Below are 243,793 nucleotides of genomic sequence, written 5' to 3'. Positions count from 1 at the left end.
CAGATCTAGACAATTGATGGATCTGAACAAAGAATTAGGATTAGTAGATGTATGGAGATGTCTTCATCCACAGGGCAGAGATTTTTCTTTCTACTCCAATCCACATAAATTTCATACTAGAATTGATATGTTTTTTGCCCCCTCGATTTTTTAAAATTCTATATCATCCTGTAAAATAGGTAGTATAGCAATTTCCGACCACGCTGCTGTATATATGGAAACTAAAGCGAAGAACAATGGGACATCCCCTCGGCATTGGCATATGGACCCCTTCCTAATGAAAGATAGTAAATTTGTAAAGTACTTCTCTCAAGAATTTAAAACTTTTTTAGAAATTAATTCAGGTACAGCTAGCAACCCATCAATGATGTGGGAGACCATCAAAGCTTACACGCAAGGTTTAATCATCGCCTACTCAGCGACCCAGAAGAAATTTAAGGGAGAACAACAGCGTCTCCTTGAAGCTCGCTTAAAAGCAGCTGAAACAGCACACACTGATAGACCTTCTATTATTAAATTGCAAAGGATTATGGCTCTTAGGACAGCTCTAAACACTACGCTTACTCAAACGGCTAAGAGGGAAATATTATTTGCAAAACAAAGGTTATATGAATATGGCGACAAACCGGGTAGATACTTAGCATTTCTTGCAAAGAAAAAAAAGGCCCCTCAGTTTATTACATCAATCAAGGAAAGTACGGGTATTCTGACTCATGATCATAAAAAGATTAATGTGATCTTTAGAGAATTTTATTCTCAGTTATATAAATCGCAGGATTGTGAAGATAGGACGAGGAGGATGCAGTCATTTTTTAAAAATTTGACCTTTTCAGGCCTAACTCCGGATTAGGTATCGGTCCTAAATGCTCCTCTAACAGTCCAAGAAATACTTGATGCAATTAGGTAACTTCAGAGTGGTAAGGCACCGGGCCCAGATGGTTTTCAAGCTGAATTCGATAAAGAATTTACAGAAATATTGGCTGGTCCACTTATGGACATGTATAACTATGCATATAGTCAGGGCTGTCTCCCACCTTCGCTGAAAGAGGCAAATATCTCTCTTATCCTTAAAAAAGGAAAGGATCCAGAAGATTGTACATCATATAGACCAATATCCTTGCTAAATATAGATTTTAAAATCCTTTCTAAAACATTAGCACATATTATAAAGGGTTTATTAAGGGCCGTAGATCATCCAATAATATTAGAAGGGTTTTGAATATGATTCAAGCCTGCCATCAGGGAAAGATACCAGGAGTAGTAGTTTCATTAGATGCGGAAAAGGCATTTGATAGGGTTGAATGGTCATATTTGTTTTACACATTGGAAAGGTTTGGCGTTGGACAGGTGTTTACCAAATGGGTCTCAACATTGTATAGTGATCCCAAAGCAGTTGTGGTTACCAATGGATTAGGTCCGGATAGCTTCAGTGTGGGTAGGGGCTGCCGTCAGGGATGTCCCCTCTCGCCATTGTTATTGACGCTAATAATTGAACCACTAGCAGAAGCTATACGAGCTGATCCTAATATAGTGGCCCCAAGGATTGGTACAGGTAAACATAAAATTACCCTTTATGCAGATGATGTTCTTCTCTTCCTCAGTAATCCTCTGATGTCTGTACCTTGCCTAATCCAAGTTATTAATACATTTAGCGCATTCTCAGGCTATAAAATTAATTTTTCAAAATCGGAGGCTATGCCAATGGGTGGCCTTGCTATGACGCCCCACTTAGTGGACGGATCCCTTTTTCCCTTTCGTTGGTCCCTGGAGGGCTACTTATATTTAGGCATTTTTATTACTCCAGTATTTGGTCATTTGTATAAGGCTAATTTTGTGCATTTACTGGAAAGGATAAGGCAGGACCTCCAGCGATGGGGAGACCTTCCAATTTCCTGTTTGGGTAGAATAGCACTAATCAAAATGAATGTCCTGCCCCGTCTCCTATATCTTATGAGAATGCTTCCGGTGATGCTGCCGAGGACGGCTCTACGTAAATTATATGGCTGGCTGTGTTCCTTTATCTGGAATCATAGATGGCCCCTCATTAAGCTGAAGAAGCTCCAGCTTCCACAGACAAGGGGAGGATTGGACTTCCCAGACTTTAGGAAATATCAGTTAAGTTCCCGATTAAGTTACATAACTGATTGGGTCTTGTCTGATCCACAATCAATCTGGTTGGACATCGAGGCCTCTCAAGTAAAATACCCACTTATTAACCTTTTATTTTCAGACAAGAGGAAAATCATTACAGATCACTGTAAAAACCCTATAATACTAAACACAATTAAGGCTTGGAATATAATGCGGCCAAAATGAGGACAATTCACATAAAACATCCCCCTATGCACCGATAGTGGGAGCATGGGGATTCCAACCGGGATTTACAGATGCCACTTTTAAACTCTGGAGATCCAAGGGTATCTCATGTCTAGGGGACCTATTTAAGGATGGGGTCCTGATGTCTTTTGAACAGCTGCGTCAGAAATTCGGATTATCTAATGGAGACCTCTTTCGATACTTCCAAATTCGAGATTATATACAGAAGAAGATTACGTTATTAGATAGTCTTTATTGTGGTTCTGTTCGCCGAGCTGGAAGTTTTTGTTGCAAACGTTTCATCCCCTGGCTAGGCGACATCATCAGTGCTTGAGAGCCTCCTGCGAAGCGCTTCTTTGATGTTTCCTCCGGTGTTTGTAATGGTCTGTCCCTGCCGCTTCCGGTTGTCAGTTTCAGCTATCCGCTGTAGTGGTTGGTATATTGGGTCCAGGTCGATGTGTTTGTTGATGGAGTTTGTGGATGAATGCCATGCCTCTAGGAATTCCCTGGCTGTTCTCTGTCTGGCTTGCTCTATGATAGTAGTGTTGTCCCAGTCGAATTCATGTTGCTTGTTGTCTGCGTGTGTGCACACACGCAGACAACAAGCAACATGAATTCAACTGGGACAACACTACTATCATAGGGCAAGCCAGACAAAGAACAGCCAGGGAATTCCTAGAGGCATGGCATTCATCCACAAACTCCATCAACAAACACATCGACCTGGACCCAATATACCAACCACTACAGCGGATAGCTGAAACTGACAACCGGAAGCGGCAGGGACAGACCACTACAAATACCGGAGGAAACATCAAAGAAGCGCTTCGCAAGAGGCTCCCAAGCACTGATGATGTCGCCTAGCCAGGGGACGAAACGTTTGCAACAAAAACTTCCAGCTCGGCGAACAGAACCACAACAACGAGCACCCGAACTACAAATCTTCGCACAAACTTTAGATAGTCTTTATAAATCAGATAGAGAATGTAGTGTCCTACGACCAGTGGGGGTATTTATCATTTACTACATGATGAAGTATCGGGAGATATGGATAATCTGCTTAAAACATGGGATCAGGATTTGGGACTAGAAATCTCTATAGAAACGTGGAATGATATTTGGGAAAACACTAGAAGAATTACTATCTGTAACAGAACCCAGGCTATCCAGCTGAAGATACTTCATTGGGCCCATATAGCACCGGTTCAACTGGCAAAATTTAAGGCAGGAGCATCTCCAATGTGTCCCAAATGCAAAATAGAGGTGGGCACTCTTGTACATTGCCTGTCATAAGATCCGTAGATATTGGACTAAAGTAGCAAGTACCCTGACAGAAATTTTAGGAACGGAAATTAAAGTGGACCCTGTAGCTCTCCTTTTGGGCTTTTCGAACTTTCCCTCCCTGGACATGTACGGGAAGAGACTATTTTCTATTCTTTCTTTCTGTGCAAGGAAAAATATTTTGGTGAACTGGGTGGCTGAGGGCCCTTCTGGACTTCCAAATTGGCACAGATTAATTATGGAATGTATTCCCCTTGACTTCCTTACAAATATGGTGCACCAAAAGACTGAATTATTTTATAAAATATGGCAGCCCTTTTTGAATTACATAAATACAGATATCTCGGCTATCCTAACAAGGGCTTTTATTTAATTGAGATTAAAAACCTGGCTGGTCCGGGGCCCCTTAGGAGAGGAATCCCGCACGAATACGGATTTTATTACATCTGATGTTAACACATTCCGAGCATGTAAGAGACTTAAATATACACTCTGGTTAGTTATAGGTTAGATTAGTAGATAGTTGAGTTTTGTTTTTTTTTCTTTATCGGTATTTTTTTTTCTTTCTTCTTTTGTTAAATTTTGGCTATTGTATATTTGATTTAATTGTATATCAATGTTTATATTTGAGAGTTTTGTTTATTTTTGTAAACTTGTAAAAATGTTAAATTTCTAATAAAAATATCTATAAAAAAAACTGAAGGAGGAAGAAAACCAGGAATTACAGACCAGTTAGACTAATAGCAGTAGTATAGTAGAGAAAATGTTGGCATCTATTATAAAAGTTGCAATAACAGAACACCATGTATTGTTATGTTTTTAAAGTTAATGAGGATTTATGAAAAGGGAATCATGCTTTTTTTAAAGGATGCAATGAGTAGAATAGATGGAGAACCAAAGGATGGTGGTACTTGAATTTTCTGAAAGCTTTGAATAAGTTCCCATACAAGAGGTTACTGGAGTGGGGCACTACAGGAATCAGTGCTTGAACTCCAGCTACTCGTAACATATATCAAAAATTTGGATAAAGGAATCAGTCATATTTCCAAGTGTTCAGATGACAAAACTTGGTGGGAGTGAATTTGGTGACATTGGAGACTTCATGGTAATTTAGGCAAATTGAGTCAAGGCAAATGCATGGCAGATTAATACAATGTGGATCAATGAGAGGCTGTCCACTTTGATAGGAAAAAAAGAAATGGCAGAGTATTTCTTAAATTGTGATAATTGGGAAATGTCACTGTACAAAAGGATCTGGATGCATTTGTACACTGGTCACTGAATGCAAGCATACAAGTGCAACGTGCAGTTAGGAATGCAAATGGTATCGTGGCCTTCATTGCAAGGGGATTTGAATCGAGAAGGGAGTAAGTCTTACTGAGGCCACACCCAGAGTATTTTGGTCTCCCGACACAGAGAAGTATATGTTTGCATAGGGGGCAATGCAGCTAAGATTTAATAGGCTGATTCTTGGAATGGAAGTTTGTAGTATGAGGGATTGAATTCACAGGGTCTGTATTCATTGGAGCTTGGAAGAATGAGAGGGGATTTCATTGAAACATACAATTCTGACAGGCTGGACAGACTGGTGCAAGGATGATGTTTCCACGGTCAGGGGGTATAGAACAAGGGATCATGGTTCCAAAATACAGACTGAGATTAAGAGAAATTTCTTCATTTGGTGGTGAACCTATGGAATACTCTACCTCAGGTGGCTATGGAGGCAAAGTTACTGAAGATACTTAAGAAAGAAAGATTTCTAGTGCTACAGATGTCAAGGATTCAGGGTTCAATGGAAGTATTGCATTAATATACAGGAACAGTGAAGATAATGCAAAAGTAGGCTGACTGCGCTGAATGATCTGCTGCAATTTTCTGTGGTTCCAAACATATTTGTTGGCTTTTTGAAGGGACCATATAACTGGTGCCACTTCCTTCTCTTTCCTTTAAATGTCTTCAAGCATTTATCCAATTCCCTTCTGGAAACCTTCCACAAAAGGAGCAGTAGGAGGTGGGGCAATTGAATATTTGAAGTCGGAGTAGATAGATTCTTGATGGCTGAGGGAATTGAGAATTACTGAAGGGACAGGAATACGAAATTCCCACAAATGGATCAACCATGATCTGTCTGAACAGTACAACATGGTCCTTGGGCAGAATGGCTGACCTTCATATTGCTGAATATGGCAGCCTTTCATGCAACAAGTGTTGATGTCATTCTTTTCATGTTGCCTCTAGTGCTTTTGCAATTATCTTCTGTCTCACTGGTTATTGATCCCTCTGCCACTGCAAACAGCTTTTCTTTTTTGACACTATCAAAGCCTTTCCTGATTTTGAACATCTCCAATAAATCTCTATCAACTTTCTCTGCTCCAAGGAGAACAAGCTGACCTTTTTCAGTCTTTCTAGTTAAGTCCTGGAAATGTGTTGCTGGAAAAGCGCAGCAGGTCAGGCAGCATCCAGGGAACAGGAGAATCGACGTTTCGGGCATAAGCCCTTCTTCAGGAATTCATGAAGAAGGGCTTATGCCCGAAACGTCGATTCTCCTGTTCCCTGGATGCTGCCTGACCTGCTGCGCTTTTCCAGCAACACATTTCCAGCTCTGATCTCCAGCATCTGCAGACCTCACTTTCTCCTCTCTAGTTAAGTCCCTCAAGTCTGGTACCATTCCAATAAATCCCTTCTGTGCCTTCTCCTTGACCTCCAAGGTCTTGGACAACCTTCCTGAAGTGTGGTGCCTGGGAATGGACATAATTCCCATCAGATGCTGTGAGCAATTATGAAAGTTATAGCCATTTCCTAGTCCTTTTCCCCTAAACTTTGCTCCAGTTTGAAGGATCATTGTTCACCCCTTTTTTCTCACTGCCTCTTCATTCCCTGGTGACCAACTGAGAGAAGGAAATGTGCAAAGTTCCAAACAGGGACACACACTGGTGTAATGAAATGCAATTTACAAACTTGAAAACAAAGTAAGAAAACGTAAAAATAGAGTGAGATTTATTTGCAGTATATAGTGTTTTACATGATCCAGATTTAGAGAAAATGTACAATGGCTGGGGTAATTCACCACAGTAATTTCACAAAGTCAGATCGTATGCTTATCGACTGATCCCGAATTGACTCCAATGAGCAACGCAATTTTGTAAAGTTTAATAAGAGCTCAGGCACAAGGAGTCTCTGTTAGTATGTGACTATGATGTGGAGGAGCTGGTGTTGGACTGGGGTGAACAAAGTTAAAAATCACACAACACCAGGTTATAGTCCAACAGGTTTATTTGGAAGTACTAGCTTTCACAGCGCTGCTCTGCTACCTGATAAAGGAGCTGCAGTCCAAAAGCTAGTGCTTCCAAGAAAACCTGTTGGACTATAACCTGGTGTTGTGAGATTTTTAATTTAAGTATGTGACTATTACACCCTCGTCCATGCTGAGGAATAACAAGCTCCTGTCACCTGCACTTGGTAAACCCACAGGATCAAGAATGCATCCTCATCACAGCATAGCTCTAACTGCACTGGAGTCTAATTGAAGACCAGTTTACCAAACAGTAAATCATTCCAGCCTGGCCCTCCATTCAAACAAAGCAGCTCTGAGCCTGCAACGGAACAGTACAGATGGCTAATGGAGTGAGGGCCACTTAGGCAATTCCACCATCAGCTGTAATCAGAATAAAATCAAACCATTTCCCAGAAACAAGTAAAAGTGCTCATATTGAAACATTCACATCAAATGGATACTTCTAGAAAAAATATCTTTTACAAACATATAAAACTCTTTCCCCATAATCGAATATACAAAAACTCTGATCAAATGGATTTAAAAACTCATGAATTTCAGAATTGAGTAATTTCTACAACATTCTCCAAACCAAAAGCAATTCATTTCCAACATTCTGTTGTACAAACTTTAAACTTCATATACAAAAAAAAAAGTTCATTCCTCTTAATGTTGTTCGGTGAATTCTCACATCTTGCCTGCTGCTTGTGATCTCTCTCAAATCCCAGTATCACCCTCCATCCCCCAGTCGGGATCAGCTCCTCACTGCCTGTCCTTTGATTCACCCAACCAGGGTTCAGGGCAATACTTATCTGTTAAATGTGATGCTGCCTATTCCCATCAGAAACAGACACCCGGTATCTCAGAAGCTCAGACCCTTCCTCACATCTAAACCACAGGGGTGGCAAGGGAATGGCCAACACTCAGGGAAGAGGTTGAGAGGGTCTAGTCACTGCACCTGCGGAGAGGGTGGGTTGGGGAGGGGCAATACGTAGAAAAGGGTAGCTGCACTGAGACTCAAGCAGATCTTAGATGTGGGATCCAGTCTGGATGGCCTGAAGGATTCACAGCGAATCACCAGCAATCCCTGGATCAGACTGGGAATTTTTTATTGCTAATCGTGAATAGTTTTATGATTTTTTTAGAGTTACAATAAAAACAGGACTCTGAGGGAACATTTCACACTTTGCCTGCTCGTTTCCAAAAGCTCTTGCTCAGTGGCCTAGGTCAGCAAGGTGTTTACTGCCAGTTCACCTACACTACATCTCGGAAGAGTTTCACCAGTTAACCTGGGCTCTTTTGTGAAATATTCCAGAACAGAAATTGTGGCACCAACAAATGTCTCACTCACCAAAGCCTGTTTACAGTAAGATTTAGTTAAGGTGCTGAGTAAAATAAGCTGCCTTTTCAACGGATGCTGTTAGACATGAGAGATGTGTCCTTCTGTTTTGAATACGCTTAGGTTGCTGATTGCTGTTCAGTCTTCTGGCAGTGAGACAGCTGATTATACCAGAAGCTGCCGGATTCCTCTACACACTGCTCGCCTCCGCCAGGCCAAGATATTCAGCGTTCTCCGCTGTTGCAACCCGGATGTATCCGTTGGGTTGTGTTAGTGACGGGGTAGCAGGGCTCAGGCAAGGATTATTCCCAGAGTGTAACCTGCTCTGGAGATCAGGCGGCCAATAATCAGGATGATCAAATGGTAGGTCCTTGTTCCCAGACAGACTCTGTTGAGTCAAATATTCAGGATTTTCCACGGTGTTTCTGAACTGACTTTTTGGGATCAGGGGCCCATTCCTGGCATTACCTCGAGCTTGGCTGGGAGATAAGGTTTCATCTGCCTGGTTTATATAGTCTGACAAGAAACAAAAGATGAAGATTAGAAGCAAAATCAGGTCATGTTGGTGCCAAAGATCAGACCCAGACTTCACCAGATGCACCCTCTGCCCTACCTCCCACATGAAGAATTAGCAATGGACTTTTCAAAGCAAGTCGGCAGGAGAAGGAACAAACATCATCGACATTAACCTGTTTCAGTTTGATCAGAGCCCAGTGAGATGTAACTATCCACCTCATCTTCTCCCTCGTCGGTCAGATGCACTGTGGGATCGGAGCTGTATCGCTGAGTGACATTGTCCTCTCTGGTAGGACAGCAGGGCACTCCTCTACATCCTGAATTCTCAGCCTCAGTGCAAGTGTCGACACAGGCAGCAGCTGTTTGTGAAGCACCAGACACCAGGCCAGAGCTTTGTGCAGCCTCTGACCCCTGACCTTCTACTTCTGCCACACTTGTTGCACTCTAAAAAAGGAAAGAAAACAAGAGGCTGTCAGATCGGGACTAGATACATTTAACCCCAAATATAATGACTTCCTCCATCTACCTGAATCTGGTCATTAGACTGACTCCTACGTCCAAGGGCCAGTGTTCAATAACGGATCCAGTAACTATCAGTAAGACGTTTGACTGTGAAGGATCACTACCTAGCCTCAGCCAACACAAAGACACTAATTTCCAGTTGGACTTCCTTTTTAATAGCCACCCCACACCCAATTGTTCTCCATGATCAGGCAGGAGTCTGAAAGGGACAGCAGACACTGCCAATTACAAATTGTTACAGCAACAATATGTGCAATACTGCTCCACAATTTGGCTTTTGTGACCTCCGAACACACAAACACCTGCTCCTGATCCAGACCTCCATTATTAAAGCCACAGAATGGATGGAACTGAACTCTGCCAATGGAGGCAAATTTAGGTGTCTTGACCTGGTCTAAAAGGAGCTGGGTTAAACACTGTTACAAATATTTACTCTGGAAGATGACATTCTGCTCCTGTAATGGGTGCGGGGCTGAGTGGTGAAAAACCCCTGATGTGGTACCAGATACTCTTCAGCGTCGATCAGATCCTGCATGTCCTCATCTTCCAGGAGAGTGCGGTAGAACTTACTGTCGGTGGGGCTCTGAAGGACCATCTGCTCATCACCCTGAAACAAGACAATAGGAAAACCGAGATCAGCTCAACATCTCTCAGAAGAAATCAGACTCTGTCTTGCATCCACTGAAAATGAGATGGGGTAGTGGAAGTAACATGAAAGTAAGGTAATGAAGAACAGGAGGCATGACAGAGAGACTAGGAGGAGGGAGGAGAATGCGAATGGGGGCGAGCAGGTATAAGAGAGCGAGAACACGAGAAGGAGGGAGAGAGAACAAGGTAGGGAGGTGTGGAGAGGAAGAGAGAGAACAGGATGAGGAGGGAGAGACAGAATGGTGAGGAGGAGGAAGAGAAAGAAATGTGGGGGTGAAGGGAGAGAATTGAAGGAGTGAGAGAGAACTTGAGGGAACGTAATGTACAAGAGAGCGCGCGAGCGAGCGCAAAATCAGGTGGACAGAAAAATACATAAGACAGAGAAAAAAGGAAAAAGGAAAAAGAGAAAAATGAGAAAAATAAGAGAGAGAGAGACAGACAGACAGAGAGACATGGTGTGTGCAGGAGTCTGAGCAATTAATTGCGCCTAACATCAGGAAGGCCCATGTAGCAGCTCCTCTGGTACTTACCTGGATTACCACATATCGGGGAGGGTCTCGGGCCATTTTAGTAAACTCTGTCACCAATTCCCGGAACTTGGGTCTACATTCCGAGTCGATCATCCAGCCTAGTAGAATAATCAGGAAAGCTATCAAAAACCGAGCTCCACAGGCATACATCCTGTCATCTGGATGAATTTCAGATTTAGTGAGTGAGGATTGTAAAGAAAATAAAAATTTTCATTAATGGAGTGTCATTATTCTCTCAGAACACCCTGAAGTGTTCCAATGCCAGTGAAGAAGTTTCTCAAGTACAGCCGCTGCTTGGGAGAAGGTAGAGTTTGGTTATTGGCTACTGTTAACCTATTTTCCTTGATTATGAGAAGATTCACATTTTCAGGATTGCAAAATTAGATGTAAAATAATTGTTTGCAGATACTTGTAGGTCACAAAGAAATTGCAAATTTGAATTTGCTGCTTCACTCCAATCTCTTTACTCTCTTGATTCCAATGAAGAGCAAAAATAAGTTCCCAGAAACAGCAGTTCTTCTTTCGTTCAGCACTCTACAGCGCTCAGATTCAACATCAATTCAATAATTTCACATCATTACCACTGCCTGTATTATTTGGGATGGTATGTATTTGCAATTTTGCTGTTGCTATCTACACCTTTCCCAAGCCCATCTTTTGCTTCTTGCCTTGTGTCATTTGCACCAGTTATTTGATCTTGTGACAATGCTGTGGCTTTAAAGAGGTTATTTTGTCCTGGCTTTTCTTTTGAAGAGAGATTGTAAGACAGAGATGCGGAACTGCCCAGTAAAGACCACTTGCATAAACACCTTATGAGACCTTGGGGTTTTTAATGAAGTAAGAACAATGGAAGTATCCTGGGTGTGGCCAGCTCTAACAGACCAGGCTTTCTAGTTTTTGTTAGTTTTAGGTTTAACTTTAGCTTTAGAGAGAAGCTATTGGGGTCTCCAAAGGGTTGGAAGCTACAGTGAATGTCTCCTGGCAGCTATATTCTCTGAATTTTCTCTTGATGTGTTTTCCCTCCTGGTTTGGAGAACTGCATGTCAGAATCCGTCTCTGAATTTTACTTTCTTCCGAAGTGTTTATGGGATGTTACTATATTGGAACTGTCAATTAGGAACTGTATCTACTATTCTGTTAAGTTTCCAATAGAGTTAAGTTATTCTAAATTCCTATTTCTTTGGTTGCATTTTAACTACAGTGTTTAAATAAATTGCGTTTTGCATAACGTTGAGTAGCTTGACCAGTCACATTGCAGCGGGAACAGGCACTTCACATTTGTCTTTAAAATAAGAAAAGGTTAGGGTCGAGGTTACTGCCTTAAAATATTTTGAGGGAGTCTGGTCTGACCCATAACAGTCTTTAAGTCTCTCCAGCCTTCCACCCAGTCATTGACTTTCCCTTTCCTCCTCACCCTGCCTCGGGACTTGATTAAGATTTGTTACGTCTCCATTTTCCAGGTCTGAGGGAAGATCACTGAACTGAAAAACGAGTGAGTAAAAATTAAAAATGTTGGAAATACTCAGTAGCTCTAAAAGCAATTTCTTCCCCCCTAGGTGGAGCCAGACCTGATGAGCATTTCCATTATTTTCACTTTTTAAGCCAAGAGTTCTTTTTGCATTAAACTATCAAATTTAAGGCATAGATGAGCACAATGCTCCTGTTTCCCAGGGTTCAGTCCAGTACCCGGGGATTTTCGACTCTGTGGAGAGCAGTCTCACTTGATATTTTTGTGCTGCATTCTCTAAGCTGCTGTTCCATGTTGTGTCTAACAGATTTCTAACTCACATTTAACCATGATCATGTAGACATCAATGGTGCAGATCGGGGGCTGTGGGAGTCGCTCTCCCTTTTCCAGCAGGTCAGGGATCTCACGAGCCGGGAGACCATCATATGGTTTAGCTCCAAACGTCATCAACTCCCAGACCGTTACTCCTGCAGGTAACCAAACATTTTTTACTTTATTGCACAAAGAATGTGGCACATACAGGTAACAAGGACATTGCTGACCAGTAGCCACCTCGTACCCACAGGAGATACTTTTCAAGACCTACCACGGAAGCCCGCAACAGTGGATAGGTGCAAATCCATTCATTTAAATGGGAAACAGACCTTCCCAGCAGCCTCCTGGTCCCTGGTTCTGGAACATTCCCTATAATATGTTTGGGCCGCGGTAAACTGCGGGTAACTGAAACCGCGGTAACCAGATGCATGGATTCAGGGGTTGCCCTGTATATGACTGTACTGGCCATTAAACATGTATATCCTGGAGCTTCCTCGATCAGTGCATTCACATACCCAGATGCTCTCAGTGCAGCTCCATACCCGGTGTGAGCACTTCAGGCAGCCAGCTCCCTCACTAAGAGTGAACTTTACCAGATCATCAGCTTGCCACAACTATCACAATATTAACCCTGATGGATTCAGTTAGAATTTCCCAGCAATCAAACTGTAGATGAAGCTCTAAGGCACTCACCTTATCTCCTATATATGCTGATAATCAGAATGTGTACTGAGAGGTCACAGTTACAGGGCTGGTTTACATACCATAACTCCAGACGTCACTTTGGTGGGTGAACTTTCGGTGCAAAATGGACTCCAATGCCATCCATTTAATTGGAACCTAAGAAAACAGCAGACAAGATGAATCATTTTACATTCTGTGAACCCAAAAGCATTGATTCTCACTGGCAAGCAGCATGAAACAGTCTACAGTCCTGATCACTGCAAACCCAAACATATCAGCTGCAAAAAGAAATTAATTTACAATGAAGAACATTCAGGTACACACTGAGCTTGGACAACTCAAGTCGACAAACGGAATAAAGGCTGAGGTGGAAACTCTCGGGGTCTGCATGGTTTTCCCTCATTAGCTCTAGAATTTCGGTAATTCAGATTAATCACTCCATGCAGGCAAGGCTTCCTCAAACAGTACAGTCTGAATTGAGGTTGTTCTACTGTGACACTGCCAATAGGCAGCATTTACCTTCCCGCCATCTGCATGATATTCTGTCTCATCAATGTCCAGCAGCCTAGCAAGCCCAAAGTCTGTGATCTTCACGTGGTTTGAACTTTTCACAAGGACATTCCTTGCAGCAAGATCACGATGGACCAATCGAACGTAATCTTCCAGATAGTTCATTCCCTGAGTGAAAGAGAACATCAGTGAGTGCAATTCCAGCCCCTTAGCTCACCTTTAACTTTATATCACAACTAAGATTTTTCAGATTAAAAGCAGACAATGGCATATCCTACCCAGTCTATCCTACAAAGTCTTCTCAAAAATATCTGGACTTGCACTTAACTTTGGACAGTCATCTCGTACATCAGCCAACCTATGGCCTACTCACTGAATCATAACTTAAAGCCAATAACACCATTTGTGGGTACGTTTAGCCCCATTGGCAGGAGACACAGCAGAGATGACAGCATAAAGATATACAGTCAAGAGAATGTGACCCTGGGAATCCTCTGGATTCTGGATCCCTGGATCCCATGAATTTTTCTGTGGTATCATATCAAACAGGGGCAAGGACACCTCGTGTTGTTTACCAGTCATTACCACTCTTAGCTGATCTGTCAGTCTCCAGGCTGAACACAACTCGGAAGAAGCAAGGAAGGTGGTGAGGGCACAGAATGTACTCTGTGTGGGCAACTTCAATGTCCATCACTGACTATCTCAGTACTACTACATCCAAATGTGCTAGCTGAGTCCTAAAAGATGTAGCTGCTAGAACTGGGTGCTATTCTACATCACTTTTACCAGAAGCAATACCAAGCATACCTAAACTGAGCTGTCAACCTTAGTGAAAATACAACACAGCAGTACGTACGTGTTAAACAGCTGGAATAGCATGCTACAGACAGAGCTAAATGATCCCAGAACTGATGGATCAGATCAAAGTTCTGCAGTCCAGTCACATCCAGTTATGAACAATTAAACAACTAACTGGAGAAGGGTAAAAAAAAATCCTCATCTTTAATGGTGACAGGGGCCAACACATTAGTGCAAATGACAAGGCTGAAGCTATTGTAACAACCTTCAGCCAGAAATGCCAAGTAAATGATTCTTCTTGACCTCCCTCTGAGATCTCCAACATCAGAGATGCCAGTCTTCAGGCAACTTGATTCACTACACTATCAATAACATGTTGAAGGCACTAAATACAGCAAAGGTTTAGATTAGATTCCGTACAGTATGGAAACAGGCCCTTCAGCCCAACAAATCCACACCGACCATCCGAACAGTAACCCACCCATACCCATTTCCCATATTTCCCCCTGACTAATGCACTGAACACTATGGGCAATTTAGCATGGCCAATTCACCCGACCCGCACATTTTTGGATTGAGGGAGGAAACCGGAGCACCTGGAGGAAACCTACGCAGACGAGGGCAGAATGTGCAAACTCCACACAGACAGTCGCCCAAGCTGGGAATCAAACCCAGGTCCCTGGCACTAAGAGGCAGCAGTGTTAACCACTGAGCCCACCATGCCACCCTGACAACATTATGGCGATAGTGCTGAAGATTCCTGCTCCACACGAGCAGTGTCATGAGTCCAGCTCAGACCTCTCTGCTGACATACCTTTGCGATCTGCACACACCAGTTGAGGAGATGCTGAGATCCAATTCGGTCCCTGTTTTCTCGGACATAATCCAGTAGGGATCCAAATGGCATCAGCTGTGTTACCAGCTGAACAGTAGATGTCAGGCAGATTCCAAGCAGACGACAGACGTAAGGGCTACTCACTCCCGCCATTATGTATGCCTCCTACAATACACAAAAATACCTCAGTAGTCTGTGCCAATCAGCACTGTCTGAAACTCCGCTATAACGAGTACTTCTGATTCTGAGTTGTGGGAATTGGCAAAATTTCATCCTCACCTTCAGAATGAAACATTAGGAATCAAAGCACCTTTCTATCTTTGAATTCAGTGTTGATTGAACTCAAGGCAAATACAGAATAGTTATAATATTTCAGCCGCTTCACCAAGGAGATTGTAGATTGCGAGCACTAAAGAGTCTGGGATTTAAAGGGCACTGAGTATAGAATGAAATCATCTGCAGGAAAGTGGATGATGACTGAGGAAGGTGGTTTATCTGGAGAGGGAACAGAGTTGGAGCACACAGCCCTCAGAACTCATATTGATGGGAGGGCACTCACAAACTACTGACCCAATGGACCAATGAGTCAGGAGATGTGGGAGTCTTCAACAGAGCTTTGCTGGGAGGCCACATGATGAGAACGTGCTTGGAAGTGTAAGGTTCCAGAACCTGTCAAAGTCTTAGGAGAAATTCAGAGCAAAAAGAAGTTTTACCAAAATGCTAAAGCACTGATTTGCAGAGATTTGTAAAGAGGTTCTAATTTCACTGGAATCAACCATGCTGGAAACTAATCCACTAAATGTTGATTGGGCAGAACTGTTAAGGTGAAAATAACTGGAGAAATCAAAATCCAACGCAGTAATTTCAGAAATTGTCAATGGAGGACAGAGAGGGCTGGAGTTAGCAGTATGTGGGAATCATCTTCTGTTGATGAATGTGGGAAAATGGAATGGGAGTTTAGTTATTTCTGGTGGCCTGCCCTGATTTCATTTCAAACTGTGAGGGGAACCTATTGCACCAGAAGCGAGGTAATCTGCATCACTATAATGCTCTCGATTAGTCATAAGGGTAACGAATGGCTATATTCCTGTGGCATTTATTAAACCAATTGTTTGAATCGCTGGCTGATATGTAACTTGTTATACTTACATCCAGGATATCTTTGTTAGCTTTTGGAGACGTTCCCTCTCTTAAAACCTTAATAGCAACAGGAATCTTCACATCTTCATCCTCCGGCATCCAGACTCCCTGTATTCAGGAAAATAGACATTTGAGGCCATCGGTTGAAGTCTCTTAACAAACTTACCCAGAACAGACTTACAAAGTAATAGGCGTAAATCATTCATAAATGATGCTTCTGCCACATCCTGTCAAGTCACAGATCACACCAGCTAATCACTGGGTGGGTAAATATACCTAAAATTATTTGAGATAAATTCTGGAGCTGAGGAGTGGCTCCACAGAGAGTGTGACGTAGGGAAGCTTTCTAAATTCTCCAGCAGCACCCAAATGTGGAACCAGCTCGAAACTCAACTGAAACGTAAACTGATGAATCAGTTTGTGAAATGTGGCAAGTTGTATTTCCAGCTTCCACATTTCAGCAATTGTGGCCACTCAGAATTTAACAATCCAGATGGATCTGAGGACTGCTACCTGACTGACACCTGGCTTCAAACCAGTCACACAGTTAAACAATGGATGGAAAGAAGGAGTAAGTTGAAGAAGTGATCAGAATTTCTCCAGGTCCCAATGCACAAGGGTCTCTTTACTCACCTTGTAAACTGTCCCAAAGGCACCAGATCCCAGAATTTTAACTTTCTTCATTTCAGTTTCCTTCAGGATTCGGATATGGGCCTGGTTTGGAACAACTCCACTTGGGGTCAGTGGTTCAACCAGCTGAAAAACAAATTATCAGACAACAATTTAGACTGGGGATTCACAGGGCACCTTGGAACTTCTTACATTTCTGACCTGGAAAACCACTTCAAATTCAATACAGAACTGAATTAAATGAGTGAGAACTAAAATGTGAATCTATTCTGGAAAGAACTTATTTTCTTTAATCTGATCAACAATGAAATGACGTTCAAGGTAGGATGCAAAGTCAGTGGTTGGTAGTTACTTATCAGGTGAGTTACAGTGCCACTGCACCACTGGTTAAATCACACAGTCCTATCCACATAGTGAGACCGTGTACCATGACAGAATATGATGTGGAGTTGAGTCTGCACATTCATAGCTAAAAAATGTGTTGCTGGAAAAGCTCAGGTCAGGCAGCATCCAAGGAGCAGGAAAATCGATGATTCGGGCATAAGCCCTTCTTCAGGAATGAGGAAGGTGTGCCAAGCAGGCACAGATAAAAGGTAGGGAGGGGGGACTTGGGGGAGGGACGTTGGGAATGTGATAGGTGGAAGGAGGTTAAGGTGAGGGTGATAGGCCGGAGAGGGAGTGGGGGTGGAGAGGTCAGAAAGAAGATTGCAGGTCAAGAAGGCGGTGCTTGGCACACCTTCCTCATTCCTGAAGAAGGACTTATGCCCGATACATCGATATTCCTGCTCCTTGGATGCTGCCTGACCTACTGCGCTTTTCCAGCAACACATTTTTCAGCTCTGATCTCCAGCATCTGCAGTCCTCATTTTCTCCTCTGCACATTCATACACCCCTTTTCTGGGTGCTTCACTTTGTGTTCTCACTATGGTTGCATAAATTGATAGCTGCAGTTTTTATGGAGGCTCAGGACTTCAATTCCAGTCTTTTCTGTGAAAGGAGGCAGCAATGGCTCAGTGGTAGCACTTTCATCAGTCAGGAACTAATGTCCCAACTCTTCAGCTCTCAACTGAGATTCTCAGCGTGGTATTTGGCATGCTGCGCTGAAGTTTTTATTGAGCAAGTGAGATGGGAAGGGATGGGATGGAATGTGAAGAGGGTGTTTTTTGAATATCTCATGGGTAAGGAAAATTGACCACTCGTGCTTCATCTGGGAGATGCCTGTGAACAGTCAAGGTGGGTCACTGAGTCAACCACTGTAACTGACATTACCATGGCCCTTCTCCAGCTGATGGTGCTTCATGGTGAATTGCAACAATTTCCCACAAGGAGGATAAGAGCTAGTTTGCTATGTTAACACTCACCTCTCTTTCCAGGAGTCTCAGCATTGTGTGTTTCCGCTTCAGTCGCTTCTTGCGTTTGAACCAGATAACAAGAAGAATCATAAGGACTGCAAAGAGTAGTGCTCCCACTATTCCTGCCACCACTGAGGTCACCTGGCTACACAGAAGAGAACCAGAGAGATTAGTTAAACAGAAACATCACATTTCAAGGACTAAGGACCAATCTTCACTAAAGTAGGTCCCATGATGTTAAGGAGCTCAGCAATTAAAATCTCTCATCAGAACTCCTGATATTGGTCAGAGATCTTAGTAACAAAGGGAGTTCTTGTATGGCTCTGAGACACAGCAAAAATGTTCTTATCCAGACTGCAACCTCTCAAATCTGGAATGTTTTTATCACTGCAACCTCTCAAATCCAAAATGCTCAGGACCAAAGCATTCCTGAATTTCAGAGTAACATTAGAATGCCTAAACAGATATCAAATATGCATCTGAGACATTCAAAATATTATAAATCAATAGTAAATTATTTCATTATCCAAAACAGTCATGAAACATTATAAAACACCCAATATGTTACAAAGAAGTTGAAGGGGGCACATGACGATAACTCTTTGACAGATTCCACAGACTGAATCAGTCAGTACAAGATTTTCAGAGACTTACGACTGTTTTATTATTAAACTATATTGTGCAGTACAAGTACCAGGTTCACTCTTCCCTTCTAGACCCTTCACCTTTTCAGAAGTTAACTCCTGCCCTGGGGAACATTCTAGTCCATTTTATTTTAAATCAATCTGTTCAGACATGTTATGAGACATCGCTGGAACAGATGGGACCTGAACCCAGGCCTCTGGACCCAAAAGATCCAAGTATACCAGCTCAAGTACAAAGTCAACTAAGCAAGATCTTGGTCTCTACTGACTCAAACTATCACAGTTTATCCTCAAACATTGCTGTGGTTGTGGGTAGGTTTGCCAAACTGTGAAGTTGATTTGCAGATGTTTTGTCTCTTGTCTATGTGACATCTTCAGTGTTTTGGAGTGTCCTATGAATTGCTGTGGTACTGTCTCTTCTGAAATTTATTAGGTCCTGTTTCTGCTATTTTCAGTTGCCGGTTCCAGTTGTTCGTTGTGTTGGCCGGTATATTGGGTCTTGGTCAGTGTGTTCGTTGATCAAGTCTGTGGATGAGTGCCATGCCTCTAGAAATTCTCTGGCTGTCCTCTGTTTAGCTTGCCCTACAATTGTTGTGCTGTCCCAGTCAAATACGCAGTCATTGTCATCTGTGCGTATAGCTACCAGGGACAGCTGATGTTCATGGATGCAGAATGCTAGTTGTCTGCCTATTTGTACGATAAAGTGTTTTGTGCAGTACGTGCGTGGAATTGTGTAAATTATGTTTGTCTTGCACATGATGGGTAATAGAGTATTTTGTCCTGGTGAGTTGTTGTCTGAGCATGCTTGTTGGTTTATGGGCTGTCATGAATCCCAGTGAGTGGTGAAGTCTGGCTGTCAGTTCCGAGACATTTTTTATATAGAGTGGTTAGTGTGTCTGGTCATGGCATGTCCTCGTCGCGTTGTTTGTCTGTTAGGCATCTGCGGACAAAGTTGCGGAGATATCCGTTCTCGGTGAAGAGGTGTTGTTCTTCTCTTCACAGGTCAGGAGTGTTGCAGTGCATCGTAGCCTTTTTGAACAAGGTCCTAATGCGGCTTCTCTTGTATGCGTTTGGGTAGTTGCTTTTGCAGTTTAGGATCTAGTCCATGCGTGTGCCTTTGCTGTACTCTCGTGGTGCATTCACTGTTCTTTTTACCATCACATCCAGGAATGGGAGTTGATTGTTGGTTCCCTCATAGGAGAGGCCCTTCAGCCCTCGATGTTGCGCCGCCCTGTGAAACCAATCTGAAGCCCATCTAACCTACACTATTCCATTCTCGTCCATATGCCTATCCAATGACCATTTAAATGCCCTTAAAGTTGGTGAGTCTACTACTGTTGCAGGCAGTGTGTTCCACACCCCTACTACTCTCTGAGTAAAGGAACTACCTCTGACATCTGTCCTATATCTATCATTCCTCAACTTGAAGCTATGTCCAATCGTGCTAGCCTTCACCATCCTAGGAAAAAGGTTATTACTGTCCTCTGATTACCTTGTATGTCTCAATTAAGTCACTTCTCAACCTTCTTCTCTCTAACAAAAACAGCCTCAAGTCCTTCCTTCCTTCATAAGACCTTCCCTCCATACCAGGCAACATCATTGTAAATCTCCTCTGCACCCTTTCCAAAGCTTCCACATCCTTCCTATAATGTGGTGACCGGAACTGCATGCAATCCTCATCTCTGGCAAATCTGACACCTGTGAGAATGGTGTTGATAATCCAATGTGTTCTCTCAATTGCTGTTCATTTAATAATTACAAAAGTGTCATCCACGTATTTGATTCAGAATGTGGATCAGATTTGTGGTAGGGCTGTTTGTTCCAGTCATTGCATCACTGCTTCTGCTATAAGCCCGGAGATAGATAAGCCCATAGGTCTCTCATTGATTTGTTCATATATTTGGTTGTTGAATGTGAAGTGTGTTGTCAAGCACACGTTTAGTTTGAGTACGCAGTCCTTGTTGATAGGTTCCCCGTCATGTCATCTGTTCTGTTTGTCCAGGAGGTTGACTATTGTCTCTCTGGCTAGAGTTTTGTCAGATGGATACAGAGTCATTTGGATACAGAGCTGGCTCAAAGGTAGAAGACAGAGGGTGGTGGTGGAGGGTTCCTGACTGGAGGTCAGGACTAGTGGTATGTCACAAGGATCAGTCCTGGGTCCACTGCTTTTGATCATTTATATAAATAATTTGGATGTGAACATAGGAAATATAGTTATTAAGTTTGCAGATGACACCAAAATTGGAGGTGCAGTGGACAGCAAATGTTACTTTAGAGTACAATGGGATCTTGATCAGATGGGCCAATGGACTGAGGAGTGGCAGATGGAGTTTAATTTAGATAAGTGAGGTGCTGCATTTTGGGAAAGCAAATCAGAACATGGCTTATACACTTAATGGTAAGGTCCTGGGGAGTGTTGCTGAACAAAGAGACCTTGGAGTGCAGGTTCATAGCTCCTTGAAAGTGGAGTCGCAGGTAGATAGGATAGTTTGGTATGCTTTCCTTATTGGTCAGAGCATTGAGTACAGGAGTTGGGAGGTCATGTTGCAGCTGTACAGGACATTGGTTAGGCCACTTTTGGAATATTGCGTGCAATTCTGGTCTCCCTTCTATCGGAAGGATGTTATGAAATTTGAAAGAGTTCAGAAACGATTTACAAGGATGTTGCCAGGGTTGGAGGATTTGGGCTATTGGGAGAGCCTGAACAGGCTGGGACTGTTTTCTGTGGAGCATCGGAGGTTGAGGGGTGACCTTATAGAGATTTATAAAATCAGGAGGGGCATGGATAGGATAAATAGACAAGGTCTTTTTCCTGGGGCGTGGGAGTGCAGAACTAGAGGGCATAGGTTTAGGATGAGAGGAACAACAAGGTTCGGGGTCATGCTCCCTCTGTAGGTAGGTATCAGTATCTGCAAGTAGTTTCTCTGCTTTCTGAATACATTTAGTCTTGTCCATTATAATCATCATTCTGCCCTTGTCCACTGGTACTATGATTACATCCTGGTCATTTTTGAGGGCTTTTCTCTCTTTGATGTTGAAGTTGTTCATTAGTCTTTTCTTTGTTAGTAAGGGTACAATGGTTTGTCTGACTACCATTGTCACATGTTTCATGCTACAAAATACAGTGAAGTGTTTATACAGTGTCACCACCCTCTAGTGCTATCTTAAAACACAGAAAAATAAAGCAAAACAGGTGAAAGCAGATAAATGAACTAATTGTCCAACTTTACAGTCCTTCTTGTAAGTGCTCCATCATATGCCTGGTGACCAGGCATAAGTCTTTTTTGGTGCATCGCTGCGGCTGGAATCAAAGTCGCGGCTGTTTGGTGTCATTGTGCCTCCACCGATGCCTTCACCACTGAGTGCTTGCTGGACCTCGTCAAATCAGATATCACCAATGCTGTTGTGTATTGCTCCAGCCCACACTCAGCTCTGCTACCTTCGTGAGTCTGCTTTGAGCCCATCTTGCTGATGCAGCTACTTACTAATGCTTCCTGATCTTGTACTGGGCCCAAGCACACCTCTGCCACCGCTTCCATGAATCTGCACTGGAAGCAGATGGCAGCAGGATCCCAAACTCACCTCTGCATCAGCAGCCACAAGTCAGCGCTCAGAACGCCTCAACAAAACAGAAGCCACTGTGAACCCAAACTCACGTCCGCCACAAGTGCATGCTGATACTGTCACCATAACCAAGTCTTGAAGAGGTAAGGACAATAGGAGAAAGGAAGAGAAACTAAAAGAAAAGTCTTGTAGGTGTTAGCTTTTAAATACGGGGGATGGCATCTGATCCAACTCATTGTTCTAATATTGATGAAACCTGTTCTTTAATCAATTCAAACTTCCTTGGAATATAGTTTTTGAGACACTTTCGCAAACATTTTCTGAAGTTAAAGATAAATGACTTCAACATCCATTACAGATGGCTAATTTTTTGTCATTATTTTCTGATCAGCCTGTTCAGATATGTTATGATGCATCTCTGGAGCACAGAGGACTTGAACCCAGGCCTTCTGGCCCAGACTTTACTATTGCACCACTATTGCTGCGTGGGAAGAGAAATAGGCCATTTAGCACTTAAGCCTGTTCAATTGTTCATTTAGAGTCATGGGATTTTGTACACTACGTTGGTTTTGCTCATGCTGGATATCGGGTCCTTCGTTCTGGTGAGTTGTTGTCTGAGCGTGGCTGTTGGTTTGTGTGCTGTTATGAGTCCTAGTGGTCGTAGTAGTCTGGTCGTAGTGGTCGTAGAACATTTCTGAGCTGACAGCCAGACTACTACGACCACTAGGACTCATAACAGCACACAAACCAACAGCCACTCTCAGACAACAATTCACCAGGACAAAGGACCCGATACCCAGCATGAGCAAAACCAATGTAGTGTACAAAATCCCATGCAAGGACTGCACAAAACACTACATAGGACAAACAGGAAGACAGCTAACAATCCGCATCCATGAACACCAACTAGCCACGAAATAACACGACCAGCTATCCTTAGTAGCCACACACGCAGATGACAAGCAACATGAGTTTGACTGGGACAACACTACTATTATAGGACAAGCCAAACAGAGAACAGTTAGGGAATTCCTAGAGGCATGGCACTCATCCACTGATTCAATCAACAAGCACATCGACCTGGACCCAATATACTGGCCACTGCAGCGGACAGCTGGAACTGACAACCGGAAGCGGCAGGTACAAATCACTAAAAATGCCGGAGGAAAGATCACAGAAGTGCTTCACAGGACGCTCCCAAGCACTGAGGATGTCACCTAGACAGGGGACGAAACGTCTGCAACACAAATTCCCAGCTCGGCGAACAGAACCACAACAACGAGCACCCGAGCTACAAATCTTCGCACAAACTTCGAAAATCCTATTGTAACTCGAGGTAACCCTCTTCGCTGTCCACTACACCTCCAATTTTGACGTCATCTGTAAACTTACTAATTGTACCTCTTATGCTCGCATCCAAATCATTTATGTAAATGACAAAAAGTAGAGGACCCAGCACCGATCCTTGTGGCACTCCACTGGTCACAGGCCTCCAGTCTGAGAAACAACCCTCCACCACCACCCTCTGTCTTCTACCTTTGAGCCAGTTCTGTATCCAAAGTGGCTAGTTTTCCCTGTATTCCATGAGATCTAACCTTGCTAATCAGTCTCCCATGAGGAACGTTGTCGAACGCCTTACTGTTTCTTCTTCAAAAACCTCAATCAAGTTTGTGAAACATGATTTCCCACTCACAAAGCCATGTTGACTATCCCTAATCAGTCCTTGCCTTTCCAAATAAATGTACATCCTGTCCCTCAGGATTCCCTCCAACAACTTGCCCACCACTGACGTCAGGCTCACTGGTCTTGTCCTTACCACCCTTCTTAAACAGTGGCACCACATTAGCCAACCTTCAGTCTTCCGGCACCTCACCTGTGACTATCGATGATACAAATATCTCAGCAAGAGGCCCAACAATCACTTCTATAGCTTCCCACAAGAGTTCTAGGGTACACCTGATCAGGTCCTGGGGATTTATCCATCTTTATGCATTTAAAGACATCCAGCACTTCCTCCTCTGTAATATGGACATTTTGCAAGGTGTCACTATCTATTTCCCTACTTTCTATATCTTCCATATCCTTTTCCACAGTAAATGCTAATGTAAAATACTTGCGGAGTGGGAGGGGAAGTTAAAAGTGTTCAGCCACGGGGCGGTTGGGTTGGTTGGTGCGGGTGTCCCAAAGGTGTTCTCTGAAACGTTCCGCAAGTAGGTGGCCTGTCTCCCCAATGTAGAGGAGGCCACATCGGGTGCAGCGGATGCAGTAAATGATGTGTGTGGAGGTGCAGGTGAATTTGTGACGGATATGGAAGGATCCCTTGGGGCCTTGGAAAGTGAAATATACAAACAGACCCCACCACCAAGGATATATTTCTCTCTCCTCCCCTATCAGCGTTCCGGAAAGACCACTCCCTCCACGACTCCCTCATCAGGTCCACATCCCCCAACAACCCAACTTCCACTCCCAGCACCTTCCCCTGCAACCGCAAGAAATGCAAAACTTGCGCCCACATCTCCCCCCTCACTTCCCTCCAAGGCCCCAAAGGATCCTTCCATATCCGTCACAGATTCACCTGCACCTCCACACACATCATTTACTGCATCCGCTGCACCCGATGTGGCCTCCTCTACATTGGGGAGACAGGCCACCTACTTGCGGAACGTTTCAGAGAACACCTTTGGGACACCCGCACCAACCAACCCAACCGCCCCGTGGCTGAACACTTTTAACTTCCCCTCCCACTCCGCCAAGGACATGCAGGTCCTTGGCCTCCTCCATCACCAGACCATGGCAACATGACGCCTGGAGGAAGAGCGCCTCATCTTCTGCCTAGGAACCCTCCAACCACAAGGGACGAATGCAGATTTATCCAGCTTCCTCATTTCCCCTCCCCCCACTTTATCTCAGTCCCAACCCTCGGACTCAGCATCGCCTTCCTGACCTGCAATCTTCTTCCCGACCTCTCCGCCCCCACCCCCTCTCCGGCCTACCACTCTCACCTTAACCTCCTTCCACCTATCGCATTCCCAACACCCCTCCCCCAAGTCCCTCCTCCCTACTTTTTATTTTAGCCTGCTTGGCACACCTTCCTCATTCCTGAAGAAGGGCTTATGCCCAAAACGTCGATTCTCCTGCTCCTTGGATGCTGCCTGACCTCCTGCGCTTTTCCAGCAACACATTTTTCAGCTCTGATCTCCAGCATCTGCAGTCCTCACTTTCTCCTAGTTGGAAATATCAGTGTTGACTCACTACTAATAGCGTGTATGTTGATGGAGAGGCTGAATTGGCATATTAGGGGGGAGGTGATGAAAGCAGTGCTGTTACCTGTGAATAGGCTCCTCAGGACATCCATCTTCACCAGTTGTACACCTGAAGGCAAAACACAATCTTTTAGAGAAAACACAAACTTGGAGAAGAATTACTGAAAGTGTCAATTCAGCATTTGCTATTTACTCACGAATGACTACAGTTTGTTGGACACAGTTGACAGACGTTGTTTTCATCGGCATATTTCCAAACATGCCCATGTAACCCACTTGGACATTTCTCCACACACTGCGTACCATCCCTGTAATGAGCGCATTCCACACAGTCATCAGCCCCCTAATCATGAAAAGAAAAATATCAGCACTAATCAATCCTGCACTTAAATCTTCTCATCCTTCCAATCCGACCTCAACCAGCCAATACGATTCATTAAAACAAAGAACTGTGGATGCTGGAGATGTGAAACAAAAAGAAATTGTTGGAGAAACTCAGTAGGTCTCTGGCAGTATGTTTGGGAAGAAAGCAGAGTTAATGTTTTGAGTCTGGTGACTCTTCGACAGAACCGTTCCCACAGATGCTCCAAGACTACTGAGTTTCTCCACTAATTTCTGTTTTTGTTAATAACAGAAAGACAATGTCTCATTTAGATAGGAAGATGCTGAGCCAAACAGGTCAACACCTGCATTCATACAGCATCTCAAGGATGGTAAAACTCTCCAAGGTACTTCGCAACAGCATAGTCCGACAAATATTGACACTAAACTACATTGAGATATAGGGTGCACTGACAAAATTCTTACCATGAGTTACATTTGAAGCAGTGCCCTACAGGAAGAGAGACAGCCAGAGATTGATAGAAAAAATTCTCAAGATTAGGATCTCTGCAGCCAAAGGAATGTCCACCAAAGCTATAGTAATATAAATTGGAGACTGACTTAAACTAGAAGTGAAGCACTGTAGCGATCTGAGGGGTTAGAAGCAATCACAGCAGAGAAAGGGGAAGCATGGCCATGCTAGACTCGAGCATGAGGACAAAATGTGAAAACTGAAACCTTTCTGGGAAAGTTCATGTGATTTGCCATCTGTACTGCGCACTTAGTCTCACCTGAGATAGCAGCTGAGATTTTACAATTGCTTTTAGGAACTCATGCTAGATAAGAGAAAAATATGAGGGCCAAGTTGTGATGTCTCAACAGTGAACTACCATTTCTGGAGTTAAACCCAGTTTGGTTTCTGCAACATCTGCAGCAGAAATGCCAAGTAACCAACACAAAGCCATTTCGTACTGCAATGGGGTCACAAGACAAAGGTCAATTGCATTAAGTATTTACAATGAACTCAGCACAGCTCTGACTTTGTCCAATTGATCCTTAACAGAAAGGTGCAGAAAATCAATCAAACAACAGAAACTGAAAGTGTTGCATATGGGGACAAGGATAAAGTTGAGCAAACCATGTGTTTGGAGTAGACTGTCTGATAGTGAAATGTTAGAGAAGACTATGGCAGTCATATGGATTCTACAAGTACCGAAAGAAATAGCACCACACTCTCTCATTTCACAACCAGAAAAGCAGTTGCGAACAAGATGTCATTCATACATTCATACATACATACAGCATGGAAAAAGACTATTTGGTCCAACTAGTCCATGCCAACCACGTTCCCAAACTAAACTAGTCCAACTTGTTTGTGTTTGGCCCACATCCCTCCAAATCTTTCCTATTCATGTACTTATCTAACATCTTTTAAACGTTCTAACTGTACCTTCATCCACCACTTCCTCTGGCAGTTCTTTCCACACATGAACTGCTCTGTTTAAAAACAAAATTGCCCCTCGTGTCCTTTGAAAACTTTCTCCTCTCAGCCCACTAGTTTTGAATTCCCCCACCCTCAGGAAAAGACCCTTGTTATTCATCTTGTCTATATACCTCATGATTTTATAAACCTCTATAAAGTCACCTCTCAAGCCCCACTGAAAAAGGTCCCAGCCTATCTAGTTTTTTTTTATATAACTGTAACTGTCCATTCTGGAAACATTCTAGTAAGTTTTTGTTTCTGAACCCTCTTCAATTTAATCTCCTTCCTAAAGCAGGACAACCGGAACCGCACATAGTATTCCAGAAGAAGTCTCACAAATATCTTGTATAACGTTAACATGATGTCCCAACTCCTATATTCAAAGGTCTAAGCAATAAAGATAAGCATGCCAAATGCCTTCTGAACTACCCTACCTACTGGTGATTCAACTTTCAAAGAATTTTGTACTTTAATTCTAAGGTCTCCCGGTTCTACACCACCACCCAGGGCCCTACCATTAATTGCATAAATTCTGCCCTTCTTTGTTTTATCCAAATTAAACTCCATCCGCCACTCCTCAGACCATTGACCCAATTGATCAAGATCTCCTTGTAAGCTTAGATAACCTTCTTCACTGCGCACTATACACCAATTTTGGTGTCATTTGCAAACTTAGGAATCATGCCCCCTATATTTTCATCCGAATCATTTATATAAATGACAAACAAAAGTGGATCCGGCATCGGTCCTCGTGGAACATCACTGGTCACAGGACTCCAGTCTGTAAAACAATCCTCCACCACCACCACCACCAACCCCCCCACCCCAAGAGGGGTGGCCACTTATACAAGGAATGACTCTATTCTTTAATCCATTTATGAGATGCCTATGTTACCGACCAGGCCAGCATTTGCGCTGCCCATCTCTAACTGTCCTAAGTAGTGATTGTGTGCTGCCTCCTTAGTACATAGAACAATACAGCACAGAACAGGCCCTTCAGCCCTCGAAGATGCGCCGACCCATGAACTAATCTAAGCCCATTCCCCATATTATCCAGTCATCATTCATCTGCTTATCCAAGAATTGTTTAAATCTCCCTAATGTGGCTAAGTTAACTACATTGGCAAGTAGGGCATTCCACGTCCTTACCCCTCTCTGAGTGAAGAACCTGCCTCTGACATCTGTATTACATCTATCACCCCTCAATTTGCAGCTATGCCCCCTCATACAAGCCGACATAATCATCCTAGGAAAAAGATTCTCACTGTCCACCCTACCTAATCCTCTGATCATCTTGTATGTCTCTATTAAATCCCCTCTTAGCCTTCTCTCCAATGATAACAGACCCAAGTCTCTCAAGCCTTTCCTCATAAGGCCTTGAACTGCTGTGATCTGTGGAGGAGTAACTGAGAACAATCATTAACTACGGCAGAAGAATGTCAATAGTTATTTCGGGCTAGGTTAATCTAACCATCAGTCTTCCTGACCCCCAAGTGGAGGTGGTGAGCATGTTCTCAACAAACTAGCGCATAAAAAGGGATTATTTCTCACATGAAAGTGGTACACAGCTTAAGATAGATGGATAGATAGGGATTTCTCCCAATATTACTGCCTACTCTCTCCTCTCGTCAATGTATCACAGTCCCCACTCTTTCGTTTTCCATCTACACTATGCAACAGGCACATCTGTCTTATACTATTCTACTCTCAATTCCCCGTTCCATTTCCCCTCTCCAATGACTCCTAGTCAGTCTTGACTCAGCGGAGATTCTTTACCATTCCAGTACAGGTCAGGTTTCTGATCTGTTGGAGACATTCCTTGTGACACTGAATGCAGGATGACTCACTTAGATACTCCCTCACCACCCTGGAATAAAGAAACACAAAATGTGAGTTAAGAAACTAGCCAGAAACACGTATCCCTACAGCCCCACCAACACCAACTCAACCCTTCCATTTTATTTAAGTAATGCATTCCTACCCCTCATGTAAGTTGCATGATTCCACACACTCCCGGCCTCGAAAGAATGTTTTACAGGAGATGCAGTTTGTTGGTCCTGGGCCCCAACATGTGCTGTTTGTACACAAGCTGTGACAAGTGCGCTTTTCAGCTTCTGCAAGGAAAGGGGAAGCAGCAGTAAAAAAAAAATCAGACACTGGACACTTCTACCTTCTATGTACTGTACATGAACAGTAACTGATACTGAAACACAGCTGTACCAGACAAAAGTGATTGAGATGGTAATTTTGAGCTTTTATATCCAGTAAGTAGATCAATTGGACAAAGCTATATGCTTAACATTTCCACTGCTCCTTATTAAATAAACAAAGTGAATGCTGAGCATTAACAGTAATTAATCTACCCTGGCCAGTGATTCCATTCTTACAAACCATTGAGTACTTCAATTGACGTTCACATTAGACCATAAGACATAGCAGTGGAGGTAAGGCCATTCGGCCCATCTAGTCCACTCCGCCATTCAATCATGGCTGATGGGTATTTCAACACCATTTACCCACACTCTCCCTGTAGCCCTTAATTCCTTGCGAGATTAAGAATTTATCAATCTCTACCTTGAAGACATTCAATGTCTTGGCCTCCACTGCATTCCATGGCAATGAATTCCACAGGGCCACCTGGCTGAAGAAATGTCTCATTTCTATTTTAAATTGACCCCCTCTAATTCGAAGGCAGTGTCCACGGGTCCTAGTATCCCTGCCTGACGGAAACAAATTCCCAGCGTCCATCCTTTCTTAGCCATGCATTATCTTGTAAGTTTCTCCCCTCAACGTCTAAACTCTTAATGAATACAATCCCAGGATCCTCAGCCATTCATTATATGTTAGGCCTACCATTCCAGGGATCATCCATGTGAATATCCGCTGAACACGCTCCAGTGCCAGTATGACCTTCCTGAAGTGTGGGACCCAAAACTGGACACAATACTCCAAATGGGGCCTAACCAGAGCTTTATAAAGTCTCAGTAGCACATTGTTGCTTTTACATTCCAACCTCTTGAGATAAATGAAGCTCACCTCGAACATCATGGGCCCTCACCTTACTCAGCAGCTTCCCAAGATGCACCTTATCTAAGGCTTTTTGGAAGTCTAGGTAGATAGCATCCACTGGGTTTCCCTGATCTAACCTACTTGTTACCTCTTCAAAGAATTCTAACAGGTTTGTCAGGCACGACCTCCCCTTACTAAATCCATGCTGACTTGTTCTAATCCGACCCTGCACTGCCAAGAATTTTGAAATCTCATCCTTAATGACAGACTCTAGAAATTTATCTACAACTGAAGTTAGGCTGATCAGCCTATAATTTTCCATTTGTCTTGATCCTTTCTCGAACAAGAGGGTTACAACAGCGATTTTCCAATCATTTGGGATTTTCCCTGACTCCAATGATTTTTGAAAGATTACAACCAACGCCTTCGCTATTTCTTCAGCCACATCCTTCAGAATTCTAGGATGTAGCCCATCAGGGCCAGGAAATTTATCAATTTTTAGCTTTTCTAGCACTTTCTCTTTTGTAATGGCTACCATACTCAACTTTGCTCCTTGACTCTCCTTAATTGTTGGGATATTACTCATGTTTTCCACTGTGAAGACTGACACAAAGTATTTATTAAGTTCTTCAGTTATTTCCTTATGTCCCATCACTAGCCTTCTTGCATCAATTTGGAGCGGCCCAATTTCTACTTTTGCCTTGCGTTTGTTTCTTATGTAGTGAAAGAAACTTTTACTGTCATTTCTAACATTACTGGCTAGCTGACCTTCATACTTGATCCTCTCCTTCCTTTATTTCTCTCTTTGTTATCCTCTCTTTGTTTTTATAGTCTTTCCAATCTTCTGATTTTCCAATGCTCTTGGGCCACCTTATAGGCTCTCTCTTTTCTATGATACATTTCCTGACTTCCTTTGTCAGCCATGGCTGTCTAATTTTCCCCACCCCCTGCCCCAGATAGTCTTTCTTTTCTTTGGGATGAAACTCTGAACTGTGTCCTCAATTACACCCAAAAACTCCTGCTATTGTTGCTCTACAGTCTTCCCCACTAGGCTCTGCTTCAGTTGATTTTCGTCAGTTCCTCTCTCATGCTCCTATAATTAGCTTTATTTAATTGTAACACTATTACATCCAACTTTGCCTTCTCTCTTTCAAACTGCAGACTGAACTCTACCATATTATGATCGCTGCCCCCTAAGATCTTAAAATCCCTTAAGATCTTTTATAAAGTCTGGCTCATTAGATAGCACCCAAGTCCAGAATAACCTGCTCCCTTATGGGCTGCATCACAAGCTGTTCCAAAAAGCATTCCTGTAAGCATTTCATGAATTCCCTTTCTTTGGATCCACCGGTAACGTTATTCACCCAGTCCACCTGCATGCTGAAGTCCCCCATGATCACCATGACCGTACCTTTCTGACATGCCCTATTTCCTGGTACATCTTGCGCCGCTGGTCCTGGCCACTGTTGGGAGGTTTGTACAAAACTCCCATTATGGTTTTTTTGCCTTTGTAATTCCACACAGACTCCACATCATCTGACCCTATGTTATTCAGTGCCACAGATTTAATTTCATTCCTAACTAACAAGGTAACCCCTCCCCCCTGCCCACCTCCATGTCTTTTCGCTAAGTTGTAAATCCTTGGATGTTTAACTGCCAGTCCTGAACCCCCTGCAACCATGTCTCTGTGATGCCTACCACATCAAAATCATTCACGATGATTTCTGCTGTTAATTCATCTACTTTGTTTCGAATACTATGAGCATTCAGGTAAAGCACCTTAATGCTAATTTTCTTACCCTCATTATTTCCATCACCTTTAGTAATATGTCCTAAGTTATCCTTCCTTTTTGCTTCATTCCTTGTCTGCCTCAAACTTAAACCCTGCACACATGCTAACCTACTGTTTATCCTTCAACTTGACTCCATACTCCCTGTTGCTTTCCCTATCCCTCCCACCCCACCCCCCGCTCACAAGTTTAAAGTCCTAGTGACCACCCTATTTATCCTTTTCGTCTGAACACTGGTTCCAGATCAGAACCAGATCCACATTATTAGGGGCTTATTTAACCAGTACCAGAATAAACCAGGTGTAGGCCATTCAACTCCATCAAGCTTGCCCTAGCGTTAAGTATAGCAACGATTAAACAACATTTTTGCCCATACTATTCTCACAACTCTTTGCTATTGGTAATCAGAAATTGGTCCCTGCCCTAAACATATTTAAATACTGAGCATCCACAGTCCTCTGGGATACAGAATTCCAAAGATTTACAACCCTCTGAGTAAAAAGGTTTCGCCTTACCTTAGCTCTAAGTGGCATCCCCCACATTTTTAAAGTGTGCCCCTGGTTCTAGACTCTCAAACCAGATGAAACATCTCACCCACATCTACCACGCCATCCCTTTAAATATTCGTAAGTTCCAAAGAGATCACCTCTCATTCTTTGAAATTCTAGTGAATATAGGCCCGGTTTGCCCAATCCTGCTACGTAGGACAGGCCCATCAACCCAGGGACAAGTCTGGTGAAACGCTGTCACATGCCCTTTATAACAATAATGTCTTTCCTGAGATAGAAGATTAAAATTGCACACTGTTCTCCAGTTGTGGTCTAACTGAGTTCCTACTAAATTTATGCAAGACTTCACAACTCCTGCATTCAAGGACACGCTTCTCCATTCAAGGACAAAGGAGGAAATTTATGCATGGAGCCAGAGGAAGTGGATGAGGTTCTTATTGAGCACTTTGCATTGGTATCACCAAGGACAAGGTCATGGATGATGGTAAGATTAGGGAGGTGTATGTTGACATTTCAGGGCATGTTGATATTAAGGGAGGTGGTGATGTTGAGCATCTTGAAAAGCATTAAGGTAAATAAGTCCCCAAGGCCTGATGGGATGTATCCCATAATACTGAGGGAGGCAAGAGAGGAGATTGCTGGGGTCCTTCACAAACAACTTTGTATCCTCTTTAGTCACAAGTGTGGTCCCTGAAGACTGGAGAAGAGCCAATGCTGTTTCATTGTTTAAGATGGGCAACAGAGATAATCCAGGAAATTATAGGGCTGTGAGCTTTATATCAGTGGTAGGGAAACTGCTGGTATTTACTTACATTTAGAAAATAATGGACTTATCGGGAGATTCAACACGGCTTTGTGCAGGAGAGGTCTTGTGTCACTAAACAAAAGAGAAAATGCTGGAAAATCTCAGCAGGTCTGGCAGCATCTGTAAGGAGAGAAAAGAGCTGACGTTTTGAGTCTCACTGACCCTTTGCCAAAGTTTTGACAAAGATTCAGTTAGACTTGAAACGTCAGCTCTTTTCTCTCCTTACAGATGCTGCCAGACCTGCTGAGATTTTCCAGCATTTTCTCTTTTGGTTTCAGATTCCAGCATCCGCAGTAATTTGCTTTTATCTTGTGTCACTAAATCTGATTGAGGTTTTCAAGAAGGAAACAAAGATGATTGATGAAAGTGGGGCAGTGCATGTTGTCTACATAGATTTTACAAAAGCATTTGATAAGATCCTTCATCGTAGGCAGGTCCAGAAGATTAAGACATATGGGATCCACTGTATGTTGGTAAATTGGATACAAAATCAGCTTGGTCACAGAAGATGATCTACTAGATGACATGGGATTAAGGTTTACAAGGAGGTTAGCAATTCTGGAAAGTGTAAAAATAGATAAGTCCCCTGGGCCGGATAGAAGTTATCCTAGGATTCCCTGGGAAGACAGGGAGGAGGTTGCCAAGCTTTTGGCTTTGATCTTTATGTCGTCATTGTCTACAGGAACAGTGCCAGAAGACTGGAGATAGTAAACGTTCAAGAAGGGGAGTTGGGACAGCCCTGGTAATTATAGACCGGTGAGCCTTACTTTGATTGAGAGTAAGGTATTAGAAACGGTTACAAGAAATAGGATTTATAATCAGTTAGAAAGGAATAAGTTGATTAAGGATAGGCAGCACTGTTTTGTGAAGGGTAGATCGTGCCTCACAAACCTTATTGAGTTCTTTGAGAAGGTGACCAAACAGGTGGATGAGGGTAAAGCGGTTGATGTGGTGTATATGGATTTCAGTAAGCTGTTTGATAAGATTTTCCACGGTAGGCTATTACACAAAATACGGAGGCATGGGATTGAGGGTGATTTAGCGGTTTGGATCAGAAAATGGCTAGCTGAAAGAAGACAGAGGGTGGTGGTTGATGGGAAATATTCATCCTGGAGTTCAGTTACTAGTGGTGTACCACAAGGATCTGTTTTGGATCCACTGCTGTTTGTCATATTTATAAATTACCTGGATGAGGGCATAGAAGGATGGGTTAGTAAATTTGTGCATGACGCTAAGGTCGGTAGAGTTGTGGATAGTGACGAAGGATGTTGTAGGTTACAGAGAGATGTAGATAAGCTGCAGAGCTGGACTGAGAGGTAGCAAATGGAGTTTAATGTGGAAAAGTGTGAGGTGATTCACTTTGGAAGGAGAAATATGAATGCAGAGTACTGGACGAATGGTAAGATTCTTGGTAGCGTAGATGAGCAGAGAATCTTGGTGTCCAGGTACATTGCTCCTTGAAAGGTGCCACCCAGGTTGATAGGATTGTTAAGAAGGCATACAATGTAGTAGCTTTTATTGGAAGAGGGATGGAGTTCCGGAACCATGAGGTCATGCTGCAGCTATACAAAACTCTGGTGCAGCCGCACTTGGAGCATTGCATACAGTTCTGATCACCGCATTAGAGGAAGGATGTGGAACCTTTGGAAAGGGTTAAGAAGTGATTTACAAGGATGTTGCCTGGTATGGAAAGAAGGTCTTACAAGGAAAGGCTGAGGGACTTGAGGCTGTTTTCATTAGAGAAAAGAAGGTTGAGAGGTGACTTAATTGACACATAAGATAATCAGAGGGTTAGACAGGTTGGACAGTGAGAGCCTTTTTCCTTAGATAGTATTGGCTAGCACGAGGGGACATAGCTTTAAATTGAGAGGTGATAGATATTGGACAGATATCAGAGGTAGTTTCTTTCCTCAGAGAGTAGTAGGGACATGAAACGCACTGCCTGCAACAGTAGTAGACTCAACAACTTAAAGGCATTTAAATGGTCATTGGATAGCCATACGGATGAGAATGGAATAGTGTAGGTTAGATGAGCTTCAGGTTGGCGGAACATCGAGGGCCGAAGGGCATGTACTATGCTGTAATGTTCTATGTTCCATGTTGTAAGATGGAAGGTAGTTGTTGAAGGGTGCTTTTCTGACTGAAGGTCTGTAACCAGTAGCATTCCTCAAGGATCAGTGTTGGGACCTCAGTGATTTGGATGATAATGAAGGTGCTGTGATTAGTAAGTTTGCAGACAACGCAAAAATGGGCAGAGTTCTGGATTGTGAGGAAGATTGTCAAAGAATATAGCAGAATATAGATAAGTTGAAAATTTAGGGACAGAAATGACAGATGGAGTTTAATCCAGACAAACGTGAGATGATGCATTTTGGAAAGCCAAATGCAAGAGAAATGTACACAGTAAATGGTAAGATCCTGTGGAGCAATGATACGTACAGGGATCTTGACTTGCAAATCCATAGCTCCCTCACAGTTGTAATACAAGTGGACGAGGTGGAAAAGAAGGAATATGGCATGCTTGCCTTTATTGGTCAGGGCATTGAGCATACGAGTGGACAAGTCATGTCGCAGCAATGTGAAACTTTAATTAGGCCACACTTGGATTATGGTGTGCAATTCTAGATGTCACACTATAGGAAGGATGTAGAGGCTTGGGAGAGGGTGCAAAAGGGGCTTACCATGATGTTGTCTAAATTGGAGTGTATTAGTTAAAAGGAGTGTTATGAAATTGAAGGCGTGTATTGTACCTTTGAGAGAGAGAGTGAATGCTGTTCTAAACTGAGAGATTACAAGCACCCGTGTATATGACTAGATGGCAGTCCCAGATTGTACTGGAAAATTGAAAATATGTAACATTTGGCTGTGAAATGGATACCTGAGTTTTAGTTACTGTTTTGACAACAATTTGAATTTAACCAGTTTAAATTATGCCCCAAGATACTAAAACCGAATCAAGTTTGAATTTATTGTTTCGCCAACATCAAACCAATGAGACAATCTGATGGTGGGGGTGTGTAAAATGTGGACATTTTGAAAATTGATCAGACAGCAACTGCTGTCGAGACAGAATCACATGGAGAGCTAACATCTTACTCTCCAAGAAATTAGGAAACACATTCTATCAAAGTTACCTTTTCATATGAGACATATTCACAGTAAAAAGAAAGACGATGCCACTGGGAGATCTTCAGCCAGAAGAAGAAAGACACAGAAGATGATAGCAGTTGTGTGGTTTTGAAATTAAGTTCACCTAATTTTAATAAGTGTCTCATTGGAACAGTGTATTGTTAGAGTTGGAGGCAAATAATAAGTAGGTAAAAGAAAGGGAGGCTTAGAATTGTTAATAGTTGTTTAATGTTCCCTTTTCGAGTTAAAAAATAAATTGATGTTATTTTCTTTAAATCGTGCAATTTATGAGTCCTCTGTCACTCATATTTTAACAGACGACGAGGTGAGGTGAGCTTTTCTGGGTGTTTGGTTTAATTAACAGAGAGATTCACTGCTGTGTCGTAACAAGAGGTGGACAAAGCTGGAGACTGAGGGGTGACCTGGTAGACTAACATAAAACTATGAAACACATGATAGGGTGGATAGTCAGAGTCTTTTTCCCAATGTGGAAATGTCAAATACTAGGGGACAAAGGTTTAAGCTGAGAGGGGGAATACTTAATGTAGATGTGTAAATTTGTCTTTAGTTTTAAACACAGGAGGTGATAGGTACCTGGAGCACGCTGCCAGTGGAGGTGGTAGAAGCAGATATGGAGAAAGGTTTAGGTGCATTTACACAGACAGAAATGTCTTAAAGGAGGAGAGTGAGGTTGAAAGACAAAGATATATAGGGAGAGAACTGCACAGCCAAGGTGACTAAAGGTATGGACACCAATGGTGAAACAATTAAAATCAAGGATACTTAGGAAGCTAGAATTATGGACGAAGTTCATAGGTCTCAGAGGTTTGTGGGCTGAAGGAAAATCCAGAGATTAGGAGCAATAATGTCTTGCAAGGATTAATGCTACATATATAAATCTTCAAATTCTCAGCAATATTACTGTCACCCATTAAAAGTTTATTTATGCTGAACTGAAAAACATGAGTGAATGCCTCACTGTTCCAACTTCCTTTACTGATTTTATAGAATCAATTCAATACTGACTCTAATAAGATTGGATAACTTGTCCCAGTGAGTGTTTCTACTTACTACAGGTATCCTGCGGTTTGTTGGCCGTTATCAATGCCTCCTGATGTTCCTCCTTAAATAGTTGGTTCCAGGGAATAGAGTTGACATAGCAGAGGTTCAGGTTTTGGTGAATGAATACCATCCCATTACTAATTTCTTTCAGAGAGCGCAAACCCATGGACTGTATCTGGAGATTCTGCACCAACAATGCATAAGCACCTCTGTAACCAGACAGGAAGCCAAATCAAAATTTAAAACCATTACAAACTGCGTCCTAATTACATCAACATTTTAAAACATATACTCATCGGTATAAGTGCAGCATAGAACATAGAACATAGAACAATACAGCACAGAACAGGCCCTTCGGCCCACGATGTTGTGCCGAACTTCTAACCTAGATTAAGTACCCATCCATGTACCTATCCAAATGCCGCTTAAAGGTCGCCAATGATTCCGACTCTACCACTCCACGGGCAGCGCATTCCATGCCCCCACCACTCTCTGGGTAAAGAACCCACCCCTGACATCTCCCCTATACCTTCCACCCTTCACCTTAAATTTATGTCCCCTTGTAACACTCTGTTGTACCCGGGGAAAAAGTTTCTGACTGTCTACTCTATCTATTCCTCTGATCATCTTATAAACCTCCATCAAGTCACCCCTCATCCTTCGCCGTTCTAACGAGAAAAGGCCGAGAACTCTCAACCTATCCTCGTACGACTTCCTCTCCATTCCAGGCAACATCCTGGTAAATCTTCTCTGCACCCTCTCCAAAGCTTCCACATCTTTCCTAAAGTGAGGCGACCAGAACTGCACACAGTACTCCAACTGTGGCCTAACCAAAGTCCTGTACAGCTGCAACATCACTTCACGACTCTTGAATTCAATCCCTCTGCTAATGAACGATAATACTCCATAGGCCTTCTTATAAACTCTATCCACCTGAGTGGCAACCTTCAAAGATCTATGTACATAGACCCCAAGATCCCTCTGTTCCTCCACCTGACTAAGAACCCTACCATTAACCCTGTATTCCGCATTCTTATTTGTTCTTCCAAAATGGACAACCTCACACTTGGCAGGGTTGAATTCCATCTGCCACTCCTCAGCCCAGCTCTGCATCATATCTAAGTCCCTCTGCAGCCGACAACAGCCCTCCTCACTGTCCACAACTAGACCTATCTTCGTATCATCTGCAAATTTACTGACCCACCCTTCGACTCCCTCATCTAAGTCATTAATAAAAATTACAAACAGCAGAGGACCCAGAACTGATCCCTGCGGAACTCCACTTGTAACTGGGCTCCAGGCTGAATATTTACCATCTACCACCACTCTCTGCCTTCGACCGGTTAGCCAGTTTTCTATCCAATTGGCCAAATTTCCCTCTATCCCATGCCTCCTGACTTTCCGCATAAGCCTACCATGGGGAACCTTATCAAATGCCTTACTAAAATCCATGTACACTACATCCACTGCTCTACCCTCATCCACATGCTTGGTCACCTCTTCGAAGAATTCAATAAGACTTGTAAGGCAAGACCTACCCTTCACAAATCCGTGCTGGCTGTCCTTAATCAAGCAGTGTCTTTCCAGATACTCATAAATCCTATCCCTCAGTACCCTTTCCATTACTTTGCCTACCACAGAAGTAAGACTAACAGGCCTGTAATTCCCGGGGTTATCCCTATTCCCTTTTTTGAACAGGGGCACAACATTCGCTACTCTCCAGTCCCCTGGTACCACCCCCGTTGCCAGTGAAGACGAGAAGATCATTGCCAACGGTACTGCAATTTCCTCTCTTGCTTCCCACATAATCCTAGGATATATCCCGTCAGGCCCGGGGGACTTGTCTATCCTCAAGTTGTTCAAAATGTCCAACACATCTTCCTTCCTAACAGGTATCTCTTCTAGCTTACCAGTCCATTTCACACTCTCCTCTTCTACAATACGGTCCCTCTCGTTCGTAAATACTGAAGAGAAGTACTTGTTCAAGACCTCTCCTATCTCTTCCGACTCAATACACAGTCTCCCACTACTGTCCTTGATTGGACCTACCCTCGTTCTCGTCATTCTCAGGTTTCTCACATATGCATAAAATGCCTTGGGGTTATCTTTGATCCTATCCGCCAACGATTTTTCATGCCCTCTCTTAGCTCTCCTAATCCCTTTCTTCAGGTCCCTTCTGGCTATCCTGTATCCCTCCACTGCTCTGTCTGAATCCTGTTTCCTCAACCTTATGTAAGCCTCCTTCTTCCTCTTTACCAGACATTCAACCTCTCTCGTCAACCAAGGCTCCCTCACACGACCATTTCTTTCCTGCCTGATAGGTACATACATATCATGGACACGTCGTATCTGCTCTTTGAAAAAGTTCCACATTTCCACCACATCCTTCCCTGACAGCCTATGCTCCTAACGTATGCTCCTCAAATCCTGCCTTACAGCATCGTAATTTCCCTTCCCCCAATTATAAAATCTACCTTGTTGTGCGCACCTATCTCTCTCCATAACCAAGGTGAAAGTCACAGAATTGTGGTCACTATCACCAAAATGTTCACCCACTAACAAGCCCACCACTTGTCCCGGTTCATTACCGAGTACCAAATCCAATATGGCCTCCCCTCTGGTTGGACAATCTACATACTGCGTTAGAAAAGCTTCCTGGACACACTGCACAAACACCGCCCCATCCAATCTACTTGATCTAAAGAGCTTCCAATCAATATTTGGGAAGTTGAAGTCGCCCATGACTACGACCCTGTGGCTTCTGCACCTTTCCAAAATCTGTTTCCCAATCTGTTTCTCCACATCTCTGCTGCTATTGGGGGGCCTATAGTAAACACCCAAAGGTGACTGCACCTTTCCTATTTCTGACTTCAGCCCATACTACCTCCAGAGGCAGATCCCCCTCAAACTTCCTTTCTGCAGCTGTTATACCATTTCTAATTAGCAATGCCACCCCCCCCTCCTTTTTTCCCACCCTCCCTAATCTTACTGAAACACCTGTAACCAGGAACCTCCAACAGCCATTCCTGTCCCTCCTCTATCCACGTTTCTGTGATGGCCACAACATCGTAGTCCCAGGTACCGATCCACGCCTTAAGTTCACCCACCTTATTTCTGATACTCCTTGCGTTGAAGTATACGCACTTGAGCCCATCTCTGTGTCCGCAAGTAGTCCCTGTCAGTGCTACCTTCTCCACAGCCTCCCTACAGTCTTGGGCATCCTGACACACAGCTAGCTTACTTGCTGGACTACAAGTCCGGATCCCATCCCCCTGCCAAATTAGTTTAAACCCCCCCGAAGAGTGCTAGCAAACCTACCCCCCAGGATATTGGTGCCCTTCTGGTTCAGGTGCAACCCGTCCTGTTTGTACAGGTCCCACCTTCCCCAGAATGCAGTCCAATTGTCCAAATATCTGAAGCCCTCCCTCCTACACCAGCCTTGCAGCCACGTGTTCAACTGCACTCTCTCCCTATTATTGCAAATGTCAAATAAGGTACATAAGAATAGCTATTAACAATCGGGGCTTCTGCACACAATAGTCTGTGTGAGCACCGCAAAGGGCATGGCTCCATGTCATGCATATGTTTGGCCTTCAAGTGGATGGAGCATGAACGACAGCAGTGAAGAGAGAAAAAGAAAAAAAGGAGATGGGCCACATGCAATGATTGGTCAAAGTGAATCTCACCTGTATAACAATCGCCCTCGGATGACAGCAAGATTCTCGAATACATTGAGGTCAGTAAAATTCTGTGGCCATTCCTCAATATATAAATACCCTGCAGAGTCAGAGCAATTGCATTAAAACACATCAAAGGCACAGCACATTGCATGGTCCAGGTTCAGGGAGCAGGTAGACCAATTTGTAAAAGCATGGTTCAGGACAGCATTTTTAACAAGTCATTCATGGAATATGGGCATCCCTGACTAGGTCAGCATTTGCCACAGGGCAGTTAAGGATCAACTCTACATTGTTGTGGGTCTAAAGTCACACGTAGACCAAACCAGGGAAGGACAGTACTATCGTTACCTAATGGACATGAAATAGTTCTGGGGTTAGTATTGAGATTTGAAAGTTTTGGCTTTATTCAATGTGGCTGAGACATTGAAGAGTGATCACATCAGAAGTTTTGAATGAAATGGAGTTCCTTTCACAGGCTGGTGAAAGGCAACAAGGATACCACCTTGAGTTTAGAACAAATGGTCACACCTGCACACTGCGTTCAATTCTGAATGTCACACTTTCGAAAAGCTGTCAAGGCCTTGAGAGATTGCAGAAAAGGTTTAAAGGAATGGCGACAAGGTAGCAATTATATGCAGAGACTGGAGAAGTTCAGATTGTTCTTCTTCAAAGAAAAAGAGGGAATTTATTGCAACCATTTGAAATCACTAATAGTCTCAATAAAATAAATGAGGAGAAACAGATTCCCAGTGGCTGACAGTGAGTAACCAGAGGATACAGATTACATCCTTCCTAAAGTGTGACATTCAGAATTGAACACTGTACTATAGAGGACACAAAAGTCAATGTTGATTTCAGTAATTAAACAAGAATCAGAGGAGAAGTGGAAAAATATTATTTTAACATAGCAAGTTATATGACCTAGATTATGCTAAATAGATAAAGGAAAGATACAAATTCAACAATAAATTTCAAAAGGGAATAAGGCACATTCTTGAAGTGTAAATAAAATTTGCAGTGGTATGGAGAAAGAACAAGATTGATTGGATAGCTCTTTCAAAAACCAACATGAGCACATTGGGCCAAATGGCTTCCTTCCATAAATCTGCAAAAATGAGTAAAGAAGACTACATTCTTGCAGAACATGGCGGTATTTTCACACAGGGTTGCTGCTTTGAGTTAATCACAGCCTTTCAGGGAACAATTTGAGAAATAAATAGCCCATACCAGTGATTTCTGTCAAAGGAGCAAAGACCTGAAGCTTTCTTGGATCCAGGGGTGGAGTCTTTGTAGTTGGGTCACTGAAAAAGCAAAAAAGACTGAGTCTATTAGTACAGTGATCTGCCCCACTGCACAACAATGAAATATTTTGCCTCCTCTGTGGACCTTCCTTCCCATGAAGCATCTGCAAGGGGTCTACTTCATATTTAAATCCAATAGTGGGTGCCAGCAGAAAATTAGACAGAGCCAAATCCTATCCTGCCTTCACTAATCTGTTATATAGAACATAGAACAATACAGCACAGAACAGGCCCTTCGGCCCACGATGCTGTGCCAAACATTTGTCCTAGCTTAAGCACCCATCCATGTACCTATCCAATTGCCGCTTAAAGGTCACCAAAGATTCTGACTCTACCACTCCCACAGGCAGTGCATTCCATGCCCCCACCACTCTCTGGGTAAAGAACCCACCCCTGACATCTCCCCTATACCTTCCACCCTTCACCTTAAATTTATGTCCCCTTGTAACACTCTGTTGTACCCGGGGAAAACGTTTCTGACTGTCTACTCTATCTATTCCTCTGATCATCTTATAAACCTCTATCAAGTCACCCCTCATCCTTTGCCATTCCAACGAGAAAAAGCCTGGCACTCTCAACCTATTCTCCATTCCAGGCAACATCCTGGTAAATCTTCTCTGCACCCTCTCCAAAGCTTCCACATCTTTCCTAAAGTGAGGCGACCAGAACTGCACACAGTACTCCAAATGTGGCCTAACCAAAGTCCTGTACAGTTGCACCATCACTTCACGACTCTTGAATTCAATCCCTCTGCTAATGAACGCTAATACACCATAGGCCTTCTTACAAGCTCTATCCACCTGAGTGGCAACTTTCAAAGATCTATGAACATAGACCCCAAGATCCCTCTGTTCCTCCACCTCACTAAGAACCCTACCGTTAACCTTGTATTCCGCATTCTTATTTGTCTTTCCAAAATGGACAACCTCACACTTGGCAGGGTTGAACTCCTGAAGAAGGGCTTATGCCCGAAACGTCGATTCTCCTGTTCCCTGGATGCTGCCTGACCTGCTGCGCTTTTCCAGCAACACATTTTCAGCTCTGATCTCCAGCATCTGCAGACCTCACTTTCTCCTCAGGGTTGAACTCCATCTGCCACTCCTCAGCCCAGCTCTGCATCATATCTAAGTCCCTCTGCAGCCGACAACAGCCCTCCTCACTATCCATAACTCCACCAATCTTCGTATCATCTGCAAATTTACTGACCCACCCTTCGACTCCCTCATCCAAGTCATTAATAAAAATTACAAACAGCAGAGGACCCAGAACTCTTCCCTGCGGAACTCCACTTGTAACTGGGCTCCAGGCTGAATATTTGCCATCTACCACCACTCTCTGACTTCGACCGGTTAGCCAGTTTTCATTCCAATTGGCCAAATTTCCCTCTATCCCATGCCTCCTGACTTTCCGCATAAGCCTACCATGGGGAACCTTATCAAATGCCTTACTAAAATCCATGTATACTACATCCACTGCTCTACCCTCGTCCACATGCTTGGTCACTTCCTCAAAGAATTCAATAAGACTTGTAAGGCAAGACCTACCCTTCACAAATCCGTGCTGGCTGTCCCTAATCAAGCAGTGTTTTTCCAGATACTCATAAATCCTATCCCTCAGTACCCTTTCCATTACCGAAGTAAGACTATATAAGGCACATTTATTGTTATCATTGCAGAGATTAGAGTGGACATTTGGTGCACTGACAGTGACATCCGAAGCACCTCTTCCAGCCAGACTTGAAGCTGGGAGTCAGTCCTGATGGGTGGTTCCTGGTCTCTTTCAGAGAGAGTGTGCAAATTGTATGAAGCCAAGTGTGGGAGGAGATTAGAAGTTACATTTTCAGATGGCCTTGGTACACACTGGTAAATCACAGTGGAAAATATTTTCTGCTGCACGTTTAGTTTAACTCAAATTATGCAGGCTCTGGAAGATTCACGAGAATGGTCCCAGGAATGAAAAGCTTATCATGCAAGGAACATTTGAGAACTCTGGGCATATACTTGATAGAGTTTAGAAGGATGAGAGGGGATTTAATTGAAACATACAGAATACTGAATGGCCTGGACAGAATAGGTGTTGGGAAGATGTTTCCATTGGTCAGAGAGATTAGGACCTGAGGGCACAGCCTTAGAGTAAAGGGAAAACCTTTTAGAATAGAGATAAGGAGAAACTTCTTCAGCTAGACAGTGGTGAATCTATGGAATTCATTGCCAAAGAAGGCTGTGGAGGCCAGGTCATTAAGTATATTTAAGATAGAGATAGATAGGTTCTTGAGTATTAAGGGGATCCACGCGGGACAAAGGAGTTGAGAAAATTATCAGCCATGATTGAATGACGGAGCAGACTCAAAAGGCTGAATGGCCTAATTTCTGCTCCTCTGTCTTATGGTCTAAGATCTACCCTAGAAATGGACAGTGTGTCCAAGCAGCTTGTTATCAAGGGAGCAGGGTGGAATCAGAGGAAGGATCAGGGGTGACAATGGGAAACACTCACCCATAGAAAGTCTTATTAAGAAAAATCAAGCTTCCAAAGATCTTGGTGCAGCCAGTGAAGGAATCGATGTTGTTCGAGTTCACAGCCCGCACTCCCTTCCAGCTGTTTACACCCAAACCATTACACACTACAAGGCAAGACAACTTAGTGAAAAATATGAAAAGAGTAACCAGTACCAAACAACTTCAAACACAGAACATATTTGTTTTATCTAGAAAAATCCAAGTCATTAACTCAAAAGAGAGCTTATTCATACAACTGTTAAACTGATTCTAGTACACAGCCAGCCAATTGGAGATTGCAACAGAAATCAGGTTTCTTCTCTGACTTTCTAGTTTCTCAATAAAGCGGAGTGATCATTCCCAATCTGACTCTGCATATTGACTGTAGGGTAGAATGCAAACCCCATATCTCAGATTCATCTTCAGCAGACTGTCATTAAACTTGGGTCCACTTCACACATGTCACTAACAAGATCAGAGTCACTGTCCTTAGATTCAACCACACCTAGCAGAAATGGGTAAACCATGAGGACTATCTCACCAATCCCATCCAAACAGAAACTGTTAACTGCTCGCCTCAGCAAATGTGATACTGACCTTTGGGACAGGGGGGACTACACCCCTCACATTTCTGTTCACCTCCTCTGTTCACTTCCCTGGTGTTGTTTGGACAGTTCAGAGTGCACGAGCCCACATTGGTCGCTAAGTAATTATCTGTGAGTGAACATGAACAGCAAAATGTTGCCAGGAAGATAGGGAAAAGAGAGGGAAGAGGAGATATATTACAACAGGATCAAAGATAAATTTGAGAGGAATAAAGAAGGAATTAAAAACTTAAAATTAAAGTATTAATAAAGTAGGAAAGTTGCAACAGGAACTTACGTGGGCACTTTTTGACACAGCTGGCTCCAAAGATGTATTTCCCATCAGGATTGCGCTCCAGATGGTATTTATGAGATGTGTAGATGTAGAGAGGTGGACAGTCCCCCCGACATGTTCCACCATTGCTGAAATAGTGACAGGCCTGGAAGAGAAGAACAGAATCAGATTAGCTGCACACCTGAAACACTCTAACCCAAGACCTGGAGCTAGTGCTGTGCAAAGCACCCAGGACAGGGTCACAGGGTTAAAGAGACAGGAATTATCCAGAAAGTTATGTTATTAACTTACTGCACACAACTCCCCCTTCTGAGGCAAAGCCTATGGTATAGCAGAGACCAAGACTGAGCCATCTGGAAGACAAGAGCTCCACCTCTGATGTTCACAAGAATATCCCTTGGGGCCTCTCTGCAGGCGACCCCCACCCACCCATCCATCCAACACTACCCACCTCCTCTTCACCATAATTATTTGTGAGCATACAAAACACTGTTAAACGGATGAAATACCCTTTTTTTCTGGGATAAAAATGGTTGTGGACAGGAAATGGAAGCTCATATTGTGAGCTATCAAACTGTTAATCAGTCTGTGGATGCTTACACAGCTCCTCCAGGGAAGAAAGTGATGCTATGAAAACACCATACCTCTCATTGAGACATATGAGATGCTTAAGAGACTCTATTGCTGGAACAGCACAGCAGGTCAGGCAGCATCAAGGGAACAGGAGATTCGACGTTTCGGGCACAGGCCCTTCTCCATTCCTGAAGAAGGGCCTGTGCCCGAAACGTCGAATCTCCTGTTCCCTGGATGCTGCCTGACCTGCTGTGCTGTTCCAGCAATAAAGTTTCAACTTTGATCTCCAGCATCTGCAGACCTCACTTTCTCCTCCATGCTTAAGAGACTCGACAGGGTAAATGCTGAGAGGATGTTTCCCCCTCATGGTAGAGTCTAGGACCAGAAGGCATAGTGTCATGATAAAGGGATGCAAATTTAAGACAGAAATGAAGAAGAATTTCTTCTCTTAGAGGGTTGTGTCTCTTTGGAACTCCTGGTCACAGAAAGCTATGGGGGCAGAGTATGTATATTTCAGAGTGAAATAGATAGACTCTTGATCAGTACAGGAATCAGAGTTAGGGGAAAGGGCAAGAAAGGGGATGTGAGGAATGGCAAATCAGCCAAGATCCTATTGAATGATACAGCAGGCTGAAAGGGCCAAAAGACCTACTCCTGCTTCTTACAGTGCCCTGGAAGAATCCAAACTTCTGCTTAATTTTATCTACTGTTAATAAATATGATCTCTGGGTGTGCACTTACCAGGCAGTCAGTGTCTTTCGGTCCAGTGCAGCCTGCGGCACACTGGCTGTGGCAGCAATCAGTTGGGTCTCGTCCTTTACATCGAGACAGACACTCAGGAGCACAAATCTTCCGAGTCACTGAAACACAGAAATGTTAAGTCTGCAAGGCACCAACCATGTTAAAGAAGCAAATTCAAAATGAACTCTACAAACAGACTTAGGCACAAATGCATAACAGGGCCAAATGCATAACCATAAATGGGTATCTCACCAGTTCCCCCTTCCACATCAACCCCAGCAACATTAGCAAACCCAATCCTGGGAGAAATGTCTTTCTCCACCCTGGAATTTCGCATCAATAATCTCTATAAGAAGGTCAACAATAGCCATTCACACAGTCAATTTGAAGTTGGAACATATCGAAAATTACTGGACCACAAAGTGCTAAAGAAACCAGAATTGTAATGTGATAGGTATAGAAACAATCCACTGGACAGTCACTCACATATCTGGCAATATTCAGGACCTGAGCCCCAGCATGATCCTGACTCACAGTAGCTACAGTTAACACCTGAGGGAGAAAGATAGACAGAGATAGCATTAAATAACAATGAGACAGTGATCATAGTACCCATAGCCCTAAGTAATAGCTCCAACATCAAATACATTCGTTAGGGAGATGTGAATTCTCTCCATTTCACCAGATATACTCACATTCTACTGTCCGGTTAAAGTCCACTGATCCTACAAAAGGATACATGTTGTTCTTGTCCTGAATATCATCCCATTGGATGGTCTCTTGGTAACAGAGCCAGGGATTATCACTGATCCGAATATTCCCCACCAGGATTTCTGTCAAACACACACTTATATTATCAATTGTTCCATAGGATTACCCTAACTCCCCCTACCTTTTGGTGAAGTGCAAAACATAAGTCACTAAGTTCAGCAAAATTGCTAGTTGCGCAGACTGTCTTTCCTGCATACTTCAGGTGAGAATATTTTCAGCATTTTATACCCATTCCAATGTGTCTTTGAGGAGATGATAACAAGCAATATATGACAGAGGGTTTGTCCACCCATTTCAGAAAATGGGAATATGTTCAGACTTAAGCACTATAAGGCTAATTCAGTTTACAAATCCATGGCCAGCACTCTTCCAAATTTCAGTTCCCAGTCCCACACATCCCTGCACCCTCCTCTCAATTCTGAGATCAAAGGTGCCATGAACCAGCCTCATGGTCCCAGTCAGAGTCAGGCTCAAAGGGAACCTCCGTTTGAATTGTGAACCAATCAATGAGTTGGTTCTGCAACCTCATCAGGGTTGGCTTCATGACACACTCAAGACAGTGGAATTTATAAAAGATTCACTGCACTCTGTCTTATTTGAATCACTTACTCAGTATCTCAATACTATGGTAACCTCGGCAATCTTGGTCTCCTAAACTTTGTCAGGATCTAATCACAGTTTCTTTGCCTCCTTTCCTCCTCCTTTCAGTTTGTTGATCTACTGCTGCCAGCAGACCCTGTTGGATTTTTTCACCGTTTTTTATTCTAGCTTTGTTATTCACAAGTGAAACATCTAACTCATGTGAAAAGAACCCTTGCCAGGTTGACAGAATGGAAATCCCCAACTGAGAATAAAATTATAACTCAAAGTTCCACCCAGCATTTCTTCCAAGATACAGAAGAGTTTTTTTTTCCAAAATTCACTTATGGGACATGGGGATTGCTGGTCAGGCCAGCATTTATTACCAGTCCCTAGTTGCCTTTGAAAAGGTGTTGGTGAGCTGCCTTCATGAATTGCTACAGTCTGTGCGCTGTAGGTAGGTCCAAAACGTCTTAAGGATTTCCAGGATTCTCACCCAGGGACACTGAAGGAATGTTGAATTGCTGCAAATGCACCAGTCTTATCAGGGTGCTGGGTTCTCCCATCCTTGGGAATGGGGTTATTAATGGAGCCTCCTCCTCCCGTGAAGTGCTGAACTGTTTACCACCATTCACAATTGGATATGGCAGAACTTCCAACCTTTGATCTAATCCATTAGTTGTGGGATTGTTTAGCTCTAATCTATCACTTGCTGCTTGGCATGCAAGTCACACTGTTTGGTAGCTTCATCAGTTGACACCAAGTTACTTCTAGGTACTGGTCCTGGCATGCCCTCCAGTCAAAGGGCAGTCTCATCCCCATTGTTCAATCAAGGTCAAGGTCGGTAGGGTTGACTGAACTGGGCCCAAATCCCCCTGATTGAGGCTTAGCCTGGGAATGGTATGAAGCTGCTGTTGGTTCATGGCTCGTCAGTATGATGTCTTCAGAGTCAAGTCGCTTGCGAATGCAGCCCAAAGTTGGTGGTAAACTCCTTTTAAGGCTAAATGTTAGCACGAGACTGATAGTCAGCAAGTACCATAAGGGAAAGTTTAAAAGAACTTTGAAAAGAAGACTGTTATGCATTCCGTAAATTCCTGGGATAGCTCAGCCCATTTTCTGATCATTACTGGCACAGACAAGAAAGCTTCTGAAATCTGTTCTTGAGTTATTTGGGGATTGCTGACTTGCTATAAATCAACTCTTCTATTATGGATCCCAAATCTGGGTCGTTGTCAGAACTGGGGCAGTAGGGATTAGTTTACAGAACCAAGAGAGTGAAGAACTGAAGCCAACAGATTGTACAAAGACTCTGACCTGTCAGACTTTTCATACGAAGTTCTCGGAGACCGGCACCAGTCGAGTTAAAATTAGACAGGACGGCCAGTGCAAACTGACCCTCATACAACTGGCTTCCTCGTATGATGCGTAGATTTTCTAGAGGAATGTAGTCGACTGCATTGTGTGCTATTAAAACATAACCTTGGACTTCTTGAATATTCTGCACAAAACAAAAAAGCAAAAAATTAAATAGCTGGAACTTGTAACAAGTAGAGAGTTCATCAATAGACAGACCCCATCACGATTAGAGAGTTTAGGAGTTGCATATCAAGACAGCAGAAAAGCCAGGATTCTACACCTGTTCTACACGGATCGCTGCCTTGACTCCGGAGTACAATTCAGTGCTTCCTGCTTATCTTTGCCCTTGATCAGAAACCCAGCAATTCCACCAAAAGCATGATTGATTCACTGTCTTGGTCACTTTAGTAGACCATGAATAAAAAAAGGAAATCCCACACTTGGAAGGAGTGAGCCTGAGTCCCAAAGTGTAAAGCCCTGTCCTGAATGAGAGGAAATTCTGGGGAGGAGGTGTGCTACATCCCAAATAGGAGCAAGCTTCAAGGAGCAGGAACGGAGCCACATTGAAATGAGCCATGGCCCACCCTAATTCTTTGCTGAGTTGTCCTCAGTTAGTCAACACAATATGTCGTCAAGTGCCTTTGATCTACAGGAAAGGGAAATAAACCAGCTCATGCTAAATCTAGTGACTGCAGTGAAGAATTGCTAATAAAGACAGAAGTGTCAGGGTAAAGGTATGGAATTAACACATTGGAAAATCCAAGACAGTGGGAATACAGACTTGGACTGGACCCAGTAACTATGAACTGATTTACTTTTTTCCCCAAACAAAGAAACCTGCATACACTCTTATTTCTAAGTTACCTGTAGAAAGGATAGGTTGAGGTTCCCTGTAAGGTACGTGATCTCTAGGTTGCCCTGGACCTCACGGCAGTTCTCATATTGTTTGCGCAGTGTGTAGTAATGGTTCTCTAAGCTGAACGACAACTCCAATTTCATGTCTGTCCCAGGACAAACTGAAGACAATAGGGAGAGAATAGAGGCATGAATTAGATTAGTGTCAAATCTACTGCACAGCTTTCACTGTGACACTTGTATACCTCTCATCGTAACACGGGTCTACCCACTGATATGCCCTTCCCTATACACTGATGTTTTGACCCTCAGATTGCTGAATTTGCAGCTATCATTATACACAGTCATAGGTTGCTTTTCTCAAAAAAGGCTAGATTTTAACTTGAATTTGGCAGCAGTGCTTCTCACTTACCCTGGGAGATGGAGAGCTGACCTAAGGTGAGGTCTCTGCACAGTAGCACCAGAGGGACAACACCAGCCCAGAAAGTAACTGTTTGAGCAAACATCACAGAAGCTGCAGAGATACTGAAAGTATAGTCTGAGGCAGCAAAACTGGCTTCCTGCTCTCTAGATCCCACTGCTATATCTGCAGTAAACATCATCTCAGGTCAGCCCAGGACAGGAGGTAACCTTCCATACCCAAGCCATTAGTGGACCAACTGGGTTATTCCTTCCTGGATATGGATACAGACAGAAGGAAAGCTCAATGAGACTCCTTCCGCCAGCCTGTCACTGACACCTGATAGACACATTCTATACTTAAAGCATCTGTTGAAAGGACCAATTAATTCCGGTGCATCAGGTGTCCCGAGCCAAAAAGGAGCTCCACACTTCAACCCCAAAGTCAGTGACACTCTCCATCACACAAGGGAGAGTGAGAGCTGACAGCAGACACAACAAATAAGGCAACAGTAAGGATGTGTCAAAAATGAAGGAGCAGCAATGACAGGGTGAAAGAATAGGAGGAAAGGGAACTCCAGGAACTGAAATGTGTTGAATGGCCTACTTCTGGTCCTGCGAGATATGGCCTAATTGTGGGGTATTTATACTCAAATAACAATCTTTTGATCCTGTGAAAAGGATTATAAAAACCTGTACTGCACTTGCAAGCCAGTGTAAGGGAATTGCCAACTCCCCTGACCCAGGGTAATAATACACTGCCCAAAATGTTAATGAATGCTGTGCTGACATTAACAGCCAATTGGAATCCCCATTCCATTGCTGTTCCCACAAAGCCTGTCTGATTATATTACACACTAAATCAGCAGTGCTTTAAAGAGAACCCAACTGCCTCTCCGATCACTTCCTGCTTGTCTAATTCAGCTTCTGCTGACCGACATATAGCGCCCCAAATAAATCACATTTTTTGACAGATCAGAGTTAGGATATTCACTGTGCAACTGTACAGAGTCAGTATTTACTCAGGTGAAGTGTTACTCACTGTGCAACTGTACAGAGTCAGTATTTACTCAGGTGAAGTGTTACTCACTGTGCAACTGGGCAGAGTCAGTGTTTGTTCAACTTGCAGAAGATTCTGGATAGAGAATCACTCATTTGATATTTATCTGATACTTGCAATCTGGGAGTTTAATACAAGTAATGTTAAGATGTTGAGACGAGATCTCCAATTCCCAAATCAGTACTCTGACAACACTAGCTTGGGGTTAATAAAGTCCTGTTAGCCCTAAATGTACAGGTTTGGGGAGGGTGAAGGTTAATTCATCACCAAGGGAATCCATCTCTTCCTCTGGAAACAGCTTCCTTTCTCTGAGTTGGGAGAGTTTGTAACATCTGAACTTAATTGTGACTATCAGTTCAAATCCAACAAGTGCCAGACACATTCCCCACCCTGGTCCAAACACTTGAAATCCAGGATTCAAAAATGTTAGAACAACTGTCCTGTTCACACAATGATACATCAGACAGCATTGATTCATGCCTAACAGACTTTGTTCACATTTGTTCAAGTGCGTTACACATCTGATTCAGACCAGAAGTACCTCAGCTGGTATAGGACTGACCCCAAGGCAACCAGATGAGAAAGGATTTAAATTGAGTACAAGAGGTGGGCGGGGGAGGGGGGGGCAACAAATATGAAGAAAGGTTGCTGCGCAGTTGGAATTCAGTCTGCTCACAATCTACTTCAGCAGCCTGAGTGGTGTGGAGTCAGGCTGGGTCCTCATCACAATCCATTCATCTGAGCTGCCTGCATCTGTGCCCTGACTCTCAGCTCAGGTCACACAAGGCATGACAAATACGTTAGGAATGTGCTAAAAAAGAGAGTTTCCTGCCAAGGTCTGTCGGGTGAGGTGGCTCACTCTCACTATTAGCTCTGCAGCTTTTAAAATTGGCTTGAAAACAGGTAAATCATTGTTTGATAACACCCCCACCAAACTGTGGGCCTGGATTACCATGGTGATGGCATCCGCCTCCATGGTGAATTTACAGGGATGGAGCATGGCAGCTATGATTTCACCCAATAACACATCTCACTGACTCCCCAAAAATATCCTCTCACTTATTCAAGAACACCCAAACATCCTTGCTCCCAGAAAACAACTCTGAAGCCTGCTTCCTCAAATTAACCTTGCCTGTCCAAAAATGTTTCCCAAGCTACCAATGCCACAAAAATATCAGACGCAATATCTGCTCGCAATTCTAATACTGCCCAGAAATAGTTCACCAATCAACCACTGCATTAAATTGAAAATACTTTCTGCCCGTCAAACAGCCAATCACATATTCTCTGGGTTTTGTTTTAAACTGTAACAAAGTCAAAGGAGTCATACAGCACAGAAACAAACCCTTTGACCCAACTTGTCCATACCAACCAGATACCCTAAATTAACCTAGTCCCATTTGCCAGCATTTGGCCCATATTCCTCTAAACCATTCTTATTGATATACCCATCCAGAATCCTTTTAAATGCTGTAATTATACCATCCTCCATGACTTCCTCTAGCAGTGCATTCCATATACACACCACCCTCCATGTGAAAACATTGCCCCTTAGGTCCCTTTTAAATCTTCCTCCTCACACCTCAAACCAAAGCCCTCTAAGTCTTGGACTCTGCTAACTTGGGAAAAAGACCATAGCTATTCACCTTATCCATACCCCTCATGATTTTATAAACTTCTATAAGGTCTCCCCTCAGCCTCTGACACAGCACGGAAAATAGCGCCAGTCTATTCAGCCTCTCTCTATAGCTCAAACCCACCAATCCAGTAATATCCTTGTAAATCCTTTCTGAACCCTTTCAAATTTAACAACAACTTTCCTATAGCAGGGAGACCAGAATTGAAAGCAGTATTCCAAAAGTGGGCTAACGAATATCCTGAACAGCCATAACATGACATCTCAACTCCTACATTCAATGCAATGACCAATAAAGGCAAGTATACCAAACCCCTTCTTCGCTACCCTCCTGTCTACCTGTGATTTGACCTTCAAGAAACTATGAACATGTGCCCCAAGGTCTCTTTTTTCGCCACACACCTCAGGATCCAATCAAATTGCAGCACCTCACTTTTATCTAATTTAGACTCAATCTGCTATTCCACGGTCATCAGCCCATCTGATCAAAGTCCTGTCATATTCTGAGATAACCTTCTTCACAGTCTACATCATCAATTTTAGTGTCATCTACAGATTTAATAACCATTCTCTGTATTCACATCCAAATCATTTATATAAATGACTAAAATTAAGGGAACCAGCACCGATCCTTGTGGCACACCACTGGTCACAAGTCTTCAGTCCTCCATATTTTTCAATTTGACATTTTAGATATTGGAAGCAGATTTAAGAGTATGGGACGAATTGGATATATCTTTCAAACACTGAACACAAGTATAATGGGTTGAATGGTTTCCTGCAGTGCAAAATTCTGACTCCAAGAATCTATCAATCCTTCTAATTAGCCTCACAGTAGTACAATGGGATCTTGATCAGAGAGGCATATGGGCCAAGGACAGGCAGATGGAGTTAACTTAGCTCAATGTGAGGTGCTCCATTTTGGTAATGCAAATCAGTGCAGGACTTATACACTTAATGGTAAGGTCCTGGCGAGCATTGTTGAATAAAGAGACCTAGATTAACTTTGGATATCTGGTCGGCATGGACTAGTTAGACGAAAGTGTCTGTTGGTGCGCTGTATACGTCTATGACATATGAGACTGTTGATGGCCCACAGCACCTCATGGGTGTCCAGCCTTGAATTGTTAGATCTGTTCAAAATCTGCCCCGTTAGTACAGGGATAGTGTCACAAAATACCATGGAGGCACTTATTTTCAATGTGGAGGTGGGACTTTGTCTCCACAAGGACTGTGTGGTGGTTATTCTTACCAATACGGTCACGGACAGCCACATATATGATAGACAAATCGGTAAGGATGAGCTCAAGTATGTTTTTCCATCTTGTTGGTTCGCTCACCACCTGCTGCAGACCCAATCCAGCAGGTGTGCGCTTTAGGACCTGACCAATTCGATCAGTAGTGCTGTTGCCAAGCCACTCTTGGTGGCGAACATTGAAATCCCCCATCCAGAGAACATTTTGCACCCTTGCCACCCTCAGTACTTCCTCTAAGCTTTGTCCAACATGGAGGAGGGCTGTTTCACCAGTTGAGGGAGGACAGTACTTGGTAATCAGGTTTCCTCATCCACGTTTAACCTAAAACCATGAGACTTTATGGGGTTTTGAGTCAATGTTGAGGACTACCAGGGGTAACTCTCTCCCAATTGTACATCATTTCTGCTGCATCTGTCCTGCTGGTGGGACAGACCACATTCAGGGATTGTGATGGTTACATCTGGAATATTGCAAGGCAGATTCCGTGAGTTTTTCTGTCAGGCTTTTGCTTGACTAGTCTGAGACAGCTCTTCCAATTTTGGGAAATTGCAGTCTCAACTCCTCACTACACCCCATAACTCCTCACTACACCCCATAACTCTCCACTCCCATATGCAATCAAAACTTTATACAACTTGTGCTTGAATAAATTTGAAGCCTCTGCTTCTGATGAAGAGACATCCATATAATCCACTGACAGAAAAAAATATCATTGTCTTAAAAGACAACCTCTTTCTTTTAAACCACATCCCTCAAGGTTTAGTCTTCCCCACAAAGTGGAGAAATCACCTCATTCTTCTTCTAAATTCCAATCGATAATTCCAACTTGTTCAACCTTTCTTCACAAGTGCTTTATCCCAGAATAAGTGAAGTCAACTGTCTCTGCACAGCTTCAGAGATGATAAATCCATAGCTCAAGAGCAGAAGCAGGTCATTAAGCCCATCAAATTTGCTCCACTATTCAATGAGATCATGGTTGATCAGATGATCCTCAACTTCATCTTTCTGCCTTTTCCCCATAACCCTTTATTCCATTACTGATCAAAATTGGTCTATCTCAATCTTGAACTTTCTGAATGACCCATCCTCAACAGCCCTCTGGGGTAACAAATTCCACAGATTCACCAACCTTATACGAAACTCCTCCTCATATTTGTCTTAAATGGTCAAGTCTATGCCCTCTGGTCCCAGCCCACAAGAAAAAGACCTCTCTGCATCTACACTGTCAAGTCTCCAAACAATCTTATATATTTGAATAAGGTTGCCTCTCATTCTTCTAAAGTCATTTTCTTTTCAAATAAAGGGGAGACCAAAACTGTACATAACACTTCAAGTGGTGTCTCACCAATGTCCTAAATGGTTACAGTAAATTTCCCCATTTTGAAATTCCAGCCCCCTTTCCATTAAGGGCAACATTCATTCCACAGTCTCCCACAATTCTGTTGCGTTTGGGAGTCTCTCAATTCCATAAATTATTCATTCACAATCAGTTGCCAAACTGAATAACTGAGACAGGGACAGACCATCTATGGGTGGCTCTGTAAAACCCCAGACTTCAATAAATCCAGAATCTCAGCATAAGTCAGCAGGTACACTGCTATTGTTTAGATTTGCTTCCTGCTGTTTATCTTCCCAAGAATATAAGCAGCAACTTTGCTGATGAAGTCAGCTAATTACCACAATCTCCTTGGCCCTCCCATTTTACTACTTCAGTGGATCAACGTAACACGGCATCGAGGCCAGTACACTCTAATGATTCCCTGAGCTCTGTAACCAAGACCTCTCTGCTTGTGATATATTCAATAATTGCAGTAAGAGTTGGGTGGAGATGCAAGACAACACAGGCAACAAAATCTTCATTGGCAGAGCAAGTCCAAGAAGATGGTGCATCTCACCAGGTGTAAAATCTGATATTAGCTATATTGGCAAGGTGGTCCTATGTACTGTGGTTCAACACGTCACTGTTGTCTGACCTCCAGACTGTCAAGATCATATGGAGAATAATGGTGCCCCAAGAAATCCAATGAGGTTACATGTAAGCTTCGACTAGGAATCACAACCAGAGAAAATTTACAACCAGTTGTAACTTGGGATTCAACAAGAGGACCAAACGAATGCTCGTGTCCTTCTTGAATTTGAGTCCACAAATATTCAGGTAAAACAGCAACAAATCAATTTTGACAGGCTGGACTCTGGGTCCAGATGTTTTAAAACTGTCTATCTGCCAGATTGGATTTCTCCACTTTCAAATGGTGAACATGCTAGGGAGGACAAAGAAATCATGTTAAGAAACTCTTTGAAGCTTTCCTTGAGCATGGTAACATTGATATTAACAAATGGGAGGAGATTGTCATCGGTCATTTAAAATGTCACCAACATGACCATCAAGCTACATCACTTTTTGACTCATAAGGCAAAGCAAAGGCATAAAAGCAAACAAATCCTGCACTCCAGATTCCATTGCTTTGTGGGATATCCAGATCCATATGCCCAAAGGTCTGCAGGTGAACAATCAGTCTCTTCAGTCACTTGAAGATCTAACAGCACCCTGAGTAGTCCTTAAGTTAAAGAACAACTGACATTTTCATTGTGTCCATCAGTGAGGTTCATCATCTCAAACCATAGGTAGGTCAGGTCTAAGCTTTTCAGAATTTCCAATAACTTGTCATAATACAGCATTTGTATTGAGAGTATGGTGTGCAGCCTGAAGGGTTCAATCCACAGGCACCTTCAACTTGGTCTACTATAAGTTGGGAGGAAGAGAAATCAGAACATTCCATTAAAACCTAAACATATGCAAATACAGAAACCAGACTCTTCCTGTTACATCAGCTCCCATATTCTCAAATTGCAACCTCCACAAAATTCAGGCACCCAAATAAAGTGAAAGACCAAATAGAGTTTACACTTCTCACGCCAACAGCTATGTTTGCTGTTATTTTGTATTAAGTCAATAGACCATATCACAAATTTCTAGGAATTAGCTAAGTTCAGACAGGGAGACTGAGTATGTCAGTTCACATTCTGCACACCAATATTGTTTGATCCAAAGCTGTGCAAAGACACCAATAGGCGCACAAACAGTCAGTGCACTGTATGCAAAAAGTAATCAGTATGGAAGGTAAATGCCTGTTTTGGAAGGTGGAGTAACACAGGTTGAGGTCAGACTGTTCTGGGAGTGGCTGCTGTAACTGCATGCACTTTTGGCTCATGTTGGACTGAAATGTAAGACATCACTTACATTGATGGATAGGAAGAATTATGTTTCTCTTCCCGAAACTCACCAAATAAATCTCATCAAGAAGCAATGAACATAGACCGCTATGCAATAAATGTGGGGGAAAGGCACTTGCGACAGACATTTGATGTTTTTTTAAAATTTTCTAAACCTCAGAATTCTGAGACACTTTAGCAGAATTAATATAAGCCTAAACAAGCACCAACGCAGAGTCCTTGTCTTTGCCCAAATAACCCAGTGAACACAGACACCTCTCCATCTCAGTACTTCCTGACCCTGGGTGGCATTAGGTTTTGGTTGAAAAGGTCATTGCAGAAAGAGGTTTAATCCAAGGGATATGGGATCATTAATCTGGGAGCACATAGGCAAGGGGCTATTAATAAATATAGCGAGTTTTGAGAAGATTTGTAGCTCAGGTTGAGGTTCTGGATGTAGGTTTGCTCACTGAGCTGCCAGGTTCATTTCCAGACGTATTGTCACCCTACTAGGTAACATCTTCAGTGGGCCTCAGGCGAAGCGGTGTACATGGTTTCTGCTTTCTAATTATATGATTGGGTTTCTTTGGTTTGGTGATGTTATTTCCTGTGGTGAAGTCATTTCCTTTTCTTTCTCTCAGGGATGGTACATGGGGTCTAACTCGATGTGTTTGTTGATAGGAGTTCCGATTGGAATGCCATGCTTCTAGGAATTCTCATGTGTGTCTCTGTTTGGCTTGAAGTGTGTGGTAAGGCAATGGTCCACTTGCTTGACGATACTGTCCTTGCTGATGAAGTTAGTGGTGAAGTGTGGGGTAAGGCTTAGGTCCAGTAGCTTCTATCTTAGTGTCTTTGATGGTCTTCAGGAATCCCAAGAATTCCTTTGATGTAAGAAATGTTACATCAATGTTTACATCAGCCCTGTTTACATCAATCAACATTAACCTGGCCAAGGAAACACTGACTACACTATTAGAAGACCCAAAGACACATACACCAAACACCACTAACTTCTTCAGCAAGAACAGTATCATCACACTTCACCTTCAACAACAATACCTACAGACAAATCAACGGGACACCCATGGGATCTCCGATATCAGGGTTCTTAGCAGAGGCAGTAATGTAGAGACTCGAACAAACAGCTCTGCTAACCATCCAACCCAAGCTTTGGGTCCGCTACTTGGATGACACCTTTGTCATCACTAAACAAAATAAATTAGAGGAAACACTCAAGGCCATCAATAATACCCTTATTGGCATAAAATTCACTAAAGAGGAGGAAAACAACAACAAACTGCCAATCCTAGATGTCACAGTGGAGCGAACAGCCAACAGGCAACTTCAAACCAGCGTTTACAGGCAAACAACACATACAGACCAAATATTGAACGACAGAAGCAATCAACCCAACATCCACAAACGAAGCTGCATCAGAACATTAATTCAACGAGCCAACACACACTGCAGCACACAGGAACTACGCAGAGCAGAGGAAAATCACCTATACAGTGTATTCAAAAAGAATGGGTACCGAATGAACACAGTCCGCCGATTTCTCAGCAACAAACCCAAACAAACAAAATGCGTCCAGAAACCCTAGCCACGCTCCCTTACATAAAGACATCTTGGAAATGACTGCCAGACTACTCAGACCTCTTGGCATCATGGTAGCCCACAAACCCACCAACACACTAAAACAGCAGCTAATGAACTTGAAAGGGCCTATACAGACAACAAGCAAAACTAATGTCATTTTATAAAATACTGTGCAAGAACTATAACAACACTACATTGGACAAACAAGCAGAAAACTAGCCACCAGGATACATGAACACCAACTAGCCACAAAACAACATGACCCTCTCTCACTAGTATCCTTACATACAGATAAAGAAGGACAACACATCCATCTTGGGACAAGCCAAACAGAGAGACACACGAGAATTCCTAGAAGCATGGCATTCCATCAACTCTATCAACAAACACATCGTGTTAGACCCCATCTACCACCCCCTGAGAAAAAGAACAGGAAATTACTTCGCCACAGGAAATAACATCACCGACCCAAAGAAACCCAATCATATAAATAGAAAGCAGGAATCATGTACACTGCTTCACCCGAGGCCCACAGAAGATGTTACCTAGTAGGGTGACAAAATGTCTGGAAATGAACCTCCTAGCTCAGTGAGTAAACCTACATCCATTAATAACTATATGAGAGGCGAAGCGGACCATTTAGCCCCATGAGCCTGCTCCATCATTCAGTTAAATCATGGCTGAAATGTTTGTGTTTTGAATGTCACATTCTAATTGACAGCCAATAATCTTTGCTTTCCTGGCCTAATAAGAATTGAGCTCTGTCTTAATAATATTTACAGACCCAGCTTTCACCACCTTCTGAAGCAAAGTGTTCCAAAGTCAATTAACCATCAAAAGAAAGTCCTGAAAGGACCCCTAGTTTTAAAACAATGTCTCCTAATTCTAGACAACAATGCCCAATTATCCTGGGCTGACCCATGAAGACAAACATCTGTTTCACCACCACCTTGTCAGGATCTTATACACTTCGATCAAGTCACTCTTCACGACTAAAGAGGTTAACAGGTGGTTTAAAGGTTGGTGTGCGAGAAACGGATTCAAATTCATGGGAAATTGTCACTGGAGAAGCCAGGAGCTATTCCAAAAGCATGGGGTCCACCTGAATCATGCTGGGACCAGAGTCCTGGCAAATCACATGACCAGGACGGGAGTGATGACTTTAAAATAAAATTGCAAGGTCGGGCAGGGCGGGGGATGTTCAGTTGCATGGAAAATTCTTCCATAGTTTAAGAGGCAGGTAGGCTCAGCAGAAGTTATTAAAGTTTCCAGAACAAGAAAGAAGACAGAGAATACGGAAAGGGTCAGGAATAGAACATTAGGCACAGCAAATAAGAGGACAACTAAGAGAATCGGGGTGGTTAGCACAGGACTGAGAGGGTTAACTTAAACACGTGTTATACCAAATAAGGTAAATGAGCTTGCAGCGCAGATTGAAACTGGCAGGTACAATGTTGTGGGTATCACAGAGACATGGTTGCAAGGGGACCAGCGCGAGGAACTAAATATCCAAGGATATATGTCCTATCAATAGGACAAGAAGATGGGCATAGTTGCTTTCTTAGTAAGAAATTGAATTAATTCAATAGCAAGAAATGATATAAAGTCAGAAGGCACAGAAGCTCTTGGGTAGAGATGAAGAATCGTTTCTTTGCGATAGTCATGATGTGGGGCAGAAAATAAATCAGGAGGTAAGAAAGGCACTATTATAATAATCATGGGAGACTTTAATATGCAGGTGCACGGGGAAAATCAGTTTGTTGTCGGCTCAAGAAAAGGAATTTGTGAAATGTGTCCGAGATGACATTTTTTGGAGCAGCTTCCAGTACAGCCCATTAGAGAAAGACAATTCTGAATATGGTGATGTGAGCTTAAGGTGACGGAACCCTAAGGGGCAGTGACAATAACACGACAGAATTCACCCAGCAATTTGAGAGGGAGAAACTGGAATCAGATCGAATGGTATTATAATTGAGCAAAGGTAACCACAAAACATGAGGAAGAAGCTGGATAGAGTTGATTGGAAGGGGCGCATAGCAGGGAAGATGTGGGTCAATGGCAGGAATTTCTGGGGGTAATTTGGGAGTCACAACAAAAAGTCATTCTGAGGAAGACACAACATGATGGGGCAACCATGGCTGACAAGGGAAGTCAGAGACAGCATAAAAGCAAAAGAAAAAGCATACATTGTGGTAAAGATTAATGCAAAGCCAGAAAATTGGGAAGCCCTTAAAAAGAAATAAAGTGGAGTAGTTAAAATAAGAGAGTAAACTAGCTCACAATATAAAAGATAAAGAGCTTTCTTTTGATATCTAAAAGATAAAGAGAAGCATGAGTCAACATTGGATCACGGAAAATGAGACTGGAGTAGCAGTAAGGGGGAGCAAAGTAGCAGCAGAGGAACAGAATAGGTGCTTTGCATCACTTTTCATAGTGCAAGAAACTAGCAGCATACCAGAACTTCAAGAGTCAAAGAGTCAAGGTGAGTGCAGTAGCCATCATTAAGGAGAGGATTCTGGCAAAGCAAAAAGCAAGACTACTTGGTGGCTCTGACCTCCATAATTATGAAGTGCTTCGAAAGGTTAGTCATGGCTCACATCAATGCTAGCCTCCCAATCTACCTTGAACCCTTGGAATTTGTCTACCAGTACAACAGGTACATGCAGATACCACTTCCCTAGCCCTACACCCATACCTAGAATATACCTAGATAATAAGGACATCTATGTCAGGCTTCTACTTATTGACTACAGCTCTGCCTTCAACACCATAGTGACCTAAGCCACTGATTCGCCCTCTGTAACTGGATCCTCAACTTGCTGACCCATAGACCACAATCAGTGAGGGTAGACAACTGCACCTCCTCTACGGTAATCCTCAGCACTGGTGCGCTGCAAGGTTGCATACTCAGTCCCCTACTGTACGCCTGTACATTCATGACTGTGTGGCCAAATTTCATCCAACTCCATCCATACGTTCACTGAAGACAGCATTTGTTAGAGAAAAAAAACTGCATCTGCTGGAATCCAAGATAAACAAGCAGGAGTCTGGGAGAACACAACAAGCCAGGCAACATCATGTGGTGGTGAAGTCGATGTTTCAGGAGTAACCCTTCCTCAGGACTGGAGGTGGGTGTAAGTGGGTGAGGGAGCAGGGTGATGAGGTGGGGATACGTGGAGTCGAAAAGTGTGGGGCTGGAAAAGCACAACCAATCAGGCAGCATCCAAGAAGCAAGACAATCGACATTTCGAGCATGAGGTCTTCATCAGGAAAGAGGGAGTGGCCCAAGGAGGCTGAGAGTTAAATGGGAGAGCAGATTGGGCCGGGGGGGAGGATCTGAGAATGTGATAGGTAGATGGAGGTAGGGGTGAAAGTGATAAGTCGGAGATGAGGGTGGAATGGATAAGTGGGAAGGAAAATGGAAAGGTATGACAGTTCAAGAGGGTGTGCCGAGTTGGAAGGTTGGATCTGGGATAAGGATCCACACGGGACCAATGTGGATTTCACCAGTCTCTTATTTTCCCTCCCCCCCCCCCCCCTACCTTATCCCAGATCCACCCTTCCAACTTGGCACTGCACTCTTGAACTGTCCTACCTGTCCATCTTCCTTCCCACCTATCCGCTCCAACCTCCTCTCTGGCCTATCACCTTCACCCCCGACCTTTATCTGCCTATTGCATTCCCAGATACCTTCCACCCAAGCACCATCTCCCCTCCCATTTATCTCTCAGCCTCCTTGGGCCTCCCCCTCATTCCTGAAGAGCTCATACTCAAAACATAGACTCTCCTGCTCCTTGGATGCTGCCTTTCAACTCTAATCTCTTGCATCTGCAGTCCTCACTTTCTACTAGGACTGGGTGGAGACAAGTAGTGGGTACGATAAGGAGGGATAAATCCAATAGGTGGTTGAGAGGAATGGAAGGGAGGGGGAAGGGCTCGGATATCTAAATGGTGAAAAGCTTCAGAATTCTGAAGCATAAAGTGACTTGGAAGTTCTAGTTCAGAATTCTCATAAGGTTAACATAGAGGTTCAGTTCGCAGTTAGGAAGGTAATGCAATGTTAGCATTCATTTCAAGAGAGCTAGATACAAGAGCAGGGATGTTCTACTGAGGCTGCATAAGGCCCTAGTCAGACCACATTTTGAAATACTGAGAGTACTTTTGGGCCCTGTATCTAAGGAGGTATGTGCTGGCATTGGAGGGGGTCCACAGGAATTTTACGAGAATGATCTCAGGAATGAAGTACTTTGAGCCATGAGGAGCAGGTGAGGACTCTGGATCTGTCCACATTGGAGTTTAGAAGGATATGGGGAACCTGATTGAAACTTACAGAATACTGAGAGGCCTGAATAGAGTGAACAAGCAGATGTTTCCACTAGTTGGAGAGACTAGACCCAAGAGCATAGCCTCACGACTGAAGAGATTACCCTTTAGAACTTTTTGAATTAGGATACCCTTTTTTGTGATGTGTACTGAAGTACAGTGAAAAGTTTTATAATGCCACTTCTCATAGCACCATCTTTGGTACAAAGTACCTAGGTACAAATCTTAGGTTCAAAATGAGGAATAAAAAAAAGGTAGTTGCATTATTTTACATTGATTCATAGTATATGCTAGAAACATGACAGTTGAAAGGATAGACATTACAATCAGATAAACAAATTACAAACAAACATTACAGTAGATCAACACAGGGGCTTCCATATGTGGTCTAACTGCCCACACCAGACCCCAGTCCAACAATTAGGTAAAAACAATGATTGCAGATGCTGGAAACCAGAGTCTAGATTAGAGTGGTGCTGGAAAAGCACAGCAGTTCAGGCAGCATCCAAGGAGCAGTAAATTTTTTCTTTCAGGGCAGAGGAAATGACCTTGGAGTTGCAATTGGAGAGGGACTCCCTGAGATTCTTGTAGAGAGAGGAGGAAAACTTCTTCAAGGCAGGCATCCTTGCAAGAGGATTCGCAGTAGGGTTAAAATCAACTAGGTAAAAACAATGACTGCAGATGCTGGAAACCAGAGTCTAAGATTAGAGTGGTGCTGGAAAAGCACAGCAGTTCAGGCAGCATCCTGATGAAGGGCTTTTGCCCAAAATGTCGACTTTACTGCTCCTCGGATGGTGCCTGAACTGCTGTGCTTTTCCAGCACCACTCTAATCTAGACCCCAGTCCAACAATTGTTCCTGCTTCACTCCAAGGCTCCACACTGGCTCTCTGCTGCTCCAATCTAAGTTTTCTCTGGGACCAGTTTCCCCATGCCAGCCTCCACTCCAGGACACACTTCCCAGCGCCGGCTTCCACTCTAGGACTCACTTCCTCGCACTGGCCTCCGCCCTGAGACTCGCTTTCCTGTGCCAGCCCCGGATTCATCTCCAAGGCTCACCAGCTCCTCCATTCCTCTCCAGTTAAGTTCAAGTCACAAACTGAAAACAAAAATGCAGAAAAGGAGGAAAAAGAGAAAAGAGAAAGAAAAAGAATAGGTGGAGCAGAGGAACAGAGATAAGGAGGAATTTCTTCAGCCAGAGAGGGCTATACAGGTCAACTTACTGAGTGTATTTAAGACAGATAGACAGGTTCTTGATTGGTAAAGGGATCAAGGGTTACAGGGAGAAGGCAGGAGAATGAGGTTGAGAAATATATCAGCCATAATCAAATGGTGGATTAGATTTGATGGGCCAAATGGCCTAATTCTTCTCCTATGTGGTATGGTCCAAACGTCCAGTAAAAACAAGCCCAGTATGTCTAACCTGTCTCTACAAGATAACCCACTCCTTCTAGGACTGCATCCATTACATTTGCATCCTTCCTTAAATAAGGAGATCAAAACGGAGTATGCAAGATGTGGTCTCACCAATGCCCTGTATAATTGACTCAGAATATCTTTAGCTGGATGCGTAATTCCTCTCGCAATAAACAATAGCATTCATTTAGCCTTACTGATAATGTGCTATACCTACATACTATTTTTTAGTCCATATAACATATCTAAATCTCTCTGCACCTCAGAATTCAGCAGGCTGTTTGTCTGGGAGGGACCAACATGGATGAGTAGATTGTTCAGCAAAGTGCGCAAGGACCGTGACAAAACAGTGGGGTGTGCCACAGGGATCAGCGCTGGTTCCACTGCTTTTAGTAATTTATTCAAATAATTTGACTATGAATATAGGAGGTATGGACAATTGGGGGTGCAGTAGACAATGAAGATTATCTCATTGTACAAGGGACCTTGATCAGATGGGCCAATGGGCTGAGGACTGGGAGATGGAGTTTAATTTAGAGAAATGTTAGGTGTTGTATTTTGGTAAGGCAAATCAGGGTAGGACTTATACACTTAATAGTAGGGTCCTGGTTTGGTATACTTACCTCCATTGATCAGAACATTGAGTCAAGGAGTTGGGATGTCATGTTGCGCTTATAGGACATTGGTACGGCCAATTTTATAATACTGCATACAATTCTGGTCATCCTTCTACAAGAAGGATGTTGTTAACTTGAGATGGTTCTGTCAGGACTGGAGGACTTCAGCTATAGGGAGAGGCTGAATAAGCAGGGGCTTTTCACCCAACTGTCAAAGATTGAGGGGTGACCTTATAGGAGTTTATAGAATTTGAGGGGCATGGATAGGATGAATAGCCAAACTCATTTCCTTAGGTGGGGAAGTGCAAACCTAGAGTGCATAGGTTTAAGATGAGAGGGGAAAGAATTAAAAAGGACCTGAGGGGTAACTTTTTCAATACAGAGGGTGGTACATGTATGGAACAAGGTGCCAGAGGAAATGAAGGCGGCTAGTACAATTACAACATTTAAAAGGGAGTTGGATGGGTATATGAATAGGAAGGGTTGAGGGATATGGGTCAAATGCTGGCAAATGGGACTAGATCAGATTGGGATGCCTGATTGGTGCAGATGAGTGCACGAAAGGGTCTGATTCTGTGTTGTATGACAAGTGCTTTATTAGTTGGGCTATCATTACAGTCTGTGAATTGAGGATAAGTCCCTCTTGGGCTGTCCAGCTCAGTGCTGGAAGGAGGAAAATACCATAAAGACCCTCAGAGTCACAAGCTGAACAGTGCTATGAAAGAAAAGAACCACAGAGGCCAGAGTCCCCAGAGGAGGCAGAGACACACCCAACTAAGCAATAAGCTCATTCACAATGTTATCAAGAGGATATTGAGCAGCTCAAATTATATTGTCAGAAGAGAATAACAGGAGACTGGGTGCCTAGTTGGTTCAAAGTGCAAAGTTCTTATGAAACAACCCAACCTGTAAAGGAATAATCTCTAGAACTGCCCTTTAGTAAAACAGTGAGTAATAAACAGAGATGTGGCTACAGGCACACAACATTGTGTAAACCAACACAGATATCATGCCTTCTTTGTAGTCACGCTGTGAAAGTAGACTGCTCAAAGTGCTCCAAGAAAACACAAACAGGATAAACTAGTCTGACCAACTTCAGGCCAAAGACAGCCCCAAAAATAACACAAACAGGCTGCTTGCAAAGCTTCACGGCACAAACAACTTAACAAAGACTGGCTAAACCAGAACAGTTTATGCATGTGGGTGGTGTTCAATACACTTTGTGAGCGGGCACACTTCAGAAACAGAACTTGATGCCTTGTTTGGGATGGGCTCGGCATCTCAGGCTGAAAACAATGACAAAGACTGTCTGAGTCTGTGTATCCTAATGATCATGGTATGGAAGAGAAACTTTTGAACATTACACCTCCCACTTTCCCAATCTTGGGGATTTCATGTTTCAGGTCAATCATACTTATCTTATGGTCATACAGCCAGAACAGCTCTCAGAATCTGGTCTGTGCAGGCACAGAGTTTAAACAGTTCTCCCATATTTTTTCATACAAAATAAAACTTGCAAATACTGGCTCACAATCTTTAAATATTATTTGTAGGCTGCATCTGGACATTATTGGCAGGTTTGTCACCCAGGTGGAGGACCAATGCTGAACTCAAACCACTCCAATCTCATGGTTACTCAGCAAGTAATCCTGGCAGAAACCTGGCTGATTTCCCTACCAGGTGAAAGTGGGGACTGCAGATGCTGGAGATCAGAGCTGAAAACGTGTTGCTGGAAGAGCGCAGCAGGTCAGGCAGCATCCAAGGAGCAGGAGAATCGATGTTTCGGGCATGAGCCCTTCTTCAGGAATGAGGAAAGTGTGCCAAGCAGGCTAAGATAAAAGGTAGGGAGAAGGGACTTGGAGGAGGGGTGTTGGAAATGCGATAGGTGGAAGGAGGTTAAGGTGAGGGTGACAGGCCGGAGTGGGGGTGGGGGCAGAGAGGTCAGGAAGAAGATTGCAGGTTAGGAAGGTGGTGTTGAGTTCGTGGGTTGGGACTGAGACAAGGTGGGGGGAGGAGAAATGAGGAAACTGGAGAAATCTGAGTTCATCCCTTGTGGTTGGAGGTTTTCTAGGCGGAAGATGAGGCGCTCTTCCTCCAGCCATTGTGTTGCTATGGTCTGGCGATGGAGGAGTCCAAGGACCTGCATGTCCTTGGTGGAGTGGGAGGGGGAGTTGAAGTGTTGAGTCACGGGGTGGAAGGCCAGGGTGGAAGGTGTTAGTAAAGTGGATGAACTGTTCAACCTCCTCGTGGGAGCATGAGGCAGCGCCGATACAGTCATCGAAGTAGCAGAGGAAAAGATGGGGGGTAGTGCCAGTGTAGCTGCAGAAGATGGACTGTTCCACATATCCTACGAAGAGGCAGGCATAGCTGGGGCCCAGGCGGGGGTGCCCATGGCTACTCCTTTGGTTTGGAGGAAGTGGGAGGATTGGAAAGCGAAGTTCAGACTGAGGACCAGTTCAGTCAGTCGAAGGAGGGTGTCAGTGGAAGGGTACTGGTTGGTACGGCGGGAAAGGAAGAAGCGGAGGGCTTTAAGTCCTTCGTGATGGGGGATGGAGGTGTACAGGGACTGGATTCCATGGTGAAGATAAGGCATCTCTGCATACCTCTACGTGGTCCTGTCCCCCTTAGTCCAAGAACTCCCCACCTACGTTCAGGACACCACCCATGCCCTCCACCTCCTCCATGATTTTCGCTTCCCCGGTCCCCATCTTCAGAGAGGGGGGAGGGCGAGGCCGAGAGGGCGGGGTGGGGTGGGGCAGAGGGGGGAGCGGGGAAGCGAAAATCATGGAGGAGGTGGAGGACCATGTAGAGGTATGCAGAGATGCCTTATCTTCACCATGGACATCCAGTCCAAGAGAGAGCGTGCGAGAGAGCACGAGTGAGAGAGAAAGAGAGAGAGATTGTGTCTGAAAGACAGTATGTCAGACAGTGTTTGTCTGAGATAGAGTGTTTTTCTGAGAGAGAGCGCGCGCGAATGTGTGTGTGTCTGGGAGCAGGAACGGGAGAGGGAGAGAGGATGTGTCTGTCTGGGAGAGAGAGAAAGTGTGTGCGTGTCTGGGAGAGAGTGTGTGTGTCTGGGAGTGAGAGAGTGTGCATGTGTCTGGGGGGAGAGAGAGAGTGTGTGTGTCAGGGAGAGAGAAAGAGTGTGTGTGTGTGTCTGGGAGAGAGAGAGAGAGAGAGAGAGAGAGAGAGAGAGAGAGAGAGAGAGAGAGAGAGAGTAAGTATGTGTGTCTGGGAGAGAGAGAGTGTGTGTCTGGGAGAGAGAGAGTGTGTGTATGTCTGGGAGAGGGAGAGGGAGAAGGAGAGGGAGAGAGAGAGGATGTGTCTGTCTGGGAGAGAGAGTGTGTGTGTGTGGGCGGGGGCGAGCGAGGGCGGGGGCGGGGGCGAGGGCGGGCGGGGGCGACCGGGGGCGGGGGCGACCGGGGGCGGGGGCGACCGGGGGCGGGGGCGACCGGGGGCGGGGGCGACCGGGCGCGGGGGCGACCGGGGGCGACCGGGCGCGGGGGCGGGGGCGACCGGGCGCGGGGGCGGGGGCGACCGGGGGCGAGCGGGCGCGAGGGAGGGGGCCCGCGGGCGAGGGCGCGAGAGAGGGGGCCCGCGGGCGAGGGCGCGAGAGAGGGGGCCCGCGGGCGAGGGCGCGAGAGAGGGGGCCCGCGGGCGAGGGCGCGAGAGAGGGGGCCCGCGGGCGAGGGCGCGAGAGAGGGGGCCCGCGGGCGAGGGCGCGAGAGAGGGGGCCCGCGGGCGAGGGCGCGAGAGAGGGGGCCCGCGGGCGAGGGCGCGAGAGAGGGGGCCCGCGGGCGAGGGCGCGAGAGAGGGGGCCCGGCGGGCGAGGGCGCGAGAGAGGGGGCCCGCGGGCGAGGGCGCGAGAGAGGGGGCCCGCGGGCGAGGGCGCGAGAGAGGGGGCCCGCGGGCGAGGGCGCGAGAGAGGGGGCCCGCGGGCGAGGGCGCGAGAGAGGGGGCCCGCGGGCGAGGGCGCGAGAGAGGGGGCCCGCGGGCGAGGGCGCGAGAGAGGGGGCCCGCGGGCGAGGGCGCGAGAGAGGGGGCCCGCGGGCGAGGGCGCGAGAGAGGGGGCCCGCGGGCGAGGATGCGCGCGTGTGTGTTTGAGGGAATGAGTGAGTGCGTGCGCACCTGCTTGACAGAGTGCACACAAGAGTGTGACTGAGTATATGCCCATCAGAGAATATTAGTTTGTGCGCATGAAAGAGAGAGTGCGTATATGAGATAGGGCCTGTGTGAGCTCCATCGTGTGTGTATGTGTGCTTGTGTGAGAGTGTATAGTGTAGTGGGGTCACCTTTAATGTGATTATGAACCCAAGATTCTGGTTGAGGTCATCCTCGTGAGTTGCAAACTTAGCTATCAATCTGCTTGGGGACTCTGTCAAGGCAGACTTCGGGAGACACAACAACGCAGAGTCACTGAGCTAGCCAAGTTTTTTCTTAAAACTCTCCACCCCAGTCCAACACTGGTACCTCCGCATCATAAAACAGTTAAAGTTAGCTTCAAATTTAAAGAAAAAGCACTAAAATAAAAGCAAAATACTATGGATACTGGATATCCAAAATAAAAACACAAAGTGCTAGAGAAACTTGCAGATCTAGCAACAGCTATGGAGACAGAAACAATATTTGGAGTTCAATGTTGTAAGCAATCATTAGACTGGACATTAACCCTGTGGCTCTCTCCAAGACATTCACCACTGCTGAGTTTCTCCGATATTTTCAATTCTTTTTAAAAGAAAAAGTTAATTGCCTAAAGTTGGGCGTAGATCAGAATATTGCTTTTTTTAATGCTCTGGCCAATGAATGGCTAAATGATTAATAAAGAGCAAAACCAAAATACAAAAGCAATAAAACAGTAAACAAAGTACGTCAGTCTGACAGAAAACGAGTCTGGGGAATTAATAACAGAAATGTTAGATGAACACTTTTTTTGCATTTGTCTTCACCATAGTGGACCACAAATAATATCTCAGATATAACTGAAAATCAGAAAATGGACAGAAGAAATGTAAGAAAATTACAATTACCAGGAAAATGGTGATTATTGAAGCTGCAGGCTGTAAAGGAATATAAATAGTCTAAGTCACAAGGAGTATAATGTGGGAAAATGTGAATAAAAAAATGCAGATTGTCACAATGATGCAAGATTATACAGCTCTGAGATGCACAGGGATTGAGGTGCTCTTGAGCATGAATTCAAAGGTTAGTTTGCAGGTACAGCAAATATTTAGGAAAACTAATAGAATGTTACTTATTGCAAGGGGAACTGAATGCAACAGTAAGAGGTTATGCTTCAACTATGCAGGGCATTGATAAGACCATATCTAGAGTATCAAGTGCAGGGTCAGTCTCCTTATTTAAAGGAGGCAAATGTGTTGGAAATAGTTCAAAGGAAGTCTACTAGACCAATAGCTGGGACATGTGGTGGTCTTCCGAAGAAAGGGTAGACAGACTAGGCCTGCACCTGCTGAAATTTAGAAGGAATAGAACACTTTTGATTGAAGCATAAAGATCCAAAGAGGTTTTGTCAGGGTACATACTGTGAGAATGTTTCCTCATGAGAATATTCAGAATTAGGGGTCACAGTTTAAAAATGAGGAGTTGTCCTATATGAAAGTAATAAGGAAAAATCTTTTCTCAAGGAGAGGCAAGCGCCTTGAAAACTCTTTTCCTCATAAGCCAGAACTGTCTTTGAATATTTTTAAAGAATCGGTAAATAGATTCTTGATAAACAAGAGGCTTAAAGGTTATTTTTTGGGGAGGAGGGGCTCATACACATGGACTTAACTCATCCTATTGAATGGCTGAGCAAGTTCAAGGGGCCTGCCCCTAATCTGTGTTTGTATGAGTTGCCACATGCTTCCACTGCACAAAGCCCCTCAGTAGATGCTTAATGAGAAATATTACCAGCACAGTTGGATGGGCAACGCCTTTATACTACCATCAGAAATGTGGCATAGTTGTTCAAATAGTAGCTCAGTAAAACACAAAAAACTCAAGTATATAATAGTTCCTCTCATGATGACAGTGGGAAAGTTTATATCCAGAAACGATTCATTCAAATATGTGATTTTAGACATTCAGCTAGTCACTTCCTTCACTGACCATACAATATTCCCAAATGACAATTTCCTGTTTGAGCTGAAAATAATGCGGAATCCAAGTAATCTTTAAACAAAACCAATGGAATATAATCTTACTGTTGACTCTTCAAATAACATCCAGAACCAACAAATTATTTTTATTTCCTGTTGGCATTAGATGCCTGGTCTTCCAACAGCAACCTGTGTGTGCATGAGCCCTGTCAAATAGGGTCGAGGAGTCAAGAAAATCCCTCCAGGCAAAGCCTGAAATCTGATTACTCATTGTCTGAAACTGTCAGTGAATGAGGTGTCTTAAAAACACTTTCCAAAGTGACATCATGCTTTACTGACAATTAAACAATTCCTCATCAAACAATTCTAGTCTTGATCACAAGCATCACGATCGTATTGAACCATTCAGCTGCGTTGCAGTATTTAAAAATTAACTTTCCAAGGACATTAACACAGTCTGTCCTTATCTTATAACGACTTTTCCTCGTCATTTTGGCTCCTATCTCATGGTGACTGCAGGCAAAATCTTCGGCTTTTGTCAAATTGCTGGTGACCCAGTAGTATGCTTTGTGACCACAGTAAACCACAAAATTTCTACTTTTAAAGAACAAGCAAGGTGCAAGTATCCCACATTCTTCAGCGCACTTCCATTGCCACAAAATCACAAGAGTCTGCAATGTTTAAAATCAAAGCAGCAGTTAATAAATTACATGTGCCTGTAAGTTATGCTTTTATGTCATTGAACCACACATTCTGAACAAAGTCAGGCAATCAATAACTTAAACATTCCAATCAAAGCCATTGAAGAAATGTGTTCCAGAACAGTTCCTTATAGCTACTCTTCAATTAATTGTCAACAGAAAGGCACACATTAACAAAATACTCTTTATCATCACCACGCTTATCAAAGCACTTTATAGCCAAGCAAGTACTTTTTCAAATACGATCACTGTTAGGAGATGCAGTAATTTGCACACAGCAAGGTCCCACGCACAGCACTATTAGTTTTCGATCAATCTGTTTGAGAAATGCTGACAAAGGAATAAACACTGGCCAGGACATTGACGAATCTCTGTTCTTTTCCAGAATAGTGGCCAAATTGATTTTTAAAATTTCCCTGAAATGTTCAGATGCAACCTCAGTTTAATTCCTCAACCAAAAGACAGCAATTCCAATAGTAGAGCATCCCTCAATATTACATAGATACTGGCCAATCAAACTTGCAATGTCATTTAATATGACCCCCATCTTGGGTTTCAACTCAACTTTGCCATCCACACTCAGTATTTCTCTATTCCCAGAGACCAAAAATCTGTTAAGCCTTAAATATATTCAAGCGTGGAGATTCCACAGCCTTCTGGAACAGAACTTGATGACTGTATTCAAACCATAGAATTGTAGTCAAATCCTAGAATTTTGACAACTGACATTCTACAAATAACGTGCCAATTGATTCATAGTTGGACTTCTGACCCATCTCCTTTCCATTACCAAGACCAGTTATCTTCACTGAAAACAACAAATGCTGGAGATTGCAGTGGGTCAGACAGCTTCCATGGAGAGAGAGCAAGCTAATGTTTTTAGTCTAGATGACTGTTCATCAGAGCTGAATGTGGAGGGGTCAGCATTTATGACATAGTTGGAGGGTACGCAGTAGTAAGCGGAGGGTGCCGATGGAGAAGAGATGTTGATAGCTCAGATTAAGTGATCGGAATGTGAGAATGGCAGAACAATGGTTTGTCTCCTGCCAGACTTGAAAGGACAAACAAACAGTCTCCATTGGGATGGAGGGAGGTGAGAAAGAACATGCTTACAGGCTAAAAGCAAAGAAAGAAATGGGAGCTGATTTGTAATATTTGCCACATTCACATCCAAAATCTTCAAATATATACTTTTTAGCTCTATATTCAAAGAAATTACATACTCGCAACTGTAATCTCACCTTCTGCCCTCCAATCACTTGACATTATCCAAACCTCTGTTGCCACAACCTAACTCTCAGTCATATCCACCAATAAACTCCACTCTCACTAACAGACTGCACTGTGTCAGACCTGCTGCACACATTTTAAAATTCCCAAAATCCGGTCCAAAACAATGCATACCTGGCTCATACAAACCTGTATCATTTCCCTCACGTTTCAAGATCACCAGGTACATTCCCTTTACAAAAATGACAAGTGACCATCTAGAGAAGACCCTTACACTGCCCCCAAATTGGCAATGCCTTCAGCCACCTTCATGATGCACTCTGGAAAAACCACCTGTTAGATTTCTCTCCTTCAAATTCAACTGTTTCACAAAAAAAGGTCTAACAAACATACATTGATGGATGATCGATGCTAAGGGAGCGCCGCACTGTCGGCGCCGAGGGAGCGCCGCACTGTCGGAGGGTCGGCGCCGAGGGAGCGCTGCAGTGTCGGAGGGTCAATGCTGAAGGTATGCCGCACTGTCGGAGGGTCAGTGCTGAGGGAGCGCCACACTGTCGGAGGGTCAGTGCTGAGGGAGCGCCACACTGTCGGAGGGTCAGTGCTGAGGGAGCGCCACACTGTCGGAGGGTCAGTGCTGAGGGAGCGCCACACTGTCGGAGGGTCAGTGCTGAGGGAGCGTCACACTGTCGGAGGGTCAGTGCTGAGGGAGCGCCACACTGTCGGAGGGTCAGTGCTGAGGGAGCGCCACACTGTCGGAGGGTCAGTGCTGAGGGAGCGCCACACTGTCAGAGGGTCAGTGCTGAGGGAGCGCCACACTGTCAGAGGGTCAGTGCTGAGGGAGCGCCACACTGTCGGAGGGTCAGTGCTGAGGGAGCGCCACACTGTCGGAGGGTCAGTGCTGAGGGAGCGCCACACTGTCGGAGGGTCAGTGCTGAGGGAGCGCCACACTGTCGGAGGGTCAGTGCTGAGGGAGCGCCACACTGTCGGAGGGTCAGTGCTGAGGGAGCGCCACACTGTCGGAGGGTCAGTGCTGAGGGAGCGCCACACTGTCGGAGGGTCAGTGCTGAGGGAGCGCCACACTGTCGGAGGGTCAGTGCTGAGGGAGCGCCACACTGTCAGAGGGTCAGTGCTGAGGCAGTGCCGCACTGTCGGAGGGTCAGTGCTGAGGGAGTGCCGCACTGTCGGAGGGTCAGTGCTGAAGGAGCGCCACACTGTCAGAGGGTCAGTGCTGAGGGAGTGCCACACTGTCGGAGGGTCAGTGCTGAGGGAGCGCCACACTGTCGGAGGGTCAGTGCTGAGGGAGTGCCACACTGTCGGAGGGTCAGTGCTGAGGGAGTGCCACACTGTCGGAGGGTCAGTGCTGAAGGAGCGCCACACTGTCAGAGGGTCAGTGCTGAGGGAGTGCCACACTGTCAGAGGGTCAGTGCTGAGGGAGAGGGCACTGTCGGAGGGTCAGTGCTGAGGGAGTGCCACACTGTCGGAGGGTCAGTGCTGAAGGAGCGCCACACTGTTGGAGGGTCAGTGCTGAGGGAGAGGGCACTGTCGGAGGGTCAGTGCTGAGGGAGCGCCACACTGTCGGAGGGTCAGTGCTGAGGGAGCGCCGCACTGTCAGAGGGTCAGTGCTGAGGGAGCGCCACACTGTCGGAGGGTCAGTGCTGAGGGAGCGCCACACTGTCGGAGGGTCAGTGCTGAGGGAGCGCCGCACTGTCGGAGGGTCAGTGCTGAGGGAGCGCCGCACTGTCAGAGGGTCAGTGCTGAGGGAGTGGGCACTGTCGGAGGGTCAGTACTGAGGGAGTGGGCACTGTCGGAGGGTCAGTACTGAGGGAGTGCCGCACTGTCGGAAGTGCCGCCTTTTGATTCACAATTTGCTTTCTGCAGATCGGGGTCGTTAAGGCTCCTGAACGTTGTGTGGATATTGAGCAGTGACTACTCCTCCCACCGCAGCAACACTTTCCCTCAGGCTCAGGCTGGCCCACCGTTCCCAGCACCAGCCCCAACTCCCCAAACCTCTGGAACATTCCCCGTTTCCCCCACCCCCCGAACCTGGGCCTTACCTGGCCGCTGGGCCGAGCCGAGCGCCGCGAGAAGCACAAACCCCGCGAGCCGCATCGTCCCACCGGCCGCGCGAGCTCCACTTCCGGCCGGAGCGTGCAGCGGGTGGAGGGGACGGAAGGGGAGGGGAGGGGAGGGCGGTGCTTGCTTAGTGTGGGCGGGTCTCTGAGTGGTGCGTGACGGGCGGAGCGGGGCTGTGTGGTGGGCGGGGCGTGACTGTGGGGTGAACAGGGCGGGGCTTTGCGGTGGGCGGTGGGGGTTGGGCGGGGCTGTATGGTGAATGGGGCGGGGCTGTATGGTGAACGGGGCGGGGCTGTGTGATGGGCGGGGCTGTGTGGTGGGCGGGGAGGGGCGGGGCTGTGAGGTGGGCGGGGAGGGGCGGGGCTGTGAGGTGGGCGGGGAGGGGCGGGGCTGTGAGGTGGTCGGGGAGGGCGGGGCTGTGAGGTGGGCGGAGGCTGGGCGGGGCTGTGAGGTGGGCGGGGGCTGAATGGTGAATAGGGCGTGGCCTTGCGTGGTGGGTGGATGGAGGTGTGAATGGGGACGGCTCGGGTCGGAACCTTTGTTTTGCTGCTGTCTGTGCGCTGGAGACTGATGAAGCTGTAACCCCGGAAGTTTCGCGCATTGGCCTGTGGTAGGACTCGGTTCCTGGTGTCCCGGCGGCTTTGAGGATGTGGCTCCGCCGTCTGGCCTATTACTGCCTGGGGCTGGCCGCTGTCGGTCTGCCTGCGGCCTCCTGCTCCCAGGGGGACCGGGAGCCCTATTATCGCGACTGTGTCCGACTGTGCGAGCGACACAACTGTACTGGGGCCCGGCTCCGGACATTCCGCAAACTACAGCCCCTCTACATGCTGGCAGCAGGTAAGGACCACCTCTCCCTAAACACTGAGTTACAGTCTCACACACTGACTCACTGGGGTACAGTCTCACACACTGACTCTCACTGGGGTACAGTCTCACACACTGACTCACTGGGGTACAGTCTCACACACTGACTCTCACCGGGGTACAGTCTCACACACTGACTCTCACTGGGGTACAGTCTCACACACTGACACTCTCACTGGGGTACAGTCTCACACACTGACTCTCACTGGGGTACAGTCTCACACACTGACACTCTCACTGGGGTACAGTCTCACACACTGACTCTCACCGGGGTACAGTCTCACACACTGACTCTCACCGGGGTACAGTCTCACACACACTGACTCTCACCGGGGCGCCGTCTCACACACTGACTCTCACCGGGGCGCCGTCTCACACACTGACTCTCACCGGGGCGCCGTCTCACACACTGACTCTCACCGGGGCGCCGTCTCACACACTGACTCTCACCGGGGCGCCGTCTCACACACTGACTCTCACCGGGGCGCCGTCTCACACACTGACTCTCACCGGGGCGCCGTCTCACACACTGACTCTCACCGGGGCGCCGTCTCACACACTGACTCTCACCGGGGCGCCGTCTCACACACTGACTCTCACCGGGGCGCCGTCTCACACACTGACTCTCACCGGGGCGCCGTCTCACACACTGACTCTCACCGGGGCGCCGTCTCACACACTGACTCTCACCGGGGCGCCGTCTCACACACTGACTCTCACCGGGGCGCCGTCTCACACACTGACTCTCACCGGGGCGCCGTCTCACACACTGACTCTCACCGGGGCGCCGTCTCACACACTGACTCTCACCGGGGCGCCGTCTCACACACTGACTCTCACCGGGGCGCCGTCTCACACACTGACTCTCACCGGGGCGCCGTCTCACACACTGACTCTCACCGGGGCGCCGTCTCACACACTGACTCTCACCGGGGCGCCGTCTCACACACTGACTCTCACCGGGGCGCCGTCTCACACACTGACTCTCACCGGGGCGCCGTCTCGCCCTGCGGGTCCCTATGTTGTCACCGAGGCATGGGTTCTGCCTATCTCCAATTTCTTCGTTCTTGTTGCACATGAGTGTGGGCTTTCAGTCAAGAATAATTTCGGCATCGAACATTTCCCTTTGTTTTATGACTTGGGCATTGCCTATTGTCTCAACACATGTCATGTCATCACTGCAATAACCCTGAAATTAGTGTATTTGTGTTGGAATTGTTGGTCAGAAGTAACTTGACTGTTGACCTTCTCTGTTTCTGCTGGCAGGTTGGAGCTGTGCTGATGACTGTAAATACAGCTGTATGTGGCTGACAGTGGGACTGTACATTCAGGAAGGACACAAAGTGCCTCAATTTTACGGCAAGGTGATGTTGGCACTGCAGTAATTCAAATTATTGATTGATACTGACTCTGGTTGGAGCATTCAGATTCTGAGGTTCCTGGGAACCAGTCAGACACTATCCCTTGCTGTGAATCCTACAGGGTCCACTTTGCTGTGTCTCTGAGCCTCTTCGTGAAAACACTGCCAATAACTTAATGCTTTTCAAGACCATTTATCGAGCCCCTCTACCACTGTGGGAAGTTGGCTCAGGATGCTTGTCCGATTCTCAACTTTAACTGGTGCCTTTCTTCTTTTTGTTTTTGCAGTGGCCCTTCTACCGATTCCTGTTCTTCCAAGAACCTGCCTCAGCCTTTGCCTCCATGCTGAACGGACTGGCCAACTATGTGATGCTGGGCAGGTACCAGGCTGCAGTGCCTCTAGAATCTCCTATGTACCATACATGCATCTCCTTTGCTATGGTAACGACAGTACTAAGCTCTACTATTGTAAAAGAGTAGGTGCCTCTAGTCAGTGCAGTGAAGTGATACTGCAGAACAGGAAGCAGACTGATACCCCAAAATGTTTGTTTCCCTGACCATTTATACATCGTGGGATCCAGGCTTCTGTCTGTGCAATGGATCTTGAGGAATGCGTTTTTCTTTGGGCTGTTCACATATTCACACAGCCTGTTAGAGATATAGGGAAGGGAATCACATGAGCCTATCCCTGGGCTTACCCTGTGACCACATGCATAGTTTCCCAGAGAAGACAGGAGCTGGGACTTGGGCTGCTTTAATCCCCTCACCCGCAGTCCACAGTTAAAATTTTTGTCCACAAGTGAGGTGTTGACTCTCCAGCTTGTCCAAAGCTTCTTTTCATCAGAGGGACTGTATGAAGGATCTAATTAGTACCTTTAGATTTTTCCCAGTTGCAATGTTGAATTGAAATGTAAGGAGATTATACTAAATCTTTATCGGCGACAGGTTTTGCCCCAGCTGGAATTTTGTCCCATTCTGAGCACCACACTTTGGGAATGTTGCCAAGAACTTTTGCAGAGGGGATTGTTTTCCCAGTGGTGAAGAATTTTGTTAATAAGGAGATGCTGGTATTATTCTCCTTAGAGCAGATTTGATAGAAGTTTTGAATTTCATGGAGCAGCCATAATGTGTGAATATGTGAACTTGTCCAGGAAGAACAAAGAAGCAGCAGATTATCTAACTGGAGAGATTGCAGAACTGGATTGTTCAGAACTATCTTGAATCTCCTGGTTGTTGAATGAAAAAATATATGCAAGTATGGGAAATGATTCGAAAGGCAGATGGAATGTTGGTGCTAATTGCAAAGTGAATAGGGCGTAAAAGTAGGATTGTTTTGTTCCAATTATGCAAGGCATTGGTGAGACCAAGTCTAGAATACTGTGTATAGTTTTAGTCTTGTCAAAGAACAGGTTCTACTAGACTTGGAACTGCAATGTGGCAGCATTAATTAATACCTCAGTAAATCCTGAGGTAGCAATGTCCACAATATAATTGAGGGGGGGGTGCAGCTTTGCTCACTGAGCTGTAGGTTTGATATCCAGACATTTCATTACCTGGCTAGGTGACATCTTCAGTGGCGACCTCCACTTAGAGGTCGCCACTGATGATGTTACCCAGCCAGGTGATGAAATGTTTGGATATCAAACCTACAGGTCAGCGAGCAAAGCTACACCCTAAACCTCAACCTGAGCTACAAACCTTGCAAAAACAATATAATTGAATTTTGTGTCCAGTTTGAAAGGTAAAAGTCAGTTTAAAATATAGTCTTATACTTAACTAAGGGTTACAAAACAGGTGTAAAAGGTGAGCTGAGCTATAGATGAGGGATAGATCTATAGAAAGCAGTGGGGCAGATTTTTAAAATAAACATTTCATGGAATGAGGGTTGTCCATCCTTAGTTGTGAAAAAGTGGTGGTGAGCTGCGTCCTTGAACCACTATAATCTGCTACTGAAACTTTTCTCGCAATGCCATTAGGAAAGGTGTTCCAGCACTTTTACCCAGTAACCGTGAATGATCAGTAACATACATCTTAGTCAGGATGGTGCGTGGCTTATAGGAGTACTTGCCGATGGTGGTATTTCAATTAATCTTCTTCATTTGCCCTCCTGGACATTAATAGTTGTGGGTTTGGAAGGTGCTGTCTAAAGATATTTGATAAATTTCTGCAGTGCATCTTGTAGATTAGATTCCTACAATATGAAAACAGGCTCTTTGGCCCAACAAGTCCACACCGACCCTCCTAAGAGTAACCCACCCAGACCAACTCCCCTACCTTCCATTTACCCCTGTCTAATGTACCTAACACTATGGACAATTTAGCATGGCCAATTCACCTGACCTGCACATCTTTGGACTATGGAGGAAACCGGAGCACCCAGAAGGAAACCCATGCAGACACGGGGAGAATGTGCAAACTCCACACAGCTCGAGGCTGGAATCGAACGCGGGTCCCTGGCACTGGGAGGCAGCAGTGCTAACCACTAAGTCACCGTGTAGATGGTAGGCACTAGTGCTACTGAGTGTCGGTGGTGGAGGAAATGGATGTTTGTGGATGTGGTGCCAATCAAGTGGCTGTTTTGTCCTGGACAGTGTCAAGCTTCTTGAATGTTTTTGGCTCTGCACCCATCCAGGCAAGTAGGGAGTATTCCATCACACTCATCATTTATGCCTTGCAGATGATGGACAGGCTTTGGGAAGTCAGGAGTTGAGTGAGTTACTGCAAGTTTCTAGCCTCTGATATGTTGTAAGAACCATACATTACAAAAGAGGCCTTTGATCCATCAAGACTGCATTGACAAAAACTGCTCTAAATCTACACTAGTCCCACTTTCCAGCACTTGGCACATAGTCTTGAATATTATGATATTTCATGTGCTCACCTAACTACTTTTTAAAGGTTGTGAGGTTCCCTCCTCAACTACCCTCCCAAACAGTGCATTTCAAATTCCCACTGTCTTCAGGGTGAAAAAGAATTTCCTCTAATCCCTATAAACCTCAAAATCTTTCACCTTAAAATTATGTCCCTTTTTATTGACCCTTCAACTAAGGAGAATAACTGCTTACTTTCTTTCCTGTATTTGCTCCCCATGATCTTATAGACCACCATCAAGATTCCCTCTCTCAGACTTCTTTGCTGCAAAGAAAACAATCCAAGCTTATCCAGTCTCTCTTCAGCACTGAAATGCTCCATCCCAGGCAACATCCTGGTGAATCTCCCTTGCACCCACTCTAGTGCAATCGCATCCTTCCTGTAGTGTGGTGACCAGAACTACACACAGTAATCCAGCTGTGAACTAATCAATGTTCTGTACAGCTGCAACATTGCTTCCCTTTGCTTATAAGCTATGTCACAACCAATAAAAGCAAATGTCCTGTATGTGGCCTTACTGCCCTAATAACCAATCCTGCTGCTTCAGGGATCTCTGGCCATAGCATCCAAGATCCCTCTGAGCTTCCTGGTGTCCTGCCATTCATTTTGAGTACTCCCTTATCCTGTTACTTTTTCCAAATTGTATTACCTCACATTTTCATGGTTAAATTCCATTTGCTACCAATCTGATCAATCTGTCTACCCTTCTTGTACCCTAAAAATACCAGTGAATATGAAGGGGCAATGATTTGATTATGTCTTGTTGGAGATGGTCATTGGTGCTCTGATGCATCCTATTTCCCACTTATCAGCCCAAGCCTGGATACGTTCATTGTCTTTGTGTTTAATATGGACTACTTCAGATTGGGAGGAGTTGAGAATCGTGCTGAATGTTGTGTATTCATCAGCAAATGTCCCTACGTCTGACCTAATGATGGCGGGAAGGTCATTGGCAAAACAGCTGAAGATGGTTGGGACTAGTACACTACCCTGAGGAGCTCTTGTGCCACAGTGTCTCTATATCAGAGCTTAAGCCGTGGGTTCAAGTCCCACCTTTTCCAGAGGTGTGCAATAGCATTTCTGACCAGGTTGATTGGAAAATATCTATGCAGTTCAACTCCTTCAGAAATATCCTAGAGCTAAGATGATTCCCCTCCAACAAACACTAACATCATCTTTTATGCCACAGATGACTTCAAACACTGGAAAGTCTGCCCCCAATGCTCGATGATTCTGGTTTTGTTAGAGCTTCTTGATGCCATACTTAGTCAAATGCAGCCTTGATGTCAAGGGCTGTCATTCTCCCATCCCCTCTGGAATTAAGCTCTTTTGTCCATGTTTGAACTAAGGCTGTAATGAGGGCAGGAGTTGAGTGGTCTGGCGGAATCCAGATTGGGTGTCACTGAGTAGGTTAATGCTGAGCAGGTGCTGCTTGATAGCACTGTTACAAAATATGCTTTCCATCACTTTACTGATGACCGGGTGTAGACCAATGGGACTATAATTGGCCACGTTGGATTTGTCCTACATTTTGTGGATATGACAAACCTGGGCAATTTTCCACGTTGTAGCTATACTGGAAGAGCTTGGATTAAGGTGTGGGTAGTGCTAGGTTTGTAATAATATCTCTGGGTTTATTTAGAAAATATCTAACAATGATAGCAGAGACATGTTGGGTAAATTTGTAGATGATGCAAAGATAAGTGTGAAAGTACGCTGTGAGAACGTAAGAACAAGAAACAAATTCATTAACTTTTGAAAGAAAAACTGGATTTGAATTAGAAAATTTCAAGAACAGAGGGAAAGAGCAAACGAGTGGGCTTAATTGGATGGATCTTTCAAAGTACTGAACAGACATGGTCACATGCTTATGATTCTCAGAAGGTTTGTGCTGACTCCTTCCCTACCCACTGAGAGTCAGTGTTAATATTACTCCTTCCTCTTCCCCCCCAAAACCTCCATATCATGCGTTCTCTGTTGTGATTGCCTTTGTCTTGTCCTCTCTCTGCTTGTCACCATCTCATATCATACTTGTGCAGTGTTAAAGGTTCCTAAAATACTCCCTCCACCAACAACAACAAGGTTTGAAAGCTAAGGCCTTCAGTGGAACTTGTAACAAACTGACAGTAAATGCAGGAAGGATCTTGCCCCCAGAGAGGGAGGGGTTTGAGAACCAAGAGGCACAGTCTCTGGACAATGGGCAGACTTTATTTCTGCGACAAGGAGAAATCTCTTCAATAAGAGGGTGATGAATCATTGGAATCCTCTACCCAGAGGGTTGTGGAGGCTGAGTCACCGAGTATGTTCAACACTGAGGTTGATTGATTTCTAGATATTAATAACACTGAGGAAATCCAAGATAATGCAGGTGATATTGTTGAAATTGACCTTGATCTCGCTGAATGGCCACCACCTGCTCCTATTTCTTATGTACTTGTGATAATCCAAACAATCAACAATTTCTTTCTCTTCTGGTAGATCACCCTCAATGCCTGGGTTTGGTCCACTGTATTCCACACACGTGACACTCCACTGACTGAGGTAAGTAACCAGATTCCTGGGGCTGCAACCTCAGTTATAACCAAACAATCATAGTTTTTCGCAGAATTGTTTTCATTGTAATTTTAATTTTGCAGAAAATGGATTACTTCAGTGCGTCATCAGTGGTGCTGTATTCCATCTACCTGTGCTGTGTCCGGTGAGTATTTCTTGTAGCACTTCCCCACGTCACAGCATTGTCAGTGTCCCATCAGCTGTTTTCAATCTAACTGTTCAATCCTTTGGCAAGGCTTTGAACAATGATCCTGCATGCCATTAAACAACAACTCGTGTACTCTATCTGAGAGACATGGTCTCCTTCAGCCTCAGGCTTCACCCAGTGTCTGCTCATGTCAGCTGTGGCTCAGTGAGAGCACTCTACCTTTGAACTAGATATTTATGGGTTCAAGTCCCTATCGATGATTTGATCTAAAGATTCCTAGGTTGACATTCCCAGTGCTACATTGATGCCATGCTACACTGTCAGAGGTGGTGTGTTTTGGATGAAGCATTAAGCTGAGGTCTCACCTGACCCCTCAGATGGATGTAAATGTTTCCACATCACAGTTCCAATGAAAGGCAGGGAGGTTCTCCACTCTGTCCTGCTCAATATTTATCCCTCAATTAGTTCAGGCCAAAAGGCCTGTTCCTGTGTTGTACTAACATGATTTAGACAGGTTGTCTGGACATTTCACTGTTTTGAGATTTTGTGTGTGCAAATTGGTGATTGTGTCTCCTACAGGGAAACCGTGACTATATATAAGTACTTCATTGGCTCCAAAATGCTTTTGGAGTTCCTAGTGGTTGTGAACACTGCTGTAGGAATGCAAGATCTTCCTTGACATTTGGGAGGAGGGAGAATTGTTAGTTCACACCTTAGAGCAGCATGTCAGAGGGACAGTGGTGTGTTTATAACTGAGCTGAGTGTGAGTGTCCTGTTCTCGCTGGCTACTGTTTAAGTACAGAGACTGAGATTCCAGCCAGCAGCAGATGAGAACAGGTCAGGGTCTCCCTATCTGTGTGACCCATTAACCTGGATCACAGCCATGTCTTGGATGGTGTTCTTTGAAAGTCAGCCCCTCTGCTTCAAAATTCCCAAATCTGCCCATAAATTCACTCAACCCTCTCCGTTAAGCAAACCCTGCCATGATGCCACCTGAAGCTGTACCTCCTGGGTCAGTGACTACTGAATGACTCATGGATAAAAGACCTAAATGCCTGAAATCTTGTCTTTGTTCGCTCTGTAGTACACGGAGAGTTAGAGTAACTGAAGATGATTTGAAAGACCACATTTGGAATGTTTGCAGAGCTCACGAGGTGTAGGGTTGAGAAGTTGTGTTTTCTCTGCCGTTGGTACCTCACAGGAGGTTCTTTATCATTTTTAATCATTCTATAAACAGTTCTGGATCAGTGGTGTTGGAAGAGCACAGCAATTGTCCTGAAACAAACCCGCTACTACAGCCACATTTGCTTCCTCAGTGACTGTCTCCGTAACCAACTCATCCCACATGGACTCCGGACCACCTTTAAACCAGCAGTGTTCGGACCCGAACAGGACAAACAGTACAGACTACAGATTCAAAAACACCAGCAACAGTTCTCCTTCAAGATCCTCCGCTCCACACTTGCAGCAATGCGCAGGCACCTAACCTCTCTACAGTCTGCCCTGCCTCAGCTGAGGGCCACACTCTCTCAGAATTGCAAAGGACCCACTCTGTACTACATCCTCAGGAGAATTCATACTCTCAACAAACAGTATTTCAATTCCATCTCAAACATCAAAAACTGTAAGTACAACAAACTTTTATCTACCCTCCTCCATAACTAGCGCTCCTCGAACATTCCAGAAGAATCCCCTGGCCTCGGAAACACCATTAGCCATGCGGCTGATGCAGCTACCACCCCCACGCTGATTGATGAGGTCACTTCTGCCCCCATCATGGCCACTCCCACAGCCACTTCCAACCCTCACATCATCGCCGATGCCACACACTCAGTGACTTCCGCCACCCCTACTGCCGTGTCTGCCACCACTTCCGCCCCCACCAGCGCCACTCACCTGCATTCTGCTGACACGCCCCCCACAGACCCCACTGTCACTATCCCCACCCCCCAGAACCCCGAGGGGAACACTACCCCTGCTCATGACTCTACCCCCATTCCCCCCACCATCACACCCACTCCAGGTACTGGCTCCGACCCCACTCCCAGCTCCACACCCACACCAGCTCCCAGCCCTGCCAAGTTTTCACCATCCCTCCAGACCTCCCCCTCACTGAGGACAAACGATCAGTCCTCAGCAAAGGACTCACCTTCATCCCCCTCTGTCCACGCATCGATGAATTTAATACACGCCGTGACATCGAACAATTCTTCCATCGCCTCCGCCTCCGAGCTTACTTTCACAATCAGGATTCCCGCCCATCTTCCGAGGACCCCTTCGCCCACCTCCAACACACTGCATCCACCTGGACACCCCGTGCTGGCCTATTACCTGCCCTCGACCTCTTCATTTCCAACTGCCGCTGGGACATTAACCGCCTCAACCTGTCGACCCCCCTCCCCCACTCCAACCTCTCACCCTCACAACGCGCAGCCCTCCAATCCCTCTGCTCCAATCCTGACCTCACCATCAAGCCAGCGGACAAAGGGGGCGCAGTGGTAGTCTGGCGCACTGACCTCTACATCGCTGAAGCCAAACGCCAACTCGAGGACACCTCTTCCTACGCCCCCTTGACCATGACCCCACCCCCCATCACCAAACCATCATCTCCCAGACCATACAGAACCTCATCACCTCAGGAGATCTCCCAGCCACAGCTTCCAACCTCATAGTCCGGGAACCCCGCACTGCCCGGTTCTACCTCCTTCCCAAGATCCACAAGCCTGACCACCCTGGCCGACTCATTGTCTCAGCATGCTCCTGCCCCACTGAACTCATCTCTACCTACCTCGACACTGTCCTATCCCCCCTAGTCCAGGAACTCCCCACATACGTTCGAGACACCACCCACGCCCTCCACCTCCTCCAAGACTTCCGTTTCCCCGGCCCCCAACGCCTCATCTTCACCATGGACATCCAATCCCTCTACACCTCCATCCGCCATGACCAGGGCCTCCAAGCCCTCCGTTTTTTCCTCTCCAGACGTTCCCAACAGTACCCCTCCACTGACACACTCATTCGTTTGGCCGAACTGGTCCTCACCCTTAACAATTTCTCCTTTGAATCCTCCCACTTCCTCCAGACCAAAGGGGTAGCCATGGGCACACGTATGGGCCCCAGCTATGCCTGTCTCTTTGTTGGCTATGTAGAGCAGTTGATCTTCCGTAATTACACCGGCACCACTCCCCACCTCTTCCTCCGCTACATTGATGACTGCATTGGCGCCACCTCGTGCTCCCGCAAGGAGGTTAAGCAATTCATCAACTTCACCAACACATTCCACCCTGACCTTAAATTTACCTGGACCATCTCTGACACCTCCCTCCCCTTCCTGGACCTCTCCATCTCCATCAGTGACGACCGACTTGACGCTGACATTTTCTACAAACCCACCGACTCCCACAGCTACCTGGATTACACCTCTTCCCACCCTACCTCTTGCAAAAATGCCATCCCGTATTCCCAATTCCTCCGCCTCCGCCGTATCTGCTCCCAGGAGGACCAGTTCCACCATAGAACACACCAGATGGCCTCCTTCTTTAGAGACTGCAATTTCCCTTCCCACGTGGTTAAAGATGCCCTCCAACGCATCTCGTCCACATCCCGCACCTCCGCCCTCAGACCCAACCCCTCCAACCGCAACAAGGACAGAATGCCCCTGGTGCTCACCTTCCACCCTACCAACCTTCGCATTAACCAAATCATCCGCTGACATTTCCGCCACCTCCAAACAGACCCCACCGCCAGGGATATATTTCCCTCCCCACTCCTCTCCGCCTTCCGCAAAGACCGTTCCCTCCGTGACTACCTGGTCAGGTCCACGCCCCCCTACGACCCACCCTCCCATCCTGGCACTTTCCCCTGCCACCGCAGGAACTGTAAAACCTGTGCCCACACCTCCTCCCTCTCCTCCATCCAAGGCCCTAAAGGAGCCTTCCACATCCATCAAAGTTTTACTTGCACATCCACCAATATCATTTATTGTATCCGTTGCTCCCGATGCGGTCTCCTGCACATTGGGGAGACTGGGCGCCTCCTAGCAGAGCGCTTTAGGGAACATCTCCGAGACACCCGCACCAATCAACCAAACCACCCCGTGGCTCAACATTTCAACTCCCCCTCCCATTCTGCCGAGGATATGGAGGTGCTGGGCCTCCTCCACCACCGCTCCCTCACCACCAGATGCATGGAAGAAGAACGCCTCATCTTCCGCCTCGGAACACTTCAACCCCAGGGCATCAATGTGGATTTCAACAGCTTCCTCATTTCCCCTTCCCCCACCTCATCCTAGTTTCTAACCTCCAGCAACACGATTCCCTTGACTTGTACGGACTTGTCCGACCTGCCCAGCTCCTTTTCCACCTATCCATTCCACCCTCTCCTCCCTGACCTATCACCTTCATCTCCTCCCCCACTGACCTATTGTACTCTATGCTACTCTATCCCCACCCCCACCCTCCTCTAGCTTATCTCCACGCTTCAGGCTCTCTGCCTTTATTCCTGATGAAGGGCTTTTGCCCGAAACGTCGATTTTGCCTGTCCTCGGATGCTGCCTGCATTGCTGTGCTCTTCCAGCACCACTGATCCAGAATCCGGTTTCCAGCATCTGCAGTCATTGTTTTTACCTCATTCTATCAATAGTGTCCAGTCCAACTATACAAAGTATTTTGAGGCACTTTATAATGAATTTGCAATGAATGGCATTGCAAGAGTAGGATCCCCTGCTGTTTGGTTCTGTTTTACATTGCTTCACCCACTGTACCTGCTGAATGTTGCTTTGTCATATCTGGCTTGTTCATTCTTCAGGACCGTGGGCTTGGCTTACCCTTGGGCAGCCAGTCTTTTTGGGGCCCTACTCATTGGATTGTTCACATGTCACATCTGGTACCTCACCTTTGTGCATTTTGATTATGGGTACAACATGGCTGCCAATGTCTTGATAGGTAAGTGAGGCTCTGACGGGAGTTCATCTTATTCCTTATTTCAGTAAGAATATATTTAAAGTTGCAATCATTCTCTATCTCTGGGTTTAAATCCAGCCCACACTGTTTAAGTACCAAGATCTTTACTCTGTAGTGAGGCCCGTGCAGCTTGTCCTGGGGAGTGTTTGATGGAGACAGTGTAGAGGAAGCTTTGCTAGCAATTCAAATGAGTAGAAAAAGTTTAACGAACAGTTTGAAAAAGTAGAGGGAGCTTTACTCTGTACCTAACCCTATCCTGTCCCTGTCTGGCACTTAGTCATGAAATATGGAAACTATGATGCAACCAATTCATGCTGACCATGTTGCTAAACTTGACTACTCTCACCGCCTCCATTTGGCCCATATCCTTCCAAACCTTTCCCGTTCGTGAACTTATCCAAATGTCATTTAAATGAAATGTCTTTGTAACTATCTGCATCCACCACTTTCTTTGGCAATTCATTCCACACATGAACTATGCTGTGCTTTTCAAAAAAAAAAGTTGCCCCTCAAGTCATTTTTTAAATCTTTCTCCTCTCTCACATTAATGTGCCCCCTAGTTTTGAACTCGCCTTATCTATGCCCCTCACGATTTTATAAATCTCAGTAAGATCACCCCTCAGTCTCCTATGCTCCAGTGAAAAGTAGTTCCAGCCTATCCAGTCTATTTTTATATCTCAAGCCCCCCCATTCCTAGTAGCATCCTGGTAAATCTTTTCCGAACCCTCCCCAGTTTAATAATAGCCTTTCTGTAGCCAGGTAACCAGAACTACACACACTACTCCAGAAGAAACCTCACCAACATCCTGTGTAAGCTCAACATGACAATCCAACTGTTATATTCAAAGGTCTGAGCAATGAAGGCAAGCATGGTAAACGCCACATTAACTACCCTGTCTACCTGTGATTCAAATTTCAAACAATTTTGTACCTCAACCCCTAGGTGTCTCTGTTCTGCAAGACTACTCAAGGTCCCTTAATTTTAAATTATGTCCTTATTTGTATTACACAAATGCAATATCTCTTTTTTTCTAAATTGAAGCCTGTCTTTTGTTGGTGGAGCTTACTTGCAGATTAAAAAAAAGTAGAGAGAGTATGCTTGATGTTTGATTCCTGGCATGGGAGAAATTTCCAGGGTGAGTGAGTAAAGATGCGTTTAGGGCAGACATAAAACCTAAAAAGAAATAGCAGGAGTAAGTGCTTCAGCGCTCTGGCCTGCTCCACCGTTCATTATGAACATGGCTGGTCATCCAACTCAATAACCTGTTCCTGCTGTCCCCAACGTCATTTGATCCCTTTAGCTACAAGTGGGCAGCACGGTGGCACAGTGGTTAGCACTGCTGCCTCACAGCGCCAGAGACCCGGGTTCAATTCCCACCTCAGGCGACTGACTGTGTGGAGTTTGCACGTTCTCCCCGTGTCTGCGTGGGTTTCCTCCGGGTGCTCCGGTTTCCTCCCACAGTCACAAAGATGTGCAGGTCAGGTGAATTGGCCATGCTAAATTGCCCGTAGTGTTAGGTAAGGGGTAAATGTAGGGGTATGGGTGGGTTGTGCTTCGGCGGGGCGGTGTGGACTTGTTGGGCCGAAGGGCCTGTTTCCACACTGTAAGTAATCTAATCTAATCTAATCTAATCTAATGTACTATATCCTACTCTTCTTGAAATCACATGATGTGTTGGCCTTGACTGCTTTCCATGGTAGAGAATTCCACAGGCCCACCACTCTCTGGGTCAAGCTATTTCTAACAGCTGACCCTGTATCCTGTGACCCTTGGTTCTGGGAGCATGCTTCCTGCATCTGTTGCACTCCCTCCATAGTAAGAACATACTTCCTCGGATAAGGAGAACAAAACTGCAAGCAGTACTCCACGTGGGGTCTCACTAAGGCCTGATATAACTGCAATCAAAGAGTGTGGTGCTGGAAAAGCACAGCTGGTCAGGCAACATCAGAGGAGCAGGAGAATCTGATGCTGCCTGACCGGCTGTGCTTTTCCAGCACCACACTCTTTAACTGATCTCCAGCATCTATAGTCCTCACTTTCTCCAACATAATTGTGGCAAAGCATCGCTGCACCTATACTTGAATTATCTCGCTATGAAGGCCTTCATACCATTTGTCTTCACTTTCTACATGCTTACCTGCAGCAACTGGTGTTTGAGGTCACTGTGATATCATGTGCATTCCCCTTTTTGTTTATAGACATTCAGGAAATAATCTGCCTTCCTGTTTTTGCGACCAAAGTGGATAACTCCACATTTATCCACATTATACTGCACCAGCTATGCATTTGCCCATTCATTCAACTTATCTGAATCTCTCAAACATTTCAGCATCGTTTTCACTGTTCACTTCCCACCAGCTTTGAGTCATCTGAGAAGAAATATTTTGGAGAACAAGCACTGAATCTTTGGTATTGTTTACTCCAGAAGTCTGTGGAGGTTTGCCTCTTGGGTATGTTCAAGATTTAAGATGGCTAATCTTTTGTACTCTCTAATCAAGAGATTTGGGAATTGGTTGAGAAAATAGGATTGAAGTAAAAGTCCAGCCAGGGTTTTCCAGAAGGAAGGAGCAGACTTGAGTTGTATGTTATTTTTCATGTTAAGATGTTCATGTGCCTGCATTTTACTGTCTGGTTTCAGGGTTGATTAACCTCCTGTGGTGGCTCAGCTGGTGCCTCTGGAACCGATGTCACCTCCCCTATGTGTGGAAGTGTATGGTGGTTGTCATGATGCTGCATGGACTGGCTTTGCTTGAACTCCTGGACTTCCCTCCATTGCTGTGGGTGTTTGATGCTCATGCAGTCTGGCATTTCAGCACCATCCCTGTGCCATTCCTTTTTTACAGGTCAGTGATGAGATTTACTATTCTGTAGCTGTCTTCGCTAAGGAGGGCGTCATGCAGTTCACTGTGGCTTCACTTTCTCCTTCAAGTTATCCTGTTATTCACTGCACTTGGCTTTTCCCAACATCCCTGAAAAATCTCATCAGATATTTAGCAATTCAGTCATACAGCACGGAAACAGACCCTTGAGTTCAACTAGTCCACACCAACCATTTACCAAACTAAACAAGTCCTACTTGCCTATGTGTGGCCCATATCCCTCCAAACATTTCAGATTCATGAACTTATCCAAATGTCTTTTAAACTTTGTAATTGCCTGCATCTACCACTTCTTTTGGTAGTTCATTCCATACACAAACCACTGTGGTTGCCAGCATGTCCTTTTTAAAACATTTTCTTCTCGCCCTAAAAATATGCCCTCTAATTTTGAACTCCCCTACCCTAGGGAAAAGACCCTTGCTATTTATCTTATCTATGCCCCTTATGACCTTAAACTTCTATATGGTCACCTCTTCAACCTCCTAAGCTTCAGTGGAAAAAAAAGTCCCAGCTATTTTGATATCTCAACCCCTCTATTCCCGGCAATATCCTGATAAATCTTTTCTTGACCCTCTCTAGTTTAATAATATCCTTCCTATAGCACAGCGACCAGAAATGTACACAGTACTTCAGAGGCCTTAAAATCCTGTACAACTTCAACATGATATTCCAACTCCTGTCCTCAAAGGGCTGAGCAATGAAGGCATGGTGGCTCAGTGGCTAGCACTGCTGCCTCACGGTTGCAGGGACCCCAGATTTTGATTCTAGCCTCAGGCGACTAACTGTGTGGAGTTTGCACATTCTCCCCATGTCTGTGGGTTTCCTCCCACAGTCTAAAAATGTGCAGGTTAGGTAGATTGACCATGCTAAATTGACTATAGCATCCAGGGATGTGCAGGCTAAATGGGTTGCCTTGGGGAATGCAGGGCTACAGGGACAGGGTGTGTGATTGGTCTGGATGGGATGCTGTTCAGAAGGTCGATGTGGCTGATGGGCCAAATGGTCTGCTTCCCCACTGGAAGGATTCTATTTCTATGAAAAGTGATAAATGCTTTCTTAACCACCTTGTCTACCTGTGGTGCAGATTTCAAAGAATTGTGTACCTGAATCCCTAGGTATCTCTGTTCTACAACACTACCCCAGCCCCTATCATTAATTATATAAGTCCTGCCCTTGTTTGTTTTACCAAAGTGCAATACCTCGCATTTATCCAAATTAACCTCCATCTCCGCTCCTCAGCTCATTGACCCAATTGATCAAGATTTCTTTGTAATCTTAGACAATTTTCTTCATTGCAACCAACACCAAAATTGGTGGTCGTGGTCAAACTCGCTAACCATGCATCCTATATTCTCATCCAAATTATTTCATATAAGTGATGAACAAAAGTGGACCCAGTACCAATCCTTGTGGAACGTGAATGGTCACAGGACTCCAGTCTGAAAAACAGCCCTCCATCGCCTTACTCTGTCTCCAGTTAAGGCAATTTTGTATCCAAATGGCAAGCTCACCCTGAATCCTATGTAATCTAACTTTACTAATTAGTCTACCATGTGGAACATTGTCAAAGGATTTGGTAAAGTACATGTAAGCAATGTCCACTGTTCTGTCATCATCAATCTTTTTGGTTACTTTCTCAAAAAACTTGATCAGGTTAGTGCAACGCTATTTCTCTTGCACAAAACCATGCTGTGGCTATCTTTAATCAGTCCTGGCCCCTCCAAATAGATGTAAATCCTATCTTTCAGAATCACCTCCAACAACCTACCCAACACCAATATCAGGCACTCAGATCTGTAGTTCACACACTTCTCCTTTAAAGCACAACACTCATCACCCTCCAGTCCTCGAGCACCTCACCTGTGGTTATAGAAGATACAAATATTTCTGTTAGGGGCCCCACAATTTCCTCCCTAACTTCCACACGTCCTGAGATACAGTTAATCAGGTCCCAGAGATTAATCTATCTTTATGTATTCTAAGACTTCCAGCACTTCCTCTTCTGTCCCTCCTGTCCTTTCTTCAGCCTAGTTTCTGTAATAACTGCGACATCCCGGTCCCATGTTCCTACACATACCCTGAGTTCATCAGCCTGACTGTAAGATCCCCTGCATTGAAATAAATGTAGTTTAATTCTTCAGTTACCTTGTTTTCTGACTTGCTCTTGTCTGTCTTTTCTAATTCAATTGCTCTTTTCTGATTCAGAACCATGCACTTCTTTATACTTTATACTTAGGAATCTTCATTCCCACTCTGTTTTAGTATAAAGGTGCTTTATATTCTGACAAGCCATCTGGCCTACCAATCATCTTTATTAGAAGCATTAGAAGCTTTTTTCCCTTAGATTTGATTTTTTCCCCATCTTCTTTAGTTAACTGTGGATGGTGGTTCCTCCCATCCAGAATTTTTCTTTACTTCTGAAATAGAACTAGCAAATCTCTCTGCCAGAATGTTGATCCCTTTCCATTTCAGGTGATGCCTTTTGAACAGGTCTTTTCTACCCCAGAAGAGATTCCAATGAACCAAAAATCTGAATACTTGCCCATTGCACAATCTCTTCAACCATTGATTTGACTGTCCTATCTTTTTATTCCTACTCTCACTAGCATGTGGCACCAAGAGTCAACCAGAGATGATTATCTTTTGAGGTTCAGCTTTTTAGCGTTCTACCTAACCTCTTGTATTCATTCTGCAAAGCCTTAACCCTTTCCCTAACTATTGCATTCCTACCAATGGATACAACAGCTTCCAGCTTCTCAATCTCTCCCCTTTGACAATATGCTTCAAGAATTTTGGGTAGTCCTGAATCCTGGCACCACTAAGGCAAAATACTATCTTAGATTCACACTCACTGCTGCAGAACCTCCTGCCTGTTCCCCTGACAGGAAAGTTCCCTATATCAATTATTCTTTTAAATATTGGCAAACCCCACTTAACACAAGGTTCATTCCTTCTGCCCAAGCTCTGACTCCCATTTCTATTTTTCTGAAAGAGACTAGCCCTTTCAACAGTACCTGAAATGGAATATCTGTTTGAGAGAGGAATAGCCACAGGAGACTTCTGAACTAGCTTAGCTTTCTGATGGTTGATGAGCAGTTGTAAAGAAGTTGCTAGTGGGAGAGACCTACCGGACACTCCACCCCACCAACAGTAAAATGGGGCAAAATATGCAAGAAGTAATAATTTGGGTGTTTGTGATAAAGGGACAGCAATAACCATGGATGATTTTAATCTTCATATAAACTGGAAAAACAAGCTTGGCTGTGGTAGCCTGGATGAGGAGTTTATAGAATGTTTTTAAGGTAGGTCCTTAGAGTATCAAGTCCTTGAACCAATCAGAGCAGATTATATTAAAATTGGTCTTGTTTAATGAAATAGGATTAATTAATGGCCTCTGTGTAAAGGCATTTCTGGACAGCAGCGACCACAATACTAATTGAATTTTAGATCTAACCTGATAAAGAAGCAAATGTGAGATCAGTGTTTTAAACTTAAATCAAGGCCACTATGTGGACTTGGAAGCTGAGCTAGCTGAAGTGAACTTGAATACAGGGCTGAGAAATGGATCAATAGAGAAGTATGGCAAGCGTTTAGAGGATATTTCAGAGCTCTCGGGATAGATAACATTCCTACTGTAAAGAAAGCTCTGGAGGAAGGAACAACCATCCATGATTAACTAAAGTTGAGGGAAGCATCAAATTTAAGTTGGCACAAAGCTTATTTCCATAAAGATGAGTGGTGGATCAGATGATTCATCAGAATAAAAAGAACGGAAGGAAATGAACAAAAGGTTAAATCACAAGGAAGAAAGAGCATGAGAGGGCGCTAATTAGAAACGTGAAGACAGACAACAAGAGTTTCTGCAGGGATTTAAAGACAAATGTTCAGTGAGTGATCTGCTAGAGAATGAGAATGGGGAGTCAATAGGAGAAAATATGGAAATGGTGAATGAAATATATTTTGCTGTTCCTCTTCACTGTAGAGGATACAAAATAACCCAGTAACAGTTGTAAATGAGTTTGAGGGGAGGAACTTGATGAAATTATAATCATTAGGAAAGCAATACTGAGCCAACTGATGTTATTGTACACTGGCAAATCCTTCTGTCTTGGTACACTTTATCCTAATGTCTTGAAAGAGGTGGCTGAGGAGTAGATGCGCTGACGTTAATTTTTCAAAAGTCATATATTCTGGAAGGTTCTGTAAGCTAGAAAATAGGAAATAAAATCTGTATTCAATGAGGGAAGAAGGCAGAAAACCAGAAACCGAGGCCAGTTAGCTTGACATCCGTTTTGGGTAAGATGTTAGAACTAATCATTTAAGGAAGCTGGAACTGACCACTTTTTGGCGGGGGGGGAGAGAGCTCAAGGTGGTCAGGAAGAGTCAGTATTTTCTGTGAGGAAGAAATTAATTGAAGTTCCTTGAAGTAGTAACTGTGGATAAAGGGGAGTCCATTGACACATTGGTCTTGAACTTGCAGAAGACATTTGAGAAAATGCCACAGGACGCAACAAGTGCAATCTCATCGGGATGTGTCTGGAGGGCTTTGCAATTTATATCGATGACTTAATGAGGAGAGTGAGGCATGGTGGATAAAGTTTGAAGATGACATGAAGATAGCTATGAAAATATGCTGTGAAGGTGACATGAGACTGGAGATGAGTATTGATAGATTGGGCAAAAATCTAACAGATGTATTGTAATGGGGGAAAATGTGAAATTAGCAAGAAGAGGATTCTGAGTAATCCAAGATGGAGGATGGGAAGAAATTCTGACTGTAACAGGCTGCACCTTTTTTTGAGGTATTTTAGGTGTTGGAGGTGATTTTCTCGAATTCCAGGAGCCACAATTACTGTTTTATATGCTGTTGCATTGTTTTGGAACTTTGGAGAGAAATAAAAATTCAAACATGGCACTTTTAAAAGGGAGAGGAACGGACAAAGACAGCACATGGTCAAGCCAGTGCAGGAGAGAGAGAGAGAAAGAAATCCACACTGCAAACTGACAGCGGTGAACCTGCACAGTTACTGCCTTTGCTGTTGAATTGATGTATCGCTGGACATTGGCATGCGTCTAGGAAAATTAACAAACAGTGAAATTCACAACTGATCTTTGAGGAACCTGTTTGGGAGAGGTCGCAACACAGAAACAGATAAGTGAATAGTTTTAAGTGTGGCCTTGCTGAAAATCTATAATAGTGAGTAGAGTGGATTATTTCTTGATTATGTTTTACTGAGATTTGTCTCTTGATTAAGCTTAAATATAAGCCATAAGTATTAAGATAGCCTGGAGCAGTGTTTGTAGAGGAATGAGACGGTGCTATTTTCTGGGTCTGTAGATAGGAAGAAGCAAAAATGGCCTTTAGTAGAGTGATATGCTTTTCTTATCGGATGCAGGAGTTTAGGGAGAGTTTACGTGTTACTGAGGATTACATCTGCAATAAATGCCGTTGGTTGTGAATTCTATTAGACCGAATGGATCAGTTGGAGCGACAATTAGAGACAATACAAGAACAAGTGATGGATGGCAGTTATACGAAGGAAGAAAAGCCGCAGATACGGTCATATAGATGGGCTAACTCCAGGAAAGGTAAGCAGGTAGTGCAGGAGTATTCTGTGGCTATCCCCATTTCAAACAAGTATGGTGTTTTGGAAAATGCAGGAGGTGATGGATTCTCAGGGGAACGTAGCATGAACAGCCAAGTTTCTGGTATCGAGACTGGCACTAATGCAATGAGGGGTACGTCTGGTTCCAAGAGATTGTGTTAGGGGACTCTCTAGTCTGAGGCACAGACAGATGTTTCTGTGACCAGCAGTAAAAAAATCAGAATGGTGTGTTGCCTCCTGGTTCCAGGATCAAGGATGTCTCAGAGGGTGCAGAATGTTCTCAAGGGAGAGAGGGTCCAGCAGGAGTTTGTTGTACACATTGGAACTAATGATATAGGACGGGAAAAGGATGAGATTCTGAAGGGAGAATATAGAGTTAGGCAGGAATTTAAAAAGGAGATCCTTGAGAGTAGTAATATCTGGATTACTCCTGGTGCTGTGAGCTAGTGAGGGTAGGCATAGGAGGATAGAGGAGATGAGTGTATGGCTGATGAGCTGGTGCAGGGGAGGAGGATTTATGTTTTGGGATCATTGGAATCTCTTCTGGGGTAGAAGTGACCTGTGCAAGAAGGACTAATTGCATCTGAATTGGAAGGGGACTATTATACTGTTAGGGAGATTTGCTAAAGCTGCTCAGGAGGATTTAAACTTGTAAGGTTGGGGTGTGGGACCCAGGGAAATAGTGAGGAAAGAGATCAATCTGAAACTGGTACAATTGAGAAAAAAAGAGTCAAACAGTCAGTGGCAGGAAGGAACAGCAGAGAAAAAAGATAGGACTGATAAACTGCATTTATTTCAATGCAAGAGGCCTAACGGGGAAGGCAGGTGAACTCGGGGCATGATAAGGAACATGGGACTGGAATATCATAGTAATTACAGAAACATGGCTCAGGGATGGACAGAACTGGCAGCTTAATGTTCCAGGATACAAATGCTGCAGGAAGGATAGAAAGGGAGGCAAGAGAAGAGGGGGAGTGGCATTTTTGACCAGGGATAGCCCTACAGCCGCACTGTGGGAGGATATTCCCGGAAATACATCCAGGGAAGTTATTTGGGTGGAACTGAGAAATAAGAAAGGGATAATCACCTTATTGGGAGTGTATTATAGACCCCCAATAATCAGTGGGAAATTGAGAAACAAATTTGTGAGGAGATCTCAGTTATCTGTAAGCACAATAAGGTGGTTATGGTAGGGGATTTTAACTTTGCAAACATAGACTGGGACTGCCATCGTGTTAAAGGTTTAGATGGAACAGAATTGTGGGTGGCATGGTGGCTCAGTGGTTAGCACTGCTGCCTCACAGCGCCAGGGACCCGGGTTCGATTCCAGCCTCGTGCGACTGACTGTGTGGAGTTTGCACATTCTCCCCGTGTCTGCGTGGGTTTCCTCTCGGTGCTCCGGTTTCCTCCCACAGTCCAAAGATGTGCAGGTCAGGTGAATTAACCATGCTAAATTGCCCATAGTGTTAGGTGCATTAGTCAGAGGGAAATGGGTCTGGATGGGTTACTCTACGGAGGGTTGGTGTGGACTTGGTGGGCCAAAGAGCCTATTTCCACACTGTAGAGAATCTAATCTAATCTAATCTAATTTAAGTGTGTACAAGAAAGTTTTCTGATTCAGTATGTGGATGTACCTACTAGAGAAGGTGCAAAACTTGACCTACTCTTGGGGAAATAAGGCAGGCAGGTGACTGAGGTGTCAGTGGGGGAGCACTTTGGGGCCAGGGACCATAATTCTATTAGTTTTAAAATAGTGATGGAAAAGGATAGACCGGATCTAAAAGTTGAAGTTCTAAATTGGAGAAAGATTAATTTTGACAGTATTAGACAGAGCTTTCAAAAACTGATTGGGGACAGATGTTCATAAGTAAAGAGACGGTTAGAAAATGGAAAGCCTTCAGAAATGAGATAACAAGAGTCCAGAGACAGTATATTCCTTTCGGGGGAAAGGAAAGGCTGGTAGGTGTAGGGAATGCTGGATGACTAAAAAAATTGAGAATTTGGTTAAGGAAAAGAAGGAAGCATATGTCAGGTGTACACAGGATAGATTGAGTGAAGCCTTTAGGTATAAAGGCAGTAGGAGTATAGAGTTATAGTCATAGAGATGTACAGCACAGAAACAGACCCTTTGGTCCAACCCAATCAGATATCCCAACCCAATCTAGTATACTTAAGAGGAAAATGAGGAGGGCAAAAAGGACACGAGATAGCTTTGGCAAACAGGGTTAAGGAGAATCCAAAGGGTTCTTACAAATGCATGAGACAAAAGGATAACTGGAGCCAGAATAGGGCCCCTTACAGATCAGCAAGGTTTTTGTGTGGAGCCTCAGGAGATGGGGGAGATACTAAATGAGTATTTTGCATCAGTGTTTACTGTGGAGAAGAGCATATAAGATAGAGAATGTAGGGAAGTAGATGGTGATATCTTGAAAAATGTCCATATTACAAAGGAGGAAGTGCTGGATGTCTTGAAATGTGTAAAAATGGATAAATCCCCAGGACCTGATCAGGTGTACCCTAAACTCTGTGGGAAGCTAGAGAAGTGATTGCTGGGCCCTTTGCTGAGATATTTGTGTCATCAGTAGTCACAGAGTGGTTAACATAATGTCACTATTTAAGAAAGGTGGTACGGACAAGCCAGGGAACTATAGACTGGTAAGCTTGTGTTCTGTGATGGGCAAATTGTTGGAGGGAGTCCTGAGGGACAGGATTTATATGTATTTGGAAAGGCAAGGACTGATTAGGGATAGTCAACATGGCTTTGTGCGTGGAAATCATATCTCTCGAACTTGATTGAGTTTATTGAAGAAGTAGCAAAGGGGATTGAGGGCAGAGTGGTAGACGTGATCTATATGGACTTCTGTAAAGCATTCGACAAGGTTCCCCAAGGGAGACTGGTTAGCAATGTTAGATCTCACGGAATACAGGGAGAACTAACCACTTGGAAATGGAACTGGCTCAAAGAAAGAAGACAGAGGAGGGTGGTGGTGGAGGGTTGTTTTTCAGACTGGAGGCCTGTGACCAGTGGAGTTCCACAAGGATGGTGCTGGGTCCACTACTTTTCAACATTTATATAAATGACCTGATATGAGCATAAGAGGTATAGTTATTAAGTTTGCAGATGACATCAAAATTGGTGGTGTAGTGGGGAGCGAAGAAGGTTACCTCCAATTGCAATGGGATCTTGACCAGATGGGCCAATGGGCTGAGGAGATGGAGTTTAATTTAGATAAATGTGAGGTGCTGCATTTTGGGAAAACAAACCTTAGCAGGACTTATACAAGTTTTGAGAAGGTTTGTAGCTCAGTTTGAGGTTCTGGCTGTAGGTTTGCTTGCTGAGCTGGAAGGTTCATTTCCAGATGTTTTGTCACCCTACAAGGTAAATTCTTCAGAGGGCCTCTGGGCAAAGCACTGTTGATAATTCCTGCTTTGTATTTAAATGTCTATAAACATATAAATACAAAGCAGGACTTATCAACAGTGCTCCACCCGGAGGCCCACTGAAGATGTTACCTAGTAGGGTGACGAAATGTCTGGAAATGAACCTTCCAGCTCAGCGATCAAACCTACATCCAGGTCTTCTACACTTAATGGTAAGGTCCTCGGTAGTGTTGCTGAACAAAGAGACCTTGGAGTGCAAGTTCATAGCTCCTTGAAAGTAGAGTCGCAGGTAGATAGGATAGTGAAGAAGGCATTTGATATGCTTTCCTTTATTGGTCAGAGCATTGAGTACAGGAGTTGGGAGGTTATGTTGTGGCTGTACAGGACATTGGTTAGGCCATTTTTGGAATATTGCATGCAATTCTGGTCTCCCTGCTATAGGAAGGATGTTGTGAAACTTGCAAGGGTCAGAAAAGTTATACAAGGATGTTGTTAGGATTGGAGGATTTGAGTTGTAGGGAGAGGTTGAATAGGCTGGAGCTGTTTTCGCTGGAGCTTTGGAGGCTGAGGGGTGACCTTCTAGAGGTTTATAAAATCATGAGGGGCATGGATCGGACAAATAGACAGTCTTTTCCCTGGCGTGGGGGAGTCCAGAACTAGAGAGCAAAGGTTTAGGGTGAGAGGGGAAAGATATAAAAGAGACTTATCAACGTATTCATGCAGAGGGTGGTGCGTGTATGGAATGAGCTGCCAGAGGAAATTGTGGAGGCTGGTACAATTGCAACATTTAAAAGGCATCTGGATGGGTATATGAATAGGAAGGGTTTAGAGGGATATGGGACTAGATTTCTTAGTGTGGAAACAGGTCCTTCGGCCCAACAAGTCCACACTGACCCACCGAAGCGCACCCACCCAGACCCATTCCTCTACATTCACTCCCTCACCTAACACTATGGGCAATTCAGCATGGCCAATTAACCTAACCTGCACATCCTTGGACCGTGAGAGAAAACTGGAGCACCCGGAGGAAACCCATGCAGACACGAGAATGTGCAAACTCCATACAGTCAGTTGCCCAAGGCGGGAATTGAACCCGGGTCTCTGGCGCTGTGAGGCAGCAGTGCTAACCACTGTGCCACCGTGCCACCCCAAATGCTGACAAATGGGACTAGATTAGGTTGGGATATTTGGTCGGCATGGACGAGTTGGACCGAAGGGTCTGTTTCCGTGCTATACATCGTTATGACTCTAAGAGTAAAAAAAATACAAAATGTTATTTGAATGAAGAGTGACTGCAGAATTTCAATAAGCAGAGATCTAGGTGTTCTGGTGCTGTAGTCACTGTTAGCTTACAAGTGCAGCATTTAATCAAGAGCGGTAAAAAAATTCTGTCCTTTATTACAAGAAGACTTGAATATAAAAGTAAACATAGTGTTTCAGTTATAGAGAATATTGGTTGGACCGTGTCCTTTATACTGTTCTCAGATTGGGTCTCCCTCCTGAAGGAAGGATCTAAATGCTTTGGAGGTGGTTCAATGGGCATTTACTAGTGATCCCTAGAATGAGTGGGTTTCCTCATGAGTCAAGGTTGGACACGCTATACTTGTTTCCAATGCGATTTAGAAGTGAGGGATAACTTGGTTGAACCATGTAAGATCCTGAATGAGTTGGATGTGGAAAAGATATTTCTTCTTGTGGGTCAGTCCAGAACTAGAGAGCTTTGCTTTAGAATGAGGGATCACCTTTGCAGGACAAAGTATATCTCAGAGGGTTGTGCAACTTTGGAATTCTCTGCATCAGAAAGCATTGGAGACAGGACATTAAATAATTTTTAGGCGGAGGTGGATAAACTCTTGTTAGGGGAATCAAAGATTATTAGGGTTAGCTAGAGCTGTGAAATTTGAAACAAACAGAGCAGCACTGAACTTATTGAAAAGTACAGGCTTGAGGGGCCGAATTGCCTAATTCTGTTTCCAATTGAGATATTCCTATACAAGACAAAAGTTTATTAACTGAAGTCCTTCTTCCCTCAATATGATCGAAATCAAAGACCAGAAGAAAGAACATTTTGAATTTGCTCAAGTCCTGTGTTCATAGACTTGTTAAAATATGCTAAACAACTCCAACCGCAGTCCAAGAAATCAAATCTGTAATTCTAAGAGGGCAGCCTGCAGCCTCCACATTATAGGCTCATGAGGTAAGTGTTGGAGATCAGTATGAAGGCAGAATGCCAGACCCCCTCTAAGACCCTGATACTGAACACCAGTCTCCCTTGGTCTTTGCGAGTCTGTTATTGGATTCAACATTCTCTACATGAGGACATCACTTGTAGTAAATGTCTGTGTTGTCGGTCTTCCATTCTGCTGACAGATGGATATATTCTGGAGTTGGAAGGCTGGTCTAAACTGCTTATTGTAGAAAACTTTACCTTGTAGATATAAGGATGATGTTGCATTTCAGCAAGACATACAATTGTGATTACATTAACACTCTCCTTGTCTGTCTCTGTCTCTTTTTGCTCCCAGCTTTCTAATTGATGACAGTCGGCACCTCCTTTATGTGAAAATGGAATAAGCAATTGCCTGTGAGCTGTTGCATCTGAATGTGAACATATGAGACAGTTCTCACTCACCTGCGTGGACATTACACTGCTCACTACTAAAGCTGACCAGTTGATGCAAGACAGGATTCTGTCAAGACTCAGAACCCTGAAGCAGAGGACACATCTCACTGGGATGATGTGCTGAAAGTCAAACTCTGTTATTCCCAGAGTCATCACAAAAGTTAAGATTTTATCAGAATAGTTTCCCAGTTTATCTGCCTTTTTAGACTCTCCTTAACAGAAAATACATGCCAGATTTCTGTATAAAACAAGAACTATTATTTATTACAAATAGATTCGAGCTACAGATGAACAAATATGAACTGTCGACATATACTTCAACTAATTAAAACTCCAGCCCCTTAAAACTCACCTGGCACAGACACAGCCAAACAAAGAATTGGTGTTATATATGGAAGGAAAAACTGAAGGCATTTCAATGGTGTCTGTCTGCATTGATACTTTTACTTGTCAGGATTTGCTGTTTCTCCATCTTTCTTCAGGAATGTATTACTTCCGCATAGAGGGCACAGAGCAACTATTTGACAAATTGCCAGGTCTCTTAGCTATGGGTTAGAAGCCAGTTTACAGCAACTGTGAGGGAAAACAAATTGGCTTTCTTTATGCTTTAACTTTTGTAACTATAGAGAAAGACTCCACCGCCCTTCCAGAGGTCTGAATGCCTTTGGCCGTATCGTTAACACCCACAAGCTGTTCAACTTCTTGGGACACAAACTCATCATTGTTGGCAGGCAAAGGGCCTTTGGTCTGTGAACTGTTAATTAACCTTCCTGCACTACTTGAACAAGCAACCGTGTTTACACCACTTCGAATGAGTTTTTAAAACAATTCATTTCACATTTATCTGCAATTAAAATCAGAAATTAATAAAGAAACTGTCTTGACAAGAGGAATTTGGGAAAAGAGGAGGAGAGTAGAACTGGCTATGATTCTCTTCTAGAGATTTGGCACAGAGACTAGGGGCCAAATAACCACTCCCTGCCCAAAATGCTGCTCCATGTCCATTTTTAATCAGAACCATTGGTTGGGGAGATAATTTTATCTGAGATATTGAAATCCTAACTGCACTCCATGTTCTTTTTTGAGAACTGATTTCTGAGCTGACTGGCTACATGGCCAGTGTATACTGTTATATTTTAGTTCTCATTAGGGAACTGTTGTCTTTTTTTTATTTCTCTGGCTGGTTGCAGCTGTGTTACTTTTGTCCTTTCTAAGTGAGGACAATGATGATTTTGTGGGAGGGCTTGACCCTTGCATTATGGCTTTTAGTATTTGCACTTTCTTTTTGCATGTTCTTCACTATCCTATCTACTTGCGACTCCACTTTCAAGGAACTATGAACCTGCACTCCAAGGTCTCTGTTCAGCAACACTCGCCAGGTCCTTGCCACCAAGTGTATAAGTCCTAATTGGCCTATATCCCTCAAACCCTTCGTATACATATACCCATCCAGATGCCTTTTAAATGCTGTATTGTACCAGCCTCCACCACTTCCTCATTACATAGAAACACCACCCTCCGTGTGAAGAAGTTGTCCCTTAGGTCCCTTTTATATCTTTCCCCTCTCACCCTAAACCTATGCCCTGTAGTTCAGAACTCCCCCATCCCAAGGAAAAGACCTTGCCTATTTATCCTATTCATGCCCCTTGTGATTTTATAAGGTCACCTCTCAGCCTCTGACACTCCAGGGTCTCCATGACTGTGTTTCCACCTTTTGGTGTTTGGACTGAGCCCCCGCTAGTCAACTGCATCTTTACAAAAAAATCTAAGATTGTGTTTCCTTTTCAGCTCTGCCACCAAGTGGTAGAAAATACCTGGAGCAGCCTGACTGTGTTTCTGGGTATGAGATAGAGCCTGTGGAGGGGTAAACGATGGAAGGAAGGAAGGAGTGGAGGCTTCATTCACTCTTTGCTCAGATTCAATCAGCCCAGAAAATGTCCTTCACACCACATTCGTGCACTGAATTTGCTACTTTGACTTCATTGTGATTCTGTGCACACCTGTAGCAGCAAGACTCCACTACCCTGCTCCTATCTCTGTCTCCTGCTCCAGATGCTGTTTTTGTATTGGAAGTCATAGGTGAAGTTGGTCACAAGACTGCTGCACAGATTAGAGTTAGAATTATTCAGTAATTTATGAGTAAGCTTTCTCCTGTTTAATGCATTCGCCGGGCACCCTGAAATGTCTGAATTGAGTGGTTAAACCCATTCACTGAATGTCTGAAATAATTTTGAATAAACGAATAAAGTTTTTAATAAATCTGTCTGAATCTGGGAATTCTTAACATCATAACTCATAGGAGCACTATTACATGAAAACTGTGGTTAGGGGATCATTACCTTGCCAATGGGAACTTAAGATGAGCAGTAACTGCTGGTCTTACTTTACATTCCCTGGTGTTTAACATTCTTGCTGTTACCCAGTGCCTCATACTGTACAGTTCTGTATTCCCTGGTGTTTATCATAGTCTTTCTCAGTGTTTCTTGGTATTTAATACAGTCCTGTGTTTTGCAGAGTCATTTCTTGTCCATTGTGAAGTTTCTTTTGAAGAGATAGTCTTCAAAATTTATGATCTGACCTTTGACTCTTAAGCACAAAATCTCTGAATGCAATAATAGTTTAATTTTATGTTTGGTGATTTATTTGAGATGCTTTGTCACAATATCTTTAAACAAAAATTGAAAAACCCGCAACACTGCAATTAGGTAAGTCAACTTTATAAACAGGCCGGGTATCACATGTACACTTAGAGCAATATTGAATCATTACAGAAACAAGACTCAGGAAGAGTTGAGGGGGTGTTTGGAAATATTTGAAAAAGAGATTATCCAGGAGCTAGATTGGAGAAGCTATAATTTTCAGAACAGAGGAGACTCAAAGGAGATGTGATCAAGGTGGTTAAAATAAGCAGGAGTTTTGCTCGAGTCAATAAAGAAAATCTACCTGCGGTACCCGACTGATAAGTGGAGGGCTCAGATTGAAGGTGATGACAAAGAAGCCAAAAGCACCTTGATGTTTTTACAAAATAGTTAGGATCTGGAATGCACTGATAGCAGGTGGGTGCAGATTCAGTAACAAACTTGAAAAAGGGAATTAGCTAAATGCTTGAATGTATGGAAGAATACAGGAGCATGGGAAAAGAGTAGGAGTGTGGCATTAACAAGTAACTAAATTGTTCTTCAAAAGAACCAGGAACTGTGCGCTGCACGATTCTGTTTCCTATGCTTGTATATGTATGCCTAGAACATGAATACCATCATTCACATGCCAAAAACACATTGTATCTGGTAAACACGCATTCATCTAATCATTAAGCATGCCTCAAATACAGCTTCTTGTCACACATGGTTACAGCATGCATCTAATATTTAGGGACACAGCATGTGTGCCTATGCTGATTATTGTGCAGTGTTAGCTGATCTGTTGTGTTGCAAATGTTTGGTTCATGCTATAGTAGCTTCAGCTTCATTTGAACAATTCATATCAAACACTACCAGAGTTGGACAAATTATTTATCCATTTCCATTAGTCTTTTCCTGCTATTGATGAAAAACGGTTAACAAATTGAGCCTAAAAGCATCTTTTGAGTCAGTCCAGAGATGTGTTCAGACAGTCTCAGTTATACGCGTGTGCACACACACATATCACACTAACTTAGGGAGTGTGACTAGTCCCTTTGACTGTCTACCCTAGTGTCGTGTAGCTATTTTCTCTCTCTGACTCAGGAGCTGCTTTTATGTCAGTTGCATTTGAATGTTTGTGAAACCTCTGGCAGTGAAGTTACAAATACACAGGTCAGATTTTTTGTGCTTGAAGGTAGAAAACAGCGCACACATCATCAACCCCAATGTTCAGATCAGGTGGCATGTTGTATGTTTTGAAGGTACAGATTCTGTAGCCAGACCTGCTAACTGTCTCCTTCACATAATCTTCATCAAGAGGAATGACACTGAGCTTCACTTCCCCAGCCAGGTAGTAGGATTCATTGAGTGCCCCAATCATCAGGAGGAAGCCACCTTGTTTCAGGAGTGAGCTGATATTAGCTAAAGCCTCCTCCAGTGATTTCTTATCTGGGCACACAGACTCGAGGCAGAAGGTGGTACTGATAGCATCAACAGGATTCAGCACCTTTGGGTGCAGAGGATTTGCCTGCATGATGTCACAATGACAGACCTCTTGAATTGTTTCCCGTAGTCTCCTCTCTGTATCTTCCCAGTGATCCCTGCACAGAAAATCATTATTGTCAGAGTACTTCATCACCTTCTGATTCCTCCTAACCCAACACTGACCCATCTATTCCTAATCACCTGCTGTACCTGCATACTAATTTAAGATTCATGTACCAGGGCACATTGCTCTATACCACTACATTCTGCATTAAATTTCTGTTTAACTATGATGTTGCTTTTGTATTAGTGTCATAGAGATGTACAGCTTGGAAACAGACCCTTCGGTCCAACCCATCCATGCCAACCAGATATCCCAACCCAATCTAATTCCCACCTGCCAGCACCTGGCCCATATCTCTCCAAACCCTTCCTATTCATATACCTATCCAAATGCCTTTTAAATGTTGCAATTGTACCAGCCTCCACCACATCCTCTGGCAGCTCATTCCATACATGTACCACCCTCTGTGTGAAAAATTTGCCCCTTGGGTCTCTTTTATATCTTTCCCCTCTCACCCTAAACCTATGCGCTCTAGTTCTGGACTCCCCCATCCCAGGAAAAAGTGAGGGGGAGGGTCTATCCATAACCGTCATAATTTTGTAAATAAGGTCACCCCTCAGCCTCCGATGCTCCAGGGAGAACAGCCCCAGTCTGTGCAGCCTTTCATTTTTATCATTGTTCTACTCTAACTGCTGATGTTTATTTCTCACTTGTCTAAGTTGCTTTGCAGATTCTCCACTTCCTTCAGACAAATTATTTTCCTATCTATTTTTGTGTCATCAGTAAACTTAACCACCATACACTGAGTCCTTTCATTTAAATCTTTGATATAGATTGTAAGTAGTTGAGGACCCAGCACTGATTCCTCTGATACTCCACTCAATCCACAAAAGACCATTTATCTCAATTCTCTGCATCCTGTGAGCTAACCATTTTTTACAAATCTGTGCTAATATATTGTTTCTTATTCCTCTATTTCATCATTGTACTAACCTTTGATGTGGTATTTTAACAAATGCCTTTTATAAATCCAAGTACACAGCAGAGTGGCTCAGTGGTTAGCACTGCTGCCTCACAATGCCCAGGACCCAGATTTGATTCCAGCCTCAGACGACTGCCTATGTGGAATTTGCACGTTCTCCCCGTGTCTGCATGGGTTTCCACTGGGTGCTCTAGTTTCCTTCCACAGTCCAAAGATGTGCAATTGGATATGCTAAGTTACCCATGATAGGCTCAGCATATTAGCTATGGGAAATGTAGGTTAAAGGGAAAGGAATAGGGCTCGGGGATGGGCCTGGGTGGGATGCTCTTCATAGGGTTGCTGTGAACTTGTTGGGCGAGATGGCCTGTTTCCACACTGCAGAGACTCTGTATAAACTCTGTATCTATTATTTCTCTATCAATTGCCATGAATGTCGCTTTGAGCAGCTGTAAGTTTAGTGAAACAATTCTCTCTTATGAAGCCATGTTGGTGCTGCCTGACCAAGTTGTGATTTTATTCCGTTGCTATAACATCCTCAATAATGGATTCTACAACTTTTCCCATGTCAGAAGTTAGGCTAACTGCCTCACAGTTTCTTGTTCTTTGCCTCCCTTCTTTCTTTGTTATTTTCCAAACTACTATTCCAGAATTTAAGGAATTTTGCTAGATTATAACCAATCCATGTATTATCTGTGTCACTATTTCCTTCATGACCCTGGGATGAAGTCCATCATTAGGGTTAGGGATAGGGTGACTCGGTGGCCCAGTGGTTAGCACTGCTGCCTCATAGCGCCAGGGTCCTGGATCTGATTCCAGCCTTGGGCAACTGTCTGTGTGGAGTTTGCACATTCTCCCCGTGTCTGCGTGCAGGTCAGGTGAATTGGCCATGCTAAATTGCCCATGGTGTTAGGTGCATTAGTCAGAGGGAAATGTGTTTGGGTGGATTACTCTTTGGAGGGTTGGTGAGGACTTGTTGGGCCAAAAGGCCTGTTTCCACATTGTAGGGAATCTAATCTGGTTAGCACTGTTGCCTCGCAGCGCCAGAGACCCGGGTTCAATTCCCGCCTCAGGCGACTGACTGTGTGGAGTTTGCACGTTCTCCCCGTGTCTGCGTGGGTTTCCTCCGGGTGCTCCGGTTTCCTCCCACAGTCCAAAGATGTGCAGGGCCAGGTGAATTGGCCATGCTAAATTGCCCGTAGTGTTAGGTAAGGGGTAAATGTAGGGGTAGGGGTAGGGGTATGGGTGGGTTCGCTTCGGCGGGTCGGTGTGGACTTGTTGGGCCGAAGGGCCTGTTTCCACACTGTAATGTAATCTAATCTAATCTAAAATCTAATCTAATCTAATCATCAAGTCCATCTGATCCTGGGAACTTGTCAGCCTTTAGGTTTATTAGCTTCCCCAGTAGCTCTTTCATGATGACTGCAATTGATTTAGGTTCACCTTCCATAAAGTTAATGAAATCTATAGTACTGAAAAAGTGCAGGTCAGAAACAACTACCTAATTATTCTAATCCTATTTTTCAGCCCTTGGCTGTAGCCTTATATTCATGTTAACACTGGGCTTTCAATTATTTTTTTGGAAATATTTTACTCTGAAGACAGACGAAAAATACATGTTCAAAGCCTCATCTGTTTATTGGTTTTTCATTATCAGTTCTCCAGATTCACTCTCGAAGGCCAAGCTAGCTTCAGTTACTCTCTTCCTATTCAAATGCTTGTAGAAACCTTTTTATATTACTAGCTAGCTTTCTATCACATTTTTGTTTGCCTTGATAGAATTGTTTTAGCCATTATTTGCTAGTTCTTAAAATCTGTTCAATCCTCCATTAAAATATACAGATTCTTTCACTGACTGATCCTATACGCATTGACTTCTCTGGGCAATGCCACAATGCCTCTCGGGTGTAACACACAGGTTTACCTCTTTCCGTCAAGGCCACACACATATTTAATGTAGGGACTCCAGTCAAAGGCTCCAGTGTCTCTTCTCAGCCATTTCCTGAGTTCCTCCCGGTTCACCTCCAAGTAATCAGACATTACAATCTTGTTGAAGAACTTACAGGCGCTGATGACTTGGTACAGAGTTGGGCCAGAGCCAATGTCCAGGAGCGTGTGGCCATGAATTTCTCCTGCAATGCAACAAACACTGCTCCAGTGTAAATAATCAGTGCACACGTTATACAGACAAGAGACAGAAAAGACCAAGTAACTGTTGTAAAAATAGAAACAGAAATAAAAACTCAGCAGGTCTGGCAATATCTGTGGAGAGAGAAACAGGCTTACAGTTTTAAATCTAGTGACCTGTCTTAAGAATTGATAACAGCTTGGAAAAAGTAGTAATTATGCTGATGGTGGGGATGGGGTGAGATGGAACCCATAGCAAGAGAGAGAAGCAAAGGGAGAAGAGAAGCGAGTGAGCTGAGTGGGTGAAATTTGGTTGATAATGCTGAAAGCAGCCCATCTCATGACAGGACCTAGGGAGTTGGGTTGGAACATAGTCAGGGAAGTAGGTGTTCAGGTTTAAAATTATTGAATCAATATTGAATCCTAAAGGCTGCTGTGTTCCCAAATGGAACCTGAGATGCTTTTCCTCCAGTTTGTGCTGAGCCTCGCTGGAGCACTGCAGCTGACCCAAGACAAATACCTGGCCAATACTGACACCAGCCCCAGTCAGTCTACAAAACTGACCCCAAACAGTTCCTCGACAACACAGATTCCACCACACCCCCTCCCCAGCCTCCAAAGCCACTGTACAATACTGACATCCCCCACCCCACAGTCCTTCTGCAACACTGACCCCCACCCAATCCCTGAATAATGTTGACCCTCACTAGTTCCTCTACAAGACTGACCCCCAACAGTCCCTGTGAAGCACTGGACCTCACCCAGTCACTATACAATACTCACAAACCCCACCCCCATTCCATCATTCAGTCACTCTGTAATACAATGCCCCATTCCCCCATTCATTCTACAATACTGAACCTTCTACCACTCTGCTGTACTAACCCAGTCATCCCCACTCACTGACCTGTTGAGAATGAGGATGCAAAGCAGCGGAGTTTCCAGGGAACAACACAGTCCTCATTCTCAAAGTTGGCTCGAGGAGGCATATAGTTGTTCTGAAGATATGCCTGAGGATTGAAGAGCTGGTATGTATCAGCAACCTCAGCAGATCTCAACATATTCAACCCTGATGTACAACAGGTCACTGCTGGTTTGTGCTATCACAGCTCAGAGTCACAGGAGAGTGACTGACACAGCTCTGAGTCAAAGCAGAGTGGCCAGTTGACAGAGATGAGGTTCAGCGTATTTATACTGTCAGCTCAGACTGCAGCATTGAGAAAGGTTTCTGGTGATTTCATTAAGTGGCTAAGGACTTTGGTAAACAGAGTTATCAGTGATGAAAATCTTTACAAACCTTCAGGCTGGGCACAGATAGATGTAATTTGGTTTTCAAAGCAGCACAGTTAAAGCAGTGACAGATCAGTGACTACCTGACAGCTCAGGGAGCTACAGCAGGTAAGATTACTATTATAAAGAATCAAACAGTGAATCAGAAACCACTGCTGGACCACTGGAAAAAAAATCAGAGAGACCCCAAACTGTTCAAGGTCAACAATTGACCAATTGGTGTCAGGCTCTATGCCACTGATCCCACACCAACACAGCCTATACTGACAGTTTGGAAAACTTTTTTTTCAGTTTTGCTTAGTCCAGATACAATTCCCACTCTTACACTGGCTACAGTGTAATTCCTAACATTCAAAATGTCCATATTTAAAACAGGATGCTGTTTATCTCAGTTTGAAGTGGTCAGTGTTATCTGTTTGCATTTATACAGATTTCAGAATTGCAGTTTCAAGTCTTGGTTTTACTTCTTGAGTCGTCTTCAATATGTAAAATATTTTGGGATATTCAGACCTTTGACATGTGGATAGGTAAATGTAATGAACTCTTAACTTTATGTTTATAGGTAAAATTGAACTGTGTTTTAAAGGAAGTTGCAGCAACCACAGAAATGTTTTCTGAGAGGGCTTAAGATCCTCTTAGCATTTTTACCAGGTCAGAAAAGCTTCAAAACTGACAGTAAGAAATCCTAACCATTGCCAGAACATGTTGCCCTCATAATTAATTTCAATATGAATAAACTGTGCAGAGCAGTACATTGAAATATAATTTATTCTTTCATATCTTGAGGATAGTATTGGCTAAGCCCTTAACTGTTAAAACATTTATGAAGGTGGTGAAGAGCCATGTGCTGTAGGGAGAGCTACTGAGAGGGAGTGAATGAACGGCAATGTATTTCCAAGGTCAGAAGTCAAACAACACCAGGTTATAGTCCAACAGGTTTATTTGAAATCACAAGCTTTGGGAGCACTGCTCATTCATCACGTGACGAAGAAGCAGCATTTGAAAAGCTTGTGTTTTTAAATAAACCTGTTGGACTATAACCTGGTGTCATGTGATGTCTGACTTTGTCCACCCAGTCAAACTTGACATACTCTTGGGAAATAAGGTAGGGCACGTGACTGAGGTGTGAATGGGGGAGAACTTTGGGGCCAGCGACCATAATTCTATAATTTTTAAAATAGTGATGGTAAAGGATTGACCAGATCTAAAAGTTGAAGTTCTAAATTGGAGGAAGGCTACTTTTGATGATATTAGGCAAGAACTTTCAAAAGCTCATTGGGGGCAGATGTTTGCAGGTAATGGAACAGCTGGAAAATGGGAAGCCTTCAAAAATGAGATAACAAGAGTCCATAGAACATAGAAAAATATAACACAAAACAGGCCCTTTGGCCCATGATGTTGTGCCAAGGATTAATCCTTATGTAAAATAAAATAACCTAACCTAAGCACCCCTCAATTTACTGCTATCCATGTGCATGTCCAGCAGTCATTTATATGTCCCTAATGACTCTGCTTCCACCACCACCAGTGGCAACACATTCCATGCATTCACAACTCTCTGCATAAAGAACCTTCCTCTGAAATCCCCTCTATACCTTTCTCCTAATATCTTAAAACTATGACCCCTCGTACCAGTCAATCTTGCCCTGGAGAAAACTAGGAGAAAGTGAGGATTGCAGATGCTGGAGACCAGAATTTTTAAGATGGACAGTTCCACATATCCAACGAAGAGGCAGGCATAGCTGGGGCCCATGCGGGTGCCCATGGCTACTCCTTTGGTTTGAAGGAAGTGGGAGGATTGGAAGGAGAAGTTGTTAAGAGTGAAGACCAGTTCAGTCAGTCGAAGGAGGGTGTCAGTGGGAGGGTACTGGTGGGTCGGCGGGAGAGGAAGAAGCGGAGGGCTTGGAGGCCTTCGTGATGGCGGATGGACGTGTATAGGGACTGGATGTCCATCGTGAAGATAAGGCGTTGGGGGCCGGGGAAGCGAAAATCATGGAGGAGGTGGAGGGGGTGGGTGGTGTCCCGAATGTAGGTGAGGAGATCTTGGACTAAGGGGGACAGGACAGTTCGAGGTAATTTTTTAAGATGGACTGTTCCACATATCCGAGTTATCCTGGGGAAAACTCTCTGGCTATTGACTTTATCCATGCCTCTCATTACCTTCTATACCTTGATCAGGTCACCTCTCTTCCTCCTTCTCTCCAGAGAGAAAAGACTGAGCTTAGTCAATTTCTCTTCATAAGACAAGCCCTCCAGTTCAGGCAGCATCCTGGTAAACCTTTGTTACACCCTCTCCAAAGCCTCTGTATCTTTCCTATAGTAGGGCGACCAGAACTGGATACAATATTCCAAGTGTGGTCTCACCAGGGACTTGTAGAACTGTAGCAAAATCTCACAGCTCTTAAACTCGATTCCCCTGTTAATTAAAGCCAAAACACCATATACTTTCTTAACAACCCTATCCACTTGGGTGAGGGATCTATGTACTTGCACACCCAGATCCCTCTGTTCCTCCACACTGCCAAGAATCCTGTCTTTAATCCTATATTCAGCATTCGGGTTCGACTTTCCAAAATGCATCACTTCGCATTTATCCAGGTTGAACTCCATCTATCATTACTCAGCCCAGCTCTGCATCCTGTCTATGTCGCGCTGCAGCCTGCAGTAGCCCTTGACACTATCAATGGCACCTCCAACCTTTGTGTCATCTGCAAATTTACTAACCCACCCCTCAACCTCCTCATCCAAGTCATTTATAAAAACTACAAAAAACAGAGGCCCAAGAAGAGAGCCCTGCGGGACTCCACTCAACACTGACCTCCAGGCAGAATACTTTCCATCAAAACCACTCTCTGACTTCTGTCAGTCAAACACTTCTGAATACAGATAGCCAAATCTCCCTGTATCCCATGCCTCCTGACTTTATGAATGACCCTACTATGGGGAACCTTAACAAATGCCTTGCTGAAGTCCATATACACCACATCCACTGCTTGACCTTCATCGACCTGTCTTTTCACCTCCTCAAAGAACTCAATAAGATTTTTGAGGCATGACCTGCCCCTCACAAAGCCAGGCTGACTGCTTTGAATCATGCTATGCTTTTCCAAATAGTCATAAATCCTATCTCTCAGAATTCTTTCCAAAACCTTGCTGACCACATACGTAAGACTGACTGGTCTGTAATTGCCAGGGATTTCCCTAATACTCTTCTTGAAAAGAGGAACAAAATTCACCTCCTTCCAATCCTCTGGTACGACTCCCGTGGAGAGTGAGGAAGCAAAGATCTTCACCAGTGACTTAGCAACCTCCTTTCTCGCTTCCTAGAGCAGCCTGGGATAAATCTGGTCTGGCCCTGGGGACTTATCAATCTTAATGTTTACCAAACCTTCCAGCACATCAACTTCATCAATCTTGATCTGCTCAAGCCTATTTCCCAGCTCCTCAATGTTCTCATTCACAACAAGGTCTCTTTCCTTAGTGAAAACTTTGAAGCAAAAACTCATTCAAGGCTTCCCCTATCTGCTCAGACTTCATGCATAAGTTCCCTATGCTATCTCTGATCGGCCACACATGCTCCCTGATTATTCCCTTATTCCTCACGTATGAGTACAGTGCCTTTGGGTTCTCCCTAATCCTTCCTGCCAAGCCTTTATTGTGCCCCCCCCTGGCTCTCCTCAGTCCATTTCTGAGCTCCTTTCTAGTAAGCCTGTAATCCTCTAAGCTGTGCTAGATCCTTGCTGTCTTCTTCCTTTTGACAAGAAACTCCTCTGTTCTCATCATCCAAGGCTCCTTAATCTTACCACTTCTTACCTGTCTCAGAGGAACAAATTTGTGCATAACTCGCAACAACTGCTCCTTAAACAGTCTCCATATGTCTGTCGTGCCCTTTCTGTGGTACAATTGCTCCCAGTCTGTACTTCCCCACTCCTATCTGGTAGCGTGTTTGTGGAGCCGCAGGAGATATGGGGGAGATACTAAACACCAGAACAAAGGACCCGATACCCAGCATGAGCAAAACTAATGTAGTGTACAAAATCCCATGCAAGGACTGCACAAATCACTATATAGGACAAACAGGAAGACAGCTAACTATCTGCATCCACGAACATCAACTAGCCACGAAACGACGCGACCAGTTATCCCTTGTAGCCACACACGCAGATGACAAGCAACATGAATTCGACTGGGACAACACTACCATTATAGGGCAAGCCAAACAAAGAACAGCCAGGGAATTCCTAGAAGCATGGCACTCCATCAACAAACACATCGACCTGGACCCAATATACCGGCCACTACAGCGGACAGCTGAAACTGACAACTGGAAGCAGCAGGGACAGGCCACTATAAATGCCAGAGGAAACACCACAGAAGCGCTTCACAGAAGGCTCCCAAGCACTGAGGATGTCACCTAGACAGGGGACGAAACGTTTGCAACAAAAACTTCCAGCTCGGCGAACAGAACCACAGTCATGAGGGGTATGGATAGGATAAATAGACAAAGTCTTTTCCCTGGGGTGGGGGAGTGCAAAACTAGAGGGCAAAGGTTCAGGGTGAGAGGGGAAAGATACAAAAGGGACATAAGGGGTAACTTTTTCATGCAGAAGGAGTTGCGTGTATGGAATGAGCTGCCAGAATAAGTGGTGGAAGCTGATACAATCACAGCATTTAAAAGGCATCTGGATTGGTATATGAATAGGAAAAGTTTGGAGGGATATGGACCAAGTGCTGGCAAATGGGACTAGATTATGTTAGGATATCTGGTCGGCGTGGATGAGTGGGACAAAAGGGTGCTGTAAATTTCTATGACCTCCACATAATGTATTTCCAGGTTAGGATAATAAGAGCTTTGGATGGGAGCTTGCAGAGGGTGGTGTTCCCAGGTTTCTGTTGCCCTCGTCCTTCTGGACAGAGGTTCCAGGTTGGATAGATACTTATGAAGGAGCCTTCATGAGTTACTACAGTGCATCTTGTGAGTAGTAAACACTGCTGCTACTGTGCAGGGAGTGAATAGTGAAAATTGTGATTGGGCTGCTTTGTCCTGGATGGTACTTCTTGAATATTGTTGGAGCTGCATCCATTCAGGTAAACGGGGAGTATTCCATGACACTCCTGACTTGTGCCTTGTAAATGGTGGACAGGGAGTGAATTACTCATCACAGAATTCTAAGTCTAACTTATTATAATTATTTTTAAAGTGTGCAGTGATCAAAGCTGAAAGTATGAAAATGAACCTGTTGTATGGACAGAACAAAGTCCCTGCAAAACCTCACTTTAAACTATCACATATTTTCAGGATTAATGGTTATTCATACATTTTTAATCCTTTCATGGGTTGAAGACAAAGGGCATTATGGGTAAGGCCAGCATCTATTGCTCATCCCTAATTGCCCCTTGAGAAGATGGGGATGGCTGCTGCATTGTACCACTGCAATCTGTAATGATAAGACTGTGACAGGAAGAACAAGCCCCATGTTAGTGTAAATGTGTTGATTCAATCACCAAAATAACCCATTGATTCCTTTTTCTGCTGAATAAAGAAACTTTCACCAGGTTTATTCAATAAAATCTAAATAATCTATTTAGCACAAAACATACGTCATTTTTAAAACCAAGTAATAAAACTGGTCAACAACTAAACTAGATTCTGGAAGTAGAACTGTAATTGAACCCCTTTTAATCCCAACACAAATAATCCCACAACACAGTGGTTGAGAAACACTTTGCCATGACGATATTTTGAAAAGGCCAAAAGTAAAAGATTCTGATTGGCCAATGGTCTGAAAGTCAAAAGATCAAATCTGATGTATTTTCACAGAGTCATAGAGTCATAGGGATGTACAGCCCTTTGGTCCAACCCGTCCATGCCAACCAGATCTCCCAACCCAATCTAGTCCCACCTGCCAGCACCCAGCCCGTATCCCTCCAAACCCTCCCTATTCATATACCCATCCAAATGCCTTTTAAATGTTGCAATTGTACCAGCCTCCGCCACTTCCTCTGGCAGCCCACTCCATACACGTACTACCCTCTGCGTGAAAAAGTTGCCTCTTAGGTCTCTTTTATATCTTTCCCCTCTCACCCTAAACTTATGCTGTCTAGTTCTGGACTCCCCCACCCCAGGGAAAAGTCTTTGTCTATTTATACTATCCATGCCCATCATGATTTTCTAAAGCTCTAAAAGGTCACCCCTCAGCCTCCGGCACTCCAGGGAAAACAGCCCCAGCCTGTTCAGCCTCTCCCTATAGCTCAAATCCTTCAACCCTGGCAACATCCTTGTAAATCCTTTCTGAATCCTTTCAAGTTTCACCACATCTTCCTGATAGGAAGGAGACCAGAATACATGCAATTTTCCAACAGTGGCCTAACCAATGTCCTGTGCAGCCGGTTTCTTGTTGATGAAATAAGATTGTGAACAGCCGCATACTCTTGGAAGATTTTCCCAAACAAGCTTTGATTTGTATGGAAATCAAATTTGTTCCAAGTCTTTGGAAAGTGGTCAGTTTACAAATTAGTCAAAGTACTGCAAAGTGTAAACTTTAATCCGTTAAAAATTATTTTGACCAAGAGAGGGAGAGAGAGACTTGCTGCTTTTACAGTATATTTGGAGAACTTCTTTTTGACTCACAAGGTTTTTGAAACAGAAACCAAAGCCAGAAATGTTTCCAAGGCAACCATTAGCACAGTTTTCCATCATGTCTTACAGTATCAAAATTTCTAGCAATTCAAGGCATAAACCTCATCTCTCATCTCCATACAGGCTTGGCATGGCTGTTTTTGCAAAATCACTTTAGCCGATGGATCACAGTCTACATTCCTTGGTAAAAACCTGGTTAATCCAGAAAGTGACCAAACAGTTCAACACTTCCCAGTTTTCAACCTAGTCCATAAATATAGATATTTATGGATATTTGATCCCAATAGTACACCCAAAAACTGGTTGAATACAGCATTTCTAAATGTTCTGATTATTCTTTGTTTTTTCCCATGAACCATTGCCCCCATAAAACTTCAGATAGCTTATGAGATGGGAAGGAGGGGAGGAAGAATGGAGATTAAACATGTTCTTAATCATATTAATGCCACATTCCTCCAAGATCTCAAGAGTTCCTCCATTTCTAGCCTTTTGAGCATTCCTGATTCCAATTTGCTCAACAATTGTTGAGTGTGTCTTCAGCTGCCTAGGTCCTAAACTCTGGAATTCCCTCGCTAATTATTTCAGCCTTTCCACCTCTTTCCACTTTGAGCATGCTCCTAACAACCTCCATACCTGTTCATGCCTTTAGTTGTGATTTCCTCTACATTGGGGAAATGAAGCATGGACTGGGTGACCACTTCACACAACACCTATGTTTTTTCTGCAGAAAAGACCCAGACCTTCAAGTTACCTGCCACTTTAATATCCCACCCTATTCTCTGGCCAATGTCTCTGTCTCAGGTTTGCTGCAGTGCTCCAGCAAAACTCAGAGCAAACTAGAAGAAGACCACCTCATTTTCCACTTGAGAACCCTTCTGGACTTAATATTGAGTTCAACAACTTTAGGGCTTGAGCTCTCCCATGTCCTTACACCAACCCTCACACACCAAACCTTGTTATCACATGGACTATTATTGCACACAACCCATTGTGAGCCACTAACCATCTCCATTAAAAGCTATTCACCGTCCTTGCCAGATTGTTATCCACTCCATTGTTGGTCCAATTGTTCTTCTCTCTCTTTGGGCTCTATCCCAACCTATTGTTAATTATTGCCCCCTCCCCTACCCTGCATATAGAGTCATAGAGTCATACAGATGTACAACACGGAAACAGATCCTTCAGTCCAACTCGTCCATGCCAACCAGATTCCCAACCTAACCTAGTCCCATTTGCCAGCACTTGGCCTATATCCCTCCAAACCCTTCCCATTCATATTCCCATGTAGATGCCTTTCAAATGGTGTAATTGTACCAGCCTCCACCACTTCCTCTGGCAGCTCATTCCATATATGCACCACCCTCTGAGTGAAAAAGTTGTCACTTAGGTCCCTTTTATATCTTGTAAATCTTTTCTGAACCCTTTCACGTTTCACAATTGTCTATTGTCTGTTGTCTATCCTATCTACCTGCTACTCTACTTATGAACCTGCACTCCAAGGTCTCTGTTCAGCAACACTCCCTAGAACCTTACCATTAAGTGTATGAGTCCTGCTAAGATTTGCTTTCCCAAAATACGGCACCTCACATTCATCTAGATTAAACTCCATCTGCAAGTCTTCAGCCCATTGGCTCATCTGATCAATATCCCAATGTAATCTGAGGTAACCCTCTTTGCTGTCCATTACACCTCCAGTTTTGGTGTCATCTGCAAACTTACTAACTATCCCTCCTATACCTCCTATGTTCATATCCAAATCATTTATATAAATGAAGAAAACTGGTGGACCCAGCACCAATCCTTGTGGCACTCCACTGGTCATAGGCCTCCACTCTGAAAAACAACCCTCCACCACCCTCTGTCTTCTATCTTCAAGCCAGTTCTGTATCCAAATGGCTAGTTCTCCCTGTATTCCATATGATCTAATCTTATTAACTATTCTCCATGGGGAACCTTGCTGAATGCCTTACTGAAGTCCATATAGATCATGTCCACCACTCTACCATCATCAGTCCTTTTTGTTACTTCTTCAAAAACCTCAATCAAGTTTGTGAGACATGATTTCCCATGCACAAAGTCATGTTGACTATCCCTAATCAGTTCTTGCCTTTCCAATTATGTGTAAATCCTGTCCCTCAGGATTCCCTCCAATAACTTGCCCACCACCGATATCAGGCGAATGCACCTATAGTTCCCTCACTTGTCCTTACCACCTTTATTAAATAATGGTACCACATTAGCCAATCTCCAGTTTTCTGGCACCTCACCTGTGACTATCAATGATACAAATATCTCAGTAAGGGACCCAGCAATCACTTCCCTAGCTTCCCACAATGTTCTGATCAGGTCCTGGAAATTTATCCACCTTTATGTGTTTCAAGACATCCAGCACTTCGTCCTCTGTAATGTGGACATTTTTCAATTTGTCACCATCTATTTCCCCACATTCTACATCTTCTATGTCCTTCTCCACAGTCAACACTGGTGCAAAATACTCATTTAGTAACTCCCCCATCTCCTGTAGCTCCACACAAAGGCTGCCTTGCTGATTTTTGATGGGCCTTATTCACTCCCTAGTTACCCTTTTGTCCTTAATTTATTTATAAAAACCCTTTGGATTCTCCTTAATCCTATATGCCAAAACTATCTCATGTCCCCTTTTTCCCAGATACCATCAGTTCTGTGAAAGGGACATCAGACCTGAAATATTAACTCTGAGCTGTCTCCACAGATGCTGCCAGACCTGCTGAGCCTTTCCAACAATTTCTGTTTTTGTTTCTTAATTGCAGCATTCTCAATTCTTTCATTTTTGTCCTTTTAGTCACCTGTGGTATGTACAATTTTTATTCACTTTGGGATGTGGCATGTGGGATGTGGGTATTGCTATCTTGGTCAGCATTTATTGTCCGTCCCTAGTTGCCCTTGAGAAGGTAAGGATAAGCTGCCTTATTGAATTGTTGCAGTCCACCTGCTGTGGGTTGACCCATAATGCCCTTAGGGAGGGAATTCAGAGATTTTGACCCAGCGACAGTGAAAGAATAGTGACACATTTCCAAGTCAAGACACAAGTGGCTTGGAGGGGAACTTGCAGGGGTTGGTGTTCCCATGTATCTGCTGGCCTTGTCCTTCTAGATGGAAGAAGTTGTAGGTTTGGAAGGTGTTGACTAAGGAGCAGTGGTCTATATCTGAATATCTCCTCATGAAATATTATCTCCTTGATGACAAAATTTGGTTTATGTTGTCTGGGTGAAGCACTTGGACGTATTTTATCACTTTAAAGGTGCAATATAAATATACATTGTTGTTTCATTTGTTGTCTTCCAGATCAGAATAGATCTCAGGTTTGAAGTTCAGGTTATAGTTCTCAGTTAGATCTGTAGCTTGGGATGGGATGCTGTTAAATTGTCAGTATGATTAAACCCACATATTAGGAATTGTTCTTTCACCTCCTGCACCTGCTGCCTCTGGGAAGATCTTATCCGTTTCAGTTATCAGCTTAATGCAACAATAACTGACATGGATTTCAACAACTCTCTGTGATTACATTATAAAGATTTGATAAAGTGAAGAGGCACTGAGCTATTCTGAAAGTGTTAACATCATTACACAGGATGGTCAACACATTGCCTGCACTCATACATCTCAATCTAACTGAACTGACAAACAACAGATACAAAACAGAGTTGGGAAATAATACAGTTATAGATTTTAATAGATAAGAAAATTGTCACAAGCTGAATTGTGTTGCTTGAAATAGAAAGCAGTGCATGTCTCATTGCTGAAAAACATTTTCCAGTTAGGGTTAATTGGACATTCACTGTCCTAATGTGATTGAAGAGACTTCTGACGTGACACAGGCTCAACACATTTTATCTTTTATTAGCTTTCCAGCAGAAAGTACCTTCTTGATAAAATTTGTGTTTTGCATACGTGCTAAAAGCATCTCCTCCCTCCCGAAACAAGATGCTGAGGGACATGTCCCATGCAGTGTCATTGCTGGTTCTCTGTACTGCACCATCTATGTGCCATGCTCCCTCTGTCCCATGTTTTAAAATAGTAATGGAAAAGGATAGACCAGATCCAAAAGTTAAAGTTCCAAATTGGAGGAAGGCCAGTTTTCATGGTAATAGGCAAAAGCTTTCAAAAATTGATTGGGGCGGATGTTTGCGGGTAAAAGAATAGCTGGAAAATGGAAAGCCTTCAAAAATGAGATAATGAGAGTCCAGATACAGTATGTTCCTGTTAGGGTAAAGGGCAAGGCTGGTAGATGTAGAGAATGCTGGATGACTACAGAAATTGAGGTTTCAGTCAAGAAAAAGAAGGAAGCATATGTCCAGTATAGACAGCAGAGACTGAGTGAATCCTGAGAAGAGTATAAAGGCAGTAGGATATTGTATACTGAAGAGGGAAATCAGGAGGACAAAAAGGAGACATAAGATAGTTTTAACAAATAGGGTTAAGGAGAATCCAAAGGGATTCTACAAATACGTTAAGGACAAGAGAGTAACTAGGGAGAGAATAGCACCCCTCAAAGATCAGCAAAGCCACACACATGTGGAACCACAAGAGATGGGGTAGTTACTAACAAAGTATTTTGCATCAGTGTTTACTGTGGAGAAGGATATGAAAGATATAGAACATGGCGAAATAAATAGCAACATATTGAAAAATGTCCATATTATAAAAGAGGAGATGTTGGATGTCATTAAACACATAAAGGTGGATAATTCCCAGGACCTGATCAGATGTATCCAAGAACTCTGCGGAAAGCTAAGGAAGTGATTTTTGGGCCCCTTGAGATACTTATATCATCGTTAGCCGCAGGTGAGGGGCCAGAAGACTAAAGGTTGCCTAACAAGGTGCCACTGCTTAAGAAAGGTGGTAAGGAAAAGCCAGGGAACTATAGACTGTGAGATTGAACATCGATGGTGGACAAGTTGTTGGACAGAATCCTGAGGGATAGAATTTACATGAATTTGAAAAGGCAAGGACTGATTAGGGATAGTCAACATGGCTTTGTGCATGGGAAATCATATCTCACTAACTTGATTATGTTGAAAATCACACAACACCAGGTTATAGTCCAACAGGTTAATTTGGAAATACAAGCTCTCCGAGCACTGCTGCTTTGTCAGGTAATTAGTGGAGTAGGATCATAGCTTTCTGATGAAGGAGCAGCATTCCAAAAGCTTGCACTTCCAAATTATCCTGTTGGACTATACCTGGTGTTGTGTGATTTTTAACCTTGTCCACTCCAGTCCAACACCAGCACCTCCACATCATAACTTGATTAAATGTTTTGAAGAAGTAACAAAGTGGATTATTGAGGGCAGAGCGGTGGATGTGATCTATATGGACTTCAGTAATGCATTTGACAAGGTTCCTCATGGTCTAGTGGTTAATAAGATTAGATCACATGGAATACAGGGAGAACTAGCCATTTGGATACAGAACTGGCTTGAAGATAGAAGACAGAAGGTGGTGGTGGAGGGTTGCTTTTCAGACTGGAGGCCTGTGACCAGTGGTTTGCCACAGGGATCAGTGCTGGGTCCACTGCTTTTCTTCATTTATGCAAATGATTTCGATGTGAACATAAGAGGTATGGTTAGTAAGTTTGCAGATGACACCAAAAGTGGGTCTGTTGTGGACAGTGAGAAAGATTACCTCAGCATACAAAGGGATTTTGATCATATGGGCCACTGGGCCAAAGAGTGGCAGATGGAGTTTAATTTAGATAAATGTGAGGTGCTGCATTTTAGAAAGATAAATCAGGGCAGGACTTATACATTTAATTGTAAAGTCCTCGGGAGTATTGCTGAACAAAGAGACCTCGGTGTGCAGGTTCATAGTTCCTTGAAAGTGCAGTTCCAGGTCGATAGGATAGTGAAGAAGACATTTGGTATATTTTCCTTTATTGGTCAGTGCATTGAGCATAGGAGTTGGGAGGTCATATTGTGGCTGTATAGGACATTGGTTAGGCTACTTTTGGAATATTGCATGCAATTCTGGTCTCCCTGCTATAGGAAGGATGTTGTGAAACTTGAAAGGCTACAGAAAAGATTTACAAGGATGTTGCCAGGGTTGGAGGGTTTGAGCTATAGGGAGAGGCTGAATAAGCTGGGGCTCTTTTCCCTGGAGTGTCAAAGCCTGAGGGGTGACCTTATGGAGGTTTATAAAATCATGAGGGGTGTGGATAGGGTAAATAGACAAGGTCTTTTCCCTGGGGTGTGGGAGTCCAAGTCTAGAGGGCATAGGTTTAGGATGAGAGGAGAAAGATTTAAAAGGGACATAAGAGGTAGCTTTTTCATGCAGAGGGTTTTCATGCATGCGTGTATAGAATGAGCTACCAGAGGAAGTGGTGGAGGCTGGTACAATTGCAACACTTAAAAGGCATCTGGATGGACGTATGAAAAGGATAGGTCTAGAGGGATATGGGCCAAATGCTGACAAATGGGATGAGATTAATTTAGGATATCTGGTCGACATGGATGAGTTGGACCAAAGGGTCTGTTTCCATACTATATATTTCTATGACTCTATGACTCTGAGTTGAAATCCCCTACTATCACTACTCTATTATTTTTTAGACTTCCTGAAATCTGCCTCCATACCTGTTCTTCTATTTCTCTTAGACTGTTAGGGGACCAAAAGGACAATCCCAGCAATGTGATTGATCCTTGTTGGTTATTAAGTTCAATCTTATTGAATGTATTCTGGAAATTGAAGCATAGTACATCTATACACTTCCCTTTACCCACAGCACATATTATTCCTTCAAAGAACTCCAAAAAAATGAGTAAAGAGTGAGGTTGTAAGAGCAGGAGGGGTGTTTTCAATTTTACATTTTAATTTTTAACCTTTGACCCCAGTGCATAAGTCTTGGGGCAGGTTTTCTGCCCAGCCCATCTCAGCAGCTGACAGTCCCTTTGGCAGATCCTGCATCAGCCAGCATGCCCCAATACAGCCTTTCAGCCCTCCAAGCACCCCTGACCCACCCTGACCAAACATTTGAAGTTCAGTGGGTGAGGAGAGGAGAAGAGGTGGGGGCACTTTTAAAGCACAGTTTTATGAAGCTGAGATTTCTCCCAATTCTGTGCATCTGACCAGAAATGAAAAGTGGGACCCTAATATTTGTCTTCATAGTTCTGGCTAATGTTCTGTCATGCCTTAATTTCTCCCTCATTACTTTGTGTTTTTTAAAATATTTTGCAGTTTCAGGCCTGCCACCAAATCATGTGAAAACAGACATTATATATATTTTCTTAAATGTGACTGTCTGTAATTTTCTTAATAAGCCTCGACAGTGCAGCGCTTTCCTACATTGTTTCTTTCCTGTTGAAAGTTAATTTTCTGAGTGTTATGAAAGATACGGTAAATGTCAGCCACTGCATGTATATTTGACTTATCCTTTAAGTTAATTTTCCACTTTACTTTAGCCCACTCTGTTTATTATATCCCATAAGAGTCTTTCTTTTAAGTTTAAAACGCTAGTCTTAGACTCATGCTTCTCTCCCTCCAACTAAACATGGAACTCACTCATGTTATGATCACTATTATCAAGAGGCTCTTTTACTATGAAGTCGTCAGCTAATACTGTCTTATTATGAATGATCAGATCTATTATAACCTGTTCCCCAGCTCCAGAACATGCTGCTCCAAGAAAGCTCTCCCAAAAACACTCAAGATTTCTCTGTCACACTCCCCTTGCTATTCTGACTGGGGTTTACTCACTCTCTGGGGCTCCTGTTTCTGCTTGGGAGAAAGCGTCAGAGAGGAGAGAGAACCAGATGAGAACGTGAATCTGCTTTTCCCATTTTTGTCTTGATGTGAAAGCTCGGGGCGGAGGGAGGCAGGCGGATTCAATCCGAGCTTTTCGAAGGGAACTGGAGAAAATATTTTCGAATAGCTCCCGGAGCTGAGAGTCTCATTGAGCAGAAGGGCTGACCCATGTTAGATGGAGTGAATGGCCTCCTTCTGTACTGATTGTGATACAATCCAGAATGCGGGGACAGTCTGGAGCCAGCCCTGCCCAGTCCCTGAGGCTCTGACAACATTCCTGGACTCAGCTGTCACTGATCCCGGCTCCGGATTAAATGCGGATTCCGGGTGATAACACGACCCGAAAATAGCCCCCATCCGGGGCCGATATAAACCCGGCCCAGCCCCACACACACAGACGCACAGACAGAGACAGGGAGCGGCTCTCAATCCATCAGCACAATCCCTGGGAACAGGCTCCGGCTGCAATGGAGCTGACACCGTTTGCTGCTCTGAACTCCTCCCTGTGTGAGGGCAACAGCCAGAGCAGGGAGTTTTACTCTGCTGAATGGGAGGATCAGATCATGAGAACTCGACCTGAGCACCGGTGAGTTTACACCGAAACTGCGCCGATCCGTCCCGCTCTCATCGCTGAGAGAGCGCGTTTGCTGCAACTTCAGAGGCTGGGACAGAGAGAGAGAGAAAAAACAGAGAGAGAGAGAAAACGGGGAGAGAAAAAGAGACAGAGTGAGAAAATAGAGAGAGATAAAGAGACAGGGAGAAAACAGTGAGCTGAAAAAAAAAGCGATAGAGAACACAAAGAGAGAAAACAAGGACAGAGAGAACATACACAGAGAAACAGATAGTGCAGGAATGCCAGGGTGAGTCGGCATCAGGGAGGGAGCGAGAGGGAGACAGACAGAAGAGAGAGATAAACCAGCAGAGAGGGAGGCACAGGAAGAGAGATACATGAAGGGAGAGAGGAATGTCACAAAGAAAGTGCAAGGAAGAGAAAAAGGAAAAGGGGCATAGAGAAACAGACAGAGACCGAGCGAGGGACAGCGAGAGAGAGAGAGAGGGCAAGAGAGAGGAAGACAGAGAGAGAGAGAGAGAGACAGAGAGTTAGTGCAGGACTGAAAGAGACCAGGTCAAAGAGAAACAGGGACAAATGCAGACAAAGATAGTTAAAGAGAGATGGAGCAAAGCAAAGACAAAGAGAGAGAGAGACATAGGCAGAAAATAGAACATAGAACACAGAACAATACAGCACAGAACAGGCCCTTCAGCCCACGATGTTGTGCCGAACATTTGTCCTAGCTTAAGCACCCATCTATGTACCTATCCAATTGATGCTTAAAGGTCACCAAAGATTTTGACTCTACCACTCCCACAGGCAGCGCATTCCATGCCCCCACCACTCTCTGGGTAAAGAACCCACCCCTGACATCTCCCCTATAACTTCCACCCTTCACCTTAAATTTATGTCCCCTTGTAACACTCTGTTGCACCCGGGGAAAAAGTTTCTGACTGTCTACTCTATCTATTCCTCTGATCATCTTATAAACCTCTATCAAGTCACCCCTCATCCTTTGCCGTTCCAACGAGAAAAGGCCTAGCACTCTCAACCGATCCTCGTACGACCTATTCTCCATTCCAGGCAACATCCTGGTAAATCTTCTCTGCACCCTCTCCAAAGCTTCCACATCTTTCCTAAAGTGAGGCGACCAGAACTGCACACAGTACTCCAAATGTGGCCTTACCAAAGTCCTGTACAGTTGCAACATCACTTCATGACTCTTGAATTCAATCCCTCTGCTAATGAACGCTAATACACCATAGGCCTTCTTACAAGCTCTATCCACCTGAGTGGCAACTTTCAAAGATCTATGAACATAGACCCCAAGGTCCCTCTGTTCCTCCACCTCACTAAGAACCCTACCGTTAACCCTGTATTCTGCATTCTTATTTGTCTTTCCAAAATGGACAACCTCACACTTGGCAGGGTTGAACTCCATCTGCCACTCCTCAGCCCAGCTCTGCAGAATGGACAGAGAGAGTGAGACAGAGAGACCGAGTCTCTGAGAGAAGAGCCAGAGAGAGAGGGACAAAGAAAGAAAGGGTGCCAGGAGGGATGGAAAAAGTGGGCGAGTTAAAAGCAGAAAGGAGAAATGTCACAGAGAGAGAGAGAGAGAGAAAGGGACACAGAGAGAGGGTCACAATCACTGACACTCAGACACAGAGAGAGACACTGAGAAAGAGTGAGAGACAGAAAGTGGAAGAGAGGGAGAGGACACAGTGAGAGAATTAGACCGAGAGGTAGAGAGGCAGAAACAGAGTGGGAGTCATAGAGAAAGGCTCCTTGTTAATGATGAGAATATTGATGAGCTGTTTGTGTGGCTCCAGTGAAAGCTGGGTTTGTTGAATCTGCCTGTTCCTTCTCTGGCAGGTGCACTGTGAGTGAGCTGAATGGTGCCCGGAAGGAGAGTTATGACAGGAGATCCCAGGTGACCTACTTGGTGCAGCGAAGCCCGGCCAACCTGATGAGGATGGGCTGCCTGGGGGAGGAGCTCACTGAGTATCGCCTGCCTGCCCGCAGCGTGCTGCCATTGGCAATCTTCACACCGACTCAGATCAGCACGAAAATGGAACGGGCAGTGACTCCCCCAGAGCTGAGGGGGGTCATGGAGTTCGAGTCGGCTCTGAATGGGAGCTGTCAGGACAAGAGAGAGGTCTCGGACATTACCAAAGAACTTCCTCCAGTCATGCAGCCTGTCAAACTGGATGGCAAGAAACCGGGCATGGTTCAAAGATCCCTGTCGAGATCAATGTCCCAGGAGGCCCAGAGGGGCTGAGAGCGATGGGGAATGGGGTTGTAGATGGATTGAGGTGTAGGTAGTGGTTTGATGCAGTTTGCAGATTAGTCAGGGTGTGACTTTAGAAGAATAACAGATGATCAAATTGAAAATAATCTTTCAAGGGCTTGGCAGGATCAGGATTCCCTGGACGGTGGAGTCGAGACTATGGGCAACCATTTATACTGGGATGAGGAGAAACCTCTTCAGTGTCATATAAATCTTAGGAATTTTCTATTCCGGGGGTTGTGAGTCCCGCAAAATGAATGAAGGGAGATGGGGACAGTGCAGTAAAGTAAAGATAAATCAGTGAAGGTGGATCAGGTTGGAGCTACTCTTGTTCCTGGTCAGTGCACCCTCTGACTTAGTGGGCAATGGCTGGCAGTTAGGAAAGGTTCAGGAAGTTCTGAATGTAATTGGAAGATTGGAAAAGAGAGGTTTAAGGTGTAGAAAACATGGGTGTGTGAGTTATGAACGTACTGAAATTATTGTTGACTTATTGCTCTAATAGACGTCTATAGAATCAATAGGTCTTTTGTCCCAGAAGTTTTACTTTAAAATATCATAGTTTTGTATTGACTTTTAGCATTGAAATAAAATCTGATAGAACTTTGACTGATTACCTGATGTTCGCCCAGCTCTTCACCACTCGGAGTACACTCAATTGGAGGCTGCCATCTTCACAGTTACCAAAGACACATCAGTACACAGCAGAGAATTCAGTGATCTAGAGCGATTACACTGTATGTGTAATACTACACTGCATCTTCCTCTAATGCCTCTCCATCACTGTCCAGCTGAGTAAGACTGTCATCATCTGGTCCGGTTTTTATCCAACTGTGGCCAGAGAATCATTTGCAATAGTTCCTACCTGCTCTTACGCTGTTGCCTCTGGTGTCACCTATTTATGCCGACTCCACTAACACCTCCCCTCAATGACAACATCCTAAATACAAAATCAGGTTCCACATGTACACAAGTGGCATACAGCTCCTCATCAACAGGACACCCCCCCCTCATCCATCCATACTCTCTCACCCTGCTCCCACACGCACATACATACACACTCCCCCATCCCACTCCCAAATACACACACACTCCCCATCCCACTCCCAAATACACTCACACACACACACACCCATCCCACTCCCCCCCCACACACATACACACATCCACACTCTCCCACCTCACTCCCCCCCACACACACAGAACATACACACACACTTCCCCACCCCACACAGAAATGTACACACATACACATTCCCCCATCCTGCTCCCCCACGCACACACAGACACTCTCTACCCTTCTTCCCCACTCTCAGACACACACGCAGTTCCCAGAACCCTTTTCTGATATCCAACACTGAATGAGCAGGAATTTCCTCCAATCTTGTGAAGACCTAAAAAACACTGCCTACAGTTCCCAACACAAACTCTACCCCACAGCCATCGACTTAATCTCTCTCCCTGGAAACTATTTGAGATTAAAACAAACTCTTTCCAGTCTTAATGTTATATTTGATCCTCACTGTGAGTGTCTGTCTCTATGATTGGCAATTTTCATTTCTGTAACATCATCTGCTGTGGCCTGTCTCTGCTGATCTGCTGCTAAAGCCTTCACTTACATCTTTGTTACCTTTTGGTGACTATTCCAATGCATTCCCTTCTGCCCTCCCGTGTTCTAGTGTCTGTATACTTAAGTGTATCAAAGCTCTGCTTTATGTGTCCTATCTTGCGTCAAGTTCTGGTCACTTATCATCCACTTGCTGACCTACATAGGCTTCCAGTCAAACAATGCCTCAACACTAAAGCTCTCATCCTTGTTTCCAAATCTTTTCCCAGCCTCAACCCCTCCCTACTTCTGTAACCTACTTCAGCCCAACCACCATCCGAGATTACTGCACTTTCCAACAGTTGTCTCTTGTGAATTCCCCATTTTAATTGTTCTATCATTGGCAGATGTCCCTTCAACTTCTGGACTTCTATCCCTAAACCTCTCCACCTAATTCCATCTCTCTGTCATCCCTCAACTCATTCTTTAAAGTCTTCCGCTTTGACTGAGCCTAATGTCATTTATGCTCCTAATGGGTCTTGTTGCCAAATACTGTCTGATTATGCTCCTATGGACTGTCCTACTCTGTTTAATACATTTTAGGTGGTATATAAAAGCATGGTACTGTTGTACTTGTCTGATACACAGTGCAGGTTGTGCTATGGTTGTCATTTATCAATGTTCACATGATATTTCCAGGTATAGCACAGTCCAGAGAGTGAGAATTCAATTTAATGGATTTAGGGATTACACTAGAAAAGGTCAAGAGTTTGGCAATTTGCCTGATTCTTGGTCAGAAAGGCGCTGAGCCACAAAGCAATGAAACAAAAGCCACCAGTGTACAGAAATCACCGTGAGAAGGCACACTGCATGTACAGCAATCTCCCTGAGATCGACAGGATCTCTGCTGAAGGGGAAGGTGAATTCCCCACAGATTTAGATTTCAAAGTATCATTATTTATTAAATTTCGATATAAAATTTACCTAATTATGGATTTCATAGATATGCCAGTCCCTGACATTAGGTAAGGACCAATCTTTCTTCTTGTTAATGCAAGTCTTCCAGTCTAGTTTATTTTGTTCTGATGTGGTCTAACTCTGTCTATACTGTGCTGTTTATACTCAGTGATGTGCAGCTCCATTATATCATCACAAAGTTGCTCCAAGGCCCTGAAGTTCCTATACAAGTTCTCCCCTGTCAAAAACATTGATTGACAGTTATAGACATTCTCAAATAAGTTCTCTGGATTACTTCTTTTTACAGCACATACTGTCCAGATTTTCCTTATCCATCCCACCCATTTCCAAGTCTTTGTCTTGGTTCATCTTGTTTCAGTAGATGGATTATCTGAGCAAATATAGAAACAAGAGGTAAATTTGGTGATCTCACATTTTCCCTGCTGCTTCTGATATACCAGAGATTCAATCAACCTGGCTGAACTGGAGATGTGTAAAGAAATTATCAGGTAGTTACATGTCTTCAGCTACATTTGTAACATCGGATGCTGTGATAAACCACCAAGGAAGAAATGAAGTCATCATTGCATTGTTCTTCATGTGAAGAAACTTTACTCCCATGCAGTATTAATGTTTTCTTCAAGGCTCTGTTCTAAGGTTCTGAACGTACGTGTCAGGTTGGGAATGATTTGATTTGTTGTTTGGTGTGTTCTTCAGACTGTAGCACATCTTCTGGCAGTGACTTATTTGTGACAATGAGTTCATTGTTGGTGGAGGGTTGGACAGTTTTTGCTGATGTAGTATTTTGAAACTACATAGAGTCACAGAGATACGTAGCATGGAAACAGGCCCTTTGGTCCAACTCATCCATGCCAACCAGATAAATTAATCTCGTCCCATTTTCCAGCATTTGGCCCATATCCCTCTAAACCTTTCCTATTCATATTCCTAAAGATACCTTTTAATTGTGCTAGCTTCCACCACTTCCTCTGGCAGCTGATTCCATACACACACCAACCTCTGTGTGAAACGGTGCCCCTTAGATCCCTTTTAAATCTTTCCCTGCTCACCCTAAACCTATGTCCTCTAGCTTCCCTACCTTGGTGAAAAGACCATGGTTATTTATCCTATCCATGCCCCTCATGATTTTATAAACATTCTATAAGTTCACTCCTCAGCCTCCGACATTCCAGGGAAAACAGCCCTAGCCTACGCAATCTCTCTATAGCTCAAATCCTCCAACCCTGACAACATCTTGTAAATCTTTTCTGAACCCTTTCAAGTTTCACAACATCCTTCCTGTAGCAGGGAGACCAGAATTGCACCCAATATTCCAAAAGTGGCCAAACCAATGTCCTGTGCAGCAGCAACATGACCTCCCAACTCCTGTACTGAATGCACTGACCAATAAAGTCGTGTACCAGACATTTTCTTCACTATCCTATCTACCTGGGACTCCACTTTCAAGGAACTATGAGCCTGCACTCCAAGGTCTCTTTGTTCAGCAACATTTCCCAGACCTAGCCATTAAGTGTATAAGTCCTGCTCTGATTTGCCTTTCCAAAATCCAGCACCTCACTCGCAGCACTCTAAAAGCTCGCACTTACAAATAAATCTGTTGGACTCTAACCTGGTGTTGTGTGATTTTTTAACTTTGCCCTACCTATGAGCCAGTCCTGTATCTAAATAGCTAGTTCTCACTGTATTCCATGTGATCTAACCTTGTTAACCAGTCTACAACATGTAACCTTGTCGAATGCCTTACTGACATCCATATAGATCATGTCCACTGTTCTGCCTTCATCAATTCTCTTTATTACTTATTCAAAACCTCAATAGTTAGTTAAAAGATCCTGTCTAATAGATTTCTTTGGACTTCATTTAGTGTTGTCACAAGCAGTACATTGTTTGGATGACAGTTCTGTCTCCTCTGCTCAGATAATCTATTGTGCTTAAAATAAGTAACACAGTGTCTAGAATGTTCTGCATTAGATGCAATATTTGCCACATATTACTTACAGAACAGTTTTCTTGATTGTGTATCCACTAGTTTTTGGACAGTTCATTCTAAAATTGAATGTTGTTTTGATAGAACAAGTTCAGTAACTGTTTTATCTAAGAGATCAATAACTTCTCTTGTGATTGAGCTCTTGTGGTGTGTTTCACAGTTGCATAGTTCAGCTAGTTTGTATACTATTGAGACTATCCACGGACAGTATATATCAGAGTATGATTTCATCAGTGTCCTATCTGATCTTTCAATGAACTAGTGATCAAAAGCTGTGAAATGGGATTAGAATAGTTAGATCATTGTTTTTGACTGACCCGGGTGCAATGAGCCTGGAATAACTGTGCAAAGGCTGTTATCCTATTGCCAAGTCACCCTTTATTTACATGTGCCCAGTACATGGGCTTTGACCAGCCAGCTCAGAATCAGTCCCTATACTGAGGAGATCTTCTGAATTTCCTGTTTACATCTGTCAGCCAGAGTTCCCTGACTGGCCCAGATTAGCAACCCCAATTAAGGATCTCATCGTCAGTGAGATCCACTTGGCCCTGGTTCCAATCACTACAGGGTCAAATGGCCTTTTTCTGTGTTATAGATCTCTATGACTCTGGGTTATAGATCTCTATGACTGTGTTATAGATGTCTATGACTCTGTGTTATAGATCTCTATGACTCTGGGTTTCACATCTCTATGACTCTGGGTTATAGATCTCTATAACTCTGGGTTATAATTCTCTATAACTCTGGGTTATAGATCTCTATGACTCTGGTTATAGATCTCTGACTCTGGGTTATAGATCTCTATGACTGTGTTATAGATCTCTATGACTCTGGGTTATAGATCTCTATAACTATGTGTTATAGATCTCTAAGACTCTGGGATATAGATGTGTATGACACTGGGTTATGGATCTCTATGACTCTGTGTTATAGATGTCTATGACTCTGGGTTATACATTTCTAAGACTCTGGGATATAGATCTCTATGACTCTAAGTTATAGATCTCTTTGACTCTGAGTTATAGATCTCTATGATTCTGTTATAGATCTCAATGACTCTGGGTTATAGATGTCTATGACTCTGTGTTATAGATCTGTATGACACTGGGTTATAGATCTCTATGACTCTGTTATAGATCTCTACAATTTTGGATTATCGATCTCTATGACTCTAGGTTATAGATCTCTATTACTCTGTGTTATAGATTTCTATGACTCTGGGTTATAGATCTCTATGACTCTGGGTTATAGATCTCTATGACTGTGTTATTGATCTCTATGACACTGTGTTATTGATCTCTATGACTGTGTTATTGATCTCTATGACTCTGTGCTATAGGTCTCTATGACTCTGGGTTTTCCAGATCTGCCAAATCCATCAACTGTGCCTCTGAGCTTAAACTTTTGTGGTGAAAAAGTTGATACCAGTGAATTTTGTTGCATTACTTGTGCTTGGAGTTGTGAATTATTTTCTTGGTTGAAAGAATATCATCAAGAGTTTGTTCTCTTTAAGCTGCACTCATTTACTTGTCTTGTGTTATTCTTCATTTGTTAAAATTGTTAAAGTTTTGTTGTTTAGATTAGATTAGATTAGATTACTTACAGTGTGGAAACAGGCCCTTCGGCCCAACAAGTCCACACTGCCCCGCCGAAGCGCAACCCACCCATACCCCTGCATTTACCCCTTACCTAACACCACGGGCAATTTAGCATGGCCAATTTACCTGACCTGCACATCTTTGGACTGTGGGAAGAAACCGGAGCACCCGGAGGAAACCCACGCAGACACGAGGAGAACGTGCAAACTCCACACAGTCAGTTGCCTGCAATGATTGTTATTGTATTACTAAAACTCAAAGCTGTTACAGTTTCTGCTGCTTTGAAATGCTATTCTTAATGTGAAGTTTGGTTTTCCTTTACCAATATGATGTCTTCATACAGACAAATGAAGTTACTTTTTTTCCACAAAATCTGGAGAATTCCATAGAGATTTGCAGTTTCATGTAATAAAGAATGCAGCAGTTGCCTCCTTCACACTGATTTTCTCTATATCTGAGGTATTCACATGTCAAATTCAACACCTCATGATTAGATTTGTGCATTTTCTTTATCCAATTATTTTATATTTTAATAAATAAACTTGATTAGACTTTTTAGTCGCCAAATAAAAATTTGAATCTGTTGTTCAAACTGTCAAAACAATAATAACTTCATGAACAAAATCAGAAATTGTTGGATAAACTCAGCAGGCTTGGCAACTGTTGTGGAGGGAAACAGTGAACGGTGTGGGTCCAGTGACCCTTCTGCAGAACTGCATCCCATCACTGGACTCAAAATGTTAACTTTGTTTCTCTCTCTACAAATGCTGTCAGATCTGCTGAGTTTGTCCATCAATTTCTGTTTTTGTTGGTTACACATCTCAGCAACTCCAGTCCTTTATTTATTTTAAAAATTTCAATAAGTTCACTATTAAGGTTCTGATACTATGAATGGTAATAACAATTCATACTCCCAAACTTCTTTACCATCAATTCCAGTTGCAGTCTTTTAAGCCTGTGTCTGAAGAAACCTATTAACTTGACATAACTTTGTCATCGAGGCAAAAGTGAGGACTGCAGATGCTGGAAACCAGAGATTAGATTAGAGTGGTGCTGGAAAAGCACAGCAGGTCAGGCAGCATCCGAGGAGCAGGAAAATCGAATATTTCTGATGAAGGGCTTTTGCCCGAAACATCAATTTTCCTGCTCCTCGGATGCTGCCTGACCTGCTGTGCTTTTCCAGCACTATTCTAATCTAAACATAACTTTGTCATTGGTCAAATGGCTCACAAATTTGTGAACTCACTGTTGGAATTGTTCACCGTGCTCCTCAAACTATTCTTTGAGGTGGAGGCAAACATTAGTGTCCTCTCCCTTGAGGATTTAAAATCTGCTTTAGGTGTCCAGTAATTGGCCTCTTTTTGCAGGTACTCAGTTTAGATTTCTCCCTGACCACAGAGGTCACAGTGAGAGTGAGCTTTCTGGTACTGGGGAAGGTGGGACCATTACAAATTGGACGCATACACCTGGGCTGGACTGGACTGGAACCAATGTCCTCGGGGGTGCTTTTGCTAACACCGTTGGGGAGGGTTTAAACTAATGTTGCAGGGTGATGGGAACCAAATGAGGAGGTTAGTGGACAATAAGGAGGTAGTAACTAAAGCTTGTAAGGAACTAGATAATGAAGTCAGCGTGACCTAGGGTAAGAGTAGGCAGGGAGCAGATGATGAACGTAAAGGGACTGGTGGTCTGAGCTGCATTTGTTTTAATGCAAGAAGAGTAGTATGTAAGGCAAATGAACTTAGGGCTTGGATTGGTACTTGGGAGTTTGATGTCATTGATATTGCTGAGACTTGGTTGAAGGAAGGGCATGACTGGCAACTAAATACCCCAGGGTATCGATGCTTTAGGCTGGATTGGGAGGGAGGTAAAAGGGGTGGAAGAGTTGCATTACTGGTCAGAGAGGATATCACAGCTGTGCTGAAGGAGGGCCCTATGGTAGACTTGAGCAATGAAGCAATATGAGCAGAGCTCAGAAATAGGAAGGTGTGGTAATGATGTTGGGGCTGTACTACAGGCCTCCCAACAGCGAGTGAGTGATAGAGGTACAAAATCATATACAGATTATGGAAAGATGTATGAGAAATAGGGTGGTGGTGATAGGAGATTTTAATTTTCCCAACATTGACTGGGATTCACTTCGTGTTAGAGGATTGGATGGAGCAGAATTTGTAAGGAGCATCCCAGGAGGGTTTTATTGAGCAGTATGTAAATAGTCAACTCAGGAAGGGGCCATACTGGACCTGGTGTTGGGGAATGAGCCCAGCCAGGTTGAAGTTTCAGTAGGGGATTACTTTGGGAAGAGTGATCATAATTCCGTAAGTTTTAGAATATTCATAGACAAAGACAACAGTAGCCCTAAAGGAAGGGTGCTTAATTGGGGGGAGGCCAACCATACCAAAATTTGGCAGGAGCTGGGGAGTGAAGATTGGGAGCAGCTGTTTGAAGGGAAATCCACATTTGACATGTGAGAGGCGTTTAAAGAGAGATTAATTAGAATACAGGAAAGACATGTTCCTGCGAAAATGAGGGATAGAAATGTCAAGATTAGGGAACCATGGATGACAGGTGAAATTATGAGACTAGCTAAGAGGAAAAAGGAAGCTTACACAAGGTCTAGGCGACTGAAGACAGACAAAGCTTTGGAAGAATATCGGAGATGCAGGACCAATCTGAAACGAGCAATTAAGAGGGCTAAAAGGAGTCATGAAATATCTTTAGCAAACAATGTTAAGGAAAATCCCAAAGCCTTTTATTCATATATAAGGAGCAAGAGGGTAACTAGAGAAAGGGTTGGCCCACTCAAGGACAAAGGTGGGAAGTTATGTGTGGAGTCAAAGAAAACGGGTGAGATTCTTAACGAGTATAGTTGCATCAATATTTACCGAGGAGAGGGACATGACAGATGTTGAGGTTAGGGATAGATGTTCGATTACTCTAGGTCAAGTTGACATTAGGAAGGAGGATGTATTGGGTATTCTAAAAGGCATTAAGGTAGACAAATCCCTGGGTCCGGATGGGATCTATCCCAGGTTACTGAGGGAAGCAAGAGAGGAAATAGCTGGGGCCTTAACAAATATCTTTGCAGCATCCTTAAATATGGGTGAGGTACCAGAGGACTGAAGAATTGCTAATATTGTCCCCTTGTTTAAGAAGGGTAGCAGGGATAATGTAGGTAATTACAGACTGGTGAGCCTGGCATCAGTGGTAGGGAAGTTGCTGGAGAAGAAGGATAGGATCTATTCCCATTTGGAAGAAAATGGACATATCAGTGATAGGCAACATGGGTTTGTGCAAGGAAGGTCAGATCTTACCAACTTAACAGAATTCTTTGAAAAAATGACAAAGTTGATTGATGAGGAAGGGCTGCAGATATCATATGCAGGGACTTCAGTAAGGTGTTTGATAAGGTTCCCCATGGTAGGCTGATTGACAAAATGAAGTCGCAGAGTGTACTAGCTAGATGGATAAAGAACTGGTTGGGCATAAGGAGACAGAGAGTAGTAGTGGAAGGGAGTTTCTCAAAATAGAGAACTGTGACCAGTGGTGTTCCACAGGGATCCGTGCTGGAACTACTGTTGTTTGTGATATACATAAATGATCTGGAGGAAGGTGTAAGTAGTCTGATTAGTAAGTTTGCAGATGACACTAAGATTGGTGGAGTAGCAAATAATGAAGGGTTCTGTCAGAGAATACAATAGAATATAGATAGATTGGAGAGTTGGGCAGAGAAAAAGCAGGTGGAATTCAGTCCGGGCAAATGTGAGGTGATGCATTTTGGAAGATCAAATTCAAGAGCAAGCCATACAGTTTATGGAAAAGTTCTGGGGAAAATTAATGTACAGAGAGATCTGAGTGTTCAAGTTCATCGTACCCTGAAGGTGGCAACACAGGCCAATAGAATGGTCAAGAAGGCATACAGCATGCTTTCCTTCATCGGATGGGGTATTGAGTACAAGAATTGGCAGGTCATGTTACAGTTGTACATGACTTTGGTTCAGCCACATTTGGAATACTGCGGACAGTTCTGGTCGCCACATTCTCAAAAGGATGTGGGTGCTTTGGAGAGGCTGCAGAGGAGGTTCACCAGAATGTTGTCTGGTATGGAGAGTGCTAGCTATGAAGAGAGGTTGAGTAGATGAGGATTATTTTCATTAGAAAGACGGAGGTTGAGGGGGGGGGACTTGATTGAGGTCTACAAAATCATGAGAGGTGTAGACAAGGTGGATAGCAAGAAACTTTTTCTCAGAGTGGAGGACTTAATTACTAACGGTCACGAGTTCAAAGTGAGAGGGGAAACGTTTAGGGGAGGTATGCGTGGAAAGTTCTTTACGGCGAGGGCGATGGATGCCTGGAACACGTAGCCAGCGGAGGTGGTAGAGGCGGGCATGATAGCGTCATTTAAGATGTATCTCCAGACAGAATGAGCAGGGAGCAGAGGGATACAGACCCTTAGAAAATAGGTGAAAGGTTTAGATAGAGGATCTGGATCGGTACAGGCTTGGAGGGCCAAAGGGCCTGTTCCTGTGCTTTAATTTCCTTTGTTCTTTTTTTAAAAAAGGCTTGTTTCTACTATTGCTGACAGTTAAAGAATTTTCTGAGATTTATAGTTGTAAGGGAAAAATTAAGTTGTTTACCTGTTAATTACAAAGCCAGGTGTGAGTTGTTTTTGTTCTGATAGCAGTCAGTCAGGAAAATTGGTCATCTTGGTAGTTTAATTGGTTAGTTAAGCATTTGTTTGTGAAATAATGAGAATTGATTATTGGAGTACCCCTCCCAATCAAATCATAATGAACTGTTCTGGTGGTTCCTCTGGAGAAGATTTCTGATCAGAGTTTGTGCCTTCGCAGTCATTATCCAGCTCTACAGCTTTTCTGGCTCCAGCTGCTCTTAAAACTGTATTAACAATTTCTTGAAAAAAATTATTTCCTGAATTCCTCTCTCCTTCAGACAATCTCAGGTCACTTTTTTGATCTTCATTGCTGTCTGAATTTTCTAGACAGTGAATTCTGTAGCTGCCACTATCTTTTCTTGTGTGGGTTGATGCCACACTACGAGTCTGGGCTCAAGACTGACCAGCTGAAGAGAAGGCAAACTATGTTCAAGCTTAGACTTCAAATAACACTTGTTATAGATTAATGCTGAATATTGCTATTAGTGGTAATCATAAATATACCAGGTCTGGTTTATATTATATTAGGTAAGGAGTACTCTCTCTGTGTATTCATGTCCTTTGTTCATGTGAATTTTCTACAGGCTATTGTAGTCTAGTCTAGTTTAGTTCATTGTTGTTTTATTCTACCCAAACTCTGCTATTTAGGCTCTGTGATGTGCAGCTCCATGACATCATTGCAAGATTGCACAAGGTCCTAAAGCCCCTATACAACAGGAACTGACAGATACCAGTCAGTGTAAAATATTCCCTTGATAAAGGACTGGGAGACCATAATAAACTATACACTTTATCTAATCCTGTGCTGTACCTGTTCTGGGAGTATTTGATAGGGGCAGTGTAGAGGAAGCTTTTCTCTGTAGTTAACCTCATTCCGTACCTGTACTGGGATTGGGACAGTGTGAAGTGTGTTTTCTAACCTGATTGACCAGTCCTTTTTCAAGGATGAGTCTTTGCCCACTTGTTGCTGTATAAATTCAGAAGGATCAAGAACAGAATGAAAGAGGGAGGTGGGGGTGATGTTTGATAATAATCCCACCCAGACTAAACATAGATTCAGCAGCTGCTGTTTACATCCTGAATAATGCGCTGAGCTAACTGGTCAGACAGCTCTCTAGAGAGGAACAGTGCAGCAGCTCTCCCTCAGAACACAGACTGGATTCAATATGAACTGTCATGAAGTGTGAATGAGATGCTCATACACGTATTAACTGTTAACTGTCTGACAATCTGTGAAATGTGAGCCATACTGATATTGCACCTTAAACATTGCTGTTGATTGATGGTGAATTGTTTTGTAACTGAGGACCCAGCTCCTCAGCTACCCTGCACCTCTTCATTATGTTTCAGGATGATTACCTTCCCATCACAGCCCTGTCCAGACCAAACCAGTGGACATGACATTTACCACGAGGTAATTGTAACAGTAAGCTGACTGGACAATTTCCTTGGAATTGTCTGATCCAGATACTGAGGTATCTGCTTCTGCCTTCCTCTGGAATTTCACTTTATTCCAGTTTTTTTTTATTTCTGTCTTCACTTTATTAAGTTATTTCCTTATTGGTCTTTCAAATATGACATTGAACTGAGCCCCTTTTGCACTTTCAGGTTGGTCTATGAGATCTCGGAAGACAACTTTGAAGGAAATAGAAATAGAGTTGTTCAATGGGCCAATATTTATCTTTCAGCCATCATCACAAAAATGCCATAATTATCAGGTCATTACCACATCGATATTTGTGGGATCTTGTGTGTAAGTTGACTGCTGTTTCCTACATTTCACACACAGCTTTCTGTATCAGTGAAAAGTGTAAGAGAAATTCAATCCTTCTTATTTTCATTCTCTTGTTTCACAGAAACAGAAAACTACCGCACTGGTGCAGCGGCTAACTAGGAAAGTGACTGGAGTGTTGACCCTTATTTCAAAGGGATTGGACTTTAAGACTGTGCAAGGTGTTGGCATTGTGAGCAGTTTTGGTCCCGATATTTAAGGAAGGATATTGCTTCATTGGAGATAATTCAGAGAAGGTTCACTGGGATGATCCTTGGGGTGCAGGGATTGTCTTATGATCAAAGGTTAAACAGGTTGAAACTCTACTCACTGGAGTTTAGAAGAATGAGAGGTGATCTCACTGAAATATGTCAGATGCTGAAGGAGCTTGACAGGATCAATGTTGAGATGATGCTTCCCCTCATGGGAGAGTCGGACCAGAGGGTACAGCCTCAAAATAAAGGGGCACCAATTTAAGGCTGAGCTGATGAGGAATTTCTTCACTCAAAGGATTGTGAGTCTTTGGAACTCCTTGCCACAGAGAGCTGTGGGGTGGGGTCCTTGTGTATATTTAAGGCTGAGATAGATTCTTGATCATTAGAGGAATCAAGGATCACAGAGAAAGTGCAGGTAAGTGAGGAGTGCTGGATCAGCCATGATCCTATTGAATGGTGGAGCAGGATGGAGGGGCCTATTTGCTCTAATTCCACACTGTCCTCGCCCCTGGAATCATTTCGCTGATTTTACAGCGCGGAATGAAAGTGACGTAGAGGTTGCAGGAATTCTGCAAACTGCCCTCCCCTCAGGGAGCTGTTAGACTTTTTAGAGAAGCACGTTCCTCCGAAGTTTCCAGAAGCTGATTGCGGTTCTGGCTGGGAGGCAGCTGGAAACTTGGATCCTGTGAGGAATGTCCTCATTAGCTCCGCTCAGGCAGTTCCTGGCAGGAGGCTGTGTCTCAGGGAGACGGGGTTCGGTTCCAGAGTGAGGGATTTCTCTGAGCTGTTCCTGTGGCTGGAATGAACAGAGCAACTCAGCCACTGCAGGAATAAACAACCTCTGCTTTAAAGACACATTCGACTTTCCTTCTTTAACCAGGACTTCCACCCTGTGGCAGTCGGCAATTCTGATCTTTCTCCCAGCTCCCTCCACAATCCCTCACATCTCCTCAAAGACCCGAATCTTCCTCCTCCCTCCTCCACCCCTCATCCTTTCTCAGTCAGAGAATCCGGCTGCACGAAGATCGACTCTTCGGCCCAAACTGGTCCATGCTGATCCAAATGTCCATCTACGCAAACCCCATTTCCCTGCAATTCGAAATGTTTTCTAAAAAGTTTCAGCTGGAAATATTATCTTGCTCTCTCTCTCCATGAATGCTGCCTGACCTGCTGTCATCTCCATCACTCACTGTTTTCAGACCCCAGCACCTGCATTTACTCCTTTATCTAATTGTCGGTGCTCGGGTGTAGTTACAGTGTCCGCTAGCGCAATGTGGAAATGTTTTTTTGGAGATTTTCACGGGAGCAGTTTTCCAAATGTTGTGAGGACTGGTTTGAAGATGAAACCACAGAAACATCCTCTGGTGACAGAAACTGCTTTCAATAAGGAACGCAGTGGAATGGATGTTGATAATTAGGGGACTGTCCCCCTAACCCACCTTCCCCTGAGACAGGGAACTCGCTGTGAACTGCAGAGACTACCGGAACCAGGGAGATGGTTTAAAGAAAAATAAAGACGGGGTTTCCCGAACGTGGTGCATTTTACGTTGAGAAAAAACTTTAAATGTGTTCACGTTAATTTATTAGAATTCATTGTGGGGAATTTTACCGGGACTTGGCATTGAAATAGATATATAGACCCTGTGTGTTGGGGTGAGGTGGGCATCTATAATGATCCAGGGGAATCGTTTTGGAGAAAGTGGAGGAGGCTGCGAGAGAGAGAGTCGGCAGCGGTGTGTCAACGCCATGAAAGTGCTGTTTTGGCCCTTGGTTGACCTTCACTAGGATCAGACACATTAAGAAATGTGTCTCATGGAGAAGATGCCAGAACACAATGACTCATCTTCAAAATGTTTGGGCAGGTGCCCTGGGCACAGAATGTGCTGCAGTGAATTGCATACAGCTCTAATTACCGATTACTCTTTCCATCCTCTATCTGTTTACAATCAGCTGCCTCGTTCCCCTTGGTAATTGCTCTCAATGACAGTGAAGGGCACAGAGAGGCGTCCCCCCGGCATCAGTGTGTGCTGGGTGAGGAAGGCCACTGGGGAGAAGTGGAGCTGGGAGCAGGGACTGAACCCCGTTGAGGTAAAGTTCTAAAAGGAACTGTCTCTCAGGTACAGGTACACACACTCTCAGGTACACACACTCTCAGGTACAGGTACAGATATATAGATTAGATTACATTACAGTGTGGAAACAGGCCCTTCAGCCCAACAAGTCCACATCGACCGGCCGAAGCGCAACACACCCAGACCCATACCCGACATTTACCCCTAACCTAACACTACGGACAATTTAGCATAGCCAATTCACCTAACCTGCACACCTTTGTGACTGTGGGAGGAAACCATTGCACCCGGAGAACGGGCAAACTCCACACAGAGAGTCACCTGAGGCGGGAATTGAACCCGGGTCTCTGGCGCTGTGAGGCAGCAGTGCTAACCACTGTGACACCGTGCCGCCCACAAACAGGTACACATACATTCTCAGGTACAGGTACACACACACTCTCTCAGGTACACACACACTTTCAGGTACAGGTACACACTCTCAGATACAGGTACACACACTGTCTCTCAGGTACAAACGCACTCAGGTACAGGTATACACACTGTCTTTCAGGTACACACACTCTCTCAGGTACAGGTATACACACTATCTCACAGGTACACACACTCTATCAGGTACAGGTACACACCGTCTCTCGGGTACAGGTACACACCGTCTCTCAGGTACAGGTACACACCATCTCTCGGGTACAGGTACACACCGTCTCTCAGGTACAGGTACACACACCCTCTTGGGTACAGGTATACACACACTCTCTCGGGTACAGGTACACACTGTCTCTCGGGTACAGGTACACACCGTCTCTCGGATACAGGTATACACACACACTCTCGGGTACAGGTACACACACTCTCTCGGGTACAGGTACACACTCTCTCTCGGGTACAGGTACATGCCGTCTCTCGGGTACAGGTACACACCATCTCTCAGGTACAGGTACACACACTCTCTCGGGTACAGGTATACACACACTCTCTCGGGTACAGGTACACACCGTCTCTCAAGTACAGGTACACACCGTCTCTCGGGTACAGGTACACACCGTCTCTCAGGTACGGTATACACACTCTCTCTCGGGTACAGATACACACTGTCTCTCGGGTACAGGTATACATACACTCTCTCGGGTACAGGTATACACTGTCTCTCGGGTACAGATATACACATACTCTCTCAGGTACAGGTACGCACTCTCTCGGGTACAGGTACACACTGTCTCTCGGATACAGGTATACACACACACTCTCAGGTACAGGTACACACACTCTCGGGTACAGGTACACACTGTCTCTCGGGTACAGGTACATGCCGTCTCTTGGGTACAGGTACACACCGTCTCTCAGGTACAGGTACACACACTCTCTCGGGTACAGGTATACACACACTCACTCGGGTACAGGTACACACCATCTCTCAGGTACAGGTACACACCGTCTCTCGGGTACAGGTACACACCGTCTCTTAGGTACAGGTATACACACACTCTCTCGGGTACAGATACACACTGTCTCTCAGGTACAGGTATACACACACTCTCTCGGGTACAGGTATACACCGTCTCTCGGGTACAGGTATACACATACTCTCTCAGGTACAGGTACGCACTCTCTCGGGTACTGGTACACACCGTCTCTCGGGTACAGGTATACACACACTCACTCGGGTACAGGTACACACCCTCTCTCGGGTACAGGTATACACACACTCTCTCGGGTACATGTACACACACTCTCTCAGGTACAGGTACACACAGTCTCTCGGGTACAGGTACACACTGTCTCTCAGGTACAGGTATACACACACTCTCGGGTACAGGTACACACCATCTCTCGGGTACAGGTACACACCATCTCTCAGGTACAGGTACACACCGTCTCTCAGGTACAGGTACACACACTCTCTTGGGTACAGGTATACACACACTCTCTCGGGTACAGGTACACACCGTCTCTCGGGTACAGGTATACACACACTCTCTCGGGTACAGGTATACACACACACTCTCGGGTACAGGTACACACACTCTCTCGGGTACAGGTACACACCGTCTCTCAAGTACAGGTACACACCGTCTCTCGGGTACAGGTACACACCGTCTCTCAGGTACAGGTATACACACTCTCTCGGGTACAGGTATACACACACTCTCTCGGGTACAGGTATACACCGTCTCTCGGGTACAGGTACACACCGTCTCTCAGGTACAGGTATACACACACTCTCCGGGTACAGATACACACTGTCTCTCGGATACAGGTATACACACGCACTCTCGGGTACAGGTATACACACTCTCTCGGGTACAGGTACACACTGTCTCTCGGGTACTAGTACACACCGTCTCTCAGGTACAGGTACACACCGTCTCTCAGGTACAGGTATACACACACTCTCTCGGGTACAGTAACACACTGTCTCTCGGGTACAGGTATACACACACACTCTCGGGTACAGGTACACGCACTCTCTTGGGTACAGGTACACACACTCTCTCGGGTACAGGTATACACACACTCTCTCGGGTACAGGTATACACCGTCTCTCAGGTACAGGTACACACCGTCTCTCGGGTACAGGTACACACCGTCTCTCAGGTACAGGTATACACACACTCTCTCGGGTACAGTAACACACTGTCTCTCGGGTACAGGTATACACACACACTCTCGGGTACAGGTACACGCACTCTCTTGGGTACAGGTACACACTGTCTCTCGGGTACAGGTACATGCCGTTTCTCGGGTATAGGTACACACTGTCTCTCAGGTACAGGTACACACACTCTCTCGGGTACAGGTATACACACACTCTCTCGGGTACAGGTATACACCGTCTCTCGGGTACAGGTACACACCGTCTCTCAGGTACAGGTATACACACACTCTCCGGGTACAGATACACACTGTCTCTCGGATACAGGTATACACACGCACTCTCGGGTACAGGTATACACACTCTCTCGGGTACAGGTACACACTGTCTCTCGGGTACAGGTACACACCGTCTCTCGGGTACAGGTACACACCGTCTCTCAGGTACAGGTATACACACACTCTCTCGGGTACAGTAACACACTGTCTCTCGGGTACAGGTATACACACACACTCTCGGGTACAGGTACACGCACTCTCTTGGGTACAGGTACACGCACTCTCTCGGGTACAGGTACATGCCGTTTCTCGGGTATAGGTACACACTGTCTCTCAGGTACAGGTACACACACTCTCTCGGGTACAGGTATACACACACTCTCTCGGGTACAGGTACACACCATCTCTCAGGTACAGGTACACACCATCTCTCGGGTACAAGTACACACCGTCTCTCAGGTACAGGTATACACACACTCTCTCGGGTACAGATACACACTGTCTCTCAGGTACAGGTATACACACACTCTCTCGGGTACAGGTATACACCGTCTCTCGGGTACAGGTATACACATACTCTCTCAGGTACAGGTACGCACTCTCTCGGGTACAGGTACACACCGTCTCTCGGGTACAGGTATACTCACTCGGGTACAGGTACACACCCTCTCTCGGGTACATGTACACACACTCTCTCAGGTACAGGTACACACTCTCTCGGGTACAGGTACACACACTCTCTCGGGTACAGGTACACACCGTCTCTCGGATACAGGTACACACTCTCTCGGGTACAGGTACACACACTCTCTCGGGTACAGGTACACACCGTCTCTCGGGTACAGGCATACACGCACTCTCTCGGGTACAGGTACACACCGTCTCTCGGGTACAGGTACACATCGTCTCTTGGGTACAGGTACACACACTCTCTTGGGTACAGGTACACACCGTCTCTCGGGTACAGGTACACACCATCTCTCGGGTACAGGTACACACACTCTCACAGGTACAGGTACACACCGTCTCGCGGGTACAGGTACACACCGTCTCTCTGGTACAGGTATACACACACTCTCTCGGGTACAAATACACACCGTCTCTCGGGTACAGGTACACACCGTCTCTCGAGTACAGGTATGCACCATCTCTCAGGTACAGTTATACACACACTCTCTCGGGTGCAGGTACACACCGTCTCTCAGGTACAGGTACACATCATCTCTCGGGTACAGGTATACACACACTCTCTAGGGTACAGGTACACACTGTCTCTCGGGTACATGTACACGCCATCTCTCGGGTACAGGTACACACACTCTCTCGGGTACAGGTACGCACACTCTCGGGTACAGGTACACACACTCTCTCGGGTACAGGTACACACACTCTCAGGTACATGTACACACCGTCTCTCAGGTACAGGTATACACACACTCTCTCGGGTACAGGTCCACACCGTCTCTCAGGTACAGGTATATACACACTCTCTCGGGTACAGGTACACGCCATCTCTCGGGTACGGGTATACACACACTCTCTTGGGTACTGGTACACACCATCTCTCGGGTACAGGTACACGCCGTCTCTCGGGTACAGGTACACACTCTCTTGCGTACAGGTACACACCGTCTCTCAGGTACAGGTATACATACTGTCTCTCGGGTACAGGTACACACCGTCTCTTGGGTACAGGTACACACTCTCTCGGGTACAGGTACACACCGTCTCTCGGGTACAGGTACACACTCTCTCAGGTACAGGTACACACCGTCTCTCGGGTATAGGTATACACACTCTCTTGGGTGCAGGTACACACTGTCTCTCGGGTACAGGTATACACCATCTCTCAGGTACAGGTACACACCATCCCTCGGGTACAGGTACACACTGTCTCGGGTACAGGTACACGCCGTCTCTCAAGTACAGGTATACACACACATACTCTCTCAGTCAAAAAAGTGTGGCGCTGGAAATGATGAAAGGCTTATGCCCGAAACGTCGACTCTTCTGCTTCTCGGATGCTGCCTGACCTGCATGTGCAGTTCTCACTTTCTCCACACTACAGATACAATTTCAGGTACACGCTGTCTCATGTACAAGCACTACCCCTCGGGTACAATTTTGCTGACACCAACTAACACTCAAACTATAACTCAGTTCTTAGATTCTTATATTCCCTACAGCGTTACAGGAATGCCACTATACTGGCATTAAGCACTTGGGTAAAGTTATATCGACGCCAAATAGCATTCAGGTACAATAAAAACCGAAATTGTTGGCGAAACTAAACAGGCCTGGTAGTATCTGTGGAGAAAAAAACAGTTAAGGTTACGGATACAAATGAGAACTCAAGCGCAGTTAGACTGTCACTGACCATTTGGCTGCAAGTCCGCCCCTATCATTCAGATAGTTACACTGATGTTAACTGTCTCTTAGTCCAAGTTAGACAGGCCCTCGCTGTCACTAACATCAGCGGAAATTTCTCTTCAGTCGTTACATTTGTCTGTAACACAATCTCGCATCATTCCAGCACCGTTCACTGTGCTGTTACAGAGATGCTTCGCATTTAACGCTGGGGCGGGATTTCTGGGAGTTGCACTCTTTGTATTTCGGAAAGTAGGAAGCTGCTCATTTCTGAGGATGGACTCTGCGCGGGGCCTTGCTTCCATTGTCAAAGCTCTTCCAGTCAGCTGCTGTCTCTGACAGTGAAAGGTCCGGTCAGACACTGTCGAGCCGATATGCTCCATTAGGTAAGTGTGATGTTAGAGTGCTGGCAGGGTAGGGTACCGGGTGGGTAATGGGGTTAAGGTGCCAATTGGTCAGGACCAAGAGAACGATTCTGGTGAGGAGGGAGGTACAGGGTAAATAAAGGCAGCAGCTGGAGAAGGGTTAACAAGCCAGGGTAGGGTGCCAGATGAGGAGGGAGTAGGGTGTGAGATAAGTAGCATTCCAGCTTGGTGCAATGTCAAGTTGGAAGGGGTTTGGGTGCCAACTGGCAAGATAGGAGCTTTTAGGGTAGGCATGGGGAGATGGGAGAAATTATCCAGTTTTGGGGGGTGGGGGGAGTGTTATGTCATTCTAGCTCTGAGGGGGTGAGTGGCACTTTGTCAGCTCCGAGCCAGTGAGGGTATTGGATCTGACCTGATCGTTGGGGACATGGCTCCAGTGATGTGGGGGGAAGATCATATCAGGTCCAGAGGGGGTGGCGATATAATGGGTCAAATTCAGTGCATGGGGAGGGATTGTGTCAAACCTAATATTGGGGGGAACAGGGGGTTGGATCCAGGGTAGGGTGTTGGGTCAGTATCTGGGAGTGTAAGGGGTCTAGGAGAGATATAGTTGAAGTGTGTTTATTTACTGAGCTGCATGCAATTAGCAGAGGTTACATAAAATTGGAGAGATGAATACCTGACTCAAAGACTGGTGTGGGGGATGTGGGGAACTGGCAGGAGTCCTGGGAAAATTGGGAGCCGACCCATTTGGAGACTCGAGTGCTGAAACTGTGTAACAAGTGCATTAGAGAATGTTTCTAAGCAAACAGTGAAGGCAAGGGATCACAGCTGGAAAGATATGGAAATACCAAAGAGAAGAGACAAGATAAGAGAGGGAAATAATAATAAGACCATTACATTTGCTGCAACAGTCAATGAGATCATGGGTGATCTGATAATCTTCACCTCCACTTTCCTGCCTTTTCCTCATGACCCTTGATCCCATTACTGAGTAAAATCCATCTATCTCAGCACTGAACATATTTAGTGACCAAGCCCTAACAGCCCTCTATGGTAAAGAATTCCACAGATTGATTACTCTTTGAGAAATGTGGAAAATAACAATCAAAAACTGGCAGGAAGGGAAAAAAAAATTGAGAAATGCACCAACCATCAAGACTGGACGTTACAAAGAATCAAAAAGACAAAACAAAAGGCTCTGTATCTGAACACACACAGCATTCATAATAAAGTACATGAAATGAGTGTCACTGTTCAGGCCAGCATTTATTGCCTGTCCCTAATGAGTGTATCTAAGAATCAAACACATTGCTCTGGTTTTGAAGTCTCATGCAGGCCAAACCAGATAAGGACAACAAGATTTCCTTCCTCAAGGACATTAGTGAAACCAGACGGGATTTACTCAACAACTGGCAATGGTTTTATGGTCATCATTAGAATGTTAATACCAATTTTTTTAAAAATTCAAATTCCGCCATCTCCCATGGTGGATTCAAGCCTGGGTCATCAGAACATTACTGAGTTCTCTGAATTAACAGTTTAGAGATACTGCAACTAGGTTATCACCCCTCCTAAATAAATGAGATTATGCAGCCACTATGGAGGCATGGCTTCAGGGTGACAAGGACAGGTTCCTGAATATTGAGGGTACTTAACATTCAAGAAGAATAGGAAGCCAAGTAAAGGTGGAGGAACAGCATTGACAGGAGTGGAATAGTCTACAGGTCCCTCAGTAGCAAGGACAATATAGGACAAGTGTGCAAGAAGAAATATTGGGTACTTGTGATAAAGGTGCAACAATAATTGTAGGTAACTTTAATCTATATCCAAACTGAAAAAATCAGATTGGCAGCAGTAGCCTGGATGAGGCATTCATAAAATAGTTTTGAAATAGTTTCTCAGAGCAGCACATTTTGGAACTGATCTGAGAGCAGGTTATATTAATATTGATAATGTATCATGTGACAGGATTAGTCAAGGACCTGAAGGTAAGGCACCCCTAGGTAGAAGCAAACACAATATGATGGAATTTAAAATCTATGTTAAAAGGGAGAAGACTAGATTTAAGACTAGTATTTTAAAACTAGTATTTTAAGGACAACTGCATAGATATGAAAGTTGAGCTAGCTAAAGTGAATTGGCATAGTAGGCTAGGAGATAGACTCATAGAGTCATACAGCACAGAAACAGGCCCTTCAGTCCAACCAGTCCATGCCAACATGTTCCCAAACTAAACTAGTGCCACTTACCTGCATTTGGCCCATATCCCTCCAAATCTTTCCTATTCATGATCTTATCCAAATATCTTTTAAATGTTGTAACTATAACCACATCCACCACTTTCTCTGGCACGAACCAATCTCTGTGTAAAAACGTTGCCCCTCATTTTAATAAAGAAACAGTAGTAGAAGTTTACATGGATATTTCAGAATATTCAGAATATGTATATTTCTACCATCAAGAAAAATTCCAAGGGAGGACCCATCAACCTCAAGAAGTTATGAAAAGTATCAGACTTCAGGAAAAAGCATACGACTGTATAAAGCTGAGTGTCAGGTCAGATGTATATTCAGTATATAAAGGATGGCAGAAAATGATGAAAGTATTAAATCATGAGGAAGAAATTTGAGTATGAGGCAAAACTAGCTGGGAATGTAAAAATGGATAGCAGAGTTTCTGTTTCTTTATTCTCTCATGGGGATCATGGGTGTTATTGGCTGGACAGCATTCATTGCCCATCCATACTTGCCCTTGAGAAAGTAGTGGTGAGTGGCCTTCTTGAAATTGCTGCAGTCCAGGTGGGAAAGGGACACCCGCAATGCTATTCAGGAGGGAATACTTGGAGTTTTATCCTGAGGAACGAACGATGATATATTTCAAAGTCAGAATGTTGATTGACTTGGAAGGGAACTTGCAGGTGGTGGTGTTCCCAAAATGCTGCCTTGTCCTTCCATTGGTAACATTTGTGGGTTTGGAATGTGCTGCCCAAAGATCCTTTGTGAATTTCTGTAGTGCATGTTTTAGAGAGGACACACTGCTGCTACTGAGTGTCAGTGGTGGAGGGACCAGACATTTCTGGATGTGGTGCCAATCAAGTGGGGGATGCTTTGTCTTGGATGGTGTCAAGCCTCTTGAATGTCTTCCTCACTATCCTGACTTGTACCTTGTAGATGGTGGACAAGCTTTGGGGAGACAGGAGATAATTCACTCAATGAAAGATTCCAAGCATCTAACCTGCTCTTGTAGCCACCATACTTATATGGCTAGTCCAGATTTTGGTCAATGGTAGCCACAGGCTGTTGATAGTGGAGATTCAGCAATAGCAATGCCATAGAGTGTCAAGGGATAATGGTTACATTTTCTTTCTCTCTTATTGGAGATGATTTTTGCTTGACACTTGTCCAAACTGGATATTGGCCAAGTCTTGCCACATTTGTACATGAACAGTGTCTGAGGAGTTGGAATAAGACCATGAGAGGAACAGAAATTAGGCCATTCAGCCCATAGAGTCTGCTCCACCATACAAGCATGGCTGGTAAGTTTCTCAACCCCATTCTCCCGCTTTCTCCCAATAACCCTTGACCCCCTTGATACCCAAGAAACTGTCTATCTCAGTTATAATGGTGCTGAACATCGTGCAATCATCAGTGAACACCCCCCCCCCTCCCCCCCATACCCATTGATTCCAGTTTTGCCAGGGCTTTTTGATGCCACACTCAGTCAAATGCAGCCTTGATGTCAAGGGCTGTCACTCTCCCCTCCCCTTTGGAATTCAGTTCTTTTGTCCATGTTTGACCCAAGGCTGTAATGAGGTCAGGAGCTGGGTGGCCCTGGCGGAACCCAAACTGAGCATTACTGAGGAGGTTAGTGCTGAGCAGGTGCTGCTTGATAGCACTGCTGATGACACTTTCATCATTTTACTGATGATCAAGACTGATAGGGTGATAATTGGCCAGATTAGATTTGACCTGATTTCTTTTTGTACAGGACGTACCTGAGCAATTTTTCATATTGTCAGGTGGATGGTAGTGTTGTAGCTGTGCAGGGTCTGGAGCACAAGCCTTCAGTACTGTATATGGAATGTTGTCAGGGTTCAGAGACCTTGCAATATCCAGTGCCTTCTGTTGCTGAGACACACTTCAAAACAGCATCCTCTGTCTGTCACTCAGTGAAATGTTTGGTACTTGAAGAGGGAAATTATCCCAGGAGAGAGATAGGAATAATGGAAGTTGGGATAATTGGCTAGGGTGGGGTGGGCTAGGGGAAGATGCTTATTGCTGAAAATGTGTTGCTGGAAAAGCGCAGCAGGTCAGGCAGCGTCCAAGGAGCAGGAGAATCGATGTTTCGGGCATAAGCCCTTCTTCAAGAAGATGCTTATTGTCTGGTCGGGCGGGGTTGTTTGGGTGCAAAGATATTTTTGGGTGGGGGGGGGCAGTGGATGGGAAAAGCCTGTTTTTTTTTCACCCTAATCCCATGCTTCCTGCTGCCCCAACTCCTCCTACCTCCAACCTCCACACCTCCTCCTTCCCAGAATTTTGCTCCCCTCCATCATTGATCTGTCGTTTTCTATTGTTCACACTCTAGAAGGTTCACCTGAGTGCTTCAGATTTCCATTAAATCCACCTGTAAATCTGACCAACTTTACAGTAAAATCTCACTGGAAGCTGGAACACAGTCACACACAGGAGCCTAGGTCCGTTAACAAACATTATGTTTATTAAAAATAAAATGAGACTTTCTGGTGAATAATTACAACAATAAGTCATAAGCATAAGTCATAAGATTCCAATAAAATCACGTCACTTCAGTGCATCTTATATCAACCCTGTCCCTTTAACAATCCATCTCCAGCCCCTGACATTGCCTCTGCATCCCTTCCACGTCCATTCCCCATCGCTCTCAGCCCCTCTGGGCCTCCTGGGACATTGATCTCGACAGGGATCTTTGAACCATGCCCGCTTTCTTGCCATCCAGTTTGACAGGCTGCATGACTGGAGGAAGTTCTTTGGTAATGTCCGAGACCTCTCTCTTGTCCTGACAGCTCCCATTCAGAGCCGACTCGAACTCCATGACCCCCCTCAGCTCTGGGGGAGTCACTGCCCATTCCATTTTCGTGCTGATCTGAGTCGGTGTGAAGATTGCCAATGGCAGCACGCTGCGGGCAGGCAGGCGATACTCAGTGAGCTCCTCCCCCAGGCAGCCCATCCTCATCAGGTTGGCCGGGCTTCGCTGCACCAAGTAGGTCACCTGGGATCTCCTGTCATAACTCTCCTTCCGGGCACCATTCAGCTCACTCACAGTGCACCTGCCAGAGAAGGAACAGGCAGATTCAACAAACCCAGCTTTTTAGATTAGATTAGATACAGTGTGGAAACAGGCCCTTCGGCCCAACAAGTCCACACCGACCCTCCGAAGCGCAACCCACCCAGACCCATTCCCCTACACTTATCCCTTCACCTAACACTCCGGGCAATTTAGCTCGGCCAATTTTTGGGCTGTGGGAGGAAACCCACGCAGACACGGTGAGAATGTGCAAACTCCACACAGAGAGCTGCCTGAGGCGGGAATTGAACCCGGGTCTCTGGCGCTGTGAGGCAGCAGTGCTAACCACTGTGCCAGCTTTCTCTGGAGCCACACAAACAGCTCATCCATATTTTCATCATTAACAAGGAGCCTTTCCCTGTGACTCCCACTCTGTTTCTCCCTCTCTCCCTCTCTGTCTAATTCTCTCACTGTATCCTCTCCCTCTCTTCCAATTTCTCTCTCACTCTTTCTCGGTGTCTCTCTCTGTGTCTGAATGTCGGTGATTGTGACCCTCTCTCTGTGACATTCCTATCTGTCCCTATCTCTCCGTTTCCCCACCCCATCTCCGTTTTTTCTCTCTCTCTCTCCCCACCGCGTCATCTCCCGGTCTCTCGCTATTACTGACCCTTGCTTTTCTCTCTCTCTGTTTCCCTCTGTCTCTGTTTTCTCTATCTGTATTTTCTCTGTGTGTTTTCTATTTCTGATTCTTTTCTCTACCTCTGTTGCCTCTCTCTCTATCTCTGTTTTCTCTGTCTCTTTTTCTCTCCCCGTTTTCTCTCTCTCTCTGTTTTTTCTCTCTCTCTCTGTCCCAGCCTCTGAAGTTGCAGCAAACGCGCTCTCTCAGCGATGAGAGCGGGACGGATCGGCGCAGTTTCGGTGTAAACTCACCGGTGCTCAGGTCGAGTTCTCATGATCTGATCCTCCCATTCAGCAGAGTAAAACTCCCTGCTCTGGCTGTTGCCCTCACACAGGGAGGAGTTCAGAGCAGCAAACGGTGTCAGCTCCATTGCAGCCGGAGCCTGTTCCCAGGGATTGTGCTGATGGATTGAGAGCCGCTCCCTGTCTCTGTCTGTGCGTCTGTGTGTGTGGGGCTGGGCCGGGTTTATATCGGCCCCGGATGGGGGCTATTTTCGGGCCGTAGGCTCAGGACGGGAATGGGTGACGTGTCCCTCCTGACTCCTGGGGATTTGCGCCATCAGCTCCCACAGCTCTCCGCCGCATTTCCCAAACCGATCACGGAGCTCATCCTCGGGCTAGTACAATAGGTGCCGGCAGAACGACCTCCAGCCGCAGCCGCTCACCTTGGGGTTCCCGCTCCTCAGACCCTGCCAAATCCCACAGACTTCAACCACTAACCCCACCCACACCTCCAACCCCACACTAAACCCACACCCAAACACCCATCCACACCCGCTCCTTTCCCAGTCCAGGGTTCAGGGAGTGCCGCACTGTCGGAGGATCGGCGCCGAGGGAGTGCCGCACTGTCGGAGGGTCAGTGCTGAGGGAGTGCCGCACTGTCGGAGGGTCAGTGCTGAGGGAGTGCCGCACTGTCGGAGGGTCAGTGTTGAGGGAGTGCCGCACTGTCGGAGGGTTAGCGCTGACGGAATGCCGCACTGTCAGAGGGTCAGTGCTGAGGGAGTGCCGCACTGTCGGAGGGTCAGTGCTGAGGGAGTGCCGCACTGTCGGAGGGTCAGTGCTGAGGGAATGCCGCACTGTCGGAGGGTCAGTGCTGAGGGAGTGCCGCACTGTCGGAGGGTCAGTGCTGAGGGAGTGCCGCACTGTCGGAGGGTCAGTGCTGAGGGAGTGCCGCACTGTCGGAGGGTCAGTGCTGAGGGAGTGCCGCACTGTCGGAGGGTCAGTGCTGAGGGAGTGCCACACTGTCGGAGGGTCAGCGCTGACGGAATGCCGCACTGTCGGAGGGTCAGCGCTGAGGGAGTGCCGCACTGTCGGAGGGTCAGTGCTGAGGGAGTGCCACACTGTCGGAGGGTCAGCGCTGACGGAATGCCGCACTGTCGGAGGGTCAGTGCTGAGGGAATGCCGCACTGTCGGAGGGACAGTGCTGAGGGAGTGCCACACTGTCGGAGGGTCAGCGCTGACGGAATGCCGCACTGTCGGAGGGTCAGTGCTGAGGGAGTGCCGCACTGTCGGAGGGTCAGTGCTGAGGGAGTGCCACACTGTCGGAGGGTCAGCGCTGACGGAATGCCGCACTGTCGGAGGGTCAGTGCTGAGGGAATGCCGCACTGTCGGAGGGTCAGTGCTGAGGGAGTGCCACACTGTCGGAGGGTCAGCGCTGACGGAATGCCGCACTGTCGGAGGGTCAGTGCTGAGGGAGTGCCGCACTTTCGGAGGGTCAGCGCTGACGGAATGCCGCACTGTCGGAGGGTCAGTGCTGAGGGAATGCCGCACTGTCGGAGGGTCAGTGCTGAGGGAGTGCCACACTGTCGGAGGGTCAGTGCTGAGGGAGTGCCACACTGTCGGAGGGTCAGCGCTGACGGAATGCCGCACTGTCGGAGGGTCAGTGCTGAGGGAGTGCCGCACTGTCGGAGGGTCCGCGCTGACGGAATGCCGCACTGTCGGAGGGTCAGCGCTGAGGGAATGCCGCACTGTCGGAGGGTCAGTGCCGAGGAAGTGCCGCACTGTCGGAGGGTCAGTGCTGAGGAAGTGCTGCACTGTCAGAGGCCAACAGTCTACAAAAGGATAGAATTTAGCCAAAACATTTCACAGGTAGATGGGGTGGTGAAGTCCTGGGGAGTGTTGCCATACAAAGAGACCTTCGAGTGCAGTTTCATAATTCCTTGAAAGTGGAGTTACAGGAAGGCAGGATAGTTTGGGAGCTGTTTGGTATACTTGCCTTTATTGGTCAGTGCATTGAGTATAGGAGTTGGGAGGTCTTGTTGCAGCTGTACAGGACATTGGTGAGGCCACGTTTGAAATACTGCATTCATTTCTGGCCTCCCTCCTATAGGGAAGATGTTAACTTTGAAAGGGTTCAGAAAGGATTCAGACAGATGTTGCCAGGGTTGGAGGATTTGAGCGAGAGGGAGAGGCTGAACAGGCTGGGGCTGTTTCCCATCAGAGGCTGAGGGGTGACCCTCTGGAGATTTATAAAATTGTGAGGGGGGATGGATAGGGTGAATAGGCCAAGCCTTTTTCCAGGGTATGGGAATACAAAACCAAAGGACATAGGTTTGGGGTGAGAGGGTAAGATTTAAAAGGGACCTAAGGAACAACTTTCTGAAGCAGTGGGTGGTAGTGTATGGAATGAGCTGCCAGTGAAGTGATGGAGGCTGGTACAATTACAACATTTAAAAGGCATCTGGATGGGTGTATGAATAGGAAGAGTTTAAGTGGATATGGGCCAAATGCAGGCAAAAGGGACTAGCTTAATTTATGATATAAACTAATTTCTTACAGAAACTCAGCACCCACGGATCAGTTGACCCAGGAACATTCCTCGTCACAATGGACATTTCAGCACTCTACGCCAGCATCCCCCACGATGACAGCATCGGGGCAACAGCCTCAGTACTCAATACCACCAACAGCCAATCTCTGAGCACCATCATATAACTCATCCATTTCATCATCAAACACAACATCTTCACCTTCGACAACCAGTTCTTCATCCTGACACACCGAACAGTCATAGGGACCAAATTTGCACTCCAATATGCCAACATTTTCATGCACAAATTTCAAAAGACGGTTTGCTGCTCAGTACCTCTGACCAACACTTTATACCAGATACATTGATAATATATTTCTTCCTATGGACTCATGGCGAAGAATCACTGAAATTACTATATAGTGATATCCCACCATCACAATACTTTTCAGGATCTGTCTCATTCTGGACACATGCATATCTATCAAGGGCAGATACTTCAGGACCTCACTCTAATGCAAACCCATGGATAACCTTACGATGTTGCATTTCTCTGGCTTCCACCCCAAATATATTAAAGAAGCCATCCCCTACAGACAAGCCCTGTACATACACAGGATCAGCTCAAATGAGGGGAATGTGACAGACACCTAAAGATTTTGAAGGATGCCCTCATAACAATGGGATACGATGCCCAACTCATCAATCGCCAGTTCCAACAGGCCACAATGAAAAACCTCAACTTCCTCAGAAGACAGACACAGGACATGACCAATAGGGTACCCTTCGTCGTCCAGTACTTCCCTGGAGAGACTAAACCATGTTCTTCGCAGCCTTCAACATGTCATCGATGACGATGAACATTTTACCAAAATCATCCCTACGCCCCCCACTTCTCGCCATCAAACAACCACCAAACCTTAAACAGACTATTGTTGGCAGCAAACTGCCTAGCCTTCAGGACAACATTGACCACAACACCACACAGCTCTGCCACAGCAAGCTCTGTAAGATATGTCAGATCATCGACATGGATACTCCCATCACATGTGGGAACACCACCCACCACGTACATGGCAGATACACGGGTGACTTGGCCAACATTGTCTATCATGTATGCTGCAGGCAAGGATGCCCCGAGACGTGGTGTATTGGTGAGATCAAGCAGATACTAAGGCAATGGATGAATGGACACCATGCAACAATTGCCAGATAGGAATGTTCCCTCCCCATTGGGGAACACTTCAGCAGTCAAACTCATTCAGACTCCGACCTTTGAGTAAGTGTCCTCCAAGGCAGCCTTCAAGATACATAACAACATGGAATCGCCGAGCAGACACTGACAGCCAAGTTCCATATCCATGAAAACAGCCTCAATGTGCTACATGTAACCCCCATCACAGTGTTCTATATCTGTAAAATCTTCCTTACTGTCCTGTTTTTAACACCATCACCTTGATAATTTGTTATGATGTCTCTACCTTAATTAGTTTGTACAGTTTGAGTTACTTGATATTTTGGTTAAACCTATCATGTTATTCCGGCTATTTGGTTTGTCTCTAGCACCACCTTATTTTTAATTATTTGTAATTATCTCTCTACCTTGTTTAATCAGATTACAGGTCATCCCTTCTCTTGTTATTCAGCTGTTGACAATTTACTCACACCGTCTGACACTTTTGATCACCCACAGAAACTTATTATTCAACACAACATGAGTATACATTAAACTGTTGACTTCATTTCCAAGAAATCACATTGAAAATCATTCTTAATCTAGAAAATATCCAAACAGTTCCACATCTCCCATTTTTTCACATAGTCCTAAAATAGCAATAGGCATTCTCCACAAAAGAAAATAAATGCATCAGAAGTAGCTGAGAGATGGTTTCCCAGATTAGATCCTGGACTGGATAGGTTGCCTTGAGTAAAAGTTGGACAGGCTAGGCTGGTATTCACTGGTATTTTGCAAAATAAGAGGCAACTTGATTGAAGTATGTGATGATGCTGAGAGATCTTGCAGGGTGGATGTAATGGAGTGTATGTTACCTCTTCTGGGAGAATCTAGAACTAGGGGTCACTTTTTAAACATAATGCATCATCCATTCAAAACAGAGGTAATATTTTTTTCTCAGCAGTCTTTGGAATTCTCTTCCTGAAAAGGAAACAGTCTTTGAGCAGTTTTAAGGTGAAAGTGAATAGATTCTGAGTAAGCAAGGGTTGAAATATTATCAGAGTTAAGTGGGAATATAGATTTGAAGTTAGAATCAGATCAGCAATGGTCTTATTGAGTGGTAGATAGGCTTGAGGGGCTGAATGGCCTACTCCTGCTCCAAGTTTGTATTTATCTTAGAAAACATGGAAATTAGTAACACAGAAAGAGGCCATTTGAACCATCTTGCCCACATGAGCTGACTATGACCCAGCCCAATCCCATTTTACAGATTTCGGCCAATACTCTTGTAGGTTTCAGTGTTTCAAGTTCATATTGAGTTCAAGTTCACTTTCTGGGTGGAAAAACTTCCCTCCTTTTTTTCTAAATATCCTTCATCTTCCCTATAATCCAAATTGTCCTGGTAAGTACAAGACAAAAAGCTTCAACAAAAATACATTTCCCTCTTGCTCTATACTTCCTCTCTCAGTTTTAATCTGATAACACACGATGCTTTCACTGGGATCTGAAACTTGCTTGTTCTAACCTAGCAACTTCCAAACTGTGTCCCACCGAGACTGAGAAAGAATCAAAGTCGTCATTAATCATGCAGGAATTTCTCACCTCACAGAACATCAAATACTAGGGGAATGATTCTCTCTCTCACAAATATGACACCCCTCCATCTCCCAGTGACACACAAGATTCACAGCATTTTTTTCCTTGTTGGTTCCACTCATGTTAAAGACAAAAGAGACGAGGTTTACATTTTTTAATGTATTTTATTTACAGCCAGGGGTCAATGGCTTCGAAAAAAAGTAAACAGGACATGATATAAAACCAATCCTGTGAAACTCTCACTTTCTCTCTCTCTCTCATTCTCCCTCACTCTCTCATACACAGTACCTCATCCAACTCAGCAACCTGCATTTAAAGAGCATCTTGAACTCTTATTTTACTCTACCAGATCTGTTGTCATTATTGCGGAGTTCAAGAGACCCTCCCACTTTTCTTCTGGGGTTAGGGCAAAGATCCAATGACATCATTTGGAAACAGAGCAGAAAGAGTTCTTCCAGTACCCTGCTTAAATTTTATCCCCAATTAACATTTAAAATAGATGATCTCATTACTGTTTGTGGGACCTTGTTACATGTAAATTGGCTACTATGTTTCTTACATTACACTTTAAAACGTCCTTCACTGGTTGTAAAAGCACTTTGGAATATACTGAGGTTGAGAAAGAAATGCAATTTCTTTCCATCTTTACCTTACATAAATACCAACAGGGCAGATGAAGAATTATTGCTGCAATCTTTGGAAAACATGAATCAGAAATTCTGAGGTGCACTTATGATCACAATTCCAATGATCTTGAGAGTAGGGCATCTTCATCGACTTCTTCCAGTTCCTCATCGGTTACCAAGTTGATTTCATTTGATTTTTTAATTAGAACAGCAGCTGAATCCTGCCCCTCAGTCTCCAGCTCAGGGCTCTGATCTCGAGGATAATAAGTTTTGGCCTTTGACAGAAAGTCTTCTGCAGCATCCAGTGTAATCAGTCTGTCCTGTGTACACACAAATCATCTCTCACTTTTTAACAATGTCCTCTATTTCAGATACTCTTAATTTCATACTCACACTGGCTACAGTTTGACCCACTAGCTGAAGGAGCTTTCTCTTCACCTGCCCTTGTTGATCTGACCCCAGCTCTGTATGAATATCCACAGTCACAGGAGTCATAGAGACATACAGCACAGAAACAGACCCTTCGGTCCAACCAGTCCACACTGACCATAATCCCAAACTAATCTAGTCCCATATGCCCGCTTTTGGCCCATATCCCTGCAAACCTTTCCTATTCAGGAACAAATCCAAATGTCTTTTAAATGTTTTAACTGTACTTGCATCCACCACTTTCTCTGGCAATTCATTCCACAGCTGAACCACTCTCTGTGTAAAAAGGTTGCCTCATGTTATTTTTAGATCTTTCGCCTCTCCAAATCATCACCAACTCACTGTCTGTCCAGTTATTGCGTATAAGGGAGATTCTCTGCTATTGAACACAGGATCCTGGCACTGTTGTCATTTAAAAGAGGCAGAATGAACTGATTTGAACATGTCTGAGGAAAGGGCCAGTGGACCCAATGTGCTGAATGTCCTCCTAGTCATAAAAATTAATGTTTTTAAGTTTGGAATGTTCCAAAAAAACTTGACTTGATCTGGTTTGAATTTCACAATGTCACTTCCAAACCTGAATCTATTGGTTGCTCTCTGCCTCCTCTACCCTTCCCCCATCATTCCACATTTCCCATCCCCTCCACTCACTACCATCCCTCACCCACCTATTTCCTTTCATTCCATCTTCCACCCATTCCCATCACCCACATTTCCCTCACCTTCACCTACCAGAACAAAGATGTACCTTTCCGCTGGAATTTTGTTTTCAAATATTGAGGTTTGTTGAGCCAAGTCATCCAGCAGTTTTTTTGCCTGAGGTGCGTTTCGCATGCTGCTGTACAAGGTTGCAGATGTCACATTCAAAAGCATGTCAGACTCTGCATGAAAACCTGAAGAGAAAACATTCACCAAGATTGGGATTGTAACAGCATTGCAGCATGTAACCCATTTTGACGGACGGATAGGAATCTCGACCAGAATCAGAGTCTGAGGGAGTACAGGAAACAAAGAAATGTGAGATTATAGAGAGAGCAGGAAAGGACAATGACAGAGAAAGAGAGAGGTTGGAGGAGAACGGTTCAGGAGGAAGAGGAGAGAGCGGCTGGAAGAAGGGAGGGAGAGAGCAGGCAGGAGAGTGATGGAAGGAGCTGCAGAGGATTTATGGGAAAGGAGAGGAATTCTCTCTTCAGGTAAGTGCTCTTTTATTTACCCAGGTTTTCTAAAAGCATTTTCCATTTCCCCAGAACATCTCTGCGTTCCTGGCGGACTGTGTGAATGTCAAAACTGAGGCGGCGGTACCCCTAGGAGAGAGGAGTCAGGGTTTTAACTGCATTCTGCTCTGCGGTTATTTACCATGGTTAGATCATTCTGCTGACACTCTCTGTTTTACTATATCAAAAGAAATAAACAAAATGTCCTCAAGACCTTGCGGGAAAAGGAGACAGTGGATCCAATCAAGTTGTTCCCTGAGCAGACTGTCAAAGTCATCTGGCAGAATGCCTCATTGCCAGAACTTTCCAACAAGCACATAGACATTACAGAGGAACTTCGATTATCCGGCATTTGATTAACTGAATGAAATACTCTCCGCCCATGTCTTCGGATAATCCAGGTTCCTCTGTACTTGGCTGTTGGTGAGAACAGCACTGCCCATCAGCTCCTTCGTGTACGCCCAGACTCTCTGCACCACTGCACACTGCCTTCAAAGTGGCTGCGCTGAGGTAGAGACAGTCGCGCATCTCCTTCTGGAATGTGTCTTTGCAAAGAAGGTCTGGAGAGAGATGGAATGATTTTTGCTGAAGTTTGTCCCAAGCAGCTCCGTGACACAGGACTCCGGCCTTTGGTCTATTCCCCAGGACGCACACTGAGACAAACATCAACTGTGCCTGGAGGACCATCAATTCAGTCAAAGATGCTCTCTGGTCTGCCCAAAACTTGTTGATCTTCCAGAGCAAGGAGTTGACCTCATCTGAGTTGCAGACTGTCATATTCCAAGGTCCAGGACTATGTGCTGAGGGACAAACTAAAGCTCGGGCCAGCTTCTGCCATGGCACAGTGGGGAAAGACCACCATCTGAGTTCTTTCTGCCAAAGTATAATGGGGGTCTGTTCATTGCTCTTGGTGCCTCAAAATGACTATAAATAGTTTCCCGCCTAAGTCGCAACACAGACAAACAGGAGGCTGGAAAAACACAGCAAGCTAGGCAGCTTCAGGAGGTGGAGAAGCAAACATTTCAGGTACACCTCTTCTTCAGATTTTAACTCAGCTGGGTTAAAATCCTGGAATTCCTTATCTAAGGTCTTTGTGGGTCAACCTACTGCTGGTGGACTGCAGCACTTCACAAAGTCAGTTCACTCCCACCTTCTCAAGTGCAATTAGGGATGGCAAGAAATGCTGGTCCAACCAGTAATGCCCATGTCTCATGAGTGAATAAAATAAAGTAGATAATGCCTTTGCAACTGCAGAGAAGCTCTGAGAAATGTCAACATTTCAATTTTTGTTTGGGCTTTTCTCTCCAAAGACTGCACAGAACTGATTTGGAACCTTTGTATATATTTATTTTTTTTATGAATAAAGTATATTTTTGAAATTACAAAATGAAAGAAAATGAAGTAAATTACAGCTTGGACATTAGATTAGATTAGATTAGATTACTTACAGTGTGGAAACAGGCCCTTCGGCCCAACAAGTCCACACCGCCCCGCCGAAGCGCAACCCACCCATACCCCTACATTTACCCCTTACCTAACACTATGGGCAATTTTTAGCATGGCCAATTCACCTGACCTGCACATCTTTGGACTGTGGGAGGAAACCGGAGCACCCGGAGGAAACCCACTCAGACACGGGGAGAACGTGCAAACTCCACACAGTCAGTCGCCTGAGGCGGGAATTGAACCCGGGTCTCAGGCGCTGTGAGGCAGCAGTGCTAACCACTGTGCCACCGTGCCGCCCACTATACAGACATATACAGATAAAGGGCAATCCATCACTTCCAACTTTACAGATCGATCCTAGTTCTATTGAACTTGTATTAAAAATGCTCATTTCAATTTTTAAATTCCTCCACGACCACACCCTAGCTTCACCAACCCAACAAACCCAAGCTCTCAACTCTTTGCTCTCCCATCTTTGACCTTTTGTATGGACAGCTTCCCTTTAACTCACCCTGTAGGACTGCACTTTGACCTACCTAAATCTTCTGAACCATTTACCTCCCACCCCAACCCTTCCTCGTGATGTATTTGTGAAATGTCTTGGGACATTTGTGTTAAAATCATTCAATGAATGTATATCGGTGTCAGATGTAAAGGTGAAGTTAACTGAAACTCACAGCTCACCTGAGACCCCCTCCGTGTCTTGGCTCTTTTCTGCAGCAAGTTATAAAGTTCCCGGTCATCATCTCTCTCCATGTGGGATGTATCATGGGGTTCACTCCACAAGTTTGCTTGTTCTGATCTCCTGCGCTGAGCCTCCTGGGCAAAGTAAAGCAATGTGTCGCTGTTCACACAAGAGACAAACCAGTTGGTCACTCTGTTTACTTTTCAGAGGAACTACTGTATAAAACCACCATACATCATTTACAAAAGAACATTAGGACAAAAGGCATAGTGTAGAAAAGCAAGGGAGTTTTAGAGAATCTTTCTATAACACTAGATGGTTGGTCTATGATAATTAACTTTGAGCATCATACTTTTAAGTATGTGAATGGATTAGTCAGAACAGAAAAGAATTGTGAAAATAGTTCCAAGGATGAGAGGTTTTAGTTACAAAGGTACTCTGAAGAAGCTGGAATTGCTTTCCTTAGGGAAGAAGGTTATAATTATCTGAAAAGTTTTGCAGAGTAAAAGAAAAAGGCAATAGGGAGGCATCATTGAGTTGCCTCACTGATATGCAGTATAGACCCCAAACGAGAAAATGCTGGAAAATCTCAGCAGGTCTGGCAGCATCTGTAAGGAGAGAAAAGAGCTGATGTTTCAATTCTAACTGACTTTTTGTCAAAGCTGGCTTTGAAAAAGGGTCAATTAGAGTCGAACAGTCAGCCCTTTTCTCTCCTTACAGATGCGGCCAGACCTGCTGAGATTTTCCAGCATTTTCTCTTTTGGTTTCAGATTCCAGCATCCACAATAATTTGCTTTTATACTGTATAGACTCAGTGGGCTGAATGGCTTCTGCCTGCGCTGTAAGCATTCTGTGACTGAGAGCTCTCTATAACCTAGTCTCACTGTTTAGCAAAGATAGTTGCTGTAAAGAATCACTGTCAATCACAACTTACAAAGAAGATTGGGATGTGAAGGTACATGTCAAAACTGTGGATGCCACAAATGAGGATGGGGGTTTGAAATGATCACAGAAGAGGACTATGATAAAATTCATGAAAACATTAATTAGCTTGTAATTGTGTCAATGACAAATGAAATTCATAAACTTAAATGTCTGGTAGTATATTTTGATAGAAAGATTAAGGCGACTGTGTAATTTTTGGAAAATAAGTATCTGTGGAGTAGAGAACCCATTAGTGACAGATTAATAAACAAAAAGCTGAGAGTGATTTCAATAAATAAATTGAATTGACAAACAAAGAAGGTCCATTAAACTTGTACAGAACCTTAGTTTGATCTGAAGCACTGCAAACAGTTCTGGTCTCCATATTATGAGAAAGGATATTAACACACGGGAAAAGTTACAAACAGTAACTGACTGGAATTACACCAGAACAGAGAGGTTATAAGTACAGGGAGGATTGAATAGGTTGGGACTCTTCTCTCGAAAAGAGATGGTTAAATGATGACCTGATTGCATTTATGATGAAAGACTTTTGCTTGGAGTAAATATTTTTTTTAAATTGCCACTTTCATACAAATCCAGGACCAGGGCCATAAAAATAAGTCATTCACTAATAAATCCAAATAGGAGTTCAGGTGAAACTTCTTTAAAAAGCAAGTGGTTGAGAATATGGAGCTCATCCTCACAGCAAATAGCGAGGATGAATAATATAAATGCATTTTACAGGGAAGCTGCATAAATAACTGAGGGAGAGAAGAATACTTAGAATAGAATAGAATAGAGTATCCTTTATTATCATGGGTATTTCAATGGGGTGAGAGGTGAAAGGAGATTCATGTTGAGTGCTGCTCCTTCAACAATCACCTGATGAAGGAGCAGCGCTCCGAAAGCTAGTGCTTCCAAATAAACCTGTTGGACTATAACCTGGTGTTATGTGATTTTTAACTTTGTACACCCCAGTCCAACACTGGCATCTCCAAATCATGTTGAGTATATTCACCAGTACAGACCTGCTGTGTCAATTGGTCTGCTTCTATGCAGTAAATAACTTGCAAGGCTTAATACCAAATTGCTGAACTTAACTGGAGCAGAAAAAGGAGCTCCAATTGATCTCAAGACCTTGGACTAGGAGATGAAATCAAATAGCATTCCTTTTACTAAAGCTGAAAATGTGTTGCTGGAAAAGCGCAGCAGGTCAGGCAGCATCCAGGGAACAGGAGAATCGACGTTTCGGGCATAAGCCCTTCTTCAGGGCTTGTGTTTTACTAAATACAATCTAACTTTACCCAATCTGATCTCACTTCAACCAAGCCAGTACAATCTATGCTACTCTGACCAATAAAACACAATGCAACCTCACCATGAAATTAATCTAATCTAATTTACACCAAGTAATTCAAAATAAACCTGGATAACTCCTGCCTCTCACTTGAGAGTGCATCTATCTCCTCCATAAGAAACCTTAAGAACCCATTTGCGCATCTGCTTTGTAATGAAACAATGGCTAGGTACAAGCCACCAATTAGTAGGTACAGTTCTTTGTTGATTATTTATTTCACTTCAGCTTCCTTACCGCAGCAAAGCTGTAGCTGGAAATCTTGCAAGTAAATTAGAATTTCTTTGTAATGTTTACCTGATGATTGGAGTCTTTTCTTCTGGTTCATCTCCTCCGCAGCATGAACAGCATATGCGATAAAATATATTCCTATCCCCCATTTCAGAGTGTTAAATCTTAGCTGGACCACACAAGCATAGAGATGCAGCCCTAGAAAACATACAGCAATTGAAGGCAAATATACCATAAATGGGAATTCAACTAATTCATAAATTATCCTGAGATCAAGGCATTTGTCACTAGTGACACTCCTTACTGTCTAAGAGGGTTTGTATATTAAACAGATGGATTATACAATTATTTTCTGTTCAGAGAATCAAGTCATGGGTGGTCATGTGAAGGCTGTGATGGTTAACTCTCCCCTCCAGCCAAACAAAGAAACACAAAGCACATTGAGAGATTCAATAAAAACAAGCCCAATGTATGGCTCACCAACTTCAAAATTGCAGTGAGTAACTTTTGAACATTAGAAAAACATTACTTGATAAAAATGTTAAAAATTAATCAGAAACAAACTATTTATATTTGAGATTGGCAGTCAATATACTTGTGATACTAGAAAGCTGGACACTGCTTCTGAGTACTGGCTCAATATTTGCCTCTTAGACTTTGGATGTGGATAATGCTATCAGTTTATTTCTCTTGTCTTGGATTACTGAACAATTCAATACAATTGCTAGCCCACCATACAGGACAACCCATGTTGGTGCAGTTTTGAAAAGACCTGCTGGGTCAATTGTTCTGCTACTATGCAGTAAATAACTTGCAATGCTTAATACTAAATTGTGAAATTATTTGCAGAAAAAGGAGCACCAACTGATCTCATCATCTTGGACTGGGAGATGAAATCAAATAACATTCCTTTTGCTAAATACAATCTGATTTTACCCAATCTGATCTCACCTCAACGAAGTCAGTACAATCTATCCTACTCTGACTAATGAAACACAATGGAATCTCACCATGAAATTAATCTAATCCAATTTACACCAAGTAATTCAAAATAGCTATGTCTGAATAATACTTGAACTGCAAACATTGCATTTTGGAGTATGGATTACACAAATTTGCCTTGTATTCTTGGAATGTAAAAGGGGTGATGTAATCAAATTTTACAAAATATTAAGGGAAAAGATAGTGTTGATAAAAAAAAATTAAACTGGTTGGGAATCTATGATGAAAACACATTCACAAGGAGTGGTAGAAATTTGGAACTATGTTCTGCAGAGTGCTATTAAAAATTGAAGTTATGTTAACTTTAAAAGTTAAATTGGTAGATTTTGTTAACCGATTAAGCAATATTGAATATCACAGCATTCTGGCGTTACCATTGACCAGAAATTGAACTGCAACAGCCATTTAACCAAGTAGCTACAACATCAGGTCACACGTTAGGAAGTCTGCAGCAAGTGACTTACTTTCTGTCTCCCCAAAGCCTGTCCGCCATCTACAAGGCACAATTCAGGATTGTGATGGAACACTCCCCATTTGCCTGGATGCACCCAGCGTCAGCAACATTCAAGAAGCCCAAACCCATCCAGGACAAAGCAGTCCACTACACTAGTAACATTCACTCACTTCACCACCAATTCACAGTGGTAGCAGTGCATACTATGTGCGAGACGCATTGCAGTAACTCACCAAGGCTCCTCAATCTGCATCTTCCAAAACCCCTCATTTCTATCACTTGAAAGGACAGGAGCAGCAGATAATGTATATGGGAACACCACCATCCACAAGTTCTCCTCCAAGCCACTCACCATTCTGACTTGGGGCCAAATTGCTATTCCTTCACTGTCACTGGGTCAAAATCCTGGATCTCCCTTCCTAATATCATTAAAGGTGCTCTTACACCCAACCATTGCAGTGATTAAAGAAAGCAGCTCACCACCATCTTCTTTAGGGCAACTAGGGATTGACAGAAAATGTTGGACTGGCCAGCAATGCCACATTCCCTTTACCGGACAATAAGAACAAAGTGGGTAAAGGTAGGTATACGGAGTTAGGTTACAGATCAGCCATGATCTGATTGAATGGCAGAACAAGTTCAAGGGGCTGTATCACTTCCCCTTGTGGATCTGAATAATTAGCTATGGTTTCAGCTGTGCACAACCCATTCTAAACATCCTTCTCTTTTAGTCTTGCTCCAGAATGGAGAAACCTGTAGACCAATAATCTAACTTTTTCGCTATCTTTAGCTAGCACTTCCATATATAAATAATTCTATTATATCCTTTACCAGATTCTTGTATCTACAAATAATGTCCGGTTGTGACTCACTCATTTATTTGCCAATAACTTTGTCAGTTTCAATCCTCCCTTTCTTTCTTCACAATGATGAATCTTGACAGTGTTCTCCTGTTTCATAAGCACTTTACCGTAGGTAAATCCTTAAATTGTGGGCTGCACGGTGGTTAGCACTGCTGCTTCACAGCGCCGGAGACCCGGGTTCAATTCCCGCCTCAGGCAACTAACTGTGTGGAGTTTGCACGTTCTCCCTGTGTCTGCGTGGGTTTCCTCCGGGTGCTCCGGTTTCCTCCCACAGTCCAAAGATGTGCAGGTCAGGTGAATTGGCCATGCTAAATTGCCCGTAGTGTTAGGTAAGGGGTAATGTATGGGTGGGTTTCGCTTCGGCGGGTCGGTGTGGACTTGTTGGGCCGAAGGGCCTGTTTCCACATTGTAATGTAATGTAATGTAATGTAATGTAATGTAATCTAAATATTTTGTGTGTCAGGTATCAGTGGAACATTAACTAAGAGGGTAGTAACATTCAGCTGTCTCCCAGGTGATCAGAACACAGATCAGTGCCTACTATGGACTACTTTGAGAGCACTGCTGCCAAGAAAACAATTGGGTTTTTTCAAACCAGGACAACTGCATCCTAGTCCCAACAATGTGGACTCTGTTCTGTCTGTCAGTGGAATGTTATTTAAAGGTCAGGTGGTTTGAAATGGAAGTATTTTAAGAGAATCGCCTGACTGTAACCACAATTTGTTGTGATTCTTAAATAACTTGCCTTTTGATCACAGTATTAAGTGCATGTTAGTGCTTCGATTTGCTTTGCCAAGTCTTGGTTTAAAAGCTCACGGTTATTGTGTGTAAAGACCCCCATCTCCAGGAAAAAGACCAGTCTGTTGTTTTAAATAAGAAGTTTTAACACATAGGTTTAAACAACAAATGACAGGAACTGGGAGGTTAAAAAGAGGAAGACAGGCCTAGATAGCAAGTCACCCAGCAGTAAATGGCAAATAGAGGGATGAGTGAACAATGGGCTCAGTGCTGCGAACACTCAGATTAACAAAATATTCAATTATCTGGGTAATGTGTGGGGTTAGTGGGTGCAATTCCTGTTTCCAATTATTTATCCAAGTGAACTGAGTCACCCTGCAAGTCTCTGTTTGAATCAGAGCAGGAGAAGACAGCACTAGAGACTGACATAATGTTTCTGTTATACAATCTACACTCACCTAGTTGTTTTTAAATCTTCTCTTCCACTTTAGCACCACTAAACAGGGAGTTGGTGTCATAGTGGTAATGTCATTGGATTAGTAATGCAGAAACTAGACTAATGTTCCAGTAACGTGGCTTCAAATCCCATCATGGTGAAATTTGAATTCATTAAAATTCTGGAATCAAGTACTAGTCTAATTACAACAATCACTAATTGCAGCAAAACTCATTTGGTTTATTAATGTCCCTCTGGGAAGGAACTCTGCCCTCCTTACTTTACTCAGAAATAAATCTATTGAAACTACAGCTAGAACCTGATCCTCTGGCATTTATCCGTCACATGGGAAGCATCCTCCTCACATGGCCCTCCCCCTCACCAACACTCAACATCTCCTCACCCCCACCCATTCTCCTAAAGGTCTGAAACACCAACTCTGTTTCTCTCTTCAAAGATGCTGCTTGACCTGCTGAATATTTATAACAGCATGCAGGTTTATTTCCTGGCCAACATGAGACTCCAGGCCCATCGCAATGTGGCTTTCTCAGAACTGTTCTCTGGGCAATGAATGCTGGACTAGCCAGCAATGTCAACACCCAATGAACTCAATACTGTTTTAAAAGTTAGCTGGCTGCATGTACTCTATGTTTCAAGGTTACTCGTTTCAACCTTGGATTCTGAGCACTCAAAGTCAGCCAAGAATTTCTCAAAGGGGGATCTGATCAAATTATCTGCAACCCTCCACACAATTATTTCCTGGCAGCAAAAAATGCTGATCAGAAGTGGCTGGATCAGAAGAATGGTGAGGTTTGCTCTTTATCCTGTGCTCATTATGACATTTATTCTTCCGTAGAGTAATAATAACTGTGTAGCACAGAACATTTGCTCAGTGACTCTGGTGGTTCAAAATCACATGGAAACAAATGACCTTGTTCATCAAATGGCTATTACTTTACTCAGAAACATCTATCAGAATAAAGCTAGGATCCGATTATGTGGGGGTTATCAATGCATGAGAAGCATTTTCTTCCCATGTTCCCACCCACCTTTATTCTTCAGACCTGATTAAAGATCTGAAACATTAATTCTGTTTCACTCTTCAAAAATGCTGCCTGACCTGAATATTTTTTATTTCTATTTCAGATTTCTCACATTTGCAAACATCTGGTTTTATTTCCTTTGTTTCAGCTACTTGTTGCACTGTTCTTCAGTATTGAGCAAGACTCTGGTCATACATTCAGCAATTTCTACAGAGTTTCGAGTAAAACCACTTTTTCCAATTCTCTTCCCTAAATTTTAATCCAGAAGTGACGTGGAGACAAATTAAGTTCCTGTACTTAGTGAAATTCACTGTTTGATGCTTCTGGGATTTTTACTCTATAAATTATGGTAGAACAGGGTGAAGAAACATTGGTGGGAGAAAACTGAACTAAATTTAAAGCTTGCAGATGACACATAACTGAAAATTGCAGTGAAAATAGTAACAAACTTCAGAAGGATCAGCTGGGCTGGAGGAATGGGCAAATAGGTGGAAATGTCATGCAAAGAATTAGAATGCATGCATTTTGATGGGAAGATATCAATATAAACTAAATGCAACAATTTTAAAGGTGATGCAGAATAAGACAGACCTGGAGGTGTAAGTACAGACTTATTCATAAGGTGCTATCATCAATTGAAAAGTGTATTAGAAAGGCTCATAGAATTCTTAGCTTTTCAAAAGAGAGGCATAGAGTATGAAAGCATAGAAGTTACACTAAGCCACTATGAAACAATGAATGTCCAATTCTGGATGCTGTATGTTTAAAAAGATGCCAAGATCATAAAGATGAACTTAAAGGTACTGGAAACGACAGACTTCAGTTACCTGGAGGCTTTCTAAAGGATGTTAAGGGACGATTTCATAGAGGTGTTCAAAATCACATTGTAAAGAAATCAGTACCAGAGAGTGAGATTTAAGATATTTAGCAAAAATGACAGGTGAGATAATAAGAACAACAAGGATTGTTGAGATCTTAAAAACACACTTCCTGAAAGGGCAGTGGAAGCAGATTCAGTAATAACATTCAAAAAGGAGCTGGATAAATACTTGAAGGGAAAGTATTTGTAGGGTTATAGGCTATGTGTGGAGACTAATTTGGTAACTCCTTTAAAGTGCTAGTATGGGCACAATGGACAGAATGGCCTCCTTTTGTGCTGTAGTATTCTCTGACTTTGTGATGGAGTTGAGACAGTTTAGTTTACAGCTCTGCTAAGATGACTTTGAACAACCGAAAAGCATTTGTTTTTCCTCTATCAGACATTCCACACAGTTTTCAGGCAGAAAAAAAACACGCCATTTAACTATAACATTTTCTTAAAAATCAATTTTATGGTTTTATTCTGATTTAATACTTCTTTTTTGACTTTTAGAATACAGTCCAGTCCTAGGACAGGATGTTTTACCTTAATCAGATCTGTGCAGGAAACATGAAACAAAACTGGAGTATGTCGCAATTCAGTGGTTGGCACTGCTGCCTCACAGTGCCAGGGACCCAGGTTCGATTCCTGCCTCGGGCACTGTCTGTGTGGAGTTTGTACATTCTCCCCGTGTCTGCATGGGTTTCCTGAGTGTTCCGGTTTCCTCCCAGAATCCAAAGATGTGTAGGTTACGTGTATTGGCCATACCAAATTGCCTAGTCAGGGATAAATTTAGGGTAGAAGAATGGTCTGGGTGGGTTACTCTGCAGAGGGTCGATGTGGACTTGGTGGACCAAAGGGCCTGTTTCTATATTGTAGGGAATCTAATCCAACCTAATCTATGTCAAGAATATGGGAGATGGGAATCAAGAAGAAGCTGAATGAGGAATTAACATGGTTAATCACGAGAAAACAATCACACATCTACTAAACAGTCCCTCATCTGCTCAATGCAACAGTTACATTTGTACATCCAGCTACGACTGCTAACAATGCTTTCCCAGCTAAACTAGAGTAATAGTTGATCATATGATATCTCACCTTTCCTGAAGACAGAGACAATTATCACATACAGACTTGATTCACAATAACCTTCCTCTAGTCCCTCATTCCAGTGAATGGCAGGAAGATATTCCACCCTGAGGGACCTCATCGTTGATTCTTCAGCTGTAAACCACTCACTCAATGGACAGTTATCAACAACAGAATTCCAGCTGTTTCTCCAGCTAAGGCCCAGTGTAGAACATGCAATCAGCAGGACGCATGATCCTCCTGCCCCTGGGAGCTCAGATCTAGGCTGGATGGTGAAATAGCCCTTTGAGCTAGGAGAGGCTGCTATCCACTATTAAAACAAATTTCTTTTATCTAACCCCAAAAAATAGGAATAAACAATCCATCACAAATGTATCTGCCTCTATAGCAACACCTAGTGGATGCAGCAAATATTTCAGCCTCGCAGCACTCAGTGACCCTTCTGTATCAGAGAACTGTTGTCAAACAGCTAATATTTGTTTCTAAGTGTAAAACTCCCGTAGCAGCAGGATTGTACACAGAGTTAAACAACATAATACAAAAAAAATGAAATAATATAAAAAATAAAATCGTTCAGTATTATATCTCAATTCCTTTTGGCTCTTCAGGTGAAAGTTCAATCAGCGTAGCCATGTGAAGAATAACTTTAAAACAATCTTTCAGTGATTAGTACAATGATGAGTAGGTGTTTGTTAGTCAGTAAGTTGATCTTGGTTTGTAATTGCTGATTTGGACACTGTTTTCTGCAGATGGAGTTGATATGATGTTTTATGTTGCAGTCAGTATTGTGATGCTTCCCTTATTTCACTGATTCGCTGCCTCAGGTGCGCAATGAACTCGAACATGGTGGCTGCGAGACTCTGCTGGATCAGGTATCGGGGCAGCCGGCCCTGCTCAAGGAACAGACACAAGGTTACAAGCCAACACTGGGAAGAAATTGAACTGGACTGCACAATCAAACAGGACCTGTTGCATTAAATGCCCAAAAAATGAAACACAATCTCAACATTTCACCTGCTGTGCATGGTCAATGTGTTAGAGAGAAGCCCCTGATTTCTTTTAAAATGGAAAGGTAGCTGTTTGAAATAATATATTAAATGGTAAAGTAATGTTGCAGGGAAGAGGGAGCTGCAGGGATGACAAACAACTGCTGAAAGGCCTGAAACACATGAACTAGTCAGTCTCTAATAACAATCCAGATCGAGAGGGGCATGTGGGATGGCCATCAAAATACATGAAGACAGCGGGCAAACATCCTCTCCCCTCCACACCCCCAAAATTCTCAGGAAAATTATGGCAGTGGCATCTGCCAGGGGACTACGAGGATCCAAAGGCTTGGGTGGAAGGAAGCTGCAAGATGGGGTGTAGAAAGGGACACTGCAAACAACAGAACATTTTAAAATCTGTCATCAAAAGATAACTCAACCAGCCGTGAGCCAGGAAATCTTGAAATCATTTAGGTAAGGAATTCTTTGAAAATTAACAAAGAATTTCTAGATTATGGTCCCTGATGGGAGGTAATGGAGGCAGGGAGAGGAGCAGGGAATGGGAGCAACAAGGAGTGAAAGGGGCAGGAAAGAAAGGCAAGGGACAAGGGGAGATGAGAGGAGATCTCTCTCTCTCTTTATTAGGAATCACAGAGTGCGAGAACAGTGGCTACTTTGTGAACAATCACTGTTGCAACACATTTCCCTCTCAAGTTGCTACTTTCTGATATCACTCTGTCAGTACTCATGTTCCAAGTAGGAAAATAACCCAAAAGCCAGCCTTCATGTTGGACTCTGAGCAGGCAGACAAACATTCTCATTCCCATAAGTGCATCTCTTATGTCCCCTCATTCGTGTGCAATACACACTATTAGAAACCACAAGTCTGAAGAAAGTGATCTGGAAATACACCTTACTGTTCAGGTTAGATTTTTAGTCAACTAGGGAAGACATCTAGAGTTTCCAAATAGTTGAAAACCTTATCTAGCCTTCAGACAAATCCACGCAATTTGCCCTTTACAGTAAGAATTGAAACCTTCACTGTCCCCAGCAGCCTCAATCAAGTAAACCCCTTGGTAGAATTTTAATACTTGCCTTAAGATCTGTATTCAGTATCCAAAGAAAGGTGCAGACTCTGGGGTTCTGAGGAGACTTCAGCACCACAAACCCTCCAGGCCCATTCTCACCTCTGTAAGAGATTTAAAGGGATCAGTGAAGACTTTTGATTACTGACAGAACAATACATGGAACAAAATGCTGCCACCTGCTGTACAGTAATGAGATATCAGGATAAAGCTTTTTCCTAATTTCTGCTCTAGACGAAGTCAGAAGTCACACACCAGGTTATGGTCCAACAGGTTTATTTGAAATCACAAGCTTTCGGAATGCTGCCCCTTCATCAGGTGAAATGAGAGAGAAGAACACAAAAACACTGAATTTATAAGAGGAAAAATCAAGGGGAGAGAGATCAAAAGATCATACAATTCATGTGAGTGAAGTGTTGAATAATCAGTCTTAACAGGTGACCAAGAGTGTTAGACAGTGTGATTAAAGTGTGATTAAAGTGTCAATAGCTGAATAACAAGTGAAAGGATGACCTATAATCCGATTAAATGAGGCAGAGAGGTAACTACAAAAAAATTAAAAATAATGTGGTGCTGGAGATAAACTAAATGACCGGAATAACGTTATAAGGATAAGAATTGCATGCCAATGGTCTAACCAAAGTAATAAGTAATCCAAAACTGTACAAACTAATTAAGGTAGAGAGATCATAATTTATCAATGTGATGGTGTTAAAACAGGACAATAAGGAAGATTTTACAGATATAGAACACTGTGGTGGGGTTACATGTTAGACAACATGAACCCAAGATCATGGTTCAGGCCGTCTTCATGGGTATTGAATTTGGCTGTCAGTTTCTGCTCGACAATTCTGGGAAATTGTGTATCTCGAAGTCCATCTTGGATACTTCAGTGGTCAAGGACATTCAGCCTCCAATCTTTGGGTAAGCATCTTCTAAGGTGGACTTCGAGATACACAATAACCCAGAATCGCCAAGCAGAAACTGACAGCCAAGTTCAATACCCATGAAGACGGCCTGAACCATGATCTTGGGTTCATGTTGTGCTAAATGCAACCCTCACCACACTGTTCTATATCTGTAAAATATTGTCTTGTTTTGACACCATCACCTTGATAAATTGTTATGATCTCTCTACCTTAATTAGTTTATGCAGTTTGGATTACTTATTACTTTGGTTAAATTGTTGGCATGTAACTCTTATACCTATCCTGTTATTCCAGTCATTTAGTTTGTCTCCAGCACCACTTTATTTTTAATTTTTTAGTAGTTATCTCTCTGCCTCATTTAATCAGATTATAGGTCATCCCTTCACTTGTTATTCAGCTATTGACACTTTAATCACACTAACACTCTTGGTCACCTTCAGAGATTTATTATTCAATTCTCACACCAGTTGTATGATCTTTTAATCTGCCTATAAATTCTCTTCTCTCTCACTTCACCTGACCAATGGGCTGCACTCTGAAAGCCTGTGATTTCAAATAAATGTTTGGACTATAACCTGGTGTGTGAAGCGTGACTTTGTTCACTCCAGTCCATCACCGGCACCTCCACATCACCTGCTCGACACTGGAATACAATGTAATATACAAAAGTAAAGGAGATTTAAACAGCCATGAAGATTCACACGGGCTTATTCTCCTTTTGCCAACACTGTACCTGAGAGTTCAGTGTTTCTTATTGAGTTTTTATTAGCGAATTAACTACAACCTGACAATACAGTTGCAAATGTTTCTTTAAAAACATATATTTCTTAAAGAGAAAATCACACTGCTGCTCAGGCCACTGATCACTTTGCCCTAAGTATCCTTCACTCCATGTCCCCAGGTCTATGTCCAGCACTGTTCCGTATACTTCACCCCCTCGGTCTATATACTTTCTCTTGGTCTTGTTGCTTTGGTGCCCACTTGTTCCCAGTCCAGTTCCTCCCAATAGTCACAGGGAGCTCAGGACTTTTCAACATGTTTTGGACAGGTCAGCTTACTGACTACACAATACAAAGTAACATTGTTCCACATGTCATTTAATCAGTTACTCTTTTTAAATATGTTTAAAGTGTTATCCCCTCTCATCCTGACATAGTATTAATGTTGCTATTCTCTTTCTCTAATGTAACACCTATTGCCTTGGTTTTACTCAGCTGCCTCATACCTGACGTATTTGTTCTGTGGAGGTCTGGAGTTATGTGTAGTTGACATACCAGAAGAAATATACATCTCTTTCTTCCTCTCAATACGACGCACATTCACAAAGTCCCTGCAAATTGATTGTCACCATTATACATTTGGAATGATCATACCATGTATTTTACAGGAAAAAAAATGAGAAATAACATGGTCACAACATTCAGAAAAACTTCCAGTGCTGTGGCACTGCAAGGAAGCCATTATTCAACCTCAGCATATAGAAAGCAGTTAACACAAGCCAGGAGATGAAACCTGGACACCTGTCTCTTTAAGAGTAGCCTGATCAGCAACCTGATGGTTTGCTAGGTAAGTACAGAGTCTGAGCAGCAGATACTATCCTGGTCTGCAGGAGATCAGCACTGCTGGCTAAGACAGGGAACCAAAATCAGTTGAGGTTTATGCTTTTGACATCCACTCCATTGGTATCTGGTGGAAAGTGTGTGCCCATGCCCATGCTGGGGAAGAGGAAAGGTGGCATTTGCTGCAATGCATCTTGCAGTTGAACAGGATTCCAACATGAACTCAAGAAATGAAAACCATCAGTTGAGCTGCAAATACTAAAACTAACTTCAGCAGAAAATTGAAGTGAAATAAAAAATGTATCTGGGCGAACCACCTTACTCTCCTGCACTAAACTTTGCTTCACACCTCCAGCCATTCCTTCACACTCCTGACTTATGCCTTGTAGACAGTGGTCAAGATTTGGGGAGTCATGAGGCAAGTTACTCGCTGTAGGATTCCCGAGCCTCTGGCTTGCTCTTGTATCTGTATAGTATTTATACAGCTGGTACAGTTCAGTTTCTGGTCAATGATAATTCCTGGATGTTTTAGTGGGGGCTTCAGCAATGGTAATTTCATTGAATGTCAAATTGCAATGGTTACACTGTTTCTTATTGGAGGTAGTCATTAGTTGGCACATTCTGATCAACCCAAATCTGAATGTTGTAAAGGTCTTCCTGTATATGGACTCAAATTATTTTATTATTCAAGAAACATCAAATAGACTTGACGTTATGTAATCAGCAAATAGCAGGCACAAAACAGACATACGAAGTTCTTCAATCCTGACCTGGGAGAAACAACCCCTCCTGCAGCTCCTGCTGAAACATCATAGGTGATTACAGTGTTATCATCGACCCGCTGGAGAACCTGAAAAACCGGGATCATCAACATCACAGTTACTGCCCTCATTCCCAACAATTCAAGCAATGAAAATGCTGAACGAGAAACACAGTATGGGTGGGAGGGGTGCCGGTGGTGATTCTGATAAACTTCATTTAGACCGAGGCTGAAGTCTAAGTAATACATAAATAATGGTTTTCCATTTCAAACTCTTACTCAAAAGACATTTGCACAACAGTGACAGTCAATGTTTGGAACTGATACACCAGTCAGGGTTCACATGGATGGAACTGGCCCAGAGTGGGAATGGAACTGCATCCCCAATAAGAGTCAGTGTATGTACAACTTGTACTCCAGTGAGAGTCATTGTGTGAGAGATTGTATGCCAAGGAGAATCAGGGCATGTGGGAATCATAACCCAGTGAGAGTCAGTGTGTGTGGGACCCATACCCCAGTGAGAGTCAGTGTGTGGGGGGGACTGTATCCCAGTGGGACGGTGTATGTGTGTGGAATTGTACCCCAATGAGAGTGAGTGTGCGTGGGACTGTACCCCAGTGAGAGTCAGAGCATGTGGGACTGTACCCCAGTGAGAGTCAGAGCGTGTGGGACTGTACCCCAATGAGAGTCAGAGCGTGTGGGACTGTACCCCAATGAGAGTCAGTGTGCGTGGGACTGTACCCCAGTGAGAGTCAGAGCGTGTGGGACTGTACCCCAGTGAGAGTCAGTGTGCGTGGGACTGTACCCCAGTGAGAGTCAGAGCATGTGGGACTGTACCCCAGTGAGAGTCAGAGCGTGTGGGACTGTACCCCAATGAGAGTCAGAGCGTGTGGGACTGTACCCCAATGAGAGTCAGTGTGCGTGGGACTGTACCCCAGTGAGAGTCAGAGCATGTGGGACTGTACCCCAGTGAGAGTCAGAGCGTGTGGGACTGTACCCCAGTGAGAGTCAGAGCGTGTGGGACTGTACCCCAGTGAGAGTCAGTGTGCGTGGGACTGTACCCCAGTGAGAGTCAGTGTGCGTGGGACTGTACCCCAGTGAGAGTCAGAGCATGTGGGACTGTACCCCAGTGAGAGTCAGTTGTGTTGTGCCCAAACCCCAGTGAGAGTCAGTGTGCGTGGGGGATTGTAGCCCAGTGAGAGTCAGTGTGTGGGACCCATACCCCAGTGAGAGTCAGTGTGTGGGACCCATACCCCAGTGAGAGTCAGTGTGTGGGAGGGGACTGTATCCCAGTTAGACGTTGCAGGTTTATGGGACTGTATCCCAGTGAGACGGTGTATGTGTGTGGAACTGTAACCCAGTGAGAGTCAGTATGTAGGGGAATGTACCCCAGTGAGAGTCAGTGTGTGGGAGACTGTACCCCAGTGAGAGTCAGTGTGTGGGAGACTGTACCCCAGTGAGAGTCAGTGTGTGGGAGACTGTACCCCAGTGAGAGTCAGTGTGTGGGAGACTGTACCCCAGTGAGAGTCAGTGTGTGGGAGACTGTACCCCAGTGAGAGTCAGTTGTGTTGTGCACAAACCCCAAAGAGGATCAATGCCGATGGGACTGTATAGGAGTGTGAAAGAAAATTAAGTCAAACTACCATTTTAGGTGAAAGAATGAAGGTCTAATGCCTGAAACATTGATTCTCCTGCTCCTCAGATGCTGCCTGACCTGCTGTGCTGTTTCAGCATCGCACTCGCGACTCTGATCTTCAGCAATGCAGTCCTCACTTTCTCCTACCATCAGTGTTGAAAGAACGATAATGAATGAAAGGCATGACTGGTCAAGGATTGGCAAAGTTAACACCCTAGATAACAAAATCTGAAACCCAAGACTATCCTAGCCTGATTCTGTAGTCTGCCTGAGTCCAGAACACACTTCATCACAGAAGACATTGCTCAGTCGTTTATAAATTCTTGATGACTAGCACAGGTGCCCTCAATTCCCATTGTTGTGGAAAGTTAGTATGGATTGGATACTCTCAGCTGTATTGCACTGCAATTAACCATTTCTAAGAGAACAGTATTTTCAGACAACAGCAGTACCTGGCAAACAGTAACTGTTCTGTTCCAAATGACCACCTTCTCAGGTTGAAGAATGACTTCCTGATATATCAGCTCAGCAGGGCATTGCAGGAACGCCTGAAGGAGAAACACATGTTAACACGGACACACAACCTCCCAGGTTCAGGTGTGTGGACACAGGGAAGGCTTAATGGAACCTGGATACATCATAAACGTGGTCAAGCAGACCCAACTGTACATGACACTGACCCAGGGACAGCCCTCCTCACTACTGTACTCTGACCAACACTGAGTGAAAGAAGGCTGAACCTGGAATTGCTCCACAATCCAGCTCACGCCAAAGTATGGCTTGTTTGGGAACTGTATGGTTTGGTGTGAAATACAGACCATCTGACAGGAATGCTACAAATAACTACATTTGATATGAGTTTCACATGAGGGAACTGTGGGCATCAAACATTCCAAACCAAATGTAGGTTGAGGTTAGATACAGCGTAAACTGCCCTCCACTCTTTTAAATAAAAAGTATAGCTACCTCTACTCTTTCAAGATCATAAGAAATACGAACAGGTGCAGGCCATTCAGCCCCTTAAGACTGGTCCATTTAATAGGATCATGGCTAATCCAATACACATCACATCCTGAGTATTCCCTGCAACCCCATCAAACACATACAGGGCAGGTACAGCATGGAGTATGGCTCTCTCTATTCTTTTAAACTTAAAGAGTAAATAAAGCTGCCTTTACACTGTCACCATCAAACATTCCCAGGACAGAGATAACATGGATTGTGAGGCAGTGTTAAGCTCCCCCCACTCTTCCCCCATCAAACACTCTTAAAATATATACAACACAGGGTTATGTACAGAATAAGGCTCCTTCAATTCTTTTAAACTGAAAGTGAAATTGCCTTTCCACTGTCCCCAAACACTCCCAGGATATGGACAATTTTTTTTGTTAGATCAGAGTAAAGCTCACACTATACTGTCCTCTCAAACAATCCTGGGTACAGGGATAGCATGGGGTCAGATACAGATTAAAGCTACGTCTACTCTTTTGAATTGAAAGTAAAGTTTTCTCTCCCCTTTTAAAATGAAAATAAAGTGTCCTCTACTCTCTTAAACTGAAAACAGGAAAGGAAAGGAAAGGAAAAGAAAGGAAGCTGTGTAGCTCTGATATTTGAGGACATTAGAGGAGTTGGCTAAGGTATCTGGGAGCAAAGACTATATAGTGGGACAATGAGGAACAGTGGAGGACTTTCAAAGCAATTTTTCACAGTGCTCAGCAAAGGTATATACCAGTGAAATGGAAGGACTTTAGAAAAAGGAATAATCAGCCATGGATGTCTGTGGAAATAAAAGAGGGTATCAAATTGAAAGCTAATGCATACAAAGTGGCAAAGATTAGTGGCAAAATAGAAAAATTGGAAAATTTTTCAAGGTCAACAGAAAGCCATAAAAAGAGATATGAAGGAAGATAAGATATATTATGAAACTAAACTAATTCAGAATATAAAAACAACGAAACTTTATTCAAATATATAGAACTAAAAAGAGTGATTAAGGTAAACACTGGTCATTTAGAGGATGAGAAGAGGGATTTAATAATGAGAAATTAGGAAATGGCCAAAGAATTGAACAGATATTTTGTGTCGTTCTTCATAAAGGAAGACATAAATAACATGCCAAAAATTAATGACAAGGTGGCTATGGAAGGTGAGGATCTATAAACGATCATTATCACTAAAAAGATAGTTTGGGCAAGCTAATGGACCTAAAGGTAGACAAGTCTCCTGGCCCTGATGGAATCATCCCAGGATGTTAAAAAAAGATGGCAGGAGAAATAGCAAATGCGCTTATGGTAATTTACCAAAATTCGCTGGACTCTGGGGCAGCTCCGGGATATTGAGAAACAGCAAATGTGACGCCACTGTTTTAAAAAGGAGGTAGACAAAAAGTGGGTAACTATAGGCCCATTAGCTTAACTTCCGCAGTGGGGAAAATGCTTGAATCTATCATAGAGGAAGAAATAATGAGACATGTGGATAGCAATTGTCCTAACAGGCAGATGGAGCATGGATTGATTCATTAATTATTTACTGGATTTTTTTTAGGACATTATGAATGTGGTGGACAATGGGGATCTAGTGGATGCAATGTATCTAGATTTCCAGAAACCATTGGTCAAGGTGCTGCACAAAAGACTGCTGCAGAAGATGAAGGTGCATGGCATTGCGGGTAATGTATCAGCACAGTAGAGGATTGGTTAACCAAATGAAAACCAACAGTGGAAATAAATGGGTGTTTTTCTTGTTGGCAATCAGTGATTGGTAGTGTGCCTCAGGGATCAGTTTACAACTGCTTACAATATACAAAGATAAATTGGAGTTGGGGACCAAGTGTATTGCGTCAAAGTTTGCAGATGACACTAAGATGAGTGGTAGAGTAAAGTGTGCAGAGGATATAGATAGGTTACGTGAGTGGGCAAAGGTTTGGCAGATGGAGTTCTGTTGGTAAACGTGAGGTCACCCGTTTCGCTAGGAGTAACAGCAAAATGGACTATTATTTAAATGGTGAAAAATTACAGCATGCTGTACATTGGGACCTGGTTGTCCTTCTGCATAAATCAAAAACGTTGGTCTGCAGGTGCAGCAAGTAATTATCATAGTCATAGTCATAGAGATGTACAGAATGGATACAGAACCTTCGGTCCAACCAGTCTATGCCAAACAGATATCCCAACCCAATCTAGTCCCACCTGCCAGCACCCGGCCCATTTTCCTTCAAACCCTTCCTATTCATATACCCATCCAGGTGCCTTTTAAATGTTGCAATTGTACCAGCCTCCACCACTTCCTCTGGCAGCTCATTCCATACATGTACCACCCTCTGTGTGGAAAAAGTTGCCCCTTAGGTCTCTTTTATATCTTTCCCCTCTCACCCTAAACCCATGCCCTCTAGTTCTGGACTCCCTGACCCCAGGGAAAAGATTTTGTCTATTTATCCTATCCAGGCCCCTCATAATTTTGTAAGCCTCTATAAGGACACCTCTCAGCCTCCGATGCTCCAGGGAATACAGCCCCAGCCTGTTCAGCCTCTCCTTATCGCTCAAATCCTCCAACCCTGGCAACAATCTTGTAAATCGAATATCGTCCTTCATTGTTGGAGGGATGGAGTTTAAAAACAGGGAGGTTATGCTGCAGCTGTACAGGATGCTGGTGAGGCCACACTTGAAGTACAGTGAACAGTTTTAGTCTCCTTACTTGAGAAAGTATGTACTGGCACTAGACAGGGTGCAGAGGTGGTTCACTAGGTTGTTTCCAGAGTTGAGACGGTTGGCTTATGAGGAGAGATTGAGTAGACTGGGATTGGAATTTAGAAGAATGGGAGGGGGGGTGGATCTTATAGAAATATATGAAACTCTGAAGGGATTACATAAGTTAGAAGCAGGGAGGTTGTTTCCATTGCTGGGCGAAACTAGCACTAGGGGGCATAGCCTCAAAATAAAGGGGAGCAGATTTAGGACTGAGTAGAGGAGGAACTTCTTTACCCAAAGGGATGTGAATAGGTGGAATTCCCTGCCCAGTGGAAGCAGCTGAGGCTACCTTGCTGAATGTTTTTGAAGGCAAAGATAGACAGATTTTTGAACAGTAAAGGAATTAAAGGTTATGGTGAGTGGGCGGGTAAGTTGAGCTGAGCCAACAAGATGATCAGCCATGATCTTATTGAAAGGTGGAGTGGGCTCAAGGGGCCACATGGCCTACTCCTGCTCCTATTTCTTCTGTTCTTATAAAGCTCCCTCTACACTTTCCTTATCAGACACACCTTGAGCAGGGACAGTATACGATTAGATACTGAATAAAGCACTCTTACTCTTTTACACTGATAGTGAAGCTTCTTCTGCACCATCCCCATCAAACACACCTAGGATATCTACAGCATGGGGTTCAATGGAGAGTAAAGTCACCTCTACTCTTTTGAACTGAAAGTGAGGCTTTTTCAATCCTTTTAAATTGAAAGCAAGGTGTCCTCTACTTTTCTAAATTGAAAATAAAAGGTCCTTCTACACTTTCCCATCAAAGACAGCCAGGAAAAGGATAGAATGGGGTTAATTACAGAGTAAGTTCCTTTTAAACCGTCCTCATCAAACACTCCTAGGATGGATGCAGCACAGGGTTCGATATAGAGTTTGTAAGAATATTCTGAGCCCTTACAGAGTAGGCAGTTTAACTTCACTAGTGGAGGAAAGTTCTTGAAACAATTACTTGGGATCAAAACCACTGTGACTTTGAAAATGGGGCTTAATTAAAAAAAAGACTGTACAGATTTGTCAAGTGAAAATTGCGTTTAGCTAACTTGGGAGTTTTTTTTTTGGAGAGGAAACAGATCGAGTTGATGAGGGCAATACTGTCAATGTGTTGTATATGGGTTTCCAAATGGTGTTTGACACAGAACCACACAACAGATATGAAAACAGTTGTAGCTCGTGGAATGAATGTGACAGCAGCAACATAGACACAAAATTGGCTGAGTGTTGAGATCCAGAGGAACGATTAATTTTTTTAGATTAGATTAGATTACTTACAGTGTGGAAACGCCCTTCGGCCCAACAAGTCCACACCGACCCGCCGAAGCGCAACCCACCCAGACCCATTCCCTCACATTTACCCCTGCACCTAACATGACCGAAAATTTAGCATGGCCAATTCACCTAACCTGCATATTTTTGGACTGTGGGAGGAAACCGGAGCACCCGGAGGAAACCCACGCAGACACGGGGAGAACGTGCAAACTCCACACAGTCAGTCGCCTGAGGCGGGAATTGAACCCGGGTCTCTGGTGCTGTGAGGCAGCAGTGCTAACCACTGTACCACCGTGCCGTGTGTGTTTGGGCTCGAGGAACATTTGCAGCGGAGCTCCCCAGGAATCATTATCGAGACTCTTACTTTTTCATTAATATGTAATCTAGACCTGTGTGTACAAAGGGCAAATTCAAAATTTGCAGATTTGGAAACACTGTAAACTGTGAGCAGCACTGGGTATATCTGCAAAAGGACACTGACAAGTTGGAGCAATGGGCAGATAAGTGGCAGATGGAGCTTTATAAAGAGACTGAGAGGTGATATATCTTCATAGAAAGAACATGGAAACAAGATTATCCTAAAAGGTGTGCAGAAGCAGAGATACTTGGATAAGTCACTGAAGTAGCAGGACAGGTACAGTGTATGACGAATAAAGCATACAATATCCAATTTTATGAAGAAGGTAAAAGATTACAGGAATAAGATTATGCTGATCTTCTATGAGATATTAGTTAGAACTCAGCTGGAGTATTGTGTACAGTTCTGGGTGCCTTATTGTAGGAAGTTAAAGATCATACAACACCAGGTTATAGTCCATCAGGACAACCACCTGATAATGTGCTTCGAAAGCTAGTGCCTCCAATTAAACCTGTTGGACTATAACCTGGTATTCTGTCATTTTTAACTTTGTCCACCCCAGTCCAACACCAGCACCTCCAAGGTATTGTAGGAAAGATGTGAATGCATTGCAGAGAGTGCCAAGGTGTTCATGAGAATGATTTCAAAGATGAAGCTCCTCAGTTACGACTGTTTTCCAAAGAGAGAAGGTTAAGCAAAATCTGAAAGTAGTTTTCAAAGTCAAGAGGGAGTTGGACACAATGGATAGAGGGAGACTGCTCACTCATAAAAAGGATGAAAATGAGAGAGCACAAAAACAAGTGTGATAGGAGAATATATCTTTTCACATTGCAAGTAGTTGGGTTACAGGAATGCATTGCCTAGAAGTGCGGGGCACACAAATTCAATTGGGACAGCAAAGGATTTTTAAAATATAAATAATATGGAGGGTTTCAGGGAAAAGAGAGAAGAAAGGCACTGAGGCATAACGCTCATTCAGAGAGTCAGTACAGAAACAAAAGGTGAACGGCCTCATAGTCAGATGTCCTTTACACCATCCGCACTGGACGTTCCCAGCACAGCTTGGAGTTAAGATATAAAACACCCTCTGATCTTTTAAACTGAAGGCAAAACTTCCTCCACATTGACCCCTTTAAATACTGTACTCCCAGGACTGGTACAGCATGGGGTTAGATGTAGAAAAAAACTCCCTCCACAATATCCTCATTAACAACTCCAGGGCAACTACAGTTTGGGTTTCGATACTGCGTGAAACTCTAAGATTAGTACTTTCCCAGTGTCTCACCACCCTGTCACTGAACCGGATGAGAATTTTTCATCTTCACATCAGTCACCCTGTGGTTGTTCTGACCAATGTCCTCTTTTGTACTGGAAACCAAAACTATTAAGCAAATTCCACTGAAGACTTCCATCCAAGCAGCCATCTGTTTTAAGGTCACTGGATAATTCCAGCTGCAAATCCTGCATTGTAACTGCATGTTCAATCCACAGCTCTGCCTTAGAGTTACAACCTTCTGCACTATACTCAGTCAAACCACACTACCTCTCAAAATTCTCCTCCCATCCCAGTTTTAGAATGTTCATTTAACTCAAGGAGAGCATGTGAGAAAGTTGAGGTGATTGAGAGTGCCTGTGGAATGTGAGCAAGGAGGTTGAGGCTTGCAGCGCCTTTCAAAGCAACTGCTACCAGCAATAAATTCACTCATTGCTACAGCACGAAGATCAACTTTACAACTGCAGCCCAGTGAGAGATTTGGAACAAAATAATTTTCCTTATTAATTCTGCACACATGGAGTGGAGTCAATCTGTTCATACAGCGAAACGGAAGATGTTGCTGAATTGGTCATTTTGAATATTTTACGTTTAATAATTTTATTCGGGAGCCACATCCTATCCCAAACCACATCACTGTGCTTCAACATCAAAGTTCTTACCTTTAGAATGAAGCTCCTGCCATGATATGGGATTTCAAATGTGTAAACAACATCGTTGTATTCCTGTAACAGAGATTCCAGATCAGCAAGATTCTTTAAAACTCAGTACAATCCCACTGAAAGTGTTTGCAGAACTGGAGCCTCAATCAGGCTCCACACAATCTGCAAACCTAAGGGATCAATCAGCAACCATTCTCTGACTGGGCTGTGGGGTCATTTGGACCAAGCCAGAGTGTACAAGACAGAAAAAGAGCTAAATACCGTATCAGCTTCCAGATTCGAATCCCGACCAGCATCACCATGGAAGCTTCACCACCACAAAGTACAGAATTCATTAACATTCAGGATAACAGGTACTTGACAGTTAATAAAAGGCTGCGATCTAATCAAGATGTTCAGGTCAGTTCCTCACAGAACAATCAACAAAATCAACAAATGTGCTCCCTGATTTCTAAGCTTCATTCTTTAGGTGAACACAAGTTCCCTTTGGACCATTCTAGGTACCATATGAACTGGGCACACCTTCACCAACCCAATGGTGATCAAACCAGAATAGCTCGGCTGGTGCTGTCTAGCATGTCTTGTGCTCAGGAAGTTGCAGCGTGTCTGGAGAATCTAAGGGCAGAAGGGGCCGGAACATATTTAAACACAAACAATGGAAGAGTTCTCAATGTTTAAATCATTCCATTGCAAAATAAAATGTTACAATTAACAGGGGTCTTTTTATTTAGAACATTAGTATTCATGATTCTGCTGCGATTAGTAAATGAAGTTCACCTATTCTGCTGCTCAGGACAGCGGTCTGCATTTTTACAGCCCAAAATACTACTTTGGAATCCTCAATCTTTTGTCAGCTACATCCAAGTATGCTCAACAACAAGTCTGTGAAAGATTAAACTACTGCTGTAAAACATACATCCCAGACCAAGGATGGGTACAGGAGATCATTCTGAGCAAGCTCACAACCACCTACTCACATTCGCTTTCTCAAACTTCCAGCACGCCTCCTGTCCCAGTATTTGTTCCATCACTTGCATTGCCTCTTGACCCTGACACACATACTCCTTTTCCTGCAGAAAGAAAAGAGTAGTCAGTTATTTTCTTGATGACAGTCAGCCTATCATCTGCCCAGGAGAAAGTGAAGACTGCAGATGCTGGAGAGTCAGCGTCTGCTATCACCCTTTGGCCCAACTGGACAGTTAACCTTCGTATACCTGGTCATTTAACCACTCACCCAACTAATCAGTTTTTCTCTGGCCCTCTCATCTACAGGCACCCACTCATCTAACGTGCCTGTCATCCTCTGGCACAACTGGACAGTCACCTTCCTGCCCAACTGGTCAGTTAACCCATTCATCTGGTCAGCAAGTCCCTCATTCTCTTAGCCAGTCAGCCTCTGGCACAGCTGGTCAGTGATTCTGCTGGACAGTGCTTAATGATGGAGTGAGCCTGTATAATGCATTTCCAGCTGGTGAAGTGAATGTGGATTAATTACATCACCTTCAAAATGGAGCTGGAAAAATTCTGCTCTGGGGCAGAAATCACATCATGTAGAGAATAAGGGTGGAGATCATATTCAATCTGTGCGATCTCCTGGACTGGTGTCATCACCTGAGGAGTTGAAGTGGAATTCCATAGACTATCTCCCAGATTACTAGTCATCTTGCTTTATGCTTAGGAACTGCTTGGGATTCTCCTGCTCCTTGGATGCTGCCCGATCGGCTATGCTTTTCCAGCTCCACACCTTTTGACTGCTTTGGAACATGGGAATAGAAGCAAGCCATTCAGCCCCTTGTGGCTAGTTGGTGAAACGACGAAACGACATGACCAGCTATCCTTAGTAGCCACACACTCAGATGACAAGCAACATGAGCTCGACTGGGACAACACTACTATTATAGGACAAGCCAAACAGAGAACAGCCAGGGAATTCCTAGAGGCGTGGCACTCATCCACAGATTCAATCAATAAGCACTTCGACCTGGACCCAATATACCGGCCACTGCAGCGGACAGCTGGAACTGACAACCGGAAGCGGCAGATTCAAACCACTACAAATGCCGGAGGAAACATGACAGACGCGCTTCACAGGAGGCTCCCAAGCACTGAGGATGTCACCTAGGCCGGGGAACGAAACGTCTGCAACACAAATTCCCAGCTCGGCAAACAGAACCACAACAACAAGCACCCAAGCTACAAATCTTCTCCCAAACTTGGGAGTGAGAGGTCTTGGGAAGAGGGTGAAAAACTCACAGTGTGAAGAAAAGCAATACTGAAATTCAGAAGCAGTACCATTCCCAACTGGCTCACCCACCCACCATGAACTGCAGTTTATTATCTCCATTTAGAATTTGACTTACACATTTCGAGTTAGCTCTTACCTGTGGTGTTACTGCTCTCCTTTCAGTACCTTCACCTTCAAACTCATCTTCAGAGCCTGTCAAGTGAAGCAGGTTTACAACAGGAATGCAAGAAAATACCAGCACAAAAGAAGGCCTGAAAAGCTTGCTTATTTTATACTAGAACACTCGATAAATATGACAGAGGCTTTAGGTATCTGTTGCCTAATTCAGCACTAAGTTTAACATTTAGAAACTTGGCACCTTTTAGATGTATAGAGAACCCACAGCAATGAAAACCCAGAGTCCCACTTGCTGTTCAGTTTCCACCATCAATCCATCTTTTGTCTTTGACCAGCCCTCATCCCACCCTTTCTCACTGTTTCACCAGCCCCCAAAGTGCCCAAGCACCTCTTTCCCATTATCCTTCTCCCACTTGCTCAGTGCTTCTTTGAAGGGCTATTATTGAGTAAGAAACTGCCACTCAGTCAGGTACCTGCAAAGGACTCTGGAGGAGAATAGAATTGTCCCTCGGATACACCTCTGGGGTACAGAAGAGGTGAGTGCACAAATGCTGCTTGAGATGTCTGGTACACTGAAACAGACAGAGATAAATTACAATTACATCCACAAGAAGATCACAATTAACTGTTGTGACAAAGATATCTTAGTGGTCACATGCACAAAGTCTTGGCAAAGTAAAAATAAGACAATATAAAAATTAGAACTAATGTATAACTTTCACATGGGCACTGTGAAATACTAGTTCTGGTGTCCTGGTTTAATTATCCTTCAGTTGGATACAATTAACCCCTAATTCCTATGTGCAAGGCCATGGGACATCACAAAAAACAACATTAAAACCTGTGACATTCACAGGTGACCTTACTGAAACATGGCAGAGAGTTTGGGCTGTTATGTTGCCATAAAGATCATTTAATCAAAAAAAGATATATATCAAATAAACTGTAATCAGTGTGGCTAGTATCTACATAATGTTAAAGACAGGCATAAAAGATACTGTAAGTGTACAGGAGTCATTATGCGATGTATACAGATGAGAAAAAATGTACAAATCACAAATCAGTGCCCTATCCCAAGATGATCCACAGAATGTTATATTGTTGAAATCATGCAGTGTTGCCATTTAAGAAATAAAACTTGCATGTTTTATCAATTACATCATTTTGCTAATAATTTCAGGGAGCGTCCATTCAGTCAGATGATTCTGCCATAATCATTCGCATCCAATTGTTATTCTCATTTTGATCAACAATTATTAGGGAATGATAGCAGACAGGAAGTGTTTTAGACCGCAGTCAGTCAGAGAGAGGCAGAGCAAAGAAAGATCAATTTCATTTCAAATAAGAGGAAGACTGAACATCTACTCACATCGCTCATCTTCTGTCTCTTGAATTAATACTTTGAAATCAAGAAACCAGGTCTCCAGCCAAACGAGGACAAAGGAAACAATTGGGAGAACATAACCAAATGCACCACTGGTCTGGAACTGTACAAAAAGTGGATCTATTAAAATGTCATCCTCACTCATACAGGAACAGCAGAGTGACAGTGTATTGCAGCACAATTAAACAGCCCATTTACTTGGTAATATTCAGCTCATGAAATTATATGTTACAGGTACACAAGCAACCAGGCTCTCCACTAGCAACAAATCCAGAACTGTAGTAAAACTGGTCCTTGAGGACAGGCAACTATCTTCCTCCAACTAAGATTGCTTTGCTCTCCGATTTGCCACTGGAGTGTAACAAATAGGATAACTGTTTAATCACTGGTCACTTGCTTTGTTATGGATGTTAATTCCTGTTGCCCTTCATCTGCCCTTCATCTGCTCAGTGGCAGCAAGACCAGGGATTGGAGTAAGGAAATCCTGTGGCCTTGATCTCAGACATAAGCATGTTTGTGTCTCTTTGAGGCTGCACTGGACTAACAGTAAATAAGATGATGAGTTCATGAAGAGAAAGGTAATGATTGGTTCCTACGTTCTTTCTTCCACAGTAGATAAAATGTACAGAAAGCACAGAGAATGACAAAAGTCACTGGCTCCACTCAGTACATCTACATATAGAACATAGAACATAGAAGAATACAGCGCAGTACAGGCCCTTGGGCCCTCGATGTTGCGCCGATCCAAGCCCACCTAAACTACACTAACCCACTATCCTCCATATACCTATCCAATGCCCTCTTAAATGCCCATAAAGAGGGAGAGTCCACCACTGTTACTGGCAGGGCATTCCATGAACTAACGACTCGCTGAGTGAAGAACCTACCCCTAACATCAGTCCTATATCTACCCCCCCTTAATTTAAAGCTATGCCCCCTTGTAATACCCGACTCAATACGCGGGAAAAGGTTCATACTGTCGACCCTATCTAACCCCCTAATCATCTTGTACACCTCAATCAAGTCACCCCTAAACCTTCTTTTCTCTAGTGAAAACAGCCCCAAGTGCCTCAGTCTTTCCTCATACGATTTTCCTTCCATACCAGGCAACATCCTGGTAAACCTCCTCTGCACCCGTTCCAATGCCTCCACATCCTTCCTATAGTATGGCGACCAAAACTGCACACAATATTCCAGATGCGGCCGTACCAGAGTCTTATACAACTGCATCATGACCTCAGGACTCCGGAACTCAATTCCTCTACCAATAAAAGCCAGTACGCCATATGCCTTCCTCACCGCACTATTTACCTGGGTGGCAACTTTCAGAGATCTGTGTACATGGACACCAAGATCCCTCTGCTCATCCACACTACCAAGTATCCGACCATTAGCCCAGTACCCCATCTTTTTGTTATTCTTCCCAAAGTGAATCACCTCGCACTTAGCTACATTTAATTCCATCTGCCACCTTTCTGCCCAGCTCTGCAGCTTCTCTATATCCTGCTGTAACCTGCCACATGCTTCCTCACTGTCAACAACTCCTCCGACTTTCGTATCATCCGCAAACTTGCTCACCCAACCTTCTAACCCCTCTTCCAGGTCATTTATAAAAATGACATGGTCATGTTGTTGCAGAACTAAGGAGACTGTTCACTCATCCATTATGAATCTTATTGAGGTAGCAACAGGTTTTCTGCACTGTCTGTACTGATGACTGTGCAGAAACAATTTCCCCTCTGCACATTTAGTATCCCAACAGATAACCAATGACATAGACCTGAAACCTTACCTCTCTTTCTTTCCATAGATACTACCTGACCTGATAAAGAACCTGCATCATTTTCTGTTTTGAATTCAGATTTCCAGCCTCTAGTGTATTTTGCTTTTGCAAAGACAACACCTGATTACCTGACATTGAACAAATGGCCACAGAACCCTGAACTGTAGCAGGATGCTATGAGCAAAACCAAGGCTGTTCAAAACTTCACCACTTCCAAATGTTAATTTTTTTTTTAATGGGGCACGTCAGAAAGTGGATGGCATTCAAAAGAGGAATTCTCAGTGGTTTCCTTTAAAAATCCAAGTGCAGAGCAGGTCAGTGGAACATCAGACCTGACAGCAAGGGACTCTGGGAAATTCTGTTACAAACTAAAAGGGTAAAATCCATCCTCTAGGGAAGCAAATGGAGCACAAAGATCAAGTGGGGCAAGAGAGGAATTATTGCAAAATTAAAGTCTCCCTACCTGAATTGAAAGAATGACTTTTACAATTAAAAAGCCACTGGTAATTAAAGTAGTGACCTGTAACAAAACACAAAAATCAATAACAGTGCTGATGAGAGAAATTTAGCCCATTTAAAGCAGTACTGAGTTAACAATAAGCTACCAGTTAAATTTTCTTGCTGTGTGTCACAGTCATATCCCTCATACCCAGACTAACCCTGGAAGTCAGCAGGGGATTTTCCTGCCTGGACAGTGATTTCTGAAACCAACACATCCTTTTTCTTTACATAACCTTACAGCACCACCACAGGAGACCTGTCAGCTGACAGCATCTGTGCCAGTTATTTGAAAAAGCTGTCTATATCATCTCACTCCTCCAGGTATGATTCCTGAATCAATATCTGTTTAGAGATGTCATTACATACATGGCTGTGAAGCAGATGGGACTCGAATGTGGGCATTCTTGCTTCGAAGTAGGAACACTACTACTGTGCAACTAAGGTCTGATTTACCATTCCAACCTGGGACTAACTGAAGAACAACAGGAGCTCTGTTTATACATTATACATTATTAATTGCCCTCACTAAAAGTGCACTGGACTAATACAAAACAATTCTTAATAATTAGTCATTAACAAGAATTTTTGATGTGCTAGACATTTACTGAACATTATTCTAATAGAACAGCCTCTATCTAGTCAGTGATAGTGTTGACTGTTGCCCTATTGACTGAAGTTAATGCAGCCTTCCCACACTCCCAAACTTTCTCCCCACATGAGGTTAACTAACTTAGATAAGGAATGGAATCTGGCACCTCAGTGCACTATCTTAGTAGTTAATCCACGAGGAGACCCGGCAGATACCCAAACTTTTAAATCAAACACATCAGCAAGCATCTGTTACAACACCAAGTCAGTCTGAAGTCAGTCAACAGAGAGGGAACAATGAGTCAGATGCTCAATGAAACTCTCATGGAAACTTGTTCTTTGGTTCAGGTCACACCTTGAAATGCAATTAAGAGGAGAAAGCGTGGGAATACATAGGCCAGTCTGTATCTGTAGAGATTATACAGGGACAGATTAATAGTTTATGTATGTGCCCACAGACCAAGCTGATTAAAACACTCCTTAAAGTCAATTCAGACTGACCTGTTGTGTATTTTCAGTGCTTTCTATTTTTATTTCAGCCTATGTGAAGTTGAGTGAGACATTCCCTTAATCTTTTGCCTCACTCTCTGTTGTAAATAACATGAATAGATTCACAGCTCAGGCTCTGAAACACCAGCTTTCACCGTCCCACCCCATATATGGGTACACAGAGGCAGTGATTCCTTACCGCAATCACCCACCAGTGACGGAGTCTCAGAAGGGCATAGGCAAGCAGCAATACCAGGAAGCGAAACACAGCCAGTGACTGCAGGAAGCAGAGGGACAAAGGTGAATAATTGTTCAAAGTGAGGCAGGGTAGAAGGGTCTAATTCTGGATGGATAGATAGAATACATTACTTACAAATATGTCAAAGAGTGAGGTTCTGAAGTCATAACTTAATATTTCATCTTTTAGATTCTCTTTAATGCCACCATTTGTCTGAGAAACAAGAAATATATTAAAATTTAAGTATCAGTAACTATTTCCAAGAGAAATGCAGAGAGATCAGAAATTATGTTATCGAAACTCCTCAGACATCTGCTCACTGAAAGTCTAAGGCTGACTGTTCAGGCTCCAGTTCACTCTCTGCGCCAGGAAACGAAGGAATCAGCTGATTATTTAGGTGACCAGTGGGATTAGATTCCCTACAGTATGGAAACAGGCTAACAAGTCCACACCGACCCTCTGAAGAGTAACCCACCCAGACCCATTCCCCTATCCTGTACTTACCCCTGACTAATGCAGCTAACACAATGGGCAACTTAACATGACCAATTCACCTGACCCGCACATCTTTGGACTGTGGGAGGAAACTGGAGCACTCGAAGGAAACCCACGCAGACACGGGGAGAATGTGCAAACTCCACACAGACAGTCGCCCGAGGGAGAAATCTAACCCGGGTCCCTGGTGCTGTAAGGCAGCAGTGCCAACCACTGAGCCATCGTGCCACCCCGTGAATGTGAGAATTGGATGGTTTTGAGGAAATGAACAGGAAAAGACATAGTAGATAAAAATTAACTATTTTCACTGTTTTAACCGCGGGGCGGGGGCTACAGTGTAAGAATTAGGGCCAGGCCATTCAGGAATGTTATTAGAGAGCACTTCCACACGCAAAGAGTAGTGGAGGTCTGGAACTCTCTTCCTCAAACAGTAGTTGAAGCTAATTCAATGGTTGAATTTAAATCTGAGACAGACAAATCTTTATCAAGGGATATGGGCAAAAAGCATGGAGTCAGGCCACACATCAGCCATGATCTTATTGAATGGCAGAACAGGCTCAAAAGGCTGAATGACCTACTCCTGTTCCTGTACAGATGCTCCCAGCCCATTTGAATGTAAGTAGGTCACACAAGCTTCACTCAACCTAGCCAGGCACCAGAAAGATGTTCAAGCTAATTAAAAGTGGTTATGGAAGAAAAATGGAATATGGAGCCTGCCAGAATAAACCTTCAAAAATCTTTCTTCAAAAGAATACATTTTAAAAACTCCAAACCTGAGCTCCTGCATAGACAATTAATCCTGAGATCTGAAATGAAACATTTTAAAGGGACATTTCTGTTGGCAGATTCTGCTCATTATTAGAAGGACAGAAGATGTTTTTTGTACAACTAAACCAGTTTCTTCAATTGCAACTTTAGTTTGGAAAACATCTGTCTGTCATTTCCAAGACTAGATTCGTGATTGGTAAAAAAAACAGCAGAGGAAACTACACCAAAGACATTTCCTGAAGGAACGTAAGGTTTTCAAAGCAACAAACCAACACAACTTCAGCTGGAGAGTTTCAAGAGGCCTGGCATAAAAACTGACAGCATGTTAAAATTCTGTGCGAATCATGTAGCATCTACATCATCTGCAGCTCGGATGGGAACAGCAGCATTTGTCGCATGTTTTGTGCTCATCACGTATAGGAGCCTGACTTTTGACTGATGCTCCTTCACACTGGGTGGGCTGCCATTGGAAACTGGATCCTGTGCCATTAACTTGTATGACATAACAGTCAAAAAGGAATGTGTGAGATGAATGGAATGCAAGCAGAAAAAATACAGGAGAAAAAAGTGGAGAGAGAAGGGAAAAAGAGACAGATATAAGACCAAAGAAAAGAGAGTTAGGCCACTCAGCCCATTGAATCTGCTCTCCCATTTGATCATGGCTGATATATTTCTCAACCCCATTCTCCTGCCTTCACCCTGTAACCCATGACCCCCTTACTAATCAAGAACCTATCTATCTGTCTTAAATACACTTAATGGCTTGGCCTCCACAGCTCTCTGCAGCAATAAGTTCCACAGATTAACCACCCTCTGGCTGAAGAAATTTCTCCTCATCTCCGTTCTAAAGGACCATCCCTTCACTCTGAGGATGTGTCCTCAGCTCCTAGTCTCTCCTCCAACTGTAAACCTTCTTCTTCACATCCACTCTATCGAAGCCTATCGGTAATCTGTAAGTTTCAACCAGACCCCCCCCATCATCCTCCTAAACTCCATCCAGTACAGACCCAATGTCTTCAACCACTCCTGATATGACAACCTTTTCATCCATGGGATCATTCTTGTAAACCTCCTCTGAAAATAGTGCATCTTTCCTTAGATAAGGGGTCCAAAACTGCTGATAAACATTCCAAGTGCAATCTGACCAGAGCCTTATACATCCTCAGTACATCTCTGCTCTTGTATTCTAGCTGTCTTGAAATGAATGGTAAATTGCATTTGCCTTCCTAACTGCCAACTGAACCTATGTTCTAATGTTAAGAGAAAAACTGAACTAGGACTCCTAAGTTCCTCTATATTTCGGAGTGCGTAACATCACACATTTTCCACGTAATATTGCATCAACTTTTCTTTGCTCACTCACCTAGCCAATCCAAGTCCTTCTATACCCTCCTCAATGCTACTTATTCCTCCACCTACCTTTGAGTCTGCAAACTTAGCAACAAAGCCCTCACTTCCTTCATCCAGAACATTAATGTATAACATGAATAGTGTGGTCCCAATACAGACTCTTGTGGAACTCCACTAGTCACCAACAGCCATCCTCTAAAGGATCCCTTTATACCTACTCTCTGCATTCTACCAGTCAGCCGATCCTCTGTCCATTCCAGTACATTGCCCCTAAAACTATGCGCTCTTATCTTATTTAGAAGATTCCTGTGCAACACCCTGTCAAAGGCCTTATGGAAATCCAAATAGATCGTGTCCACTGGCTCTCCTTTGTCTGATTTGCTCAATATCCCATCAAAGATTTCTAACAGATTTGTCAGGCATGATCTCCCAATGACGAAGCTGTGCTGACTATGCACTTCCAAGTACTCCACAATCTCATCCTTAATAACAAAACTTAAACTCTTACCAAGACCTGAGATCAGGCTAACTGGCCTATAGTTTCCAGTCTTTTACCTCTCTCCCTTCTTAAACAGGGATAATACATTAGTGATTTTCCAGTCCTCTGGGACCATCCCTGATTCCAGTAACTTTTTTTTAAAAAATGATTTATGCACCTTCAGCACTTTCAGCTTCTGCCGCACCTTCTCCTTAGTGATGGCCGCTACGCTTGACTCTGCCCCCAAATCTCTAAAAGTTCTGGTATGCTGTTGGTGTCTTCCACTGTGAAAACTGATGCAAAGTACCTATTCAGTTCCTCCACCCATTATTACTTCTCCAGTCTCATTTTCCAGCAGTCTGATGTCCACTCTTACCTCTCTCTCACATTTTACATATCTAAAGCCATACAGCACCAGGTGCAGCCTACAGCCATACTAGTTTGAATGTGGGCGGCACGGTGACACAGTGGTTAGCACTGCTGCCTCACAGCACCAGAGACCCGGGTTCAATTCCTGCCTCAAGCGATTGACTGTGTGGAGTTTGCACATTCTCCCCGTGTTGCGTGGGTTTCCTCCCACAGTCCAAAAATGTGCAGGTTAGGTGAATTGGCCACGCTAAATTGCCCATAGTGTTAGGTGAAGGGGTAAATGTAGGGGAATGGGTCTGGGTGGGTTGCGCGCCGGTGTGGACTTGAAGGGCCTGTTTCCACACTGTAAGTAATCTAAGCACAGAAATAGACTATTTGGTCCAACTGGTCTACAGTGACCATGTTCTCAAACTAAACCAGTCCCAATTGCCTGCATTTGGCCTATATCCCTCCAAAACTTTCCTAATCATGTACCTATCCAAATATCTTTTAAATGTTATAACCGTACTTGCATCCAAAACTTCCACTGGTAGTTCATTCCACACAGGAATGAGCAGTGTAAAAATGAATAAATCTGTAAAAACATTGCCCTTCGTGTCCTTTTTAAATAATTCTCCTCTCTCTTGCAATCTTCTTTTGTATTGTTAGCTAGCTTACTGTCACATTTCATCTTGTCACTCCTTTTTTTATTAGTCATCTTCTGCTGGTTTTTAGGCTTCCCACTAATCTTCACAACATTGTATTTTTTTCTTTGCTTTGAAGCTGTCCCTGATTTTGCTCGTCAGCCAGGGAGCAGTGAGTGATTAAAAACTAGCTCATATTAATGAAATTGATGACAGATTACTGTGCACGGAAGGTAAAAGAAAAAGTGTTAAATCCTTGATCACCAAGATCTTTAATATTAACCTGTTGCCACTTCTGGTCCATGTATAATTCACATAAGTATAAAGCCAGCTAATCTTGACTAGTAAGACAACCAATCCCAAGTTGCAAATACATAGACAGAACAAGGAGGAGGTACTTTAATGTAGCCCAGCCCAAGAGCTCCTTCAACAATTCTATTTAGATTGGACATAATAGAGTAAGATTATTTCACAACATACATTGTCAGTACCAAGGGTTTTGCTCATTTTTAGAGAAGTTATTTTGTTCTTGGTTCTCCCCACAGCTGCTCTGTGACTGCAAGACTTAAATGGCTCTCCATTTTCTCACTCTTAACCACTAAACCATTGACAGTAGTGACATCATGGTTCAGATCTGCAACAGTCAATAGGACCACAACTTTGTTTACTCCCATAGCACTAGCTCAAATAGGTTCTGGCTTATTAACCTTATATGAACAGTTTATGTAATGAATTATTACCCTCCTGAATAAACCCTGACTCTGTAGGGTGGCATAGTGGCACAGTGGAGGGTGGAACGGTGGCACAGTGGTTAGCACTGCTGCCTCACAGCGCCAGAGAACTGGGTTCAATTCCCTCCTCAGGCAACTGTCTGTATGGAGTTTGCACATTCTTCCCATGTCTGCGTGGGTTTCCTCCGGGTGCTTCGGTTTCCTCCCACAGTCCAAAAAAAATGTGCAGGTTTGTTGAATTGGCCACGCTAAATTGCCTGTAGTATTAGGTGTAAGGGAATGGGTCTGGGTCGGTTGCTCTTCGGAGGGTCGGTGTGGACTTGTTGGGCCGAAGGGCCTGTTTCCATAGTGTAAGTAATCTAATCTAATTTGTACAGTTGCAGCATGGATTAATTTACACTAAAGTTCAGTTTTAAATATAGAAAGCTTTCTGAATTGTATTCATATACACTGCTTATAATTTTAGACTGAGAACATTAAATAAAACAAGTGTCTGAAAACAATAGTGTTCCCAATTCTGTTCCTGTTTCTGTGAAGACGAAAAACTCACATTCAGCTCGATTATCCACAAGAGTGAAACAAACAGCAGGTCAAAGGTTACAAACAGGCAGAAAGTCCTGCGAACGTCAGAAATTGCTTTCGTTTCATCAAGTGACTGACATCGTGCCGGCAGTCCAGGCTGGCTCAGAGACTGGGATGTATTGATCGAAGCAATGGTTGGGAGATGCTGCTCAAGTCGTTCCATCCTGGTTCCTTCTTGCTATCAGACATCAGGTCCCTGAGTGAAAAGTAACTCTGCAGAGCAAACAAAAGCCATGAGGACATAAGAGATCCACACTGAGAGGGAACATTGAGTCATTCTGATCCTGCCCACAAAATGCTTCCTTCAATTGTTCAATCAAACTGCTGTGGAAAATCATTGCTTAATTTTAACCCCTGTCTTCAGTCAGTGTTCACTATTTGCACAGACATGGTCCCAGCTCACTCAAGACTCTGAATCTGCCTGGTTTACACTCATTGTACTTCAGAACCAGGTCATTAGCTGAAACAACTTCATAGACTTTTTAAAAAAAAACAAGTATTTTAAGAATACAAGTATTGGTATAATACTTCAGTTAACACAAGCAGTAAAGTGTGTTCAACCAAATTATAACACCTCATCTAAGTAAATATGCTGAAATTTGATTGGAGCATGTTCTGTGTATTGACCAAACAGGCCTCCAGTTTTATTTCACAGAATTGTGTGCTCATACATAGAAACTGGAATAATGCCAATTTTCTGTGTACTATTTGCACAATCTATTGCAAGGACGTTAATACACAAGACAAGATTAGCAAAGAAATTGAGAATGAATGTCTATGTCATTGTCAGGTTTCTGACAAACTGGGACTGAAATTAACCAGTTACTGCTGACAGTCTCAAGTCCGGAAGCTGTGGACAGCCTGGCCTGTGCTGCATTGCTGGTAGACACTCAGGATTGGCACAGGATGATGCCACACACATGGGTTCTTTACAGTGACCATTTTAGGAACTTAACCACTGTTAGCAGCTCCTCATTGCAATGACATCCGAGAGGCCAACACACTGTGAGTCCAGAGTCTGGAGTTAAACGCACAAGCAAATAGTCAAAAGTATAGTGCTGGAAAAGCACAGCAGGTCACGCAGCACCTGAGGAGCAGGATAATCAATATTTTGGGCTAAAGACCTTCATCAGGAATGGTGAAGCCTTTCCTCACGCAAGCAGAGAGCCTGGTACCAGTGCCTGTGTCTGTGGACTGCCTGCTCTTGACACTATGCACAGTTCAGCTCAGATTCTCACACAGATTCCAACTGAAGTTCCAGCCATCCTGTTTCAAATCCACCCAAAGCTACACATACCTCTAAAAGGTGTAACACTCCTCAGACAGCTGCACCCTTCGCATCTACACTCAATGCCATGCACCACCAAATGCACACAATCAGCACCACTTCAAACTGTGCTGAACCCTGGTTCTTTTTCAATCTTCATCTCATTTGACACTTCAACCAGAAATATTTTCTCCTATTGCAAGCTTCAAAAATCCTCAGATAACAACATCCCTTTTGATTCTCCCTCTCCTCCCCTTCAACTCCATTCCTTCTTCTAATCCAAGCCTTTGCTATGTATTCACTAAAGTCTCTGATCATCTCCTCTCTGAGGCACAGAATAATCAGTGCTCGGCAAAGGACTTAAGTTTTCCTCCTTTATGCCCCCACCTCAATGTATTTCAAACATGACATGACATTAAATTCTTCAGTCACCTTTGCCTCCATTTCTATTCCTTTGGACAGGAGCACTCTCCCCGTCACACAGACCCTTCACCCATCGCCAATGCTTCCCCTCCAGCACGGCCCCAATCTCTGGCCTCTTCATTGGGAACTGTCAACATGACATCAGCTGCCTTTATTTCTCTGCTCCCCTCCCTCACTCTGTCGCCCTTTGAACTTACTGCACTCTAGTCTCTCTTGTTATCAAAACCTCTGATAAGGATGGTGCTGTTGTGGACTAGCGTGCTGACTTCTATCTGGCAGAGGCTGAGTGCCAGCTCCCCCAGATCAAGACCCCACCAGTGAACATCACGCTGCCAGTTCAAGGACTGTCACTTACCTAATTTTCTCTGGAGAAAATTGTTATAACTGTACCTGCACCCCCCCTCTGGGGGGGGGAGGGGAAGGAGGGGGGGGAGGGGAAGGAGGGGAAGGAGGGGAAGGAGGGGGGGGAGGTGGGCGGAGGGGGAGGGGAAAGGGGGGGGGAAAGGGGGGGGGAAAGGGGGGGGAGGGGGGGAGGGGGGGGAGGGGGGAGGGGAGGGGGGGGAGGGGGGAGGGGGGGGGAGGGGGGGGGAGGGGGGGAGGGGAAAGGGGGGGGAGGGGGGGAGGGGAAAGGGGGGGGAGGGGAAAGGGGGGGGAGGGGAAAGGGGGGGAGGGGAAAGGGGGGGGAAAGGGGGGGGGGGAAGGGGGGGGGGAAAGGGGGGGGGGAGGGGGGGAGGGGAAAGGGGGGGAGGGGAAAGGGGGGGGAGGGGGGGAGGGGAAAGGGGAGGGGGGGAAAGGGGGGGAGGGGGGGGAAAGGGGGGAGGGGGGGGAAAGGGGGGAGGGGGGGGAAAGGGGGGAGGGGGGGGAAAGGGGGGAGGGGGGGGAAAGGGGGGGAGGGGGGGAGGGGGGGGAGGGGGGGAGGGGGGGGAGGGGGGGAGGGGGGGAGAGGGGGGGGGGAGGGGGGGAGAGGGGGGGGAAAGGGGGGGGAGAGGGGGGGGAAAGGGGGGGAGGGGGGAGGGGGGGAGGGGGGGAGGGGGGGAAAGGGGGGGAGGGGGGGAGGGGGGGAGGGGGGGAGGGGGGGAGAGGGGGAGGGGGGGAGGGGGAGAGGGGGAGAGGGGGGGAGAGGGGGAGGGGGGGAGGGGGGGAGGGGGGGAGGGAGGGGGGGGAGAGGGGGGGGAGAGGGGGGGGGAGGGGGGGAGAGGGGGGGGAGAGGGGGGGAGGGAGGGGGGGGAGGGAGGGGGGGGAGGGAGGGGGGGGAGAGGGGGGGGGAGGGAGGGGGGGGAGGGAGTGGGGGGGAGGGAGTGGGGGGGAGGGAGTGGGGGAGGGAGGGGGGGAGGGAGGGGGGGGAGGGGAGGGAGGGGGGGGAGGGAGGGGGGGGAGGGAGGGGGGGAGGGGGGGAGGGAGGGAGGGAGGGAGGGGAGGGAGGGGGGGGGAGGGAGGGAGGGGGGGGAGGGGGGGAGGGGGGGGAGGGGGGGAGGGGGGGGAGAGGGGGGGGAGAGGGAGGGGGGGGAGAGGGGGGGAGAGGGAGGGGGGGGAGAGGGGGGGGGAGGGAGGGGGGGGAGAGGGGGGGGGAGGGAGGGGGGGGAGGGAGGTGGGGGAGGGAGGGGGGGGAGGGAGGGGGGGAGTGAGGGGGGGGGAGGGGGGGAGGGAAGGGGGGGGAGGGGGGGGGGAGGGAGGGGGGGGGAGGGAGGGGGGGGAGGGGGGGAGGTGGGGGAGGGGGGGAGGGAGGGGGGGGGAGGGGGGGGGAGGGAGGGGGGGGAGGGAGAGGGGGGGAGGGAGAGGGGGGGAGGGAGAGGGGGGGAGGGAGAGGGGGGGAGAGAGGGGGGGAGGGAGGGGGGGGGAGAGGGGGGGGAGGGAGGGGGGGGGAGAGGGGGGGGAGGGAGGGGGGGAGGGAGGGGGAGGGGAGGGGGGGGAGGGGGGGAAGGGGGGGAGGGGGGGAAGGGGGGGAGGGGGGAAGGGGGGGGAGGGGGGGAAGGGGGGGGAGGGGGGGAAGGGGGGGAGGGGAAGGGGGGGGAGGGGAAGGGGGGGAGGGGGGGAAGGGAGGGGAAGGGGAGGGGGGGAGGGGGGAGGGGGGGAGGGGGGAGGGGAAGGGGGGAGGGGGGGGAGGGGGGGGAGGGGAAGGGGGGAGGAGGGGGGGGGGGGAGGGGGGGAGGAGGGGGGGGAGGGGGGGGAGGGGGGGGGAGGGGAAGGGGGGAGGGGGGGGGAGGGGAAGGGGGGAGGGGGGGGGAGGGGAAGGGGGGAGGGGGGGAGGGGAAAGGGGGGGAGGGGGAAGGGGAAAGGGGGGGGAGGGGGGAGGGGAAAGGGGGGGAGGGGGGAGGGGAAAGAGGGGAAAGGGGGGGGAGGGGGGAGGGGAAAGAGGGGGGAGGGGAAGGGGGGGAGGGGAAAGGGGGGGGAGGGGAAAGAGGGGGGAGGGGAAGGGGGGGGAGGGGGGGGAGGGGAAGGGGGGGGAGGGGAAGGGGGGGGAGGGGAAGGGGGGGAGGGGGGGAGGGGGGGAGGGGGAGGGGGGGGAGGGGAAGGGGGGGGAGGGGGGGGAGGGGAAGGGGGGGGAGGGGGGGGAGGGGAAGGGGGGGAGGGGGGGAGGGGAAGGAGGGGAGGGGGGGAAGGGAGGGGAAGGGGAGGGGGGAGGGGGGGGAGGGGAAGAGGGGGAGGGGAAGGGGGGAGGGAGGAGGGGGGTTGGAGTTCCTGATTTCCCTCCCTCAAATAAACACCTCAGTCCGAACATTCCCGAAAGCGCACACTGTCCGGTCCGGAGGCCGGAGTGACCACTGATCCCGGACAGAGTCTGACCCAGTCCATTGGCTGGAACCGCCCAGCCTGCATGGGGCCTCGTCCTCTCCCGGGGCCTCGGCTGCTCCTTCTCACCTCGCCCGCGGCTCCACTTCGCTCTTCTGTCCCGGAACCTGAGCCCGGGGCTGACCCGGAAACGGATCCAGTTGCACCGCCCACAACATGGAATGGAGCGGTTTCAGGTCGGTGTCACCACCGTAACAGACCCCCGGTTTCCGGCAGCAAACGTGCTTTCTGCGGAATGAATGTATGAAACTGGTAATAAAACAAAGAACTGCGAATGGAAGTCTGAAAGAAAAACAGAAAATGTTGGAGAAGTTTTGCAGGTCTGACAACATCTGTGGGAAGAAAGCCACGTTAACATTTCGAGGCCGGCGATTCTTCATCAGAACAGATGAAGTTCAGACGTGCTGAGTTTCTCCAGCATATTCTGTTGTTTTTGCACGAAACCTATCCTTACAGTCCTGATATGGAGATGCCGGTGTTGGACTGGAGTGGACAAAGTGATGAAGTAGCAACGCTCCGAAAGCTAGTGCTTCCAATTAAACCTGTTGGACTATAACCTGGTGTTGTGTGATTTTTAACTTTATCCTTACAATGGCAGACAACTTACCAATACAAAGTTTCAAAATAAATTATTTCATTTTTTAAAGGATCCTTGACATTAATTTATGTTTTTACACTACTGGCGTCACTTTTGAAGTAAACTAGATACTAAGTATAAAAGAATTTTCAAAATATATTTACTTTTATTCTCTCATGGGATTTGGGCGTCACTTGAGCTATCATTTATAACCCCTCCTTAATTACCTTTAAGAAGGTGGTAAACTGCCTTCTTGGACTGCTACAGTCCATGTGTAATATATATACACAATTTTACAGTGAGTCTTTCTCAGTATAGCAATATATTTTAGGACAATATCTTTCAACTCTGTTGGTTGAAATTGAAATATTAATAGTGGATTTAATGTCTGTGTTCTTATCAAACCTCCAAAAACAGGTGAGATTCAATCCTGAACCCAAGATTTCTATACTTTAGTGGCTGATTTCATGATGGGAGGCAGTGTAGAGCCAGTTTTCTTCCTAATCATGTGAGTATCAGTGTCTCGAAATCCTTCTCTATGTTATTGTGTCTAATGATGAGTACTGATCCAGCCACTGAGTGTTTTTGACCATTGATAAGTTAACACATTGCATTGTATTCTAAGCCTGAAAGATGACTGGGGAGTTTTTAAAAGCCAAGAAGACAATGATTTGGAGCAGAGTTGGGGACTTGGGGTTACATCGAGGGAGAATGAACAGGACTGAATTTAGCTGAAACTTGGAAGCAAGAAAAAGTGTGAGTTCAAAGAAATTATTGATCATATTAGTATTCACTAATATTATAATAACTGCAGGAAGAGACCAGAGATGGCTGAGGTGATGGATCATTTACCATATATTTTCTGTTCAGTGTGGTAGAGGTGCTGAAAAAATAAATCAGACATAGAATTGATATTTAAGAGTCAAAAATCATAGATTTTAAGATGTTTTAAGGTGAAAGAAATGTTTAAGACAAAATGAGATACCAAGCTTCTTGGAACTTCAGTGATGTGTGAAATACATTTGTGATGGGGGGACTAGTAAAGCCAAGAATACTGATAAATGAAGGTCAGAGTATAACCATCAAGGGCAGATTTGGGGCAGTTGGTTAGTCCCATATGAGGATGAGGAACTCATTTTGAAAATTAAAGGAATAGACTTTTATTGCCCATTGAAGGAAAGGAAGCAATATTTCAGTTGCTGCACCAAGGGAACTGCATGTTGTGAGTGTTGAGTTTGTGAGTTGAAGGGAACTCAGCGCAAAGTGAGGAACAGTAGTAAAGTGGATGATGTGAGGGAACTTATTCATTTAGAGAAGATACAAAGTTGAGCACAGATTCCAAGGGAGTCTTACATTAATAAGGATCAGACACAAACTACTACCCAAACAGATCAATGTGCAAGGAGATGTGGGAGTCTCAGGCAGAGCTTTGGTGGAAGGCCATGTGACGAGCACATGTTTGGAGGTGTAAGTGCCAGAAACTGTCAAAAGTTTTGAAGACAGTCAAAGAAACAAAGAAGCTTTACCAAAGTGTTAAATCACTGATATTATTCAGAGTATTAGAACAAAAAAAATGACATTACAGATCTGATGAAATTTTTTCTCCAATCAGATTGTTCTGGGTCCCTTTCAATCTGGGTCCTTGTTTGCCTGTGAATCCACTGCTGCAAACAAATTGTGGAACTTTGCTTTTCAGTTGTCAGGGAGTTCCTGCCTTGCAGAAGGCCTGTGCTCAGAAGTATGACCCAGTTACTCTCTCCCTGTTTAGCTTTTAAGGTGTCTCAAAAAAGAAAATAAAGGTATTCAAAGAAAGGAAAGAATTTCACCAAATTTGTTTGGATCTTTCACCACTTCCTAAATCATCACAAGTTGCCTCATGAAAGGTTACTTCAGAAAATAAGAGCTTATGGTGTAGCGTACAACATATTAGTATTACTAATGTAATATATTATACGAATTACTGTTAGTAGCTAACTGAGGATTGGCTGGGTACAGAAAACAGATACTGGACATAAATGGACTATTTCAGATTGGCAACATGTAACCAGGAGAGTGCCACAGAAATTCATACTGAGCCCTCAACTATTACATTCTATATCAATGACTTGGACAAATGGCTTGGACCTAATCTATATGGAGTCATAGAGATGTACAGCATGGAAACAGACCCTTTGGTCCAACCCAATCTAGTCCCACCTGCCAGCACCTGGTCCATATCCATCCAAATGCCTTTTAAATGTTGCAATTGTACCAGCCTCCACCACTTCCTCTGGCAGTTCATTCCATATACGTGCGACCCTATGTGTGAAAAAGTTGCCCTTTAGGTCTCTTTTATATCTTTCCCCTCTCACCCTAAACCTATGCCCTCTAGTTCTGGACTCCCGACCCCAGGGAAAAGACTTTTGTCTATTTCTCCTATCCATACCCTTCATAATTTTGGAAACCTCTATAAGATCACCCCTCAGCCTCTGACACTCCAGGGAATACAGCCCCAGCTCAAATCCTCCAATCCTGGCAACATCCTTGTAAATATTTTCTGAACTCTTTCAAGTTTCACACCATCTTTCTGATTGGAAGGAGACCAGAATTGCACGCAATATTCCAACAGTGGCCTAACCAATGACCTGTACAGCCGCAACATGACCTCCCAACTCCTGTACTCAATACTCTGACCAATAAAGAAAAGCATACCAAACGCATTCTTCACTATCCTATCTACCTGCTACTCCACTTTCAAGGAGCTGTGAACCTGTACTCCAAGGTTTCTTTGTTCAGCAACACTCCCTAGGACCTTACCATTAAGTGTATAAGTCCTGCTAAGATTTGCTTTCCCAAAATGCAGCACCTCGCATTTATCTGAATTAAACTCCATCTGCCACTTCTCAGCCCATTGGCCCATCTGGTCAAGATCCTGTTGTAATCTGAGGTAACCTTCTTCACTGTCCACTACACCTCCAATTTTTGTGTCACCTGCAAACTTACTAACTGTACCTCTTATTCTCGCATCCAAATCATTTATGTAAATGATAAAAAGTAGAGGACCCAGCACCGATCTTTGTGGCACTCAACTGGTCACAGGCCTCCAGTCTGAAAAACATCTCTCCACCACCACCCTGTGTCTTCTACCTTTGAGCCAGTTCTGTATCCAAATGGCTAGTTCTCCCTGTATTCCATGAGATCTAATCTTGCAAACGGTCTCTTATGGGGAACCTTGTCGAACGCCTTACCAAAGTCCATATAGATCACATCTACCGCTCTGCCCTCATAAATCCTCTTTGTTACTTCTACAAAAAACTCAATCAAGTTTGTAAGACATGATTTCCTATGCACAAAGCCATGTTGACTATCCCTAATCAGTCCTTGCCTTTCCAAATACATGTACATCCTGTCCCTCAGGATTCCCTCCAACAACTTGCCCACCACTGAGGTCAGGCTCACCGGTCTATAGTTCTCTGGATTGTCTTTACCGCCCTTCTTAAACAGTGGCACCACGTTAGCCACGTCTTCCGGCACCTCACCTGTGACTATCAATGATACAAATATCTCAGCAAAAGGCCCAGCAATCACTTCTCTAGCTTCCCACAGAGTTCTAGGGTACACCTGATCAGGTCCTGGGGATTTATCCACCTTTACCCATTTCCAGCACTTCCTCCTCTGTAATATCGACATTTTGCAAGGTGTCACCATCCATTTCGCTACTTTCTATATCTTCCATATCTTTTTCCACAGTAAATACTGATGCAAAATACTCATTTAGTATCTCCTCCATTTCCTGCGGCTCCACACAAAGGCCACCTTGCTGATCTTTGAGGGGCCTTATTCTCTCCCTATTTACCCTTTTGTCCTTAATATATTTGTAAAAACCCTTTGGATTCTCCTTAACTCTATTTGCCAAAGCTATTTGATGTTCCCTTTTTGCCCTCCTGATTCCCTCATAAGTATACTCCTCCTGCCTTCATAGTCTTCTAAGGATACACCTGATCTATCCTGTCTATATTTTCCAAGGTAGTTAGGAAAATAAGTTTTGAGAAGGACATAGCAAAACAGCAAAGGATAAACTTAGGTAGGTGAGTGAGTGAAAATTTGACAGATAAAGTATAATGTAAAAAAATGTGGAAAAAGTGAGGACTGTAGATACTGGAAATTAGAGTCTACATTAGAGTGGTGCTGGAAAAGCACAGCCGGTCAGGCAGCATCCGAGGAGCAGGAAAATTGACATTTCGGGCAAAAGCCCTTCATCAGGAATGCTCCTCGGACACTGCCTGACCGGCTGTGCTTTTCCAGCACCACTCAAATGTAGAAAAATGTAGAAAAATTTGCAGAAGGAATCTTTAAAATTATATTACTTAAATGGAGAGAGAGATTGCAGAACTCTGAGGTACAAAAGAATCTTGGTGGCCTGGCATGTATATCACAAAAAGTTAGTTTACAGGTAGAGCAAGTCATTAAGGTGGCAAATGAAATAGTTTTGCATATCATAAGGGGAACACAATATAAAAAACTAAAAATAATTTATTATAATTGTTCTGGGCATTGATGAGATTACATTTAGAGTACTATACACAATTTATTCTCCTTATTTAAGAAAGGATATAACTACATTTGAGGCTGCTTAGAGAAGATCCACTTCACTGATTTCTAGGATGAGGGGTTTATCTCATGAGGTGAGGTTGCACACATTGGGTCTGTATCTAATGGAGTTCAGAAGAATGAGAGATAATCTTATTAAAACATACATGATCCTGGGAAACTTGAGTACTTGACAGGATGGTTACAGAGAAGATGTTTCTTCTTGTGGGATAGACTAGAACAAAGAGGTAGAGTAGGAGTCTCCCATTTAAAGATGGAAATTAGGAGAAATGTTTTCTCTCAGAGGATTGTGAGGATATAGAACTCCCTTCCCCAAAGAGCAGTGGAGACAGAGTCATTGAATACTTTAAAGGCAGAGATAGATCAATTTGTTGACTGATTAGGGGATCAAATCAAATTGGGGATAACTAGGAAAATGAATTTGAGACCACAATCAGATCAGCCATGTGGATTTTGCTCGAGGGGTCAAAAAGTCTACTCCTTCTCCTAATCTGTATGTTTGTATGTATCACACATTCTCCTAACTAAAAATCATAACTTCAAACCTACAAATTAATGGTTTGACTGGTGTTGATTATATGTATCAGTTGGTGATCTCTGTTGAACTCATTCAAGTAAATGCAGGGCACAAAATGAGTGGTCTAAGCAGATTTTATTGCTTTAGCCCGTGCACTCATTCAAAATGCAGAGAAGAATTTAACAGCTTGATGTAAGAACCTTTGTGGAAAAATACTGGGGTTTTTGATAGATACACCCAATCCCCATCCCACCATTCACCAGGTATCCTAATTGCTATATTAAATAATGACCAACATTGCAATGACAATATAAAGCAAGGACCTCAGTTAATGAGGCGGTAGCAGGGTTGAGAAGCAAGGTACTGTGGAGTGAGTAGGAATATACCAAAGCTCTGGTAATGTTGCCTGCTCAGTGACCTGAGCCATTACAAGTGAACATCAACATTAACAGGGCTGGTGTGGAGTTAAACCTGCAGTTTCAAAAAAAGATTATATCCCAATTAGGTTGGTCCTCATACCATTTGAGTTATTAATCGAGTAAAATAGATTTTTAAAGGAGCCATGCAGAGGTGAAAGATGAGCAATGCTGTCTAAAGATCTCAGAATTTGAAATGTTGTTTTCACAATATTCACTTTAACTTTATAAAGGCCTAGCTTCAGAAAGTCAGCTATTCCTTGTATCCTTGTGATACAAAAGCCAACATTAATCATTCACTAGGTCAGTTACATTTAAACAATAGACTCTGTGCATAGGAGTAAGGGATGAGTTACTGATCAGGGAACTTAGGGTTGTTGCCTCCTTACAACTTCTTCTACCTGCTCAATATTGCCCCATGTGCCATCTCCTCATATTCTCCATGCTAGGGTCAGCTCTGGCATTGAATGCTTTCAGGCATCTTCCTGCATGTGACACTGAGATAGAAATATCTCTCATGGCTGTGTACCTTTTTGTGCTGTGACTGACAGAGATGTGACTGATCATAGATGGGAAAATAATAAATAAAACATCAACTGGCAATGTTAAACATGACTTGCATTTCTATACAACTTCAAACAAGCTCAGGATATCACAAAGCATGTTACAGTCAATCAAATACTCTTAAAGTGAAGGCAGTGTTATAATGTAAGGAAAATGACAGCTAATGTGCCACCCTTACCTGGTCTGTCCTACATATGACCCCTCATCCACAGCCATGTGATTGACCTGGAACTGCCCTCTGGGCAATTAGAGATGGACAATAAATGCTGGCCTAGCTAGTAAACCCATATCTCATGAATGAAAAGAACAGTCGTGTACAGAAAGCACCTACAGACAACAATGAGCAAATAGTCTATTGTCATTCACGGAGGGAAAAACATATTGGGCAGGACATCAACAAGAACATCCTTGTTCTACAAATTATTGTCATGGTAACTTTTATATCTACCCAGGAACACAAACTGGTTCTTTATTTAATATCTCATGTGAGTTATAGCATTACTGGCAGTGCAGCAGTACTGACCCTCAGAAGCGACCATATGACAGTGTGGCACTCTCTCAGCACTGACCCTCCCACAGTGTAGTGCTCCCTCAGTATTGCATTAACAGGGCAGACCCAGAATATGAGTTCAAGTTCCTAGGGCAGGAATTAAACCCATGATGAAGAGGGTGTCTTATGTGGAAAGGCTCAGCCAGTATTAATTGGAGTTCAGAAGAATGGGAGGTGATCTTTGTGAAATATATGAGATTCTGAATGGATCTAGTAGGACAGTTGCTGAAAAGCTATTTCCCTGTGATGGGGAAAATGAAAACTAAGGGACATAGTTTAAAAGTAAAGGGTCTCCCATTTAAGATGGAAATAAGTTCTTTTCTCCCCTTAGAGGGTCATGACTATGTGGGATCCTCTTCATCAAACAGCAATGGGGGCAAGGTCATTGAATATTTCAAAAGGAAGAATTAGATAGATTCTTAACTCACAAATGGAATACATAGCATTTGATTTGTATACAGGCAGTCACCAGGATGTCAATGGGTTCCATTCTAGAGCAAGTTGGAGCACAATGCAGACAAAATAAAGCAGCCATTTGTAAATACAAGAATTGTTCATATTGAGTCTTTAAAATTGTACCCCTATGAGTCCATATTCATAAGTTGGACATTCGTAAATTGGGGACCCCTTGTATATATTTAATTGCTTTTATTTTAGATTTGCGCTTTGAATTTTATGAATGCACTATATGGGTTTTCTGTGATTCGGAAGTTAAAAATTAAGTTGTAAGTATTTCTGCAGCCATGGTAACGCTCTATGACATCTTTATGACTATGGAGTCATGGAGATGTACAGCAAAGAAACAGGCCCTTTGGTCCAACTCGTCCATGCCGACCAGATATGCTAAATTAATCTAGTCCTATTTGCCAACATTTTGCCAATATCCCACCAAACCTTTCTATTCCTATACCATCCTGATGCCATTTAAATACTGTAATGGTACCAGTCTCCAACATTTCCCCTGGCAGCTCATTCCATACACACACTACCCTGTGCAGGAAAAGTTACTCCTCAGGTCCCTTTGAAGTCTTTCCCCTCTCACTTATGTCCTCTAGTTTTGGACTCTCCTACCCTAGGGAAAAGAGCTTGGCTATTTAGCCTATCCATGCCCCTCAAGATTTCTTTTTAAAAAGTCACCCTACAGCCTTTCACACTCCAGGGAAAATAGCCCCAACCTATTCAGCCTCTCCCCATAGCTCAAACCCTCAATCATGACAAAATCCTTATAACTCTTTTCTGAACCCTTTCAAGTTCAACATCTTTCCTAAAGCAGGGAGACCAGAATTGAACGCAGTATTCTAAAAATGGCCTAACCAATGTCCTGTACATCTGCAACTTGACCTCTCAACATCTATACTCAATGCACTGCCCAATATAGACAAGTGTACCAAATACCTTCTTCGCTAACCTATCTGAAAATGTGTTGCTGGAAAAACGCAGCAGGTCAGGCAGCATCCAAGGAACAGGAGAATCGACGTTTCGGACATAAGCCCTTATGCCCGAAAAGTCAATTTTCCTGTTCCTTGGATGCTACCTGACCTGCTGCGCTTTTCCAGCAACATATTTTCAGCTCAGATCTCCAGCATCTGCAGTCCTCACTTTCTCCTCGCTAACCTATCTACCTACAACTCCACTTTCAAGGAACTATGCACTGCATTCCACATTCTCTTTGTTTGGCAACACTCCCCTGCTAAAATAGTTTGTGAAGGCTACTTAGGCATACTTTGTGTTTACTTTAGGATTTTATGACTTATTAGAGTGAACCACTGTTTTTAAGGCCTGTTGGACATATTTCTAGATTTAGGAGATCTTTTTTACCTTAACAGAATTTCCCATAGTTCAGAGGGAGAGGTTTTTGTTTTAGTTTTACTTTGTTTTGGGCAGTTCTGTGAAATCTTTGGTTAACGAAGATTAAATGGCACAGTCCTCATGAGAAGGGGAGAGTAAAATGAAACTAGATCACCCCAGACTAAGGAGTTAATGATATTTCCAGGCCAGAAATGTTGGGATAGAACACTGAAGAGGACCTCAAGTTGAGTTTGTTTAAACTCAGGTGTATGATAGCTCCAAGGATAAGATATCGGAATTTCCGGCTAGGATTTAAAGACGCAGATACCATATACCTATTGAGGTGTTGGTAAAAGGATTCTGGTGAGAGTACTGAACAAGGATTGCTATTTCCCGTTAACTACAGACTAGTGAGCCTGATGTTAGTGGTGGGAAAGTTGCTGGAGAAAGTACTGAGGGATAAAATCTATTTATATTTGGAAAAGAATGGGCTTATCAGTGATAGGCTGCATGGTTTTTGTGTGGGGTAGATCTCGCCTTACCAACTTAATAGAATTCTTTGAGGAAGTGACCAAGTTGATGATGAAGGAAGGGCTGTAGATGTCATATACATGGACTTTATAAGGTGTTTGATAAGGTTCCCCATGGCAAATTAATGGAGAAAGTGAAGTCACATGGTGTGAAGGATGTTCTAGCTAGGTGGATAAAGAACTGGTTCAGCAATAGGATACAGAGTAGTAGTTGAAGGGAGTTTCTTGAAATGGAGAAAGGTGACCAGTGGTGTACCACAGGGATCAGTGCTGGGGCCATTGTTGTTTGTAATGTACATAAATGATCTGGAAGAGGGCATTGTTGGTCTGATCAGTAAGTTTGCAGATGACACGAAGATTGGTGAAGTAGCAGAAAGCATAGGGGACTGTCAAACATTACATTAGATAGACTGGAGAGTTGGGCAGAGAAGTGGCAGATGGAATTCAATTCAGGCAAATGTGAGGTGATACATTTTGGAAAGTCTAATTCTAGAGTGAACTATATTGTAAATGGAAGAGCCTTGAGAAAAGTTGATGAGCAGAGAGATCTGGGAGTTCAGGTCCATTATAGCCTGAAGGTGGCTGCACAGGTGGCTAGAGTGGTCAAGAAGGTATGCTTGCCTTCATCAGACAGGCTATTGAGTATAACAGCTGGCAGGTCATGTTAAAATTGTACAAGACTTTGGTTTGGCCGCATTTAGAATACAGTGTAGAGTTCTAGTCGCTACATTACCAAAAGAATGTGGATGCTTTGGAGAGGGTGCAGAGAAGGTTTATGAGGATGTTACCTGGCATGGAAGGTGCTAGCTATGAAGAGAGGGTGAGTAGGTTAGGATTGTTTTCATTAGAAAAAAGGAAATTGAGGGAGGACCTGATTGAGGTCTACAAAATCATGAAAGGTATAGACAGGGTGGATAGAGATAAGCTTTTTCACAGGATGAGGGATTCAATAACGAGAGGTCACGCATTCAAGGTGAGAGGTGAAAAGTTAAAGGAGGATATATGCGGCAAGTACTTCACACAGAGGGTGGTAGGTGCCTGGAACGTGTTGCCAGCAGAGGTGGTAGAGGCAGGCACAGTAGATTCATTTAAGGTGCATCTGGACAGATGCATGAGTAGGTGGGGAGCAGAGGGATATAGATGCTTAGGAATTGATTAGGTTTAGACAGTGGATTAGGATCGGCTCAGGCTTGGAGAGCCGAGGGCCTGTATCTGGGCTGTAAATTTTCTTTGTTCTCTATTTAGTACTGCACAAGGGAATTTATTTTTGTTCTGAATATTATAAAGGTATGTTTTGGGATTAATGGGATTATACTTTTACTGTCTGTCAAAAACTCTTTCAATTTACAAGTAACTAGATTAATCAATTCTATTTTATCTTAAATTTCTTTTGCTTAATAAACTATTTCATTGTTAAGTAGAACCTGCAGTATTGTGTGCTAGTCTCAGCAAGAAACCACTTCCTTAAAACCAAAACAAAACAAGTTTGATCTCTCAAATCAGATTTCAGTCTGGGATTAGACTTGTCTGATAATAACACCAGTTGAGATCATCACACATTGGAATCAAAGGATGGGCAGAAAGTAAAGACCATACTGAGATCTTATTGGATTACTCCTGTCCTTAATTCGAATGATTGTTAAATCTCTGCACTGAACTGTTTTGGGGCCACTACAAAATTCAAAGACAAGGTAAAAATCCAAAGGTGTGATTTCAGTTTGGTACAGAAACTTAATTATAAACAGGATGATGGTCAGCAAAGCTACTCAAAGCATTCAAGTTGAAGGTGAGCACCGGGTCACAAAGCCTCTGGTTTGTGTCAGGGCATCTCGCAGTCCTGTTGGTCAGTGAGTGTCCACCGTCTGCATTGTGCTGGGGATTTCTCCGCCTCTGTCCCAGTTGCTGCAAATCAAAACAGACTGTTAGTCCGAGGAACAGAGATGATGGCATAAACAAACAGTATCAGACAAAATTGCCACAGGATACCCTGTACCCAGATAAAAACCATTCCAGAACCTGGGGCTCTCCAGCATTCCTGCACTTCAGTGGATAAGAAAACATCATTTCAATCCATTGAAGAATATCTAATAACATCAAGAATGTATCATGTGCAAGAAATGCAACATAATCTATTTTTAAAATTATCAAACCTGAAGTAAGATTGGGACAGGAATTTGGGGAGCAGCCCCTTTAACTCAGACTTTACTGGAAGAGATGAGGGTGGAGCTAATGTTCCTTTAATCCTGTGTCAGTGATGCCAGAAGTGAGGACTAGCTCCATTGGAAAGGAAGATACAAACAGGGAATTTCTATTCTATTATCCACCCCCCCCCCCCCCCCCACCCCCCTGCCACCTACTCGCTCTCTTTCCCCACCTCTCTGAAGCACTAAGGATCTGAGGATATGGATACAGAATAGGATTGTTCCTTCAATGTTAGTGGTAAGGATGCCTGCACACTGTGCCTCTCTCCCTCGCTGATCACCTTTGTGTGCTACCAGATCCTTGTCCATCTCTCTACCTTGCTGTGGAGTAGTTTCTCTCTCCCCATTGGCAGGTAACCATGCTTAGATAGCTTTTGGCCATTCCCAAGATGTTCCATGTATATATTGATCCTGCCCAATACGGCCCAAATCCAAGGTGAGAATCCAGCAGAATGTGTTCAATGAGATCTGTGGTCTCAGTGTCACATGGATTGCCCAATATCCAGAACCCCATGTATGTGGATCATTTGGGGACATTTTCAAACTGGGTAGGATCTGTTCAAAGTGTAGTGACAGCTCAATTTGAACAAGTTGTTCTCTAATTTACCAAAATAGCAGGTGATCAATTGGAATGAGAAGAAACTTATTCTCTCAAAGTTATGAATTTTTGGAATTTTCTGCCCCAGAGGCTTGTGGATGCTCCATCACTGAATATATTTAAAGCTGAAATCAATAGATGTTTGGTCGCTCAATGAATCAAGTGACATAAAGAGCAGACACAAAAGTGGATTTGTAATTAAAGATTAGCCATGATAGTATTGAATGATGGAATGGTTTCAATGGGTAGAATGACTTCCTCCTGCTCCTATGACTTATATTCTTACAATAAAACTTCACGTTAGTTAACTGTGGTGAGGAAACTTAGCCCTTGGACTTTAAGGATATTGATTTGTTCTTTCAAACAGAGACTCTTTGACCAAGATCCACACCAGATGGACTCTGCATGTCCCCAGGGCTCAATTCTCACTGTCAGTCACAGTGCAGTTTCTTGTTGTCAGTGTACGATTTCACGATGTCCATTCTTCCCACTTACTGGCAGTGCCCACTGCTGGTGTTCTAAGGCTGGGTTTTGGCCATGCTTTTTGGTCTGTCCGCGGATCTTGGCCTATTTGGAGCAGGCCAATTTCAGAGGAATCAGAGACAACACTGTCACACTCTGCCACATCTGAGGGGGTATCATTCAACTGCAAACGTGTGGACTCAGCTCCAAGCTGGGATTGCACAATGTGCTGAACAGCTGAAAAATACAAGTACATATAAACACGCAATCTAAAACAAATGGTCTAGAAAGGGTTCAAAACACAAAACAAACAAATTCACATATACAATACACACATACACACACAGCACACAATCAGCATGGAAAAGCTTTTAGCTGTTAATTTTACTGGAAATGAAAATGATGTAAGATGTAAAACCAATGATTCACTCAGCCCCCATTTTACATCTATCAATCTAACTTCACCCCAAATGCGTCAGGATCCAAGAAGCAAGTGAAATTCAGTGACAAATAGAGTAACAGTGAGAAGGCCAGGGTGGGGGAGGCTGAGGAAAAGGACGAGAGGATAGGGTCTGGATAATGGGCAGCGAGATAGTGTCTGACAGGCTGACAGACAGCTGACAGACAGCTGACAGACAGAGTGAAGTTGAGATACAAGTGGATGCAGGAAATTAGGCAACTTTGTCACCAGGCTCACATCATTTCAGAGTTTGAAATCCATTCAGGTCCAATAACTTGTTGAGGTTTAACACAGACAACATCATCCTGAAGGAGAGTGTCTGGCCTGGAGTGGAATAAGTGGAAAGGGAGCAATGTTTGTGATTAGGGTCAAAATATCTAGTATTTATCTGAAGTAAACGTTGACTCATCCTTGACATGATTTCAGCTCAGCAACCTGACAGCACAGAATTGCTGGTGGCCATGTCCAGATCAATTCCATCAGACAGAGACACAAGGACCGCACCTCTATTGCCAGGTTAATAGTGAGAGTCCACACTGAATGGGAACCGAGGCTGGAGTCTGGTCAGTTATAGCCACATTGTTCAGGTTCTCTCCACATTTCGTACACCTGAAGTCAGGTTGCTGCTATCTTTCAGAAGAGTAAATCTGTACACTGTCTCTAGATTTAACCGTGTCTCTTCCTGCAATGTACAAGGTGCAGAGAACAGTATTGATGGAACACATACCTTTTAATGAGGGAGGTGTGTATGAGCAGGATGGAGTGGCTCGCTTGGATTTCAGAATGTCACTGTCAGTGGAGGGCAATCTCTGAAACAATAAATAGGCATATCCTTTACATTTGCATTTCAACATGACCTTGTCAACCAAGTTCAACTTACAGGAGGAGGTCACTCAGGGCTGTTCCACCATCCAGTTTAAATAATGGCTGATCTTAACTTCATCAATCCATCTTAACATAGAACATTACAGCATAGCACAGGCCCTTTGGCCCTCGAAGTTGCGTCGACCTGTGGAACCAATCTGAAGCCTATCTATCCTAAACTATCCCATTATCATCCATATATTTATCCAATGACCACTTAAATGCTCTTAAAGTTGGTGAGTCTACTATTGTTACAGTGTGTTCCATGCCCCTACTACTCTGAGTAAAGAAAGTACATCTGACTTCTGTCCTATATCTATTACCCTTCAATTTAAAGCTATGTCCCCTCAAGCTCATCATCACTATCCAAGGAAGAAGGCACAGTGGCTCCGTGGCTAGCAATACTGTCTCACAGCACCAGCAACCCAGGTTTGATTTCAGCCTTGGGCGACTGTGTGGAGTTCGCACATTCTCCCCGTGTCTGCTTGGGTTTCCTCTGGGTGCTCCTCCCACAATCCAAAGATGAATTGGCCACACTAAATTACCTATAGTGTTAGGTGCATTAGTCAGAGGGAAATGGGTCTGGGTTGGTTACTCTTCGGAGGGTTGGTGTGGACTTGTTGGACTGAAGGACCTGTTTCCACACTGTAGGGAATCTAATCTAATCTGAGCTGCCCTTGAACTGAATGGCTTTATGGCCATTTCAGAGGGTAGTTTGAAGGTAGCCATATTACTATGGATATGGAGTCACAAGTAGGTCAGACCACGTAATGTTGGTAGATTTTCTTTTCTAAAGGATGTTAATGAACCAGATGGGTTTTTACAACAATCGCTGATAGTTTCATTATGGAGTCTAGTTTTTAATTACAATGGGATTTGAATCCCTGTCCCAGTTAAACTGGGTGTCTGGATGTCTACTCTAGTAACAGTCTCACCTTGCTGTTGCTTCCCTCAATCCATAGGGAGGAGAAGAGCCCTACACAGTGTGCGGCAATGAGGCCCAGGGACAAGAGAGCACCATTGATGGGGATAAGTGAGTGGTTTGTGACTGGAGGGGATCAGCCAGGTATTGCTCAGAAAACAGACTCCATATAACCAAGTGGAAAGTCAATAATATCAGACTGACCTGGTAGAAATCTGGCTCCTCTTCTAGAGAAAAAATAGAAAGGAAAAAATGTGAGCGGTTTGTGATATCAGCAGAAGTGCAATGTGATTTAATCAAACTTTTTCACTGGATAGTGACATTATACCTGACTGAGGCTGTGAACCAGACTGAGAAACATTGGTGCTTATCGCATTTCCCTTTTCTGCTGTTAGCGCGTCACCCAGCATTGGCCTTAAGCTGCTTTTGGCTTAAAACATGCAGTCTGATTGCAGGAAGTGGTATCACTAGTGAGTAGATTTTCTGGCAATTGGCTAAAGTAGAGCAGTGAGTGATTGTGATCAGGAAGGTGCTGCCTGAATGCGTGATGAAAGCAGATACAACCAAAACTTTCAAAAAGGGAAACACTGGAAAATGAGAAACACTGTGAAGACCCTAGTGATAAGGTGGTAGGGTGGGACCTAATTGCTTCAAAGTGTCAGCATAGCTACAATGGGCCAAATGGCCCCTGTATTCTCAGAAAGAAGGTGCACCTTCACAGTGAAGTGAGATCCCTCTGAGGCAGGGTCACAGGGCAGTGGAGTGAGTGCCAGTTTTCCAAATGCCAGTAGACCCCCCAGTCCAGTGACAGATATTCCAGTTTTGGGAAAGATGTTGAGATGGGGAGCAGGTGGGGTGAGGAGCAGAGGAGTGAAATAAGGTGAGGTGTGTGAGAGGCTGGGAACGGCAGGTAAGAGAGGGAGGAGGTAGTGGGTCCTGTTCCCTCATTGCAGCTGCCCTGGTTTCAGGTCTCTCATATCAATCAGCAAGTGATGTCAGGCTTTAAGAGAGCTCTGCCTTGAAGTTGGTTTCACTGCTGATGCCATGACCATGTTACCTGGTGATGACTGATCAGAGAGTCTGAACAGTGTCGCTGGAGTAGGTCTCCGTCTACGAATCTATAGAAATAAACAGGAAGAAGCTGTGATCAGAAAATCACCTTGAACTTCAGATGCTGGTCAGGAATTTCATTACTTTCAAAGTTCACCACCTTTTTAATCCAGTCGCAGTGTGAACATGTGAGACAGTGTAAATGGACCAGTCCCCACCACATCAGATTAAACTGAATTCAAACAGGGCCCGACTGGTGATAATCTTCCCCAGTCCACAACCTCCAACTTTTTCCCTGGAGCCAACTGTGTGAGCCCTTTCCCAGTTCCTCTCACCCCAGAAACTACCCCCACCCCCAGAACCCAGCCGCAACCCCCACTCCAGCTCCCCCTGAACTCACCTCTTCCTTTGACCCCACCACTTCCCCCCAGTCTTCCGTGTGGTTGGCACTACTGCCTCACAGCGCCAGGGACCCGGGTTCGATCCCAGCCTCGGGGTGTTTGCACATTCTCCCTGTGTCTACGTGGGTTTCCTCCCCCACTCCAAAGATGTGCAGGTCAGGGTGGATTGACTATGCTAACTTACCCCGAGCTGGTCAGGGAATCTGTAGATCAGGTCGGTTAGCAATGGGACCCCCCCCCCCCCGGGGGTTACGAGAGGGTGTTGTGGCTGTGATGCTCTTTGGAAAGTCGGTGCAGACTCAATGTGCTAAATAGCCTGTTCCGGCATTGGAGGGATTAAACAATTCAATCAATACCATATTCCCATCTGCTAACAGTTCTCGTGAAGGGTCACTGGACTTGAAATGTTAACTGCGCTCTCTTACCTCAGAGGGCTGCCAGACCTGCAGAGTTCCTGCAACAATTTCTGTTACAGGTCCAGGGGATGGGGTCAGGGACTGGGACTGTGGTTAGGAATATCTGAGTTTGGGATTGTGTGTGGGATGGGCTGAGAGTGGGGTTTGGGGAGTGTCAACATGAGACTAAAAAGGTTTTGATGCTACAAGGATTTTTTTTAAATTATTTTCGCGGAAATCCGCCGATCAGAGAATAAATCTCCAGTTTACAATCTGGGAGAGATTCTGTCTCAGGTTTAATACGGACTAATTGGAACATAAATCCCTCATTACTGAAACCACACAGAGGAGTTTACAGAATCAAACAGCGAGTTTGAAATATCCTCAGCTGCAGCCCACATTGCAGTGTTACCTTCTCCACTGCTCCGGTATCCAGGTGACTGCATCTTGACGGCACCGAGAAATTGATCTTCTTCCTGCTTTTTGGTTCCATGTTTCTCTCCAGTGTCTGATTGTCGGCAACAGTGACCCTCGGTCAGTTTCCACCCGGCTTTCTCTCTCCCCCTCTCTCTCTCTCTCACACACACACACACACGGCTCCTGCCCACAGTCTGAAGCTGATGGATTGTCCTATAGCTGTCCTGTCCTCACCAACATCAGCACCACACACCGAGCCACAGGAGACATGAATTATAGATCTGTGACAGAGAGTCGGCCTGGTAATGAGCTTCCTTGTGGAGAGGTTGGAGGGACTGTTTAAACCCCGGAGCAGCAGCCTATTGTCTGAACCCAGGAAGTGTCAGATTAGAACAAGAGCAGGATCATTTGTTGCATCGACAGGAACCTATTCATTAAAACTAGCGGTTACTGCAGGAATGGGGAGGTGAGCTGGGACCGCTGACCTTTATCAGATCAAAGTGTCACAGGAACTGCCCGGGAGAGCAGCAAAGAACATGTGGCGAAACATAGCAATTAGAAAAATGAGAAAACCAGAAACAGTGCCTGATCACCAAGTGCTAATTCCATTTCCTCCGAGACTCGAGTCTGATTGCTAAGCAGGGAGTGGACTCAATCTGACGGAAACTGCTTCACCGCCATTGACGCACTGACCATACCCACTGCAGATTCTCAGAATGAAGTGCATTCCGGGGGAAAGCCACTCCAACCAAAATACAAAATGTAATTGTTTTCAATCAGTACATTGAGGTATTAACCACCACCCACGTGTGCTTGTGTGTGTAGAGGGAACACCTATGAGCATCACTTAAACACCACTATCAACATTATGGGGGTTACCATTGACCAGAAACCAGAGTTAACAAAGTAAGTGTTGATCCCAAGAATACTGGCCTGTAGTTTCCCACTTCTCTTCCTATTTGAATTAACAAATTACATCAGATCTTTGCCAATCACTGGCTGTTTCTTTTATGATCCAAGATAAGACCCATCAGGATCAGGGAACTTGATCAATTTGTTTACCATCTCTCTATCCTTCATGACCAATCCCCAGACTCATTTTCCATAGGATCACCATCCTGACTTGAAAAATATTTCAGTGTTCCTTCAGTATCACTTGGTCAATATCCTGAATTCCCTCTCTAAGGACATTGTGGGTCTACCCACAGCCCATGGACTGCAGTGGTTCAAAAAAGCAGCTCACCACCATTTTCTCTGGGATAATTACAGGTGGCTTATAAAGCTGGCCCAGCCAACAATATCCGGATCCTGTTAAGGAAAAAAAAACTTTTCTGGAACTAGGAAAGGTCCTTGCAGTCTTTTCTGAATCTCAGTAGTGTCTATGTTTCCTTCATCAGGTGACCGTGAGGAGGCTGCTTCCTAGAAGGTTTCATTGTTGGACAGTGAGTCCCCCATGTTTCAGTCTCACACTCTGGGCATAATCATCTGCCAGTCAATTGGTTTTGGGAGTGAGGGCATTTCCAAGTGTGGAGGTCACACAGAGCTGCAATCTACTATGAGTTCACCCCCTGAACTGCTCAAATCCAGTCTGTCCCTGCACTGGATACAAATTAGGATTGTGTGATTGTTGCATTTCTGAAATGGGCTCCTGGGGAATCTATCCACCCGTTATCCTCAAACGCACTTCCACCTCCAACCTCAATTTGAACAGAGGGTGAAGGGGATTGAATGAAGGGAGCATGAGGCTTCACCATCAAGGATCATCAAAAGCCCATCGACCCTTTGTCACCAGCCAGATAGAGTCCAAACTCTATCCATTGCAGGAGAGATGTACAACTAGGAGGAGGAACAGTGACCTTAATTCTGCTAATTTCTAATGAAACAATTTTGTAAACATAAATCATGAATAAAATCTACATCACAAGGCTTTAAGTGTGTACAAGAATAGCCTCCAATCAAAGAAAACTAATATTAGTGTTGGATTAATGTTTTGGGAATGTATCTGTTGCAGTGGAAACCCTCAGCCTAGAGTTGAAAAGCATTCTGTAAAACCATTCACTCAAGATAAAGGTTTGTGGAATAGGGAGAATGTAATTGCATGAATGGAGGATGGGCAACAAGCAGGGAGTAGGGGTAAACTTTTAAATGTTGATGTTGAGAGAAGTTTGGGTATTTTCACACAAGGAATGAAGAAAGTTAGCATGCAGACTTGGTAAGCATGAACCAGAAAATTTGCATATTGTCCTTTATTGCAAGGGGGCTGGGGACCACAATAAGAGATCGTGCTCCAATTGTACAAGGTTTCAGAGAGATCATGGTTTGAGAACTGTGAGCAGTTTTGGTTTCTATATCTAAAGAAAGATAACTTGCTTTAGAGATAGTACAGTTCAGGAACACTGGATTGGGTCCTGGAATGAGAAGATTGTCCTATGATGAGATCCTGAATAAAGTGGGTCTCTCTAGAGTTTGGAAGAATGAGGTGATCTCATTGGAATGTACATACTTCACTGAGAGGTGCAAGAGGATGGGCATTGAGGGGGCGCATTCTCAGGACAAGGGTCCAAATATTTAGGAACGCAATGAGAATGAGTTTCTTCACTCAGAAGGTTGTAAATCTTTGAATTTTCTATCTCCTAAACTGCCATCCTTACTTGGTGTGGCCAAATGGGATTCTAGACCCACAGCAATGTAGCTGACTCTTACCTGCCCTCTGGGAAATTAGGAATGGCACAATAAATGCTGGTCTAGTCAGTGACACCTACACCTGATGTACCATAAAAAGAAAATAATCCATCTCTAATCTTCTGAATAGAAAATTTAATGCAGAACTGTTTACTTTGTTTGCTCCTATTCTCTCCCAATGAAAACAAAACTCCATGCTTTACCATGAACTTGCTCCCTCACTGTTTTCTTAAAAATAAATCATCATGGCTGCTGAAGTATCCATAAGTCAATCATTAAACCTCTTCAGCCACATAGAATAAAGCCACTTGTTAGTTGAAATCCAATCTCTAAATAATTGTTATTAAAATGTAGATAAATCATACAGTTTACATCACAAATCTTTTGCAAATAATTACACTGATAACGCATTGCATTATATTGTAGAATTTATAATTTGGAAATGCCGGTGTTGGACTGGGGTGTACAAAGTTAAAAATCACACAACACCAGGTTATAGTCCAAGAAGTTTATTTGGAAGCGCTAGTTTTCAGAGCGCTGCTCCTTCATCAGGTGGTTGTGCTTGGTTAGGTTAGTAATTGCAGGGAAACAGAATTGTGTGTGTCTCCCTCCATCTGCAACCTCTCCATATAACATCTCTTATATGCTATTTTTTACAGTCAATACCTTTTTGTATTGGCTGGAATTCAAATTTTCCCTTTAATATATTAGTAGTTAATGCAAATTTCTTCCAGATTATTGGCTGAAATTCAAACGTAGTCGTTATTAATATTAATTTTTATTTGTCTAAAAGGTGTAACCAAGCAGAAAGAACCAATCAAATCTCTAAACAAAGCACATCTTGTTTCCTTTGATTCTTTTCTCTGGAGCTAAAATTTCTGATGTTTAAAATAGCATCTAAAATTCAATAAAAATCCTACAGACTCCAAGCTTCAAATTAATTAATCAAATGAATGAATGTTGTGTGTGGGAGTAAGTAGCTACATGTATGACCTGAACCCATCCTCCATTCACCTTGAACAACCAGTCACTCCTTTGATTATTTTTCTAGAAAAATTAGATGACAAAAATAATTAACTCTGAAGTTCTACCTGTGACAAATCCCAAAAAATCTTCATATTGACCATATGAGAGGCAATTTTGGGGACAGAATTTTAAAAGCTGTTTCCTCAGGAGACAGTTTATTTATAAATCACAGGTGATGACTGTTCACAGAAAAAAACATTTGTATCTCAGCATTAAACTTTATTTAAAATGATACAATCACACAGTGCAGATGGAGGCCTTTGGGCCCATCTCAATTTATTTGTTTGTCGTTTCCTATTCCTTTGAAGAAATTACCTTGACTGCCCCCGAATTATCTCCACTTTGATGATAGCCCATTGTCCAGGTACTTATTTTCTCCAACCTTCAACTCTAATCTATTTAGTCCATAACCATTCTGTCCCCTTTGAAGTCCACTCTTCACCAATTGATTGTTCTTACTCTGGATTGACCTTTGTCCTTTTCCAAATCTATAGATCACTGTGATCACTGACATTAAAACATTCCCCACTGTCACTTTATCGACCTGACTCACTTCAGTCTCAGGAACCAATTCTAGCACTATCTTTTTTCATATTGGACTGGAAACATTGCTATAGGAGGTTCTCCTGAACAGTCTGAGGACACATTCCCTTCTCTGCCCTTTACACTAGCACTATCTCAGTTTATAGGTTCTGGAGTAGAGTGGTGCTGGAAAAGCACAGTAGTTCAGGCAGCATCCGAGGAGCAGTAAAATCGACGTTTCGGGCAAAAGCCCTTCATCAGGAATACAGCTGTATTCCTGATGAAGGGCTTTTGCCCGAAACGTCGATTTTCCTGCTCCTTGGATGCTGCCTGAACTGCTGTGCTTTTCCAGCACCACTCTACTCCAGAATCTGGTTTCCAGCATCTGCAGTCATTGTTTTACCTATCTCAGTTTATATTCAGATAATTGAAGTCTACTCTGTAAGGTTTGCACCTCTTTGTAGTTTATTTGCAGATTTGTTCGTCTACTTCCTTCCCACTAGCTGGTGGTAAAGTTCGACTATTAAAGATTAGAATGATAGAATCATACAGCCCATCGAGTCTGCATTGACAGAAATTGCTCTGACCCTACATTCGGCCCACTTTCCTGCACTTGGCCCATAGCCTTGAGTGTTATGACATTTCAATTGCCCATCCAAATACTGTTTAAAGGTTTTCCACCTCAACTACTTGCCCATGCAGAACATTCCAAATTCCTATTATCCTCTAGGTGAAAAAATGTTGCATCAAATCCCCTTTAAACCTCCTGCCTTTCACCTTAAAATTATACCTACCTGTGATTGATCCTTTAACTAAGGGGAACAGCTGCTTTCTATCCACCCTGTCCATGTCCCTCAATCTTACACACCTCTATCACTTCCCCCCTCAGCCTTCTCTGCTCCAAAGAAAACAACCTGAGCTTATCCAGCCTCTCTTCATCGCTAACTTCATCCAGGCAGCATCCTGGGGAATCTCCCCTGCACCCTCTCCAGTGCAATCACATCCTTCCTATGGTGTGGTGACCAGAACTACACACGGTACTCCAGCTATGGCCTCACCAAAGTTCTGTCCAGCTCCAACAGAACCTCCCTGTAGTTATATTTTATGCCATGCCTAATAACACTGAGCAACATGGCAGCACTTTTTCTGATCCTTAGTTCAGGCCGAATTGATTCTGTCCTTGAGCCCTAGGATATCTTTCTCCAGCACAGCAATGGCCTCCTTAACCTTTACCCCACCACCACCCTTACCTATCTTTCCTGAACACCTGGTATCCAAGAATATTTACCACCCAGTCCTGCTCTTCCTTGAACCAAGTCTCTCTTATAGCCATTCTGGTTTAGATTGGTGCTGCTAAGGAGGCAAATTAAGTATTTCTAAAAATTCTTTTACTCAAGATTTAATTTTGAAACTTTAGTCACGTGGAAACAGCATCAATATGAACTTTCAAAAGTGATACAATAATTAGGAAAAGGACAAAGGTCAATCCAGAGTAAGAACAATCAATTGGTGACAATGAAAGGGGGTCTGTTCATAATTTGCCTCTTGTACTCTGCTCAGTGTCCGTCCCAACCCTTATCTGATCGAGAGGGGACTGACTGAGACCCTCAGATTCAAATGATTCACTGTTCATTGAGCGCTGCGAGCTTACACTGCAATACTGCGTTAATCCAGTGGAGGGCACCCTCCACCATAGTTCGCAGCTTCCAGCTACTGAAGCAGTCAGGCAGACCTCAACAGCTGACTTCCACATTTTATCTTTTCCAAGGTCCCAGCGCAGGTTTTTGCAGACTCTATTGAACAAGGTGATTTTATAAACCTCCTGTGTCTCTTCCCTGGGATCGTATCTGTCCGACCCCAAAATGTAGCTGCGTAGGGTGTAAAAGTTCCTAACTTTCCAGTTTGTTCTGGAGAAATTGAAAGTTTCATTCCAGGGCTGTAAGCAAAGCAATCAAAGAGTGGAACAAAACGATAGTGTTTTAATTGTGGGTGAATGTTGTGTTCTCTGTTGTTGTTGATGAATGTTTTGAACCGCCTGAAATCATCCCTTTTTGTGATGGACCACATTGAGGATTATTTAATTTCAAATTTAAAAAAGTTTAATGAGTTGAGAAAACACCCAATCCGGTGAAAAGTGTTCATTTTGGAAGAGGATCGACACAAGGGCCAATAGGAGACGTGAGGCTGGGTCATAGACTCAGTAGAACCAATCAGTATGGGACTGACGAAGTGTTCCATGGTTCCCTATCACAGTTTCTGATCTGACTCTGTATGTTATAAGCAACTTGATGGGAGGGGATGGTGATGATTTAGTGGTTTTAACGCTGAACTGTTAATCCCGAGACCCAGATAATGTTTTAGTCCTGGCAGGGCAGGTGGTGGAATTTGAAATCAATTTTTTTTTAAATCTGGCATTGTGAATTGTTGGGAAAAACCCATCTGGGTCACTAATGCCTCTTTAGTGCAGGAATCTACTATCCTCACCTGGTCTGGCTTACATGTGACTCCTGATCACACCAATGTGGTTAACTACTTTCCTCCTCGGTAGCCTCTCCAGTGAGGTCACATCTCTCCTGTTACATAGTGACCATATCGCCTATTCTCAAACTGCTACTTATTCTACAGTCGAGACAAAAAAAACTGCAGATGCTGGAATCCAAGGTAGACAAACAGGAGGCTGGAAGAACACAGCAGGTCAGGCAGCATCAGGAGGTGGAGAAGGTCAATATTTGGGGCATAACCCTTCTTCAGGACGGCTATTCCGCAGTTCCAGCCAAATTGATCGCTTCTACCCTCACTCCCAGACTCAAGGAAAGTATCTCACATACTGGTGTCACCACATTACTTTCTCCTCCAGCTACCTTCAAGTATCTGTCAACATGCATTCTGAGGTCTCTCTCTGTCCTTCTACATTTCATGGAATCTGAAAATAATTGTAACAATCTCTTGCCTTATTTGCCCTCCTGCACAGAATTCCATTTGGTTCTTTTTTTGCCTCTCGCCAACTTATTGGCATCTCCCTCATAGATTCCCTACAGTGTGGAACCAGGTCCTTCAGCCCAACAAGTCTACATCAAACCTCCAAAGAGTAACCCATCCAGACCCATTCCCCCACCATATGACTCTACATTTACTCCTGACTAATGCAGCTAACCGACATTCAACATGGCCAATTCACTGAACCTGCACATCTTTTGGAATGTGGGAGGAAACCCACGCAGACACAGAGAGAATGTGCAAACTCCACACAGACAGTCACCTGAGGCTGGAACTGAACCCGGGTCACTGGCGCTGTGAGGCAGCAGTGCTAACCATTGAGCCACCATGCCATCCTAGACAGAAAGGCTTGTAGTCTATAAACTTCCTTCTTCCTTATCAACCTTGCAGAGAGAAAGTGAGGACTGCAGATGCTGGAGATCAGATTTGAAAAATGTGGTGCTGGAAAAGCACAGCTGATCAGGCAGCACCCGAGGAGCAGGAGAGTCAACGTTTCGTTCCTGATGAAGAGCTCATGCACGAAATGTTGACTCTCCTGCTCCTCGGATGCTGCCTGACTGGCTGTGCTTTTCCAGCACCACACTCTTCGACATTATCAACCTCACAGCCAATGTTTGTAGCACCTGCAACCTTATAATGCGTACAATTAAGCTTATTTACACCAACAACAGCAAAAGACTCAATACTGACAGCAAACAAGAAAAACAAAAGATTGAAACAGAAATCCTGTTGGAGAGAGGAGCAGAACTTCCAGATGGACATGTCTGGAAGAGATGTGATAGTGAGTTAAACACTAGACAAAAAAAACAAAAGAACTGCAGATGCTGGAAATCTGAAACAAAAACAGAAATTGCTGGAAAATCTCTGCAGGAGTGGGAACATTGTAGAGAGAAATCAGAGTTAATGTTTCAGGCCCAGTGACCCTGCTAGACTTGCTGAGATTTCCAACAATTTCTGTTTGTGACTCAGTACTGAGAGTGCAGAACTCCAATGGAGATATTTTCTTAACAACCTGTTCAGAAATGTTATTACACACCTCTGCAGCAGGTGGGACTTGAATTCATGCCTTCTGGATCAGAGGGAGGAACACTACCACATCACCAAAAGAGCCCAGAATTCCTATGGAAACAGCTTTTCAGTCACAAAAGTTTTGTTCAAATTTTGGATTCAAGTTACCACCTTGTCTTGGATCCCATAGGCTGTTAGTTTTCTGATTTGGAGTCAGAGCTATAGCATGGAAACTAAGCATTTGATCCAACTCATCTATACCAACTAGGTATCCTAAACTAACCTCGTCCCATTTGCCAGCATTTTGCCCATATCTCTCTAAACCTTTTCCTATTCATATACCCATCCAGATGCCTATTAAATGCTGTAATTGTACCAGCCTCTACCACTTCCTCTGGCAGCTCATTCCATACACACATCGCCCTCTGCATGAAAACGCTGCCCTTTAAGTCCCTTTTAAATTTAAAGGGGAGAGGGAACAGCAGCAGGTCGTTGTACACATTGGAACTAATGACACAGGAAGAGAAAAGGATGAGATTCTGAGGAAAGAATTTAGGAAGTTAGGCTGGAATTTAAAAAGGAGGTCCTCCATGGTAGTAATATCTGAATTATTCCCGGTGCTGTGAGATAGTGAGAGTAGATAGAGGAGGATAGTGCAGATGAATGTGAGGCTGAGGAGCTGGTGCAGGTGAGAAGGGCTCACATGTTTGGATCATTGGAATCTCTTCTGAGGGGGAAGTGATCTGTATAAGAAGGACGGATTGCACCTGAATTGGAAGGGGACTACTATACTGGCAGGGAGATTTGCTAGAGCTGCTTGGAGGGATTTAAACTAGAAAAGTGGGTGTTGGGACCCAGAGAGATGGTGAGGAAAGAGATCAATCTGAGACTGGTACATTTGGAAAAAGAAGCAAATCAGTTAGGGCAGGCAGGGATGAAGCAGAGAATAAGGTAGAACTATGAATTAAACTGCATTTATTTCAATGCAAGAGGCCTAACAGGGAAGGCAGATAAAGTCAGGGCATGATTAGGAACATGGGACTGGGATATCACAGCAATTACAGAGACATGGCTCAGGGATGAACAGGACTGGCAGCTTAATGTTCCAGGGTGTAGATGCTATAAGGATCAAAAGGAGGGCAAGAGAGGAGGAGTGTTTTTTTATTAGGGATAACATTATAGCTGTACTTGGGGAGAATATTCCTGAGGATACGTTCAGGGAAGTTATTTGAGTGGAACTGAGAAATAAGAAAGGGATAATCATCTTATTTGGATTATACTATCCACACTCCTCCCGCTTTGTCTTTCCAAACATCGACTGAAACTGCCACATCATCAAGGGCTTGAATGGAGAGGAATTTGTTAAGTATTTAGAAGAAAACTTTCTGATTCAATATATGGATGTACCTACTCGAGAAGGTTCAAAACCTGACCTCCAATTAAGAAATAAGGCAGGGCAGGTGACTGAAGAGTCAGTGGAGGAGCACTCTGGGGCCAGCAACCATAACTCTATTAGTTTTAAAATAGTGATGAGAAAGGGTAGTTCAAATTGGAGGAAGGACAATTTTGATGGTATTAGGCAAGAGTTTCAAAATTTGATTGGGAGTGGATGTTTGCAAGTGAAGGGATGGCTGGAAATAGGAAGCCTTCCAAGATGAGATAATGCGAGTCCAGAAACAATTTTTCCTGTAAGGGTGACAGGAAAGGCTGGTAGGTGTAGGGAATGCTCAATGACTAGAGAAACTGAGGTTTTGATCAGAAATAAGAAGAAAGCATATTGCAGATATGGACAACAGAAATTGATTCCCTGGAAGAGTATAAAGGAGCTTACTTAAGAGGGAAATTAGGAGGGCAAAAAGGGGACTTGAGATAGCTTTGGCAAATGGAGTTAAGGACAATTCAAAGGGATTTTATAAATACATTAAGGAGAAAAGGTAACAAGGGAGAGAATAGGGCCCCTCAAAGATCAGTAAAGCCATCTATGTGTGGACCTGCAGGAGATGGGGGGAGTACTAAACAGGTGGAGGGTTGTTTTTTAGACTGGAGGCCTGTGACCAGTGGAGTGCCACAAGGATCGGTGCTTGGCCCTCTAGTTTTAGTTATTTACATAAATGATTTGGATGCGAGCATAAGAGGTACAGTTAAGTTGCAAAATTGGAGGTGTAGTGGACAGCGAAGAGGGTTACCTCAGATTACAACAGGATCTTGACCAGATGGGCCAATGGGCTGAGAAGTGGCAGATGGAGTTTAATTCAGATAAATGCGAGGTGCTGCATTTTGGGAAAGCAAACCTTAGCAGGACTTATACACTTAACAGTAAGGTCCTAGGGAGTGTTGCTAAACAAAGAGAACTTGGAGTGCAGGTTCATAGCTCCTTGAAAGTGGAGTCGCAGGTAGATAGGATAGTGAAGAAGGCATTTGGTATGCTTTCCTTTATTGGTCAGAGTATTGAGTTCAGGAGTTGGGAGGTCATATTGCAGCTGTACAGGACATTGGTTAGGCCACTGTTGGAATATTGCGTGCAATTCTGGTCTCCTTCCTATCAGAAAGATGTTGTGAAACTTGATAGGACTCAGAAAAGATTTACAAGGATGTTGCCAGGGTTGGAGGATCTGAGCTACAGGGAGAGGCTGAGGAGGCTGGGGCTGTTTTCCCTGGAGCGTTGGAGGATGAGGGGTGACCTTATAGAGGTTTACAAAATTATAAGGGGCTTGGATAGGGTAAATAGGCAAAGTCATTTCCCTGAGGTCGGGGAGTCCAGAACTAGAGGGCATAGGTTTAGGGTGAGAGGGAAAAGATATAAAAGACACCTACGGGGCAACTTTTTCACACAGAGTGTGGTACGTGGGATGAGCTGCCAGAGGAAGTGGTGGAGGCTGGTACAATTGCAACATTTAAGAAGCATTCGGATGGGTATATGAATAGGAAGGGTTTGGAGGGATATGGACCGGGTGCTGGCAGGTAGAACTAGATTGGGTTGGGATATCTGGTCGGCATGGATGGATTGGACTGAAGGGTCTGTTTCCATGCTGTACATCTCTATGACTCTAATTATTTGGCAATATTGTTTACTGTGGCGAAGGATATGGAAGTTATAGAATGTGGGGAAATAAATAGCAATATTTTGAAAAATGTCCATATTACAGAAGAGGATGTGCTGTACATCTTGAAATGCATAAAGGTGGATAATCCCCAGGACCCAATCAGGTGTACCCTTGAACTCTGTGGGATGCTAGGAAAATGATTGTTGGGCCTCTTGCTGAGATATTTGTATCATCGATAGGCACAGGTGAGGTGCTGGAAGACTGGAGGTTGGCCAGTGGGCCAAGGAGTGGCAGATGGAGATTAATTTAGATAAATGTGAGGTGCTGCATTTTGGGAAAGCCAATCAGAGTAGGTCTTATACACTTAATGGAAAAGTCCTGGGGGGTGTCCTCATCTAGAGTTGTAGGTTTAAGACAACCGGGGAAAGATTTAAAACGGATCGAAGAGACTACATTTTCATGCAGAGGGTGATGTGTGTATGGAATGAGCTGCTAAAGGAAGTGGAGGAGGCTGAGACAATTACAACATTTAAAAGGCATTTGAATGGATATATGAATAGAGAGGATTTAGAGGGATATGGGCCAAATGCTAGCAAATGGGACTAGATTAATTTGGATATCTGGTCAGCATGGACGAGTTGGACCACAAGGTCTGTTTCTGTGCTGTATATCTCTATGATTCTATGATTCTAATACTCAAGTTGTGAAATGCAAAGTGTGAATCAGCCATTTGTTCATTTTCTATTCAAAATAACAGGACCTGGAAAGGTATTTCCACATTCAAAAGCTCATTGGTTCAACTGATTGAGAAAGATTGACTATTCAACAAAAGCTACATTCCATATATTTTTACAAAAAGTGACAGCATCCTTAATTGTATGGTTCATGTCAAGAAGTTCAGAGAATTATTCTGAGGCAAAAAAGCAGTTTAAGCAGATGTATGCTGTAAGAGTCTGTATGTTCTATGAAAAAACATTTTTGTGTGCCTACAGTATGTCCTATTGTTAGAAATTCAGACTATTTGACTTGGGTCTAAATAAATAATGCAGTTATTTTAATATACTATGTTCTGTTACTTCAGATTTTGAGTTGAGACCAGATTTAGGGAAATTAGTTTACAATATTGCTGCAAATTAGCATAATTCTTAAAGCTGAACAGCACAACACATTGGTGAGAGCTATTTTCTAGTCCCAGTAAAAATATAATGAGAATTACCTGATTGAGGAAACCAGACTTATGGACCAATTATACACAAGAAAATCAATTAATTCCACACATATTACTGCAGCAGGAGCTTCGACAAAATGTTTTTATTGCTTCTCATGCAGTGCTCAAACTTCCCTGGGGGTTGTGAATTTCACTCCCCCTCCCAGAAAGCCTATAAATTGACCAGGAAAAATTAATCTCATGGGAGACTAACTGGAAAAAAATGGAAAAAATGTCACTCATGATTGTGGAACTGTGAACATTTTAGGAAGAGCTGCTCCTCCAATCACAGGCAACGTTTCCATTGTATTCTGCAAGTTAATATTAAAGTTAAAATCCACACACACTACATCACACTCATCACATACACTGCATCACACACACACACACACACTGCCCTCATCAACTCTGATCTAGAAATTCCATCAGTACTCAGACCTGACAAATCTTAATAAATCCATGCTGACTGTTCTTGATTAAGCTTGGCTTTCTAAATAATAATTTTTAATAAATTGCCCAACATTGAAAATAGGCTGATTGGCCTAGAATTACTCATCTATCTCTAACTCTTTGTTTTATCAATGATGTGGTGTTCACAAACTTCCCATCCTATAATTCCACTCTGCACTCAAGATAGATTTGGAAAATGATGGTCAGAGCCACCGCTGTTTCCTTAGGCCTGCAATATACTTTATCCAATCCTGACAAATCATCTGTGTTCAAAGATGTTGAACACCTGAATTCTTTCTCTCACCACGTTCATCATCCTCCTCCATTACTACATTGACTACATTGACACCCCTTCTTGTGATGCAAAGAACTATGTCCAAATCTTACACCTCCAATCATTAGCTATCTTTCACTTTTATAATTGATCCTAATCTTAGCTGGAATATTCTCTTGCTGTTCAGATGTTTAAAAAGCATCTTTGGGTTCCTTGCCAATATTTTTTAATATTGTCACTTTGACTTTTAAAATTTCATCCCTGCAATTTTTTATCAACTATTTTCTTCCATTAAGACACCTTAGAGTCAAACAATACAAAAGAGACACTTTAGCCTATCAAGTCCAAAAATGTGCAGGTTAGGTGAATTGGCCATGCTAAATTACCGATAGTGTTAGGTGAAGGGGTAAACGTAGGGGAATGGGTCTGGGTGGGTTGCGGATCGGTGTGGACTTGCTGGGCCGAAGGGCCTGTTTTCACACTGTAAGTAATCTAATCTAATCTAATCTAATCTAATCTAAATCTGTAATGGTTATTATTATCACTACTCTACACCTCCCATACTAGGCCCATTGCCTTGAATGTTCTGATATTTCAGGTGCTCATCCAAGCACTTTTTAAAGATTGAGGTTTTTCACCTCAACTGGAGCCCACCACCCCTGGGTGAAAAGGCTTCTCCTGCTTTTCGCCTTAAAACTCTTGCTATTGACAGTTTGACGAAGGGGAACAGCTGCTTTCTATCCACTCTGTCTTTGCCCCTCATAATCATACACACATCTATCAGTTTCCCCTCAACATTCAACGTTCCAAAGAAAACAACCCAAGCTTATCCAGCCTCTCTTTATCACTGAAGTGCTCCATCCCAGGCAACATCCTGGTGAATCTTCTCTGCACCCCCTCCAATGCAGTCACATCCTTCCTATAGTGCGGAGACAAGAACTGTACAGTACTGCAGTTGTGACAGAGCCAATGTTCTGTGCAGTTCCAACATAACCTCTCTGCTCATATACTCTGTGCTACAACTGATAAGGACAAGTGTCCCTTATGCCTTCTTAATTAGCCTATTAACCAGTTTTACCATCCTCAGGGATCTGTGGATAAGCTCTGGCAAACATTTCCACTTCAAGCTGCTATTTCAAATTCCACCTGAGCATTTGAAAAATAGGACTTTCCTCAATTGAGAATTTCTGCTTCTGGCCAAACCACATCTACTATATATCTAACTCATTACATCAATACCTAAACCGGGTGCCCAATGGTGAGAGGTCAAGGAGATCACTTGATGAAACATTGCAGGTATTCATAGATTCTTAGATTAGATTAGATCCTTAGATTAGATTCTTAGATTACTTACCTCCAGGAATTCACCCTTACATAGCTGGAAGCCAAGTGGCTGCAATGTTAAATAGGTGATTGACCTTACCTGGATATTAGTCAGCTATGATCGTAGGCAGAGAGCTTGTGGCCTTAGGTCCACTTTTCTGTCTGCCCCCATAACTCTTGACTCCCTTATCTATTGAAAATCTATTTCTCTTAGCCATGCATAAATTCTCAGAATCAACCAGATTAACTTCTAGGGAAGAGAACTCAACACTTGAGTGATCCTGTGAGATAAATGTCTCCTCATCTCTGTCTTAAAATGAACATCTATTATTCTTAAATGGTGCCTCCCTCACAGAGGAAGTCTCCTTAGTATTCTCCATGTCAAGTCCCCTCAGGCATCTCAGATGTTGAAATAAGATGATCTCTCTCTAAACAAGAGGAGTCCAAGCATTTCACACAAGGGGCTACATTTCTCACTAGTTCTCACTCACAGGATTAACGTCCCCTTGACCATATGGTTTGCTGATGACTGACAGGAGAAGCTGAAATAAAATCAGAAATTGCTGGTGAAACTCAGCAGGTCTGGAGAATCTGTGGAGAGAGAAAGAGAGTTAATGTTTTGAGTCTGGTATGACTCTTCTTCAGAACTGGGAGAGGGAGTTTTTACTTTGCTGGTGAATTGACAAGTTTGCTGTTGGTGAATGATGGGGTTGGAGGTGGTTTTGGATGACAGTGGGGGGAGTGCCAGTGACCAACTGGAATCAGGGAAGATTATCAGAATCAGGGCTGAGGAGAAGCAGCCTCAGCCTGGACAGTGAACACACACTGGAAACCACTGAAGGAGATATTGGTGCTGAAGAGTTATTCCTTAAATGTCAGAATTCTCTACCTCCTGTTGCTGCCTGGCTTGCTGTGCTCTTCCACCCTCTGGGATACCCTGCAGAGGCTATTTGGCCAAATTCCTGATAGTGGGGGGCCTCTGATTGTATGTTTGGACTGAGTTTAGTTGAGGGATGCATTGGAACCTTTAATGGTCAGTCTGTGACACATAGGTAATATGTTGAACTGCCTCATTTTAACCTCCATAGGTTTAGGCCCAGCCTGTTTAACTTTTCTTCATAAAGCAAGCCCTGGTGCCCTTGAGCTATTGGTTTGAATTTGCTACCTTTCACATGTTCTTTTGTCACATTCTGACTTCTTGCCGTCCCTTTCAAAATACTCCAGTTTCAGTGTTCAGACAGCAGCAATGCAGCAAAATGCAGACCCTCGGCTGCAGCTTCAGCGTGCTCCATCCAAATGCATTCAGGCAGTTTTTAACCAAAACCCTCATTCTGAATAGTAGAGTGTCAGAGGAAGTAATTCACAGGGATAATCCCCTGGACATATGTGGGCTGGAACTGTTAGACACAGGCTTCCCCCAAAGCTGGCAAACTGCTGACAGTCCTCAGCAACTAGTCACACTCAGAACATGGAGCCCCTGCCTCTGTGATCAATTAAACATCTGTAAGAGGCTCACTGAGATTCAGAGCAGGAAGACTCCAAAAATATCACAAGGAGAGTGGGACCAACCACAACGTTTTGAGGAGACGTTTGTGCAATTGCCATTGCCTGGGGAATTATTTCCTCAGGCCAAAGAGGAGGTGGAAGTCTATACTAGTTAGATCATGAGTGAAATACAGACATAATCTGTGATAGAAATCAGTCCTAAAGAATGATATTTTGTTTACATGTTCTTCAAATAGAGGAGAATGTGATAGAAGGGAATAAGGTGCATGAACTGGACATTAATGAATGAACTTAGATTTTGACCATCAGACTCAGCACATTCCAAAACACTTTCCAGCCAATAAATTATTTCTGGTGCATTGTGATGCAGAAAATATTGCAGCCAAGTTGTGCATAGTAAGAACTCACAAACAGTGTTCTGATAATAACCAGATAATCTGTTTGTGATGCTGTTTAAAGGACACAGTCTGGTGAATTGACAAGTTTGCTGTTGGTGAATGATGGGGTTGGAGGTGGTTTTGGATGACAGTGGGGGGAGTGCCAGTGACCAACTGGAATCAGCTGTGTAACAAACTATCACCCTCCCATTCATTATAGCAGACTATTGGGTGGCAGTCACATAGATCCCTGATAGCCCAGGTACCTGTATACAGGTGTATGTACTGTCCTCAGGGAACTCACCTGGTCAACAAGGTGTTCATGATAGTACTTTGCAAGTAGAACTGGCTGTAATTAGTAACTGACATTTGAAGAGAACACTGTTTGATAATTGAGACTGTCAGAACTAGAAATCAAACATCAACTACTCCTCAAATTGTGCCTGCAGTTTGATTCTGGATCAGAGATTGTGTTCCCACTCCTGCCATCTGCCTGCTTTTTGCTGTAACTGCACAGAGCTCTCTATTGCTCACAGACACTGCCAAATGCTTGTGATGTTTTCTGTAACACAATTTACCACTCATAGACTGAATTGATCAGTTGTGTAGGCTCAATTCACTTACAGGCAGTGCTGACATATCATACAGAATGGCCTTTTTCTGTGCTATAACTTTGCTGAGGTTTCTATGGTTCTCACTGATTTGCTTAGTGGACAACTGAAAATTGGCAGTCACTGAAGTTGTTCACACAGTAGTCTAAGTTGCTGCTGCTCGGAGTCCTCATAGCTGTGAGTCATGTAATCCAGCTGGTGGTTATACTGGACAAGTCAGACCCCAGAGTGAAAATCTGGTTTGATAAATCATGATTTTATTCAACAAAATTATTTATCCTAGGTGCTTCGGGAAGCGAGAAAGGAGGTTGCTAAGCCGCTGGCAAGGATATTTGCCTCCTCACTCTCCACAGGAGTCGTATTGGAGGATTGGAAGGAGGCGAATGTTGTTCCTCTTTTCAAGAAGGGTAATAGGGAAATCCCTGGCAATTATAGACCAGTCAGTCTCACGTCTGTGGTCAGCAAAGTTTTGGGAAGAATTCTGAGGGATAGGATTTATGACTATTTGGCAAAGCATAGTGTGATTAAAGGCAGTCATCATGGCTTTGTGAGGAGCAGGTCATGCCTCACAAATCTTATTGAGTTCTTTGAGGAGGTGTCAAGACAGGTCGATGAAGGTCGAGCAGTGGATGTGGTGTATATGGATTTCAGCAAAGCATTTGATAGGGTTCCCCGTGGTAGGCTCATTCATAAAGTCAGGAAGTATGGGATACAGGGACATTTGGCTACCTGGATTCAGAATTGGCTGCCTGACAGAAGGCAGAGAGTGGTTGGAGATGGAAAGTATTCTGCCTGGAGGTCAGTGTTGAGTGGGGTCCCGCAAGGCTCTGTTCTTGGGCCTCTGCTCTTTATAGGTTTTGTAAATGACTTGGATGAGGAGGTTGAGGGGTGGGTTAGTAAATTTGCAGATGACCCAAAGGTTGGAGTGTCATCAATAGTATAGAGGGCTACTGCAGACTGCAGGCATAGACAGGATGCAGAGCTGGGCTGAGTAATGACAGATGGAGTTCAACCTGGATAAATGCGGAGTGCTGCATTTTGGAAGGTCGAACTCGAATGCTGAACATAGGATTAAAGACAGGATTCTTGGTAATGTGGAGGAAAGGGGGATCTGGGTGTGCAAGTACATATATCCCTCAAAGTTGCCACCCAAGTGGATAGGGTTGTTCAGAAAGCATATGATTTTTTGGCTTTCATTAACAGGGGATCGGGTTTAAGAGCTGTGAGATTTTGCTACAGTTCTACAAGTCCCTGGTGAGACCACACTTGGAATATTGTGTCCAGTTCTGGTTGCCCTACTATAGGAAAGATACAGAGGCTTTGGAGAGGGTGCATAGAAGGTTTACCAGGAGGGCTTGTCTTATGAAGAAAGGTTGAATAAGCTCGGACTTTTCTCTCTGGAGAGAAGGAGGAAGAGATGAGACCTGATCAAGGTGTACAAAATAATGAGAGGAATAGATAGAGTCAATAACCAGAGACATTTCCCCAGGGCAGGATTGACTGGTACGAGAAGTCAGAGTTTGAAGATATTAGGAGGAAGGTATAAAGGAGACATCAGAGGTAGGTTCTTTCCGCAGAGAGTTGTGATTACATGGAATGCATTGCCAGTGGTGGTGGTGGAAGCAGAGTCTTTAGGGACATTTAAGCAACTGCTGGACAGGCACATTGAGAGCAGTGAGTTGAGGGGTGCATAGGTTAAGTTACTATATTTTACATTAGGATTAAATCTCGGCACAATATCATGGGCCAAAGACCCTGTTCTGTGCTGTACTTTTCTATATTCTATGTTCTAAAATGAAAAACAATAAATCCGCATATAAGACAGGTTCAGAAAAATGTTAGCATAAACAGCAGAATACAACAGTAGAACATGGGAAAGTATGAAGTCATGCACTTTGGTAAGAAGAATAGAAGCATGGACTATTTTCTAAAAATTGGGGAGAAAATTCAGAAGTCTGAAGTACAGAGATCTGGGAGTACTAGTCCAGGATTCTCTCGAGGTAAACTTGCAGGTTGCGTCAATGGTTGGGAAGGCAAATGCATTGATTGCATTTATTTTGAGAGGGCTTGAATATAAAAGCAGGGATGTACCTCTAACACTCTAAGGCTCTGGTCAGACCATATTTAGAGTACTGTGCACAGTTTTGGGCCCCATATCTCAGGAAGAATGTACTGGCCCTGGAGTGTGTTCAGAGGAGGTTCACGAGAATGGTCCCAGGAATGAAAAGCTTAACATATGAGGAATATGTAAGGACTCTGGATCAATACTCAGTGGAGTTTAGAAGGATGAGGGGAAATCTAACTGAAATTTACAGAATACTGAATGGCCTTAACAGAGTGGATGTTGGGAAGATGTTTCCATTGGTAGGAGAGAGTAGGATCCAAGGGCACAGCCTAAGAGTAAAGGGAAGACCCTGGAGAACAGAGATAAGGAGACACTTCTTCAGCCAGAGAGTGGTCAGTCTATGGAATTCTCTGCCACAGAAGGCAGTGGGGGTTAGGTCATTGAGTACATTTAAATCTGAGATAGATAGGTTTTTGATCGTCAAGGGAATCAAGAGTTACAGGGAGAAAGTGGGTGAATGGAATTGAGAAGCTTATCAGCCATGTTTGAATGGAGTGGGGGGGGGGGGAGCAGACTCAATGGGCTGAACGGCCTAATCTATGTTCCTATGTCTTATGGTCTCATAAAGTTTCAACCCATTTCCCAGTCATCTTTCCATATACTTTACAGATATTCAATACCACAAAATAACACATCCATCTCAACTCATTCATTTTTTTTTAAATTTCACTAGCTGCTTGACATTCTCCTTCTAGGACTGATTAGACAGTTATATATAAACATACAAAACAGGAGCAGGAGTAGACAGACCATTTGGCTGCTTAATCCTGGTCTGCTCTTCATTAAGATCATGGTTGATCAGTTTGTGTTTTGAATTCCACGTTCCTGTCTATCTCTGATAACATTTGATTTTCTGCCTAACAACAATTTATCTCCCTCTGCATTAAAAGTATTCAATAACCCT

General features: G+C 44.1%; 8 protein-coding genes, 1 long non-coding RNA gene and 1 pseudogene across 15 annotated transcripts; 4 read left to right on the top strand and 6 right to left on the bottom strand.

Annotated features, from left to right (window-relative positions):
- Positions 1-6,572: 6,572 nt before the first annotated feature.
- On the bottom strand, positions 6,573-76,685 carry erbb2 (erb-b2 receptor tyrosine kinase 2). 2 transcript variants are annotated; one of them, XM_087977699.1, is made up of 27 exons: positions 76,565-76,685; positions 50,977-51,128; positions 50,071-50,254; positions 48,102-48,239; positions 47,893-47,958; positions 47,407-47,525; positions 46,096-46,237; positions 45,811-45,927; positions 45,212-45,338; positions 42,645-42,718; positions 41,424-41,514; positions 37,747-37,946; positions 29,415-29,547; positions 29,210-29,300; positions 25,827-25,972; positions 25,694-25,738; positions 18,168-18,303; positions 16,810-16,932; positions 16,186-16,284; positions 15,016-15,201; positions 13,413-13,571; positions 12,974-13,049; positions 12,215-12,361; positions 10,427-10,524; positions 9,682-9,855; positions 8,900-9,170; positions 6,573-8,726 (listed from the first exon to the last, which is right to left on the bottom strand). In XM_087977699.1, exons 1-27 carry the CDS (start codon positions 76,617-76,619, stop codon positions 8,401-8,403), a joined length of 3,675 nt encoding a protein of 1,224 aa, XP_087833825.1. In that variant the 5' UTR covers positions 76,620-76,685; the 3' UTR covers positions 6,573-8,400. The 2 variants fall into 2 exon arrangements, with proteins under 2 accessions (XP_087833825.1, XP_087833826.1); XM_087977700.1 differs by having other exon boundaries at positions 9,751-9,855.
- A 427-nt stretch (positions 76,686-77,112) lies between these two features.
- Positions 77,113-106,090, top strand: pgap3 (post-GPI attachment to proteins phospholipase 3). The gene is made up of 8 exons (XM_087977698.1): positions 77,113-77,420; positions 78,714-78,811; positions 79,095-79,247; positions 84,156-84,218; positions 84,314-84,375; positions 89,185-89,321; positions 91,979-92,183; positions 103,732-106,090. Exons 1-8 carry the CDS (start codon positions 77,231-77,233, stop codon positions 103,778-103,780), a joined length of 957 nt encoding a protein of 318 aa, XP_087833824.1. The 5' UTR covers positions 77,113-77,230; the 3' UTR covers positions 103,781-106,090.
- Positions 106,091-106,206: 116 nt separating this feature from the next.
- pnmt (phenylethanolamine N-methyltransferase) lies at positions 106,207-150,109 on the bottom strand. 2 transcript variants are annotated; one of them, XM_087977696.1, is made up of 3 exons: positions 149,739-150,109; positions 110,903-111,110; positions 106,207-108,051 (listed from the first exon to the last, which is right to left on the bottom strand). In XM_087977696.1, the coding sequence occupies exons 1-3, from the start codon at positions 149,764-149,766 to the stop codon at positions 107,625-107,627; spliced, it is 663 nt and encodes a 220-aa protein (XP_087833822.1). In that variant the 5' UTR covers positions 149,767-150,109; the 3' UTR covers positions 106,207-107,624. The 2 variants fall into 2 exon arrangements, with proteins under 2 accessions (XP_087833822.1, XP_043530590.1); XM_043674655.2 differs by lacking the exon at positions 149,739-150,109 and adding an exon at positions 112,013-112,231.
- Positions 127,215-130,265, top strand: LOC148141526 (telethonin-like). Its single transcript, XM_087977694.1, has 2 exons — positions 127,215-127,400; positions 129,240-130,265. The coding sequence occupies exons 1-2, from the start codon at positions 127,282-127,284 to the stop codon at positions 129,643-129,645; spliced, it is 525 nt and encodes a 174-aa protein (XP_087833820.1). The 5' UTR covers positions 127,215-127,281; the 3' UTR covers positions 129,646-130,265.
- Positions 140,543-143,955, top strand: LOC122539656 (uncharacterized). Its single transcript, XR_006309135.2, has 3 exons — positions 140,543-141,846; positions 142,041-142,185; positions 142,289-143,955. It is a non-coding gene; the product is annotated as an uncharacterized LOC122539656 (long non-coding RNA).
- Positions 150,110-154,790: 4,681 nt separating the features above from the next.
- LOC122546340 (telethonin-like) lies at positions 154,791-156,475 on the bottom strand. Its single transcript, XM_043685087.2, has 2 exons — positions 156,289-156,475; positions 154,791-155,401 (listed from the first exon to the last, which is right to left on the bottom strand). Exons 1-2 carry the CDS (start codon positions 156,405-156,407, stop codon positions 154,996-154,998), a joined length of 525 nt encoding a protein of 174 aa, XP_043541022.2. The 5' UTR covers positions 156,408-156,475; the 3' UTR covers positions 154,791-154,995.
- A 2,835-nt stretch (positions 156,476-159,310) lies between these two features.
- Positions 159,311-165,184, top strand: LOC148141525 (uncharacterized; annotated as a pseudogene). Its single transcript, XR_015752460.1, has 2 exons — positions 159,311-160,064; positions 163,858-165,184. The product of XR_015752460.1 is annotated as an uncharacterized LOC148141525 (transcript).
- On the bottom strand, positions 159,401-174,174 carry LOC122539694 (melanoregulin). Its single transcript, XM_087977697.1, has 6 exons — positions 170,796-174,174; positions 168,534-168,665; positions 165,955-166,114; positions 163,824-163,914; positions 163,343-163,503; positions 159,401-162,501 (listed from the first exon to the last, which is right to left on the bottom strand). Exons 2-6 carry the CDS (start codon positions 168,614-168,616, stop codon positions 162,292-162,294), a joined length of 705 nt encoding a protein of 234 aa, XP_087833823.1. The 5' UTR covers positions 168,617-168,665; positions 170,796-174,174; the 3' UTR covers positions 159,401-162,291.
- A 140-nt stretch (positions 174,175-174,314) lies between these two features.
- Positions 174,315-206,559, bottom strand: stard3 (StAR related lipid transfer domain containing 3). Of its 4 annotated transcripts, none has more exons than XM_043674683.2 (15): positions 206,505-206,559; positions 201,924-202,168; positions 196,695-196,772; positions 196,521-196,598; positions 195,207-195,263; positions 192,946-193,063; positions 192,050-192,148; positions 191,596-191,651; positions 190,192-190,284; positions 189,215-189,277; positions 182,362-182,457; positions 180,284-180,363; positions 179,180-179,284; positions 177,036-177,129; positions 174,315-175,844 (listed from the first exon to the last, which is right to left on the bottom strand). In XM_043674683.2, exons 2-15 carry the CDS (start codon positions 202,116-202,118, stop codon positions 175,734-175,736), a joined length of 1,323 nt encoding a protein of 440 aa, XP_043530618.1. In that variant the 5' UTR covers positions 202,119-202,168; positions 206,505-206,559; the 3' UTR covers positions 174,315-175,733. The 4 variants fall into 4 exon arrangements, with proteins under 4 accessions (XP_043530618.1, XP_043530620.1, XP_043530619.1 ...); XM_043674685.2 differs by having other exon boundaries at positions 206,430-206,513; XM_043674684.2 differs by lacking the exon at positions 206,505-206,559 and adding an exon at positions 206,351-206,498.
- Positions 206,560-215,206: 8,647 nt separating this feature from the next.
- On the bottom strand, positions 215,207-224,304 carry ppp1r1b (protein phosphatase 1, regulatory (inhibitor) subunit 1B). The gene is made up of 6 exons (XM_043674654.2): positions 223,733-224,304; positions 222,532-222,592; positions 221,679-221,701; positions 220,416-220,497; positions 219,262-219,465; positions 215,207-217,869 (listed from the first exon to the last, which is right to left on the bottom strand). Exons 1-6 carry the CDS (start codon positions 223,811-223,813, stop codon positions 217,787-217,789), a joined length of 534 nt encoding a protein of 177 aa, XP_043530589.1. The 5' UTR covers positions 223,814-224,304; the 3' UTR covers positions 215,207-217,786.
- Positions 224,305-243,793: the final 19,489 nt, after the last annotated feature.

This window comes from Chiloscyllium plagiosum, unplaced genomic scaffold, assembly GCF_037043375.1.
Source record: "Chiloscyllium plagiosum isolate Xiang-an unplaced genomic scaffold, Cpla_swu_hap1 HiC_scaffold_32, whole genome shotgun sequence".
NCBI classification, from domain to species: Eukaryota; Metazoa; Chordata; class Chondrichthyes; order Orectolobiformes; family Hemiscylliidae; genus Chiloscyllium; species Chiloscyllium plagiosum.
The sequence above is the reverse complement of the archived record's forward strand: the minus strand, read 5'-3'. Positions and strand labels throughout refer to the sequence as shown.

Excerpts from the sequence above, each read along its gene's own strand:
- LOC148141526 (XM_087977694.1), top strand. The coding sequence starts at position 127,282 with ATGGAGCTGACACCGTTTGCTGCTCTGAACTCCTCCCTGTGTGAGGGC. Across the intron at positions 127,401-129,239 it reads AGAACTCGACCTGAGCACCG|GTGCACTGTGAGTGAGCTGA; the intron begins GTGAGTTTACAC and ends CTTCTCTGGCAG.
- LOC122546340 (XM_043685087.2), bottom strand. The coding sequence starts at position 156,407 with ATGGAGCTGACACCGTTTGCTGCTCTGAACTCCTCCCTGTGTGAGGGC. Across the intron at positions 155,402-156,288 it reads AGAACTCGACCTGAGCACCG|GTGCACTGTGAGTGAGCTGA; the intron begins GTGAGTTTACAC and ends CTTCTCTGGCAG.
- pgap3 (XM_087977698.1), top strand. The coding sequence starts at position 77,231 with ATGTGGCTCCGCCGTCTGGCCTATTACTGCCTGGGGCTGGCCGCTGTC. Across the intron at positions 79,248-84,155 it reads CATGCATCTCCTTTGCTATG|ATCACCCTCAATGCCTGGGT; the intron begins GTAACGACAGTA and ends CTCTTCTGGTAG. Across the intron at positions 84,219-84,313 it reads GTGACACTCCACTGACTGAG|AAAATGGATTACTTCAGTGC; the intron begins GTAAGTAACCAG and ends TTAATTTTGCAG.
- pnmt (XM_043674655.2), bottom strand. The coding sequence starts at position 112,166 with ATGTTGAGATCTGCTGAGGTTGCTGATACATACCAGCTCTTCAATCCT. Across the intron at positions 111,111-112,012 it reads TGCATCCTCATTCTCAACAG|GAGAAATTCATGGCCACACG; the intron begins GTCAGTGAGTGG and ends GTTGCATTGCAG. Across the intron at positions 108,052-110,902 it reads TGTGGCCTTGACGGAAAGAG|GGATCACTGGGAAGATACAG; the intron begins GTAAACCTGTGT and ends TTTTCTGTGCAG.
- stard3 (XM_043674683.2), bottom strand. The coding sequence starts at position 202,118 with ATGGAACGACTTGAGCAGCATCTCCCAACCATTGCTTCGATCAATACA. Across the intron at positions 182,458-189,214 it reads GCAGGAGCTTCATTCTAAAG|GCGTTCCTGCAATGCCCTGC; the intron begins GTAAGAACTTTG and ends TTTCTCCTTCAG. Across the intron at positions 175,845-177,035 it reads TACTGAATACAGATCTTAAG|GGCCGGCTGCCCCGATACCT; the intron begins GCAAGTATTAAA and ends TTCCTTGAGCAG.
- ppp1r1b (XM_043674654.2), bottom strand. The coding sequence starts at position 223,813 with ATGGAACCAAAAAGCAGGAAGAAGATCAATTTCTCGGTGCCGTCAAGA. Across the intron at positions 222,593-223,732 it reads ATACCGGAGCAGTGGAGAAG|ATTCGTAGACGGAGACCTAC; the intron begins GTAACACTGCAA and ends TTATTTCTATAG. Across the intron at positions 219,466-220,415 it reads CACACCTCCCTCATTAAAAG|CTGTTCAGCACATTGTGCAA; the intron begins GTATGTGTTCCA and ends TGTATTTTTCAG.
- LOC122539694 (XM_087977697.1), bottom strand. The coding sequence starts at position 168,616 with ATGGGGGATAGGAATATATTTTATCGCATATGCTGTTCATGCTGCGGA. Across the intron at positions 166,115-168,533 it reads GAAAAGACTCCAATCATCAG|CGACACATTGCTTTACTTTG; the intron begins GTAAACATTACA and ends TTGTGTGAACAG. Across the intron at positions 163,504-163,823 it reads AATGCTTTTAGAAAACCTGG|GTTTTCATGCAGAGTCTGAC; the intron begins GTAAATAAAAGA and ends TTTTCTCTTCAG.
- erbb2 (XM_087977699.1), bottom strand. The coding sequence starts at position 76,619 with ATGCGGCTCGCGGGGTTTGTGCTTCTCGCGGCGCTCGGCTCGGCCCAG. Across the intron at positions 47,526-47,892 it reads TCCTGAATATTGCCAGATAT|TGACTCGGAAGATTTGTGCT; the intron begins GTGAGTGACTGT and ends TCTGTGTTTCAG. Across the intron at positions 9,171-9,681 it reads GCAGAATGTCATCTTCCAGA|AGTGCAACAAGTGTGGCAGA; the intron begins GTAAATATTTGT and ends TTCCTTTTTTAG.